Below are 288,358 nucleotides of genomic sequence, written 5' to 3'. Positions count from 1 at the left end.
CCTGCAATGGCAGCCTTTACTGGCTATGGCCCTCTTCTGAATGCACTGATCTCGGAAGCGTTAAGCTGGGTCGGGCATGGCCAACCAGGCCCAACCCTGCTTAGCGCTTCTGAGTTCGGGCGCACTCAGGAATCCATGGCTAACGGAACTCCGCCTTCATGGAATTCCACAGATTTTTTAATGAACTCTGTGTGATTCCACAGAGTGGAACCCCAGGAATTCTGCCCAGGCCTACTTTTTGGGCTGTGCTGGTGTCACCCAAGACAAAAGTAGATGTTGACTGTATGGACATGTGGGTATTAATGCAATTGGGGTGTTATTGCATTTTTTTCTGTTTGGTATGATAAGTATTTCATGTAGTGTGGTCCAATGTCTGCACATATGGTTTTAGACTTCTTCCCCTGATATGGATTTTAGATTAGTCTCATGTCTGACCTCTTAAGTTTTCTTTGTGCCAACATGGAGGGTGTTCAATTGTGTTGTCCCCATTTTCATTTGCATGTGTCCATTTTGATGTGTGTACCTGGCAGCTACTTCATATAGATGTATAACCAATGCTGCTGCTGTTGTATTTGCTTTCTAAACTTGTACTTACACATTATGCTATAATGCAGCTAGGAATGTCACTTGGCTCTACTATTGTTTGTCCCTAGATACCTGAAGGGCCAGTTCCTGTGCATATGTTGGTTCAGGGGCATGGGCAAAGTGAAATATGTCCCAGGGCAGCATCCTTTCCGGAGTGCTCCTGATGCTGTCATCCCTATTGTGCAGGTATTGTTTTTATTGTGAGCTTTGGATATTTGTCTCTCAAACTATTGTGCATCCCATTGTCCTTCCATTGTGTTGCAATGTGGGTGATGTGTGGGTCCATTGCAGAACTATTTAATGGGAGAGGTATTTGTATTCTATGACACATCCATACATATGTGTGTTGAATCTGATGACAGTCTATGGCATGTGCGCAATTTGAGGGCGTAAGTTGTATTGGTAGATGTGATGTTGCTGTGTTGTTCCTGATGTGTGAAACAATGTTGTGTACACTGTTCCTGTACCTAACGTGTGATGAAATGTGTTTTCTGTGTAGTGTTGTGGTGCAGTGTGAGTGACCTGCCCAAAGTGGGCGTTTAATGGGTGTGAATGTGTCCTTCTTTGTGAAGTAATATGACTGTGGACACAATGACATGTGAACTTAGTGACCGTAGTGTGGGCCCCATATCATGTCGACAATAAAATTGATGGCACAGGTAGACGTGTGTACTTACTGTTGGCTGCGTTCATATCGGTGTGGATTTTTTGCTCCAAGATGAGGAGCAGCAGCGGCAGGACGTGTGTGATGGGCTCCACGGTCACACTGGCGGTGTGCAACTTTATAATGTGACCGGCAGAAACACTGGCTCTGTCGGTCTGTTTGTCCTGCCTTATCACTGCGGCAGTCTGCGCAGTCTGGCGGTACTGGGGGAACTGGTGGTCCTTGCTCCATAGACCCACCTGGATCATAATACAGTTGTATGACTGCCAAGGTGATAGCAGTCCGACCACCACCGCTTCCAGGGCAGTGCATGGACTTCCAAAGTCATGATCAGGCCCAAAGTAAAGAGAGCCCCTCAACACAAAATTTAAAACATCATTAGTTGCCTCTGGATCAATTAAAGTTTGTAATTATTCCGTTAAGAGCTAAAAATTATTATTTTGTGTTAGAAAAGAATAAAGATGATAGCAGTGCAAAGAGAACTATGGCATTGTTGCAGAACTAAAAATTTCACAAACTAAAATAACAAGCAGGTAGGTTAAAAGTTCCCTTGGTGTAACCACAATAATGTAAGATGCTGAAGTAACTAAGGGCATAATTACGAGTTTGGCGGTCTCGGTACCGCCATGGCTGCGGTGTTGGAATCACAGCTGCAGCATTGGCAGTCTTACCACTGTATTACAATGCACGCTAAAACACCGACGAAAGACCGCCATGGTCCCGCCACCAACTCCAGCCTCCCGCCGCCTACATCAATGGTGGTCACAGGTACAGCGGCTAAGAGCTGGAGTCCAGCTCTTTTTCCTGCCCACGTATGATGAGGAGGCTCACCACCAAGCCGACTGTGGAAGGAAGACCTTAATACTCGATCTGTAGTATGGAGGTCTTCCACCATACAAGAGAAATACGGTTAGTACTCACCTTAGCTCCAGTCTCCACTCCTCTTCTATCAAGTAGACCCTCAAAAATGTCCTCCCTTTGCTGCAGAAACTTGTCCATGAAGAAAATCCACACCATCAGGGTCAACTACTAAGGTAAGCTACTCGCTCATTTATTCATTGTTACTGTGGTTGTGGTCCTGTGCTGTTGGAAAAGGTATGTTTTCAATAGGTGAGATACATATGCATGTATTTTCAGACTTGCTTCGTGTACATACCCACATGTATTTGCACTGTGGAACAATACCTACAGAAAGTGAGGTTCCTATTACAATGGTCCACCTCCGTAGGAAGACTGCCACTGTGAGACCGCAGGCACAACAGCAACATGCTAATATGTCAGGTGGAAGACCATGGCTTAGCGGTCTTCTTGGGACCGCTGCTGTGCCGGTACAGTGGGCAACCGCCAACTTGCAATTAGGCCCTTACTTTGCATACGCTAAGCAACCGCACATCCGTAAACAGACATTATCAAATCGTCACCACTAAAGGCAAACCTCACTGCATCTAAAAAACTAGTCTTACTTTAGTTGCACTAAAGCCTTAAGCCATTTTATACATTCTTTTATTACTGACAGACAAATAAATATATTCATTAATGAGAAAGACAGTTACATAGGCAGCAACTCTCATTCCGACTGTTAAATGATGGTCATAAATGTCGTATTTGAGGATTTAAAAAAACACACGGTGCAGCAAGTCACCTAGCTGTGCTGCATGGTAGGGAAGGGAGGGAATGAGCCATACTTAACATTGTACTGTGCATTCCTATCCTTTATCTTCGCTAGCACACAATGTGCAACCTAGCACTAATGCATATCTTCCTAAAGACATCCTAGGAACAGTAAAAGAAGACCATTGAGAATAAGTGGGAGATAAAATATACCGGAGCATAATTGCCAAACAATCAGCACAGGATTACATTTGAGATACATCATTATAAAAACTAAAAGCAGACATTCAAAAGCGAGTAGAGGTCTTTCACAGAGAAGGGATATTCGATCTGCATTGAAGGTAGCATTGCAAGTGGTCATGTGGAGTTGGACGAGGGAATTCCAACTTTTTTTGGCACTTCCTGAGAATTACTATTTTATGAATTGCTCTTGCATTGATTTCAGTCTAACCAAGTAATTTGTGAAAGCCCTTGGTGGAGTGAATCTCACTCTCTGGCTCTTTCACCATATGTTCTGCACCATGGCCTGCAACAGATGAAAAGATGTGGGTGTTAAATGCCTATTCGCACATATTCCTGAGGCGAAGAACATCTGCTCAAGGGAATAAATAATAATTTTTGAGCAGGTATTAAACCTTGTGTAGTACTGACACCATTAATTACTGTCCTTTTCATGCTTTACAAGTGGGAACCAATGCAGGGCCCTACCCATTTTAGAGGCCAAGCAGAGATACAACATTGGCAACAGGTGCTTCTGCCAGCAACAGCACACACATGAACAAAAGCCAGTGCCCTCAATAGCATGCAATAAATAAAGAAATGATACACTAACATGTGAGCCAGACAAGAAATACATTTCAATCAGCATGGCCTCATTCCAGATGCTCACATTCAGTGAGCTAGCTGCTCTATCTTCACCTTGGCCAAGGTGGAAATTATAGGAGTGTTACCTTAATTTCTTAAAGGGCAAAATGAAAAATGAAAAAAGAAAGGAATGAAGGGCCTCATCATGAGTGTGGTGGTCAAAAGACCTCCATGCTCGCGTTTATGGTCAGACTGCTCAATTACAACTTTGGCGCGGATTACCCAGCTAAAGACCGCCGTCTGCGCCGTCCCACCAAGAATCATAGATCCCGACGGGTGACGTTAGTCAGGGTTGTAACCAGCCACGGTGGCTGTTAGACCTAACATCCTTGTCATGGTTTCCCCTGTCTTTTTGCCTCTGCTTTCTGTATTTTTTACTGTGCGCTGGACTTTGTTTTTGCTGTTTTTTGGTGCTTTCAGCACCTTACCACTGCTGACCAGTGCTAAAGTGCAAGTGCTCTCTGTGTAAACAGTAAGTATAATTGTCTTTTCCATGATTGGCATATTTGATTTACTAGTAAGTCCTTATTAATGTGCATTAGAGGGTCCCAGGGCCTTAAATCAAATGCTACTAGTGGGCTTGCAGCACTGATTGTGCCACCCACATGAGTAGGCCTGTAAACATTGCCCGACCTGCTACTTCGGAGTCTGTGTGTGCAGTTTTAGACTGCCAATTCAACTTGGCAAGGGAACCTACTTTCCAGGCCCACACCTTTGCTTTTTGTAGCTGTAAGGCACCCGTAAGGTAGGCCCTTGGTAGCCCCATGAGCAGGGTGCAACGTATGTTAAAGGTAGGACATGTACCGATGTGTTTTACATGTCCTGGCATTGATATACTACCAAATTCTGTTTTCACTGTTGCTAGGTATATCTTCCTCATAAGGTAACACAGGACTGTCTTTGAATATCTTTTCAGTGCAGTTTCCCATTGGGAACAAGAGATGGGGAGTTCTGGGTCTCTGAATTCACAATTTAAAATACATCTTTTGGTAAAGTTGATTTGTAGACTGTTAGTTTGAAAGTGCCACTTTTAGAAAGTGTGCATATTCTTGCTAACTATTCTGTGCGTCTGCCTGCCTGTGTAATCCACGTCTGGGTCAGATTGACCCTTGGGCTGTTTGTGAATTCCCTCTAGACAGTGACACAGAGGGAGCAGGGGTGTATCTTGCATATCCTGATGTCTCCTGGGGTAGAGTGGGGAGGCAGGAGTTGTCACACCTGAAAGGGCTGTGCTTGTCCTCACACAATATAGTCTCCAACCCCGCTGCGGTGTGTCTGGGGCCAGGCCTGGGCAAGACAAGATCTTGTGAACAACAGAGACATTCCTGTGAAGTTTGACTACTTCAAAGGCAGAAATCGTTATAAGTAGTGGACCCAAATCCCCAGACTTTTAGAATACTTCTGAATCAAGAGGAACCTCTGCCAAGGAGGAGAGCTGAAGAGCTGGATGAAGAGTACTGCCCCTTCGCCTGTGAGTGTGCTTTGCTGGGTTGGATTGCAGTTGCTGCTTCTGCTTTAGAGAGGACAAAGATTAGAATTTGCTGTGTTTTCCTGCTTGTGAAGTGTCTCCAAGGACTTGGACTGAGCTTGCCCCTTTTTCTGAAGACTTAGGGCCTTCAAAGACTTCCTCTGCCAGTACCTGGACTATCTGCTGAGACTCCTACCCTCCTGAGGTGTGCCCAATCCAGTCCCTTGGCCCTTGAATGGAGAAACTGGGCATCAAAATCATCTTGAACCTGCGAGGACCCGAGGATGGTGGTCCAGAAATCGACCCATCACTCTCCTGTGGGAGAGAAACATAATACATCGCCTACCCGACCAGAGAGGAAGTGACACACGGCCTCACTTGTGGGCATGAATCTTTATTTTTTTATGCAAACCAGATACTTTGTGTAAAAACAACGCATCCATTGATTCAGACTTTTTTTAACTTTAAAACTTCATAATTTTGCTTGTGTATGTTGTATTTTTGGTATTTTTGTCTTGTTTGATTTATATAAATATGGACATTTTACTAAACTGGTGTTGTGTCCCTTTTGTAGTGTTTTCACTGTATTACTATGTTTGTTGGTACAAATACTTTACATATTGCCTTTGAGGTAAGCCTGACTGCTTGTGCCAAGCTGCCAAAGGGCTGAGCAGGGGTAGTCTATGGAGTTTAACTCCCTTATCCTGACTAGGGTGAGGGTCCCTGCTTGGACAGAGGGCAAACTGACTGCCAACCAGAGCCCACATTTCTAACAGTGGCACTGCACTCAGCACCATATGACTGATTACAATCCTACTTTCTGCCAGCCTTTGCATGGTGGGGACCCTACCATAGAAAGGCTGGCAGAAAACCAGTTCCTTAAAGGAGCAGAGACCAATACCTAAGCACTGTTCCTGCTGGTCAGCCCAGTGGGAACACGTATTACAATGTTCCCGCTGGCCAGCCTGGCTTGAACATGGTAATATGCTTGGTGGGGAACGTCACTGCCATGGCAGTGGGGTCCTCCTGGTGAGTTTGGTGTTACGTGGAGGGAACGCCAAACTCATTATGAGCCCCTTAATAATTTCTCCTGGTGCACATTTATAAACTACTTAAAAATCTCCCATTCAAGGAGACAAAGGCAATTAGGAACACATGGGTCAGCCCTAGCCACCCACTTTAACCACCAGAAAAAGACAAACCTCGGCATGCTACATCCACACAGCAAGGCTTTTACGCATAGCATATTGAGGGTAGGGATTGATGATGCTGCCAACCCACCCTCAAAGAGTCAAAAGCTGTGAACAGTAGTTGACTGCAGTATGGGCTAAGGGCCAGAGAGCATAGGATCAGGGCAATGCCACCAGGACTGGCCAACAGCAAGCTGTGTACCCTATCTCCGTTGAGCACATTTTGTGAGGAAAAGTGGAATAATAAAAAAGAAGAGTTGAATGCAGTATACCATTGAACAACATGTGAAGTCACTGAAATGTTTTGTTACCTTTTACTAAAAATCCTTGAAATTTGTAATGAATCATGGAATTGGTGAGTTATGCTTAGACTTACAAACAATAACTCATGCCTGTTTGATAGCATCATTGATGACATCACAGATGACCTCTATGATGACATTATTGATAACATAACTGATGAGTTTACGTATGATATCTCCAATCACATCACTGGTTTGTATGACAGAATATTGAATTACAAATATTCTGTGTCAAAAATGTTGTCTATAAAAGTATCATGTTTATATATATTGTCTGCAAACTGCAAAATATTTTGCCAAAAATGTTGTGGTTCAGCATATCATCAAAAAGAGTAAAGAATAGGAATATTAATGTGGCTTACCATGTCTCTGACCACCGCCAACCATTCAGGATCCTGACAGTGGGAGCGGTCTCCTGGAAACAATAATTACATTAAGAATCATGGCACACCTAAATTAAATATTTTAAATGCAAATTCACGAATGAAATACTTTATATTATTAATTGCCAAATAAAACATTTACATAAAAAATAGATGTAATTAACATTAATTTATTGTGACTCTCTTTCTTACACACACACACACATATGTGTATTCACTCAAACACTCACACTCTGCACGAGTTCAGAGAGAACATGGGGGGCTGTGTAGCAGCAGCAGTGCGCTAGAGCTCTTACCTGGGTTATGGGCGGCGATAAGGCAGTGACACCCGGCATAAATTTGTGCTGCTGATGTGCTGGCATGCGTTGCTGGGGCGAGGGGTGTATCTGAGGGGCTCCGACAGGCCTGCTGGAGCCACACACTGGGGTCGAGCTGCCCTGGAACTCCGACGGACCTCTGGGGGAACAGTGGCAGAATCAGCACAAGAGTGTCTTCTAGTGTGTCCAGGATGACATTAGGAGAAGCGGAGAAGCGGAGAAGATGAGGAATGTGTCAGAGGTGGCTGAGAAGAAGGTAAGGCATCAAGAAGAGGCGGTCGTGGCTCAGCCCCCCCAGAATGGAGGAAGGAGACTGATGTGGACAGGTAGGAAACTGTTCTAAATGGGGGTTGGAGGAAATAACTGATTTAACTAAAGGAGATTTACCGAGAAGTAGCAGGGGACAAGCTAGAAAACTGTCAGCTAGAAGTGAAGGTGATAACAAGAGGATATTCTATAGAGTAACCGCAAAACAGAGAAGAAGCCCTGTTACTGAACTTAAACCCCAAATCAACCCCTCATTGAGGTTCTTTTTGAAGGTAAGACCGGTAGTTACAGATATTTCCCCCAGGGTAATGGAGAAAGAACAGGAAGCAAGGGACCTTATCTTTCAAGGCATGGAGGGTTAGAAGGAGATGAGGGACTGTGAAGTAGAAGGTAGTCTCCAGATACTCCAGGCAAAACCAAGTGGTCTCGAGGACTGGAGTCGGGGCAGCTGGGGGCCGCTCCTATTCAGTTGAGTAGCGAAGTGGACGACCCTTCTAAAGGAATTATCCTAGGGGCACCAGAGTCACTAGCCCCAAACCAGGTTATAGAATGGTCTAATAATACACCCCAATCCAGTTCTGTTCTAAATACTTCAGTGTAGAGGATGATTCTTGCCCTTTTCAAGGACATTAAGAGGGGCTTTGTGACCTCTGAAATAAATCAAGGGGCGATAAGAGAAGCCTGTGAGGTACTGTAGAAGAAGTTTGACCTCCTTATGGTAAGAACCTAGGTCCTTGAAGAGTCTGTTAGAGTTATGAAAGAGGAACTGAGGATATATAAAGAATACATTCAGCTTTTGAAAGGAAACAGACAGGACCTACAAAATAAACTGGAACAGGGGAAGAATAGCTCGAGGAGAAATAATTTGAGAATTTTAAATGTACCGGGAGGAGCAGAAGGGGAAAACCTTAAATCATATGTGGTCTCTCTTATTAAGTCAGCAGTTTTGTTGGAGGAAAGTAAAGGAGAGATTGCAAGTGACATTCAGAGGATCCACAGAGATCCTTTTAAGTTAAACCCCAATAGTAAAAAGCCCCAGAAAACCTTGATAAATTTCAAACATATGCGCTGAAAGAAAAAGTATTGACAAAGGCGCTAAAAGTGAAAACTATCAGAGGAGAAGATTTCTCATTCAAGATCAGGTCGGACTTGTCCAGGGTAACAATAAACAAATAGTGGGGGTTAGGGAGGCATTTGGAAGAATTAAAAAAGCTAGGCGCTTCAGCACAGCTTAAGTTTCCTCCGAGTTATGTACAATAACAAGATGTCAAATATGAGAGAGGTTAAAGCAGCTGATGAGTTACTGGAGGATATCAAGTGTGGGGATATCAAGAAAAATTAAAGGACTAAACAGTGTAAGTATGGAAATGCCCCAGAAACAAATTTGCCCTCTAAAATTGGACTAACATCAGTCCACTATGCAGGGGGGTCCTCCAAGGGAAGGGAAGGATGGGGTCACGATGGTGGGAATGGTGGGGTCACTGGGTGGGGAGCATGTGGGAGACAATCAGAAAAAAAACTCATACAACTTAGGTAGCTTCATATCAATCGTAACTGACGATAATATCGGTGGGTGCCAGGAGGGCAGGAGTCGAGCTATCCAGATCAAGTCATGGAATGATAATGGTCTGAGCACTAAAGGGAGAAGAAATAGGATATTACAGCACTTGAGGGAATCTCCAGCACAACTATTATTACTGCAAGAAACTCACCTAACTAGAGCTGAATGTATCGAGTTGTTTAAGACACAAAAGTGGGTTCAACATTGTGTCTGCACCAAGTATAACCTTAATCCTGATGGAGTGGCAGCCCTAGTTAAACAACAGGTCAATGCAGTGATATTGGAGGTGAAGTCAGATACAGCAGGAAGATGGATTATAGTTAAGTCACAAATAAGTGGTAGGAGGACTATGTTGGTAGGATTCTATGGCTAGAACTATGATGATATAGAGCCAGTTAGAAGGATGTTCTCTCAGCTATTGGATTTTCCTGATCCAGCTATAATGGCAGGGGACTTTAACATGGCTTTAGATAACAAATTAGACATGTCATCGAAATGTAGATACATAGATACACCAAAATCCTAGCGATATCTGAAGGGGGAGATGAGGAAACTGGGTTTTTCCTATAGCGATAAAAAGTATTGTCATGCCTCGTGTATAGACTACTTCTTACTAGGTCTGATGTTGTGCGACTTAGTAGCGTATATAGCTTACCTACCAGCTCATCTATTGGATCATGCAGCTCTCTTCTACAGTCTAGAAGAGAAAATGGTTGAAAATTGGTGGCGGTGTCCCCTCCTTTGCACACGAAGTGGCTTAATGCTCTTTTTCACACATCAGAAATGGACATAGATGTGGGAGGGTCAGAAAAGAAAAAGGAGAAACTGTGGGAACCCCTGGCGAAGTGGAGGAGAAATCAAGGGTGTCTCTAAGGACCAGATATTGGTGAAGTCAAAGTTGAATGATTGTACACCTCTTCCCATTCTCCAGCTGCGTTGGTCCTTTTTACTAAGAGAAGGCTGCTTGAGAGAGAAACAGTCTCCCCGGCATAGGTCATCTCCATATACGAGAGGGTGCGAAAGGTCAAGATATGGAGTTGTCTTGGAGTCTGAGGTGAATGGGGACAAAAAAAATAATTTATTGAAAATATTAAAGCAATAACTAATTATATGATTAAAAATCATTTGCCCTAATGGTCAATATTACAATGCATACATGTATGTTCTTTAAACATATATAAAATAAAAAATTCAACAATTGTAACTATATTAGGGAACAAACATTTCAATAACATAATAGTGAAAAAAGTAATTGAATATTTAATCTTATTTCATTATTAAAAATAATGAATTAAAATAATGTAACGAATACTATGAACAAACTATGTAAATAATATATATACCTTTAAAAATATAAAACCAATGTTTAAACAATTTAACAAATTACAGTACTTTTATAAAAATACCTAAGTATATTATTATAAAACACATATTACCAAAAGAAACACAAATCAATAAAAAAAAAAGTAATATGCAATATAATTTCAAATGAAAAAATGTATTGAAAGACAAATTAATATAAACATAAAATTACAAAAATGAGTACTGTGGCTCTAATTTTAACAAAAATAGGAAATGTGTTACACTTTGAAAGGGTTCATTTCATTACTTTCACTCCAATATACTGTAGGTATGGACATTGCTGCCTTTTGGAGGCATTAGATTTAGGGCATCATTACGAGTTCGGCCCGCAACACCTGTGGGAGGAGACCACCGCAGAACTGGAGGATCATCACCTCGTTCCTATTACAATGTTTCCACTGGGCTGACCGGTGGGAAACTCTGTGTTCGGAGGTTTCCACTGGTTAGCCTGGTGGAATCAGTGCAGTGGCATTGTCAGCTCCTCAACGAGCCAAGACAAATGCCATTGCATAGAGGGTGCCCCCAGCACCCTCAGAATGCTCCTCTGTGTGGTAGCAGACAGGGCGCATTCCTAGGGTTCTTGGCAGTGTCAGGAATCCCCAAGGTGCCTCCTGCATTATCTGTCAGCATCCCCAGGGATTAGGGTTAAATCATATCTCTGTTCATGGTGAAACCTTCATTTTCTAAGTAAACATAATGTGCTGTGTTACGCAATTGGTTTTTATCAATGCTTGTTTTACCAATGCTTGTTTGCTAATGTGAGCAAGTGTAGACATGTGCTTCTAATTGGGTGTGGTGACTCATCCACATGTGGAGACTCAACTGCTTTCCTGATTGGCTATAAATAGCAGAGTAACGCATGCCCCCCTGCTTGGCTTTGTTTTGCTTCCTGATCTCAGCATCTGATTTGGCAGCCAAGCCCTTGCTGTCATCCTCTTACTCAGGAATTTTGAGGCAATTATTTTTTTCGTTCCTGTACCAGCTGACACCAGGCATTCCCCCAGCACTCCGGAAAAGACTGCAGCTAAGTGACTCGTATTCTCCAGGGAGTTTGTTCTTTGAGCGCTGCGCTTTCCTAGATCAGTTGGTGTATTTCAGACCTCGTATTTCGGCAGAGTGCTTATCTTGAAGAGACATATGCATTTTCTGATCATTCTACATTATTATTGTAGTTACTTGTCTAAATGTGCTTCAGGAAATCTGCTTGAGCTCAAATACTACAAAAAGTGACAGGGCAATTTTAAAAGAGCATTTACGTGACTTTTCTTTCTTTAATAGCATAACTCTTGGATTTAAATTGTGTCATTCATGACTGTGTTTCAGTTTGAGGAATGTGCTTTTTGAAGAGTTTTTCACACACAGAGTGAAACCAAACCAAACTGTGCCCCCCTAACTGTTTGAACCCAGAGTGGACATTTGTATTTCTTGGATTGTTTTCGTTCCTTTTAGTTTAACCCTATGTATGTAAGAAAGTTATATGTGATATAATTAATGCCCTTGTTTGTCTTTCTTGTGCATGATAAGTGCAACCACAGTTCTAATTGTAGTGTGCAACAGTGAATCTCTGTGAAGCCAGCCCTAGTGTCACAGTACTTATTGTTATGGTACCCAGTTTGGGGTTTTGCTAATGCAGTGTTAGTAATTGTGCCAACAGTTATTATTATCCAAGAAAAGTGCTGGAGCATCCCAGTATTCTTCTACCGCTCCTGTGCCCATATCAGAAAGAGAGATTAAGGGGGTCATTCTGACCCCGGCGGTCTTAGACCGCCGGGGCCAGGGTCGGCGGGAGCACCGCCAACAGGCCGGCGGTGCCCCGCAGGGCATTCTGACCGCGGCGGTAAAGCCGCGGTCAGACCGGCAACACTGGCGGTCTCCCGCCAGTGTACCGCCGCCCTTTTGAATCCTCCAAGGCGGCGCAGCTAGCTGCGCCGCCGAGGGGATTCCGACCCCCCCTACCGCCATCCAGTTCCCGGCGGTCTGCCCGCCGGGAACCGGATGGCGGTAGGGGGGGTCGCGGGGCCCCTGGGGGCCCCTGCAGTGCCCATGCCACTGGCATGGGCACTGCAGGGGCCCCCGTAAGAGGGCCCCTAGGAGTATTTCACTGTCTGCTTGGCAGACAGTGAAATACGCGACGGGTGCAACAGCACCCGTCGCACCTTCCCACTCCGCCGGCTCGATTACGAGCCGGCATCCTCGTGGGAAGGGAGTTTTTCCCTGGGCTGGCGGGCGGTCTTTTGGCGACCGCCTGCCAGCCCAGGGAAAAACTTAGAATACCCTCCGCGGTCTTTCGACCGCGGAGCGGTATTTCGGAGGGGGGAACTCTGGCGGGCGGCCTCCGCCGCCCGTCAGGGTCAGAATGACCCCCTAAGTTTCAAGGATGTTGAGTGCACTAACTCTACTATCACTCTGTCAACAATGACCTGCCCCACCAAAGAAACAGGGTGCCTGGCTGGACCGGCAAGATGTGGCAGTGTTTTGTCTCTTTCTCTTCCACTCCCCCTTTCCTTTTGGGACACCTGCCGGGGTTTCTGGAAGTGCGAAGAGGTACTCCAGGAGGTCAGGGGGCATATCATTGCCCCTGCATACATCCTGCTTTTCAGGTGAGTGGCCCCGTCTCGACAGTGCAAGGCCACAGTCTCTCAGGTGGGTGACTTGCCCACATGCTCTGGAGGGGGCAACATGCCCTGTGCTTGGTCCTGGGGAGTGCAAGGCCACAGTCTCTTGAGTGGGTGATGGACCACTGGTTCTGGAGGGGGCATTGTGCCCTGTGTTCTTGATCCTGGGAGGCTGGGGTAGGTGGGTGTCTTACCCACTCGTTCTGGAGTGGGCATTGTGCCCTGTGCTCTTGATCATGGGGAGGCTGGCATTGGTGGGTGTCTTACCCACTCGTTCTGGAGGGGGCATCGTGCCCTGTGCTCTTGATCCTGGGGAGTGCAAGGTCACAGTCTCTCAGGTGGGTGTTATACCCACTGGATTTGCAGGGTGCAGACTGCACAGCAGCCCATGGATGCAGGATTACATACCATCTGCCAACAGTGACGGCTGCTCAGTGGTGGTAGTGGTGGTGCTGCATCTGCTGATGGGGGGTGGCTCCAGCCCATCCCCTGCAGCCTCGAATGGCTGCCCACTGGTAGTGGTGCTGCTGCTGGTGGGGGGAGACTCCAGCCCATCTCCTGCAGCCTTTGATGGCTGTCCACTGGTGGTGGTGGTGGTGGTGGTGCTGGTGCTGCTGATGGGGGGAGGCTCCAGCCCCTCCCCTGCAGCCTCAAATGGCTGCCCACTGGTAGTGGTGGTGGTGCTGCTGCTGGTGGTGGGGGGAGGCTCCAGCCCATCCTCAGCAGCCTCTTGGTTGCACAACCATGGTTGGTGGTGGGGGCTCTGTCAGAGTCCCTGCCCCAGGCCCCTTGACCTCCCTGCCTGCTGGTGCTGGCTCCTTGCTATTCCTGGCAGCAGCTGGGGCAGGCTCCTTGCTCTTCCTGGCCACAGCTGGGACAGGCTCCTTCCTCTTCCTGGCAGCAGCTGGGACCGGCTCCTTGTTCTTCCTGGCAGCAGCTGGGGCAGGCTCCTTGCTCTTCCTGGGAGCAGCTGGGGCAGGCTCCTTACCCTTGAGGCTGCCTGGTGCAGGCTCCTTGACCCTCAGGACATGTGCCCTGGATCCTTTCCCACCATGAGTGGGTGTGGTGACTACTGGGCCCGTGGACTGGGTGGCTGAGGTGCTTGGCTGGGTTTTTGCCACCCTGGCCAGACGTGCAGGACAGGGGGATGGGTAGGGAAGAGGTCAATGGTGGATAGGAAAAACTTTTTAGGGACATTGGGGCAGGAAGAGGGAGAAGGTTTGGGAGTGGAGGAAGTGGGAGTGGTTGTAGGAGGTGTCTGTCTGCTGCTTTTGGGTGCAGGTGCACGGGCTGGATGTTGTTGTGAGGTGGATGGCTTTTTGGTGTCTGAGTGCTTGCATTGTGTACTTTAGGAGGGGGGCAGACACAGTGTGAGAGGACTCAGGGATGTGTGCATGGCTGTAGTGGCGGTGTCTGCCAGTGAGGTGTGTGTTCTGCTAGGTGTGGTGGTGATGCAGGTAGTGTATGAGGATGTAGTTCATGGAGGTGTGAGTGTAGACGGAACTGGGAAGGAGGAAGAGGAGGAGGAGGAGGGGCACAGTGGAAATTGTGTATGTTAGTATGGCTACACATGGATGGTGTTTGTGTGAGTGCCTGTGGGATGATGTGTGGTGCTTGTGCACTCTTGGGTGTTGTCTTGTGTGCATGCTCATGTGCCTGTATGCTTGGTATAGGTTGGGTTTGAGGGGAATGGGATTGGGAAAAGGAGGTTGGAGGTTGGAGGGTGGAAACAGGGACAATGGCTGCCATCAGACTGGTGACCAGAGCCTCAATCGATTTCTGTTGGGCCGCCAATCCAGTGTGAATGCCCTCCAGGAATGCATTAGTCTGTTGCATCTGGGCTGCCAGCCCCTGCTTGGCATTCACAATGGGAGACTGCCCAACAGAGATGGATCTCAGGAGGTCAATAGCCTCCTCACTGAGGGCAGCAGGGCTCACTGGGGCAGGGCCTGAGGTGCCTGGAGCAAAGGAGATGCCCACCCTCCTGGGTGAGTGGGCATGGGCAACCCGACCGCCTCCCGCAATGGCGCACAACGTCAGCGGAATTACCTCACTTCCACCTGTCCATCCACACAGGACAGGCAGATGCCATTTCAGAGGGGTGAGGGCCAGGCCCTGGATAATTACTGCATCACTGATTCAAATTGGACATACAGGACAAATCTCACTGACCCATTACAATTTGACAGCATGCATTGTACTGTTGTAGCCCCATTGTTCAGTATGTGACCGGCTCCTCACTCTTTTGTCCCTTACAATGCTACCGCTCCGGATGAATAGAAGATGGATACATGCCCCATGTACAGACCCCTGGTGGACCTAGCTACACTGGAGGACATGCACATTACCCTCACCTATAAACTGGACAGGGCCACAATCACAAAGCTGTGTGCCCAATTGGAGCCTGGCCTGATATCTGCTAGCCGTCACCCCACTGGGATCCCCCCTCTTGGCAAGTTCTATCAGTGCTCCATTTCCTGGCAACTGGTTCTTTCCAAGTGAGAGTGGGCTTGGCAGCAGGAATGTCACAATGTTCTCAATAGTGCTAACCAAAGTGTTGTCTGCCTTATTAAACACATGTGCAGCTACATTGTATTTCCCCAGGTGGAAGATTTGGCCACAGTGAAGGCTGACTTCTATGCAATGAGATATATCCCCAACATAATTCGTATGATTGATGGAACACATATTGCATTTGTCCCCCCTGTCAAAATGAACAGGAGTTCAGAAATCGTAAGAGTTTCCACTCAATGAATGTACAGATGGTGTGCTTGGCGGACCAGTACATCTTCCATGTCAATGCTAAGTATCCTGGGTCAGTGCATAATGCCTTTATCCCGAGGAATAGCAGCATCCCAAATGTGATGGCCCAACTACAGAGGTCCAGGGTGTGGCTAATAGGTGAGCCCTGGTTCCCACCCAGTATATGTTGGTGTATGGGTATGGTGTGGCTCATATAGGATAGTGTGTGGCTAAATGTTGTCCCTCATTATTTGGAGGTGACTCTGGTTACCCAAACGTATCATTGCTACTGTCCCCTGTGAGGAATGCCAGGACAAGAGAAGAAGAACATTACAATGAGGCACATGGGCGAACCAGAAGGATCATAGAAAGAACGTTTGGCCTCCTGAAGGCCAGGTGGATCCCTGTGCTACTCACCCAAGAAGGTCTGCCAGATAATAGTGGCATGCTGCATGTTGCACAACCTTGCCCTGAGACACCATGTACCTTTTCTGCAGGAGGAGGAGGCTGGAGATGCCTGTGTGGCAGCAGTTGACCATGTGGACAGTGTGAATGAGGAGGCAGAGGATGAGGATGAGGACAATAGAACAGCAGTGATCCAACAATGACACACATGTAAGACAGTGTTACTTCACATTTCATTGTCATTAATGTGTAATTCTGTGGCACTGGCATGCTGTTATTTCCCACTTCTATGCCCACTTACTGTACCCTTTGGCAATTCATTTTACATATGTTGGTGCCTCACAAAAGCTCCTGACAGCCAACTACTGGTCTTTGATATTTGCTCATTTACTGTACAGTTGAATAGCAATGTTTGCAAATGGTTAAACATATACATACTTGGTAAATTTGACATACTCCATACTTCCATTTTTTCCAAGGGTGTTTATTGAAGTGCAAAATATTGAGGGGCAAGTGCAATGGGATGGGGTGATGATGGAGGAAAGTCCAGGGTATAGTTCCAGTCTGTAGCACAGGTGCATTGTCCATGGGGACATAGGAAGGGGAGCAATGGCAGTTCAAGTTGGACAGGGTGACAGAGTGGGACACTAGGGTGACAATCGGGAGAGTCTAATTTCCTGGTGGTGGTCGTGGCAAGTGTCTCTGGCTTTGGACTGGATCACAGGAAATGTTTGTGGGGTGGTTCTCCTTCTGCAGGGGGAGGGGTGCTGGTGGCCTGTGAGTCCTGTGGCGGGGCCTCCTTTCCACTAACGGCAGAGGAGGTGGAAGGCAGTTCAGGTGTCTGACTAGTGGCAGGGGCCGCTATTGTGTGACTGCCTTCCTCATTATGTTGGCCATATCTGCCAGCACCCCTGCTATGGAGACCAGGTTGGTGTTGATGGTGTGCAAGTCCTCCCTAATCCCCTTGTACTGTCCCTCCTGCAGCCGCCTGTTCTCCTGCACATTATAAAGGATCTGCCCCAACATGTCCTGGGAATGTTGATATGCTCCCAGGATCTCTGCAAGTGCATCCTGGAGAGTTGGTTCCCTGGGACAATCCTCTCCCGGCACACAGCAGTCCTCCCAGTATCCCTGTTGGCCTGTGCCTCTGTCTCATGAACTGTGTGCCCACTGCCACTGACCCCAGGTGTCTGATTGTCTTGGGTATGAGGTGTGTCCTGGGGTCCCTGTAGAGGTGGACACACTGCTGATTGACGTGTCCTGGGGACAGAGGTGTGGGTACGCTGGGTAGGTGATGTGGTGTTGTTTCCAGATGGGGGAGGATCTGTGGTTGTCTGTGACTGGACCTGGGTAACCGACTGTCCAGAGGTCCCTGATGGGCCAGGTTGGTCATCCAGATCAGGCGACCACAGTTGCTGTTATCACTGTGGGCTTCTTCATTTGGGGGACTGGATAGTGCTGGCAGCTCCTCACCGGTGACATTGGCTGGGATACCTGTGGGGATGTAAATGAGGTGTTATTGTTTCTGTGTGTGACATATTGTGCATCGGTGAGTTGCCCTCTCTGTTTGTATTTGACCTGGCAGCTTTACCTGGTGTAAGTTGGTATGTGGTGGGCTAGCTTTACCTTGTGTAAGTTGGTATGTGGTGGGCTAGCTGATTCTCTCTAGTGTGCATGATTTAGTGATAGTTGTCCATACAGGGCTGTGAGTGATGTCCATGTATTGTTAGAGTATGTAAGGCTTGGCATTGGGATGAGTGACATGTGATGGTGGGGTGTGTGGGAGGTGGTGGAGTGATGGGAGTGAGGGTAAGGGTATGTGATGGCATGCAGGTAGGGGGTGATAGTAGTAAAGAGTTGACTTACCAGAGTCCAGTCCTCCTCCTACTCCAGCCAGGCCCTCAGGATGCAGGATTGCCAAGACTTGCTCCTCCCACGCTGTTAGCTGTGGGGGAGGAGGTGGGGGTACAGCAAGTTGGTGTCTTGCTGCTACAGAATGTACCTTCCCCCATAGGTCGTTCCACCTCTTCCTGGTGTCATCCCTAGTTCTGGGGTGCTGTCCCACAGTGTTGACCCTGTCCACGATCCTCCGCCATAGCTCCATCTTCCTAGCTATTGATATCTTCTGCACCTGTACTCCAAATAGCTGTGGATCGACCCTGATGATTTCCTCCACCATGACCCTTAGCACCTCCTCTGAGAATTGGGGGTTCATTTGTGGTGCCATGGGTGTTGTGTGAGGTGTGTAGGTGAGGGTGTGTTGGGTAATGTGTTGGGGTGTGTGATGTGGGATGGCTGAGTGGTGTATAGGTGTGAGTGGTGTGTGGCTCTGGTTGTGTCTGTGGTCTTGCTGTCTCTCTGGAGGCAATTGTTTGTAGTCATGAAGGGTTGTGGGTAATGTGGGTGTGTATTTTATAGTGGTGTGGGTGTGGTATGTGTATGGGTGTCAGGTGTGTGTTGTTTGAATTGTCCAATTTGGTGTTATTTTGTTTGTGTGTGTGTATTTTGAGCGTGGCGGTATGTACCGCCAATGGTTTACCGCCGCTGAATGTCCGCTGTGGTGATTCATGAATAATGTGATGGGCAGTGTTCTGTTGGCGTGACAGTGGGGGTTTGGATCCCGTCAGTTTATCACTGACCTTTGGTGTGGCGGAATCGTGTATGTGGCTGAATAGTGACAGATTGATGTGTGTGTGTCATAATATGGAGAATGGCTGTCCGCCACGGCGGCGTTCTGTTGGCAGCAGTCAGCATGGCGGTAAGTGGGATTTACCGCCAAAGTCATAATGAGGGCCTAAATGTCATGCAATTCAGTGCAAAGAATTTGCAACCTGATAAGCATAGGAGTTTCCCATTGAAACAAAATCATTTGATCTCTGCGATGCACTGCATTTGACCACAGCAATTTTCTCAGGTAATTGTAACACTTGCAACAAATCATGAATTCTATCACCGTTTCTGATTGGTGAACCAGAAGAGGTCAAGAAACGCATCTGGGACCACAACTGCCTGCAATTGTGCACTACACCAAATCCATATTGGCTGTCTGTAAAAATTGTAACTTAAAGCTGTGCAGGAATACATCATGCTCTAGTAAGAGCCACCAATACAGTCACTTTTGTAGAAAATACTCCTTGAAGCCATAAAACTTTGAGTACACCAGAAATTGTGAGCAAAGCAGATCCAGATTTTAGCATTCCTGCATTGTCTCATAGACAGAACCATCAACAAAAATTATTTGATCATTTTCTCCTAGCATGGTATCCTGAAAGTCAGGTCTGCATTTCGTGCACAATTTAGTAACTTCCGGGCATTCATGGTCAACTTCTTTTAATTTTTCATCTTCAATATTATCTGCACAGTGCACCTCTTTAAAGTTATATTAAATTAGCCTAAAATTACCAACTCATACTTTGTTAGGTTGGCTTTTCTCAGATGTTGTGTCTTTGTTCGGGTATATAAAACCTTGACAGAATATTGGACACGAATAGTTAAAGGATGTCCCATCACAATACTCTCACATTGAGTGAGACTGGTACCAAACACAGCCAAAAATTTTCAGCAACCCGGGCAAAGCTGCTGCAACTGGATCCAAAGTAGCAGAAAAATATGCTACTGGGCAGTTTACGCCATCATGTACCTGTGTCAACACTGAAAGTGCATATCCATCACGCTCATGACAGAACAACAAAAATGGCTTTGTTGAGTCAGGTATTCCCAGAGCTGGTGATCTGCACAGACTCTCTCCCAGCTCAGTAAAAACTTTCATACACGCTCCATCGAATGGTACAGGGTCAGTAATAACTCTGTGGGTCAATCTTTTTAATGGATTTGAAATAACAGAAAAATTAGGAATTCTTTGGCGCAATAACTCACCATTCTCTGAAACATCCTAACATCTTTTTCTGTAACTAGAGGATTCATTTTCAAAATGGCTATGACTCTTTCTCCGGAAACTTTCCTTGCACCTTTCTCTGTTTGGTGACCCAAATATTTCACTTCTTTCTGCCAGTACTGCAGTTTCGCTAAGGACACTTTGGGGGTCATTATGAGTTTGGTGGACTTTTGGCAAGAGCGCTGCAGTGGCAGCCGCCAAAAGACTGTCATGTTGGCGGTAATCTGACCGTCGTACTACGAGTCACACAGCTCAGTACTCCAAAAAACAGCCAAATTTCCGAAACTACCAGGACATTGGAGGACAGAAAAGAGGCGGTCCCAGCACTGCCAGCTTGCCAAAAAAAAAACATAACATAGTACGAAACACAAATCACTAGAGTGGTTCTTCCATGGCAGAAAACCATTGGCCATGCGAACCGCGGCGGTCTGAAGTCACATCAGTCAGAACACCACACCACATTGGGTACTTAGTAAACTCCATACCTAACACACCCACACACCCAATACACCTACACACTGCACTATAAAACACACCCCTATGCAACCCACAATCCTTTGCAACCAGAACCCCACAGACAGTCACAAATCAAAGATATACTACAACACACAATAGGCACCCTACACATTTCACTCAGCACTCATCCCACAACTGCACAACATACACCATACACAACACACAATTTTTTATCCCACGTGATACCCAACAACCATCACCTACTCATATCATAGCACCCATACCTCATCACAAAATTATTATTTTTCACAATTTTTCACAACCTAACCGTCTCGTCTACCAATACCATTTTCCCACAAAAACATCCATGTTTCACTGATGAGGGTCATGGTGGATGAAATTGTCAGAGTAGAGGCATACCTTTTTGGAGCACAGGTCCAGCAAACATCAATAGCCAGGAAAATGGAGTTGTGGCAAAGGATAGTCAACAGGGTGAATGTGGGTAGTTACCCACACACAAGGGAGGACATCTGGAAGAGGTGGAATGACTTTAGGAGGAAGGTCCATTCCATGGCTGCCAAGCACCAGCTGGCGGTCCTCAAGACTGGTGGTGGATCCCCACCTCCTCCCCCTACTTTCACATCATGGGAGGAGGAGGTCTTGGACATCCTGTATCCTGAGGGCCTGACAGGAATACCTTGGGGAGTGGAGTTAGGTAAGTCACACCACAATTCATGTCACCAAAAAGATTTTTCTTGCATGCTCACCAATCACCTTTCCCCACCACAAATAGCACACCACACACCAGCCCTGTGTCAAATGTCTAAATACCCATCTCTGGCATGCCACATTGCAACTAATCTCTCCTGGGGCCACAGTGTTTGTGTATGGTGTGATGTGAAGTGCAGGAACTGAGAGCACTACAACTCCCATCAGGTACGGTTCCACCTGTAAGACAACCAGAACAGTGTACTACAGTTGAAACTGTATGCATGCGAAACTAACAATCAATGTAACACATTCTGAATGCTTCACTATTTAAAAGTTTGTGGCAATGACAGCAATGCTATGGCCCACTACCAGTACTATCACAATCAAAGCACAGCCACAGCTGTGTCCACTACTAAACTAGCTTGTGAGAAAACTTTGCAAACAATGTCACATACTCACCTGTGGGGGAAGTATATGGAAACGGGATGTACTTGCAGCACACCTTTACAGAGGCCCAGGTCAAATGGTAACTTCCATACTGCTTGTCAGCTGTGTTACCATTGTGCATTGTCCAGCTGTTAGCTGAACTAATGATGCCATACACCTCACTAGGAGATAAATGTACACCGTCAAGTCTTTACTCAGACAAGATATGAGGGAATCAACAATCATCTGACCACCAACAGGCTCCAATAGCATGAACATTGGTGTATGCAATTGCAAATCTCTGTGTCCCACATTGCTGTGACCCAGATTTGGAAGCAGCAGTCATTGTCTGGTAAAGGCATTGTGTACATGTCACATTACATGTCTAGTGGTCAAAGTTAAACTTCGCTTGATGCATCACTTACAGCAACCGTGTATTTAACTTCTCCTACAGGCAACCTTGCCATTCTCAACATTTAGAGGAAACCAGAGACTGCTCTCCCCCTCTTGATGAAGGCCCCAGTGAGGAGAACACCTCAGGATGCTTGGACACTGAGGACGAAGCTTGTCCATCAGGGACTCTTGGTCAGTCAACAACTGTGAGCCTCACTCTGCCCACATTGACTCCTATGAGCCCTGTAGCATCAACATGACGGGCAACCATTCGCCACCAAACCTGTGTCCCAAGGACAGTGTCTTCCATTGTGTGACCCCTGTGCAGGTACATGATTCTCCTGTTGTCACCCCTGACAATGATGGACCTGCCACCATTGGGATTGGGCACACTGTGCTAGGGGCACAGGCATTTGGGGGTATGGTGCGAAGGATGGTGTGTGCCAGAGGATGGGGGCTCCAAGGGGCACAATTGACCTGGACACTATCTCCCAAGTCTTGGGGGCCTACCAACATCCCCAAGGCATGATGGGCCAGGTACTGACCATGATGGTGGAGATCAGACAGCTGCAGAGGTACAACCACCAGGAAGCTATGCAGCAGTGCCATGCCCAAAATGCCATCCTGGCTTCTATTGCTGGGGTGCTGGGAAACAGGAATACCACCCATAGTAGGTTTTGTATTCAACATCAGGCTTCTTCCACTAGCAATGAAACATCAGGCCCTTCAACATCTGTGGTAGCTAGTGGCTTGGAGGCCCTGCCAGGGGAAGGGAATACCTCAGACACCCCACCCTCTGTAGCTGAACCCCCCCAAACCTTGACGTCCACCGAGACATACTGGAGGAGCAGATGCCAAGACCAAAACCACTGACAGGAAGTGAAACTCTTCTGATTGGTTCCCCTTTTGTGCCACAGAAACACACTGTTGACAGTTCTCAAACCTATCACAATTTGCCTATGTGCAAGGACACTGAACCTGTATTTCCAAATGGTGTAGCAGCTACCCTGATGATTACATCCACAATGACTGACCCTTCAGTGTTTACTTTGCGTTATTTTTGTTTCAATTCACACATTTTGCTGTGCGCTCCACAATAAATACCACTTGAGCACAGATCATGTGTTAAGGTGATTTATCAACCGTATACAACTGTCATGTATGACAACTATTGTACTAAATTGTTTCTCCCCAATGTTAAACCTTTGTCATGGTCATTACACATGTACTTTATAATCAGGCTAGACATTACATTGACAAAATATAATATTAATGACAAATCATTTGTATTGTACTTTTTATTTGGAGAATGCCAATGGCCACATAGTGTAGTACTGCTGCCAACTACTGAATTTCAGCATAGATGTCATACACCACAAACCAACACACTTCTGAAGGTAGTGACATGTGAGTGTTTCACTTTGCACACAGGCAAATATATTGGTTTGATGCTTCATCAGATAAAGCCTTTTCACATACCCATAACATAGCTCCCAAATAATCATACCCCATATAACAGACAGAGGTCAGTACAAATGTCCCCAGTCGTTGAACCTTCCACTTATCATGGTCAGGTCTTTGTAGGCTTGCCTTTCACCTATGTCAGTCTTCAGACACTTGCACATTGGTCTGTAAAGTGGAAACACACTGACAGCTATGTATGTTAGTTCACATCCTGCACAAACCATTATGAGGTTTGAGGGTCTGGATACACATTCGGACATGTGTCAGAGACAAATGAACAAACACATCGCACTACTGGCCCCACCTCAGGATACTATCATCTCACTGTCTTGACAGTACGGACATAGAACTCACACACCACAAATCTCATGCCTGACAGTATAGGTTTTAATTCATGTTCACTTCACATTTCAGTCTGCAAACCCTATCTGCCTGTGACACTGTCTGATATTGCCAAATGAGGATGATCCAAACAGTCAATCTGCAATCTGGTAGTGGGAAACATAAGGTATAGGCCACATTAATACATAAACATTACACAGCCAAATCATATGTATAGTGTAACTCTGATTGTGGATTGTGAGAACATTAGACTATGTACATGACATCTCTGTATACAATTCGAAGTAACAATCTGCATGCATATCTGAGTCATGGGCTTTGGAGCCACTTATGATCTCTCAGATGGTCATACTAAGAACCTTATCTGGCATTCCTAACCACACCATGACCCACTGAATCCCTTTAATTACATCACATCACATTAGGCCAGGAGAAGTATTTATTGATGAGATCAACAATGATGTCTTCAGCTTCACCCTCAGCATGCTCATCCTCACTTGGCAAATCTGCATTTCCACACAGGATCTGCTGGCTCTCCCTCCTCTGGTATGAATGGTATCTGATCTCTCAGAGCTAGTTTGTGGTGCATGCAGCAGGCAACAATAATTTGGCAAATTTTGTTGGGTGAGTAAAAGAGGAGTCTCCAGATTTATCAATGTTGTGAAATCTTGCCTTCAGGAGCCCAAAAGTCCACTCCACGACATACCTTGTTCATCCAGGGGCCTCATTGAAACAGATTTCGCCTGGCGTGGTTGGGTACCTCACTGGTGTCAATAACCAAGGATGGTTTGGGTAGAGACAGTCCCCTGTAAGAATTAGTTACAACAAGCCAAATATTGATCGGGGACATCCACAAATATGTAAGCGGATAAAGGGTACAGATACACATTACAAACACGACTTACCAACCAGCCAGGCCCTCACTGTGTATTTTTGTGTCATTAGCAGTGGGAAATTGCCATTTTTCATGATAAACGAATCATGAACTGACCCCGGATACATTGCCAAACCTGTGGTATGTAGAGGTCAGCCAAACCGACCACTTGGACATTGATGGAATGGGCGTTTTTCCTGTTGCTTTACACATGCTCAGTGGCATTTAGGGGACCCAAGGCTACATGGGTGCCATCTATGGCTCCAACCATACGTAGAATGTGTCCCAAAGCATGGAAATCTGCCTTCACATGAGCCAAATCCTCATGCTGGGGAAATCTGATGTAGCTGTCCAGGTGTTTTAACAATGCAGACAGTACAGCCTTCAAAACCAGAGTGAACATGGGCTGAGACATCCCTGCAGTTAGGGCCACTGTATTCTGAAAGGACCCAGTGGCCAGGAAGTCTAGCACTGACATGAATTGAACAATGGCAGGTATGCTAATACGCTGACAAATGGCAGGCATCAGATCTAGCTCCAACTGATGATAGAGATCTATGATTGTCTGCCTGTCCAGGCGGTGTATCTATATCACATGTCGATCTTCCATGGTCTGCAGGTCTGCTAGTGAACGGTACACTGGAGGTTGACTTGCTCTCCTCATGCCAGGCAACCTGTGTGGAATTACACGATAATGTATGTATATCACTCAATCTATGCATCATAAGTGTGATCACACCATCTTCACATATAAAGATACATTTTGTCACATGAAACAGTAAAACATTGTACTAGGCACATACCTAGGCCACATTTGGCTAATAACTGCATTCTGATCCCCTAACCCCTAGCATGTTCTTTAAATGGAGAAATATGTCACATACAGTAAATGTGACATCAACTAACTTAACATTTTGAACATATTTGGTAATGCTAGACTATTTTCTGTTTTGCATCTGTCTGCTGACAATACTATTTCATATACATAACTCAGTTTACAGCAATTTCACATCCTCTACATCATACATGCACATTTGTACATGTTTGCATAATGCCACTGGTTAAAACAATGTCATAAATATGTTTCATAGTCAATAACACATCTTTCATAACCATAACGTATATATATGAGCCTTAAAATGCCTGCTGTCTGACCTACTGTACTGGACATCAGGAAGTGACTTAACTCTGCCGGTGGATGTCGTCATGGCGGTAGGCGAACACAACCGCGGTGGGCATTGACATTGGAACACATTGCTGCCTTTGGTGGACTTGGGCCAATGTCAACGTCTGCTAAGGTGACGGTCCTGTACGTGGCAGACGTGACTGCCATCTCATACTTCATACCTCACTTGACTCCTGACATTGCTGCCAACAAGACCTCCATGACCTGAGCTGCTGTGTACTGCCTCTGGGAGCACTCATGCCATGTCCTGCACGTGATAGGGCCCCTGCCTTCTCAGATTATGAGCTGGACCAGCTGGAGGAGATCCTACCCCTGTATGAACAGCTCTATGGTGCAGAAGAGCAGATAAGTGCAACGGGATGCCAATGTTTGTAATGTTGAGTGTATGATGATGTTCAGGAAATGTGGTTGAATGAAGGAGTGGGATAATATGTGGGGGTAGATGGACATGTGCACATGTGCTGAGATAGATTTTGAGCCCTGATACATACTAGGGAGTGTGTGATGTATTTATCCTGACCTGCCTTCAAATTGTATAACTTGCTATTGAAGGTGGTGTCATAAATACCTAAACACTTTTACCGTGTTGTAAGAATGCTTGTCGTCTGGGTATATGTTTAGAGCCAACACCTGGTTCTGGATTTGCATGTTGGACGTCTGACTCAACTTCACACATGTCCTGACTTCAGATGCCCATTCCACATAGAAGGGGATGTTTAAAGTAGTATGTGTATGGCTACTCGCACTAACTTTTGTTTCGCCCTTCCTGTATCGGTATGGTGCATTTGGACATAACTTTCTCCTCTCCTATGTGTCATCCATGCAGGTCAACGCCCATGAGAAAAAAGGAGTTTGACATGCCATCGCCAAGAAGGAGTGGAGCCTTGGGGTCCACTGCCAGTAGCGCACCCACTGTAGGAAATGGTGGGAGGACCTAAAACGCAGGGCCCGGAAGACCACAGAGGCCTACCCAGGGATGTCCTTCCAAGGAGAAAGGGGGACCCGTCGAACCTTGATCCACTTGATGACCCCCATATTGGTGGTGGCATTACCCGAGTTGGATGGACATTTGAGGGCAGCACAGCAGCCACAAGGGGGTAAGTACAGACTTAACACATTTTCATCTCTCTGCCAGGACAGTGTATGAAGTAATAGAATCTGAGCTGTGACAATGTGGTAAGTGTAAAGGGTCAAAGGTCTCCAAGGAACACATAGATGTGCAGTCTTTTACATTTTACACAAGTGTACACATTCTATTGTGTATAGGAATATATTACTCTTCTATATAATCCCCTCTGTCCAAAAGCATATGATGATGCCATGTGACTGTCATGTGTACTGGTGTACAGCTTTTCATACCCTGCTGATTGTTCTTTGCTGCCTACTAATCACTACTCCCAATACCATGATAGTAAGTTGTCCAGGTCCTTGTCCTCTGTCCATTCCAATGCCCTTTGATCCATGTCTATGTGCAAAACTGAGTCTGACAAGTTTAAGTCAATCCTACTTTTCATGTGGTGTCTGATGAGAGACAACTTCATGTGGGGCTGTAATGTCATTCTGACATTTCACATGCCATAGTTGCAAAACCTACTCAGAGCTGTTAGAAGGTGAACTCCTCTTGGTAAGTGAGGGTTGTACATAGGCCCCTGTAATGTGTCTTCTGAGTGGACATCCTACATGTAGGAAACTATGGAGGTATTGCTAGACTCCTATTGGTTCACATACATTGATATCAGAGCTCAGTATGTTAGTACAATGTCCATGTTCTTTGCATGGTAAGAGGCTACATTGCTATTTCCTTAGCCATTGTGTTGTGGGCATGCGAAATAGGCCAATACATCTTATTAACAGCTACATTCTTCACTGGTTTGTCAACATCATGTGTATATTGTAAGGTTTAGTCATAAATCAACATTGTAATGTATCTTGTACATATTATGTTTTGTTATTATGGATATGTTTTGAATGCTTTTAGTATGGAAACCTATTGTTTTCAAAGACTACATTGAGGTGCAAGGGTGGTAGTTCACATGCATATGAGGGTGGGATGGTATGTGTAGACAGTCATTTCACTTGTATCAAGGTGTATGTCTATATCATGGTAGCCTCAGACGTGGTTTGAGTCACTGAAATTTTCCTATACAGAGTAAGACTACTCCTGTCTGCTGTGTGGATAGTGATGTGCCACTCATTCATTGGGCTATTGATGTTGCCACTCATCATGATACATTGAACTGTATGTGGCCTTCATGCACATAATAGGTGTCCATAGTATTTCAGGAGTAGTTATGCTACCAGTATTTGTCTGTGGGTAAATACTGTGGTGTAAAAGGCCCTTAAAAGCGTGCACAACTTTGTTCACAGTTGGAAAATGACTCAGATGAGTAGATCAACAAAATATGTATCATCCTTCCATACATAACTATAGGTACATGTGTTGATGACATGTGTTTAGACTCTATCATACTCCTAATTTGGATATGCCAAATAGAGTAGTTGCATGTTTGTAAATTTACATTTTGAAGGTTCTAAACTCTGTGACATGAAATAGTTTTGGCTTGAATGCAACATGCTGTCTTGTGTTTAGCCTATGATAAGGTTCCTTTCCTGGTACTTGACATCAGGCCATATTTTAAGTATGTGTAGGGTTTGTGTATGTGACATGTAGAAATCAATGTTACCGACTATTGTACCATAGTTTGATTGTTGTTTGAGAATGTAATTGTGGACAGAGAACTAGAATCATGCTGCCAAGTCAGCTTGTTGTGGAATGGGTGGTGTGATAGCTCTACTAATATGTTGGTATTGTAGGTGTGAGATAGGTGCCTTAGCTGGTGTGTGACATTGTTGTTATATACGGGTGTACATTGTATCTTATTATGACATGATGTTGGCACTAACCTGGTTCTCCCTGGGGGTGTAGTGCAACTAGATGTAATGTTAATGATGTGTACAATATGATGTTAGTGGTATCATCACATTCTTTTGATGACTTTACCTCTATTTCTGTATTCCAGCATCAGCATTGGCAGGTGAAGGCAACGGAGCTCAGCAGAGTGTGGAAGCTGTTGGCCAAGGGACCTCAAGTCATGATATCACTGACACTGAGAGACCCAGTGGCCTGGAGGGAGAGGGGAGTGCCACGGGGAGATAGAATCCACCTCATCATCCTCAGAATCCTCCTCCAGTGGACACTCCCTGGGGGTGGTGGACTCATCTGGGACCACTCTAGCACCATCTCTGTCTGCTGCACCCTTTTCTACCTACGCCCTCCCTGTAGCTACCCACCCAGTTGGCCATGCCCACCCATCCAAGAGGGTACTGACCCCTGAGGTCCATCTCTGTGGGTCAGTTGACCATAGTGAATGCCATCCAGGGTCTGGTAACTCAGATACAACAGAGTAATGTGTTCCCGAAGGACATTCATGGTGTCCTGGCTGGCCTGCAGACATCCTTTCAGACTCTGGCCTCCAAAGTGATGGCAACCAGTCACCCTTTGTCCCCCCGTACCCCCTCCACCTTCCTCTTCCCTATCCCAATCCCCCCCCAACCCAGTCAAAGCACACAAACAGACAGGCATGCATCAACCTCAACATCCAAGGGTAGAGCACACAAACAGAAGCATCACAAGACACACCACCAACATACACACAAGCAACATCCAGATGCACACACAGCAACAGTCACAACCTGCCCTGACACCCCCACCAACCCCAGCATCACAGACTGTACACCTGACACAGCTGCAGACACCACATCAACATTCACAGATCCAGCCACCACACCAGTCCCACCCACAGACATCACCCCGGCAGACCCTCAAACATCCATCCCAGTCACCACACCTGCAGACACCACAACCACTGACATGCCTACATGCAGCACATCCAACATACCTGCAGTCACCATCCCAACAGACAACTACCCACCCACCATGGCATCCCCCAGCACCTCCACCCCTTCAGTCAAAGACACATAAATACCCTCACTCACCTACCCAACAGACACCCACTACACACAAGCACATCTACCCCAAACACACATTCAAGACATCCACACCTAAATGTCATACAACCACTCCATCCCCCTCCACACCCAATCCCCCTTCTGATGACAGTCCACGTATGTCTAAAAAGGTTTTTCTTCTAACCTTGACCTTTTCACTCCTATTCCCCAGTGACAGCCCCAAAGGAGCTGTTTTCCTCCCCAAGGCCATCCATTCCACCTCCCAAGGTCTCCCTTACACCCCCAGCACCCACGCCCCTCCCCTAGCAAAAAGAGGTTTACCCCTCCGAAGAAGGTTCCCCCCTCACAAACCAAAGCCAAAACCCACCCCTCCAAAGCCCAAGCCCAACCCCTTTCCCCATCCCTCACCTCCCCCAAGGCTCCCTGAGGTGACTGTCTGCCTCTTTGTTGCCCCTACCTGTGGAGGTTACATGGCAGTTAGGAGTCAAGTTGGGGCACCATAGTTTGCCTTTGGTGCTAAAAGGTGACTCTTGGACTGGCCAAAGGCCTTGGACTTTCATATTTTTTGAACTTTTAGTATATTAAAGCCAACCAGTTGTTGTTTTTTGGTTACATCTTTGTCCTGTATTTCCTTACCTAGGTTTCAGTTGTTCCTGGCTGACATTGGTTGTGTGCCAATATTTGTATGTGTGTGTGTGCTGCTTGCTGCTTGCTGCTTCCTGTTTTGTTTTAGCAGTGTGTGAGTTTGTGGGCAGTGCTGTTATCCCCCAGCACTTTTTCTGTGATAGGTATGTGTATATAGCTGAAATGTTGGCATCATGGTATTGTGTTATGTTTGTAGTGATATGTGTTTGTTGTAGTGATGTGTTATGTGGTCCTGCATGTTGTATGCCTTGTCCCCAGATGTGGCTATTGTGTACATGTGGTGAATGTTCTGGAGTTTTTTTCTGTGTAGACATGGAGTGTGGTTGAGAAGTGCAAGTTTGTTTTGCTTTTGTGTGCCAGTGACTATTTAGATGTGTGTCCCTCAAAGCTGGATGGTGTCTTGCATGGTGTTTGGAGTAGTGTATGCTTTTTAGACATATGTGTGACTGTGCATTACATTTTTTGCTGGCATTGCTTGTGCATGACATTTAAATGGGCCTGTTTGGGTGGGCATGTTTTGGTGGGACTTGTTCAACATGAGATGTTTCCCAGTACAGCCTCCTTCCATTTATGTTTTGCTGCTTCCTCTTTTTTGTTCCAGTCTTGTTGTGATGTGTCACTTTGTGTGTTTTGACTGTTAGCATCAGCGTCAATTGTGCGTGGCATAATAGGTTAGATGTGCTGTGTGTGCATGTGTGTGTGTGTGTGTGTGATGTGTGTGTGTTGATTGCTGGGTTGTTTGATTGCGGTGTTGTGTGTGTTCCATTACACATGGATGTACATGTGTGTTGCATGTGTGTCCAGTCCCTGGCCAGTTTTTAGCTTGTATTTGTATTTGTGAAGTTGTGTTGTTTTATGGGTTTGTATGTTGTATGGTAATCTTTAAGCCTGGGCCTGTGCTGTGTTGGGTAAATGTGTGGTATTGATGTGTGGTGTATGTGTCCTGGCTGAAGTGTGCGTGATGTGTATGTGTGGATGTCCTTGGTGCAGTATATAAGTGTGTGTATAACTATGCTGTTATATGTAAGTGCAGCCCTTCGTACTCCCCTCCCTATGGTATGTTATGTAACTGTGCAAATTTATACATTTTACAAATGTAACAGGTGAGTGTGTGTACTCTTGGTTGCTGTTGTCCTCACCTGCGATGATTTCTTTATCTATCTATGGGCAGGAGCAGGAGGATGTAATCTAATTGTGGTTCCATGACAACTCCGGACGTGTATGGTTTTCTGGAGGTGAGTGTCTCCTTTTATTGTGTCTGTTTACGCCTCCTGATGCGTGGTGGTTAGTCCGCAGTGGTCACGTTGGCGGTGTGCAATCTCCTAATATGTCTGGCAGAAACATGGTCTCCACTGGACTTTTTGTGCCTCCAGAAAACAACGCAGTCGGTACTGGCTGGCGGTGCCAGTGGACCACTGGTGTCTTCTGTGTGCACCACTGCCAAATTCACAATTTGGCAGTCCACTCCACCAGCCTTTTGGCGGTCGGACAGCCAATATGGCTGTCACACAACCACCAAACTCGTAATCAGCCACTATATGTGCAAAAACCTCATTCCAATTATCACATAGATTACCTATGAAAACATTAATGTTGGAAAATAGTACTGTAGAATTTAGGGTAGAGTTGATTTTATTCATGAGGGAACAAGTGAACAATAAATGTTTATGTCTGCAGGCTGTGAATGACATGACCATCAACTATCAGAAAGATTTGGGTACTTTTGGTGAAGTGTAGAAGGAGAAAAGAAAAGTCTGTTATAAATGTCAAACAATGTTTGAATAGTGTTAGCAGCACAATACTTTTTTGCAGTGTAATCCAGATGCGTTGCCCAGTAGAGATGGGCTAAGTTACTTATAGGTCATGCTCCCAGGCTAATTCAATGTTTCTTTTAGGTCTGTGATTTGAAAAGAAGATGGAAGATTTAAAAGACTTTGGGCCATATGTATGAAAACAGTGGCTTGCGAATGGCAAATAGTGATTTTTAAGAAATCGCAATTTCCAAGTAGCGATTGGCCATGTAACAATATTGCGATTCAGAAATAGCGATTTCTTAAAAATCGCTATTTGTGATTTGCGAGGCCCATTTACCGAAACTCTATTTTTGTCTGCTGTAATTCCTGTGGGGTGTGGGGGAATCTGATGTACTGTTGTAGTTTGCTCAGCATGGCGTTGATGAATGCATTGAAAAATCTAGAGAGGGTACTCTGTGATACCCCTCCAGCTGCTGCTATGACCCCTTGATAGCTCCTTGAGGTGAGTAGGTGGAGGGAGCATAATTCCTGCACATGGTTTGGTATGCTGTGAGTCCTTAGGGTTCTGCGCTGCAGTATGGGTTGTAGCTCAGCTATCAGATCAAGTATCATGGCTGAGTTCAACCTATACCTCTCATATATTTCCTCCTATGTCTGGTTAAAAAGTGTAGTGCACACTCTGAAAATGCGCTCCTGTCTCCTCCTCCCTCTCCTCAAACCTGCCAAGATCCTCATCCTCCTCGCCATGACGTAGAGTGCAGCCATTGTTGAAAAGAGTTTGAGGCATTCTGGGCCTCTTTATATAGGTTGCACCTGGTTACCACTTGGTTTCAGTTCATGGTATTTTGCATGTGCAAAATGCCATTCTGCGAATAATCACAATTTGCGATTTATTGATGCATCTCTTTGCGACTTGGATTTTGCGACTTGCAATTTGCGCCTCGCAATTTCCTACTGGAAATACCGAATCGCAAATTGCGAGTCGCAAAACCAGGTTGCAACACAAAAAAATCGCAAATTTAGCGATTTCTTATTTTTGGGCTGCGAATGCCTTTCATGCATCACAGACCACTTTTTTGCACTCGCAAACGGCCGATTTTTGCGATTCGCACCGTTTGCAAAAAAGTTTCATACATCTGGCCCTTTGAGCCCGTGGAATGGTCAGAAATGAGTTATTACTAAAACGTAGATTGATCAATATTAGTCCAGTTTTCTTTCAAGCTTTCTATTAAATTGGTTTGTTATTGTATAGTACTGAAGTGTTGCGCCAAACTGCAGATTTGAGAAAATAAGTTATGTCAGTGGATGTATATGATAACAAAGGCTCCATCATTGTACAAAGAGGTTTACAAAATAGTTGAGGAGAAAGTCTGAAGTCTCCTGGAGAATGTCAAATATTCAGAAATAGTAAAAGGAAAGAGGAAACATTTCTCCATGACAGCCCACAAAGGAGAATATTCAGAATACTTTGAAAGTCAATAACAAGATTCTTTAAGAATAAAAGCTGAATGGTATTTGCGTAAATCAGAGAAATTAATGCCTCCATCCGATTCATGACATTTCAGTTTCAGTAGAGATATACATGATTTTTTTCCATTCCAGAGAAAAGAAGAAAGTATGGAACTGATTTGTTTAAAACATTTAGAAGGGATATATGATGGAATGATGGAGGTAGTATATAAAACAATGTGAACTAACATCATCTTTATAGAATCATGGGCACCCACCAGGAGAGATGTAGAGGATGCGAACAATCAACTAAGGGCTTTCATTTATGTATGCAGTCAGCTAAGCTTAACAAAATACAAATTTTACAGGGATAGGAAAACCATAATCCCAAGTATTTCATTTTTTTCATGATCCAGGAGAATTTGGTGACAGAAAAATCTTTGTTAAAAGTAAATATGTTGAGAGGTAAAAAATTTTACTTCTTGTGATTTTGTTTTGTAACAAGAGAGTAAGAAGCTGCTTCATGTAACAATGCTGAGATTGGTCTATGAGATTGTGAGATAAACAAGAGAATAGAATCTCAGTAAGCTGTCAATTTTTTTATCATGTTGGTTGTTCCATAAAAAACACTTTAGGGTTGGAATATTGGCGATCTTGGAGGTGAAAGATTCCAAAGCTAGGTAAAAGAGAAATGGTGGAAGAGGACAACCTTGATGAACACCTCTACCCAATGTGAAAGAGGGAGAAGTAAGCTTGTTAGCAAAGATAGCTGCTTGAGAAGAAGTATATAAAAGGGAGATGAGCTTAATGATTTTCAGCCCAAATCTGAACCATTTAAGAGTGTTCGAAGGGCTTCTCAGCATCTAAACTAATTGCTTCTGGAGGTCTGGGCGAACGTGTGGACTTATACGAAATAACAAACAGTAGATGTGTGTTGTCAGAAGAATGCCTCCCCTTTACAAAATCATGAATCTAGTCTACTATGGGTGCCCAAAGAAAAAAGGATAAAGAAAAAAAAAAGTGTGTGTCTTCTGAAAAAGTGAAAAATTGTCATTTAAAGGATGATAGCATTCATCCACCCAGAAGTGGCATGTTTTATCATAGGGCTCTTCCTCACATTGACAGCAGTGCTGTCAACGTGGGCTACAACCCTGGGAACTAGGGCAGCTCTTTTGGTGGGAAAATCAAGGTGGAGTTGCGTGGAAGGGAGGCATGAATGAAGAGGAAGTGGGATCTCTTTTCAAACTTAAATACGGGTCAACACACTTAGGCCTAGATTTACAAGAATCTGGTGTATCATTATTGTTGCGTCAGATTTCTATCACACCGCCTACACCCACCTATCAACAACATGTGTGCACCATATTTACAATATGGTGCACCATGGTGCTCGTTTATGCAATAGCGTCATAATTTATGATTCTATTGTGGTGCTTTACTGGTTTACCACCATTTATGGCAATAGTGCAGCAAAGCACTAAAGAGGCCCACAGGCTTCTATGGGCCCGTCACTTTAACGCCTGCCCCGAGCAGGTGCTAAAAATGATGGAGAAAAAGTTGTAGTGAAATCTTGTAGATTGTTGTAGATTTCACTGCACCATTTCTTGCAGCCTCCCTGCGTGGGAACACCCCCTTGCATACATTATACCTGCACAGGTAAAATGTGGCTCAAGGGGTTGTAAATATGGTGAGGGAGAATGGCCTACCTAACGGCACATTAGCGTAAAAGAAATTACACTAGTGTGGCGCTAAGAGGCGCTGAGGCTTTTTAAACCTGGCTCTTAACACCTTATGGTGGATAAAACTGTTTTATTAGTGTCCCTGTCCACTATGATTAAAGGGAACATAGGACTAGTTACACTCCAAGACGATGGTCAACATGTTTCAGCCCTCATCAACAATGTTCTCTAAGAGGTTCTATGGCCTTTCTTCAGGACCTTGTCTCAACAAAGATTCATTCTTCGTTAAAAAACATTCTAAGCCTGATCATTGCTAGGTTATGGCTTCCTGTTTTGGGACCCAGTAGATGATTATTTGATGACTATATAATTACAAAAATTAATATATATAGTGGTCTTTGACTCATTCTTCTGCTAACAGGTGTGGCTCCCAGACTTATATACCTCTGTGGAGGGGCAGATATACCTTATTTCAAATAATGTGTAATAGCACAGGAGCTGTATATACTAAAGTAATTGCCACAAGGGAAAACTGTCATGATCGATAGGTCAGAAAACAGGGAGTCATGGGACCTTTAGATGCAAAGTAAAACCCTATTACTATTAATCAGTCTGCAAATGAGTTTGAGGGCTCTGTGTTGCCTATTTGGCATCACAAACTCCTTTAAATCCATTAGCAATCTGAACAAGCTAGATGTTTATATTGGAAACTAGTTGTAAAAGTAAGGAGCTGTCCCGTGGTGTGGTCAATTTCAAGACTCTGCCTGGCCAAATAGCATGAAATTCAAAACCCCGGTCATCCCTGTGTTACAAAGTCCCTCCTTCTTATATTCTGGACAGTGTGTGGGTGGGTGAGCAGGTGGTCAGAATTTAAGGTAGTAGCATTAAAACAGAAAAGCTGTGCTTGGTGGACAGGGATTCTGAGCATCGTTAAAGTTGTCAGTACTCCAAAGATCCATTTATCTCTGAAGGGCTTAAACCATCACTGCAGTGTTATGAAATACAAAATTCCCTGGTGTTAATGGTATATTGCTGGATCAGTCTAATGGGTGATGACACCACCATGTTGAAAATAAATTGTGACTAGCAGAGGGCCTGTTAGCTGCAGTTCCACCTCATCTTGTAGGTCTCGTGAAGTGGTCTGATGGGAAATGTAGGCAAATCGCTGGGCCTTTGTTGACGAGCGCTTCACTGAGGATCATCACCAAAGGGGTATCACTGAAACAATATTTCCAAAAAGCAAAACAATGAATTTTTAAACTCCATAGTCAACAGAATGGCCTTAACAATGAGATACCCTGGATGATATTACACTGAGTTCATGTATTTATCGAAGATTTTGATTGGAAAAGGGACAAAAGAAGTAGATCTAAAATTATCCAGCTTTGCAGGGTCAAAATACACAGGAACATAGCCACTAATGGTCGTGTGTAACTGTTCATGATGTAATACATGTGCATGACAGTACACACCTCAAGTGCACCAAACACAAAATCAGTAATTTATGTTATGCTTACAATACCAGCCCCATCAAATGTTTAGAACATATTTATTATTTTCCAAGTGTGCACCTATAGGTCGTGATTTAGAATTTGCGGATGGATTACTCTGTCACAAATGTGACAGATATCACATCCGCAGAATGACGATTTCCATAGAATATATTGGGATTCTAATACTTCAGACAGGATATCCGTCACACTTTTGACAGAGTAACCTCATCCGCCAAGCACTAAATTAGGTCCATACTTTTTCACAATATGAACATTGTTGTTGACATGAACACAGCCGACTTGAGAGTCTCTTTTTCCAATGGTGTCTGAATACTGCTTGATGTCAAAGAGACATATTTCTGTCCATATATGATGCAACCACTTTAAAAGTAAACTTTCCAGGCACCTTATGTGCTTTCACTTCTTAGAAGATGAAGGAAAATTGACAAAAATCTGCCTCCCAGGGAAAAGGAATGGCTTTTAGTGTCTGAGGGTTTTAAGAGAGTCAGGTCCTGGGCCAAGGTGGGACCAGCTCACATTGTAATTAGTTATGAAATGTTGGAAAGGATTCCTCCCCGGAGGCTATGGCCCTGATGCATTGCAAGAATAGCACAGATATAAAGGCCTACCGATTTTACTATTCCTCCTATCTGCTACAAGCCTGATGGTAATGCAGCACTTGCTGTGTTTTCAGCCACCGTTATATCACAAAAGGGGTGACCCAATAGTAATCCGAAGGACCTGAGTAAACACTAATTCATAACTAAAGTGGTCCATTCGGAAGAACCTATGCTCTGAAAAGCCGCAGTAGTCAGCTAATATTAATTTTCATCATTGCCACCCCCTATTTGTAGGCTAAGGATTAGTCAAATCATATCAATGCAGCACAATGTATCTTGTATCCTAATACATATGTCAAAAATATTCATACAAAAAATAACACTGCAAATGGATATCAATACACTTTTTAAAGTAGTTGTCAGATGATAGCAAATATTAGAAAAGCAAAGAACGTGCTCGAGAATGTGCTTGTGAATAAAGTAAAATAAAAAAGGAGAAAACTGTAAATAAATCTAATAAGTCTTCAAAAAATATATATAAAAAGGAGCCTGCAGGTAACCATTCTTATTTCACATGAATATGAGTCACATCCCCTAAGGGTAAAATGTCTTAATCAGAATTGCCTCATCCCCTAAGGGTAAAATATCTTAATCAGAATTGCCCTTCGTGGTCTCCTTAACCAATCCAGACTCAATACAGTTGTCGACGTTTTGACCCGGCCAAAAAGAATAGGGCCAATTCTATCCACAACTGCGGGTCTTCCACAGGACTCACAATAAAAGAACGAAAGGAGCAACCTATACTGAATTGTCCTACGGTTAGTGAAAGGTAGAGTCTGTTCTTATTGGATTGGCCAGCTGGCACCTCACTAGGAATTAAATCTCGTCCCTCACGTGAAAAAGAACCAACCCAGTATCATGTTAGGAAATTATTTTAAGCTTTAAGTTTTCTTAATATTTTGCATAATCCAATTAATGTCAACAGAAATCCCCATGACACGTCTCAATATTAGAATACTCTGTGATGGGGGATGGAGTGTTCTATAATTTCACTCTTTACTTGAACTGGAGTAGCACCTCCAGCATCTCAGGGCTTCTTATCACTTTTCTCAAATGTAAAATGATGTGTACATTCAGGTGCTCATTACGACTTTGGCAGTATTTTCTGAAGACCGCAGTCTAAGTTGGTGCCGAAAGACCGCTGTATTACGAGTCACCAACAGAACACCTCCCAAAAACAGCCAAAAATCTGACATCATCAGCCTGACAGATGGCGGGAGAGAGGCTGTTCCACTGCCAGCACCACAATATCGACAACATCCCGCCCTCCATATTACGACTCACAAATCAGCACGACGGTCTTTGCACCACCGTAATCCATTGGCGGTCCGAACCGCCGCAGTCAAAAACGCACCTCCACCAGAACACAACACTGCATTGGACAAAATGAATACCCCACTCCGGATAAACAAACACACACCACACACACCTGATCACAGCACTATATAACGCATCCCTACACACCCCACAATCCTTTCCATCCAGAAATGTTGACAGAGAGAGGGAAGACTGCACTAACAGAAGACACTGCACCTGGATATCATAGGCACCATCAGTCTAAACATGCATCACATAACACACAACCGCATCAGCAACACAACACACACACATCACCACTGAACACAAACACTACAAACCACACAGACACCTTAGCACTCAACCTCACCCCAACAAACAGCACAGCCAGCATCCCTGCACATCACACACCCCACCACCCACAACACAACCACCACTGCACCACATAAACACCTACGATTCACAGATGAGGAGTTGCGGGTCATGGTCGACCAAATCATCAGAGTTGAGCCACAACTGTTTGGAGGCAGGTCTATCAGACATCCATAGCCTGGAAAACAGAGTTATGGCAGAGGATCATCGACAGGGTGAATGCAGTTGGAAACCATCCACACACGAGGGACAACATAAGGAAGAGGTTAAAAGATCTACGGGGAAGGTACAGTCCATGGCATGATGAAACCAAATCACTGTAATTAAGACTGGAGTTGGGCCCCCACCTTCTCACCCAGAGTTTTCATCGTGTGAGGAGAAGACCTTGGCCATCCTGCACCCAAAGGGTCTGAATGGAATACCAGGAGGGCTGGACTCTGGAGAGTCAACAACACTCTGTGGGCAGTATGTACTCCTGCACAGCATATACCCCACCACCCTGTTATACCCCAATCTACCCAGAACCCAATACCCTCCCTTGCATGCCACACCTCCTCACTAACACCATTCCCACAAGGCTCACCTAGTGGATGGATTTCTCACACTGCAGCAAGTACTACAACTACCACAATGCAACACTCCCAAGCATTGTAGAACTGCTAATTCCACTCCACATTTGGACACCTGCACGTATAACCATGTCACCCCCCTTCACCATCGAGAAATTGTGAATGTACATCAGTACATGGCAATGACAGCAGTCAAGACCACCATCAAATATATAGCAAAAACATACAATAGCAACTTCCAACAGAACAAAAACTGGCAGTTGTCAGTGCCATTACTGGTCAGCAATTGCAGGCAATGATAGCAAACACCCATTTGTACCACAACTACTATTCATTCATGTTACACACTTCCTCTCACTCCACAGGTATCCTAAATACTGTAACACAGCAGAGGATGCCGGAGACTGAAAGCCAGCCCCTGAAAGTAGGTCCAATAGGGGAAGAATATCCTGCTTGTCTGGAAATGGGCAACTTACCTGGCCCATGAAACATGACTGGTCAGTCAACCACCACCAGTCTCACCCTATCCACAACTGAAGCTCCCTCCCATGTGGCACCTACAGCACAGATGAGTCCGCCTTTCCAAACCAGTGTCCAAAGGACAGATCAATCATCAGTGTGCCCCACAGTACAGGGACCGGATCGACACCCCAAACCCAAGACAATGAAGGTCCTGGTGTCAGTGGGAGGGTGCACACTGTGTCAGGGGCACAGGCACAGGGAGCAAGGGCCAGTGGGAGTGCAACTGTGGGCCAAGGGATGAGGCAGCACACAACACGACTGGCCAGGAGGCCATCTCCAGAGTCCTGGGAGCCTACCAGTAATCCAAGGACAGGATGGGCCAGATACTCACCACCTTGAAGGAGAATCAGAGGCTGTAGAGGGAATACCATCAGGAGGGCATGCAGCAGTGGCAGGCACACAATGCCACCACGGTCTCCATTGTAGTGGTGCTCACTGAACTCACAAGAATCCAGCATGCGCCTTCCACCCAACAGCAGAACCCATCCAGTAGTCCCACAACATCTGTGCCCTCAACATCTAGGGGCCGATAGAATGGTGCATTCTGCATAACTCCTATTTGGCGGTATCTTTGCAGAGGGACAAACAGTACTCAGTATATTTCTTACAGTGTCGTGACCAATAAATATCATAGGTCAATCAGAAATGATTGATCTTGTAAGTTATCAGGTAAGTTGCAGATTGAAAGATTTATCCACACACCCATCCTACCCAGACATTATGGCAGTACCTCATATTGCCATACTTGTGACAGAGGGACATGTATAGGAATTGAAGTCACGAACAAACAAAAGCTTCCTATATGTTACACAGTACAGCATGTTCTTACATGGATATGCCCATATACCTGAAGTCTGTATTTGGGTTATGACAACTGTCTTTAGTGTACATTGAAAGACAATAGAAATGGACATGTCAAAAATATATTCCACACGTACCTGTCATATCGTCTGTGTGTACAGTACTTCTGAAGTTTATTTTTGTTTCATTGTGTTATGATTGACATGTAGGTAAGTATGTTCATGGAGCAAGTTAATAGACATGTGAGTACAACAGGCATGTAAGATGTTCAATATTGTCTCTTGGGTGAAGAGGTGAGGTAATAGGTTATATAGTTGGTTATGGCTACCTGAACTATGTTTATAGTATTTGTATTATAGTCACTATTTCTAACGCCGAGGATGATTAGATCACTTGTCGGTATGTGTGCAAGATGGGTAGGTATTGACCCTTTCCTCCCTTTCTTTCTCTCCCAACATCCTTCTATCTCCACCTCTGTTAATGTGTGTATCAGCATCATCTGGTGAAGGAGAAGGGCACTGGCGAGTGTGGAAGCTGTATCCTACAGGACCAAGGAGTCCACCTATGGCAAGGGGTTCAGTGGGATGGAGGGTGAGGGGAGCAACACGGAGGGAGACTGGATCAGCTACAACATCATCTTCGGATTCCTCCTCCGATGGCGGTTCCATCGTTGTGGCGGACCCATCTGGGACCAGCCCCACATCATCCTTGTCCGACACTCCCTTACCAGCACGGCCCTCCCTGTAGCTCCCCGTCCAATGGCCCGTGTCCGCTCACCCAGGTCAGTGGCTGTCTCCTTCGATGCAGGCACCGCTGCCCCTGCCCCAGTCAGCCCTGCTGCCCTCACTAAGGAGGCTATTCACCTCCTGAGGTGCAACTCTGTGGGGCAGTCAACCATTGTGAATGCCAACCAGGGACTGGCATCCCAGATGCAGCAGAGTAATGCCTACCTGGAAGGCATTCACAGTGCATTGCCTGGCATACAGAGATCATTTCAGGCTCTGGTCTCCTCTTTGATGGCAGCCAGTGTCCCTTCATCTTCCGTCCCCCCCTCCAGCTACCTGTTCCCAATACAGACCCCTCTCCCTTCACCCAACCAGAGCACACCAACAGACCAGCATTCACCCACTACAACAGACAAGGTGCACAAAGGCAAATACAGGCCCCACAAGTGACACCACAAGCATGCACACACACAACACACATCAGCAAACACGACAACAGACACTTCCTACACTGTCTCCCCCACCACCTCCTCCTTTACTGTCACATCACCACTTACACCAGCTGTCACTGCATCAACACACCCTGATTCTGCCACCGGTCCTGTCCCATAACCTGAGACACCACAAGAGCAGGCATGCAGACACCCAAACCATACACATCTGCACTCACCACGATCACCTTCACTACCACATGCAGCACATCCACCTCACTTGCAGTCATCACCCCACCATACACTCACACATCTTCCATTCCCTCTCCCTGCATCTTTCCCCCTCCCAAGAAACACAAATGCCCTCACTCACATACTCAACATACACCCACCACGCATAGCACACAACTGCATCCACGTCCAGTACACCAGCACGTCATACAACCGCTCCTTCTAGCTCCACTCCTAAACCTTTTTCATATGACCGCCCCATGTCCCTAAGAATGTCTTCCTTGCCTCCCTTGACCTGTTCCCTACTCCTGTCCTACCCTGTGTTGCCCCTAAATGCCATGTCCCCTACCCCTACCCAGCCCTTCCACCTCCCAGTCCTCCCATGGACTACACACTAGTGCCCATATCCCTCCCACTACAAAACACCTGCCTCCACCCAAATCCAAGATCCCTACTCCTACCCCAAAGTCCAAACACCCTCCCCATCATCCAGACCGAAGCCTAAAGCCCACCCTCCAAACCCAAACCCAAGTACCCCCCTTTAAAACCCCACCATCCCTGTGGTGCCTGCCTGCCCCATTGATGCTCCGTTCATGTGGAGGCCTATTTGCAGTCAGGAGTCAAGTTGGGGCTATGGAATGTGCCCTATGTGCCTAGGGCACATTTAGACAGAGGACTGGTCAGTAGGCCCATTTTGTAAATAGGTATGTTTCAAAACATAATCCCTCAGCGCCTTGCGACCCTCACGGTGAGTAGTGTGCTTTACAAAGACTCTGATTGATTGATAGTAATAAAGTGGAATACATCTGCCCACAGAAATGTGAATGTCAAGGTGAAATACTTGTCCTGGTTTCCTTCTACATGGTGGTGTGATATCTGTGTGCTACGGTGTGTGTTGTTTGTGTATGGGTTGTGTCTGTGTTATTGCACATGCTGGGTAGATGACTTGTGCCATGTGCATGTTGTGATGTGTTTGTATGCAGGCTTGTGGCATTGTATGGTAATGGTGTGTGAGTCTGTGTGAATGGTGCTCCATCTGTGAATTCCTTTGTATGTTGGTTGTACGTGGCATCTTTCCTGTGTCATCATTTGGATGTCCGTTCGGTGATAATGATTGTGTGTCCTTGCAACGTACAACTTTTTGTTGGTGGTGTGCATTGTGCTGTGTGTATGGAATGTTTCTGTTTGATGTGGTGTGTGCATATGGCGTTTGCCTTTGTGTATTTTGTGTGTGTCAGTGTGTGTGTGCGTAGATGTGTGTGCTGCTGCAGTCCGTTTGTTTGTGTGTGGTTTTGTGTGTATGTGTGTGTGTGTGGCCTTCATTGTCCGTGCCAGGTGAGTGTGTTGTGTCTGGGTGTGTAATGCTTCCTTTCCCTCCACTGTGTGCTAGGCATGGGTACTTACGGTTGTTGTCTTCGTCTTCATCAGCGTCACTGGTCCTGAAGGTGTATGGCGAGATACAATGTTGGGGAGGCTTTCAGTTGTCTGTCGTGGCGGCCGCATCTGTGTACCTGGGGTTGAGTGTCTACTTTTATATGTTTGGTTTCCTCCAGGCTTTTCGTGGCAGTCAGACCGCCCCGAAATCCTAGTGGTCTGCTGAATCGTAATATGGTGGGCAGTGAATTGGTTCTTGCTGGTCTCGAGTGGCTACTGCCGCTGGCGGCGGTCCGAGCGCATTGGCGGTACTGGTGGAAAGTTGCGTTGGGTTTACTGCTGAAGTTGTAATATCCCCGTCCAGTTTCCGCCAAACTCGTAATGAGGGTCTCAGTGTCAGTAACATTCCCTATAACATGTCACAGTAATAGAATTCTCTGTGGCAGGGGATGGAGAGTTTTAATGTCACTCTCCTCTCAAGGCGCATTGCTTATGGTGCGTGTTGAGGGTATCAAAGTGCTGGGGTGAGCAGAGCCAACATCATCAATCTTGCAAAGGAGGGTTCTGGTAAGGTAATGGAAGTAATTCTGCCACTAGCCCAGGAGCAGGAAGGTAAGAAAAGACCTCTGGTTTCAGCAGTAGAGGTTTTCTGAAATCCCAGTTTAGAACTTTATGGTCATGCCATGAAACGTTATAGTCACAACAAAGAACCCTCTATTCATCAAGGACACTGGAGCAATAATGAAGACAGTCCACTCAGGAATGCCCACATAGACCTGCCCCACCATATATACAACCAGGGAAGAGCCTCAGTCAGCACCACACTCACCTCCAACATCAACACCTCCCTCAATACAGCCACCTACCTAAATTGCTAGAAACATGTTGAGGCCACTGACCTCCTCAAAAAAAACCCTCAGCAGACCCTGAAATACTCAGCAACTACCAACCCATCGTACTGCGAGAGACTATCAACAAACATCTCTCGTAACACCTAGAAATGCCACAAACTACTGGACAACTCTCAATCTAGATTCCAAAACAACCACCACACTGACGTAGCCCTCATCGCTGCCACAGGGGCCAAACAGACCATCCTCGACCTTGGACATACTGTCGACCTCATCCTCACCGACCTCTCTGCCTCTTTTGATGCCATCTCCCACCAACACTCATCACCAGACTACACACAGCTGGTATACAAGGACCATATAACAAGCGCTACCCTGAAACAAGCATGAACTTATACAATATTAGACAAGTTAAAACAATCAACTTAAAAAACAAATTAAAAACCAGGGACTAACATAAACAGAAAACACATTTTGAATGTATTAAGCATAATGTATGCACAGTATATATAGTAAAATGGGTGCTCCTTAGTAAAAGACCTAAAGTGCTAGAGAAAGTGCTTGTTAAAAGGTAAAGAAATGAGAATTATAACATTATAATCTTCTACAGTCCTGCCATCGACTTCTTCTAGAAAAATCAAAATGCATTTTTAATAGTCAGTCTGAAAAGATGGCAAAATAATTCAGATACCTACCGAGAGGGATAGGGTTGAAAGGTCAGGCTAGACAGAAATCAGATGTGTACTGTCAAGATTTCAACCCACAATAAGGAAACCAATTGCAATCTTAACAACGGGTCTTCACAAGAGGAATAAAGGGACAACCTTCAAAACAAAAAGAGAAAGAATAACAACACTAAAATCACATAGTTATAAAAAGTTGCCATCACTAAATTAGAACCTGTCTCCTCTCCTGGCTAAACAGCCACTCCCCCAGATGCTGTGTAAAAATGTCCTTTTTTACGATTGAACCAAAATATGAAGTGAGGGCAAAACTACCCCTCATCAGCAACAATCATATCAACCTGTAAACAGGCAAAAGGAATGTAAGGAATGTCGACTAGTCAATAAAACACATGTCTACCAAAGGTTAGTAAAGAAACCCAAATGGTACCTCTCAGATGTTCTCACCTGAAGAATCCATGCCGTGTCTTATGCGAAGCTGAGAGTCGCGCTGAAAAGTCAAGGGAAACCAGTTCTTAAAAAACTCTCAATTGATAACTTAGATAATTGTTGTACATCCTAGTCAGCGAAACTTTCCCTATTTAGATGATGGAAATAAAATAATAGGGACAGTACTTATTATTTATCACATTTCCCCAAATGAAACTTCCCCTTCAGCCAGTACCTCACATGAAACTTGCCTAGGGAACACAGTTAAGGTAAAGAAACCTTGCACCCGAAACAAATAATCCACCTCATGGCCCGCACTCCTTAGGGGAATTCTTGCGGCCTGAAGCATTCTCAGTCATTCTCCTGTTCGGAAAGGAAGTCAGTTATTACATTGTATCCTCATGCGGTACAAAAGGTCAACTACAGTAGCTAGCACTCACATAGACAGGAACATTGCATCCTCATCTGACATTCTCATGCAACAGGAATCATGGTAGGAGAAGCAAGGGCTGTTCTGTGTCAGCCAACGTCTTTTAATATGCTGCCACTCATTAGGCAAAAAAATCAAAGAATCTTCATTACAGCAATAGAAGAGAGGGGTGGCCTCCTCACAATGTTGGGCAAAGTCCTTAAAGCAACTTGCTAATATAAGTTCAACAAATGGTTAACCTAAAAGCCTCCGCCCAAAGGTCATTACTCGTAGTAAGGAAGCTTAGCATCATATACAATGGGTGCTAAAGTTACACTACGGTATAAAATCAAATTAGTCATAGTGGGCTATCTTTTTAAGAGGACATACTATAATGCACCATACTAAATCTCCCAGTCCAAGGGGCCGGGAGTGCGGATATATTGCCTATTTTCACAACGAGTTCCCCATATCACAATTGGCTTCCTCACTGGATGAACTGGAGATTGAATCACGTAATGCAATACAGTTGTATAAGAGTTAAATCAAAGGTATAAAGTGTTACAATAAGCTAATACACAACCAGATCCTCACTATAGAGTAACACATTCTCCGTTCCACAAGATGCATGTTGGTTTAATCAATTTAAGTTCTCTCCAGCTTGGTCAATAGAAAACAATACACATTGATGTACTTAAACAGTGACTATGCACACAAATTCTAATGTATATAGTAACATTAGTGAGAACCCAGTGGTCCATAGATCCAATTTTTGTATGGCTGATGACATCTGTGTATTGTAACTACCCATGCCACAGAAACACTTCCTAAGGATGACTCCAAATATTGTAATGGGTAAAACATACCTAAATATTCATCCATTGCTCAATATGACTACCTCCCTAGATATCTTTTTGTATTCATTCAAACCAGGGGATACTGTGTCCAAAATGAGTATCCATTTGCATTCTTGTAGGCTTTGAAAATTTAGAAAATCACCTCCTCGTGGATGTGCATATATCTTCTCAATCACCAACCATTTGAGGCTGTTTGTGGAGCCAACCAATGGAGCCACCCTGTACTCCACATTGAATCCTGCTCCGAAGCTGAAGGATGCAGGTTTTTAACTTCTGATGGGTGTGTCCTACATAGAGGAAGTCACAAGGGCACATAATGATGTAAATACCAGCAGTATTATTACAATTCATATCATCTTCCAACAGCTGTGAGTGACCCTCTTGGTTAAAGCTCTTTGTCTTGATTGTCATTTTACAAGCTTTGAAACCACCACACTTGAAATGCCTTTTGATCTGTGGCAAATTCCTTTGCGTAAATAAAATATTTTTTAGGGCATCTCAGAGAAACTAACTCACAGCATAATCCCTCACACTCTTTCTTTTTTAAATGCATGCATGGGTGGTTCCTTAGTATCCATCACATTTGCCATTAGTGCCCAATGTTGATTTATTATCTTCCTAACCTCGTGACTATGTGTACCGAATGTGGTCACACAAAGCATCCTGTCTTGTGTGTTCTCCATTTTAAGCCTGGGTTCCAGCCATACCTCCCTGGGGCAATACCACACTCTTTTCTGTGCCTTCCTAAGGAGGTTCTTGGGATACCCCGAGCTTTGAGCCTTCTCATCAACTCCTCCTACTCCTTAAAATAATCTGATTTACGTGAACAATTCCTACATAATCTAAGAAATTGATCATATGGTAAATTGTCTCTCAAGGGACAAAAATGCTGGTGTCATCACCTGCATCTACTTCTACCAATCCATGGATGATAGCATCGTCCTCCAATGTAGTCAGCGTCTGGAAAACAACATCTACAATTGTAGGAGTCTGGTGGATAGCAAGCAGTGTGGATGTGCCTACTCCAGAGGCAGTGATTACAATGCAATATTTTGCCACTACTAGTGCTCCACATGTTACACATTGCCCCATGACTCGCTGAGTTTGCTGGTGATGCCCTCACCATCACACTCTTGACTCCATGTCTAAGGTCTACAATTTTTTCATCACTTGCTTCCTGCATTGTTTGGGAAACCGGACATCCATTTATTTAGCATTAAGTTTTCTTGGAATGAAATTTAAGCTCCTCATGAACATTTCGAATCATTCTCCATTCAGTAACACAGGAGGGGCAGGATTGCAGGTATTTGTGCAAAACCGGTTAGTTATGCTTACACCATGCTTTACGGAGCCAAAATGTAATATCAATTTCTGTTTAATGTACCCTTCCACAGTGTCCCAACCTGCGCCTTGTATAAGGTATGTAAGGCAGGCATTCTCACGGGAAAAGCCATGCTGAACTGATGCAGTGAACCTTAAAATATTTCACTGAGTCATTCGATGCATCCAAATTTTACCACCTGCTCAGAAAAGGCATAGAACAGACAAAGGACTTTTCTCAATGGGGGCCTCCTGGCATTGCTGGAGCAGCATAATTTTTTAAGCTAGTTCACAAATGCATGAGTTTAGGGCCACAGATGCATCAGAATTTCTGACGCATCTGTGAAAACGCGTGCCATGGCGCTCTGTATTTTAAAGGTGGGTAATAGGGCAGCACAAGAAATCTGTGGCATTGAAGCCCATGTGTCAAATTCTTGTAAATGAGGACCTTCATTTTTAAAAGACTTCATAAAGTTCACAAACATTGTTAAATTTGAAAAATATAATTTAAAACAATTTTAAATCATATGATCTTGCAGCTAAACAAACAAACCAAAAAAAAATAATGGGCATATGTTCACAGCATTTCTGCAGTCAGAAACAGCCCAATCAGGTTTTTCTGATTAAAAAAATGCTTTTAAATATGTACAATACAGAAATTGTGATTAGGTGACAGGCTATCAAATCACAATTTGTATTTGTAATTCAGTATTAGGAAGGGCCTTGTTTAGGGCATACCTTCCAAGTATCAAATCTGAATGGAATGTATAATGTTTTGCAACAGAATTGTGGTTGCAAAACAATCATATTGAAGGAGGTGGTAACTCATTTGCAAATGGGAAGAGGTCCTCCATGGACCCCCTTACTCTTTGAGAATAGGAAGCAAATATTTTTAGGAGCAAGCAGTGGTTCCACAGACCATTGCCTACTGATAAATAATGTAACTTCTAAGTTTCATTTTTATCTTTGTAAATGCATCCTCTTTTTAAAAAAAGCAATCCCTAACATGGTGGTTTGTTGACTCAAGCAGGCCACCATCCCTAGATGGCTATCAATCATAATGGATCGTAAACTGCAACCTACCTCATTAATATTCATAGGGTAGGTCGATTTGCGACCCATTAGGAAATACTATTGACAATTTTTGAGTTTTCTTACATTTTGAATTGCGATTTCCTAATTGCGATTCACAAAGAATCACAATTAGGAAATCACAATTCCTAAGTTTTGAACATGTGACCCTAAATTTGGAAGGATGACTTCCAGACACAAAAAAACAATTAGCAGGAAAATTCTTCCTCAAAAACATTTTTTTCTTACGCCGAAACCTATTCCTTCATGCAAAGCTGGTCCAAGTGTACAACTTTTGCAAGTTTGTGGAATGCAAAATGTGTGTACTGTATGCCAATGAGCTAAAAGTAAGTAAAGATTATTGTGAGAATTCATTGTTTTTTAATGGTTACTGTCATTGCTTGGTCTTGCAGGAAATTTCCTTAGGTTATCATGTATGCCTTTATCTTCTCTAATTCTGACTGAGAGTTAGGAAAAACCCCACAAAGTTTCCTTTGCTTTACCAATCGTGCCCCTCAACAAACAAAATAACTCAAAACCCCATAATCCACGATTTAAATGATTATGAGATTCTAGCATTCACTCAGATCAATATCTTAAATGTTTATTAATTGTTAATCACTCTTAATTATCCCCAAATCTATTACAAGAAAGCACAAGGGTTGCATAGCATAGGTAAGAACATAGTTCAGAACTCCCATTTGATGCCCTAAATTGGACAGTTATTAAGGGCTAGAACTGGTGTGCATTATAGGCCAAGCTGTACGACAAGAAACTCCTCCGAACATTGTAAGAGCAAAGTGTACTTGGCACAATGCCTGAGAGTTTGTGAGTGAAAGCCTTCATAAAGCATGCAGGTACAAGAGACACTCGGGGAATACTGCTAGAGAGCTAATGGGCATGGTCTGGGCTAATTGAAAAAAATGTCAGCCTAAGTCACAACATCCAAGTTGATGTCACCAAACAAAGCATTGTTTTGGGATGTCTATTGTTGGTGAGTGCCAAGCATGCAAGGAGGATATAGAGTATTGCTTTTTTTCTCTACACTGGGAGCCTAATTACGAATTTGGCGGTCTTTTGGCAAGACCACCACGGTGTTGGTTGCCAAAAGACTGCAGTGGCAGCAATCCGACTGCCATATTAAGAGTGACACTGTGAAGTCTGCCAAAAAACAGCCAAGTTCCCGAAACAGTGGAGGACGGAAAAGAGGCAGTCCAACCACCAGCACCGCCAGCCCAGCAAAAAATCCTCTGTTCATATTACAACCCAAAAATCATGACAGCAGTTCTTCCATGGTGGAAGACTATTGGCTGTACGAACCACAGAAGTCTCAACTCACTTCTGTCAGAACACCACACCACATTGGATAGTTTGAATACCCCACACCTGATAAACATCCACACACCTGACACACCTACTCACTGCTTTATAAAAAACACACCCCTACATAACCGACAATCCTTTGCAATCAAAAGTAGGGGTGTGTGGGGTTCTTCACTCCTCTGGTGGAGCTAACAGAGCTTTTGGAACTCCGCGCTCTGTGCTGAGTTGTCCAAAAAACTCCGCTAGCCCTGCAGCAGAGCAGAGCTCATCCAGTGCGAGATGCAGCCCAATATGGGCTGCATGGCGCAAGCGTAGACAGTCTGCACTTGTGCTGTGCAGCCCATAAATGGGCTGCAGCGTGCACCAGGCAGAGGAGGGAGGCAGCCGTGCTGAGGAGGACTTGTCAGAGAGGAGGACCCCCAAGGAAGACCCAGGTAAGTCCTCTTCTCATTTTTTGTCATTGTTTGTGCACACTGTTGCACAAGCAAAGGACTGAAATGGCACCTTTTGCTGCCTACGGCCCTGGCCTGAATTTAGGCCAGGACCTAAAGCCACGAAAGAAAGCTGCTGTTTCAGGCTTCTTGTGCACCGACCTGTCCTGTGTGCACTGCAAATGCACTGCTCACCGGACAGCACGGTGCACAAGAGGCCTAAAACAGAAGTTTTCACTGCCAAGGCTCTCTCCTAAATGTGTATGATGTGGCTGACCTGGCCCGACCCTGCCTAGCACTTCTCAGATCGAGCGCATGCAGGACTCTGCTGGGTCACTTAACTCCGCCTCCATGGAATTCCACCGAGTTTTTTTAACTCTGTGGAATTCCACAGTGATGGACTCCTTGAACTCCGTCCAGGCTTAAACAAAATGCCACACACAGCCACAGCCAACCAACATCCCAGAGAGTTAAAATTAGCAAGAAAGGGAACCCATTTACAATTCACTATGCACACATCACACACCTGCACAACATACAAAACACATATTAGTAGCACACACAATCCAGAACACCCGTCACAACCTCACATCACAGCACCTACTCCTCACAATTTACCTAACTTAGCACCCTTTCACTTTGAACACAATCACACCGTCTTCACATCCACTACCATGTCCCCACAAAAACACCCATGTTTCACTGATGAGGAGTTGAGGGACATGGTGATTGAAATTGTCAGGGTAGAGCCACACCTGTTCGGAGCACAGGTCCAACAAACATCTATTGCCAGGAAAAGATGATGTGGCAAAGGATACTTGACAGGGTCAATTCGGTATGCAGTTATCCATGCACAAAGGAGATCATCAGGAAGAGGTGGAACGACCTCAGGGGGATGGTCTGTTCCATGGCATCCAGGTACCAGCTTGCGGTGCTGAAGACTGGCGGTGGTCCTCCACCTCCTCCTCCTACATTCACATCTTGGGAGAAGAAGGTCTTGGGCATCCTGCATCCTGAGGGCCTGACAGGAATACCTGGGGAGAGTGGAGTCTGGTAAGTACCTACAACATTCATGCCACACAATTGTCTAGTCCTACATGCTCCCTCACCACCTATACCCACCCCTAATTACATTCCACCCGCTACAACTCTCTCCAAATCACCTAATACCCCTCCCTTGCATGCCACATGTCCACTAAACACATCTAGCCCCACAGCCCTTGGAAATGGCACGTGAAGCACTGGCTAATGATAGCACTACAACTACCAGAATGCTAAATCCCAACATAGTCAACACCAGTACACTGCACCAAATATTACTTGTCGTGCATGTCAAACCAATATTCAATCTGACCCACCTTGATTGTACTAGTGTGGAAGAGTACATGGCAATGACAGCAATGCAATGGCTCACTCACACTAACATCCCAAGCAAAACACAGCTATAGCTGAGTATCCATATATAGTGGCAACAGATAAAAGATCCTAAGCTAGAACTCCCCTGGTTTGGAAAGTCAGATAGCTGAGTGGATGCACATGCAGTACAGATACAGGTCAATGCCAATTGTAAGCTCATATACTGTGTTCTAACAAGGACACCAATGTGCAATCTACAACTCTTATTTGTGCCAGCTATCATGCAAGACAGTTCACTAGGTAACAGAGGTGAACAGCCATGTCAATTATCTGACATTATCAGATGCCATCAGCTGTAGAATCACTACTAACATGGTTTACCAGCATAAAACATGGTGTATGAAATTGAAGTTACACTGTTTCTTGTTGTATCCAGGTTACATAGTACATCGGCTGTTAATGTCATTGCTGGGGATCATGTCAAGGCACTGTTTGCATCTCACACAACTGCAACAATAATCCCTTGTAACCTGTAATCTGTGTTCCACTCCCTCCACAGCTAACCTTGCCATTGTCACCATAGAGAGGATACCAGAGACTGCCACTGCCCCTCTGGATGAAGGCCTCAGTGAGGACAACACCCCTGGATGTCTGGACACTGATGAAGAACATGGCTCACCTGGGACACTTGGTCAGTCAACAACTGTCATCCTTACCCTGCCCACATCAACTCATCCGAGCCCTGTTGCTTCTACATCACAGGCAACCATTCGCCCCATAACCTGTGTCCTAAGAACTGTGTGATCCATTGTGTGCCCCACAGTACAGGTACCTGAGTTTCACCTTGCCACCCCTGACAATGTGGACCTGCCACAACTGGGAGTGGGTTCACTGTGCCAGGGGCATAGGCACCTGGAGGCAAGGTATGTGGGAGGGGATGCTGTGGCTAGAGGATGGGGTCACAAAGGTACACTACTGACCAGGATACCATCTCCCAAGTCTTGGGAGCCTATCAAAGTTCCGAAGGCATGATGGGCCAAGTTATCACCATGTTGGGGGAAATCCAAAAGCTGCAGAGGGACAACCATTAGGAAGGTATGCAGCAGTGGTAGGCACAAAATAACCACTTGGCTTCCATTGCAGGGGTGCTGGGAGACTTGAAACCACACTGAGTAGGTTTTGTACCCAACATCTCTCCCCTTCAACAGGCAATGATACATCAGGTCCTTCTACATCTGCGGCTGCTAGTGGAATGGAATTTCTTCACAATAAATCACACTTGAATACAGGTCCTGTGTATGTCTCATTTATCAACCATGTACAATTGTTATGCATGCCAACTATAGTCTGATCATGTCCCACTGTATTGCACACCCATTGTTATGTACGTGGACTGCATCAGCAGGAGACTCATTACAATAGTATTTAAACTGGACAGATACCAAATAGGTTGTAAACTACAACTAAACACAATCAGTGAAGGATATGCTAACAGCACAAAGAGCATGACTGAGTGTAGCATCAGGAGGTCTGCTTAGGTATAACACAATAATTAATTACATGATACAGAAGTTACAGTCAAGTCACTCTACAAACAAGGCAGGAGGCACACAGATTTGTTCTTTGTATGACCTGGCAAAGCCTTATCACATACCCATACCATAGCTTCCAAATATCCCATGGTACAGACAGAAATCAGTACAGATCTACCCATACCAGGAAATGTTTACTTACGTTGGTAACATACCTGTAGGCTTGTCATTCACCTATGTCAGTCCACAGAGACATGCAAATTGGTCTGCAAAGGAGGAACAAACTGACAGCTAGATTCAAGGTAGAATACATAAAACTGTTACTAATGTGCAGGGAGAGGCTTTGGTCCTACATTTACATATGAGCCAGACACTTACTTAGACACAAATGACAGCATTAGACAACCTCATGACCCTACAAGTGACATTGTTGGGAAAACGCTTTTCCACCCCAGTGTCCTGACAGTTTAACAATGACATACTTTGTTGGGAGAGTAGAGGATGGCTCTGCCTGATCTATCCAAGCTCCTAAATCTTGCCTTCAGGAGCCAAAAAGTCAGCTCAGCGACACACCTTGTCCTCCCGTGGGTCTCATGGTAGTGGACTTCCCTCCCCTGGTGAGGTTGTGTACCTCACTGGTGTCTACAACCAAGAACGGTTTGGGTAACCAGAGTCACCTGTGAACAAATTGGTAGATCAACACTCACATATATGTGGGAAATGAAACATTGTGATGGCAGGAGACATACATTGCAAACACACATTTCAGTTGTAACTTACCAACCAGCAAGGCCCTCTATGTGTGGAGTAGTGTCATCAGCAGTGGTACATTGCTGTTCCACATGATGAAGGAATCATGGACTGACCTAGGATACTTGGCACTGACTTGTGAAATGTACTGGTCTACAAGACACACCACCTGAATGTTTATTGAGTGGCAGTTTTTCCTGTTCGTATACACCTGTTCATTGGCACTTGGGGGAACTAAGGTGACATGGGTGCAATCAATGGCTCCAACCACATGTGGAATGTGTCCCATAGCATAAAACTCTGCCTTCACATAGGCCAAATCTGCACGTTGGGGAAACCTGAGGTAGCTGTCCAGGTGTTTCAACAATGTGCACAGTACATCCCTCAAAATCAGACTGAACATGGGCTGAGACATTCCTGTAGTTAGGGTCACTGTATTCTGAAAGGAACCAGTGGCCAGGAAGTGTATCACTGACGAGACTTGGACAATGGGAGGAATGCTATGGAGATTACGAATGGCAGGCATCAGATCTGGCTCCAATTGATCACAAAGACCCATGATATTATGACGATTCAGCCAATAGGTCTGGATACAATGTCTTTCCTCCATGGTGTGCAGGTCTACTAGTGGACGGTACACTGGTGGTTGTTGTCCTCTCCTCATGGAAGGAGGACTATGGCCCTCATTACAACCCTGGCGGCTGGTGATAAAGTGGCGGTAATACCTCCAACAGGCTGGCGGTAAATACCGCCAAATTATGAGCATGGCAGAAACAGCTCATGGCAGAGACAGCCACTCGCTCTGTACTTGGTGCTGGGGAGTGCAAGGCAACAGTCTCTCAAGTGGGTGGATTCTCCACTGGTTCTGGAGGGGGCATCGTGCCCAGTGAACTTCATACTGGGGAGGATGGGGTGAGTGAATGGCATCTCAACCGGTTCTGGAGGGGGGCAGTGTGCCCAGTGAGCTTCATCCTGGGGAGGATGGGGTGAGTGGATGGCATCTCCACTGGTTCTGAAGGGGGCATCGTGCCCAGTGAGCTTCATCCTGGGGAGGAGGGGGTGAGTGGAGGGCTTCTCCACTGGTTCTGGAGGGGGCATTGTGCCCTGTGATGCAGATCTTGGTGAGTGCAAGGTCACAGTCTCTCAGCTGGTTGTCATTCCCACAGGATTCGCAGGGGGCAGGCTTCACAACTGCCATGGACACAGGTCAACAGAATATCCACCAGTGGTGACAGCTGTTCAGTGGTGGCAGTGGTGGTGGTGCTGCTGGTAGTGGTGGGGGAAGGCTCCAGCCCATCCCCTGCAACCTCAGACGGCTGCCCACTGGTGCTGCTGCTGCTGCTGGTAGTTGTAGGGGGGAGGCCCCAGCCCATCCCCTGCAGCCTTGGACGGCTGCCCCCTGCTGGTGGTGGTGCTGGTGGTGGTGCTGCTACTGCTGCTTGTGGTGGTGTGGGGAAGCTCCTGCCCATTCCCTGCAGCCTCGGACAGCTGCCCACTGCTGGTGGTGGTGCTGGTGATGGTGCTGCTGCTGGTGGTGGTGGGGGGAAGCTCCTGTCCATCCCCTGCAGCCTCGGACGGCTGCACCACCATGGTTGGTGGTGTGGGCTCCGACAAAGTCCCAGCACCAGGCCGCTTGTCCTTACTGCCTGCTGGTGCAGGCCCATTGCCCTTCCTGCCAGCAGCTGGGGATGGTGTAGTGAATCCTAGTTTGTTTTAATCGGATAACAGGAGTTAGCTTAGCCTTTGACTTGCAGACTCATGCCCCCGTCACCTAGTGACTTTTAACCTACTTAGCTTGCTCTGTCTTAGCCCATTTAATTATTTAATTCTTCTATGAAGGCTGCCTTGTTTATAGTTAGGCCACTTGTTATGATTCGCATTATCAGTGCCACCGTGTTAAGGCATCAAGATCAAGTGACAAAGACAAACAAACTGTAGGTGTTGACACTTAGGGACTTTCCCTCTCCATGCTTTCGAGGGAATTGTTTATATTAATTGCTGCCTCAAGCATGCCTGTTATCTATTGTTTGGGAACACACCTACGTCAGGGGTCCAAGTAGATCTGTATAAATACATCACACTTTAGACAGATAATCAGAGGGATTTCGACCAGAGGGTATTGCTACCATCGCTGATATCGATGCTGCACTTCGTCTTGATGTGGACTCAGTCTTCGTGTCCGTGCTGAGTCTGAGATAGAGACATCGTTCCAAGGTAATGAGGGTTGGTGGCTTCTCTCATGGACATGGCATTGGCAGATTAGGTTTAACATACCCAGCTCTCCTTTAGGTAGGAGTTTAGGCCTATCATGATAGGGTATTAAGACATATTACACACTTTGGGGGTCATCACAACCCTGGCGGTCTTTGACCGCCAGGGTTTATTTATTTATTTAAATACATTCGGTCCAAAAGATTTGGACCATTTAAATTTAAAAGAAAAACACAGTTTTACATGGTTGTATAAATCCATTAGAATCGCAATAACTCATCATAATTCATAATAACAATCATTCAAGATACTATAAAAGTCTGATAATCAGCTAACGTATAAAATATTTCAATAAAATCCTTACGACTAAAATTAAAATTAGCATATGCGGTCCCAATTTACTCCTAAAAAGGTCCAGAATTCTTGCTGAAATAAGAAAAAGATGTCACATATAAGTTAATAAAATCAGAAAAGTAACAGGATACATATCATATGTTAAGAGATAAAAGAAGGAACAAAGAAATAAAAATCTGATTGGGATCTCCCTCTGTGAACGGGCAAAAACTCAGCCTAAAGCTCTTGGGGCCTCTCTACAGAAATGAACCTGCGACGGATCTTCTAAGCCTCCGATAAAAATTGGGAAACGGAGGAGGCAACCAGTGTGGATGTTTCATATTTGCATATTCTGGTAGCATTGACTCTATCCGACAATAATAAATTTTTACAGAGGGGGATAATCCACTTTCCTCTAGGGTTCTTGTGTGAGGGACAGAAAAACAGAATATGCGCGATTGTTTCTTTATGAAGAGGACAAGATCTGCATCTATCAGTCAAAGGGACGCTGGATTGCCAGTGAGCCGTATAGATATTAATAGGCAGGGAACCATATCAAAGTTGTAGATAAAGGGCACGAGCATGGGATGGCATAGGGAGGTTCATGAAAATCTCTGGCCAAGGTTCGTGTTCGATTTGGAGAAATTCTGTTGTTAGCCTATCCTGCCCATTTTGGCGCAGTATATCTTCGTTGACTTTTTCCCAATATCTTCTTTTAACGAGATGTTTTGTGTTATTGGTAATCAGTTCCGGGTGTTCCCAGTAGTGGGAAAGACCTATATTAGCCCAAGCAGATTTCATCTCCTGCAGCCATTGAATTCTAATTGGGCCCTGTGAAGTGTCTACAAGTTCCCTCACCGCCAACCTATATGGTTCTAGTTCAGGAGTTGTCAAAAAGCGAATCCAATAAGAGAGCGGTCTCAAGGCCGCTATGGTTGTAATACTGTTTAACCCTAAGTTGAACCTAAGAGGAATCATTGCGGTATCTACCCCTAACCGGGAAACCTGTCTAAGGAAGTTGTTTTCTTTTGTTTGTAAAATATCCAGTCTTCTGTGTGATCCCCAGAGTTCTGCTCCTTATAAGGCCGCCGCACGGATTTGGGCATTATAGATCTCGGCAATTATAATCAAAGGGGAACTCAGGACCTTTCTGGACCTACGAACAAGGGCCCCACCTCTTTGACTTAAAATAAGTGCCCCTTTACCAATGGCTGCCTCCCATTTTCCAGTCGTTGATAATCTAAATCCCAAATAGTCAAACTCTTCCACTTTCTCCAGTGGTATTGAATTCATTTCAATTTTAACACAAGGTCGTTTCCTTAGAGAGCTATATATCATAAATTTCGTTTTTTTAGCATTGACGTCAAGCCCAAAATTCCTACAGTAAGCACAGAATTGGTTAACCAAATTTTGAATCCCCACAGGAGATTTGGCTAGCAAGATTGTATCGTCCGCGTACAATAAACATGGGATTTTTTCCCCTGCCAATTTGGGCGAGTCGTTTGTGCAATTCTCCAGATAACGGATGCAGTTATTGATATAAAGCCAAAAAAGGGTAGGGGCCAGAACGCACCCCTGCCGGACTCCTCTGTTAATGGCCACAGGATCTGTCAGCTCACCCTCCTTGCCACATCTGATTCGGGCATAGTTGTTATCGTGAAGCCGGGTGATAAGACTCAAGAGACCAGTAGGAACCCCCATGTTGGAGAGTGTTGACCATAGCATGTTCCTTGGGATCAGATCAAATGCAGCTCTTAGGTCTATAAAGACCACATACAGATTTCCCCCCCAAGTCCACATTCTTCCACTTAATTGCCAGGAATCTTAAGACTTGGTCAATAGTGCTCACTGCAGGTCTAAACCCTGCTTGTAATTTAGATAGGGCATTAGATTCCATGATCGATTCATCAAGGTGACACAAAAGATGTTTGGCATAGATTTTTTGAAAATTATCCAGGAGACTGATTGGACGATAATTGGCTGGAATATTAGGGCAACCTTTTTTAAAGATAGGAACTATCTCGCCCCTTTCCATGAGAGAGGGATAGGGGCTCCAGCTGCGATTGCGTTGCAGATTCGATTAAGATAAGGCGCCCAGGTTGTTTTGGTGGATTTCACCACCAGCAGGCTGGCGGTGAAATCCTGGGGATTATGACAGCGGCGGAAGCGAGGCGGTCGCACCGCAGGGACCGGCGGTTTCCCGCCACTTTAGTCCCAGCGGGAGTAATCCTTCAGGGCAGCGCTGCCCAGGAGATTACGAGTCCCCCTCCCGTCAGCCTTTTTATGGCGGTTTGCACCGCCATGAAAAGGCTGGCGGAAAGGGGAGTCATGGGGCCCCTGAGTGCCCCTGCACTGCCCATGCACTGGCATGGGCAGTGCAGGGGCCCCCTGCCACGGCCCATGCAGCTTTTCACTGTCTGCTATACAGACAGTGAAAATCACGACGGGTGCAACTGCACCTGTCGCACGGCCGCAACACCGCAGGCTCCATTTGGAGCCGGCTCCTGCTTTGCGGATGAGATCCTCGCTGGGCCGGTGGGCGGAAACCAGGTTTCCGCTCGTTGGCCCAGCAGGGATCTCATTATGGTCGTGGCACGAGTGCGGCTGCATTGGCGACCGCCCGGCGGTCAAACCTTGGTGGGAAGCTTCAGCCACCCGCCAAGGTTGTAATGACCCTCTTTATGTCTTTTCATGTTATTGCAAGATGGTGGGGGTCTTTGTAATAATGACTCTTGTCTTTACAATTCTGTTTCTTGCACTGTTCATTATCCTAAACATTGCAGCCCATGCAACTTATCGCAGATTGCAGTTGTGTTAAAATAAAAACCATTGAAACTTTACTGCATCTTAGGTATTGCCTGTGTTTGGATGAGACATGATGTATCTGTGATAAAGGGGTAATCTCCGTTTAACCACGACACTCCCTGAGATGTCATACTCTCGAGTCCATGCGTAAAGGCTGCCACAAATCACCTTTTACTGTTTGGGTTTTTGGTGAGGTGCTGTTAGTGAGCCGGAAGGGTTGGGACAACAGCTGTGACTTGTTGCAGGATAGGCATAGTAGCCTACAAACATTAGCACTGTCATCCTTAAACCTGCAGTCTTGCCTAGAGCAATAGTCCAAACTACAACATGGCACCACCAACGATGGTGTTTAGGCACTAATTTATGGATACCCTATTTATCACTGTCTCACAGACAACAGGTACCCTAAGTACCATTAAACGGAGATGTCCGTGGTCTTTGGCAAGATCCTGCTCTGCTGAAAAGGTAACACCTGGTTAGACTGTAGGTTGTTTGAGCTCGAACTCATAAAAGGACTTTACTCCCAATTTGGTGTTCCATTTCTCTGACCAATGTTACAAATATGGCTAATGCCATAGAAATTCCTGAGAATGCTAGACAAGAATTAACACAACACTTACTAGCACATGGCCTTACACCAGAAGGCGGGGATGTTACTCTTATAATAGAAGCTAATGAAGCATACCAAACAGAAACATTTTACTGTTGGGTCACCTTTCCTGAGGTGGACCAAAGAACACATACATTCAACATATACGTAATTGCAAACGTACCTCAACGGTACCAAGCATACCAGTATTATGAAATATCGCTCACATATCAAGAGCATCAGAACTGGTTTGAAGGCGCCCTACCACATATAATACAAAGAGTGAGACTAGGGGCCATATGTACCAACAAATTTTCCCATAGACACAGAATGAGTAAAACCCTTTGCTACATCTGGCCCTAGGTCCTTTAAGTAATGATGGACCAACGAAGCCTACGTTTGCCACATACACACCTCACCCAGGCATACCTAATATGCAAATAGCAGATCTGCAAAATGTATATAATGAGTTAGTGACACTTTATAGAAGAATGGTCCAATTCGTGATGCGAACTCTGAACACCACACCAGCGCGTCCAGCTCCACCCGCCCCTGGTGGATACCAATTGGCTACTGGGATTAATCCACAAACAGTGCATACTATCATGGGTAAAATACCCACAAGAGAAAATACCGTTCTGGATAGCCAAGAAAACAAACCAGTTGGAAGCTGTGTTTCCCCATACGGGACCACTGGAAAAAAAATAGACTTCTCACAATGTGTTTGCCCTTTGGGATGGTTACCTCGTGGATGACTGCGCCACATAGGGTAGAGTCTTTGCTGCTATATATACTACCACACACAGTACCCCGACACTTGCCAATTTACCGTAAGTGTTACAACAAATACAATATGAGCACGGGGCTGCACCAGCCTTAGATTTGGGGATGAAATTAATGCGTAACCTTGATGCGGTTTCCTCAATAATACTCAGTAATAGAAAAGGGGAAGCGGTAGCACTGGCTATACGCCAGCATCTCGGAGAAACTCCACAAATTATGTAACTTTGTTGACAACTTAGTATACATTGTGCTATATATTCTGTAATTCACCCCCTTTTTTTCATTTATGTACTTTACAGTTAATATGGAGTTTTATGTTTTCTTTCTCATCTGGGTTAATAGTTCTACCTTAACAGTTATGCACTTATGCTTTATACATGATCTCTATCTCTCCTCATTAACATCCAAGCTGGATATGGTTTTCTTTTGCACTTTTTAGTTTTTCGTCCCTTCTTCAATATGGCCCCCACTTTTTTCCGTGTCTTCTCTTACTTGGTAGTCCGTTGTTTATTTTTATTATCATTCACATGTACCTACTTAACTAGCATTTTTCGAGTGAGTAGCGTTCACTCGGCTTTCCGACGCCTCGGGCATGGATTCACATTTTGTTCTCGGGTAAGAGCACTTTTGCTTGTAGTATGCGCTAGTTACAACTGAGTCTTTCCTTTATTTTTATACACGCCGAAATGCTTCGTAATTTTCGGGTGCTGTAATATATATGCGCTGCCTTTCAAGCACCATGCATTTCATTGACGGGTGTTACAACTTGTAGGGATTTATCTTTCCATCGCCTAATGCTTTACAGTGACACACCAAACTTGGTGTACACATTTTCAGATCGTCTTGTTGATTTAGATATTTTGATTTGGACGCTCGCCCGGGTTCTCAGGCTTGCGCCGTAATTTCGGTTGTACTGCCTGATTTTGTTGCATAAGTTACCCAAATTAAAGTTTTGGACTCATGGTAGTTTCACCGCCGTAGTCTGGCCCCTCACGCTCTTTGTTTTCACCCCCCACTGACCTATTGAGATTATGGCTTGCTTTATTTCCTCACCATACCAGTCTCATTATTGTCCCTTTCATACCATGCCTTAGTGTATGCAGTTTGTCATTATTTTGATCGCGTTTTTCGCCACTGACATTGTCTCGTTGTTTTCTTTTCCTTTTCAGGCTTATCATGGCCTGCTATTTCCTTTATCTTACCAGATAATATTAATCTAATTGGAGATGTTATTACAATACGGTTTTCATGGCACTCCGACTCTCTCCGGCTATTTCTTTACTTTGGATTGTCTGCAATCTTTACTATCACACACAAATTTTCTTGGAGTTTTCTAATCACATGGATTGCCAGTGCTATTGGTCACTTGCACATTTTCATATCAGTGCATTTACATCACAGGATTTGCTGGTTCTTTGGCACCTTTTTTCTTTTTATATTAGGGACTATAATTTACTTTCTTTTGTTCTTGAACTAATGTACTTTTACTTGTATGCACTGACGAATACACACAGAGCGCATCCCTTAATCTTTGCACTACTTCAAACTTTCACATGCCAGTTTGTTTTAGTCACATTGGACTACTTAGTTCAGTCTTTAACTTTAATTAAAAGCATATGTTGATATGGAAGTAGTTCATGTTCTATATTACCAATTTGTACATATTGTATAGTTATTCTACAGCCTTGACAAAGTCTAGGAGACGAAACACATGCCGGCTGTTGGCTGTTTGTGTTGGATTATTTGTTTTACATGTGGTCTTTGACCCGAATATTGACCACACCGGTGCACACATCAATAAATGTCCGGCTGTTTCTTACTCCTTGGACCCCGACTCCTATTGATTGACCCCTTGAATTAACCACTTGGAATTCGTTTTGGTGTACCCTGCCTTGCTGTTCATATACTTGCACACACATGACAATAAAACAAATTTGGTCATCAGAATAATTGCTGGTGCCATTGGATTTACTTTTGTCACCTTCAATGAAGGCGACACAGTACCCATAGCATATAAATCACATTTATACTCAAATGCAGAACAACATTTTGCATCGACAGAAAAGATTCTGATTGCAGTTCAAATGGTTGTCATAAAGGAGAGGCCCCTTGCCCAAGGGAAATGCATTATTGTTGTTGTTACGGCCTTAGAGGCTGTCACCAAAGCAAGTGTTCCCAAAGCTGAAGCATTACATCCACGTTGGATTCAGTAGGCAACGTCTCTGACCGCCACTGATGTTGATTACATCTTTGATCCAAAACTGCAGACACAAGAGTTTCTCCAGTATGAACAGGAGTACCCCGATCCTCTAAATATCTTGCCACTAGATAGATACCATACTGTCATCTACACTGATGGTTCAGCACAACCAGCTGTAGGTACCAGATCAATACTCAGCCGCTTGAGCAGCCGTGAGCGGTGTGATGTAGGATGGAGTTTTCCACCCTCACAACACCTACACACAGACCCTAGGGGACTGCACAGCTCAGTTGGCTGAACTTAAAGGTCTTATATTAGCACTAGAACACAGAGCCAGGATGCCTGACTTTAGTAGTCTGTGACTCGTACTACTGCGTCCAGTCATACAATGATTATCTTAATCATTGGAAGCTGAATGGGTTTAGAGATTCCAAAGGGAACACCATTAAACACAAAACATTATGGGGAGGGTGGCTGATCTTAGGGATAAGCTACAGTGTGTCCATGTAGTACATACATTGGGCCACCAACGTGTAGGAGTACACGTTATCGGCAACACTTTGGCTGATGAAGCAGCCACATCTGAAGTAGCTACAGCTTCTGTGGCTTCAGTGACTCGTTCACAGATGAGATTGGATAATGAAATACTGACTGCCGTGAAAGCTGCGGCTGAAGGCAAGCCCCTCCCGAAAGGATACCTTACAAATTATTCTTATCATATCAGTGCACAGAATGTTGCCTACGCAACGATTCCTGGGGTTGGGCATCGAGTGATCCCCAACGAATACCAGAGATTAGATCTAGTAAAAGCAGCACATGAGGGTGTCGCTTCTGCACATGCTGGTATTTCAGCCATGGTAACACTCTTACAGAAACGCTTCTGGTGGCCTGGTCTATGCAGACAGACAAAAAAGTATGTCCTTTGTTGTGACATTTGCCAGCAAATAAAAGGCTCCAATATCAAACACCCATCACAGACATCCCTCTTAGTGTCCAGCAGGCCACTACAATGTGTGTACCTGGACCATTGTGGTCCACTCCAACCTGATGGTGCATACAAATACATGTTAGTCGCTGTAGATTCTTGTTCTAGATTCCTGTGGGTATGCGGTCGGCTGACGCTCAAACTGTTATAAAAGACTTGCTGATCTTCATTTGTACATATGCGGTTGCAGCATTCCATTCGGACCAGGGCCCTGCATTTGCCTCTAAGGTATTCAGGGACACCATGGGGACGATAGGTGTTGAACTCCATTACTCCTCACCATACCATCCCGAGGGAAATTCTGTTGTGGAGAGGCGGAACCGTGATCTAAAGCCGTCCTTAGCAGCTCGATTATTAGGTTCAGGCCGCAGTTGGCTTTATCACCTATGTGGGGTCCAGAGAGCACTGAATAATCTGCCAAGACGGTCCTTGGGGGGACGCACTCCTTATGAGGTTCTCTTTGGGATACCTATGCATGTCCCAGATCTTGATGGCTCTGGTTTGGTGGCAGCAGAAACACCATTTGACATAAATGAGTGTCTCACTGTCTTACAGGAGCTTCAGCAATTTGGTGATGATAAATCATCTACCAGTCCTGCCACCTTAGGAATAAGGGATTTAGGAAAAACTTCGACTGGCTGGATTCCTAAAGTTGGGGATCTGGTTTGTGAGAAGATCGCTGTGAAGAAGGAATTCAGTCCATCATACAGAGCACCAGTCCCGGTTTTGGGAATACAAGGTACCAGAACTGTCATCATACCACCACTGCCTGGTTCCAGAACAAACAGATTCATTTCCATTGATGATGTCAAAGTTCACCATGTGGCCGATCCTTCACAGTAGACCAAGAGATCCCTTGGGTAGTTCCTGATCCCCTCTCACTACCCAACAACACATACCTCTACATAGTAGAATGAACAACACTACTACGGACTATGCAAAAATGTCCAACGCTGTCACAGATACCTCCTCGACCATGGGGGAGGGCGGAAAAAGAACTCTTGCTAGTTCCAGTTACCACTTCAATGACAACACCTGTCCAATATTTGGCTGTTTTTTTAACTAACACTACACAGACTGATGACGCAGTCTACCATGAGCCTCCACGTGAAGTGGACCAATCTACGAGTAATGCACCAGCTCCAGCATTTGCAGAAACTGCCTCTGGCTACTTCATAGACATTGATGATTTTTCTTCAGACTCGTCCACTATTATGATTGAAAATGTTTCGAAAACACGTAAGCTGTATCAATGGCTTAAAAAGAACTATTTAATCTACCTATGGAACTATTTATGGTTCTGTGTGACATTTTCTGCATTATTTTTTGGGGTTGGTCTTGTGACTGTTTTCTTTTTGCTTATAAATGGTCATTACATTCCTGAACACTCCTCTGTCGAGCCTGTGTTGAAGTCTTAACTCCATATAATTCCTCATACGAGGTCCGAAGACACTTGTCCCTTGTGAACATTTCAGCAATACCGATTCCTGATGGGATTTTGTGGGACAATGTTCCCTTTCATATATATGGCCCTACTGAGGTCATTCAAATTCCATATGTGTTCAACTTATCTATGACAGATGTGGTTACACCTGATGTTGTATCTGATGATTCGGATGTCCAAACAGTTGATTCCATGCTAACTGAAATAAAGGACTATTCCGTATTTGAAAGTGATCATGTATATGAACATACAATGAATTATGGGGAAATGTTCTGTTATAACAATTGGGGACATTACTACCTACACTGTGCCACTAGACACAGGCCAGTATTGAACTATACACAGTGGGAACACTGTTCAACACCACCAGTGGGGAGCCCAAAACACTATACAGATACATTTACATATTTCACTGGGCATGACACAAAAAATGCAGAGTCATATTATTTCAAGGGTACCTCCATCACAAATTAGGAAAATTTTGCTAACTAACACAAAACTGCTTTATTCAGATCCCTTTGTTTCCCAGCTCGCAGTGTAAGGTTATGAATACTGGAAGAACACTATTGACTTAAAAAGTGTATGGGGAACACAAGATTGGCAAATACAGGGTAAGGAAGCTTTATTTAGAGCATGCCTGATTCCTGTGTAAATGATATTTTTAAATGACACCATTCAACAGACATCCTGTCTGGGGTTAACGAAAATTAAAGACATGAACCCGCCCAGTATCCCCACACCAGCAAAGTTTAATGATTGACAATATTTCCTTAATATCACTGAGGAAACGGTAGATGCAATGGTTAAGGCTGGTACCTATAATTCTTCACTTTCCAGTTGCGGCGGCTGGTTAATATGGCCAACTGACACCAATAGATGTCAAGCACATTTTTTTAATTCTTCAGGGGGTTTTACAATTAACAGGCCAGACCTTCGCTTTGTATTGGGTCAACACACAGGTATAGTTACAATATACAGTGTGGGTAAACTGTGCCAACAATCGGCACAGACTAACACGTTAGCCGCAGTTAAAAAAACATCTTATCACTCTTTCTGAAGATGTAGACTTGCAGTATTTTCTGCACGGTACTAGGAAACAGCGCTCTAAAAGGTTCCTATATGCTATGTATAATAAGATCTGGAAACTTTCACAGATAGAAGCTGCTGCGCGTTTAAGGCAATTAGATAAGGAAAACTTAGAGAAGGCTTTAGCAGTTGTCGACAACAGCATGAACACTCTGTCCAACAAGATTTATTCACTATCCAACATTGTGTCATCTGCTATTGATATCATTCAGACAGACATGTCCCATTTATATCATGGACAAACTCAGCTGCGTTCCATCATGCAGCTAGCTGGACATTACATACACTGAAAAATGCCTGCATTCCATGGAAGTATATTAACGGTAGTGAATTGTTCACTGCTTTTAATCTTTCCAGGGAACAGCAGACAAAGGCTAAAAGGGAAGCTAGTTTCACCATGCTTCACATTGAAAAGTTAGATAAGTTGCCCTTCACGGTAGCAGAAAGTCCTTCAACAATTTGGCTCCTACATGGCATTATTAATTTGCCCATTTCAACCTTTCGTTTCTCGAATTGGTCGAAACATCTTGCAGTGGGCAGGTTCGAGCAACTAGGCGATAGCTATATTAAGGAAGAGTGGGAGTTGCCCTTTGATTATAAATGTTTAAATGGCGAAACAGAGGTTTTTCTAAGCAGATGTGAATGTGAGACTACTGTTAGTCATTCAATTATATGTAAGCAGGTGTTCCTTCACGGCCTTTGCAATGTGGGGTTCGTGAACTTGGCCTGTTTTTTGAAGGGTACTCCCATCCCTTTCATGTACTTTCCAATGGAAGTGATGTGGTACTGAGCAATCAAAGTAGTTGCGGCATGCGACCAGGCATTGCCTACACAATCTCAGTCTCGAAGGTCGTTACGTGTTGCGGACCTGTTTTATTCCCCCCCCCACATGAGAGATAAAAGTATCTGACATGTGGCTCCACATAGATACTATTAATGTATATTATGACAAGCTGAGCAGACTAAAGGCGCTACTGTTTCAAAAACAGGTCGCGTTGACATCCGCTAGAGAGACATATGCTCTCCAGATAGTGAGATCATCAGCCGAGATACAATCTCTATTAAATACCAACTTCCCCAAGCACTTTGGAGAACTGGTATCAGAATATTCAATGCTTCAAGCACTGCTGGGATTGTCCATTTCTTCAAGGCAGTCGGGTCTGGATTTGTGTCCATCTTCCAGACTGTTTTCGGACTCATCCCATCAGCCATCCATTCACTCTTTTCAAGTGTGTTTGGCCATTTTCTGATTATTTTGGCATTGATTGGTGGACTACTACTGCTATTTCTTCTGATTCACAGTGGTTGTTTCTTTCCAGCTATGCAGAGCAATGGAGCCGCTCCCATCAACTCAACTGTGCCGTGAACGCATGGTTCGGATCTTCAATGCCTCCTTGCTGGTGGAATTGGAGCGTTATTGGTCGTTGTCATTTCGGCCACTTCTTTGGTGCGTACAACCAGTTTTCCACTGCGTGTGGTGCCTCTTCGAACACTTGCCTATGATGTGTCTTGCTGTTGCACCGGCATCTCCTGTGGACCAAGAACTGCTGATGTCCCCGATGAGGGTTCATTCACAGTCGTGCCCCTTGAGACCAAGGCTGCTCTGCGAGGCCACTTATGAGCCTTCGGTTCTAATATCTACTATGGACAATGACACTGCTGCAGGTGGACCTGCACAAGAGACTGACATGCACTACTGCTCTGTGGATCCGTTTGCCCGCCCGGTGATCGATCTAACATCTGACGATGTGGACTCATTTTTTAGGTCCTTAATTGGTGACTTCGATGACACTCTTCGAGATCATGACTATAGCAAATAATTTGATTATTGGCTTGCCATTCCCAATTCAAAGTATGCATTCAAATTGCTTTTACTTTGGCCTGCTGTGCTTGTCATGGTTGACATTAACATTATCTGTATGTATTTTTAACTAATATTTTTTAACAAATATTTAAATGTTTTTAGCTAGTTTTCATGCTTTTAGCTTTTTAGTCCAGAGCAATTTTAGCGTTTAGATTCATTCACCTTCGTCATACTTGTTATGGCAATGGGGAGGATGTAGTGAATCCTAGTTTGTTTTAATCGGATAACAGGAGTTAGCTTAGCCTTTGGCTTGCAGACTCATGCCCCTTTCACCTAGTGACTTTTAACATACCTAACTTGCTCTGTCGTAGCCCATTTAATTATTTAATTCTTCTAACATGGCTGCCTTGTTTATAGTTAGGCCACTTGTTAGGATTTGCATTATCAGTGCCACCGAGTTAAGGCGTCAAGATCAAGTGACAAAAACAAACAAACTGTAGGTGTTCACACTTAGGGAATTTCCCTCTCCATGCTTTTGAGGGAATTGTTTATATTAATTGCCACCCCAAGCATGCCTGCTATCTATTGTTTGGGAACACACCTACGTCAGGGGTCCAAGTAGATCTGTATAAATACATCACATTTTAGACAGATAATCAGAGGGATTCAGACCAGAGGGCATCGCCACCATCGCTGATATCGATGCTGCAAGTCGTCTTGACTCAGACTCAGTCTTCGTGTTCTTGCGGAGTCTGAGATAGAGACCTCATTCCAAGGTAACTAGGGTGGGGGGCTCCTCTCATGGACATGGCATTGGCAGATTAGGATTAACATACCCAGCTCTCCTTTAGGTAGGAGGTTAGGCCTGTCATTTATAGGGTATTAGGACATATTACACACTTTATGTCTTTTCACGCTATTGCAAGATGGTGGGGTCTTTGTAATAATGACTCTTGTCTTTACAATTCTGTTTCTTGCACTGTTCATTATCCTAAATATTGCAGCCTATGCAGCTTATCGCAGATTGCAGTTGTGTTAAATAAAAACCATTGAAACATTACTGCATCTTCGTTATTGCTTGTGTTTGGATGAGACATGATGTATCTGTGAGAAAGGGGTAATCTTCGTTTAACCACGACACTCCCTGAGATGTCATACTCTCGAGTCCATACGTAAAGGCTGCCACAAATCACCTTTTACTGTTTGGGTTTTTGGTGAGGTGCTGCTAGTTAGTCGGAAGGGTTGGGACAACAGCTGCAACTTGTTGGAGGAAAGGCATAGTCGCCTACAAACATAAGTACTGTCATCCTTAAACCAGCAGTCTTGCCTAGAGCAAGAGTCCAAACTACGACAATGGCTTCTTGCTGCTTTTGGCAGCAGCTGGGGATGGCTCCTTGCTCCTTTTTGCAGCAGCTGGGGGTGGCTCCTTGCCCTTCCTTGCAGCAGTTGAGGGTGGCTCCTTGCCCTTCCTTGCAGCAGCTGGCGGTGGATCCTTGCCCTTCCTTGCAGCAGTTGGGGGTAGCTCCTTGCCCTTCCTGAAGCACTTGGGGCAAGCACCCCTTCCGTCTGGCTGCCTGGTGCCCGGGATACTATCCCACCTGGAGTTGCTAGGGACACTACTGTGCCCGTGGACTGGCTGGCTGAGGTGCTTGCCTGGGTTTTGACCACCCTGGCCTGACGTGAAGGACGGGGGTGGAGGGGGAGGGGGAGGGAAGAGGTCAACGGTGGAAAGAAAAAGCTTCTTAGGGACATTGGGGTGGGAAGAGGGAGATGGTTTGGGAGTGGAGCAAGAGGGAGTGGTTGTAGGAGGTGTCTGTCTGCTGTGTTTGGGTGCATGGGCTGGATGCTGTTGTGAGGTGGATGGCTGTTGGGTGTCTGAGTGCTTGCGTATGTGTACTTTGGGATTAGGGGGCACAGACACAGTGGGAGAGGACACAGGGGACGTGTGCATGGATGTTGAGGTGGTGACTGCCAGTGAGGTGTGTGTTCTGATAGGTGTGCTGGTGATGGGGGTAGTGGATGAGGATGTAGTGCATGCAGGTGTGAGTGTGGACGCAACTGGGAGGGAGGTGGAGGACGAGGGGGCCCCAGTGGAGGTAGTGGATGTTTGTATGTCTGCATCTGGATGATGTTTGTGTGAGTGTCAGTGGGATGAAGTGTGGTGCTTGTGTTTGCCATGTCCATGTCCACTCTTGTGTGTTGTCCTGTGTGCATGCTCATCTGCCTGTGTGCTTGGGATAGGTTGGGGCTGAGGGGAATGGAACTGGGAAGAGGAAGTTGGAGGGGGGAGGGTGGAAACAGGGACAATGGCTGCCATCAGAGAGGAGGCCAGAGCCTGAATTGATCTCTGTTGGGCTGCCAAGCCAGTGTGAATGCCCTCCAGAAATGTATTGGACTGTTGCACTTGGGCTGCCAGCCCCTGGATGGCTTTCTCAATGGTTGATTGCCAACAGAGATAGATCGCAGGAGGTCAATAGCCTCCTCACTCAGGGCAGCAGGGCTAACTGAGGCAGGGCCTGAGGTGCCTGGGGCAAAGGAGATGCCCAACCTTCTGGGTGAACGGGCACGGGAAACTTGCTGAGGGGCTGCTGGGAGGGTGGTGCTGGTACGGGGGTGGTGGCTGTACCTGTAGATGAGGTGGGCACAGAGGTGTCCGCCACCACCACCACCACCAGGGAGCTTCCATTGGAGGAGGTATCCATGTCCGAACTGTCCCCTCCAGTCTCTGCCGTGGTGCTCCACTCGCCCTCCTTCCCACTGGTGCCCTCACCATCGGTGGACTCAGCCTCCTGGGTCCTGTGGGATGCAGCTCCCTCTGGCGCCTGTGCCTCTGCTCCTCTGCCAGATGATGCTAATGCACATAAGGACAGGGTGACAAAACAAAAAGCGGGGGGGAGACAAAGGATACACCAGGGTCAATGCCGGCACCAGCACCAACGCTGGCATACACAACACACTCACACACAGGGACCAGCCCTTTGCACTAGGAAATGCACTACCAGTCACAATGCTAGTCACCGGGCCATGAGGCGTGACATATACCGCCAACTGCAGCATACCTGGGACCCATACACCATTGCTCAGTAGTGGATGCCTACTAGCTAGGTTGGAGAAATTTCACATCAGAACCCTGCCCAACATGGAACCTACTCTGCAATGTCAGGCCTGGCCTAGGGGCACCCACAGGCACACATCTTCCACCTGGATACCACCCCACCTGGCATATGTAGTAATGAAGGGCACTGTACTCCCCCCTTGTTGCTGCTGTGATGCCCCTAAGCACCCATCCAGCTCCGGATAGGCCACCGCCAGTATGCGGGCCATCAGGGGGGTCAGGGTTCGACGGGCACCCCTTCTTCGTTGGGAGGCCATCCCCAGCTAGGCCTTGGTTCCAGACACAGGTCACAACAGCACATGCAGTGTAGGTCCTCTCCTGTTGAAGGTCAGGCAGCAAGTGAGTGAACAGATACAAAATGGTGGTGACGTCCGCGGCGGTGCATACCGTCACCGCCGGCGTACATCACCATAGGGCCCAATGACAACCAGTGAAGAGTTTCAAGGCGGTTCCCAACCGCCTCCCGCAATGGCACACAACGTCAACAGAATTACCTCATTTCCACCTGTCCCTCCATACTGGACAGGTGGACGCCATTTTGGGTGGGGGGGGCACAGTTCACAATTTCACATTCTGGACATATGCCACCAATAACTTGTAACAATCACAATATGCATTGAACTGCAGTGGTTACAATGTACAGATTATGACCAGCTGCTCACTCTTTTGCCCCATAGATTGAAACCGCTGCAGATGAATTGAGACATCCCCTGTGTACAGACCCTTGTGGACTTGGCAAAAATAGAGGAAAGGCATGTTATCCTCGCCTACAGACTTGACAGGGCCACAATCACAGAGCTGTGTGCCCAATTGTAACCTGACCTGATACCTGATATCTGCTATCCGTCACCCCACTGGGATCTCCCTCTTGTTCAAGTGCTCATCAGTGCTCCATTTTTTGGCAACAGGTTCTTTCCAAGTGACAGTGGACTTGGCAGCAGGAATGCCACAGCCAATGTTCTCAATAGTGCTGACCAGAGTGTTGTCTGTGCTGATTGAACACATGTACAACTACATCGTTTCCCCCCAGGTGGAGGATTTGGCCATAGTGAAGGCTGACTTCTATGCAATGGGACATATCCCCAACATCATTGCGGCGATTGATGGGACACATATTGCATTTGTACACCCCTGGCAAAATGAACAGGTCTTCAGAAATCGAAAAAGTTATCACTGATGAATGTGCAGATGGTGTGTTTGGAGGAGCAGTACATCTCCCATGTCAATGCTAAGTATCCATGCTTGGTGCATGATGCTTTTATCCTGATGAACAACAGCATCCAAAGTGATGGACCAACTCCAGAGGCACAGGGTGTGGCTAATAGGTGAGTCTTGGTTCCCACACAGTGGATGTTGGTGTATGGGTATGGTGTGGGACATAAGGGTTAGTGTGTGGCTAACAGTTGTCCCTCGATATTTGCAGGTGACTCAGGTTACCCAAACCTATCATGGCTATTGGGCTCTGCCAGGTATCCCAGGACAAGGGCTGAGGAATGTTACAATGAGGCACATGGGTAAACAAGAAGGATTAATGAACACCCCTTTGACCTCTTGAAAGACAGGTTTGGGTGCCTCCATCTAACAGGTGGACCCCTGTGCTATTCACCCAAGAAGGTCTGCCAGATCATTGTGGCATGCTGTCTGTTGCACAACCTTGTCTTGAGACGCCATGTGCCTTTTCTGCAGGAGAAGGAGGCTGGAGATGGCCGTGTGGCAGCAGTGGACCCTGCAGACAGTGAAGATGAGGAGAAAGAGGATGAGGACAACAGAACAGCACTCATTCGTCAATACTTCTAATGACACACAGGAAAGACAGTGTTATTTCACATTTCATTGACAGTTTGATGTTTGATATTGTCAATGGCAGCCTGTGAATTCCTACTTCTATGCCCACTCACTGTACCCATTGGTATCTCTTTTTGCACATGTTGGTACCCCACTATTGCTCCTGGTGTGTTCACTGCAGCCATCTAGAGGTGTTTTCTATGTAAACATTACTGTACAGTTGAATTGCAATGTTTAAACCTTGTTAAACTAATACATACTTAAATCATTTGACATACTCCATACTTGTATTTTTTCAAAGTGTGTTTATTGCAGTGCTCTGACGAAAAGGGGGAGGTGCAATGGGCTGGGGTGATGATGGAGGAAAGTCCAGGTAGAGTCCAGTCTATTTGTAGCACAGGTGCATTGTCCAAGGGGGCATAGGAAGGGGCGCAATGACAGTTCAAGGTGGATAGGCTGACAGAGTGGGCACAAGGGTGGCAATCAGGAGAGTCTTATTTCCTGGCGGGGGTCTTGGCAATAGTCTCTGGCTTCTGCCTGGATTGCAGGGAACATTTGTGGGGTGGTTCTCCTTCTGCAGGGGGGTGCTGGTGGCCTGTTGGTCCTGTGGCGGGCCTCCTGTCCACTAGCATCAATGGAGGTGGAGGGCTGTTGAGTAGTCTGGCCAGTGTCAGGGGCCCGCTGGTGTTCCACTGGTTCCCTCATACTGTGGCCATGTCTGCCAGCACCCCTGCAATGGAGACCAGGATGGTGTTACTGGACTTCAAGTCCTCCCTGATCCCCAGGTACTGTCCCTCCTGCAGCCGCATGTTCTCCTGCATCTTGTCCAGGATCTGGCCCAGCGTATCCTGGGAATATTGGTATGCTCCTAGGGTCGCGGTGAGTGCCTCCTGGAGAGTCGGTTCCCTGGGCCTGTCCTCCTCCTAGTGCACAGCAGTCCTCCCAGCTTCCCTGTTGTCCTGTGTCTTTGTCCCCTGAACCGTGTGCCCACTGCCACTGACCCCAGGTCACTGATCGTCCTGGGTGCCCTGGGGTCCCTATAGTGGTGTACACACTGCTGATTGATGTGTCCTGGGGACAGAGGTATGGGTCCGCTGGGTGGTTGCTGTGGTGGTGTTTCCTGATGGGGGTTGCTCTGTGATGGTGTGGGACTGTGCCTGGGTAACCGACTGTCCGGAAGTCCCTGATGGGCCAGGATGGTCATCCAGATCCAGGCGAGCAGAGCTGCTGTCATCACTTTGGGCCTCTTCTGTGGGGGGACTGGATGTTGCTGGCACCTCTTCTCCGGGGACATTGGCTGGGATACCTGTAGGGATGTAAATGCAGTGTTATTGTTTCTGTGTGTGACATATTGCGCATGGGTGGGTTGCCCTCTATGGTTGTTATTGCCCTGGCAGCTTTGCCTTGTGTGAGTTATTTGGTGGGATAGCTGATTCTCTCTATTGTGCATGCTGCAGTGATAGGTGTCCATGCAGGGCTGTGAGTGGTCTTCATGTATTGGTAGACCATGCAGTGCTTAGCATTGGGATGAGTGGATTGTGGTGGTGGGGTGTGTGGTAAGTGGTCGAGTGATGGGAGTGAGGGTAAGGGAGGGGGTATGTGTTGGAATGCAGGTAGGGGGGTTAAAAGTGGTGAAGATTTGACTTGCCAGAGTCCAGTCCTCCTCCTACTCCTGCCAGGCCCTCAAGATGCATGATTGCCAAGACTTGCTCCTCCCATGTTGTTAGTTGTGGGGGAGGAGGTGGGGGTCCACCGCTAGTCCTCTGTACTGCGAGCTGGGGTCTTGCTGCAATGGAACGCACCTTCCCCCATAGGTCGTTCCACCTCTTCCTGATGTCATCCCTTCTTCTGGGGTGCTGTCCTACGGCATTGACACTGTCCACGATTCTCTGCCATAGCTCCATCTTCCTAGCAATGGATATCTGCTGCACCTGTTCTCCATATAGCTGTGGCTCTACCCGGATGATTTCCTCCTCCACCATGACCCTTAGCTCTTCCTCAGAGAATCTGGGGTGTCTATGTGGTGCCATGGGAGTAGTGTGAGTGGTGTGGGTGAGGATTTGTAGGGTGATGTGTTGGGGTGTGTGATGTAAGGTGCTTGGGTGGAGTATAGGTGATGGTGGTATGTGGCTCTGGTTGTGAAGGTGCTCTTGCTGTCTCTCTTGAATGCCCGCCATGGTGATTCATGAGTCATAATGTTGTGGGTGTTGTTCTGTTGGCACAACAGTGTGGGTTTTGATACCGCCAGTTTATCACTGACCTTTGGGCTGGCGGATTTGTGTGTGTGGCTGTATAGTGACAGATTGGTGTGTGTGTGTCATAACATGGTTTGTGGATATCCGCTGCGGTGACAGTATGTTGGCAGCAGTCAGCATAGCGGTAAGTGGGATTTACCGCCAATGTCATAATGAGGGCCTATGTGAGGAAAATTCAACATAGTATGTGACATGCAGCATGTTGACATCTTGTAAAGTCTGATACACTACTCACACATATCTGCTGTCGAGGTCGGTTACAAACTCAGATATCTACATTGCAGCACATAGGTATGAACCCGATGACACCCTCATTGGGGCACATTCCCTACTTAAATATTGAATTACACATACATATTAATCTGTTACTGTAAATCTTTGTAAATTGAACAGATTTCACATGTCTTACACATATTTTTGCACATTATCTACGTTTTCTAGAAAGCATGGAAACATCTGAGTAGGTGTACATTGCTAATACCACATGTCCTCCTGTGACACAGCATTTAGTGCACAAAAGCACATATTGATAACCAAAGATGAAGGCAGTAGTTACAGTTGACTGCAGGTGATAGGGCCCTAGCCTTCACCCCTGAGGAGCTGGAGAAGCCAGTGGAGAAGGTCCTACCTCTGTATGAACAGCTATATGGTGCACCAGAGGAGCGGGTGAGTCCAATGCAATACCAATGTGTGATAGGTGTGGTGAATGATGGTGTATCTAAAATGTAAAGTAGTAAAGGTGTTGATGCATGCAGATAATGATATGTAAATGAGTGTGAGTTGAGAGGATGGGAATGTTTGCCTACTTGCTGTCACTGATGTGTACTCTCCACTACTATTGGTATGTTGCATGTGGACATGACTTGTTTCCTTTTGGTTGTGTCATCCATGCAGGTCATTGCCCATTAGAAGAAGGGAATTGGGTGCCATCGCCAAGCAAGTGCGGACCCTGGGGGTCCATGGCCGGTGGAGCAACCACTGTAGGAAGCGGTGGGAGGACCTGAGATGCTGGGCCTGGAAGACAGCAGAGGCCCAGTTGGGGATGTCCTCTCAACGAGGGATGGGTGCCCGTCAGTCCTTGACCCCTCTAATGGCCCGCATTTTGGCAGTGGCCTTCCCTGAGGTGGATGGGTGGTTGAAGGTAGCATATCAGCCACAAGGGGTAAGTACTGACAGAACCCATGACTTTGCCTCTTATATTTTAGTGTATGAAGTCTAAGTATTGCAGATCTGACAATGTGGTATGTGTTACAGGTGTGGTGACTAGTAGGAGGACAAAGTAGCCTCTTTTTTTTCCTAGACTTACCTTTTCAAATCTGAGGCTATTTGGACAGTTTTGGTTATGGCTCTGCTCATTTCTGCCTGACTTAATGGTGTAGCAGGTGTTCTATTTCACATATACTTGTTGGTGTTGTGGTATATGTTGTCTTTCAATTAGCTTGACTCTAGGTGTATGTGGGTACATTAGTAATCAGTTGTATAAGTGTTAGTTTCAGAAATAGGTAGTGGTAATCACATGTCTGGACAGTTGTTAGTAATGTAGGTGTTCAGATGTTGTCACGTAGAGGTTTCTGTTCAGAATGTATGATAGAATGGTCTGAGCCCTCCATGCACACTGTTTGGTATCTATTGTGGTTGTCTGTGGGTGTACCCAGTGTGCTAGGTAGGCCCCTAGTGCTGTACATATGTGACAATATATCAGATTTGGGGTGCAGAAACTCCAAATTAATCTTTTCTTAGTATTTAGATAGATGTTTCAATGGCATGCTATGTCATTTTGTGATGTACACTGACGATGGACAATGATGATCTGTATGGGGATAGATTTTTGATGTAGCCAATCCATCTTGTGCATGATGCTTTTGCGTTACAGCTGAATTGATGAGATTGTGAAGTAGTGGTCAGATGGTTGGCTTATGTTGTGGGTGGGACTGTTGTCATAAGGGAAAGTTGGAAGTATCTTGTTGTGACATAATGTAGACTCTGAATGGTTTCTAACTGATGTTTTGTTACTGTTGCGCATGTTGTAATGCATGTGTGTGTGAAGAATGTGAAGGCTCTCTCTCTCTCTCTCTCTCTCTCTCTCTCTCTTTCTGTGCATCAGCATCGGCAGGCGAAGGAGACGGGGCACAGCCGAATGGGAAGGCTGCCGGCCACAGGACCCAGTGTGCTGAGACCACCGACACCGAGGGACCCACTGGCCCAGAGGGTGAGGGGAGTGCCACGTGGGAGACAGGATCCACATCTTCTTCATTGGACTCCTCCTCCAGTGAACACTCCCTGGCATTGGAGGAACCACCTGGGATCATCCAGCACCATCTTTGTCCACCACCCCCCTTACTATCAGCACCCTCCCTGTAGCTCCCCACCCAGTTGGCCTTGCACACTCAACCATGAGGGTGGACTTCTCCTTTGTCGCAGGCACCTCTGCCCCTGCCCCTGTCAGCTCTGCTGCCCTCAGTGAGGAGGCTATTGACCTCCTGAGGTCGATCTCTGCGGATCAGTCGACCATCATGAATGCCATCCAGGAACTGGCAACTCAAGTCCAAGAGAGTAATGCATTCCTGGAGGGCATTCACTGTGCACTGGCTGGCCTACAGAGACCCTTCAGGCTCTGACCTCTACACTGATGGCAGCCAGTCACCCTTTGTCTTCCATCCTCCACTTCTTCCCAATCCCAAATCCCTCTCCTCTGACCCAGCCAAAGCATACAGACAGACAAGCATGCATCCACCTCAACATCCAAGGGTAGCTCTGACAAACACAAGCACCACAAGACACAATACCGGCATGCACACAAGCAACATACACCTGCATTTACAGCAACAGTCATGGCCTGCTTTGACACCCCCACCACCCCAGCATCACGGACGCAACACCTGACACACCTGCAGACACCACACCAACATTCACAGATCCAGCCACTACACCTATCTTACTCACAGACAGCACCACAGCAGACCATTCAGACATCCACCCCAGTCACCGCATCCGCAGACACCACAACCACAGACACACCTACATGCAGCACATCCTCCATACCTGCAGTCACCACCCCAACAGACACTCACCCACCCACCACTGCATCTCCCAGAACCTCCACCCCCTCCTACCAAGACACATAAACGCCCATACTCACCCACACAACAACCAAGCCCATAAGCATACCTCGCACAAACATGCACCCAAACATCCACATCAACACTTTAGACAACCACTCCCTCTCCCTCCACACCGAAACCCTTTTGCTATGACCGTCCCCGTGTGTCAAAAAAAGCTTTCCTTTTGGAGTGTGCCCTTTTTCCTACTCCTCTCTCACTCCGTGGTGCCCGTAAACAGTCAGTGTCCCTCCCCATGTCCGGACCTTCCACCTTCAACACCTAAAAGCCAACCTTCCCCTAAACCTAAGTCCAAGCCCAACCCTCCTCCTAAGCCTTATCCCAAAGGCCACCCCTCCCAAACCCAAGCCCAAACCCCCTCACCCCTCCCAGATAACCCCTGAGGTGCCTGCCTGCCTGCCCCATTGATGCCTGTGGAGGTTACATGGCATTCAAGAGTCAAGTTCGGGGGACACATATGTGTTTGTGATGTTTATATGTGTGTGTGTGTGTGTGTGTGGGTGTGTGTGTGTTGGCCGTGCTGTATTTATTGTGTGGGTGCGTGTGGGTGTGTGGGTGTCTGTGAGTGTGCATGTTAGTGTGCTGTTAGGTGTGAGTGTCGCCTTTGCACCCCCTTCTAGAATGTATGTTGTGTATGTGAACAAAAAGTGACAATGTACAGTAATAACAGGTAAGTGTGTATACCTACCGTTGCTGTTGACGTCGTCGTCACTGATTCCGAAGTCTTTGTGCAAGCAGGAGCAGTGGGAGCAGTGGGAGCAGTGGGAAGGTGTATAGTTCCGGATCCATGGTGGCTCCAGATGAGTATGGCTTCCTGAAGGTGAGTGTCTCCTTTTAGGCGATTGGTTTGCGCCTGGGTTTCCATGGTGGTCCTACTGCACCGGAAACCTTGGCGGTGTACAACCTCGTAATCTGTCTGGTGGAAACATGGTCTCTGTCGGCCTGCAGGTGCCTACCATCGTCTGTGGCGGCTGGACTGCACTGGCAGTGCTGGAGCTGCTTTAGTTATGTTTTGATGAGAATACCGTCATGGTCATAATATGGCGGTGTTCACCGCCAGTCTGTTGGTGGTGTTGGGACTGCCAAACTCATAACGAGGCCCTGGATGTTTAGTTAAAAAATATGAGGCGCTATCATAATAGCCCATAAGCCCCTACTGTTGGGCCAAAACGCACAAGATTCACTTAGTTAGCAGTACTGAATTTGCATAGTCAATACTATTTTTCATACATACCAACATTTTAAAGCAGACAATATAGAGATTTAAAAAAAAAAAAGTTGTAGAATCTTTTTCCCCACTGACTTATATTGGAGCATGGACAATGTGCATTAATCAGGACTATTAGTTTTAATGTGACAGAAAATCAGCGTTTCACTTCTTGCAATTCAATAACACAGCACTAACGAAAACAGAGTTCTAAACTCTGGTTTTGTTTGCACCGTGTAAAACTGCCAATAATAATACGATACCAGTCACATGCTCTAATCTCCCCTTCCAAGATTTAAGGACACACTGTTAACTTTTCACAGATAATTCTTAGAGGGGAAGATATGAGGGTATGTGACAGGCATCATCAATCTAATGTTGGAACTCTTACGAAACTCCATGCATGTTTTTGCATGCAGGAATGGGGAGGAGTTGCGCGAGAGTAGCCTTTGAATTTGTAGTTTCCCAGCTAAAGCAGGAGAGAGTTTGCATACATGTATAATTTTCTTAATTTCGACCGGATGAGACGGGGTTTGGTGCTCCAGAAAGCGCCGATGGTCTCCTGTCACAATTTTACCCACCCACGCTCTGCTCTGGTGTTTACACGTTCACCTTCTAGCTGGGAGCTCCGCTCTGTGGGACGAGCTAACAGAGTGCGGTGATGTATTAAAGCGCTTGCTTCTCACAGCGCAGTAATTTGACCTGCAGCGCTGCCGTGGGCTCATCACCTTCTCACCGGTAAGCATTGGATCAGATATTACAGAAGCGCTTTTCTAGCTCTCCAAGGTTCCCTTGGGCTTTCTTTTGGACACATAAGAAACGAATGGAGTGTTTATTCGTTTTCCCAGCTGAAGGAGCTAGTGCTGAGATAGCTCACTCGTCACTTTCACTTGTGAAGGAAGAAACAGCTTTCTGCCCCCCACGCCGACACATCTGCCTCTGCATTTCTTTTACGTCTTCAGCGCGTAGGTTAACCCTAAAAATCTCCATGTTAGTGCATGGGCTGCAGACAGCAAAGCTTGGAGTCATGGGGGGATCCCCAGTCTACTGTACTTTAAGGGGGGCACCCCAGCTTGTCTGTACAGTGCTGTGTGTCTCGCTTAGGCAGCTGTGCAGCGTGCTCAGAGCTGTCTCACACTGTCTCACACTGACCCAGAAGGACGGGAAACAAAATTTTTTTTTTTTTTTCTCTTTAATCCCACCTTGGCAAGCACCTTACAAGACTGGGTGTGGGTCCCTCTGAGGGTGGACTTCCAAGGGCACTGCTTCTCTGGGAGAAGGTCTGGTTATCTTATTGTAAAATTGGGACTAAAAATATCTTAAAGCAAAGAAAAAACATGTCTTGTATTGTATAATTAGGCTCCAGACCTGGGAGATCTGTTGCTCTTGAATCAAAAGTGTGACTTTTGTGTCTAATATTCTACTAAAATGTCTTTAGCAAGTGTTTTTACAGGTGGTGCAGCCACTGAAAAAAGATTTGATGTTTAGTGAAGAATTAATGCTTTCTTGCGTTATCTGCTCTGTAGGATGGCAGAATGAGTGCCCTTGATCACCTGTGCTGCTGCATTGGGGATAGGTGGGGTTCATCACAGGTCCCCACCGACGTGTCATTTAGTGATCTGTGGTAGTCTGTGCCCACTGCTGTTAGTGCAGCCTTCCATTTTGGATTCAGTCAGCCAGCACTGGTGTGTGCCTATGCGCAGTGTTTGCAATGCCTAAGGTAGTGAGTCAGGTACACAAGTACACAATCTGCAGGGCTCACAAGTAGGATCTATTTCTTTGGTTTGAACACTGAGGTGGGGGGTGGATGGGGGTAGCTCTGATGTCTCTGTCCTGAGTGTACTGCGAGGCAGTGGCAAATGGGTGGGTGGGGAAGTGCACTTGCTCTATGCCAAGTGTGTCTATGGGCACACACTTCTGAGACTCTGCTGTTGTGGTTTCACATCAACCCAGTGAGAGGGCTGCACTTTCACACTGCTGACTACCTGATCACATGAGTATGGTTTACCCAATCAGACCAGTGGTAGACACCGAGACAGAGTCCCACATACAGTGCCATCCAATCAAAATGTACATCTCAGAGTGAAACCCAAGAAACAAAGCAATGCCAGGCTGAACAGTGCCTTCGGTAACTCCAGGATATAAGCCATGTCCACATCACCCCTAGCGCTGTGAGGCTGATCACTCGCCAAGCTCCGTTTGCTTGTACAAATAGAGTCCTTGCAGCAATGCGGAAAAAATACACAGAGCGTTGGTATAATCGCAGATTTGCGGCACTTGGCAGGACTGAGTGTATGAAATTGTCTTTATTTATTTTAACAAGGCCTTTCTGTCTTTGTGTACGTAAATTATCAGTTGGGTCATTAAGGGAACCCTAGTTCACATTTCAAAGCATTTTATTCTTAAATTGACTGTTTAAAATATGTTCTGTAAGGGGGGAAAGTACGGCTTTTGGTGATTTTTCTAATTGTTCTATTGCTGGGAAAACAAAATATATCTATTTATCTATCTATCTATCTATCTATCTATCTATCTATCTATCTATCTATCTATCTATCTATCTATCTATTTGTATGCCTGTCACATACATACAATGTCAGATTTAACCATTTTAACCAAACAACACTGCATTGAAATGAAAAGTAGTGGGACAAACTAATGTGTGTAACAAGGTGCAGTGTTTGCTATTTTCTGTAGGGAGAGGGACAGTTTGAAAATACAGTAAGAGTAGGCAGAAATGGAGAGGGCAAACAGAAAGAAATTGAGCCAAGCTTTGGAGGTGAACAAAGGCAGGATGAACATAAGGATGAGTGAGAGGGGTGAAAGGAAGGGAAGAGAGTGGAAGCGTTTGAGGGAGAAGACAATGGGAAAGGAAGAAAGGAAATGAGGAATGCAGATGGGAACTGAAAGACCTACAACAACAGAGTTTTATTGGGTGTGGTGGTGTTCAGAGGTACGAGGGGGTCACTAACCAAATTGTGGCTGTCTTTATTACAGACCTTAGCTGCAGGTTGACTGACCTTTAAGGAAATCCAGAGGTTTTTCACCATGTGCTGGCATCTCTGAAGTGCGAGTAGGGTTGGAGCCAAGTCAGCCAATTCTAATAGACCCTTCCTGCATATAAGTTATTCTGCCTGAGCCCTACCATCATTTTAGAGACACCAAATCTGCCAGTGTCCACAAAACCTACTGTGGAGCCACCGGTAGCCCTACAAGACAGTGCAGAAAACAAATGCAAACAACATTCATACCTCCAAACTTCAAGAAAGGCAGATCTCTCCATCCACCCACTTGGTATAGTTCATCCTTCAATACCTTTATGAAAGTGAACTCAAAACCAGCTAACACTTTCGCCATCACTACCCCAGGTCTACAGACAGCTGGTAATGCTATTGCACTCTACACCACTCCACTGTACTCTACGACACACCACTTCACTCTACGCCACTCCACTCCACCCCACTCAACTCTATGCTATTCCACTTTATGGAGCACTAGGACACGCCCCTCCACTCTACGACATACTACTCTACGCCACTCCACTCTATGACACTCGACTCTATGACACTTTACTTTATTCTACACTATGTCACTCCACACTACTGCACTCTACAACACTTTACTCCACTCTGCTCACTTTACTACATTCTACAACACTCTACACCTGTTACATAGTTTCTCATTATCCTAATGAGACTACTGGATTCGGGTGGCAGAATCACCTGGACTGCGGGGGACTGAGTCTGATCCCGCGCCATGTGACACCTCGCGCCCTAATCCGGGTTTGTTCCGGATAACTAGCAGTGCCTCATCTACACTCAAGAGCAGGGATGATTGGGGTAACCGGGCGCATGACATACATGTCTCCTCAGGGGAATCGTGGTCACTCAGATCTCATCCGTTTCTCTTAGTTACATTAATCTCACATATGCAAGGACAATCAGAGGCAGAGTAAAGTTCATAAGGTTTTATTGAAGTAACTGCATCTTAGATAATAAAGCATGTATTGCAATAACTAGGACAATGAAGCACAATAAGATTAAAATTGTGACAGGGAGAGTGAAACACAAGAATAATGTTAACCATACAGTCACTAAGGTTTGTAGGGATAGTTTCTACCTAAGCTATGTTAGAGCACAGCATGTTAAACTCTAGGTCTGTCTTTCAGGTTCCCCCTTGGAAGACATCATCCCTCATACCTGAGCATGAGGCCTGTAGTCTACATAAGCAGCTGTAACGAACAATCAGTAATCAGCATACAATCATGGTCATCTGTCTGGATTCTCCCTCTAACGTATATGGGTCAAAGTAGTGTTTTTCTGATAAAACATCTGATGTTCCAAGAAAGGATCCCCACGTAAGAGAGTGTATGTTTCTGTGAACATTGAAGACAAAGAGTACCACTTTTGCCAACAACTTATCTTACTGCAGCCTTGAAAAAAACACAGAGTGAAAGAAATGTCTTGTATAAAAACGCAGTGCTGACCTAGATGAAGAACAGCTAGATAGAAAAAATAAACAAGACCTTAAATGTGGCTAATATTAAAATAATAAAACAAAGCCGAATAAAATATATCTAGGTTAAAGTGCACAGCAACAGGCCTAACATGCTAAAATAGCATGTATAAAATTATAGCAAAAATGGCTACACAACACACCTCTTCGTTCTACGACATTCTACTCTATGCCATTTTACAATGCACTATTCTACTCTACGACACTCTAATCTACTATATATCATCCTACGGAACTCCCTCTATGCCACTGAATGCAACTTTACTCCATTCCACTCAACTCCAAGATGCACTACTCCACTCTACTCTACTGTGGCCCTCTATGCCACTCCACCCTATGCCACTTCACTCTACAACACTCTATGCCATTTCACTCTATGACACTACACCACTCCACTCTACAACACTCTACTGCCCTCCACTCAACAACACTCCACTCAACAATATTTCACTCTACAACACTCCACCTCACCCTACGCCACTCTATGCCACTCCATGACACTCTATGCCATTCCATGACACGTCACTCTACTCTACTCCACTCTATGCCACTCCACAATACTCTGCACCACTCCACAACACTATGCCACTTCACTCTATGACACTCCACTCAATGACAATCTGCTAAACTCTTCTCCATGACACTCTACTCCACTGTATGCAACTCCCTCTACACAACTCCACTGTACTCAATGAATGACAACGTCCACCACTCCACTGTAGCACACTTTTTGCCACTCCACTATATAACACACTACTCCACTCTATGACACTCTACTCTTCTCTGGCACTCCTCTCTCCACCTCTCTCCTCTATGCCCGTCCGTGCTACTCCACTCTAATCCCTCCACAACACTCTACACCACCCCACGACAATCTATGCCACTCCATGACACTTTACGCCACTCCACAATACTCTACTCTAGTCCACTCTATGCCACTCCACACCACAACACTCTATGCCACTTTATCACACTCCACAACACTCTGTTCTACTCCAGGCCACTGCTCATCACTCTCTCCATGCCACTAACTGTAAGCCATGCTGAACAGAAGCCACACTGATGTACAACATGGATAAAACACACTGGCAAAGCCAGTATTGCTTGCATGTGCGGGACCTATTGGTTTTCCAAATGCTCATGTCTCTTTGTCTCATGGAAGCTACCGCTGATGTCATGTGGATGGAGGCAGCCAAGGTGAAGTACTTTTATAGAGTGGTTAGCGACTAAGAAAGTATGGGTTTTATTGGGGTATCCCTCTCCATTTCTTGCAGGGGGGCCCTAAAGGTTATGTAACGCCACTGACTCTGCTTCCAGCAGCACATGGACTAAATCAGAGAATGTTCAAGTTGATATGTGCACTGCAGACAGTAATGTAAAACACACAGACCTCTTTCTCGCTGGTGCTGCACATGGAATAGGAACATGGTCTGAACTCAGGAGAATTTTGTGCCCTCAGAGGCTGACTCAGCAATTGATACTTCCTAAATGGCAGGTGGGTAGTGCTGGTTCCAGAGTATACATGCCGATAGACCAGATTCAGGCAGGAGGCTCCTAATTGTTTGAGCCAAAAACAGCTTTATTTTGGTTGTCTCCCATCTGAAATTGCCTCAGCTTCAATAGAAGTCAATGGGAGAAATACATGTCCCCAATAATTTTTTTTAAACCTCCTGCTTTTCTCCAAAATGTTGGGATACATGCCGGAGGAAGGGGTGGCCATCTGTGGGAAGGACTTTGGACTAAACGCCTGGACTGTAACATTATTCCACTAGTTTCAGTGGCTCTGTATGTGTGCATGTGCTAGTTGAATATATCACATCCTAAGCATCCATAATGTCGAACAGACAGGATTAATGTGTCTAAACTCTGCTCAGCTGTTGGTCTGCATCACTTACTGTCCACAACATATTCTTCTGTGACCTCTCCTTCCTTTGCCTGGAGCCCCTGGATTTAAGTGGGTTGAGCCCCTGGAGTCTCAGACCTAGCAGTAATTAGAAATGTACCTGTAATGGGTCTCTAATGGGCCCTATATTGTTTGTGAAGTATCATGGATTGATTTTCTATACCCAGTCTTCTCCCTCCCAGCACTGAACTCACCACTGGGGCCCTATATTAATATCTTTGATAGTGAAAGACACTGATTGATTTCTCAAAACTCACAGCACCAGCCTGCAGGGAGATCTCTGTAAAAAATTAGATTTTTTGCTGCGACTTGGAATGGAATTCTGCCACTAATAAAAGCTATAGAAAGTAATGATGTACCTTCTGGTGCCTCTTGGAAGAGAGTAAAGCCTGGTCCTCAAAGATTTATGAAACCACAGGAAATCTGAAGTAGATTGTTCCACAGATTAGATGCGTGGAGTGGGTAGGATCTGCCACCAGACGTATTTGCTTGTAGGTTTGGTATGACCAAAAAATTAGCATCAGCTAAGTGCAACAGTTAAGTAGGACGATAAACAAAAATGTTATCTTGGAGTTATAGAGGACCAACGTGATGTATAGCCTTGTGCACAGACAGAGAGACATAAAGACAAACCCTTTGGGTATTGGAAGACAGTGTAGCCTGTTCCCCTTTGAAGCAAAAGTGCAAGGTGGTGGGCTGGCGAGGGGGGGCCCCCTCCTAGTACTTTTCTGGGAGGCCCCTCAAGCTTTTTATGCCACTGGTGCTGCACTGTGAAGTGTGAATGGATGCTTCAAACTACTGCTCCTAATTTCACTAATGTGCTGCCAAGAATAGAAAAGGCACAGAACCAATACAATGCAGTTTGCATTGGTAACACGGGAACACCAACTCACCTATTCATATGTACTCTTACATACAAAGTTTAAGATAAACAACAAACGCAGAAGGTGCACTGAGAATCAGTCATTCTTCATTATTTATTTATTCATTTGACCATTCATTTACAGGTAATGGATGAAAGACACACTACGGCAAACAAGACTTTGTCCTAAAATGTGAAGGATTTTACCAAGTCAACCTCAAACAATCCTCGAAGACAGCAAAATCACATAAAAAAAGTTAGTCCAACTGGTTCATATATTATTGCACCAAAGATAAAGTTCAAGGAGAACTGATACTATTAATTAGTCTATGTCAGGGTCAGGACAGTATGGAGTAGAAATTCCATCAATGAAAGTAGACTAAATAGACACCAACTGAGCTAGCAATTTTTTAAACACCATCTAAGTCAGTCAGGTCCATTCAGATAGTAGAAGAGTGTCACCTAAAAGATTCCAAGACTTAATTGGTGGACCTTTGGAGCAGTGTTTTTGCGACCTTCCCTTTGGTCCTTTTATCGGCACTTAGAGGTATCTTGGACAAGAGTAGCGCCTTGACTCATGCCATCCTTCACACCATTCTTCGGCATTGTTTCTCCCACTATCCTCCTTGACCAGCTCCAAGGGGTAGCAATGAGGCGTTGCCCTTGGATGGCTTCCACCTTTGAGTATCCTTGTGTGCAGTTCCTCAAGGATCTGACTTCAGTCCAAGTCATTTTCAAAATGTTTCTGTTGCCTTGCTTCTCTTCTCTCACCTAAGCAAAAAGTTACTGATATGCTATCTCTAAATTACACATCCACAACTGCTGCATGTGTCAATAACAATTCACATAAATGTATGAATTAGTGGAAAGGATTATCTGCTCAGATGAATTTAGTTCAGAAAGAGATTTCCTGCCTAATAGATAATTCAGATTCCCAAAGCTAGCAATTGACTGGCCCTGAAAAAACTGGACATATTGAAATAACGGGACATGTTCTGCCTTCAAGAGGCCCTAGTTAACTAATCGTGTGCATTTACCGGATGACCTTGTTTTCCAAGACATGGAAGAACCATGTAAACAAGCAGTGGCAGAGCAATAGGTCTCACCTGTAGAATGGCTTGCAAGAGTAGCTCACGCCAGACCTAATGAGATCAACAGGAAAAGAGCTTTTAGTGATACTACTGAAAGAGAGGCTTAATCTCCATCTGCATGCTGTGTTCCCTGAGTACAGCAGTTAATTAGGCAGAAGTTGTGGTTGGTATGTATTTTCAGTTATAAACCCGACCTAATGACTTTGCCGAACCTTGTTGGAAATTGATCTGTCAAATTAACAAAATAATCTTGTGTTATAATGGTATTGTATTTCTTTTGCAAATATGTAACTAGCACATCCAATAACCATATTATCACTAGTATGTGCAAGGATACTGGATGTTCAAAAGATCAATACTGGCTGCAATGTGCTCTCAATCAGAGCAACACACTCAAGCATGCACTATCTAACCAAGCACTCACTGGTACCAGCTTATTCTTGATACTCTCTCCCACACCCCCTGGCTCCAGTGCACTCTAGCATTTGTTCATTATCTCAGCATGCCCACTCACATTAAGACAAGCATAACCCTCTCTCATGCAGTCAGTCACAGCAACACTCATGCACTCATTCCAGAAGCCACTCATGCCAGCTGACCTTAGACCCTCACTCATCCACATCAATACTCATGCATTCATTCTCACCATGCGCCCACTCAAACCATATCCCCCATTACTCGCACTCTCACCAGTGCGCTTAGACATGTGAAAACTGGGACTTAAAAATACCTAAAGGTCTGTGTGTGGAAAAAAATCCAGGTCTACTTTCTAACTTGGCTAGAGCCTTCAACTTATGGTTAGGGTACTCGTGGAGAAGTGTGGCACAATGGTTAGAGTGGCAGACCCTGATGCAGAGATTTGGCCCAGGACCACGGTTCAATTCCCACCTCTGCGGCTATTGGGCTCAATTCCCTTGGACCAGATAATTCTTGCCTCGGTGCCTAATCTAATTAATGGGTCCCACTCTGGGCAATAGCTTACTTAAACTCCACAACGGCCCTCACAGTGCTTGGATGCCTGGCTTCACCCTGGGGCTGTCCAGGAGTGGGCGCCTCACAGGGAAAAGCCAGGAGGGGTTCCACAGTGGTATGCGTTCAGCACCTTGAGACCCTAACGGGTGAGTAGTGCGCTATACAAGTGCAATGTTTACAGTTATCCAATGGAGACCCATAATTGCAATGCAATGCTGCAAACTGCGTCCTGGAAAGCCATTTTTCGGTAAGGAAGAAAGCAGGGGTGCTAGTAAAACATCCTTTAATTCAATTCAATCTGTAGGTAGGAGCAAAAGGCTCCATATGGACTGATTCTCTTAGCCGTGCTTTTCAAGTTGGCCAAGGAATTCCTGGAGTTTCACCTGAGGGATACACACATATTCAGGCAAAAGAAACCGATTTTTGTTTCATCCGTTCCACTTATTACATTGGTTTCAAATACATTTTATAAAAACAACTCTTCCAATGGTAACTTCACCTCTAGGGATTGTCCCCTCTTGGGATCAACCAGTCAGTAAAGTCTGTGTTCATCTTCATAGGAAAGCTTAGTGGTGGTTCTTCAAACAGGAGAGTGCTCGAGCCACCCGTCAGTAGCTAATGGTTTGGCAAATGAGGGCCTGAAATGCACGTTGTTCTCTGAAGTCGTATAGCACAGGATTTTTTACCTATTTAAGCATGAAATATGCATAGGGGCATAATTACAATCCCATAGAGCCACCTTTTGCCACCCTAGTGCCATGTTTTTATGCTAAGGTGGCGTTTAAGTGGCCTGTCTCACACGCTGTATTTACAAAGCGGGGAAATGCTTGCATTGCATCACTCTGCAAACCCTTGCGCCACATCATACCTGCACCAATCATAATATATTCAAGGAGGGGCATTCCGATGCAGCGAGGCCCGAAAAAATGGCGCAGTGAAATTTTCAACATTTCACTGCATCATTTTTTCTGTCATTTTTTAAGCCTGCTTAGAGCAGGCGTTAAAATGATGCACCCATTTTAATCAATGGACCTCCCTTTGCTTTGCTGCACCAATGTCAAAAGATTTGACGCTAATGCAGAAAAGCACAACAATAGCGTAAAAAATATTGACACTATTGTTCTAACGGCCGCCATGGTGTGCCGTATTGTAAATGCGGCGCAACATGGTGTCGTTAGGTGGGGCAGGTGCAACGCAGGAAATGTGGCACATCGGATCCAATGTGCCACTTTCTTCTGAATATGTCCCATAGTTCCTTACAGCCCATAGACACATTTAAAAAACAAGTGGGCGAGGTAGAGGAAACATGCCCTGCTAAGACTTGCTCTATGGCCAGAAAGGGGAAGAAATTGGTTGTTAAATGGTTAATGTTTCTACTTTGTTAAGGGGATAGTTTAAAGGAAAGACAGCTAGACTTGTTTTGACAAGAGTAACTGTGAGCAGATCACTGTAAAACCCATTGAGATGAGGAGAGAAGGAGCTCACCAGTGAGTTGTTGGAAGAGAGAATAAAAAAGGGTCCCCAGTGATCAGTACGTTGAATAAAGCAAATTAAGGTAAAGAACATGTGGATGCCTGGTAGGCCCAAGAAGGCAGGCTGGAAAAAAAGTTTAAAGAAATAATGTATCAGACATTTGATTTTGATTAGCCAGTCAAGGATCCTTGGAAGGCAAGTTTAACTGTAAACGTTAACTGAAATATTAAAACAGCCCTTTCCACAAAGCAACAATGCCAATAATTTGTTATACTGTTCAAACACAAAAGGGCATTCCTCTTCCATTTGTTCTGTTAGAACTGGCCTCTACCGGTGGTTCCCCCCCTGACATTTTGCTGTCAGACCTCCTGCTGACTTTGTTTTCGTTGGCCTTAGGATTCTGCACATTTTACCACTGCTAACGTGCTTGTGCTCTCACCCTAAAATGTAGTAATATTCACCTATCCCATTAAACATGTTTCACGCCTGACACTGCAGAGCCTGTATGTGCAGTTTTAAACTGCCATTTTAGCTTTGCAAGGTAGATCTTTTGCCAGGCCCAAATCTTTCCTTTTCAATGCATATAAGTCATCCATTAAGTAGGCTCTAGGCTGCCCCAAGAGCAGGGTGCAGTTGACTTAAAAAGGTCAGACGTGCTTTTAAGTTTTACATGCCTTAGTGGTGAGCAACTCTTGAATTAGTTTTTTATCTATCTCTCCCATAAGTTTAGGATTACATTATTACAGTTTATGAGTGTAATAAGTGTAATTCACAATCTGGAAGAGATAAATTTTTTGAGTTTGGTGTCTCCAGAATCATAACTAAAAATCCTAACTTATGGTGAAGTTGTATTTACATTGCTATTCAGAAAATACCACTTTTAGAAAATTTACATTTTCTTGCTGTAGCCATTGGAGCCTTCTCCTTGTCCCTAATCACATGTCTAAGGTGGGGGACAACTGGGCTTTGTATATACCCCTAGACAGCCACATTCAAATGGAGCATAGGTGTCCTGATGGGCTATTCTCGGCAGGATGGGAGGGAGAAGTTGGACAGAGCCTCACTGTTAGACTTGGCATCCTTGGTGTGGTCTCATCTACCTTTTTGCCTCTCCTTCTCAGGTTGTTGATGTGTGCTGCACTCTGTTTTTGCTATTTTTGATAATCTAGGCACTTTAAACTGTTAGCCAGTATTAAAGTGCAAGTGCTTCTATGTAAAATAAGTGTAATCGGCTTATTAATGATTGACATATTTGCTTTACTAGTAAGTCCCTGGTAAAGCGCACTAGAGGTGCCCAGGGCCTGTAAATTTGCCTAACATTGGTGATCAGCGGTGAGGATTTGGACTTGAATTTGTACTTGACGTACAGTAATTAAGTGTACACTACTGTTTTCAGTGCAGATCATTATGTGACCACATACTAATTGTTTCTGCTTTTGCTCTTTTTGGACTTTTTTCCTGCTTCCATATTTCTGGTGATCTTTTTATTAATTCTTGAACCTCTCATTGGGAACTCATTTTTTCCTCCTTGGAACTTTGCACTTTTGATTTCCCATCATGTCTCAATCTGGAGATGCACCAGCTGGAGCTGCTTTTGAGTTAGGGAAACTGGAAAGTTATACAGTTTCTCAACTTAAACAGGTTTGTAAAGAAATCGCCTGTCCCATTAAGAGCTCTACCTGGAAGCTGCAAAAGGCACAGAGAGCTTGGGTGAAGGCCAAGGAGACTGACAGGACACAGAGAGGAGGAGGATGTGCAGAGTATACACAATGGTGTAGTAGATGGACCTGTTATGTCTGGGGGGAGGGTCTCCAGGGCAGGTAGCAGTGTGTCATCCAAGGGTCTGACTCCTGAGGAGTTACAGGACAGGCAGGCAGAGAGGAGTCACCAGATGGAATCGAAGAGGCTCAAAATGGAGATGGAGGGAAGGAGGCTGGCCCTTGACGAGAAAAAGTTACAGCTGTCTCATGAGCTCAGCTTGAGGGAGCTGGATCAGAGGAGCCAGTCCAGTAGGGATGGTGGCAGCAGTACCTCAGGGCAGCCTGAGAGAAGGGTACATATTCCTAAGGACTTTGTGAAGGACTATAAGAGGGAGGGTTACATATACTTGTGGTTCAAAAGTATGAGTCTGCTCCCCATATGGATCTGGCCCCTGAGGCACATTGGGAGTGGGTCTGTGGAAACACTTTGAGGTAGAGGGGAGGGACACTCTGACATCCTTAAGGGATCCTCAGGGACTCACCTACACCATAATGAAGGAAGCCCTACTCACAAGATATGGTCTGACCCCTGAGCAGTATAAGGTCAGGGGTATGTCCTACAAACAGAAAGAGTCCCAAACTTGGTTGGGATGTGTAGATTCCTTTTGCAGGCCCCTGGATGGTTGGGTGAAGGGCAGTAAGGTAACAACGTATGAGGGGCTTTACAATTTGATTGCTTGGGAGAACTTGTACAGTCTTTGTTTTCCAGAGCTGTGTCAGCACCTGATTGGCAGCAAGCTGACTGACCCCAGTAAGCTTGAACACGATGCGGACCATTGGGAGAGCACCAGGGTCCACAAAAGGTATGGGAAGACCACACCAAGGGTGGGCAGGATCCCTCTCAGAATAAATGGGGGTACAGGTAAACAGGGGGAGTTCTCTAAAGGGCCCCAACCTAGTTCCAAGTGTAAAGATTCCCAGACCCCCAGTGAGAAGAAGCCATGGTTCTCCAAGGGGAAACCTGCAGAGGGGGGTCCCTGCAAGTGTTATGCATGTGGCCAGGTGAGTCATGTGAGAGGGGATCTCAAATGTCCCAAGGGGACACCGGCACCCAGTGGTGCTCAGTCACAGGGTTTGGCCAGTGTAGCTCTTGGGGAGGAGTTGGTTCCAGGTGGGTGGGATCCAGCTGAAATTACCCTTGTCTCACTAGGGGACAGTGAAATGGTCCAGAGAATCCTTGTACCTGAGAACACTAAGAAGTACAGACGGTGGGTGACCATCAATGGACAGAGGGTGGAGGATCTGAGAGACACAGGAGGCAGTGTGTCTACAGTGAGGACTAACCTGGTGTCTGAGGAGCAGATAGATCCCTGTGTACTTCACCAAGTAGTTGCAGTGGACAACTCAGAGTGCCTGTGAATAGTGGCACAGGTTCCCTTTGGGAGTCCAGCCATGCCTGTAGAATGTTTGCTTGTCGATGGCCTGAAGGATTCCCCTTGGAAGGAAGTGGACCACAGGTCACACTTGGAGATGTTGGGTCTGCCTGGGTGGGTGTGTGTGTCTGTCCGGTCAATGGCAGCCCACTAGGGTGGTCAGGGGCCCATGGAGACTGAAACAGTGGCCCAGGGGTCGGACTTGAGGAGGATGGGCAAGGGGCGTGGGAAACCGGCTCCAGAAGTTGCCACGGTCCGGAAGGAGGCTGAACCTGATGGTGATGCCCTAGAGCCTACAGGGGAACAGGTGGCTGAGCTGGGGGAGGTCCCTGAGCTATCACAGTGGCAGCAGGAAGGGGGACCCACCAGGGAGGCATTCTGTGAGGCACAGAAAGTATGCCCTACTAGAGTTTGCGGCAGCAGGCTGCAGACCAGGCGGCTGGGAAGGAGCCAGGAACACACCTGATCTATTGGGAGGTCAGCCTCCTGTATAGTGAGCCTAAGGTTGCTGAGCCTAGGTCAGCCCGTGTGCCGGTGGTACCCCAGTGCTTCAGAGCCTTCCTGGCTTATGATGTTCCCTTAGTTGGACATTTGGGGCAAGACAAGACCTTTGAAAGGCTTGACACCCACTTTTACTGGCCCCAGATATGCAGGCACTCAGATGCACACTGTAGGTCTTGCCAAACATGTCACTCAAGTGGCAAGAGTGAGGGGAAATTCAAGGCTCTCCTCCAACCTTTTCCAGTGGACAGTACCCCTTTTGAAAGGGTTGGTATTGACATTGTGGGGCCTCTGGATCCCAAGACAGCCGTGGGCAACAGATTTATCCCGATCTTGGTGACCATGCCACCCAGTACCCAGAAGCCATTCCTCTGAGGTCAATCACCTCCCCTGTTGTGGGACGTGCTTTGATGGCGGTCTTAACCCACATGGGGTTCCCCAAGGAAGTGGTATCTGATAGGGGTACCAACTTCATATCTATTAATATGAAGTCTCTGTGGCAGGAGTGTGGGGTAACGTATCACCACTCCTTACCACCCCCAAAGCAATGGTCTGGTGGAAAGGTTGAACTGCACCTTGAAAGGCATGGTCATGGGCTTGTCAGAGCACTTGAGGCGTAAGTGGGATGTCCTCTTGCATGCCTTCTGTTCACCTACAGGAAGGTGCCTAAAAAAGGGCTTGGATGTAGTCCTTTTGAGTTACTGTATGGCAACCCTGTCAGGGGATCTTTGCGTCTGGTAAAGGAGGGCTTGGAGAAAGCCCCCAGAAAACTCCTCCAGGATGTATTCAGTTACATGCTGGCTTTTAGGAACCAGACTGCCCGCTTCAGGGCTCTCGCACAACAGAACCTAGAAGCAAGCAAGGAAGACATGAAACGCTGGTATGACCAGAATGCCACACTGGTCGAGTTTCAGTCTGGCAAGAAAGATTGGGTGATGACACCAATGTAGCCTATGGCGCTCCAGGACTCGTGGACTCGGCCACTGGAGGTGGTAAAGCGCAACAGCGAAGTCACCTACCTGGTGAACTTGGGGACTCTCAGGAACGCCTTGAGGGTCCTGCATTTGAACCGCCTCAAGCCACACTTTGAGTGAACTGAATTGACAATGCTTCTAGCGACAGATGATGGGGTGGAGGAAGAGAGTTAGCCTCTTCCTGGCCTTCTGTGTGGTGGAGTAAAGGATTGGTCTGTGGAGGGTGTAAACCTCTCCCCCTCCCTGACCTCAGAACAACAGAGGGACTGTCGCCAGGTGCTGGGTCAGTTTGCCTCCCTGTTCTCCTTGCTCCCAGGGGTCCCACACTTGTGTACACATGATGTGGACACGGGGGACAGTCCACCTGTTAAACAGACGGTTTACAGAGTGACTGAGAAGGTCAGGGCTAGCATCATAGATGAGGTATCAAGGATGTAAATCCTAGGGATAATTGAGTTTTCCAGTAGTCCTTGGGCCGGCCCAGTGGTCTTGATCCCAAAGGCTGATGGTTCTGGTGCCACGCCAGAACTCCGGTTCTGTGTGGATTACCGTGGTCTCAATGCGGTCACTAAGACTGTTGCGCATCCCATCCCCGAGCTGATTAGCTCATCGATCGGTTGGGTGCTGCTAAATACCTTAGCTCCTTTGACTTAACGTCTGAGTATTGGCAGATTGCCTTAACTGAGGGGGCCAAGTAGAGGTCAGCATTTTCTCCCCCAGATGGGCACTACCACGTTAAATTAATGCCCTTTGGGATAAAAAAATGACCCTGCCATCTTTCAGAGTTTCGTCAACCAGGTGTTGGCTGGACTGGACAATGTCAGTGCAGCCTACCTGGACGACATTGCTGTGTTCAGTTCTACCTGGGAGGAACACTTGCAGCACCTCTGCAAAGTGGTGGAGGCCCTGCGAAAGGCATGCCTCACTATTAAGGCAAGTAAGTGCCAAATAGGGCAGGGGTCTGCGGTGTACTTGGGACACCAGGTGGAGAGTGGCCAGGTGGCACCGCTACAGCCAATAATTCACACCATTCTGGCTTGGGAGCCTCCCAAGATCCAGACAGAGGTGAGGGCCTTCTTGCGACTCACTGGCTATTATAAGAGGTTCGTCAAGGGGTATGGCATCATTGTTGCTCCCTTGAATGAGTTGACTTCCAAGAAGCAACCAAAGAAGGTGATCTGGACAGAGTCTTGCCAGACAGCCATGTACATAGCACCTGTGCTGAATGCACCTGATTTGTCCAAGGAGTTTGTTGTGCAAACTGATGCTTCAGAGCATGGTATAGGAGCAGTATTATCACAGCTAAATGAAGAGGGCCTAGATCAACCTGTAGCCTTCATTAGCAGGAAGATACTTTCCAGGGAATGTAGGTGGAGTGCAATAGAACATGAAGCTTTTGCTGTGGTCTGGGCACTGAAGAAGCTAAGACCCTACTTGCTTGGGACTCACTTCCGGGTTCAAGCAGACCACAGGCCCTTCAGGTGGTTAATGCAGATGAGGGGTGAAAATCCAAAACTGTTGAGGTGGTCCATTTCCCTACATGGATGGACTTTACAGTGGAACACCGCCCTGACACAGACCACGCCAATTCTGATGGTCTGTCCAGATTCTCCCACCTTAGTGATGAGAACTCCCATGAGTCTGGGTAGTTGCCCCTCACTTTCAGCTGGGGAGGGACACATTTTGGACTTGGCATCCTGGGTGTGGTCTCCACTAATGTTTTGCCTCTGCTTCCCAGGTTGTTGATGTGTGGTGGACTCTGTTTCTGCTATTTTTTATACTCTGGGCACTTTACCACTGCTAACCAGTGCTAAAGTTCAAGTGCTCTTAAGTAAAGTATATGTGTAATTGGCTTCTCCATGATTGGCATATTTGATTTACTGGTAAGCCCCTAGTAAAGTGCACTGGAGGTGCCCAGGGACTGTAAATCAAATGCTACTAGTGGGTCTGTAGCATTGATTGTGCCACCCAAATGAGTAGTCCTATAAATATGGCTCAGACCTGCCAATGCAGTGTCTGTGTGTGCACTTTTAAAATGCCAATTTGACTTGGCAAGTGTACCCACTTCCCAGGCCTAAACCTTCCCTATTTGTATATGTAAGGCACCCCTAAGGTAGGCCCTAGGTAGCCCCATGGCCAAGGTGCAATGTATGTTAAAGGTGGGACATGTACTGATGTGTGTGTTACATGTCCTAACAGTGGAATACTGTAAATTCCGTCTTCAGTTGCCACGGCTATCTCACTCGTAGGTTAACGTGGGGGCTGCCTTCAAATATTATTAAAGCACAGATTCCCCTTGACAGCAGATTGAAATGTGGAGTTTGGGGTATCTGAACTCACAATTTAAAAATTCATCTATTAGTGAAGTTGGTTTTTAGACTGCCAGTTCGAAAATGCCACTTTTAGAAAGTAGGCATTTTCTTGTTTAAACCATTCTGTGACTCTGACTGTTTGTTTGATTCCCTGTCAGGGTCAGCTTTACAGTGGGCTCTCTGTGAATCCCCTCTAGTCAGTGAGACAAAGGGAGCTGGGGTGTAGCCTGCATATCCTGATGAGCCATCTGTGCTAGAGTGGAGAGAGGACTGGTCACTTACACCTGAATGGGCTGTGACTGCCCTCTCACAATGCAGTCTCCAACCCCCTGGTGTGTGCCTGGGGCCTGGCCTGGGCAAGCCAGGATCTTGTGCACAACAGAGAGTTTCCTTTGAAGTGTGCCTACTTCAAAGACAGAAAGGGGTATAAGTATTGGGCTCCAAACCCTTGGAAATGAGATCACTTCTGGAACCAAGAGAAACCTCTGCCAAGGAGAAGAGCTGAAGAGCTAAGGAGGAGTGCTGCCCCTGCTTGTGACTGCGGCCTGTTGGGCTATCTGCATTTGCTGCTTCCCCCTGTGAAAGAGGACAAAGACTGGACTTTGTGGTATATTCCTGCTTGGGAAAACTCTCCAAGGGCGTGAATTGAGCTTGCCTCCTGTTTTGAAATCTTAGGACCAAAAAAAGACTTCCTCTGCCAGCACCTGGACTCACTGCTGAGCCTCCTGCCCCACCAAGTGGTGCCCTATCCAATCCCATTGCCCTTGAAAGGTGAAGTTGGCAGAACAAGAGCTGTAAATCCATGCACAGAGTGCTATGCGGGCAAATCTTTGACGCACCATCTGCAACGCGGCTGACGAACGACTCGCCACCGGCTTCGCGGCTGAAATCGACGCTCCACCTGCATCGCGGCTAGGAGATCGACACATTGTGACTGGAGAAACACCATGCAACACCCACTTATGACTGCTGATAATGACGCAAACCCCACGCAACATAGTTTTCCACCACCGTGAAAACTGATTTTCCACGTCCCTGGGCGTTAAAGTCATCCTGACCCTACATGCATCCGAGATGCTCCCTTCCAGAAATTGACACATTGCTCTCTTGTGAGGGAGAAAAAGGATGCATCGCCAACCCGACCGGAGAAGGAAACAACACACGTACGAGTAACTCACTCACAAGTAAGTAATTCACGCATCACTGCCTTTTCCGACGTACGCTTGCCTGTGCGGCTTTATTTTTTACGCTAACCAGGTACTTTGTCCAAAATCATTGTTTCCGATGTTTTCTATGGAGTAAGACTCTTATTCTTTTGAAAATTCATATTTTAACTTGTTTATGTTGGATTTTTGTTGTTTTGGTCTTGTTTGATTTAGATAAATATTGCCTATTTTTCTAAATGGTGTGGTGTCCATTTTGTAGTGTTTCACTGTATTGCTGTGTGTTGGTACAAATCCTTTACACATTGCTTCTGAGTTAAGCCTGCCTGCTCGTGCCAAGCAACCAAGGGGGCAAGTGGGGGTTGACCAGGTGTGTTTCTCCTTTGCCCTGACTAGAGTGTGGGTCCTTGCTTGGAAAGGGGGTTACCTGACAGCCAATCAAAGACCCCATTTCTAACACCCTCTTACATCTGAATAGGCTGTGTCCTGATGCACACAAAGGGGTGCATACCCAGCTATAGTGAGTCTGGGGCCGGGACAGGAAGGGTAGGACATCTGTGCGTTTCAAAGGCATGTCTCTGAAGTATTCTCCACATCATAGGCACCACTTGGTAAAAGAAATGGAAGCCAGACACCTCTTCTGGACCTGTGGATACTTTGCCAGGAAGAAGGACTGTTGTGCTGCTGAAGGACTGCCACTCTACTTGATTGATACTCTTCTGGACTCTTGCTTTGCTGTGCTGGACTTCTGCCTGCTGCCCTCTTGCCTGGGAGTGAGAAGGACTGGACCTGCATCTCTCCAACCCGGAACCCAGAGTGAGCCCAAGGGCTAGACCGCTGGCCTCCTGATCTGAAGTCTCCTCAGGGACATAAAAGACTACCAATAAACCTGCTTCTGCACCTGAACTCTACCAAATATGATTCTGCCCTTCCAAGGGTTGCCACTCCAGCCATGGACCCTTGCAAGTGGGCCTAAGGTGCTTGCTCCAGTGGAACCGATACACCCTCTGCTGCGGGAGCAGAATTGATGCATTACTCTTGTGACAGAAACAATGCATCACCTCTACTGTGTGGGTCAGGACCAGGCTTCCATCACCACTGCACTTCACATCTTGGAAATGACACATCGCGTCTGGAACAGACACTGCAGAGGTTTTCTTGGCTCAAGTTCCTCAAATCCCTGTCGACAGTAGCTTCAATGGCAATGATGAAACTCCACATCTATGCACTCATTGGAACCAATGCATTGCCTCGACTATCTTGTTATGTCCAGTCAAAGTTTTCTGCAGTTTCAAACTGAGTTCAACCCCTGGACGCTATGGCTCAGAGCAGGCAGGTTTAACTTAACGGAAATGTGTAAATTATGTAGAAATTCCAAAATGTTTAAGAAAATTAAACCACAACACAAGAAAAAACCCATTCCAACGTATAAACAGAAAAATATAAATAATCCAAATAATACAGAAATGGCAAAAATCCATTCAGTAGAGCTGGAGATATGTGTTTTTAAAGATTTAAGTGGAAAAAGCACCAAGAAAAAGGAAAGAGCTGAAGATAGTTGTAGGAAAGTGGGTTATTAGTGTGTGGCCTGAATAAGTAATAGGTCCACAATACCTACAGGGTTCCACCTACTTGGAACTAAGAGGAATATTTATGAGCCCCTAGCGCCACTGGAGCATCACTTTTTGTGACTTTCCGGGCGCATTGTGCACTGATCGTGTTTACTTTTTGTGGCTTAATGCCGCAATTGTAATTATGGCCCCACAAACAAAGTTTTCTGCGACAGAGGGGGTTGCAATGGGTGTTGCTGTGGGTGTTCCTCCGACACACAAATTGCTTTTGACGCTGCCCTAGATTTACCAGAATTTGTTAAACTGTGGCAGCGCCAAAAACTAACGCCACCCCTGGGATGGTATTAGCATGGAGCAATGAGGAGAAATACTTTTATTTCTCCTCGTTTTTGCTTTTACCATGTGTGCTGCATGCTGCAGCACACATAGAAGGAGCAAAATGCCATGAATGATTGTTTATGTGCACATAAACAATTATTCAATAATGACAATTTGCTTCTTGTGTGCTGCATTCTGCAGCACACATAGAAGTTCCAAATCGCCATTGTAGATCTTTTAGGTCCAGGAAGGAACACCTTCCTGCACATGAACAATTCATGAAAAATCATTGCCTTCTACGCAGGCACTCTTGCACTATGGTGCAAGGATGCCCGCCTTGGCGCTGGGAGCTAAATTTAGTGCCAGCACTAGGGGAAACACATTAATGTAAATATGGCGTATCCCTGTGATTCAGAACTGAAGCAGTGTGGCGCCACCAATTTTGGCTCCGCGCTGCACCAGTTCCTTGTAAATCTGGCCCTATGTATCCCATTGTAGTGTTTGACTCTCTGAAACGGTCTGAGGGACAGCAGTCTAAGGCCTACTCAGGGTAGGTGATGTGGGCTAGTAATCTCCATTCACTGGCACAAAGTAATAACACTTAATAAGTGATTGTGCAGTCAGTACTTTTTCTTTAGAAAAACAGAGAAGTACATTTATTGCAGACACACACAGCCCCCCCTGGCCTCCCTGGTAAAGTTGGTGGTGTCCCTTGCCCATTTTGGGGACCACTACATGCAGAAAAGTAGATGAATAGTGAAGCCTCACAGGGCATTATTTGGCTCTTCTCAGGAAGCAGTGAATATTTTATGAGTGGCTCTCCCGCTGTGCCGGGGAGAGCCAGTGCTTTTTTCTGTGCAGTACGGCTTTGGGACCAATGGCATTTGCATTTTGATTTGGGGGGGCCTGGTCAGGCCACCAAACATTGGGGGCACCTGAGGGAGCCTACCACTCACTGGCCCACCAGCTCCCCTGTGGCACGCACCACCAAGTCGGCCATGAGAGCCAGCAGCTTTCTGCTCCTTGTGTAAGCTTCAGCTGTGGTTGCCCCACTCACCAGGTGAGGTCACTGCCACGGGGGGACAGCACAGCACTCCCCTATCCACTGTTGCTTTAGGAAACTGTAGATAGGGTCCCAGACCCCATTTTTCGTAAAAATTACCCGGGATGGGGTTGCCTGGCCAGTGGAATATCCAGGGAGCGGACATCACGCCCAACTCTGCATTGATGGAGACAAATGCTGCACCAACCCCAGGGTCCTGGCTGACCCCTGGGGTATTGTTTGAGAGAGGTAGCAGGGCCCATGAATTCCGTTGTCAAGAAAGGTTGACAAACTTTAAAAAGACATAACTAGAATGTTTTGGCCTTGATTGTTGTGGTTCCACAGGCTGGAAGAAAGAGGGTCTCTACGCTCTGTTTTCTTTTTGGTGAGAGCAACCGCAATTACAGTCAAGTCCAGTTTTGAATTTCAAGGGGCAGATTTAAGAGCCCTTAGCGCCTTCTTGCTCCACATTAGTGCAGTTTTTTAAAGTTAATGTGGCCCAACAGGGCGAAAACCGCTGCACCAAATTTACAAAGTGGCGCAATGGATGCATTGCGCCACTTTGTAACCCTTTGCGCTCCAGGATACCTGCACCAGGCATAATGAATGCAAAGGGGGCATTTCCCCATTAGGAGAACCAAAAAATGGCACAAAGAAATCCAATAGATTTCTTTGCATCATATTTTTCGGGACTTTTAACGGCTGCTCAGAGCAATGATTGGTTGAGCTTGTGAGGTTAACTGAACAAAAGAACATTTGATTGGCTACCGAGAACCTTCTGTGGCCAAGTGCCACAAGCACTACCAACATGTAGTCTGTAGTAAACATGCAGCCTAACTGGAACTGCCGAGAGGCAATGTTTTAACATAGGCTTGCAATGAAGTAGTGACTGCTGCAGATGAAACACTTCAGTCGGTAGTTGAGAACAAAGAAAGGACATTCATGGTATAGTTGCAAAAATAGTGTTGAGAGGTATTTGTATCCCTATATTTAAGAGTGTGGTTGTGTCGACATTGTTATTCCGTTACGTGGAGTGTGTTTGTTACTGTGGTGTAGATGTTAAGAGGTACTGAGATTCACAGTGAAGAGTGTAGGGAACTCCAGGTGAGCATAACTCTTCCTCAAATTGAGCATTTGGGTGTTTTCGCCTGTCTGTTCATGGTTGTTGCTATCTGCCTATCTAACTGTGTTTATTGAGTGCATGTGTGTGCCTTTCTTCTTGGATACGCATAGCTGCATTAGCTGTCTATTGCGGTAACAATCCCTTATTTGTGAAATAATGAGTGCTGTTGCATAACACCCTCCTTAGAAGCCCGTGGCTGGTGCAATTAAATGTCAGAGTGCCAAATGGGTACTTTTGAATCCACCGCATGACTCTCTAAACCACTATTAGACACTCCCTGCCTCTTTACCTCTTTCTTGCAGGTCCTTATTATTGCCTTTGTGACTGTTATCCCGTGTTTCTCTTACACATAACCGTGATTCATCTTCCCTCTCTTTCCTTCAGCAAGTGGCTGACGAAGAAAAAATAGCACTGGTTCCGAAAAATGGGTGCCGGTGAGCCACACCGGCAACCACCAGCTCAAATTTAGAAGCAAAGGGATTGAGCTGCCTCTCTTGTTCTGCAAATTCGACATCTCAGTGCATGGAGGTATATTCATTGCGTAGATTACACATGCTGCTGTCATGCATACAGGACGGACCTTGAGCGCTGTCCTTGACCTCAGCATCAGTTTAGGGAACCATTAGATAACCAGTTACAAGAAATTACTGAGAATGGGGGTGGACTACTTTTTATAGTGGCCCACAACCGTGAAATGCGGCGGGCTGATACCTTTGCTGATAGAGAGCTCTGTCAGCGAATCCCTAAAGTCACACTGAACCGCATTTGCCAGTGGCTGAAATGACCTGATCAAAACCCATTTTCTCCAGTTGTATGTATGTATGTATATGAATATGTCTGCTTTTTTAGGTTGTCTTTGCTGTGAGGCGAGCCACCACGGCTTACCTTGCAGCTATATAGGTTTGCTGAAATTAGTTTGAAATAGTCTGCTCAGCAAACTTTTTTGTTTAGAGAAAACAAAGCCTCAAAGCAGGCGTTTGTGTCATCTAAACCAACAAGCTTGGCAAAGGCAGTAGTTCTTGCCTATTAGAGAACTATTGTTTTGTCAATGTCTTTTAGCCATGTTGAAGGAGAACTTGGCTGCTGTCCAGCATGACTGAAATAAAAAAAATCGTTATGACGCAGCCACTACTAACTGCGTCATAGTGTATAGCAAGGTGGAGAAGGGAGGAAACATGGAGGGGGTGGCTCCAATTCAGGCTCCAACACAAACAATGAGGGTAGTTTGGGAGGGAGGAGCTGGAGGCAACAGTGGGTGGGATGGAGGGTCTGGAGTCAAGCTAATGGACAATGGAGGATGGGAGGGGTGGGTGGAGGCAAGCTACAATGGATTGAGGGAGGTGTAGGGGTGGGGCAAGCTACAGTGGAGTGAGTGGAGGGTGGGGGAAAGCTAGAACGGACAGTGAGAGAAAGTTGGATGGGAGCAAGCAACATGGATGAGGGAAGGAGCGAAGAACACAGAAGGGGAAGAAGTACATGAGGGAGTCAGCTGGAATAGACACTCTGGTCGAGTGCTTCAAACACAAATTAAAACATAGCACCTAAAAAAATGAGAAATGGGCAAAAATACTAAGTGAAGTCACTAGGGGAGGTACAAGCACACAAACAGGAAGGAGGCCTACAGCAGCTGACCAACAATAAGCAACCAAATGAGAGTGACAATGAGGCCAACCATTGGTAAGCAATGTGAGGCCTTTAAACCCACTGTTGAAAACAGAAGATCTCGACGAGAGAGCGCAAGTGCTATCGAGACATAAAATATGAATAGCCCCAGAGGATTCTACCTTTGCTTGGGAGACATGGTACATTTTCCCTGCCAATGTCTGCCATGGAAGGACTGGCAGATATGGGCAGGGAAAATCTGAGAATATTGTCCCATTTTTAAGTGGGGTAGGGGAACAGCAGTTTTAGTGGGGCTGGGGGATTGCCAGATTCCTGTATTCCTTCTGCTCCAAAAAGGACTACATAAGACACTTAGAGGGTCATTTAGGCCCTGGTATACAGTCCACAGGTCTGTTAGGGCAGCAGTGGGCATGGCTTCTGCTGCCCTGGTGATGGCCAGCTGCTCTATCTAGCGATTCATGCCTATCTGGCAGGAAACTCTGTGTTGTGGAGTGGACACTATGGATGCAGCTCGTATCACAGAATCTAAGGTTTGCTAAGTGGGCATTGCACTTAAAGTGGGAGCTTCTCAGACAAGCAGGGAGTTTTTTCCATGTTCATGTTGGCCATTCTGCATTCTCTCTGCTGGCTGGGAAAATCTGTGACAGAGACCCTGATGTTAGAAGGGAAGGCAAACAGTCACTGTGACCTGAGGGTCTTTTTGTAGAGGGCTGTCAGATCCTAGGTGTACACCACAGGAGTTAGTGAATGTTCTGTCAGTTTACACCTTGGACTTTCCGTGGATCCTAGGAACGTTGTGGGACCACAAGTTATATGGTGGTGCTCCCTGTATGCCAAACTGTAAGTGAAGAAGTTAGGCAGTTAGAAACACACCACCAGTTGATGTGTTTTGGGAATGAGAGCCTGAGCCTTGATTCAAACTGTAGACAGTAGACAGTTTTAATATATTTTTAAATAAATGACTCTGAGATAATGGAAATATCTTGTTGTTTCCATAGTTCTTTTAAGCTAAGCCATACTGACTCTTTCAAGGCTTTAAACAGTCACTGTGAGTTAGTGGCCTTTTGTCTGAGGGCTCCAGATCAGAGGTTTAAAATGGGGGACCTAATGGAGGTTCTACTGTTGTACACATTGCACTTCCCATAACTCTAAGTAACGTTGTGGAATCACGAAATATGGTGGTGTCCCCCTTACGCAAATTTCTAAATGAAGCCCTTAGTTAAGTAAAGATCATCAATGAACATGCTTTGGAAAGGAAGTCTGAACACTAATTAAATCCCCAGACAAAAGAGCTAATAATATGGTTTGTCCTAAACTGTCTTTACGATCCATACTCAGTATGAGAACTCTCTCTCCCAGGTAAACATTGGTCTCCTTCTCCATTAGGTGGACACTTGCTTCCTCTTAGAGTCCATACATATTAAATCACAGTTTCTACCCCAAAATTAGAGTCTTATACCCTAATTATGAGTAAATCAGGCTCTTCTTGTCTTTGCCGTAGATAGAATACTGCACAATAAATAAAGGTTTCTTCTCCTAACCCCATACCCTGCATCCGTTTTGTTTTGGGAAATGGCTGGTGTCACATGGGAAGCTGATGAAGCCCCTGCTCTATCTCCTGGTCAGGCAGCCATCCTTCCCTGGGATTTTACCTGCTGTACCCTGTATTCCTAGGTTGAAGCTGCTTCTCTCAGCTTTCACAACTAAGCAAACACCACAGTCTGTTACCCATGGTTTCAGGTGGAGAGCTCTGCAGCAGATTATTGAATGCATTTGCTTCTTCACCGCTGTATGTGTCACCCCCCAATGCCTTGGAGTATAATTTTTAAAGGTGCTAGGAGCCTGACCCTGTATTTAGTAGATAACCTAACAATCTGGCAGAAGTAAGAAGACAGGAATTTCTATATTCCATTGCCTTAAGATATTTTGTGCCTAGCATTTCCAAGTGGATTTTTCCCACTTTCTGTTCTAGACTTTCCAACATTCCCATCTTAGGTGGTATATCAAAAATACATAGAGTGAGGTTGGAGGAGAAGAAGAGCAGGTAAGGCTCAAGAGAGCAGTAGTCCTTTAATATTTTCAGAGGATGCTGTAGCTCTTTGCAGTTACACTGTGGTTTTGTCTCTGCTGTGGTTCTCATCCAAACTGCTAATCGTGATACTGGCCTTTTATATTTACTCTACAGGAACAGGTTACCGATCCCAGGGGTGAGATGTGTTCAATGATCAAATCTAAGATGACGTTGTGGCCTTCGCGGCTAACAAGTATTTGCTGTTTATCGAGGATGAGCAGCAGGGTAGCAGAGGGGAGCTCAATACATGCTGGGAAGGTGGCTGTGATGACTGCGTCCAGTAAGGGGTAAGCAAAAATTGCAAAGAGAATACAACTGATTGTTGTGATGAATTCACTTAAATAACAAGAACAGAGATAAAAGTACACTAAAGAACATGCTTAACTGATTCATGGTGCTCGGACAGAACTTGAAATCATTATGCATTTCTTTTCATTCCCACATTTGTAATACAAGGATGGCACAAGAGCAAATATGAAACAAATTATGGGCCTCCAATAGAATAAGGGTAAATAAAAACTATTTTTTTAATTGGTTATACATTAGCTGTTCATGTACATGCACCCATCAACATATATATATATATATGTGTATATATTTATATATATATATATATATATATATATATATATATATATATATATATATATATATATATATAACAGTGATAATTTCTATAAAAGAGTAGGTGCTACAAAAGATGGCACAGTGCAAAAGCAAATAAAGTAAATAACCTAGGAATATCTAGTCACATGGGCAAAATGATTATTAGTGGAAGCCACACATGCGGTCTGATATACCACCAAGCTCTCTTGGCATGTTCATAATAATGAAACCAAACTATAGGGGGGCACTATCTGCAGTCAGTGCCCAGAGAGTACTATAACAAAACACCAGTGCACACTGTAAAGGTAATAATACAGTCTATGTGAATGATACGTCCAGCCGAGGTAAAATTTATTCCATAGAAAGTCAAAACCATGAAGTCCTCAGCAACACAGCAGCCGACAGGTGTTTCATACTCTGGAAGTTAGCAAGCTTGCAAATAGTACATTATAAAACTAATTGGTATCTACAATGCTGCATACACCAATTACAAAAAGACACACCCTCAATACAAGGGGGCATAAATGGAAGACCAGTCCGCAGCCACACTGGTGACCTCCACTCCGTACCCATTAAGAGTTTCCCGCTAGACTGATGGGCAGAAACCAAGGTTTCCGCCCACCAGCATGGCGGGAAACAGGTGGCAGCATTGTCTTCAGCCTGAAATTGAGCCGGCGGCAATGCTGTTGCCTGCAGGGTGCACCATCACCCTCACAATGTTCACCATCTGCACAGCCTTTACAAAATCAAATATCATCAGCTAAAGCCAAAATAGGTAGATTCAAAAGCAATGACTTAACACAGAAATATATAACTGATAGGAACCAAAAATATGTAATAATAGTGGCAATGTGGGAAGCTCCGACAGAAGGGCATAAGGAGTAGAACAGCTGCCATTTACAACAAAGAGGAGGAGTTAGTAGATGAAGCCAGTGAGATTATTAAATTCTTCAAGAGTACTATCAGGATTTATACAATGTAAGAATTAAATCCCACAATAGATCTCATTAACTAATTCCCATCTAATGCAAATCTTCTAAAGCTAGAATAAAGATATAGGGAACTACTGGGTTCCTCAATTACCATAGGAAAGTTAAAGGATGCCATAGATATCCTTCCATATGAGAAAGCAGCTGGTGCTAACAGAATGCTTTGTGAATTTTATAAGATTTTCTTCATTTGTAGTTCCTCCATTTTACCAGCAATTGTTATAGAGGTATTATGGGGCTCCTATATGCCACAATTAATTACTTTTCTTTAAAAACAAACAAATATCCTAATCTACGAGGGTCACATCATCAAGTGTTCCTAATCAATAGTTTTTCAAAAATATATTTCAAGATTATTGCACGCCGTCTCAGTGGGGTTATTTCCAGGGTTGTTTTACCATGGCAGTATGTATTTATTTTAGGGAGAGGTACTACTGATGATATTAATTGAACAGTTGCATTGATCAGTACAGCCTCCTGCAATCACTCTCCCCTGCAATGATCCTGCTGGATGCTGAGAAAGATTTTGGTCAATTCACTTGGTTATTTTTATGGAGAGTTACAGTAATCAAGGGTTGTGGATCACAATTTGTCAGATTAGTTCAGGTGTTATATTGAACACTGTATTGCCATGCTACAGATCATGAGTGACTACTCTGATTACATACCATCATGTGGAACTCATGGCTGTCCCAGCTCTACTTTGCTGTTCACAATATACATAGAGCAATTTTCAGTTAAGCTTCTATACAATATAACAATAAAACCCATCCTCTGTGAGAACCAGCCTATGAAAGTGCTGGTCTATGCTGATGGGATTGCCATATTGAACACCTTTCAGAAACAGCTATAGAATCTATTGAGTAAGCAGTTAATAGAAACATTTCAGGCTATCTTCTAACTAATAAGAAAACACAGATCATAGCTAATCAGGTCACCACACTACAAGATAGCAGGAAGGTTACTAACACATTTTATCTTGAGTTGCTCCTCCAATGGATATTACTAAAATAATCAGTTTTAATTGCACTCCTTTAACAAACATGACAATGGAATAATTTTTGCTTGACCCTCATCGGCCAAATGTAATGTAATAAAGATGTAAATTCTGCCAAACATCTTATATTTATTTAGAATTCTACAGTTGGATCTCAATTTAAACTGGTTTTAAAAGATCGACTCGTTATGCACTGAATTTATATGGAAAGGTCATCTCCTAGAGCTATTAAGTTCCTCAGGTTACTGAAAACATAGGGTTGTGGGGCACTCCAAAATTTTAGATTTTACTAATTTTAAGGATTAATGCAGCATGTAAGTCTTCTTATAATGGACTGCAGGTCTGACACCCAGAAACATTGCAACCTCCCATTAATCTATGAGGTTGCACAATGGTATTAATTACATTTTTCAGAACAGAGCAACTTCAAAAAAGTTCGGTTCAAGGTAACTCATTCTGCGATTAAGCTGTCTAAAATATGAACAAAGAGTTTAAGATAAAAACATTTGATTATTCTACGACTTTATGGGGCTCCTCTTTAGTACTCTGAGTATTCCATGAAAACTGTGTCAAACACTGGAACACTTAAATGATTTATTGGCTAGGTGATCTATATCAGGACCCCACATGCTTCCCTTCCTTCTAACTTCAGGAAGAATTTGGTCTGCTTAGTGAATCATTTTTCAAATATTTGTAAATTAGGGACTGTGCTAAGAAAAGATCAATATCTTTGTAGCTAGGTTTCAATTGTTATCCAATCAACTTGAAGTTAATAACCCAAAACTGGCCAATATTACCACATTTGTTCAGAATAGAGTATTGTTAAACTTGGAAACAATAGAACCATTAATGAACTCTTATAATCAATAAGAGTAGGTAAGACACTTTTGTTATTAAAGTGCATCATTGTAAAACCTTTCTGATTTGTATCGTACTTGTGTTAAATTACATAATGTGGATGCAGACCTAATAGCCAATGCCCATGCTGTTGCTTACCTGGAACTGATATAGTTCATATGTTTGCAAACTGCATGTGTCTGTAACCATAATGAGTAGACTCTTGAGGGAATCAATTGATATCAGTCAAAAACATATTTTGTTTGGAGCTAATAATAGCACCCAGATTCCAATACTTTATTTGTTTAAAAAAACATGAAAAACAATAGGGTACACTGTTCCTAAAAGACAAGAAAAGTAAGAACACAGGTCCTCGAGGCACTTCTAAACTTAGAAGCAAGGAACCCGGTACTCAGTGTAGGAGGGTAAGAAGTAATACAATTTTTTCTTTATCTAACTCTAAACACATTTTTGGTATGTGCTGTGTTAACCTGGTACGGCACCATGTCCACACTGATTGTCACTACACTATTTGGTGTTTTTTTCCCATTTGGATAACTGTTATAAACATAGATATTATCATTTACTTCATCAAAAATTTATTGTTTTGTTCACAGGTTCTCGCCTATTTAGGTTAAGAGTTGTGTAGCCTTTTTTCAATGTATGTCAATCTTTTCCATATATTATTTAGGTTAGGATTAGCTACATGAAGTTAGGGAGGCATGTGTTTTTTTAATCCTGATGAAGTGCCATGTGATCCGTTAGGACCCGAGAGGTGCGAAACATGTTGATCTAATATTTTAGCTATCAGGGAAGTTTCCCCACTAGCCCTTTCTTTTAGATAAATAGAGAGGTGGAACATTATTTCTTACCCACTCCTATATGTTTTTTTAGACTTGACCAAGATCCTCGTAACCCATATTAAATAATTTTTGTTGAGGGCCTTGAGACAATTTTTAACCTTTTTTCTCTTTTCCCCTACTTTCTCTCAAACAGTAGGTTTACCTTATTCCTACTGCTTTTGCCACGGCTCACACACTTTGTTTCAAGATCTCCGTCAAAGAGCCCTCTAATGAGGCCCGACAGACATTGCAGCACCAGTCTGACGAGGAGCTAGCCCTATGATGAAGCATGACATCTATTGGATGTGTGAGGGCTCTTGCTTCTAAGTTTAGAAGTGCCTCGAGGACTTGTGTTCGTACTTTTCTTGTCTTTTAGGAACAGTGTACCCCAATGTTTTTCAAGTTTGGTAGGGAGACTGTACAATGGACCTTATAATATCTCCCTGTCCCTCCCTTTGCTTTGAAATACTTTATTTGTAGTCTTAGTCATAGTCCAGATCTGTTTAGCTACAGACTGGATCAAGAGTAAACATGTTGCTAAACAATGGAAGCACAGATACCTAGCAGGCTATCATCCTGTAAATTTGCTGTATCAATGTAAGAGTTTGGGGGGAGTAGAAGAATTAATTATTAGACTGAAATTGTCATTGTAGATATTTTTTCATTAATTTTGTATAATCTTGTATTTCTTAATACATTCATTATGAGTTGCTTTATTTAACCATGTGATGTATTTTTCGCTATAAAATGTGTATGATGGATTACACTTCTAATCAAAAATAGAAAAAGAGAGAGTAAATGTGCAAACCTGTGCAGTGTTTAATGGTTGGTGTGGCATCTGATATGCTGTCTGCTGTGACTGTTCATGTCCATTTGTGAACAAACATGTTTGCTGGCAAATAGATAAAACTATTGGAGATGCAGAAGAATGGTGAACTCCAGACAACTTTACTGTGTAAAGTGTCAGAACAAATGTCTGCTAGAGACAACTGTAAGGGAGCTGCAGGATATATTACTTCATTTTGTGATTCTATACTGACTTTTGATTTGAGAATTGACCCTCTGTCGCCTTTGTTTAAGACCTCTTTGTGTGTATGTGAACAAGAAAGTTTGTACATTTTCAGTCAGAGCCAACAGGGCTGGGCTAATTTCTAACAAGTGATCAGGTGATGGTTTAATGAAAATGGAATGACCACAATGTGACTGACATTAATAGAGCAGAACAAATAATTCATTTTCTGAGACATTAATGTTTGGTGAAATGGGTGCCACACTCTCGCATGCATTCTTACTGAAATGTTAGTAATTTTCTATGGGCCAAAGAAAGAGACCAATAAACCATGTGCATTTTTGTTATATTTGTGTATATTTACTCGCACTAGCCCCTAGCCCAGTTGAGATTTCCAGTAAGAGCCCACAATCTCCATTCCATGCCGTGATTGATCTCTTCTGAATGTAAAGTCTATTTTAGTCACCCCTCATTCTATTCCAATGTCAAATAGTTAGCCCACACTTCTTTCTGTCTAATATCATAATTTGTTGTCTCCACTTCTTGACCAAATTTTCACCCCTTTCAGCAGCTAGTCTATGTTATTAGTTTTCCTATCCACGTGAAGGTATTTTCACAATACCCTCTAAACCCACCTTTTATATCTGTATTCAGCACCATTTCCATTACATGATTCATGCTTTAATTGTATGTCCAAGCATCAAGGTTAATAAAACTGATCTGCACAAATATCAATTTATTGAATTCAGATTGTCAGACAACATGAGATCATCAAGGTAAGCATTTATAGGGAAATGTATCTCATTATTCTAAACTCTTTATCTTCTCACATTGACAGTGAGCTGATGTTCGATATCATGGAGCTGAAATAGCAGTAGCGTAATATTAAAATCCCAAGATTTTGGTAGTACACAATTTGTAATCTTTCTTCTTGATTCTGTTCCTCACTTATTTCTACACTTTATAGTTTGCACAGCCTTCTCCATAATCTCTTGTATGCTCTGATAATTACCCTCTAACCCACCCTTAAAGATTAATCACATCTAATTTTATCATTTCCACCTACAGTTGCATCTTGAAGGTGTCCACTGAGCAGAACATCAGTATGCTTAAGTGGGCACAGAACTCTGCACATTGTATGTGTGGGGTTCTCCTCCGCAATTGCAGAGTCTCCACAGTCTTAAACTTAATATTAACTTGTAGCTTGTAAACAGCAAAAAATAGTAAACTTATACCAAAGTAGAAGTTTTCCTTTGCCAATCAAACCAAAAGGAGTTCCAAAGCCTTGTATATAAATTATTACTGTTGCCCTATTGACAGCGTACTCTTGTATTCCTCTCTTCCAGGATTGGGTTTGCAGTTGCAAGGCGCCTCGCGCAGCAGGGTGCTCATGTGCTTTTGAGCAGCCGAAAGCAAGAAAATGTGAATACAGCCATTGAGCAGCTTGCAGCAGAGAACTTGACTGTGTCTGGAACTGTTTGTGATGCTGAGAAGACAGAAGACAGAAAAAATCTAGTACAATCGGTAAAAAGAACTTCTACAGAATGGTTGCTTCTTGGAAACCATTGGAGATTGGGCCTAGGGTTTGTTACAGTTTGACCATTTATGATAACAGATAACAAAATACATGTATAATTTGACCCCTATCAGTACCTAATTGTGTAGTCCAGTCCCACAAATGCACAAACAAATGCAATGCTCACACAAGCTCCCATAGGTATAGGTTGGCAGTCCTACATATAACAATTTTATATTTTTATTTCCCACACCTAAGCCAGAATATTTTGGCCAAGGTTCATTCAATGGATACATGGATGAGGTGGTAGTTTGATATTCCTTCTTGCAGTAGGCAACATCATGTGCTAAGACATGAGCAATATGGATTTGGTGTGGAATTCGTTGAACTAGTAGTGGCACACAAGACACAACTAAACTGGGGAACCTCTGTGCATACAGAAAAAGGTAGATGAGCTAACTATCCAGAAAGTAACTGTTGCAAGAGAAGGATCACACAAGGGGTCTAATTTTTACTGATTTTATGAGTTCAGGCAGCTGTTTCACTTATACTCCAGCTTTGTTGAACCTGTTGTCATTTTTAAATAAATATAGAAGGGTAATGGAGCTGAATAAATATTAGATTCCCTCAAAAAGCAGATATAAAAAGTTATTGAAAGGTCTTGATATGGTTAATATCTTCTTCCACAGATGGGGATGATCCTATTTTTCAATTTAATGACTGACTGCATTTATAAAGTGCCACTACAATATGACAGTCACATTGTGCTCTTCAGAGTGCATATGAGGCAAACGGCAAAGTCTTGACGTTTTTTCAAAATTCTGGAAAGATGGTGTAAAGCCTAATGTAAGTGGGAGAGTATTTCATAAGTGAGGAAAAGGAACAGAGAAATCATCCTTTGTCCTGAGATTATAGAGTGAATTATTTTGCAGAACCAGACTGTAACTCTTTTTAGCCACTGAAATAATGGCCTAAAGTTGTAGGGTGTTTGCAGCACCAATGATTCAATGTTATGCAAGGTTTATGCTAAGTAATTGTAAGGAAAGCATCATCAGAGAATCTAAATGGACCTATGTGTCATCATAATCATTAGATTCTGTGGACACTTAAGTCCCCTTAAAGAGGTCTTAAAGAGTGAGATCAAATTAAAAGTACTAGAGACTTTTGGGACCCATGTGGGACTCTACACTCAACTCAGTAGCCATATGACTCAAAACCAGTCACTAATAGCTGTGCATTTCTTTAGGACCTGGTGCAATCATTGGTTAATGTGAAGCATCCTGTGCCAGAACTTTCAATTATGTTTGTTCTAGGGATATCCATATTATTCCATTTAATTTTATTTAACCAAATGACTTCACATAGCCTTATTGGTATAGTGGGTCGAGCAGCCATTCATCATGCTAAGAGGTTACAACGACAGGATGCAGCAGTCCTAAAAGAACACGCATCAATCCCTATAAGTACCCAGTACAAAACAATAGTAATTCAGAAAATATGGTGTGCAACTCCACCCAGGGCCCCGCTGCAAGGATGAGCCAACGGGGCAAAAGAAGCCCCAACGATACAAGAACATTTAGGGGGTGCACCACTCTAAAAACATCCAGCAGCCACAGTGAGCAAGAAAAGTCCAATGCCGTAGAAATAGTACGAAGCTTCTTTCAGTTGCTTTCAGAAGATATTTTATTATTGACGAATGGAGCTTGTTGTAACATGAGGTTCATAAAGGAAAAGGCAGCCAACGCGTTTCGCCCCATACAAAAGGGCTTCCTCAGGGCTGCAAAGTAACATATAACCATGAGACAATAAAGGGATGATATAATAATGCCAATACACCACCAAAAAACACCATATTAACATATAAAGTACTTATTTTACATAATAGTAGTAAAGTGAACACATTATGTGATGATACGTCAAAAATACAGTACAACAAAAACATTTTAAATATTTTTAAATATTTTTTAATATTGAGTTGGTCTAGAACAAGAAAGAAATCGTGCATGATCCAAAGAACCGGCAAGGAGAGGAAACAAGCACCAAAAGAGTCCAAAAAGTGCAAAGTGAAATAATTATAGGTTAGGGAAAATTTCCCTGCAGAAAGCGTGATGAAACAAGTTCCTCATAGAAGATAAGTGTACAAGAGGTGTTGAAAGTTTAAACAAAAAATTACCCCGCCAAGGGGCAACGTTCGCATGAGTGTAAAAGGTAAAATAAGTTTGAAAAGGTAAGTCAAAAAAACATACCAAAAAGGTATTCCTAATGATGTAAGAGTAAATTGGTAATATGTAGCTACATGAAGGCATATAGTGAGCCTAGTGGAAAGAAATTGAAAATAATAATTGACTTAGTACGTGAAAAAACACTGGTCACATGGAAAGACAAAAATGATGGGAAGTTAAATATCTCCCCAAGTGAAAAGCCAAATGTCGCCCGGCAAGGTGCTGTGCTTACCTGTACAATCCGTGAACAAATTCAAGGAAGTGTAAAAGGCCGGTGAGTCTGGAAGCGGTACGGGCGGCATACGGCCGGGCCCTTTAACTTCCAGACATTTGGCTTTTCACTTGGGGAGATATTTAACTTCCCATCATTTTTGTCTTTCCATGTGACCAGTGTTTTTTCACGTACTAAGTCAATTATTATTTTCAATTTCTTTCCACTAGGCTCACTATATGCCTTCGTGTAGCTACATATTACCAATTTACTCTTACATCATCAGGAATACCTTTTTGGTATTTTTTTTGACTTACCTTTTCAAACTTATTTTACCTTTTACACTCATGCGAACGTTGCCCCTTGGCGGGGGAATTTTTTGTTTAAACTTTCAACACATCTTGTACACTTATCTTCTATGAGGAACTTGTTTCATCACGCTTCCTGCACGGAAATTTTCCCTAACCCATAATTAGTTCACGTTGCACTTTTTGGACTCTTTTGTTGCTTGTTTCCTCTCCTTGCCGGTTCTTTGGCTCATGCGCGATTTCTTTCTTGTTCTAGACCAACTCAATATTTAAAAATATTTAAAAATATATAAAATGTTTTTCTTGTACTGTATTTTTGAAGTATCATCACATAATGTGTTCACTTAACTACTAGTATGTAACATAAGTACTTTATATGTTAATATGTTTTTTTTGGTGGTGTATTGGCATTATTATATCATCCCTTTATTGTCTCATGGTTATATGTTACTTTGCAGCCCTGAGGAAGCCCTTTTGTATGGGGCTAAACGCGTTGGCTGCCTTTTCCTTTATGATCCTCATGTTACAACAAGCTCCATTCGTCAATAATAAAATATCTTCTGAAAGCAACTGAAAGAAGCTTCGTACTATTTCTACGGTATTGGACTTTTCTTGCTCACTGTAGCTGCTGGATGTTTTTAGAGTGGTGCACCCCCTAAATGTTCTTATTATGCTAAGAGGTGGTTGGGTTAAAAACTCTCACATATAATTACATTGTATTTAACACTTATTAAACTTGTTGGACCTGGCCCTCTCTGGAGGGTTACACCCAAACATTGCTGAGTTCGTTTTTGTTAGCTTTAGGACTCTGTGCACTTTGCCACTGCTAACTTGTGCTATAGTGCTTGTGTGCTCTTCTTAAAACATGGTAAAATTAACATACACCTGATTGGCACATTTAATTTTTTGTATGTCTCTAGTACCCAGGGCATGTAAACTAAATGCTAGTAGTGGGCCTACATCGCTTATTTACCACCCACTGATGTCGCACTTTAAACCAAGTCCCAGGCCTGCCATAGTGCAGCTTTAAACTGCCAGTTCAAACTGGCAAAACAAACCTTTTCCCAGGCCTAAAACCTTCATTTTTAATACCCAGAATTATCCCCCAAGGTTGGTCCTAAATGGGTCGGGTTCATAATATTTAAAAAAGTAGGGCCTGTGGGTTTAGGTTGTACATATCCTGGCAGTACAAATCTCCTAAAGTTGTTTTTCACTACTGTAAGGCCATTCATCCTATTGACTAACACTGGGCTATACTATTACATCAACTCTAGGAAAGAAGAAGATAGAAATGTACTGTGTGGACTTAATGAATTGTGATTTAAAATCACCTTTAATGGTAAAATAAGATTCTAAGCCACATTTCTGAAAATGCCACTTTTGGAAAGTAGACATTTTCTTGTCCCAATCATTTGTTCCTTCTGCCAATATCTTTGGTCACATGACTGTGAATGGTTCTGCTTTTGAAGTGTCTGCCAGGGTGGCCAAGGGGTGAAGCTGTGCCCTGCCCCACTTGCACTTTAAAGGGCTGGAGTCCAGCTCAAGGAACCTGACACCAGGTTAGTGTTACTCCAGACAGTTTGGAACCTTGGCAGGGGACCTTGATCTCTCCAGAACCAAATGCTGGGATAGGACATGGGGCCCTGCCACATACCCGCAAAGGGGGTGTCACCAGGTATGCATACATACTGTACCTCAGAACCCCTCTTCAGTACACTCCCAGACCTATGGAAGATTGAGAAGGATTGCCCTGTTGGAAGAAGGACTGCTCTGCTGCCAGAAGGACTTATTTACTTCTTGATGTCCTGCCTAGCTACTTGAAGGACTACCTTAGTGCTTGTAGGAGGGCAGGACATGCTACATGAACCCTGGGCACCAGAGTGACACCAAGAGCTAGTTGGCTGACCTCCTTTTTGGGAAACAGGGACATAAGAAGCTCCCCTGCAACTTGGACCTGCTGGAGTAAGCCCTAACACCTCAAGTGGTGCCACTCAGGCGCTGCACCTTTGGAAGTCGTGTTGGAGGTACTACACCTGTCTAACCCTAAAGGCTGGGACTTAAAAGCATTTGTCAAGAAAAACTGCTGAAGAACCAACGGAAGACCATGAGCTACCTGCAAACCAATTTCCTAAGGTGCATCGCCATTTGGCCTGACTTCGCTGTAGCTCTTGCCACGATCTTCTTCACAACAGTAAATCCTGCTCAGTGGGCCCCTTTGGTGAGGGTATACACACTTGTGAAACTCTCATTCAGCTGGAGAAATACAAATTCCAAAATATCATCTAAGTCCAAAGGAAAAATCCCAACCTCTACCTCCTCCAGCTACTCCCTGAAGACAACGGCACCTCCTTGGACAGAGCCTGATGCCTTGCCCAACTGAAGACTCTGCCTTATCCAAGACCTTTCAAGAAAATGTTCCAAGTCTGAAGGCAAGACTTGACCAGACCCAATCCACCTTTTGCATCCAACCCATGCCCAACCACGGTCAGCCTTAGCTTTTGACCGAGTCTGGCAGGAGCAGATACTCATTGTTGGTGCTTTGATTTTTTTTAGTTTTTTAGACAAAATATTGAATAAAAATATCATAAAACAAAAATGTTTTTTTAAGAGTATCATGATGTCAAAAATATTGTTGGGAGCAATATCAAAGCTAAAAATATTGATTTACGTGGTTTTAAGGTTAATATATTATGATTTGTGTAGTACTTAGTGTAGAATGTTCATTTTTGTGTAAATATTTTATTTCCAATGTATTTAGCGTGATTTGTAAATATTTTAATTGATTTTTGAAGTATCAATCAGAGTGATTTTTTTTATTTTTATCAAATTTGTTTTGATGTAGGCAAGGGATGTAGGAATTATGAGTGTGGAGAGACGTTTAAAATATGTTGTGTTCATTGTATTGTAATATTTGCTTTTTGAGTGATAATATCTTTTTGCTATTTTAAGTGTAATATGTTATATGTTATTTAGACATATTTGATTACATGTTAAGAATGTTTTTATTAAAACATTGTTTATGTTGTAATAATAGGAATATTGATATGTTCTTATTTTTAATATGAACTTAATTGTTTTGATACACTTTATATATACTTTTTTTAAATATTGCAAAATATTGATATTAAAATGTATGTTAAATGTTTGTTTTACTTAGTATTTTCACATTATTTGTAATGTGAATGTTCTATTTTATTTTGGGTGACATTTTGTACTTAAGGTTTAATGGTAGATTTTATTTATTATATTAGATTGTAATTTATAACATTTAAAATGCATTATGATTTACTACTGTTTTTACATTTTGTACAAAATGTTAACGAATGAAATTACTATTTAGAATTATATATTTTATATATTGAAACTTACAAATTTTTACATTTAATTGATGTATAATTTGTAGCTTTCTCAATAGTATTGTTGTTTATTATTACATTTTAATTTTAAAGTTTTTTAGTTGATTACAAATAAATGTAATATATATGTTGACTTGATTAGCTTTGCCTTTAAGACTGTGGGAGAAAAAAATAAATTAATTATACAATTGTTTTTGATTAATAGGTTTACTGTTAAAGTTTTTTTCAATAGTATATGATTTTAGTTTAAAATCGTGGTTTAGTTACATTTTTTTAAATTAAATTGGTCATATTTTGTTTATACATTTAGTTATTTATTCAGATGATTCGCAAATTATTTTTAATGTGCCTGGTGCAAAATGATTGTATTTTAATAATAGTTATTGAATAATATTTTCCCTTATTATATGAATTAATATTAATGTATCAGGTTTAGTTTGTTTTATTGTTTTTCATTTTTTTTGCTATGATTATAATTGATATTAAGATTATTTATGATTTTTTAAATGCATAATATTTACTTAATAATATGTAATTTCAGTGCTAAATATATATTGTGCTATACTTAGTGTTAAATATCTTCAAAGATTTATTTTCGATTGACCTGGGAATAGTCAATGTGACCACTTTAGTCTTCTAAACTTTCCACTAATAGTTTAAATTGCAGTGGGATTTGTAAATGTAAATTCTTTAGTGCAGGGTTTTGTAACGAAAAATAATATTTACATGCACATGAGACAGTTTGCTTCATAACTCTACTGGTCCTGTAAAAAAAATCCCCTTGTCTCTTTGACGCCACATAGTGCAGCAATAAATTTTGGCAGCAATCGCATTATATAAGGGCTCTGATAATAGCCTCCCTGATTATGCCAGGGCTCATACTCTAGTGGATTTGAATATCAGCAATTCTCTTATTTTGGGACTTTTCCATAGATCTACATAATGGGGCTGGAGATCGCAGTAAGAAATATTTTCAGTGTTGGAATGTCCTTTTGAGATGTGCAAACATACTAATTTGCATGTTTAGAGTTTTTACCAGCTCTACTACACATTCATAAGTGCTCGTGCTAAAATGCAGTTTACAAATATTTTCCCGAAGTGTGATTTCCTGCCCTATTTCTGTGAATGTTTGTGAATTAATGAAGGCCTTAAATCTGCACTAATATAAGGACATATACCGTTGAGTTCACTTTTGTGAATTTCTTTAAGAAATGGACCCCTAATTAGTTCTGGTATTAACCAAGACCTTTTTTGTTTTTATTCACACTCTATCTTTCTCTCTCTCTATGTGTTGGCGTCTCTGTCAGGAATGGCACTCTGCTCTTTCACAAGAAGCTTCTTGGAACAAAAAGTAATTTGGTCAGTAACAGGAACTGCAGTGGCGATGTGTGTTTTCTTAGATGAAAATTATGTTTACTTTTGCCAAAGTTTGTTGTAATGACAAGGGCTTTGCAACTTCCACAACAAATAAAGTTTTGGAAAAACTATCTCAAAAAATGAATTGCACTGACAAAACCAAAAGGCTGCCTCCATTGTCAGACCTATTGGCTTTGCCAATGCACGTTTATTTCTATACTTCTCACATTGAAACTGGTCACATTGATTCCCAATTATGAATAGTTTTTGGAATAAATAGCACATATTAACATATTTTACTAAATAATGCTCCAAATAAATGGTACCTAAAATTTCACTGTAATTTAGCAAAACGTTTTGTCCCAAGGGCAAAATAAACATAAACACTTGTTGTCCATGACCCCAAGCAATATGTCCAGGATGTCAACTTATAAGAATTCCACACCCCTGTTGGAGTCCAAAGCTTTCACTTAAATGTCTGAGATTGCAGTGTGAATAGTAAAGGTCACTCCTTTAGTGCCCAGCAATTCCCCAAAAATTATTTAGATTGGAGTGGGACTAGTAATATGACCACTTGAGTGTTGAACGCCTTTCCTAAATGGCTTAGATTGGAGTGGGAATAGTAAATGTGACCCCTTTAGTGCCCAACACCTTCCCCCAAAAGGCTTAGATTGGAGTGGTAATAGTAAAGGTCACTCTTTTAACGACTAACCAATGACAGCATGACTTCGTTGTGTACAGGAAAACAATAGAAAAACCTCTTTTAAACCAATAAACTGAATAAATCCCTGTCTGTTTACCTTAGATAGGAAGGAAAAGTCAGTCAATCATGTAAGACAATTCAATCACAACTATGAAACTTCAGAAACAATAGTAACACTTAAAACCAAGGACAGCAAAATGGAAAATCCATTTAAAGCACAATTCACACTAGGTAGACTCTTCACATTTTTAGTGCCTGTGGAAGTGACATCGACACGAGACGCGAGCTGCGTAGCCCGGAACTGGAAACGTACGCAGCTCAGATGCCAGGAGAGTCCGGAGAGGCGGGGAGAGCCTAGTGGCGTGCAGCACGTGGTTCCTTCCTGCTGGAGCCCTAGTGCTGTCCCCTGTGGACCTAGCTGGAAAGCGCTCTGACCGGCGCACCGCTCCCGCCGGAGCTTCGTAGTTCTTCCGCGCATCTGGGGAGCCTGACTGTGGCCGCAGCGGGCAGTGCACTCTTCCCGCCAGGGGCCCCCAGGTGAGCGGCTTATCCCGCAGCTTCCCTCGCAGACCCCTGCTGAAGCGGCCCGTCCGGGTGTGGCTTGCAGAGGGACCCACACCCTCTGATTGCTGCTCTAAAGGCCATTTTCTTCAGGATCTATTCTCCCCTCACAGTGCACCTGCCCATGCTCTCAACATTGCGAAGAGGACCAGTGCTCTACCGGCACAGTGCTCCGGGGCTCATCTGCTCATCTCGGGCCTGGGGTTCCGCACGTCTGGGGATCCTTACGGCAGCAAGCGACTCAGCCCCTCCGATTGTCATGTGAGAAGGCCTTTGCCTTCAAGGGGCGCACTCTACTGGCAGTCTAGCCCATCCGCCTGCAGTGTGAGAAGGCCTTCACTTTCAAGACCCAGCCTCTCCTCACGGGTCTCCCGCCCACGCCTACGACACTGTGAGGAGGGTAAGATCGGAGTTTAGGCGGCAGAGCGCTCCGGGGGATGCAGCGGCGAATTAAGTGCACAGAGCGCAGAGGAACAGCAGGCAGCTGGAAGCTGTTGTTGGTCGTTGCTGGATGCCCATTAAGTCAGGTTAGGCTAGGTCAGCTGGTGAAGAAGCTGTTGAAACTGGTAAAGAGGGTGACGACCATGTGAGATTGACCTTGTTTGCCTCGCCCAAGCCGCAAATCTCCTGTAGTAGCCTTTTTTGTGCCCCTAGTGGGGGTAGTCTTTACGATGACCATAAAGAAGCTCCGCTCAGGCCGTCTGCTTCAATGTAGATCCTGCTTAAAAAAACAAATCCAATCCCTTATGGAACAAGGCTATTCCTGCCCTTTTGCTGAAGGGTCAGTCGCAGAAGCAACTATTTACCTTTTGGGAATAAGAGAACACCTCAATACAGGAAACAAAAGATGAAGTCCTCCCCATCGAAACTCCGGATACTGAGCCCTCTGGAGGGCCTCCGAGGGAGCCTCCAGGGAGCTCTCAAGGGAGTCTTATCGGGCAGAAGTAAGCCAGAAAAGAGGAGCTAAGACCTTGGAACAAGGCCTTTTATCGTCCCTTGCAGAGACTGCAAAGACTGTTCAGCCACAGCAATGTCCCTCTCCTACATCTGCCTGGCAAGTCAGTTCTTTTACTCAAGCTGACCTGGCTCCAAAAAGTCCTCAGGAAAGTGGTGCCATTTCATCAACAGCGTCAGCTGCGATTGATCCCTGTGACTTAATGCTACAGGATCTGGATCCAGATTTTTTCAGAGATACAGCCCTCAGGCTAAGGATTTCTCACCTGCGTCTGTGGTTTCCAGGTCCAAATGCTTGCTAACTTCAACTGGCCTGGAGCTGTTTAATAGTACTCCCTTATTACAAGATTTACTATACATCCATTCTCACTTGTCTGCAACGCCAGCTGTAAAAGAAAGTGGAATCCAACCTATTCAACCCCCTGAATCAGAGGCTAGGCTTTCAGCCTCTCTGTTTAGCTCGGAAAACCTTCTTGCATCAATCTTAAAGCTCCTGGAGAAATTATTAGGGGGCTCAGACTACATTCTTGACGACTCTGTAACAGCAATTTTAGCGGAGCTGACTAAAGATAACAAGCATTTGCAATGCAATAGGTTTCGCGTTTGCTCGAGGAAAGAAATGCTAGGGTCGTCCTCTTGAACAGGAGAAAGAAGCAGTTGAAGGGCCGTCTTGCAAAAGAATCTGGGGATAGGCTTTGGATTCCGCTCCGGGAAGCCGCCACAAAGGACTGAGCAAGGCGTTTTTGGGCTTTAGTGGGTGAAGGTTGTGGGTCGAGAATTCGCCCCCCCCGTTGTGATCACCATAGCTCACTGGTCTCAATTTATTGCCTCCCTATATGCCTCAAATGGGGTCATTGCATTTCGGCCGCCTGAAAACTCAGGTGCATATACTCCTTTTCCTCTGTCAATAACAGAGATCGACTGTGCTATTCGCGATATGCACTCTTCTGCTGCAATGGGCCCTAATGAACTTCCTATATCAGTTATAAAACAGGACAGGAATTCTTGGTGTAAGATCTTGTTTGTGGTCTTTAGTAGATGCTACCTTTCTAGATGTATTCCTCCCTCATTGGTGGGTAGTATAATTGTACCCTTAGTTAAAAAGGGCGACCAATCCTGTCCTGACAAATATTGTCAGATTGCCCTCCTGGATGCTGTGGGTAAATTTTTCACCAAATGTTTGCTTTCTAGACTAACGTCTTGGGCAGAGGAGAATAATATCATCTCCTTGGAACAATCTGGATTTAGGCGTAAACATAGTACCCTTGATAATATCGCTGAGCTATAAATTAGCTCAGAAACATATGTAAAACTGAGAGGCGGGGTGGTATATGGCGCCTTCATAGACGTATCCACTGCTTTTGATAAAGTAGATAGATTTAAGATGGGCTAAGCTATGTAGTCTGGGGTTACCTATATCCCACCTTGAGTTAGTAATAGCTCTCCACTCCAATACCTAGTGTAGAATCCTTTTGGGGGGTGATAGAGGTTTATCCCACAAGATAGCTACGTCCAACGGGCTAAAACAGGGTTGCCTATTGGCTCCTTTGCTTTTTTGCCTCTACATTTCAGATCTCCCCTCCTTTTTGTCCCAGGGCAAGGGTTTTCCCCAGTTATTAGGTGGGCGCCCAATTTGCTACCTGCTATATGCTGAAAACATTATAATTCTCTATTTAACCCCTAAAGGCTTACAGAACCGCTAGCAGCTTTTATTAAGATATTCTGACTCCCATTATTTGAAGATCAACGTTATTAAAAGTAAGGTTCTCTGTTTTCTGGGGGGAAAATAGATGGCTTTTCACGATTACCATTGGACATTGGGTAAGCAAAACATAGAAATCTTATCCCTTCTTAGGGAAAATAGTTAGTGGGAACCTTAGTGATGTTGCCTCAAATAAATCAAAGGCCGAATGTCAGGCAAGAGGTTTGGGGGCCCTATATACAGCCACAGGGAGAATGCATTTTTCATATCTTTTATCTGCATATCGAGTCAAAATTCCTGCATCCCTGCTATATGGGGTGGAACTCATAGATATTTCCAAATGGGGGTTCTAGAATCAGTCAAAAGGCAAAATTCTTAGAAAACTATTGTCTGTTAATACAGCAGTCTCTGTGGCGGCTTTAAGGTTGGAAATGGGGCTTAGAAGTGAGTATGTCCAAGGATTAGCGGGGTTTATTCGGTTGGCCGCCTCAATTCTAAAGAGCGAGGAAAACTCCATAAGATCAATATTAAAGAAAGAACTCCTTTTAGACAATGGCAAGGTCAAATATGCCTTTTGTAAGAACTTTTCCAATGCCCTTGAAAGGCTGGATCTGGAGTGTAGCCAGGTCCTGGAACTCTCCTCTTGCCATTTGAAAGTTATTTTGAAGATTATGGGCTTTGTGCTTCCGCTTAGATCTCGAGAGCTGTAAAACAAAAAGTATATAGTCAATATTCTAGTAATAACAAAATCACAACCTTACATCACATGTAATAATCCTCATAGTGTCAGGCGCTTTTGAATGCAGCTACGCCAGGCATTGCTTCCCCTGAATATACTGTTGGCGAAATGGCAAGGAACATCAAAAGAGTGTAACTTCTGTTTGGCGAAATCTCAAGACCTAATCCATGTATTGTTCATTTGTCCATCTCTTGCCTCACTCCGGCGTAAATGGCTAAAACCAATCTGTCTTCAGCTCTCTTTGTTGTTGGTGCCTGAGTTCCTCCGAGCCCTCTATGATCCTCCTAAAGAAAGATTCTGTTTCAAAATATTTCATTTTTTTCAAATGTTTTGTAAACTTATTTTAAGAGCATTTGCCGTATGGCTAGTCGTGTGGCAAAGCCTAATAATATGTCTATTGCTTTAACTCGCATATAATAACATTATCATTATGGTGCAGAGATATCAAGGCTCCTCACGATAAAACGTGAAAAGTTGGTTTGAGTTTGGTCCATGAAAATCTTTGTTCCCCGCACATGTATACATCTGTAATATTATGGTTAGACAGGTTCTGTTTGAAGTCAGTTGGTGTTGGTATCTTTGGTATTCCTCTCTTCTACATATTGTGTTCTACTTATACTTTGGTACCCTACACCAGGCAGTTATATATAGTGGGTATTGCTCTTAAAGCCTTAAATATTGTTTGTACTCATTTCTGAAATTTTAATTGCACTGATGTGAGCATCCACATTTTCTTCTCCCTCTGTGCTATTATTTTAGTAATGTAGCGTGTAATTACAAGGTTGGAAAACATCATGGATCATCGTGATACAAACTTTTACTGTATAAACTTCTTCTCTGTTTTTAATTTGCTTTGAGATGAAAATAGTAATACTAAAGTTTTGTTGTATGGTGCATTTTATGTGGACCTCAGCGGAGTTCCAAATCATAAATAAAATAACATTTAATTGAAATTGAATTGACTCCAGTCCAATCCACCCTAGTCAGTGAGCATGCTCCTGTGCACTCAAGAGCAAGTTATACCAATCCAAATTAAGCACACGACCTAGAAAGGAAAAGTCATTAGCTCAGAATCCCCATCGATTAGTATGACTTGCTTACAGACAAGTAAAACCAATATATTTTGAGATCTGGGATTTCAACAAATCTGATAACCAAACCAAACTAACCAATAGAACTTCAAGTGTGATTACAATTATTAATAATTCAAACCACCAATTGAGCTTCCGATCATCATATTCACACAACTATCAACAGAAACAGAAATCCATTCCTCACACAAGAACTCCAAAATACATTACAAATGCATACACCATGCAAAAATCAGTTCATCCTATTCATAATGTACCCTCTAAATCATCAAGTGACACACTTTCTGCACTTCCTGAGAGTTTTCAGTACTGGCGGTGTGCTAAAGCTCCAGGACTCTGTTATTCCCTGGACTGGGCCTTAAGGGCTGAGAAATCTCTGGGAACTCTTTTGAAGAACCCCTACAAAAGAGTTATGCACCATCCTCTACTATCTGTTTTGTAGAAGCAGAACCCTGAACCCCAAAGTTAATGCACCCTTTAATTTAAATCACCCAAATTGACTGTAGAAGTTCTGCTGTATCATCCTTGCGATACAGAACATCTACTTTAACCAGAACCAACATTAATTTAGCAGAGTTGTAAATAAACAACTGGGACCACTCAATAATTGAGTACTAAATCAAGGCTAAAGTTAAAGGCTTTTTTTTTTACAAAATTCCCATTAGAAGCAGTACAGAGACATGCAAAATGTAGCAATAAATGTTCATATACAGCATACATAGTAAGAAATTATAATTATTCTAAGTCTAAGTTAACGGAACCATCATAAGAGAAACAGACAGGCCATTTTGCGTTAAAAAAAAAGTAATTAAATAAACTGTCTCATCCCAAGAACCAAGGGGTTTTCATACACAAATTCTGCATATGAAATTAGCGAAACCATAGTTTCAGCATAGTGTGATCCCATGTATCATTGCTTCTGACAAATCAGAGAATTCCATGGAAAAATATCACACATTAGCACTTTCCCATTTTCTGAGAAAGCATCGAACAGCTTTGGCAACACATTGTCATAAGAAGTTTCAGTCAATGCAACATCTTTAAAACAATACGTTATGCACTAGCCAAAGAGCACTAAGCCACATCTTGAAATACAGCGGCAAAGACCTTTGACTTAACATACTTTTGGAACATAAAGAAAAGTCCATCATTAATACATGCACTTTAAGGAAAATAACCAGTCAGATTACAGTGTTGCTGGCTCTGCAGCTGCAACTAGATGCAAGAGTAGATCATCTTACCACTTTAATTTTGAGGAAAGAACTGAAATTGATAAAAAACCTGGACACAATCAACAATGGACTGAACAATTTAGGGGACTGGAGACAACCAGCCTTTTTTAAGGTGTTTTATGACGGCTCAGTAACATATAACATATGAGCATTGTGAATATTATTTGTTTCTGATATTTTAAAGAGATGCGGTATTATCATGTATGTATATCTGAAGTGGTTTTGAACAATTATATATTTATAATATTTTCTTGTAGTCATTCTTGCTGCACAAGATAGGCGGGCCTGCATGATCTATGATGAGTCTCCTAATCACTAAAACAGTTTGGGATTTTTTTACATTTCTATTGCAGCTTTTTGTAACACTTTTTTGTTAGAGCTTTTACATTTCTTTTTTCAAACTCCCTGGGATCATCATGCCATTACATTTATTTTTTGGTACACTCCACTTTTTTAGATGCAATTCAACATGTTTTTAACATCCTGCCCACATGCACGTAACAAGCATGGAGGCCTTCCAACCGCTATTCAGAGGTAGTGCGCATGCGCGGTCTCACTTTAAGCAGACAGCACATCACTGAAGCTATCATGAGTAAGTCCTCTGTTTGCCAATGGATGGCAATTCCTAACTCTTTTCAATTTTCCTAAGTATGTCTCTACTTTTTGACAGCATTGGTAGTCAGCGCTGATCCACTGGAAGATGTGGTTTGTTTTTGGGAGGAACATTGTTTACCAAAATGGTAAGAGATTTTCTAGGCATACTGAAACTTGGATTCTCTTAGAATGCATGAAATCACTGGTGATCTCTATAATTTCATTTGAGTTATATCTTTACCCTTTCTTTTCAATAGTTACGCACCATGCATAATGATAACATATGTAATTACGCTGATTTAATATCATTATTATTTTTTATTATTTCTTTGTGTCATTTCACAAAATGCTGAGGAAATGCAATTTTTACACCATAGTTATTTCATACTCACGAATTGGTGTAATGGTTACTATTCACCTCCTCCAAACAAGCGTTGTACAGTTTGTCTACAGCAAATGAAGTGATAAAGTGTCAGATACATTATTTTTTTGGGATCTGTTTTGCAGAATGGAAGATCAAAGTGGTGAAAGGAAGCCACTCCATATTATATTTGATTCACTTGTGATCTAATAGTGTTGGGACCCCGTTTAGTGGTGATCCTTTAACACTAGGCAATCATTTTTGTATACCAAACAATAGCTATAGGGGTATGATAGTTCTTGTAAAATTAGTGAAGGGTCCACCATGTTTGGGACATTTTTGCAGACTTTAGTGGCTGATCCATCAACTTTATTTCTTGCCGGTTGCTACCATTCACCACTCTTGATGAAGACCCTGTTGAAGTTAATTTAGGGAGTCGGAATGTCACATATCTTTCTTATTGACTGGAATTAATATGGAATTATCCAACGGAACTTTCACTAATGGTGTTTTGTTGTATTTAAAAAAATTTGCAAACAGTCAACCGAGTGTTGGTTTCATGTCGCAAGTGCACCGATTATCAATTTTTTTCACCTCTCCCATGCCCTGCATCACAGTATGCAGGTCCTACTTTTTCTTATCATTTTCTTCATTACTTTGCAACTTTAAAAAAAAAAAAAAGCAGGAATACATTTGTATGAAAACAATAACATTTTAGTTTTTTTCTTTTGGTATTGTGTTTTGCCAAGAAAGTGTAGACTAATAGATCTCTCTGAGCGGGTCACTATGCTTTTGGTTTAGGTCAGGGGTCTTCATTCTGGGCAAACATGCCCTTAGGAGTCACACAACAGATCACCACAAAAAGGTGGCACACTGTCAGTGTGCCTCCTGGACATAGCCCTGCTGAAAGGATGAAAGAAGATCTGATGTACTCACCAGAAATACCCCTCCAGGAGGATGCAGTTACTCACTGTACCTCGCTGCTGTAGGATCTCTAACCCCTCTTTAAAATGCAGGTTGGTTGCAGCCTGTACAATGAAACTTGGTTCAGCGTTGAAGCAGCTGCTCCACATTTCACTGAATAGGGGCAGCACATTCATTGTAACAGGGTGCACTGATGCTGTTTGCGCTCAGCGCACTTTTTGAAAGTGCACCATTTGCTTAATACTGCCCCTGATTTGTTAATTGGAAAACAGTTATGTAAGATGGCTTGCCTGTTCTCCTTGTTAGTAAAAGCTATCACAAAGGCAACATGGCTGGCGTATTTAAAGTGGAGAACATCGTGTTAAAGACAATAGAATGGATTATTATTATAATAAATTAAGACCTGCAGGCACGAATTGTGTTATATCTGACAGATTCCTGTAGCAGGAAAAGGATTAGCTCCCCCACCGCTAAAAAGCCATAGACATGGAAGAATTGCATGTGATGATCCCTGTTAGGGCTCTTAAAAAGGGTTGCATATTGTTTTGGCAATGGTAATGTTATACGTTTGTAATTTTAAGAACATAATTTTCTGTGTGTCCGGTAAAGTACTTTCTAGATACAGCATCACAGTGTGGCCAGTGTGCAAAGACATTTACCTTATCTAGTTATTTATGTTAATTATTAAGGAGACGCATCCTTAGGCCGATGGACCTTTTGACTTTTTAAGATGTTCACCCCATTAAATCTGTACATCATATGAATATCTTCAAATAAACTATACGATTGTTAGAGTCAGTAACTGTACACATCATGATCCATTTGGCCATGAATTACCACACCTTTTAGTATCAGTTAGAATATTTATTTCCCTAGATTAACAATGCTAAGATCACAGAAATTCATTTCAAAACCACATGATAAAGATACAGAAACAACACTGGTTGATCAAAACGTCTAAAAACTCTTAACTTCACTAAAGCATTAATAACAAGACTCCCAATAGGAACAGTACAAATCAATAGCAAGAGTAATTGTGCAATGAAAATAGCATACATTTGATCAGTAATTGAATGACATCCGTTTGTTGTCAAAACGGATGAATAAAGAAAACTCTTCACTAACTCCAGATTAGCATTAGCATGTTCGGCTGCATGCAAATGTTTTAGTAACATAAATTTGGAAAACCTTTAGCTATGGCTCTATCAAAAAGCAGCAGTTGGGACCTAGAAAACAGAAGACAAATCAACAATAGACATTTCAGCATATACCTGTCCTTAAGGATCAGCAAGTGGCATTGTCTTCATCAGAGGGAAAATCAGCATCAGGACAGAATGGAATGAAGGGGAGACGGTTCAGAATCGGGGTTCTAAGTTCTCCGAACCATCAAAATAATATCTAAGGCAGGCAGCAAAAGTGCTACAGGCTCTAAGCATCACGCGCTAAAGTAAGCACCAGCATCATGGCATGGAGCATAAGAAAATAAACAAAAATAGCAAAGTACCAGAATGTCAGTAAACAGGCTGGCAGGTGTCAAAGTGACAAACAAATCTCATAAGGAGTGTCAGTGGAATGAGCTGGGAACTACAGGAGCAGTGTGGTTAAGTTAAAGTTATCCCATATTGTCATTGGTCAGAAGCGTCTTGCGAGAAATGGCTGTCAAGTAATATTTTTATTCCAAATCAGAGACATAACTAGACAGTCTTTCACATGTGGATGATTGGTTCTTCTCTGTTTACGTACATTAGTCGACACAATAAGAATCAATTTATAGATCCTCTATCAGTAGGCCCATTATTAGTTCCTGAGAGCGCTGCTTTCCCATACGCTTCATGTCAAGGGTTGCAATAATGTAGAAACATTCAGGTTTACACACATTCCCTCTGGAGAAATACATTTTGTGATTACAGGTTTTGGATAACCTTAAGACTTATACAAAGGATTTGTTATTCAGCGAACATGAGATCATTTTACTAATGATCCATTTCTCGGTATTTGGCAGACATCTAGCTTTAGCCTAGATCTCGCTAACTTGAAACTTTTAGTTACCATAAGCAAAATTCATAATGTTTAGCTGAAAGTATGGCAGATTATTGCATTTTCGACAAATATATAAGCTCTTAAAACATGTTAATACACTATAAATGAATAACTTTGAATAAGATGATGGCCATTCAAGTACGCACATTTTGAGTCACATGTTATTTTATATGTTAATACATTTTCAATGTTATTGGCTTTTTCCGCACTAGTGCCTCTCTTTTGAACTTCTCTTTATTCTGTGGACTCGTTTCCTTACCTTCTTAGCACTTCGATGACTTGGCCCAAATGAGCTTTATAAATACAAAATACAAATGTTAAATCAAAAACAGGAATACTTGAAATAATTATTAGTGTTAATGAAAGTGCTCACCATCGGCGCCCCACTGCTTTATACAGTGGACAAAAGGGAAAAAATTGATAATAACATAATGTTATCATCATTTTGTTTTCCTCTGGAAGCCAGGGTCGGGCCATGAGGGGCTCGGGAGGAGAAGGGTTAGAGATAGAGTGGTGAGTGCACATAAAGTGCGCATGATGCTTTTGGTCAGCCTTCTTAGGCCGGCCAAACAGTCATGCACACTTTGCATTTCTCCTCCCTGGCTGTATTGAACAGTAGGGAGGAGAAAGTGTACATGGCCCTACACCCTGCTCACACCAATTAGGATGCTGCTGTCATGCTGTTGACAGCAGCATTGTGATTGGAGAGGAGTCTGGAAACCTTGTGCTTCCAGAAGTCAGAGGAGGACGGAGAAACAGAGCCGCCTCTCCCAACATAAAGGCTTAGCTTTTTTTTTTTTAATAGTCCCCGCCCCTCCACCCCCATTGACAAGGGACTGCCCCTGATAGAACTATAGACAGAATTCGGGTCAGACGTCTTCGGCTGTTTGACTGTTTGAGTGTCATTCACATTCTGACTCTGTCCGTGACAATATATATGATGGAGTGATGGGCCAGACAACTTTAGCCAACTTCAGTCATGGTCTCTATTGTCCTCTGAGTGATGCCAGTGTGGCCAATCACATACGCAGATTCACTTTAAATGGAGTGTGCTCCAGGGCTTGTGCTCCAGTCGCTTTAGTTTTGCACATCCTCATTTTAAAGGCCCCTATTGTTTCTTTCCTTCCCTTTTTTCTTTTTTTTCTTTCCTTTTAGAGCACTCAGTAGCTTTATAGACAATGTTACTGGGCTCCATGTTTAATGTTAATTTGGTCTTCAGTGCACCGTTACCTGGAAGGCCACTAATTATAAACCTGGTAACCATCTTCATAATTGATATTGTGTCAGTGGTTTCCCATTTCAAGATGACTGTCTCATTCAGAACATATCACCCGATTAGTGTTTTAATAAATCACTGCACATTATAAGATAGCTTCTCGCCTTTATGTTTACTTTTTATTTATTCTTAATTGCAAACGCATGCCTGCCATGTTTATGCTGCACCATGTCTTTTTTCTGTAATGTATTCTTTTCATTTATATTGCATATGTCTATTGTGTTTGTGAGAGTGTTTTAATGTAGAAGATGGGTTAGTAGATGAAGATAAGAATGAGTCAGTTGGTAGGTGAATGGCTATAGGACTGCAATGATGAGTGGCAAACGGCACATTTTGTGGGGTATTGAGCACCTAACCTCACCTGTAACATAGTCAGTTATGAGCCAGACCATTGGGATTACCAATGTCTGTTTACTAATGCCCCTAATCTCTGCTCCCATTACTTGCTTTATGAAAGGAAACTGTAGCAAGATTCCATTACTTACAATGTTTGAAATCAGATTGGGTATTTTATTACTACTGGTATGGGATAGTAAGCCAATATTTGTTGAGATTCATTTCTTGACTGGCCCACTTCACTGCTCTTGGGCCACAGTTATTAGTACCATATACAACTGCTTCCTTGCTTTGACACACTGAAATGTTTTCTTAAGTAGGGCCAGATAGGATAAGCAAAAAAAACAACTACCAGCCAGCAATCATGCCGCTCATATTTTAAATTGCCTGTTTTACTGCTATGTTGTGGGATTTACTGTTCTGTGCTGTGCTGAGAAGAACTTGTGAGTGATCTGTGACCTTTTATTTATGGTCTCTGCTGTAGTGTGCATCAAGGCTTTGTCTTGCTGGACCCTATAAATGAGTCAAACTCTATTTTTTCACCCTCATTTTGCATAAATGCATATTTTGTGAGCACCAGGGTTTGACTATTTTGGATTTTGTGCTCTTGCCATAGTATAATAGTATTGATACTTTCAAAGACATCTGGGGTATAAATATTGGACAGCACAATAGTATTAGTGTTCCTGTCACCTGTAAGGGAGCTGGTATTTTCTTTTTTCACAATTTTCATGAATGTGTATTGGGATCCATTTGGTTGTTTCAGCAGTCTGTTGACCTTTTTGAGAAAGATCTGTTCGCAGGAAGGTGAATGCTACATGATTTGACCAATTAAATGTGAGCAATTTTTGATACTGAGAGGATGAATAATTGCTGGTATTCGATGAAACAACAGCACAGTTATCTTTCATGCTTCTCTTTTTGTCTGATTTTGTTTTTGGTGCAGGCCTTAGACAAATACGGAGGAATTGACTATCTGTTCTCGAGCGCAGCTACAGAAGCAGTTAGCAAGGACATCTTGGAGACAACAAAAGAAGAATGGGACGCGGTAATGTAACCCACTTGCAGAATTTGACTGTCACTGTACCATATTCAGCTTCAAAAAGTGCTCAGGTCTTTTACCACATTCCTCCAAAATGAAATTCCTATGTAGTGAACTGTCTTTAAAGTTTAGGTTCAATGTAGACCCTTGACAAGTTGAGAGGTGTGAGATTTCCTCTTCTTCCAGTAGTATTGGACAACAGCTCATCTTGTAAATATTAAATCATCTATCAAGTGCAAAACATGTACCAAACAACTGCTGATTGTAAGTGACAAGGCTTTTTTAAGAAAAAACAACTCATTTATATATGTCCAACATTTCCTTAGCAGTTGCTGTTTATCTAGCTATACTTTACCAAGGCTTCTTTGAAGAAGCCCTACAAGTTGGGAATATCAATCACACAGCTACAGTGTGCACCGCTGAATGAGAGCACTTCTCTTTAAAATGAGGGTGTTGCATAAGATGTATCCAACACTCCTGCTTTTTCCCTGTGCTTTAACGACAATACTAGCAAAAAGACATGAAGCCTTAAAGATTGAATACTGGAAAACATCATTTTGATTACACAATTGAATGTGTTAAGTTCTACGACGAATATCTTTCTAAAATACTGGTTTAGATTACAGAAACTTGGTAATGGTGGACAAAATCGGTCAAGCTTATGTAGGACTATGTTGCTGCTTAAATAATACATTTTCAATACATTTTGAGTATCAGCTGCTTAACAATATATATTGGTCTCCGTTTAAACACTGAACTAAATGAAGAATCGGTCATTCCATTTGATAGCTGCAGAGTTGACAGCTAGTAGGAACAGATGTCAATTTGTGGACAATGGAATGGACGTATAGCTCTCATTACTGAAGAACCAATCCGTTTTTCTTGAGGATCACACAAAGATTGTCTGGCCTGTCTAAAAATGTTATTGAATCCAAACATCAATATTCTCAGCTACTTTACCTGCAACATACTACACAGATCTGTTAGTGTCATGTCTGTAATTCACTTGACTATGTACATTTCATACTTTCAATTAGTAAAACAGGGTTGTGCAGTTCAGGAGAAGGGGGTGTCACTCTCACTGGGGTCTCATAGGTGCATGGAGGGGGGCAGCTGGAGGAACATTTTGCATTGCCTTGTATTGCAGTAGCATTTATATAGAGCGTCACAGCCCAGTTGAAGCTCCATGCAAATTAGCATTTGAGTTGCATGTTACTCCTTGGGAGTGCTTTGGTTTGAAGACCGAGGCCATTATTACAACCCTGGTGGTCATTAGACCACCAGGGCCGCAGTGGAGGTCGGTCTGCTGCCAATGCAGTCCAGCCTCCACATTTTGACTGTGGCGAAAGCACCACAGTCTGACCGCTGGCACCGCCAGGTTGTTGCCAGTCAATAGCCCGGTGGTGCCGGCAGTCTTATTCCACCAGGGCAGCACTGCAAGCAGTGCCTTCCTGGGGATTATGACCCCCGTGTCCGCCAGCCTTTGCATGGTGGTTCCACCGCTTTGCAAAGGCTGGCAGAGACAGGGTGACAGGGGCCCCATGGGGCCCCTGCACTGCCCATGCACTTGGCAAACAGGCAGTGAAAAGCGTGACAGGTGCTGTTGCACCTAATGCACTGCAACATTGCTGCCGGCTCGATTATGAGCCGGCTCCATGTTGTGGGGAGTTTACCGCTGGGCCAGCTCTTAATAGGGCCAGCGGGCAGCAGACCGTACTGGTGGTCTTCCATCATAAAGAGTTTAGCGGACGGCCTCCCCCGCCCGCCAAACTGTTAATGAGACCCTGAGTCTGTCATGTGGTTTACTGGGTAGTGTTTCATTATTGTGTGTGAGGATCAAAGTTGTGCTCATATCATGTTTTGTTGCCCACTTTTGTGTTCATTGAAGCTTAAAGTGGTGAAAGTCAGTTGTTCAATGGTTTTATTCTAGCTAAATTGAACAGTCACTGGTGAGTTTAGGCACTCAATAAGTCACCTATTCACTCTTTCATTTGTACATGCACTGATATATCCATCCACCCACCCACTGACACATCCCTAGCATGCACCCACTTACCAAGCCAAAATAAAATACAATAAAATTAAATACGTAGAAACTCAACACTCGCATGAAAAATAAATTAAAAAATAAACATTGTGGACAGAGGCTGCCAATAAAAAATACAATGAAACATAGCAGAACCAGCTTCTTTCAATGATATTCTACATGGTGCACTGTTAGTTTAATGATCCAACATGTTCATAAGCAACATGTTGACCTTCTTGGTGTGACAGAACAATAATACTCTGTCACTATGGACAGTACATTCCAAGACAGCCACCCAGTGTGATGGCAAGTGGCCTTGTGGAATGCAGTGCACTGCAGATAAAATGAGCAGCATGCAAGGATTCCCGACGTGATGGCTATGTGATGACTATGTACGAAGGCATGAAACTCTTGTTTTTTCAAGGACTGTGATTGTATGTGCTGCCACCACACCATTGATGTTTTTGTATGTACTTCGTGTAACTAAATAAATATCTACAGGCTTTAACAAAGTGCATTAACAATCCATCCTAAAACCTATATCTTTTAACATCAACTTTTAACACTAGGTAAGGCACCCCTGCTACATTTGTTGTTACTGTTCATAAAATCAGATCAGACCTACAGTTTTGGGCATACCCTTCTCCATAAGAACCTTTTTTTAAAATAGTTTTTATACGTTTCAAAGGTGACAAGTGGTTGCATATTGGAGATATAAGCCTACAGCATAGGATTAGATTCAGTACTAATGCCTTTAAATCATGATTTGCAAAACATTGTTAGGATAATGGTGTCAATATAGTTAAGAATTTAAAATGTTGAATAACGATGGTTACAAATACAAATTCACTTCGTAGGTGGGTGTGGGCACTCAGTTCTAACTCATCAAAGTCCACCTTTTTTACAGCCATAATATATTAACTGCTCTGTCGAGAGGGCCTTTTCCATAATGTGCATGTAATATGATATTTGTAAATACACTGCAGTACTATCGATCACATTCATTCACACAAAAACTGGTGAAAACAAGTGGTAGCAGGCACAAAACAGGTGAATAAGAGTGAAAACGGGCACAAAGAATGAGTGAAAACAAGTGAAACAGGCACAAAAACAAGAAAAGAGCAAAGTAAACTAAGAGGTGAGAGAAAACTGTAGTCTTTACAAGATCTTGTTTTATAGAGCGTTCTATTTTAGAATAGTGGAAGGGTTGCTAGGGAATGTTTTGAAGGGATTTTTGAATGTGAACAACAGGGAGAGCAGAGGTATTATTACTCGCTCATTATGTTAAATACATTTCTTCAAAGAAGCGTGAAGTGTCGATGTACTCACGACATTGATGGCGACGAGTTGTCACCTCATAGCAGAGTGAACCCACGGCAGCAATGCAACAAACCCAGACAGGCGCTACTCGACGAGTGGTGAGCGCTGTTGGTATTTTCACATGCGCAGACATGCAGTGAAGGCAAGCACGGAACTGCGACTTCGGCTCCGACTTGAACACTTTAGAAGAAGTGCTGGTGGGCATTGCCACAGTGGGTATCATGCTCCGCTCACTGTAGAAAGAAAGAGAAACGTCGGCCATTTTGGAGGTGTTTCTTTATACATTCATCAACAGTGGAAAGTGTGCCCACTCACTCTAAAAAATATAAACAAACAGCGGCCATCTTGGACGTATAAGAAAGAAACAAGGGCCATTTTGAAGGTGTTTCCTTCGACATTCATCAATAGTGAAAGAGTGCTCGCTCACTATAAAAAATATAAACAAATGGCGGCCATTTTGGAGGTACTATTTTAACAAAGAAATAGATATTTCATCTTTAGAAGGCGCTTAGGCACATGGAGTGGTCATAGTGATATAATGCTACATTGTTGAAACAAAAGATCTTTGGCAGCTATTCTGGTAGTATTACAGTGAAAAAAAAAAATATATATATATATATATATATATATATATATGTATATATATATTAAAAAAAGGATTCCAAATTGCATTTTGCAGGCTGTAAATCTACCTCCACCATTTTAAGAAAGCCATGGGGAGCCACACATAGCTTGGAGACATTGTTATAATGCTTTCCAACCATAATTGGGAGCTATTGGAGCTGCTCGATTTAGATCTGAGCGCAAGAAATGTATTTTTCTACATTCCATTGGGTTTGAAGGAAGAGCTATTTTTACATTTCCCGGATGTTCTAAATGATGAAGATGAAATGGCTGTTTATGAGTTAGAGGTGAAGAAAGTGAGCAACAGGTTTGATGCTCCTCCAAGTTTAGTAGTGTGTAGACACAAACTTTTTAAAAGAGATCAGCAAACTCGAGAGAATGTGGATACTTACATTTCTGCATTATGGTTGTTGGCTGCTGATTGTCAATTTGGAGCATTGGGGGAGCAACTGATTAGAGATCAGTTTATTTGTCAAGGGTTAGACAGGTCTATCAAACAAAAGTTGCTTTCCCTGGATAACCCAACATTGACAGACACTATTAAGATTGCAAAAAGCTTTAAAATTCTCTATAAAGTCAACAAAGCATATAGAAAAGTCAACGGAAAGTAGAGAGTTGGTGTGGTTAGAGGCAAAGATGACAAAGGGAGAACAGACAAGTATGGTTTACAAAACTTCACACAAGGCTCTAAGAACAATAAGAAAAGTAATTCTAGTGCTTTTTATAAACATAGAGATGTTTGTTTTAGATGTGGAAATGTATTACATCCAGAAGGATTGAATTATTGTCCTGCTTTAAACATCAAGTGTAGAAATTGTGGTAAAACTGGTCCCTTTGCTAAGGTGTGCCAAAGTAAGCATCATACAAGCAGTATGGTCACTTCAGTAGTGGAGGACAATGATGGTTTTTGGAAAATCTGATGGGAGAAGTTCAAGAAATGGTGTTGGTGGTTGATAGAGGTGTGGTGAAATGTGGTGACCCTGAAAATTGTGTTGATCCCTACATACTTATAAGAGTGGATGACAAACATTTATGTTTGTTCGTGGACTCAGGCCCCAGGATTTCAATGATTACACAAGAACTGTTCTATCAGAATTGGAAGGGCAGTGTACTTTTGCCAACTGACAGAACTCCGGTCTCTTATGAGGGAAGGAGAATCGATCTTTAAGGCTATTTTGAGGAATTCAAGGGAAGGCAGGCATATGGAAAAAGTTATGTTGCAGTTAAAGGCCTAAACATTCTAGGTTGTTTTCATCAGGGTCTTTTTGGTATGGTGTTACGGCCAGTTACTGGTGATCAGGTAACTGTGATTAGAGATTCCAACAAGATTAAAGATTTTTTGAACGAGTTCCCTAAAGTGTTCTCAGAGGAATTGGGAAAAATAAAGGGGTTTAAGAATACAATGTTAAGCATAAATTAAGGAGTGTGCCAGAACTGGAGAAGGAATTAAAAGGGTTGTGTGAAAAGGGGATCATTCAATCCCATTGAATCCTCATTATGGATTTCTCCTTTGGTGGTTGCAAAGAGAAAGAATGGTGAGCTGAGAGTAAGTGTGGACCTGAGAGGGCTTAACACAGGGATTTGGGTAGACTTGCATCCTTTACCTAAGATAAGTGAAACGTTGCCTACTATTAAAGATGCCAAGGTTTTTACAAAGCTTGACTTGGCCAGTGCGTACTATCAGGTTGTGTTGGATCCAGAGGCCAGGTATTTAACAGCATTTGTGTCACCTTTAGAAACTTTTCAATACTGCTGCTTGCCATTTGGTCTGGCGTCTGCGGCTTCAGTTTTCCAAAGGATATTGAATACAATACTTAAAGATGTTTCTAATGTTCCATTTTTTCAAGATGATGTTTTGATATATGCGGCTAACCAACTAGAACACAAGATTTTAAAACAGGTGTTAGAAAAGTTTTTATTTCGTGGGGTTGTTCTCAAAAGAGTAAAGTGCCAATTTATGAAGTCATCTGTAGAATACCTGGGTCATGAGATCTCGGCAGATGGTATTTTTCCAAAACCTGGTTTGATTGATGCATCAAAGCAGCACCACTACCCAATGACAAAGCTGGAGTCAAATCGTTTTTGGGAATGAGTGAATTTAATTCTCGCTTCATTCTTGATTTTACAACAAAGGACAGGCCTATACCTAATCTATTGAAGCATAGAGTGGGTTTCAAATGGGATTCACAATGCGCTAATGCGTTTGAGGAAATAAAACAACAACTGTCTAAGGCAAAGTTGTTAAAGCCTTATGATCATGATCTCTAGTGCTGTCTGACGGTGGATGCAAGTAACATAGGTGTGGGGGCAGTATTGACGCAAACAAAACAATGGTATATAAAACACTATTGGTTTTGCCTGAAGAGTGTTAAGGGAGCCTGAAACCTATTATTTGGTAATGACAAAAAATTGCTGGCCTGTGTGTGGGCGGTTGAATACATTTAGAAATTATATTTGGTGCAGACATTTTGGGGGTCATTATGACCCTAGCGGTGAGTGGAAATGTGGTGGTAGTACCGCCAACAGGCTGGCGGTGCATACTGCCACATTATGAAAATTGCAGGTTAGCTGCAGCAAATCCACCACTTCTCCGTTCATACCGCCATGGCCGTATCATCCACCGGGCCGGAGAAGTCAATCTCCAGCCAGGTGGCCGGCATAGTACCGCCGGCTGCATTATGATCCTGCCTACCCCCATGGTTTTTGTGGCATTAGCAGCTCCACAAAAACCATGGCAGTAGGCCCTACCAGTGACAGGGAATTCCTTCCCTGTCATTGGTAGGTGGCTCCTCCACACCCCCAACACTCACCAGATGCCCCCACCCCCCTCCATCCAAACTCCCCCAACTCCCTCCGCTCCTCACACTCCCCCACCCCTCTACAATCTAAACACTTCTTCCAACCCCCTCCGATCCTCACACACACACTCCCCCAACCCCCTCCTATCCTCACACACACACACCCACCCCCATACACATGCACACCCACAGACACTCACCACGCATACACCCAATCACTCACACTGGCATACATGCATTCATACACACACTGACATACACGCTTTCATACACGCATACTCCCAGACATGCTTGCACACAGTCTTACACACAATCACACTGACATGCAGACATGCACTCACTTCACCATTCTTTCACACATTCACTCACACGCATACAACCATGCAAACAAAACAACTTACACAGACCCATTCACACACACACTCACACATTCATGCATACAGCCTGAAACACACACAACACACTCCTCCCCTGTCGGAAGTCTGACTTACCTTTGTTGAGGAGGTCTTCTGTCAGGGAAGGGGCGCTGCTACTGCCATCAGCGCCCGCCAGCAGAACACCGCCAGGCCGTATCACAGGTCATGATATGGCTGGTGGCGTTCAATTGGCGTGGCGGTGCTGGTGGTAGTAGCACCAGCTTACCACCATCCAACAGTATGATCACTGCTGGATTTCCGCCCTTCTTGTGGTGGAAATCCGGCAGTGCTCACAATCTGGCAGATGGATGGTAGCTGTGGTGACGGTATTTTGTCGGCCATCACTGCGGCGGTAGGTGGTTTTTACTGCCATTGTTGTAATGACCACCTTTGTGTTGAAAACTGACCATAAACCACTTGTCTCAATTCTCAATGGCTATAACAACAAGACTGGAACTACTAGAATTGTGAGATTCACGGCTAGGTTAATGCAATATGACTTTGAAGTCATGCATATTCGGGGGGGAAAACATCAGAGCTGACTATTTATCAAGATTCCCTATAGAAAGTAGTGGCACTTTTGATGAAAGTGTAGATGATGGAAGTTGTTTGATTGCTGCTGTTGAAGTAGAACAGGTATGTGTTAGTTTGGAAAGTGAATGAAATAAACAGTTAGAGTCTGATAGAGATTTTTGTGAGATTATGAGGTTTATCAAAGAAGGTAGGCTCATGAGAAAGAGATGGTGGTTAACTTTCAACGGATTTGGAAAGTTTCTGATGAGTTGACGAAGATAGTTTACTCATGATGGATAACAAACTCATTAAACCGGAAGAACTGAGGCATGTTATCATGAAAAAAGCTCATGATGGTCATTTGGGTGCATCGTTGATCAAAAGAAGAGGATACGTGAATGTTTTTGGTGGCCACATATGAACAATGAAATTAATCAGTTGGTAAAAAATTGCACTATTTGTTCCAATTGTGATAATACATCTAAAACAGTGACTCTTCCTTTTGTCCCTGTAGAGCGTCCTATGGGTCCATGGAGCAAATTGGGGGTTGATTTAGTGGGTCATTTTCATTCACTAAGCCTCAATCTCCGGGATACATATGTGTTGGTGGATTATTATTCGAAATGGCCGTATATAAAATTTGTCCAAGATCCTAATTATAAATCATTGATAATGTTTTTAAGGCAGATTTTCATGAGTGTAGTCTTTCCAGAGGAAATTGTTTCAGACAATGGTGTCCAATTTGTGCCTAAAGATTTCAAACTTTTCATGAAAGAAAGTTCTATAAAACATTTAAAATGTTCCCTGTATCAACCTCAAACAAATGGGTTGGTTGAACGTTTTAATCACATTTTAAGAGAATGCATTAGATGGGCCATAAAAACAGAAGTGAGGCAAGCGCTTCGGTACAGGTTATGTCGTGGTTTTACAGGACCACACCACATTCCACAACAGGAGTTTCACCATTTGAAGCTCTTAGAGGGAGAAAGCCAAATACACAAGTGAGTCCCCGGTGATTGTCCAGGTTCTTCAAGAACATGCAGTTGGGGGAATACTCGGACATGATTAGGCACAATGTATAAAATAAACAAAATGCACAAAAAGCTTACTTTGACAAAAAAAGGGGCAAAAGAATCTTCGTTATCAGTAGGTGACTGGGTATCTATAAAACTACCAACGTTTGTTCACAAAGGTAGTCCAACATTTTCTGATCCTGTGAGGGTGAAATTGGTACGTGGCAATGCCACAAGAGTTAAGGGTAACAAATGGTGGAACAAGTCCAAAGTGTAAAGGTTACGAGGGGAGTCTGCGTTGTGTCTCAACAGTGAAGAAACAGTTGTATGTAATCCAGGTATGGATGTCATAGCACAACATAATGGCTTAGATTCACTTCTAACATGTAACACGGTTACATAGAAGTAATAGGGTACGCAAGGTACTCTGGAGATTTTGTGTGTAAAAGAACATAAAAGGAAATTAATGTATGTCAACATCAGGAATAATTATATAAATAGTAGTTTAATTTGCATTTTAATGCTAAGGTAATGTAAATGTTGTTATAGTATGTAGCAAGTTAATGCTAAGGTAATGTAAAAAATAAAAACTCAATGTAGCATTTACAACATTATGTTTTATAGAGCGTTCTATTTTAGAATAGTGGAATGTTTTTTTAGGGATTTTTAAATGTGAACAACGGAGAGAGCATGGTTGTCGGGCCAGAGCTCTTCGAGGTGTTATTACTCACTTATTACGTTAAAATACATTTCTTCAAAGAAGCGTGAAGTGTCGAAGTACACACTACAAAAACACAGGCTGATATGGGGGGGTGAAAATTAGTGATAACATGCAGAAAAAGTGGGTGAAATTGTGTAAAAAAAGCACAAAAAATAAATGAAGAGCAAAGGCACTAAGGGGTTAGGGAGAAAAAGGCACAGGTGTGTAGTTGTTTTTATTGTTAGAATAAATAAAATACTTACAATATACATTATATGATGTAGTAAAGCAATTAATAAGAGGATATAAATCTTCTGTGAGGCGTTAAATACAGAGAAGAGTGATCCAGTCTGGGAATAAAGTACTGATGCATAGATGTGACCACCACATCTAGAAATCAGAGTAGAGCTAGACTGAAGTGCTTCAAGTGCAACGTGAGAGCTGCCATGTGAGGAATCCCTCTGTTCGCAAGTCCGTTTTGAAAGCCCCAGCTGTTCAGTTTCAATGCTCTTCCAGTATCTTAGAAGCATAAGTGAGGAACCTCACTGCCTTGCTGGATAATTGTACTAGATTCCCACTTAGTAGAGCTGTTACTGCTGGGCAACATGACCTAACTTACAGCTAGCCATAGGAGTTTTCACTGAAAGTTATATGGGCTTGGAACACACATAGTAGGTGGAGCAGAGTTTCATGAGTATAGCTGCATAAGCAGCATTGATTCTTGGACCAAGACTGCTTCCAAGAAGGGACGAGATCCTTTGATGCAAAAACACCAAAGCGGATGAGCAGCAAAGCAACTTTCCTGACCACAGAGAATGAAAAGTCAGGTATTGCTGTGTGCCCCAGGCTGCATTCAATGGCAAGCTGCCCACGCATATCGTTTGCCGGCAAATTCAGCCTTGTCTAAAGTTTGTGATAAAAGCTTGGCTTCACTTAAGGGCGGCGTATTCCATGGTGCTTTTCCATGCATTCTCTAATTTCAGAGCTTTATTTGAATGTTGGATGGCAAAGTGCAATGAGATCTTGTTGTAGGCATGTTTTTCAATTTCCACCCAACACTGGTAGGAAAGTGTGTCTGATGCCGCCGATCTCATCCTCCAGCACAATTTGAGGGATGCCCAGTTCCTTACTGGTCCCTGATGTTATAGGCTAAACTCTAGTTTGATTTGAGCTTGCAAGACATACTGTGGTATTCCTAGTATGTGTAGCATGGTGCCCAGCACCTCAATGTCATGTAGACAGTTGTTCAAATGCTTGTGTTGTGTTTTAGACTTGTGTATGTTTAATATGCACTCTTGTGCCCTGTAACCGGTGAACATGGATTCCAACAGTAGTCGCTTATTTCACTGTTGGGATCTCAGCTGGGAGGTCGCAGAGCGTCATGGGTGAGCTACTTTGGAATAAACGTTTTCATCTCTACCCTTTCATCACCTCATAATGTAGGCTTGTGAGTAAATGGTCTGGAGGGTTCTAAATAGTCCAGTCAGAGTCGCAATCTTTGCAGATGTGTTCTTCTTGCCTGGATAGATGTATATGTTCAAGATTAACAATGTAAGATCCTTCTCAATGTGAGATGAGGGAGACATTGTTTATGCATTGTATACATGATAAGCCCAGGTCCAGGTGTTCATGATACCTCAGAATATCAGGGGCAATATCAAGCGAGAGCCCTCTTTCACCCTTTCTGACCTGGGTTCTTTTGTGGCTGCAAGGCAGTCATTTCAAAAGTCTACAAATGGGGTTGGTATCTGCGTCCAGGTTTCCAGTAGCAAGAGAAAGTCGCATTTTCATAGAAATCATCCTCCCCTGCCTTGCTGCTAAGACCATTCACGTTCCAAGAGCAGAATGTAAGAAGGTGAACCATGGTTGGGGCTCTGTATTGAATGGCTCATGTGGCTTTCGAGGTCTTAGTGCTGGAATATGGCATTGAACGCAGAGATTTACTGTGATTTGTATTCCACGATCCGACAGTTGCGATCTGCTTATTTGTAAACACTCCTGGCTGTTACTGGATGCGCTGGACAAATCGTCCCCTTAAACAGGTCCTGGTTTGTCCTAGATGTCTCTTTCCCGAGTAGGCAAAACTTGAACAAAAGACCAGTTAAGAATGCCTCATATTAATGCCCCATGCTGCAAATTGATCCCTATACTGCTAAACCTAAGTTGCAATGCCTTCATCCGTCCAGGTAATGATGGTAATTGTATTCCCTGTTAACAGTAGGTGGTCCTGGAACTTGGACACACAATGGGGTGACTTTGTCCCCAAATGGTAATTTAATAGGTGAGAGCAGAGTGTTGTAGACATACTTTAGAGAGGGAAATGTGAGATATGCTAAGGCAATCAGGGGATGTTCATGCAACGGATCGAACAGGCTGAAAAGCATCTCCCGTCCCATTACAGAGTCTTCGGGAACCTCCTCCAACAGCGCATTATTTAGTCCATTGTGGAACTGACTTGTGTGGCAGGTCTGAGGGTGCAGCCAAAAACGTGCTCTGCGGGGAGGACCCACCCATGGAGTTGCCCGGATATCCTATGGGCATGGTGCTTGAGCTTCCTGTTGGAGACCTTCGGTTATTATGTGCCTGCTCTGTGGCGTGAACTTGGGCTTAGGTCAAATGCTGAACCTTGGCATAAGTGTCCATATTAAGCTTTTTTGCAGATTTGGGAGGGGGGCAGAAGGTGTTGCTCAAGGTCATGTTCCAGCCTCTCCTTACTCCCTGTCCAGATCAAAATTGCCTGCAGTGAGGTCTGCCCAGTAGTTGCCTTGGTTGTGTGGCTGTGGGCTTTGTTCAGTAGGGTCTCTTTGTGTTCCAGCCCTGACTCTTGAAATGGCTGGACGGGTGGGATTTCCAGCAAAATCAGCCTAAGAGATCCATTGTTACACAGAGGGGTGATATGCACTTCTGAGGCAATTGTTAAATAGTTATCTTTGCCTTTCTTAAACTTGAGAGATTAGTACTGTTAATAGTTGTTGGCGTAATATCTGCCCTGTGTGTTTTCTCTGCTGTCTCTAACGAGGTATCTGGAGTTTTGGGTTTAACCAAGGGCTTTATCTTTCCATTCCCCCATTTTTTTTTTGCTGCCTTTGTTGCCCCGTGGTCTTTTTCTGATCTCATTAAGGTCTGATGCTAGAGCAGCCTATGGCTGCAGGTACAGCTGGTGCAGCTGAAGCTGGCTCCAATGAAAGTGATGAAGCTGGGAGTGCTGGTGAGCTTGCACTGCTAGTTGATCTGGGAGAGGTGTCAGAGGGGGCTGGGATGGGGTAGCTTCTCAGCAGGGTGCAAACCACACCCAGACCTAGCCAGGCTGATTCCACAGCAATCTCAGCTCAACCCTCGATGATGGCCTCTAATGCCTCATCACCCCTTATGGTCCTGGTGTGCTACCAACCGCGACTGCCGATGACTCAACAAATTACCCCCGTCACCTTCATAATTGGCCTTATCCTTCCTGGTGGTCTCTACTGGCCATAAAATTGCTGCGTTTGGTGCTCTTGTTGATGCTGACACCCAGAGCACCCTGATGCTCACTGCCCTTGTCTGACTCTTCCCTCCAGGTCTCAGTCCTCTGATTGCCATACTAACTGGTGTGAGGATGTGAAGGTGGCTGCCACTGCTGCTGAGGAACCCGGGAGGCTCCTACTGCTATGGAGATTTGTGGTGGCACAGGTGGGGTAATAGGTGTTAGAAGTGAGGTGATACTGGCAGTGAATATAGGTGGGCGGAGCAATGCACGGATCCATGTACAATGCCAGTCTGCCTGCCTACCTACTTGACTCGAATTCCAGAAGCCAAAAGTACTTGCCTCCCTGCCGCTGGGGAGCCATCACTGGAAAAGGTGGCACAGCATGCTCGTGGCCTCTCTGGCAGCAGCTATGGAAACTCCCAGCTCTGCAATGGACCCCCCGATGCACCACGGTCACTCAACTTTTCCTGCTCAGCTCCTGGCTCCTGGGCCTAACATCCGGCTTCCATTCTGGCCCACTGGCTTGTGACAGCCACTTCGTATTCCTAGAGTTAGTCACTCCAAGTGCTGACTAAGTTCCAACAGCCTCCCTTGCCAGGCCCATCACTTACAGTCCACCAACCCACAGACAATGAAGCCACTCTTTCAAAACACAGAATAGCGACAAAAAAACAAACATATGGTCTAGGGGAAGGGGATGGAACTTGGAATAATTATGGTGACATCACCACAGGACAAAAACCTGCACATTGAGTGTATCTGTGTATGTTATGCAGCGAGATGTCCTAAAATCTGTTATGAAAGCATATTATGAAGTCACGAGGCATTTAAGAAAGGATCAATATTTCCCCATGTTAAAGAACATAGAAAAGCAAAAACTGAAAAAGCACTATAATTTGCCAGTTACCGTTTAGTAAACAATGAGCATATGTTAAACTCTCATTACCATAACCAACTATGATGTGACTTTAATCTTTGTTTTTTCAGTCAATGTAAGTGGTTCTGTCATGGGCTGCTTCTTGTTGCTGCTCGAGTAAAATATGCTCAAACAACAGCTTTCTCAACGCAAATGGTCATGACCTGCCACAAGTGCCTGTGTCCGGAAATCTTGTCATTCTAGCACCTGAAAATCTGCTGGGAAATTCAAATTCTCACTCGCCAACCTAATGTTGGCTAGCTGTGCGCAAGAAAAATCACCACCACGAGGCGTTTGGTGGAGTTTTCTAGATTTCCAGCCTCCAAGTGGAACGCAGAGTGGGCAGATCTCTGTAAATTGTGCATAATTATTCACCCACACAGTTCATGCACATTTCTCCTTTTAGGCTCAGAGTGTACAAATAAAACTATCTGTGTGCCCAACAAAGCTTGAGCCGACCCTACGCCCCACTGTCTTCTCGCACTTCCGCCTACGACGTTTCAATAGATTAAGCTATGTTTCCTCTACTACTATAGTTTTTGACCATAACAAAAAAAATAGTTTTTGAAGTAACCCACTGCAATTTTGCAGGCTTCCAATAAAAAAACTACAATTTTAAGCAAACTGTTTATTAACTTACCCACATCTTGCATACAAAGAAAAAAACACACAATGGCCCGCAGAAAGGACCAGACCAATTCTACCCAGGTCCACTGACCTGTCACTGGCACAGTTTCATCAAGATGAATTTGAAGTGATTTCTTCACTACTGCCTACAAGCTCCTAGTCATGAGGATGCCCTACTTTCCCTTCCGATAGTCAAAGCGATGAAGGTGCAGTAAACCACAGGATAGGCATACTCTTAATCCTCAGTTCTAGCAACAGGTAAGCTTGGAAGACATCCCATCTGTCTCGACTCTAAAGGGCATATTTACAAGCTCCTAGCACTTTCCAGCATCACATTAGCGTCATTTTGTATGCTAATCTGGCATTAGAAAGACATTTTTGCTGCACCAGATTTGCATTGCGCCACTTTGCACCCCCTCGTGACACATTAGGGCTGCACCAGGCATATGGTATGCAAAGGGAGATTTCTGGAGCAGAGAAAGCCCAAAAAATGCCTCAATGAAATCTACAACATTTTACTGCGCCATCTATTCGGTCATTTTTATTGCCTGCTAAGAGCAGGCGTTAAAATTATGCACCCATTGAAATCAATGGGCCGCCATGCACTTTGCTGCACTAACATCAACGTTTTTAACGCTAGTGCAGCAAAGTGCCACAATGGCGTAAAAAATGTTGACGCTTTTGTCCTGATGACCACCACGGTGTGCCGTATTGTAAATGCTATCCACCCATGGAATCGTTAGGTGGGGCAGGGGCGACTCAAAAAAACTGGTGCATCAGTGCTGATGCGCCCACTTCTTGTAAATCTGCCCCTAAGCTTCATAGAAATAGCCTAAAACTTTATTTTCCATTTTGCCCTTTGACTTTGTTCAGGCATGTGGCTTTCGTGCTTAAAGAATAGGCTATATTTCTTGGCCAAGAAATCTTTTTTTTAACAGTACGTCACATGTAATTATCTGGATTCATAATAAACATATGAGAATTGCAAAACTGACTGTACATGTGTTTGCAGGTAATTTGAGAGACATCTCTGCTATCAGCAATTTTAATTGGCCTTAGATATCACTTCATTTGTCTAGCGAGGGGCCAAACACTTTCTGATAGCTCTTGTGTGTAGTATTTAAATGGATGTTGTAGGAGGCTGGCCTGGGGTGTGTTGGGTACCTATGGTACTTACACCTTATACAAGGTCCAGGTATCCCCTTTCAGTGAAGTGTAGGCAGTGTCTAGAAGCCAGGCTCTCTAGAAGTAGCTGTGTATGAGCAGACAAGGCTTATCTCGGAGACAGGCAAAGCTCATGCAATACCACTGTATTCACACAGTACTTACACACATGAAAAAAAACACTCAGGCCCTCATTACAACCCTGGCGGTCGGTGTTAAAGCAGTGGTAATACCGCCAACAGGCCGGCGGAAGAAAAATGGAATCACGACCATGGCGGAAACCGCCAACATAGACAGCCACTTTAACACTCTGACCACCACTGCAGTAGAAACAAACACCGCAGCGGTAACCACCAACAGACAGGCGAAACACAAGTTTCTGCCCACTGTATTACAACATGCCTATCCGCCACCTTTTCCGGGGCGGTACCAAAGCTATCAAAAGCACAGTGGAAACAGGACTTGGGACGGAAACCACTCACCTCTCGACACCCAATGAGGAACCAGGACGCCATTGAGCCTGCGCTACAGGTCCTGCCCATGCTGGTCTTCCTCCTCTTGTATCAGGAGCAGGAAAGATGCCGTCAATGACCACGGTGAGTACTGCACCTACAACACAGGGTATGGGGGAAGGGAAAAGAGAATGACAAACACACACAACACGCAACACCCCCACCCCCATCCTCACCCACAACACCATACACACAAATACATGCAGCAACATTACATATACTGTACACCCCGTAACCCCCTGGAAGAACGCAAGGACAAAAGGAAATGATTGTAATGAGTGTAATCAATAAAAATCAGATAGGGCAATTTAAAAAATCAGTATATACAAGTATGTACACCAACTACACAAGGCAGGTATTAATCAAATCATTGTCCGTTTATCAGTGTGCCAAAATGCATGGGCGAAGCCCACACAAGATACCTGACTCGAAACGGAGAGAACACTGCAGAGGCATCAGATGGAAAATAAACAGGCACCTCAGGGGGAGGTGGATGGGTGCACCGCAGCCGGATGAATGGACGATGCCACTGCTCCACAAGCGGACTCCATGCCTATTGATTGGTCCTGGGGAGTGCAAAGCCACCGTCTCTCAAGTCTGTCCAGGGGGTGGTTTGCCCTCTGCTGTATCCTGGGGAGTGCAAAGCCACAGTCTCTCAAGTCTCTCCAGTGGGTGGTCTGCCCACTGCTGTACCCACTGCTGTATCCTGGGGAGTGCAAAGCCACAGTCTCTCAAGTCTCTCCAGTGGGTGGTTTGCCCACTGGTGTATCCTGGGGAGTGCAAAGCCACAGTCTCTCAAGTGGAGATTCAGGGGAGTGACTCCTTCACTCCATGAGAGATTCCTTCTTCTTTCTGGTGCAGGTTGAAGAGCGGCTGTCCTCAAAGGGTGCACGGTCAGGGAAATGTTGCAGTTGCTGGAAGGAGCCATAGATGCAATGTTGCAGGAGGCATCTTTGCTGCTTTGCTGCATCTTGTAGGGTCCTGGAGAGTCCAGAAGCGGTTTCTGTGGTCAGAAGTCGAAGTGGAGGTTGCAGAGGAATCCTGCTGGAGTCTTGCAAACCGAATCGTAGTAACCGCCAAAGAGAGAGTCCCTAAATAGCCCTGAAAGGGGGATTGGTCACCTAGCTGAGTGACCTCCTATCAGGAGGGGGCTCTGATGTGACCTTCTGGCACTGACAACTCAGATGCTCTCAGAGTTCCGTGCTAACCTTGAATCCAAGATGGCAAAACCCAGGGACACACTGGAGGTGCTCTGAGCACCACCTGGGGTGGTGATGGATAGGGGAGTGGTCACTCCCCTTTCCTTTGTCCAGTTTCGCACCAGAGCAGGGACTGGGTTTCCCTGGACTGCTGTAGACTGGTTTATGCAAGGAGGGCACCAAATGCGCCCTTCAAAGCATTACCAGTGGTCAGGGGAGGCTACCCTTCCGAAGCCTGTAACATCTATTTCCAAAGAGAGAGGGTGTGACACCCATCTCCCAAAGGAAATCCTTTGTCTGCCTTCCTGGGCATGAGCTGCTCAAGCAACAGGAGGGCAAACACCTGTCTGGGAGGTGGCAGAAGCTTGGGCTGCCTGGAAACCCTCAGAAGGCTGTAGTGGTAAAACTGGGGGTCCTCTAAGGAGCCCCCAGAGTGCATGGAATTATTCAACCAATGCTTGCAAAAGCCTTGGGGTTTGATTCCAACATGTTTGATACCAAACATGCCTATGTTTGGAGTTACCATTATGTAGCTGGGCATAGGTAGTGACCTATGTCCAGTACACGCCTAAAATGGAGTCCCCGCACTCACAAAGTCTGGGAAAATGGGCCTGGAGTTCGTGGTGGCTCCTCTGCTAGTGAAAGGGTGCCCTAACACACAGGTACGTTTCACCCTGCCCCCTGGGCTAGAAGGCCTGCCATAGGGGTGACTTATAAGTGACCTGGTGCAGTAGGAAATGGCAGTTAAAGGGTGCTTGCACCTTTTCACACAGGCTGCAATGGCAGTACTGCAGAACCCTTTTCTTGGGCTCCCTTTGAGTGGCAAAATGTTAGTTGCAGCCCATTGTGATCTGCTGGCACCCCAATGCCCTAGGTACCTAGGCACCATATACTAGGGACTTATAATGGGGCACCAGCGTGGTAATTGTGGGATGAAATACAGAGTGCTTTGGCAGAAAAAGGGGGTAACCATGGCAATAAAGAGAGTACTTCCCTACACAACCCTCCCCCCCCTAAATGAGGGACAAGAAGGCTAACCTTGCCTAAATGAGCCTTTCTTGTCTAAGTGGAAATATTTGGAGAGTCCATCTTCTTTAGATTGCTTACTTCCAGGTCTATGTTCCACTGTGAAGTCCGTACACTGTAGGGGCCACCTAAACAATTTAGGGTTTTCTCCTTTCATATGTTTAAGCCATAACAGAGGTTTGTGGTCTGTCTGAACAATGAAGTGAGTACCAAAGAGGTATGGTCTCAACTTCTTCAAGGCCCAGACCACAGCAAAGTACTCCCTCTCTATGGCTGACCAACACTTCACTCTGGGGGTCAACCTTCTGCTAATGAAAGCTACTGGTTGATCCTGGCCCTCTGTATTAAGTTGAGAGAGAACTGCCCCAACCTCTACCTCTGCAGCATCAGTCTGAAGTATGAACTTCTTGGAGTAGTTAGAGCTTTTTAGATCATGTGCAGAGCACATGGCCTGTTTGAGTTCCTCAAAAGCTTTTGACAGCTGGCAGTCCATAATACCTTTTTAGACATTTTCTTGGTGGTGAGGTCATTAAGAGGGGCAACAATGGAGCCATTGTTCTTAATGAACCTCCTGTAATACCCAGTGAGACCTAAAAAGGCTCTGACCTGCGTTTTTTCCCCACCTACTAGGTGTCCCAGATCAACTTTCCCCTGCCCTATCTGGCACATTGAAGCCTTGCTAGTGAGGCCTGCCTTTTGCAGAGCCTCCAAAACATTCCAGAGGTAGACCAGGTGATCATCCCAGGTTGAGCTAAAGACAGCTATATCATGTAGATATGCTGCACTGTAGGCTTCGAAACCTTGGAGGACTGTGTTCACCAGCCTCAGAAAAGTGGCAGGTGCATTCTTCAAACCAAGGGACATTACAGTTAAATTAGTAGTGCCGTTCAAGGGTAGAGAATGCAGTTTTAGGCTTAGCATCTTCTGACAACTTAATCTGCCAATAGCCAGCAGTAAGGTCAAAGGTGTTAAGATACTTGAAAGATTCCAGTGTATCTATGAGCTCATCTATCCTGCGGATAGGATGAGCATCTGTTTCGGTTACTGTATTTATTGAACCCTCTATAGTCAACACAAAACCTCATCTCTCTTTTCCCATTTTGAGAGTGTGGTTTTGGTACCAGAACCACTGGGCTAGCCCAGGTGCTAGCAGAGTGCTCAGTGACTCCTAGGTCCAGCATATTTTGAAATTCTGCTTTGATGCAGTACTTTACATGTTCACGCTGCCTGTAGAGTTTACTCTTACCAGGTAAGCTATACCTGTATCAGTGGCGTGTTCACACCATGTGGTTTGTCCAGGTATAACAGAAAACAGTTCAGAGAACTGCCCTAAGAGATTTCTGCAGTCTTCCTTTTGAGTCTCAGAAAGACAATCTGCTAAGACTACCCCCTCAACTGAGCCATCAGCTGCAGAATTGGAGAAGAGATCAGGGAGAGGGTCACTCTCTTCTTCCTGTCCGTCATCAGTGGCCGTGAGCAGGGTTATGTCAGCCCTGTCATAGTAGGGCTTTAGGCGGTTTACATGAACTACCCTGCGGGGACTTCAGGGAGTGCCAAGGTCTACTAAATAATTGACCTCACCCTTTTTTTTCACAATGGTGTGTGGTCCACTCCATTTGTCCTAGAGTGCCCCATGCCATACACTGTCATAGTCTGGGACATCAAGCCTTGTCAACATAATATTGTTTCTAAAGAACTATAAGGGTGTTTAAATAATCAATGTCAGACTGCCTGGCAATATTACCAGAACACTCTTGGGTACCCACAGAAACGGCCTATACAGTCACAGGTGTGGCTTGTGGCCCTCGGGTTCTCAGGCTAACTACGCTAAAGGGCACACGGAACACAGTGCACGGTGCAGGGGGCAGCACTGAGCCAATAATGTGGCTATCATCTCAGGATCTGCAGAGTAAGGGCCACTTTGCACCAAGAACGGCCAAACCATCTTGGAACGCCAGGGGCAAGTGCCCAACTCTCTCTGACAAAATGGCGAATATGGATCTAAGCAAGAGGGCCCCTTCCCCAGTGGTTAATGACTCGACCCTCAGCCCCATTCAGATCCTAAGCCTGACCTTTTTGATGCCGGATAAGTCAGATCATCATTTTAGTGTCACATTGGAGAGGGCAGCAACTGGGGACAATGGAGAGCAGGACCTTGGTATAGTCGATAAGTCAAGTCAAGCTCCAAACCAGCTGGAACCAAGCCCTAGCTGAGCAGTCAACAGCAGTGAGACCCAGTAGGCTGGCTGGGGACACAGGCAGCTATATCCGCTGTTTATCAGTGGGGTTGGCAGGGACTCTAAAGAAGTACCCACTGGGCTGCTAAATGTCTGCAACCCCACCCCATCGGAAGACGACCTTCCCTCAGTCGCTCAGTATAACTCAAACTCTTGCATCCTTGGAGAAAAGACAATCACTGGATACCCACAAATGTTTTGGTGAGTCCGCCTCACCAGCTGGAACAGGAGCAGGAGAGATTCCAGAGAGACCCTCAGCTCTAGGATCAAAGAGCCAAAGGAGGCACCGGCTTCCCCACAGAAATGCTGCTCCTCCAAATCTTAAGTGAATTAAAATCCCTGAAGATCTCACAAGAAGAGGCAATTGAGAAAACAGAAACACAGTTAAACTCAATATGCAGCAATATGCAGCAACTCAGTTCTCGCATCAAGGAAGTAGAGCAGCGAGTCTCACATCTGGAAGACGTTCGTCACACTTGGAGCCATCAGTTGCAAAATGTCAAGCTGATCTTTTGGATTTGCAGATTCGGATTGACGATGCGGCGAACCGCTCACGTAGATCCAATCTAAGAATTATGGGGGTGCTGTGCATTGCAGGATGGAGTGCTGGGGGCTGGAGCTTCAAGATACCTGAAGATCCCTTGGAAAAGATGGCAACAAGTCTTGGCAGCTGCAAAGGACGCAGTGTAGGGCGGTACTGTCCTGCACGGGCAGGCAAGGGCTTACCTCCATCCTAGTTGGACAGCTGGAAGAGAGGCCCGTCATGACAACATCAGTCCACCACCCATGATGCAGGATCCACGCAGCTCACTAGGAGAGGGGATCAACCCAGCCAGTGGTCATTGCAGTTTGTGCCTGCAGATGTAGGGGAGTGACTCCTTCACTCCAAGGGAGATTCCTTCTTCTTTCTGGTGCAGGCTGAAGATGGGCTGTCCTCAGAGCATGCACAGAAAGGGAAAAGTTGCACTTGCTGGAAGGAACCGTAGATTCTATGTTACAGGATGCCTCTTGCTGCTTTGTTGCAGCTTGTAGGGTCCTGGAGAGTCCAGATGCAGATTCTTCAGTCAGAAGTCAAAGTGGGGGTTGCAGAGGAATCCTGCTGGAGTCTTACAAACCGAATCTGAGGAACCACCCAAGAGAGAGACCCTAAAAAGTCCTGAAAGGGGGATTGGTTACCTAGCTAGTTGACCACCTATCAGGAGGGGGCTCTGACGTCACTGTCTAGCACTGGCCACTCAGATGCTTCTAGAGTTCCCTGCCAACCTTGAATCCAAGATGGCAAAACCCAGGGACCCTCTGGAAGAGCTCTGAGCACCACCCCTGGCGTGGTGATGGACAGGAGAGGGGTCTCTCCCCTTTCTATGTCCAGTTTCACACCGGAGCAGGGACTGGGGGTCCCTGAAACGACGTAGACTGGTTTATGCAAGGGGGACACCAAATGTGTCTTTCAATGCATTAACAGTGGCCTGGGGAGGCTACCCCTCCCAAGCCTTTAACATCTATTTCCAAAGAGAGAGGGTGTAACACCCCTCTCCCAAAGGAAATCCTTTGTTCTGCCTTCCTTGGCTTGAGCTGTTCAAGCAACAGGAGGGCAGAAACCTGTCTGGGAGGTGGCAGCAGCTTGGGCTTCCCGGAAACCCTCAGAAGGCTGTAATGGCAATAGTGGGGGTCCTCTAAGTAGCCCCCATAGTGCATGGAACCAAACAACCAATGCTTGCAAAAGCCTTGGGGTATGATTCCAACTTGTTTGATACCAAACATGCCTATGTTCGGAGTTACCATTATGTAGTTGGACATCGGTAGTGATCTATGTCCAGTACACGCACAAAATCGCGACCCACACTACGAAGTCTGGGAAAATGGGCTTGGAGTTCGTGGGGGCACCTCTGCTAGTGTGGCAATTGTGCGATGAAATACAGAGTTTTTGGGAGAGAGAGCATAATCACTGGGGTCCAGGTTAACAGGATCCCAGGGAACACAGTCAAACATACTGACATCACGGAGAAAAAGAGGGTAACCATGCCAAGAAAGAGGGTACTTTCCTACAGATGTGTAAAGTGAGCCACAGCTATGATAACCGCCATAGGAAATATGCAGCGAGAAGACAAAGGCCTTTATAATGAGTATGGCGGTCTGTGGACCACCGCGGTGGAGGTGGTGGTCGCACCCTAGCAGGCCAGGGGGTGCAGACCGCCACATTACGAGTATGAAGAAGGCAACTGCAGAACACAGCCAGGTTTTCATCAGAACCGCCAGTGTGGACGGGCCACCGCAGCTGGCACCAGGCATCTTCAGGCCGGCGGTCAGGCAGTTTTCCACGACCGTATTACATGGTTGCACACCGCTAGGATTTCTGCGGCGCTCTCGCTGCCACAAAAAGCATGGCGGAAACAAAGAACATAAAAGGGAACACTCACCTTCAGCAACACAGGCACATCCGCAGGTGCCATGGCATGCAAATTGGAAGTCTTTCCAATGCTCCTGCTGGCCGTTGACCTCCAGGACCAGCAACGCTGACCAAGACACCAACCGTAAGTATACCAGCCTAGCACACACTGGAGGGAAGGAAATTAGTACACACATCCAACATCCACGCAAAATTACACATTCACCACACATACACGTTGAACGAAAGCCGCGACAAGGATGTTACAACCGACACCAACGGTGCAGTGGTGTAGATATATTATGAAAGTAAAAAATCCAAACAAAAACTATATAAAAAGGGCCCCTAGGGCCAGTCGCAATGTTCTGCAGTGCCCGAGCACACGGGGCACAGTAGCATGCCTCAACTTGATTCCTGACTGCAAGGAGTTGGCTTCCACAGGGCAGGGGCATCAATGGGGCATACAGGGACCTAAGGGGTGAGGGGTGGTGGGGTGGCTTGGGCTTGGATGGGGGCCTCCTTTGGGCTGGGCTTGGAGGGGGGTGTTTGGGCTTGGCTTCAAAGTGGGAGTGGGCTTCGCCTTTGAAGTGGAAGAAATGGGATTGGGCTTGGGAAGGGCAACTGTGGACTTGGTGGGGTGGAAGTCTTAGGCAGGGGAGGTCCGGGAGATGGAAGGCAGGGGTTTGGGAAGTGTTGTAGGTCGCTTGGGGGCAACAGCGACTGGGACAGTGGTGGGCAACAGGGAAAACTCAGGCAGGAAACATTTCTTAGGGGTGCAAGGTAGGTTGTGGGAAGGACGTTGGGAGTGGAGGGAGAGGGTATGGTTGTGAGGAGTGTACGTGGAGGTGCCATGGGTGCAGGTATGTGGGTGGATGCCATGTGTGTGCTGGGTGACCGTGGGTGGGTGAGTGTACTCGTTTAGGTGTACTGGAAGGAAGAGGGGGAAGAGATGCAGGGAGATGGCAGGGGGGATGTATGAGTGAATGTTGGGGTGGTGTCTGCAGGTAGGGTGAATGTGTTGCATGTGGGGGGGTGTTGATAGTTGTGGTGTGTACGCATGTGGTGTATGGGATGCATGTATGGGGGTCTGATATTGTGGTGACGGTGGCAGTGAGGGCCCATGTGGCAGGATCTGGGACTGATGAGTGTAGGAAAGAACCATCTTTCTTGGAATGTTACCCCCAATGTCTGCCTGTTTGTCAGTGTGTTTTGCCTGTCTCACTAGGATCCTGCTAGCCAGGACCCAGTGTTCATAGTTTGCGGCCTATATGTGTTTGTCAGTATGCTTGACTGTGTCACTGAAGTTCTGCTAACCAGAACTTCAGCGCTTATGCTCTCTCTACTTACCAAATTTGTCACTATACATTAGTGACACCATATTACAAGTCTGATTAACACACTATACCCCCTTGTAAGTCACTAGTATATGGTACCTAGGTACCCAGGGCATTGGGGTTTCAGGAGATCCTTTTGGGCTGCAGCATTTCTTTTGCCACTGATAGGGAGCTCATACAAACCTTTCATCAGGACTGCCACTGCAACCTGAATGAAATAGTGCATACACTATTTCACAGCCATTTTCACTGCACTAAGGTAATTTATAAGTCATCTATATGTCTAACATTAATTTACTGAAGGCTAGGTGCAAAGTTCATGTGTGTGAGGGCACCCTTGCTCTAGCAAACGTGCCCCCAAGTTGTCCAGGGCCAATTCCCTGGAGTTTGTGAGTGCGGGGACACCATTATAAACGTGCACTGCAGATATGTCAATACATATATGTAGCTTCACAATGGTAACTCCGAACATGGCTATGTGAGGTGTCTAAGATCATGGATTTGTCCCCCCAGTCCAAATCTAGTATTGGGGGGGTCAATCCCATGCACCCTGGGGGCTCCACCATGGACCCCCGGTACTGCAAACCAGCTCTCTGAGGCTTCCATTGCAGCCCCAGCTGCTGCCACCTCACAGACAGGTTTCTGCCCTCCTGGGGATTGAGCATCTCAATCCCGGAAAGGCTAACAATGCATTTTCTTTAGGAGAGTGAAATAGGTATTACAGGCATGGGAGGAGTGGCCTCTCACAGCCTCTGGAAATGCTTTGAAGGGCACAAACGATGCCCTCCTTGCATAATCCAGTCTACACCGGTTCAGGGACCCCCGGTCCCTGCTCTGGAGCGGAAATGGACAAAGGATAGGGGAGTGACCACTCCCCTGTCCATCACCACCCCAAGGGTAGTGGCCAGAACTCCTCCAGAGTAACCCTGGCATTAGCCATCTTGGATTCCAAGGTGTGGGGACCCTCTGGAGACCTCTGAGTGCCCAGTGCCAGAAGGTGACATCAGAGACCATTCCTGATAGGTGCATACCTTGGTAGGTAGCCAATCCCCCTATCAGGATTATTTAGGGTCTCTCCTCTGGGTGTTTCCTCAGATTCGGTTTGCAAGATTCCTCCAGGACTCCTCTGCATCCTCTGCTTCAGGATCTGACCATCGACTCAACCGCAGACTGCTCCAGGAACCGCTGTAACTGCACCAAAGTATCCAGGACGACTCCTGTGGCCTGCAACTTCAGTTCCAGACAGCATTTGCAACAGTTTCCAAGGTGTGCAAGCTCTGAGGACTGCCTGTCTTCGCCCTGCACCAGAAGAACTGAAGGAATCTTCTGTGGAGTGACAGAGTGACTGCCCTGCTTCTACAGGCACTCTTCTGCAATGACAACCGGTACTCTGGGACTTCTCTCCTGGCGACGAGCATGCTTCCTGGAACACAGGTGGTGGACCGAAGTGACCCAGACTGTCCAAAGGTCCAGCTATCCAAATTTGGAGGAGGTAAGAGCTTGCTTCCCGTGCTGTGACAGTACCCCTGTGCACAGCGTCTTTGGCAGCTCCTTGGGCTTCTGCTCACTTCTTCCAAAAGTTCTTTGTGCACAGCGTAGCCCAGGTCCTCAGCACTCCATTCTGTAACGCACAGCTCCTTGAGTTGTTCTCCAGCGGCGTGGGACCTTCCAGTGTAGTGCTGCAATGACCACACTTTGCATCTTCTTTGTCCCCATGTTCTGGGACTCCTGTGGGTGCTGTCTGGTCTTCTGAGGGCTCTCTGAAGTGCCGAGAGCCCCCTCTGTCTCCTCAGTGTGAGTTGAGACCGCCAAGTCCCTCCTGGGTCCAGGCAGCTCCTTTTTTACTCAAACCGCGTTCTTGCTTGAACCAAGGCTTGTTGGTGGATCCAGTAACACAAGCAGCCTGCATCCAACAACTCCACGTGGTACATCACCTGCACCAAGCAGGAACCCACAGCCATCATCTTTGTGCTCTTCTGTATTTTTCTTCTCACCAGATAATCCACTTTTGCACTTTCTTCTAGGTTGGCAGGGACTCCTGTCCTTCCTGGATTCTTCTTTGACTTCTAGTCTTGCTCTTCTCTCTACAGAGGTCTTCAGGTCCAGGAATCCATTGTTTGTTGCTTGCAGCCTTGCTTGGTTCTTGCAAAATTCTTCATCACCACTTGTAGTGTGTCCTGAGGAAACTTGCCGTACTTTACTCCTGCTTTCCTGGGCTCTAGGGTGGGATACTTTACTTACCTTTGGTGTTTTCCAACACTCACAGTGCCCCGCAACACACTACACTTGCCTAGAGAGGAGTATGACATTCGCATTCCACTATTTTAGTATATGGTTTGTGATGCCCTTAGGCCCATTGCAATCTATTGTATTTTCTGCTGTTTGCACTATTCTATGACAGTTTACTTACCTGATTTTGGTTACTAGTGTATATATTGTGTATGATACTTACCTCCAGAAGGAGTATTGCCTCTAGGATATTTTTGGCCTTGTGTCACTAAAATAATGTACCTTTATTTTTGGTAACACTGACTATTGTCTTTTATTGTGTGTAAGTACTGTGTAACTATAGTGGTATTGCAGGAGCTTTGCATGTCTCCTAGTTCAGCCTAAGCTTCTCTGCTACAGCTACCTCTAGACAGCCTAAGCTGCTAGAACACTGCCTATATTTCACTAATAAGGGATAACTGGACCTGGTATAAGGTGTAAGTACCTTAGGTACCCACTACAAACCAGGCCAGCCTCCTACAATGAGGTGCTGACTGCAGGTGTGAGTGGTGTTGTGACTGTCAGGGGGGAGGTGGTGGGGGTGTCAGCGATGGGAGCGGATGTTGGCATGTCTGCGTCTGAATGTGGTGTGTGTGCATGGAGGTGGTGGCATTTGTGGTGCTTGTGTCTGTTCTTGCGTACCGTGTCTGTTGATGTGGATGCATGTGGGTCAGTAAGTGTGCCTTGGATGGGTGAAGGGAGAGGGATGTGTGTTTGGGAACATGTAGCTAGAGGGGGGGACGGAAGAAGAAGGGACACTGGCTGCCATCAAGGAGGAGGCCAGAGCCTGAAACGATCTCTGCAGGCCAGACAGGGCACCATGAATGCCTTCCAGAATTGCATTGATCTGCTGCATCTGAGATGCTCATCCCTGGATGACATTCACGATAGTTGTCTGCCCCACAGAGATGGACCTTAGGAGGTCAACAGCCTCCTCATTGAGGGCAGCAGGGCTGACCAGGGCAGGGCCAGAGGTGCCTGCGGCAAACAAGACGCCTACCCTCCTGGGTGAGCAGGCACGGGCAACTGGGTGAGGAGCTACAGGGAGGATGATGCTGGGATGGTCCCAGATAGGTCTGCCACCGCCAGGGAACATCCATCAGAGGAGGAATCTGAAGATGTTGTCATCGATTCTGCCTCCCCGTTGCACTCCCCTCACCATCAGTCCCACTGGTCCCCTCAGCTCCACTGGTATCAGCCTCCTGGGTCCTGTGGGTTGCAGCATCCCCACTCGCTGGTGCCCCTTTTCCTTCACCAGATGATGCTGATGCACACAAGGACAGAGGAGGAGAGGGAGTGTTGGTGGGTGGGAGAGACAGAGAGATACAAGGTGCATTCGGTCAATGCCAGCACAACAGTCACACAGAGTAACTACATCATCTTCTGATGCCATGACACACCATGCCCTCACCTACAAATGCTACAACAATTCAACACCATGGAGGACACAGCGGCAATGCACATGTATACCGCTGAAGCTGATACAGATACAATCATGTAGATGATGAGAGGCCTACCCGCCACACCTGCCAAGGACCGGCCCTCTTCTCATGCCCATAGAGAGACACTATTTCTGGATTACAGAATCAACAGAATCCAGCATGGCTAGTTGGCATGCCAACTAGGCCATATTCAAATTGCACCGTGACATCTTGGCTCACCTTGCCTCACTACACATACAGTGCCTGGCAGCAGATTGAGGACCCAACATTCATCCCTGGCACAGTGGTTGGCATCAACAGATTACAATGGCCTGACACCACAGAAGCTGTGATCCAGTTGGCATGTGCTACCTAGCACATCTCAGGAGTAGGTAACAACACAGATATCACATTGGAAATAACTGCTTCTCCATTCACTGACTGCATAGCCACACATCTATTGTTGTGTAGCCATTTTAGTTATAGCTCCATGCACGTTATTTCAGCACACTAGGCTTGCCGCTGTGCAGTTTAACCTAGATTTATTTTATTCAGCTTTGTTTATGATTTTAACAATAGCCACATTGTGGTCTTGTTTTATTTCTCTCTATCTAGCTGTTTTTTGCCTAGGCCAGCACGGTGTTCTTAAACAAGACATTTCTTTCACTCTGTGCTCCTCTTAAGGCTACTGTAAGATAGGTTGCTGGTAAACGTGGTAAACGTTTTGTCTCTGGTATTCATTGTAACATACACATCCTTATATAGGGCCATTTTCCCAGAACATCAGTTGTTTTATTATAAAAACGTGTCCCGGTCCCATACAGATTAGAGGTAGATTCCAGCCAGATGACCACAATTGTATGCTGGTTGCTGAACGCTTCACTACAGCTGCTTATGCAGACTTCAGGCCTTCGCTCATGTATGAGGGATGATGTCTTCCCAGGGGAACCTGAAGGGTAGAACTAGAGCCTAACATGCTGTGCTCTAATATAGCCTAATTAGGAATTAGTCTACTGACTCTAGTGACAATATGGTAGCGTTATTTCTATGCTTTACTCTCCTTGTCACAATTTAAATCTTGTCAAGCTTCATCGTCCTGGTTATTGCAGTACATGCTTTATTGTCTAAGATGCAGTTGCTTTATTAAAATCTTACTGAAATATATACTGCCTCTGCTTGTCATTGTTTATGTGTGACTAATGTAACTGGGAGAAACAGATGAGGTCTCAGTGACCACGATTCCCTTGAGGAGTCAATTGTGTCATGGGCTCGGCTGCCAAATCATTCCTGCTCTGGGTCAGAGATGAGGCACTGCTAGTTAGCGGGAGCAAAACCAGGATTTGGGTGATAAGTGTCACGTGTAGCGGGTTAAGACTCAGTCTCCCACACCGCAGGTGATTCTGCTGCTCAAATCCAGTAGTCTCATTAGAATGAGAGCCTACACGTCACTATGATGCCAATTCTGTCCGGCTGTCTAATTCCCATAGTGGACATGAATCCACCTAGTACCCACGCTACAGCTTCCCAGTAGTGCACACCCAGAGCCACTCTGGCAACACATATTGTAAGTGAGAGTGTGTACTCACTTACTCGTGGCTGCTGTGCTGCCCTCAAGTGCCCATTCACCTCAGGGTAGGCCACCTGACCCAAAATGTGGGGCATCAATGGGGGTCACGGTTCGACGGGCACCCCTCCCACATTGGGAGGACGTCCCCAGCTAGGCCTCCGCGGTCTTCCTGGCCCAGTGTCTCAGGTCCTCCCACCTCTTTCTGCAGGGGGTGCTCCACCGGGCATGGACCCCCAGGGTCCTCCCTTGCTTGGCGATAGCATGCCATATCCCCTTCCTCTGATAGGGGCTGACCTGCATGGGTGACACAGACAGAACGGAAAAGTCATGTAGAGTGGCTTCACAGGGACAGCAGTAGACAGCACACATCTCACAACCACAGTCACATGTCATCAATCCATGTAGGCTCAGACTCCTCACCCTTGTCCATTCATCCGGTCGCTTTGCCTTGTCCAAAGACCCCCATCCCCCTACACACCACTCACAGAAAGGACAGTCACATTGGCCTCACCTGCTGCTCTGGTGCCTCATACAACTGTCCATACAGGAGTAGGACACCCTCCACAAGCTTTTCAGTTCCTCCTGGGTGAAGGCTGAGGCCCTATCTCTTGTGGGCCGTGGCATCTTGGCTACTAGAGTCAGAACACAGAAGCACATGCAGTGGAGGTCTTTTGTGCCCAAATGTCAGGAGCCAAGTGCGCATGATCTCATAAAATGGCGGTCACGGCTGCCGCGGACATCACAGTCAACGCTGGCTGCGATCACCATTGGCTTCTGTCTCCCATAGGCAACCATGTTAACCAATGAGGAGTTGCACAGCAGTTTAGACCGCCTACTGCAATGACGTGTTACGCCAGTGAAGTATATGTGCAGCTACATCAGGTTCCCACATAGTGCTGATTTGGCCACTGTCAAACCTGCCTTCTATGACCTGGCACATGTCCCTCATGTGGTAGGGGCCATAGATGGCACTCACATTGCCCTGGTGCCACCCAGGAGGGATGAACAAGTGTATATGAACTGTAAAAGCTGCTATTCCACCAATTTGCAGGTGGTGTGTCTGACTGACCAATATATCACACAAGTGAAGGCCAGGTTCCCTGGATCTGTGCATGACTCCTACATTCTGGGGATCAGCACCGTCCGACACATGATGGCATCACTACAGAGGGACCGGGCCTAGCTCATCGGTATGTATCCTTTCATATGTTTGCTTCTCTGCTTTCAACACTCTTCACAACCTGCACTACACCCTCCTTGTCTTGAAATGGCTCTGATCTCTGTTCCCGGACAACTCTGGTTATCCAAATCTTCCCTGGCTACTGACACTCGTGAGGCATCCAACTACAGCTGCAGAATACAGTTACAGTGAGGCCCATGGTAGGACAACACGGGTGGTTGAATGGACACTTGGCCTGCTGAAGGCCAGATTCCAGTGTCTGCACATCTCCGGAGGTGCCCTATTCTGCAAACCACAGAAAGTGTACCAGATCATTATTGCTTGCTGCATGCTACAGAATCTGGCCAAAGACATCACATTCCACTGTTGTATGCAGAGGAAGTGGCAGCTGTACCAGTGGCTGATGAAGGGGACATGGGGAGAGATGACGAGGAAGGTGATGAGAATGCAGTTGACTCCAGAGCAGAGTTGATACGACAATACTTCCACTGAGATACAGGTATGTGTCATATTTATGATATGTGTCCTGTTCCAACGTCTGCCTTGTGCCATGCTCCCATCTGCTGTCTGTAATAACAGGAGATATTCGAGCTCTTCCTCTGGGTAGGTTGGAGGGGGTTACATGTGGCCATGAGTTGGTTACTTACTGTGCACAGGTCAGTGCTATTCTCATCCTGTTGTTGTGTTGCTGCACTTGTGACATCTATGTGCAGGACCACTGTTCCCTAAACTGCCAGATCCAGTGCAATATGTGTTTTACACTGGTTGGTTCCCTCTATCTTGCACCTTGTCCTGCGATTCAACATTGGGAGGCGGTGCTACATCACTGTTCGTGGCAGTTTGCACTGCCTAATATGTGGCTCTGTTTGCTGTGAGGGAGGGACCATTTGGCTGGTATGTCTTGGGAATGTGGGTTTGTTATGGCCATAGGTTTTTGGACTTGACTTGCCATCTCAGCCTTAGCTTCCTGTAGTTACAGTGCATGTGTGTTGATTTGGCATATGTGACACCTATAGTGATTGCTTTCCCTGTCTTGTTCTACTTTCAGGATATTGTTGTGGTGCACTCTGGACCCTGCGTCACCTTTTGGCTCCAATGACCCATCTCTCCAGCCACCGCCTGCTCCACTGTTGTCCTTGCTACATTTTGCTCCCCCTCTGTCACTCACACATACATTTGCAGTACATTGGGTTAACTGTTACACATGTGATATCAGTATCTTTTGTACTCATAACAATAAAGACGTAGGCAGTAACTGTGCTCAATGGTGCTTATTTGGGAGGTACAAGTTCAAGGGGTGATGAGTGGGGCCATGTGGGTAGTCAAGGTCCAGTATGGCGGCCATGGGAGAACAGAGAGTTGACAGTGGACAGTCATCAGGGTGCCTCAGTGACACACAAGGGAGAATGTCCAGGAGAGGGTCACTTTCTGGCGGTGGTCTTGGTCTTGCCATCAGTACTGGCAGGATGTCTGGTTGGACATCCTCACTTGCATGGGGCTCCTCGACTACAGGGGTAGGGGTGCTGGTTTCCTGAGGGTCCTGTGGCAGGGCCTCCATTCCACTAACTGGCTATCCGAACAGCAACCCTTCCTTCCTCCCCCCGCCTCCCCCCAGCGCCTTGAGACCCTCACGGGTGAGTAGCGTGCTCTATAAAAACATTTTGATTGATTGTGAGGTCCGTGGGGCACAGGTTTGGGGAGAAGGGGCTAGATGAGGTGTTGGAGCAACATGGGAGGGGGAGTCCAGTTCGACCAGGGTGGGGCTTCTGAGAGTGGACTGCCTAGTCACCCCAGATGGCCCAGGCAGCACTTCCCCATTCAGATATCCACTGGGGCCTTCATCCCGGGTAGGGCTGTCTGACCGTGGTATCATCTGCTGGGTGGGTGGCAGTGGCAGGGAACGTGGGAGAGTTTGTATGTGGATGTGTAGTTGCAATTTCCATGGTGTGGAGCATGCAGTGGCTCGATTTGCTTCCCAGTGATGGCAATGACAGCTGCAGCACTGCAGACGTTGAGTTGGGTATGAGGATTGTACCATGGTTTCAATGTGCCATGGTGGGTTGTGGATGGTGGTTGGCATTCCTATCATTGCCATGTGTTTGGAGGCAGTTGTAGCAACCAATAATTGTGGGCTGTGACATCGTTGTCCAGGCAGGTGTTCCACTGTGAAGTGGTACAGTGAAATTTGGCTGTGTGGGGTGTGATGCATTGTGGGAGTTGTGGTTCTTCACACTGTGATTGTTATTCATGTGTTGGGGGGAGTGTGTGGGGATGGTGGATGAGGGGTGGCGTGGCAGTCAGGGGAGAGCCGTGGGGTGATTGTGGGGTTGGATGGGGTGGATGGGAAAGGGGTGGGTAGCCATGCTGGCTAGGAGTGGTTGGTGCTTGGGGACGTATTGTTGACTTATCAATGTCGAGACCTTGCCCTTCGGATGCATGATTTCCAAGACCTTCTCTTCTCTTCTCAGGATGTTAAGTCAAGGGGAGGAGGCTGGGGCCACCAACAATCTTGTTGAGGGCAATCTGGTGCCTGGACACATGGAACGGACCTTCCCCCTGAGGTCGTTCCACTGCTTCCTCATATCCTTCCTTGTGCATGGATAGGGGCTGACTGAATTGACCCTGTTGATGATTCTCTGCCATAATTCCATTTTCCTGGACAATGAAGTTTGCTTGACCTGGACTTCCATCAGTTGTGGCTCTACTCTGACGATCTCGCCCATCATAACCCACAACTCATTGTCTGTGAAGCGTGGGTGCTTCTGGCATGACATGTTGTGGGTGGGTGCTGTGCGGATAGGGTGCATTGTGGGGTGATTGGTGGTGTGGGGGTGTTTGGATGTGGGTGCTGGCGGGTTGTCGTGGTTGTGGTGTGTGCAAAGTGTGCAAATTGCAGTTGTTAGTTGGGTATAGGGTGTGCTTTGTGGCTTGTGTAGCTATAGCTGCTTGTGGTAGTTGCAAGGGATTGTGGGTGTAGGGGGGTGTTATATGGCATGGTGAGCAGATGTGTGTGATGTGTGTATGTGTTGCAGGTGTGGGGAATTCGAACTGTCCAATGTGGTGTTAGCTACTATTGGCGGTGCCTTTTTGTACCGCGGCAGTGCAGACCGCCGTTGGTTGATCGCTGTGCATGTTTCGCTGTGCTGAAAACTGACTTGTAATAGGGCGGTCGGAATGGATTTTGCCCGGCGGGGCCGGCGGTCAGCACGTGTCACTCTGTTTTAAGTAATGTTTGGTCACTTTAAGACAGAAACTTTTTAGTTAAAATCTGCAAGTTATGCAGCAGATGATGGACCTTATGACAAATGCGGCAAATCTGTCATTATGCAAAAAATGCCACGGCCGCAGAATGGCATTTTTCCAGTGGCCCTGGGTATAATTAAATGTTCCTCTAACGTTTCTACTAAAATGAACAAAGTTAAAATATGTTTTATACCTTGTGAACAGTTCACCAAATAAGGTTGAGGTAATCTCACCTCACTGTGTGCTGCCATTATGAGAGAAATATATATATATTTTTTCAGTTCTCTATAACACGTTTCTGCCATTTCTAAGTTAGTGATAATTTAATTATCAACTTCAGAATGATGAAAGTGTTAACCTGTCCTGATGATCGTTGCATTTTTCAAATGTTTTTATAATAACATTAGTACTGATATTTATTTAGCACCAATTGCGAGCCCACTGACAGTAGAGCATCTCATGCCACCTTTTTCCTATAATGACCCTGCCCTTCTATCCTAATTAAGAAAGAAAGGATTCTGGAAATAAAATGAAAAGCAACAGACAATAAGTATTCTTGGTACTGTGCAAAGACACCAAAGCATACACAGGCTGACTGTGTAAACCATGTCATTGCAAAAGTGATTTTGCAAATGCTGACTAATGACCTGTCTCCGCTTTGACCGCCTTTTCAAGAGCATGTAAGACATGTTTTTTTGATGGGCTTCAGAGGTGAGACCACTCTGTCACAGACCTCGCCTGGCTCACCGGAACCATAACGGAATACATGTGCTTTATAAATATTAAACAGAATAGCATCCCTTCTAAACCTGCATGCTTTGAGATTTATATGGACATACCTGGGTGGTGTAGTATACATTTACACATGTGCACCTTGAACAGAAATACAAACATACTACACATTTTCAAATGCAGCATTAAAAATGCATAAAATGTATATGCTATAATACAGTAATGTTTTGTTACTTTATTGTTACTAGATGGATTGTTTGCAAGTTTTTTATGAATATTGCATTGAGCATAGTGAAGTGTTTGATCTCCTCCTCCTTCTCATTTTTATAGGGAAAATGATTTGAATTGAAGGCTTTCAAATATCATGGTACAAAATCATTTTTGCATCATAAAAAAGATGATTAGGCTATCTTCCGCAATTCATGTTTTGCAGAATTAAATTCTAGACATTTGAAACAAACTCCATTACAACCACATATATAATCTCAACTAAGGATGAATTTACAGACTGGTTGGGATGAGAAAATGCCAACTTTCTAAAGTTGGTATTTTCAGAATTGTGACTTAAAATCTGACTTTACCAATAAAGAGGGTTTTAAATTGCAATTCTTTAGACACCAACTCAAAATTCCTACCTGCTCCAAATTGAAAGTTATCACCTATTCATTGTAATAAGATAACCCAATATTATCACTTATTAATTGTACTAAGAGAACCTAATATAAACATATGCATTAAACAAATCTACTAGAAGTTGGTGAAAGGGCCTGTAAATGTTTAGTTAACAGACTGACAAACGACAAAAAATCCTGTATAATTGTGTCAGTTACTAATACTTTGGGCAAACGATTGTCCATGATAAACATATAAACAATATATTTGTGTACTATTTAAACTATTACATAGAGAGGAAACCCTAACTGGTGATGTCGAAAATGATGCTTTTTTGGAGAAGCCTATTTTCCAACATTAACGTAAAAAGTGATTTTTTTAATAACATTAGAAATAACTAATAAAGGAGTTGTGAAAAAGTAGATTTACTTAAAAACAGCAAACCACTTCTATTGAATAATATTCTAACTACATGTTGTAATAATTGCAATATAAAACTCTGACCACTTCCTACAAAAAATATGAGCAAATGTAACAGAAAATGTGTAAACTGATGATCATGGATGTAGCCCTTATAACACTAGTTCCAAAACATGGTAAAGATCTAACCTTGTATACCAATTAAAGAAGCATCTCCAAACTTAATTCCAATTTTAGGATCCTTACTAACATTTTACCGTCAAGATTCGAAGATTATTCCGCAAATCACAGTCAGACTGTTTTTAGTAAAGGAAGGTTGTGGCATGGAAAGATATGTACCCTATTTGATGTAGTAGGTTTGCACAATAACTCACGAGTCCAAAGAGTTGCACTAATCCTCAATTCGTAATAGCTTTCAACAGGGAGAAATTATTCTTTTTGTATAGATTACTCCTGGTTTCCTGAAGAATTAATTTCTCTTGTCACTATATTGCATACACAAAATAAGGCACAGCACTAATATTAAACAATATAATTTTAGCTAAAGGTTTTAATTTAGAGAAAAGAACCATTATCACTGATCCTGTTTGATACATTTTCAGAGTCACCCCCTACATGTGCCATGAGAAACAATCATCTATTTTATACGTTACCATAAGTGCTGGCAATTAAGTCATTCCATACATCTCTCATCATTGCTTTTTTCATTTTTGGTTTCAGAATTTGAATTTGAACTTGATGGCGATGTTTTTTTTGGTGCAAGAAGTATTTCCTCACATGCAGAAGCGTGGGTAAATATCATAAAAGAGGAGTTGTAGGGTAACACTGGTGGGGTAAAAAGGTGAATGGCCTTGCAAGTCAGAGAAGAAGATGAGAAGCAAATTAAAAATTTACCATCTGTGACAAAGAAAAGGTTGGGTGATTGAGGCTGATGGGATGGAAAGAGGTCTGATGAAAATGAAAAGGGGATTGGGTATAGAAGGAAGGTACAAGGGTGAGGGCGAGACAAATGATGAGAAGGGAGTTCTTAGATAAAAGTGGTAGATAGGAAAAAAGGAACTAACATATAAGTGGGACTAGGGTAGCCAGTGAGAGATCAAGAGTATTGGGCCTAGGACAGACAACTTGTGAAGGAGCAAACAATAAGGAAAGACAGGTGAATTGACAGACTGGAAAGACAGCAAATGATGATATACACTCTGATGGTGGGTATATGATGTTGAGGTAAAACCTATAACTTTGGTTGGAGAATATGAAGTTCTTAGACCATAATATGTAGAAAAGTATTGCTTTAATTAAGAATCAATAAAAAAGGATGTATAATCAAAGGCATGAGAGAAACATTGTTAAACTATTGACTGTAATGTGAAATATGTACCTACTTTTCAGAACTCCACACATATATCTTTTGCTCTTGTTTCTTGCAGTGGTGGGTCTATTGTCCTGAATTCATCTGTTCTCGGCTTTGCAGGCTTTTCAGTAAGTAAAGATCATAGACTGTCAAAAGTTTTTTAATGATTTTGGGGAATTGAGGAGGTGCGAAAAGCCAAAACGCAAAACTTTTGAAGGCTTTAATGTTTCATTTTTTATTTATTTTTGGGAGACCAGCTTACTGGTGAATTGTATGCCACATCTGCAGAGAATTATCTCACATGAGCATCTTATACTTAACATTATCAATCTCCCAACTCCATCCAGTTGGATCCCTAAATGTTGGCATCCACAGTTCTACTGAATCCCACATCCTTTGTAAAAGCTGGCAGCTGCATTTATCCTCACCTCCTGAACACTGTATTAGTTTGCACCTGCGACCTCCAACTCCATTTTAAACACCAAGAGCTCTTGCATTCTCCCAATAACAAATACCCTGAGTGTTCAAGTTTGACTACCTCCTCTTCATACGAAAAAAAGTCTTAAGATGTTGAGCTTCTCTGACTCCTAGCTGGCTGCACTGACAACACAAGGTTGTTAAACCTATAGTGTGATGGCAGAGCACAGCCTACTCATGTGCAAGTGGAGCTGTGCTCAGATTCGCCCCAGCCCCCATCCTGCTAGTAGAAAGGCTATTCAGGCTCTGCTAATACCACTATTGTGTGACTGTTTGGGATGAATTCACAAAGTCTCAACTGTCAGTTACACCCTAAGGCAGCACAGAGAGCTAAGGGCAGGACAAATGCCACCTTTCTAAAGTTGGCATTTTAAAGCTTGTAATGATAAATTTGACTTTCCCATTACGGATAGTTTATTATTACAGGTACTTAGGTGCCACACATGCCTTCTCTATCTCCACTCATTTAGGAATTGCAGCTTATTAAATATAATAAGGAATCTGCAATGTTATTCTATGGGACGGGTTGGCCTCACAGTAGTAAAAAACAAATTTGGGAGTTTCGTACAAGTAAGACATGTAATACTTAAAAGTGCATGACTTACCTTTTACATTCACTGCCCCCAGCCCTATGGACTACCTAGGTCTACCTTATGAGGGACCTACATGTAACAAAAGGAGAGGTTAAGGCTTAGAAAGGGGTTTTAAATGCCAAGTCATCAAAGCAGTGGGACACTACCTTCAGGCTGCAATGACAGGCCTGAGTCATGTTTTGAAGTGATGTTTAAATGGGTGGCAGAAGATGTGCTAAAGGCCCCTGGTAGCATTTCATTTATGGGCCCTGGGTATATGGTATACCACGCTTGAAGGGACTTGCAAGTAAAGTAAGTATGACAATCAGGCATATGTCAATCAAACCATGTTCAGGGAGAAGACACAATCACAGTGTTAGCTGTGTTATTGGTGCTTGATGCTTTTGTTCAGAAAGAGACTTCTTTTACTACTTTCCATCAATCCAATCAGTTGAAGGTCCTGGGAGGAGGGAGGGGCTCTGGGAGGTAGGAAATATTGGGTGGCATGTGGGGGCAGCCATGAGAGAAAAGTGAAAATGAGAGAAAGGCAAGGAGAAGGCCTACAAAAACAGGGGAAAAAAGCAGGAAAAAAAGCAAGGACAATGAAGGAAAAGCAAGGAGCAAGCACACGAAAATGGGGCAAAAGCAAGGAGAAAGCGGTGAGAATGAGGGAAAAGCAAGGAAAAGACCCACAAAAAACAGGGAAATGTAAGGAGAAAGCAGTGAGAATAAGGAGAAAGCAAGGAGAAGGCACTCAAAAAATGGGGAAAAAGCAAGGAGACGACAGCTGCGTAGTGAGAGCTGGGCCTTAGCATTTGAAGGTGAAGCATTTTTCAAACATCTACCAGAGTTGACATTAAATGATGGTAAAAAGATAGATGAATATGCTGAAGTATCCAAGAAACCTGAAGTCAGACTTGATGTCCAACCAGTCTTGTAGTACTTAGATATACATTTTCCAAAAGAGAACAAAAGGCTAGTGATTATGTAGGTGCCTACATTTCTGATTTAAGGAGGTTAATGGCTGATTGCCAATTTGTGATTTTTAGAGGCCATTTGATAAAGAATCAATTCATCAGTAAATGTACAGGTAAAGCTATCAAGCAAAACCTACATTCTATGGGTAATACAGCTATAGAAGAGACTATCAGAGCTGCAAAGAGTTTTGAAACTTGACAAATGTCAGCCCAAGAACTGGACAACAAGAAGAGTGGGGCTGTGGTCATTGTGAGAACGAACGACAATAAGACTCAAAGGGTAGCCCAGGTGGAAGCTAAAACATTTTCAAACAACCCAATATGTTTCAAAGTGTGATAATAGTACACATCATAAAAGTATCAAAATATGTCCTGCCAGGAACGTAACCTGCAGGTTGTGAACCAAAGTTAGTGTTTGACAAGGTTTGGCAGAGTAGTAAAAGTAGCAGATGGAGTGTAGCAAATGTATCTGAAACTGATCCTGATGAGACGGAACTCCTGAAAATTTAAGATGAACTGAAGATATGGTTATTGTCATGGTTGATGGGGATAGTGTACATGGTAGTTCTGTTGAGCCATATTTTAACATTTGTGTTGTATACAAAAAGTTCTGAGGGCTGCTAGATTTGGGAGGCCAGAATCACAATATTTACCCAATATTTTTTAAGGACACACAGCCTACCAAAAACTGGAACCACCAAATAGGTCGTCAGTGTCATATGAAAGGTATAGGATTGAACTGGGTGAATTCTTTGAAGATATATTTAAATTCAGAGGTAGGAAAATCTTCACAAAAATATATGTTGCTATCAAGGGACTGTTTGTTCTTGGTTACTTCCAACAGAGATTGTTCCAGATGGTTTTAAAATCTGGAGCCAAAAATCAGGTTTCTGTTATCAACTTAACTTGGCAGAATACGTTATTTACAGATTCAATACTGTTTTGGACATTAGACTAGATTTGATCAAATGTTTTAAACATAAAATCAAAATAGAAATGTGGGGTATTAGCCGTCAAACACAAGTTTAAAAGTGAGCTATTTTGCCTGAGGGAAGACCGAGAAGAAGAATTAGAGGGCTGAAATGAAAAAGGGGTCATTGAAATTATTGAATCTTCATTGTGGTTGTCATCATTAGTTGTACCACACACGAGGAGTGGAAATTTGAGGGTATGTGTTGACTGATAGATTCCCATCCAGTACGAAAGATCATCGAATTGTTGGTTATGGTATGAGGCTCTAAGCGTATCACTGAGCTTGATTTGGCAGCAGGCTACAACCAGGATGTTTCAGATCTAAAGGGAGATTCTAGTCCCTTTGAATCTGCTAATGTTACATTTTAATTTTGCAAAATGCCCTTCAGGCAGAGGATCATGTACCAGATTTTTACAAGGGTCAATGATGTGGCAGTTCTCCAAGACAATATCTAGGTATATGCTGTCACAAAAAAGAATATGACAGCATCATTGAAAAGGTTTTAGCTATTACGCTTGAACATGGAGATACTCTCAATGTCAAAAATGTGAGTTTCTGAAGAATTGAGTAGAATATTTAGGATGTGTCTAAAACTTTTATTGGACCCACACCCGGTTTAGAGTCTCATTACGAAGCTGGCGGTCCGAGGACCACCAGCGTCGCGGGGATAGTCAGACCGCCACAACTGTGGCGGTCTGACTACCACATTACAACCCTGGCAAGTGGACCCACTAGTGGACCGACATCCCCACCAAGAACATGGTTCCCGATGGAGTGACGGCGGTCGGAGTTGTACTCAGCCCGGGCAGCACTGAACTCAGATCCGCCTGGCTGATTACAACTAAGCTTTCTGCCATCCTTTTGATGATGGGGACCCTGCCATGGAAAGGCTGGTGATAAGCCACGCTGGGGGCCACAGGGGGGCTCCTGCATTGCCCATGCCCACAGCCTGGGCAGTGCTACCCCCACCCAGCACCATCAGAATGTGCATTGTCTGCACTGCAGACAGTGCATTTTCCAATGGTGCTGGTGTGCTGCTGTATTGGCCCCGGCTCCCTTAAAGGAGCCACTGCCATTATCGTACCACTGTTCCTGCCGGTCAGCCTGACAGAAACAATGTAATGCGCTCGGGCAGGGACGCCACAGGTATGACGCTTGCATCCTCCCCGCAAGTTTGCCAGTCAGCTTGTCCACCCACCAAACTCCTAATGAGGCCCTTAGTCAGCAGGATTACTGATGCTCCACCTCCTAATGATAAAGTCATGTTGAAATCCTTCATTGTGCTAAGCAAGTTCTATGCATGGTTTATCCCTTATTTCACCTCCTGTACCAAACCTTATTACAAAAATGTTTTGTTTAAACAGGACAAAACATGTCTGAAGGTATTTCTTTAAATATAGAGTCTATTGGTAGGTTCAAAGGTGTTTGGACAATATGATCCTAGTTTGCAGTGCAACATCACCGTTGATTAAAGCAACTCACGTTTAGGAGCAATTTGAACCCAAACTGAGGGGTATGTAAAAATACTTCTGAGTATACATTGCACGTGTTATGAGACACAGAAGTTCTTTTTTCCATCATTTAGTGGGCACTGTTAGTGTGTTGGTGGGACATACAAAAGTGTAATCCCTATATTTGAAGAGGGAAGTTTGTAATAAAGACTGACCAAAACCCACTAGTCTCACTTCTATCTGGAGAAACAATTATAGGTAACTCACCTTGCAATGCACGTTTTTCCACAAATCTGTTATATATAGGGTAATAAAACCGTTTCAGCAGTTAATCTGTCATGTTTTCCTGTGGACATTTTGATTATAGGGAATATGGAAGATGAAGATAGTAAGAGTTGACTCATTGCTGACATTTACTTACAATCTATCAGTGCTATCAATGCAAATAAATGGAGAAAAGAACTTGGCTAGTATTCTTTATTGATGCAAGTTGTCTCATTTGTGAAAAATGGTTGGCCCAAGGACAGAAATGTGGCTGATACCCTCAGGGAGCTTCATAAAAAGAATCGTCAATGGTGCTCATGAAGGTTACCATGGATGGACCTTTACCAAACGTAGGGCTTCTGATTTATTCTGATAGCCTAGCATTGTTTGAGAAGTTAGAATTAGCTGAGAGAGTGTGTTATCTGCAACAGTTATGAAAGGGGCCTTAGGGTGAGACATTTCCCCATTTCCCCATGAGATGTTTGTGTTACATTCCTGTCCTTGGGTAGAGGTCAGCATTGATTTAGTTGGATCTTTCAAATCTTTGCCTATACATTCCCATTTTGGCTTAGTCCTAATCAATCACTGTTATAAATGGCTTGAAATCCACTCTGTGGTTAAAGCTAATTTGAGACCTCTGATTGATATCCTGAAAGATGTGTTTTTAAGGGAAGGTTTTTTTTATTCTTTGGTTTCCAACAATGATTTTTAATTTGTCATCAAGCATGTGAGTGTGTTTTTGAATCAAGGGGATCTCAAGCATCTTAAGAGCTCACAGTATCACCCACAATCTAATGGCTTATTAGAATGTATGAACTGTATTTTGGTTAAGTGTGTTTAGTCACCAATATCCAACAAGTGAATGGTTGTGGGTTTTGTTACATGACTCCACATTCCACCATGAAATATTTTCATTTGAATTTTGGTGGCAAAAATAATGTGTCAAAAATATTGCCACATGTGCTGCAATGTAGCCGTCCCCAGTCAGTGTGGAGGATGTCTGAGCTTAACAGAGCAGACCAGGAGTGGGGGGGTTCCCAGGTACCCCAAAGGGGTGACCGGCTATGCAGAAATGATGGCAAAACAAAGTCAGAGGCTTGCCCAATGGACTCCACAGCACCTCATGCTAAATGTCCCACAGGTGGGCCCCCACACAGCATATATGGCAGCAGGCTGGAATGAGGGGGTGACTGTTCACAGTGTCCAGGGTTGTCACCACCAGGCCCTGCACTCACCAATCCTTGGGGTTCAGCAAGGCATGGTGAGGCATGGCCCCCCTTCTGGAGGAGTCTCAGAGGTCTGTAGTGTAGCATGGTCACCCCATGGTCCGCAGGGCTAAGTGGGCCAGAAGCTGACAGTCATGTAGGGCTATTGGCACTGGTGGCCAAACCCTAGAAGAGGCGCCCACATAAGGGGAGCAGGACAGGAAGATCTGTATGCGCCCCAGCTCTTCCGAGGTGCCCAAGGCCACTGCAGCACTCTGCTGGCCTTGATGCACAAGGTCCAGAACTGAGCAGGCTGTGCACTGCGGCTCACACATTGACCACATCCCCACTGGGGTGGTGTGCCATGAGAAGGGAGGGTTGGGGCACAGCAGGCCATGGATTAAGTTCCCCAGCCCATTGGGTGGCTGTAGGGGCCCATCACTGGCTTGGTTTTGGTATTGGTTAGGGCAGCAGGAGAAGTGCTGGTTTATGTCACTGCACTGTGTGGGGGTATGGTGACTCCCAGGCTCAGAGTTGGATTGGCCCTCCTGGACCAGCTACTATGCTCTGCATCTCTTCCCAGCCACAGGGGCTCAGTGTCCAGGCTTAGGACTGCTCCTTGGGCAACTCTGCTGGAACAAGTGTTCCCTCGGAAGGAATGGTGGCTAGAGACCACCGGGTACCCGCATTGTTCTCCCCAGGGCCTCCCAGAGCAGCGGAGCTCCAGGATCAGGTGGCCATCTTTGTTGTCTGCCAGGCTCTGCCCCCAAAATTTCATTTCTAAAAAGTTTCCCTTGTCTGTCTCAGACAACGGTACACACCTGGCTGTCTAATTTGAATGTGGCAGTGCAAACATTGGGATCAGCTCACTCAATAATATTTTGACAACTGTCAGTGCATCACATCTTCTTGCTGGATATGCCTCAATCTATTTTGAAAATAAGCAAATAATCACTAAGATATACTTTACACATTAGAGGCTAGTTTCTCCACAAAATCAACTGGCAGACTTGTGAAAAGACCCTTTGCTTTCCCTATATGACTCATCTTCACACTGGTCCTTTTAGCTGTGTTATTTTGTTGACTTACTATGCATCAATGACATAGATTTTCTTCTATATTTCAAAAATGTGAATTAAACCAATACTTTTTTAAACGATCTATCAATACTTCAGGTCCTACATGTGTAGGCACATGCATTTGTCTTTTCATCTGCAGTAGCGATTAATCAGGCAAGCAATCCTCCCATCAGTACATCTCAATAGTTCATGTCCATCTTGCTTACGTCCTGCTTATTGTCACTTTTTTCTTTTCATCAGCCGACATTTCATTCTGTATCTCTCCCAGTTCATCTTTTCTTCGAACAGTCATTGAGGGAAAATTATTTACATTTTCAACATTTGTTTCTGAATTTTCATTTGTTAAGGTAATGTTGCTAACATGAGTGCACAACACTTGGCAACCTGGTCAGAAAAAGTATTGCTCAATGTAATCATGTTATTTCTAGTTCTGTGTGCAGCACATTTGAAAACTGCTATTGTCTTTGGTAATTTCAGTTCATTTATCAAATCAACAATGCATGGCTCATTGTGAATTGGAGTCCTACCAAAAGTCATTAAACCATGTAACCACAATTGGCCAAAATCATGCACCTCTCCAAAACAACACAATCAGTTTAGTAAGTAATTAGTTTGTTATTTGTGGGGGGGGGGGGATAAGTATCTACCTTAAATATTAATCATATTGTTTGTCAGGGTGAACTACTTAATAAACCTAAGGTCAACCCCCGGTAGCTAAGGAACAGAGCAGACAGTCAGGCCCTTATTACGAGTCTGTCTTATAGGCTCTTCTTAGGTTGCCAAAGCAGTGGTCCGGCCTAAACATTATGGCCGTGGCAGAGCCGCCACAGACAGACCGCTGGAACCGCCAGGTCACTGCTGGTCCACAGCCTGGCAGTGTTGGCGGTCTTAATCCACCAGACGAGTCCCCTCTCTGCGGGCATTTGCATGAAGGCTCCACCACCATGCATAGGCTAGAGGAGACGGGGTGCTGGGGGCCGATGGGGCCCATGCACTTGGCATGGACAGTGCAGGGGCCCCCATGGACAGCTGTGTCATGCTTTTCACTGCCTGAATTACAGGCAGTGAAAAGCACGACAGATGCTGTTGCACCCGATGCACCGCAGCATTACCACCGGCTCGATTACGAGCTGGCGTCAATGTTGTGGTGAGTTTCCCGCTGGGATAACGGAGTGGTGGTTTTCCGGCCCAAGGAGTTTGCCAAGGGGCCCCTGCCACCCGCCAAACTCATCATGAGGCCCTCAGTGTGTAAAGTATTTATTTAGCACTAATACAGTAATAATGTTGAAATGCAAAACCATAAAAAACCCAAAATGATGTAGAAAAATAGAGTAAAATTTAGTAAACAAAAAAACATTAAAATGACTAAAAAAACAAAAAGGATAAATGGTGTGCCAGTGAAAGTAAAATACCCCAAGGACTTCAGAGGGGGCTCTTAGGCACCCACAATGTACAGGCAGATGAAAACAGGAAGGTGCAGACCTGGTCCGATTGCCACTCGAGTAAAGGCCTTTTGTTGCTTGATGTGTCCCTGTCGCTTTAACAAGAGGTCAGCTTGGAGCCCACTTCTCTGTCTTGGGTACAATAGATAGTTCAGGGTCTGTCTTATAGGCTCTTCTTAGGTTTTGGACAGCAGGTGTAGTCCGCTTTGGATCCTCTAAAGGTCTAAAAGTGGGTGGCTGGAGATGCCCCATTTATGCCTGGATATAGCTAGTCAGTGGGAATGACCCTAAGGGATGCTCTAACCAATGGAGTAAAGGTTCGTAGGGATTACACTACTCACTTTGGGATATTTTCAAGTTGGAGGAAGTATTTGGCCACACTACATTTTGGCTCTGTGAGCTAGGGGTTTGTAGTGTCCCTCTCACATCTAATCCTAAAATCCATTTTAGCAATTCTAGTGTCCCTCCCACATCTAATCCTAAAATCCAATTTTAGGTAGCCACTGAACACCCAAGAAACACAGAGACAGACATTTGGTAGGACAAAATTCAGCTTCCATTAACCAGTGGATATAAGCGAATAGTTTTGGTATTCTGTTTCCGTTCTTTGAAGTGCACACCAAATGTCACATGAAAAACCCTAGCAGACTTGTCAGACAAATCTTGATACTCCAATTAGATCTGACATTTTGATGTCAACACGTTTGCTACTGTTATGGAGGCTGGTCCAGCTAGGACAACAAATGGAGGTTGCAGGCCTGGATACTAACTACATCTGCTTGTGACAGGGTAGGCCTCTTTTAAATTAATCAAGTCCTTCGGCGTAGCACACAGGCCAGCCTGTCAATGGCACAACACTTCCCCACACCCGAGGTCCTGTCCTTGGAGCAAGCTCATACCTTATTCACACCCATTGAAATGCTAATTACCAGATGGTTGAAAATGGCAAAATGCAGATTTAGCTTCCAGGGCAGGACAAAGGTGACTTTTTAAAATGTACCTTTTATAATAGTTGTTACAAATATGACTTTACCAGTGAATTGGCTTGCAATTTTTTTCTTTTTTTAAAGTCCAGAATCAAATTTATAGCTGTTTCCTAGGTGGAGATAACATTTCTTAAATGTGATAGTTTCTCAGCGCTTTCCTATGAAACATCCAACCCTGTTACAGTGAAAATAGCTTTGAGGGCTTTGTTACTAGGACAGGTTGTTAGGACCTGTCTAACATTAAACATTTACATGTCCTGCTTTTAAATACCACACGACCTTTCCATAGGCAATTAGGCCTACATAATGATTATCTATGAATATTTAAAAGAATGGTTTAGGCTTGCCATAAACAGGTTTTGTGACAGGTTGGATAAGCAATTTAAAACTGCAGGGCCAGGCTACTGGCTTCAGGTGGCTGGCCTGCAGTCATATGTGCATTGTCACTGCCGTGGGTATCACAATGAGTGCTGCAGCCCACTGGTGACATTTAACTTACTATGGGTACACTTTGGGCACCATATACTAGGTATATTAAATTGGGGTTATTGTTTGAGGAGGCGAAACCCTTTTTAAGCAACAAAAACAATCCTTATCAGTGTGAACCACAAAAGTTACTACATTAACCTGTGCATTACCCTCTGGTAGCTTAGCACAATAGCAGTCAGGCTTAACTTAGAGGCACTGTGTTAAAGATTTATACAGCACAATGTACCAATTTTTGTTTCTGTTGATTTATTTTTTAAATCAACATCATGGTCATTTGTGTGAATGCAAACACCATACGGTGTGGAATAAATGATATAATTGAATTAATTAACAGATACTGACCTAACAGATTTACTAAACTTGTTTCACTACTTTTAATAAATTCATGCTGATTTATAGCTGAGCCTATTCTGCAGGAACATTTGATGACAATGTATTAGTCACCTCTTCCGATGAAATGCTTACTACATTTGCTTCTTTAACCGAGAGGATACATTTGAAATTTCCACTGGTCTATCTGTGGAACAGGTAGCACCTTTGTTAACAACCAACAATAGGAGATGGCCTTTTACTTTTTCTTCTTCTATAAATGGGCCTTTATTGCCTGTCTCTAGATCCGGACCAAGGTGATAGTCCTGCTCCCAGATCAGGCACCATCATTGTACCTGACGCAGTCCATAAAAAACTTAGGCCCATATTTGTACTTTTTTGGGGCTGCATTTGCGTGATTTTTTTACGCAAAAGTGACGCAAACCTGCAAAACACAATTGGATTTTGTAAGTTTGCACTGTTTTTGCATCAAGAAGCAGCATAAATGCAGTGCTAAAAAAGTATAAATATGGGCCTTAGAGTTTAGCTGCAAATTGTGGGAAAGAGTCACCTATTACTGATTGTTTCATTTGAAGTTGACCTAAATGTTGCTGAAATGTAAAAGTCTGGAGAATCTCATTGCATTCATTTGCATTTGAGTGTGTTAAACTGGAGCAGAAGTCATAAATCCATTGAACTATTTTCTATTCTGCATTTTTTCCCAGTATGGCTGGGACCGTTGACTGTCTCACCTCCTCATGTACTTTGAAGTTATATTCTGCTGCATAGGTTTCATCTGGGAAACATTTGTGTCGCATTAGCAAATTGATTTAAATTAAGGCCCTGATTTAGAACTCTGCTGACTAGTTACATTGTCACAACAGTGACGGATACCCCGTCCCCAGAAATCTAAATCCCATAGAAGATAATGGGATTTTGATTTTGGCAGATGGGATATCTGTCATTAATTTGAAGGAGTAACCAGTCCGCCAAGTTCTAAATCAGTCCCTAAATCTGCAGTTTCTCTTTCAATGTCCTTCTTTACCACAAATGTTATAAGTTCCAGATGTCATCCAACCATTATTAACATTGTTGTTGAAACCTCTGACTGATCCTCGAAAACCAATTCACCCACCTCTTGAAGGACCCGTAAGCTGCATACCACATCTTTGAGGAACACATCCTTGCCCTCCCTGCTGAAAGAATTAATTCTGTGCCAACATCAACTTCTCTTTCGTAAATTTATTTTTTGGTGTCACCATGATCACTACAACATGTAGTGTATGCCAAGATGTCATCAAGCAACTTTGCTTTCAACCACATCACACATTGCTGAAGCCGTGACCTCAACTTGAAACACAAAACCAGCACAAAAGCCAAAACAAAGACAGAAACACCTCCTTTAAGTGCATCTTCCATTCTAGTGTATTGCTTATAAGCCTGCATCATTCTCTGATAGTATGCATGTACTGACTCCACTGCATTTTGAATTGCTCTCATGATCTTTGACCAATTAACCTGTTTCACTGGAACCTTTACTTTTCCATCACTACAGATGAAGTCAGAGTCCGTCTCTGTGGTTCTTCATCTGGCCACTTCACAACCAATTTGAAATACATCCACAAATCTTTTGAGACAATATTAGAAAACAATGCATCCAGATATGTCCACAGTACTGTAGACATGGTAACAATTCTTTCTACCTGACTTTCATTTTTCAGGCTTTCCCTAAGCGCTGGAAAATATTTTGTAAAAGTTCACAAATGCTGTTGGGACCAAGGAACATGGACATACGTTGGACTAATGCCTTCTGGTATTGCAATGGGAATTCCTACACAACACCATCTCATTCAGGATTACCTATGACTCATATTACTTCACCTTTCAGCTGATTTTTATTCCAGTCTCCCTACTCACCTTTTCTAAATTCTGTCAATGTTTGGTTAGTTCTAAATTTTTTCTAAACATTGTTCCCATTCTTGCAGCAGTTTCCTTTTGCATTTCAAATTTCATCATTTTAATTTTTTTATAAGATTTTAAATGTTTCATTTTATTCATAACCATTCTCAATACTTAAGCCATGCACTCCAATTTTTCACACGTATTACGAGGTAATGACCACTTGTAGGAAGTTGGCTCTGTATGCACTATTTCAAAGTAAGGAATTGTATGCACAGAGTCCAAGGGTTCCCCTTAGAGGTAAGATAGTGGCAAAAAGAGATAATACTAATGCTCTATTTTGTGGTAGTGTGGTCGAGCAGTAGGCTTATCAAAGGAGTAGTGTTAAGCATTTGTTGTACATACACACAGGCAATAAATGAGGAACACACACTCAGAGACAATTCCAGCCAATAGGTTTTTGTATAGAAAAATATATTTTCTTACTTTATTTTAAGAACCACAGGTTCAAAGTCTACATGTAATATCTCATTTGAAAGGTATTGCAGGTAAGTACTTTAGGAACTTTGAATAATCACAATAGCATATATACTTTTTACATAAAACACATATAGCTATTTTAAAAGTGGACACTGCAATTTTCACAGTTCCTGGGGGAGGTAAAGTAATGTTAGTTCTTGCAGGTAAGTAAACCACCTACGGGGTTCAAATTGGGGTCCAAGGTAGCCCACTGTTGGGGGTTCAGAGCAACCCTAAAGTTACCACACCAGCGGCTCAGGGCCGGTCAGGTGCAGAGTTCAAAGTGGTGCCCAAAACACATAGGCTTCAATGGAGAGAAGGGGGTGCCCCGGTTCCAGTCTGCCAGCAGGTAAGTACCCGCGTCTTCGGAGGGCAGACCAGGGGGGTTTTGTAGGGCACCGGGGGGGACACAAGCTCACACAAAAAGTACACCCTCAGCAGCACTGGGGCGGCCGGGTGCAGTGTGCAAATACGCGTCGGGTTTTCAATAGGTTTCAATGGGAGACCAAGGGGTCTCTTCAGCGGTGCAGGCAGGCAAGGGGGGGCTCCTCGGGGTAGCCACCACCTGGGCAAGGGAGAGGGCCTCCTGGGGGTCACTCCTGCACTGGAGTTCCGATCCTTCAGGTGCTGGGGGCTGCGGGTGCAGGGTCTTTTCCAGCTGTCGGGATTTCAGAGTCAGGCAGTCGCGGTCAGGGGGATCCTCGGGATTCCCTCTGCAGGCGTCGCTGTGGGGGTTCAGGGGGGACAACTTTGGTTACTCACAGTCTTGGAGTCGCCGGAGGGTCCTCCCTGTAGCGTTGTTTCTCCACCAGTCGAGTCGGGGTCGCCGGGTGCAGTGTTGCAAGTCTCACGCTTCTTGCGGGGATTGCAGGGGTCTTTAAATCTGCTCCTCTGTAACAAAGTTGCAGTCTTTTTGGAACAGGGCCGCTGTCCTCTGGAGTTTCTAGTCTTTCTTGAAGCAGGGCAGTCCTCTGAGGATTCAGAGGTCTCTGGTCCTGGGGAAAGCGTCGCTGGAGCAGGTTTCTTTAGAAGGCAGGAGACAGGCCGGTAAGACTGGGGCCAAAGCAGTTGGTGTCTTCTTCTCTTCTTCTGCAGGGGTTTTCAGCTCAGCAGTCCTCTTCTTCTTGTAAGTTGCAGGAATCTAAATCTTTAGGTTCAGGGAAGCCCTTAAATACTAAATTTAAGGGCGTGTTTAGGTTTGGGGGGTTAGTAGCCAATGGCTACTAGCCCTGAGGGTGGGGACACCCTCTTTGTGCCTCCTCCCAAGGGGAGGGGGTCACAATCCTATCCCTATTGGGGGAATCCTCCATCTGCAAGATGGAGGATTTCTAAAAGTTAGAGTCACTTCAGCTCAGGACACCTTAGGGGCTGTCCTGACTGGCCAGTGACTCCTCCTTGTTATTCTCATTGTTTCCTCCGGCCTTGCCGCCAAAAGTGGGGCCGTGGCCGGAGGGGGCGGGCAACTCCACTAGCTGGAGTGCCCTGTGGTGCTGGAACAAAGGGGGTGAGCCTTTGAGGCTCACCGCCAGGTGTTACAGCTCCTGCCTGGGGGAGGTGTTAGCATCTCCACCCAGTGCAGGCTTTGTTACTGGCCTCAGAGTGACAAAGGCACTCTCCCCATGGGGCCAGCAACATGTCTCGAGTGTGGCAGGCTGCTAGAACCAGTCAGCCTACACAGGTAGTTGGTTAAAGTTTCAGGGGGCACCTCTAAGGTGCCCTCTGGGGTGTATTTTACAATGAAATGTACACTGGCATCAGTGTGCATTTATTGTGCTGAGAAGTTTGATACCAAACTTCCCAGTTTTCAGTGTAGCCATTATGGTGCTGTGGAGTTCGTGTTTGACAGACTCCCAGACCATATACTCTTATGGCTACCCTGCACTTACAATGTCTAAGGTTTGGCTTAGACACTGTAGGGGCACAGTGCTCATGCACTGGTGCCCTCACCTATGGTATAGTGCACCCTGCTTTAGGGCTGTAAGGCCTGCTAGAGGGGTGACTTATCTATACTGCATAGGCAGTGTGAGGTTGGCATGGCACCCTGAGGGGAGTGCCATGTCGACTTACTCGTTTTGTCCTCACTAGCACACACAAGCTGGCAAGCAGTGTGTCTGTGCTGAGTGAGGGGTCCCCAGGGTGGCATAAGATATGCTGCAGCCCTTAGAAACCTTCCCTGGCATCAGGGCCCTTGGCACCAGGGGTACCAGTTACAAGGGACTTACCTGGATGCCAGGGTGTGCCAATTGTGGATACAAAAGTACAGGTTAGGGAAAGAACACTGGTGCTGGGGCCTGGTTAGCAGGCCTCAGCACACTTTCAATTCAAAACATAGCATCAGCAAAGGCAAAAAGTCAGGGGGTAACCATGCCAAGGAGGCATTTCCTTACACAACCCCCACCCCAAACGAAAGAGGATGAGACTAACCTTTCCCAAGAGAGTCTTCATTTTCTAAGTGGAAGAACCTGGAAAGGCCATCTGCATTGGCATGGGCAGTCCCAGGTCTGTGTTCCACTATAAAGTCCATTCCCTGTAGGGAGATGGACCACCTCAACAGTTTTGGATTTTCACCTTTCATTTGCATCAGCCATCTGAGAGGTCTGTGGTCAGTTTGAACTACAAAGTGAGTACCAAAGAGGTATGGTCTCAGCTTCTTCAGGGACCAAACCACAGCAAAGGCCTCCCTCTCAATGGCACTCCAACGCTGCTCCCTGGGGAGTAACCTCCTGCTAATGAAAGCAACAGGCTGGTCAAGGCCATCATCATTTGTTTGGGACAAAACTGCCCCTATCCCATGTTCAGAGGCATCTGTCTGCACAATGAACTGCTTGGAGTAATCTGGAGCTTTTAGAACTGGTGCTGTGCACGTAGCTTGTTTCAGGGTGTCAAAGGCCTGTTGGCATTCTACAGTCCAGTTTACCTTCTTGGGCATTTTCTTGGAGGTGAGTTCTGTGAGGGCTGTCACAATGGATCCATATCCCTTCACAAACCTCCTATAGTACCCAGTCAAGCCAAGGAATGCCCTGACTTGAGTCTAGGTTTTTGGAGCTGCCCAGTCCAGAATAGTCTGGATCTTAGGCTGGAGTGGCTGAACTTGGCCTCCACCTACAAGGTGTACCAAGTAAACCACAGTTCCCTGCCCTATCTGGCATTTGGATGCCTTGATAGAGAGGCCTGCTGATTGCAGAGCCTTCAAAACCTTCTTCGGGTGGACCAGGTGATCCTGCCAGTTGGAGCTAAAGACAGCAATATCATCGAGATAAGCTGCACTAAAGGACTCCAAGCCAGCAAGGACTTGATTCACCAACCTTTGGAAGGTGGCAGGGGCATTCTTTAAACCAAAGGGCATAACAGTGAACTGATAATGCCCATCAGGTGTGGAGAATGCTGAATTTTCTTTTGCTCCAGGGGCCATTTTGATTTGCCAGTACCCTGCTGTCAAGTCAAAGGTACTTAAGAATTTGGCAGCCCCTAATTTATCAATCAGTTCATCAGCTCTAGGAATGGGATGGGCATCTGTCTTGGTGACAGAGTTAAGTCCTCTGTAGTCCACACAAAACCTCATCTCTCTCTTTCCATCTTTGGTGTGAGGTTTGGGGACTAAGACCACTGGGCTAGCCCAGGGGCTGTCAGAGTGCTCAATTACTCCCAATTCCAGCATCTTGTGGACTTCCACCTTGATGCTTTCCTTAACTTGGTCAGACTGTCTGAATATTTTGTTTTTGACAGGCATGCTGTCCCCCGTGTCCACATCATGGGTACACAGGTGTGTCTGACCAGGGGTTAGGGAAAAGAGCTCAGCAAACTGCTGCAGGACCTTCCTACAGTCAGATTGCTGTTGGCCAGAGAGGGTGTCTGAATAGATCACTCCATCCACTGAGCCATCTTTAGGGTCTGAAGAGAGGAGATCAGGGAGAGGCTCACTCTCAGCTTCCTGGTCCTCATCTGTTACCATCAACAGATTCACATCAGCCCTGTCATGGAAGAGCTTTAGGCGGTTCACATCGATCACCCTCTTGGGGCTCCTGCTAGTACCTAGGTCCACCAGGTAGGTGACCTGACTCTTCTTCTCTAGCGCTGGGTAAGGGCCACTTCATTTGTCCTGGAGTGCCCTGGGAGCCACAGGCTCCAAAACCCAGACTTTCTGCCCTGGTTGAAATTCAACCATTGCAGCCTTTTGGTCATACCAAAACTTCAGGAGCTGTTGGCTGGCCTCAAGGTTTTTACTTGCCTTCTCCATGTACTCTGCCATTCTTGAGCGAAGGCCAAGTACATAGTCCACTATGTCTTGTTTAGGCTCATGAAGAGGTCTCTCCCAGCCTTCTTTAACAAGGGCAAGTGGTCCCCTTACAGGGTGGCCAAACAGAAGTTCAAAGGGTGAGAACCCTACTCCCTTCTGAGGCACCTCTCTGTAAGCGAAAAGCAGACATGGCAAGATGACATCCCATCTCCTTTTGAGTTTTTCTGGGAGCCCCATGATCATGCCCTTTAATGTCTTGTTGAATCTCTCAACAAGGCCATTAGTTTGTGGATGATAGGGTGTAGTGAATTTACAAGTCACTCCACACTCATTCCACATGTGTTTCAGGTATGCTGACATGAAGTTGGTACCTCTGTCAGACACCACCTCCTTAGGAAAGCCCACTCTGGTAAAGATACCAATGAGGGCCTTGGCTACTGCAGGGGCAGTAGTTGACCTAAGGGGAATAGCTTCAGGATACCTAGTAGCATGATCCACTACTACTAGGATGTACATATTTCCTGAGGCTGTGGGAGGTTCAAGTGGACCCACTATGTCCACACCCACTCTTTCAAAGGGAACCCCCACCACTGGAAGTGGAATGAGGGGGGCCTTTGGATGTCCACCTGTCTTACTACTGGCTTGACAGGTGGTACAGGAGACACAAAACTCCTTAACTTTCTGGGACATGTTGGGCCAGTAGAAGTGGTTGACTAACCTCTCCCACGTCTTGGTTTGTCCCAAATGCCCAGCAAGGGGAATATCATGGGCTAAGGTCAGAATAAACTCTTTGAACTCCTGAGGCACTACCACTCTCCTAGTGGCACCAGGTTTGGGATCTCTTGCCTCAGTGTACAGGAGTCCATCTTCCCAATAGACCCTATGTGTTCCAGTTTTCTTGCCATTGGACTCTTCAGCGGCTTGCTGCCTAAGGCCTTCAAGAGAGGGACAGGTTTCTTGCCCCTTACACAACTGCTCCCTTGAGGGTCCCCCTGGACCTAAGAGCTCAACCTGATAAGGTTCCAACTCCATAGGCTCAGTTCCCTCAGAGGGCAGAACTTCTTCCTGAGAAGAGAGGTTCTCTTTTTGTTGTTGTGTTGCAGCTGGTTTCCCAGCTGGCTTTCCTTTTCTCTTGGTAGGCTGGGCCCTTTGTCCAGACTCCAGCTCTACTTTTTCACCCTGTGCCTTGCACTGTGCCCTTGTCTTGACACACACCAGTTTAGGGATACCCAGCATGGCTGCATGGGTTTTCAGTTCTACCTCAGCCCATGCTGAGGACTCCAGGTCATTTCCAAGCAAACAGTCTACTGGGATATTTGAGGAGACCACCACCTGTTTCAGGCCATTGACCCCTCCCCACTCTAAAGTTACTATAGCCATGGGATGTACTTTAGTTTGATTGTCAGCATTGGTGACTGGATAAGTTTGTCCAGCCAGGTATTGACCAGGGGAAACCAGTTTCTCTGTCACCATAGTGACACAGGCACCTGTATCCCTCAGGCCTTCTACACTTGTCCCATTAATTAAGAGCTGCTGCCTGTATTTTTGCATGTTAGGGGGCCAGGCAGCCAGTGTGGCTAAATCCACCCCACCCTCAGAGACTAATGTAGCTTCAGTGTGACACCTGATTTGCTCTGGGCACACTGTTGATCCCACTTGGAGACTAGCCATTCCAGTGTTAGCTGGAGTGGAATTAGAAGTGGTTGTTTTCTTGGGACAGGCCTTGTCTCCAGTTTGGTGTCCAGGCTGATTACAGCTACGACACCAGGCCTTTTTGGGATCAAAGTTTTTACCCTTGTACCCAAGATTGTTTTGTGAAGAGGCTCTGGGCCCACCCTCCTGTCCAGGTTTTTGGGGGCCTGTAGAAGACTCTTTACTATTTTTGTTTTTGGCTGTCTCACCACCCTTCCCCTGGGGAGGTTTTGTGACCCCTTTCTTTTGGTCACCCCCTGTGGAAGTCTTGGACACCCTAGTCTTGACCCAATGGTCCGCCTTCTTTCCCAATTCTTGGGGAGAAATTGGTCCTAGGTCTACCAGATGCTGATGCAGTTTATCATTGAAACAATTACTTAATAGGTGTTCTTTCACAAATAAATTGTACAGCCCATCATAATTACTTACATCACTGCCTTGAATCCAACCATCTAGTGTTTTTACTGAGTAGTCTACAAAGTCAACCCAGGTCTGGCTCGAGGATTTTTGAGCCCCCCTGAATCTAATCCTATACTCCTCAGTGGAGAATCCAAAGCCCTCAATCAGGGTACCCTTCATGAGGTCATAAGATTCTGCATCTTTTCCAGAGAGTGTGAGGAGTCTATCCCTACACTTTCCTGTGAACATTTCCCAAAGGAGAGCACCCCAGTGAGATTTGTTCACTTTTCTGGTTACACAAGCCCTCTCAAAAGCTGTGAATCGTTTGGTGATGTCATCACCATCTTCATATTTAGTTACAATCCCTTTAGGGATTTTCAACATGTCAGGAGAATCTCTGACCCTATTTATGTTGTTGCCACCATTGATGGGTCCTAGGCCCATCTCTTGTCTTTCTCTTTCTATGGCTAGGATCTGTCTTTCCAAAGCCAATCTTTTGGCCATCCTGGCTAACTGGATGTCCTCTTCACTGGAGTTATCCTCAGTGTTTTCAGAGTTGTTGGTCCTACCTGTGAGAGAACCAGCATCTCTGACTATTATGTTTGGAGACAGGGTTTGAGAGGCCCTGTTCTCCCTAAATAGGACTGGTAGGGGGGAATTTTCCTCCAAGTCACTATCTTCATCCTCTGTGTTGCCATCCTCAGAGGGGTTGGCTCTTTCAAACTCTGCCAAAAGCTCCTGGAGCTGTAGTTTGGAAGGTCTGGGGCCCATTGTTATTTTCTAATTTACAGAGTGACCTTAGTTCCCTCATCTTAAGATGGAGGTAAGGGGTGGTGTCGAGTTCCACCACATTCACATCTGTAATAGACATTATGCTTCTAAAAGTTGGAATACTTTTTAAGAATCTAAAACTAGTTCTAGTTTCTAATTCAAACTTTCACAAACTTTTAAACTCTAAAAGAAATGCTAACAGGGACTAACACAAGGCCCTAGCAGGACTTTTAAAAAATTAGAAAAAGAATTCAAATTGCAAAAATCAGTTTCTAATGATAATTTTTGTAATTTGTCGTGTGATCAGGTATTGGCTGAGTAGTCCAGCAAATGCAAAGTCTTGTACCCCACCGCTGATCCACCAATGTAGGAAGTTGGCTCTGTATGCACTATTTCAAAGTAAGGAATAGTATGCACAGAGTCCAAGGGTTTCCCTTAGAGGTAAGATAGTGGCAAAAAGAGATAATATTAATGCTCTATTTTGTGGTAGTTTGGTCGAGCAGTAGGCTTATCAAAGGAGGAGTGTTAAGCATTTGTTATACATACACACAGGCAATAAATGAGGAACACACACTCAGAGACAATTCCAGCCAATAGGTTTTTGTATAGAAAAATATATTTTCTTAGTTTATTTTAAGAACCACAGGTTCAAATTCTACATGTAATATCTCATTTGAAAGGTATTGCAGGTAAGTACTTTAGGAACTTTGAATAATCACAATAGCATATATACTTTTTACATAAAACACATATAGCTATTTTAAAAGTGGACACAGTGCAATTTTCACAGTTCCTGGGGGAGGTAAAGTAATGTTAGTTCTTGCAGGTAAGTAAACCACCTACGGGGTTCAAATTGGGGTCCAAGGTAGCCCACCGTTGGGGGTTCAGAGCAACCCTAAAGTTACCACACCAGCAGCTCAGGGCCGGTCAGGTGCAGAGTTCAAAGTGGTGCCCAAAACACATAGGCTTCAATGGAGAGAAGGGGGTGCCCCGGTTCCAGTCTGCCAGCAGGTAAGCACCCGCGTCTTCGGAGGGCAGACCAGGGGGGTTTTGTAGGGCACCGGGGGGGACACAAGCTCACACAAAAAGTACACCCTCAGCGGCACTGGGGCGGCCGGGTGCAGTGTGCAAACACGCGTCAGGTTTTCAATAGGTTTCAATGGGAGACCAAGGGGTCTCTTCAGCGGTGCAGGCAGGCAAGGGGGGGGCTCCTCGGGGTAGCCACCACCTGGGCAAGGGAGAGGGCCTCCTGGGGGTCACTCCTGCACTGGAGTTCCGATCCTTCAGGTGCTGGGGGCTGCGGTTGCAGGGTCTTTTCCAGCCGTCGGGATTTCAGAGTCAGGCAGTCGCGGTCAGGGGGAGCCTCGGGATTCCCTCAGCAGGCGTCGCTGTGGGGGCTCAGGGGGGACAACTTTGGTTACTCACAGTCTTGGAGTCACCGGAGGGTCCTCCCTGTAGCGTTGTTTCTCCACCAGTCGAGTCGGGGTCGCCGGGTGCAGTGTTGCAAGTCTCACGCTTCTTGCGGGGATTGCAGGGGTCTTTAAATCTGCTCCTCTGTAACAAAGTTGCAGTCTTTTTGGCACAGGGCTGCTGTCCTCGGGAGTTTCTAGTCTTTCTTGAAGCAGGGCAGTCCTCTGAGGATTCAGAGGTCGCTGGTCCTGGTGAAAGCGTCGCTGGAGCAGGTTTCCTTAGAAGGCAGGAGACAGGCCGGTAAGACTGGGGCCAAAGCAGTTGGTGTCTTCTTCTCTTCTTCTGCAGGGGTTTTCAGCTCAGCAGTCCTCTTCTTCTTGTAAGTTGCAGGAATCTAAATCTTTAGGTTCAGGGAAGCCCTTAAATACTAAATTTAAGGGCGTGTTTAGGTCTGGGGGGTTAGTAGCCAATGGCTACTAGCCCTGAGGGTGGGTACACCCTCTTTGTGCCTTCTCCCAAGGGGAGGGGGTCACAATCCTATCCCTATTGGGGGAATCCTCCATCTGCAAGATGGAGGATTTCTAAAAGTTAGAGTCACTTCAGCTCAGGACACCTTAGGGACTGTCCTGACTGGCCAGTGACTCCTCCTTGTTATTCTCATTGTTTCCTCCGGCCTTGCCGCCAAAAGTGGGGCCGTGGCCGGAGGGGGCAGGCAACTCCACTAGCTGGAGTGCCCTGTGGTGCTGGAACAAAGGGGGTGAGCCTTTGAGGCTCACCGCCAGGTGTTACAGCTCCTGCCTGGGGGAGGTGTTAGCATCTCCACCCAGTGCAGGCTTTGTTGCTGGGTTCAGAGTGACAAAGGCACTCTCCCATGGGGCCAGCAACATGTCTCGAGTGTGGCAGGCTGCTAGAACCAGTCAGCCTACACAGGTAGTTGGTTAAAGTTTCAGGGGGCACCTCTTAGGTGCCCTCTGGGGTGTATTTTACAATAAAATGTACACTGGCATCAGTGTGCATTTATTCTGCTGAGAAGTTTGATACCAAACTTCCCAGTTTTCAGTGTAGCCATTATGGTGCTGTGGAGTTCGTGTTTGACAGACTCCCAGACCATATACTCTTATGGCTACCCTGGACTTACAATGTCTAAGGTTTGGCTTAGATACTGTAGGGGCACAGTGCTCATGCACTGGTGCCCTCACCTATGGTATAGTGCACCCTGCCTTAGGGCTGTAAGGCCTGCTAGAGGGGTGACTTATCTATACTGCATAGGCAGTGTGAGGTTGGCATGGCACCCTGAGGGGAGTGCCATGTCGATTTACTCGTTTTGTCCTCACCAGCACACACAAGCTGGCAAGCAGTGCGTCTGTGCTGAGTGAGGGGTCCCCAGGGTGGCATAAGATATGCTGCAGCCCTTAGAAACCTTCCCTGGCATCAGGGCCCTTGGTACCACGGGTACCAGTTACAAGGGACTTACCTGGATGCCAGGGTGTGCCAATTGTGGACACAAAAGTACAGGTTAGGGAAAGAACACTGGTGCTGGAGCCTGGTTAGCAGGCCTCAGCACACTTTCAATTCAAAACATAGCATCAGCAAAGGCAAAAAGTCAGGGGGTAACCATGCCAGGGAGGCATTTCCTTACACCACTCATTCCACCAATTTCCATATCTCATTCTTTCTCACTCATTTTGCTCAACTCTGATTCTTAGACTTCATTTGTACAATGGTGCCAATAATGAGACACTTCATCCTCTTCATCAGAATCATCCCTATAATTATTTTTCTCATTTATATTTTTATTCTGTTTTGGTTAATTCTTTATTTTGTCCATCCACTTGTCCACTCATGTACAATATTACCAACCTCACTTCCCAACCTTTTCTGTTGAGCCTTTGAATTAGCTCTTGTATCCGAATTTTTCAGCGCTTCAAACTGAACAGGTCTCTGTTGAATAATACTGTCAAACATACAATGTCCACTCTTTACGTCAAAAGTACCTTTTTCAGGCAACTGTAATTTCTTATCTTTTCCCATAGCCTTGTGCCACTCTTAAAGCTACAAAGATATGTGCATGCCAGCGTTTATGATCATCTCACAGGCAGGACTTCCGACTGGTTATGTAGGCTACACTTTTGAGAATAACTTCACAAAAATTAGACTCTAAGTTTACATTTGTGAATTGTGCCCTTAGACCACAGGTCTAAACTTGCCCTCCAGGTCTAAGATTGCCTTTGTGAATGAAGGCCAATATAAGTTTCTGAGTCTCCTATAGACTTAAGGCCCAGTGCACAAAGGTAAACTTGGACCTGAAGTCTAACTATAGACTGAAGGCTAAAGTTAGACTTCAGGTCTAGACTTGGGGCCTCATTACGAGTCTGGCGGTCAACAGACAGACAGACTCTTGATGGCGGTTATTACTGCTGCCAGTTTTGTGGTCCAAATGGGCGCCATCTCCGTTGGGAACAATGTTCCTGATGGGCTGACAGAGGTGCAGGTTGGAATCAGCCACGGTGGCACTGAACTCAGCGCTACCCTGCTGATTACAACCTGGTTCTCTGCCAGCCTTTTCATAAAAAGGCTGTCAGAGAACAGTTGCAGCGGGCCACATGGGGGACCCTGCAATACCCATGGCATGTGCCTCACTGCCCAACACCCTTGTAATGTGCACTGTCTTCTGTGCAGACTCTGCGCATTACAAGGGTGCTGGTGCCCCCTGCAGGCGTCAGCATTGCTGCCAGCTCAATTACGAACCGGCGACAAAGCTGCAGCTACTTTCCTTCTGGGCTGACGGGCGGAAACCTTGGTTTTGAAAGTCATAATTGGGTCAGCAGGGAGGTAGCCAGTAAGGCGCCAACCTCCCCAGCGGAAGTTCGGCAGACGGGTCTTTCGTCTGTCGTACTTGTAATCGGCCCTTAGACTTCACATCTAAAGTTAGACTTCAGGTCTAAAGTTAGACTCAAGTTATGTTTGCCTTTGCGGCCTTTAGTTCAAGGCTATAAATAAAACGTGCATGTGACACCTCATGAGTTTATTCACAAATAGTATTATTAAAAAAAGCAAAAAATAATAAATTAATCTAAAGAATTAACATAATCATAAGTATCTAAATAGACCTGCAAATAGACGAATATTGAGTCTGTCTCTAAAGAAAGCCTGCAAAAGTCATAGCTTCCCTAAAGAAAAGCTTATGTTTTGTAATGTTTTAGGGACAGAAGGCCCTCACGTTTCATATAGAATGAAATTAAGTAGAAGGGTTGGATTACATTTTAATTTATTTTTGACAACCAGTTGGTCTGTTAGTTGGTACAGCCCCCATAATAACTCCTCCTCCCTAAAGTGTACTACTGGTTAAACCGTACTTGTTTTTTTAAGGAGGTGACATCCTGCAATATGAAATACAAGGAATAAATTGATTGTTCGACTACAGTGCAGATCAGCTAAGTAACCTTGAAACTTGTAACAGAAAGAACATACTTCCCTTTAGAGGGAAGACATATTATACAGATGTACTTGGTCGGTTCATGGCTGCAGCTGTATTTTCATGGATTTTCTGAAATAGAGGAAGGCACATGCAACGCTCCTAAATCCTAGCAAGCATTTTTCATGAAAGATTGTCAGTATGGCCTAATGTTGTCTAGTAACACTAATTGAAGCACTCCGAAATTAATTATTACATTCTAACAAATAAAAAAGAAAAGCATGCATCAGTGTCCTGTGAGGCAGCTGACTCAGTCCCTCCAGCTTACCCAAGGCTTGATGTAGAGAGTTGTATATGAGGCGAAGCAGGCCCAGCCCAGCAGTGTAACTATTGGACTAGTGGAGTAGCAATGGGTACACAGTCCTTAATGCATGCTTGGGTAATGGGCTCTATTTCATTCGGTTTGGTAGTAAAAAAACAGCTGAGAGTGGGGGCCAGTGGGGCCTAGGTTCCGCAGGCCACGGGGCCATTGCATAAGCTACACTATTGACATCTGTGTCCCTGTATCTGATCATTCTTCCAGCTGCATTTTAACTGTGGTATGTTTCTCCCTTGTGAGCTAATGTCTGGTGGAGTAATGTCTAGTTTGTAAGATATCACATCTTCAGACAATATAAAAAATATGTATTACCAGCTCTTTCATTCACTGGCTGAAGGCACTACTAGAAGTGCTCAAAGCCGAAGAGGTCCGAGCTTCTCAGTCGTAGATGGTATATATGTCACACATGGTACATTTGATACACAGAGCATCTCCAGCTGTAAGTGAATAACGTCACATCGGGACACTTTCATATGTAACACTTTCTTGTCCCGCTGTTCCACAGACTGTTGGTCCATACAGTGTCAGTAAGACGGCTCTCAATGGCTTGATAAAGGTTCTGGCCCCAGCTTTGGCACCTATGAATATTCGAGTGAATGGCCTGGCACCAGGCTTTATCAGAACTGATTACAGTACCCGGGTAAGTCTATGAAAAAATGAAAGAGAAGGGAGAGGGTATGCCAGCTGAGATCTGGAAGGAGGCAGACTGATGTCTTTTCTTGAGCTGAGACACCTGCCCCACTGGTTAGTAATAGAGAAGGGACAAATCCCTCAAAGTGTGAGCAGTCATCTTCTATTAATATTGTGCCAAACATTTTTGAACAATCAATAAAACGTACTGAATTGTGTCTAGGCGTTAGCAGATGCTGGAGAAAGGATGAAGACCATGGCGGGGAGACAGAGCGATTTACAAGAGGTACGGTTTTACTGTTGACATTGTAACTGTGACTGAATGTAATGTAATAGAGAGAGAGAGGTAGAGGTGGAGAGAGGTAGAGTAAGGTAGGGGTTCAAGGATGTCGGTACAGCTGCATCAGGTATGGGTATGGAATATCGAGCGGATAAATGTTGCTTTTCCACAAAATTGATGCCTAAATAGTGAAGGCAAAAATATAGATAGGTATTTATATATGCTAGTGGCTACTTACTTGGCTGCTGGGTAAATAGTGAATTTTCAATGCTATTTACTTGGCCGCTATCTAAATAGCGGAAATTATTCACTATTTAGCATGAAGCTTTTAAAAGAGCAGAGAAACTTCACTATTGGTCAAGTTCCTGAATGAGGGTCTGATTTACAGTTTGGCAGAAGGTTACTAAATCACATCGGTGACAGATAGCCTGTCTGCCAAAATATAAATCCTGTTATATCCTACAGGATTGATATTTCAGCAGATGAGATATCCATCACCGTTGTGAGGGAGTGACTCCCCTACCAAACATTAAATCAGCCTCAAAGTAACAGAGATGCTGCATTGCTTGGTTAGCGGGATGCAAAAAGCATAAAAAGTTCACTATTTACCCTGCCAGTTGATAAATGGAAAAGATTCTGCATTGATTGGCTGCCGGTCATGCAAATTGCAGAAAACCTCTGTATTTACCAGGCCACTGGCTAAAAAGTAGGGATTCTGCACTGTTTGTTCATCAGACATACAAATAGTAGAAAAGCTTCACTATTTACCCGGATGGTGGCAAAATAGAAGAGATTCTCCCCTGTTTGGCCCGCAGCCATGCAAATAACAAAGAAACTTCACTATTTACCTGGAGGTTGGGTAAATATGAGACGTTTTGTACTACTTGGACAGCAGTCAAGCAAACAAAACAACTTTACATATTACCCAGGTGCTGGCAAAACACCAGACATATGTAATGAGGCAAACAGCTATTCAAATAGCAAATAACCATAATTATTTATGTGACTGCTTCTTAAGTGGCATTATAGTCTATTTGACCAGTAGCCTGCCCGGTACCAAAAATTAAATGACATACAGTTTTGCCAGTGGCCTTGTAGATAACGTAAACAGAAATTTCATTATCCACCTGGTTACTTCAAATAGTAACCAGTATGAACAACTTGGCCAGTAACAATGCAAATAGTTCAGGAACTTCACTATTTACCCAGCTGGTGTCTAAATAACATACATGTAGTTTTATCATGCCTTATGCAGATTTCAACAAGTAGTTAACACAGTAGAATTGCAAAAAAAAAACCTGAACACAATTGTTATCCATCTCCTTATGAAAGTTAGGGTCCTGATGTATCATATATTTTCATTCACAGAAAGTGGTCACAAATTCCACACCTACTCTTTGTGAATGGAATATGCTTTTGCAATGCAATCTATGTACTGTTTCTACAGTTCAACAAATACTGAATCTCATGGGGTTGAAGCTCAGCCTATCTAATTAATATTCATTAGGCAGGTGCCAATTTTTTACCCTATCTGATAGGATACACAGGGAGCATGGCCTGCAAGCGACAACACACGACCATCTCTATAACTGCATTCCAAAATGTAAAAATTGTTAGTTTTCAAAGGAGTCTGCCTGTCTTTAAGGAACTAGCGGTGCTTTAAAAAAGAAAGTTCTCAGTTTTGGATAGCTTCTCCCCCCTGAAGCTGCCAACATGATTTCCAAAGGGGAAGGGGTCTTCAGAGGACCCTTTTCACTTTGCAAATGAGTTACCACTCCAACTCGGGTCGTTAGCTCATTGACATTTACAGCCACAGACTATAAATATTTTTTTTTCTGAATTAGAAAGGGGAGGGAGGAAACCACTTTCAGGAACCCTTCTGTTTGCAATTCAGGAACAACAGCAACATATCTTTACTAGTTGAAAGAATTTTCCAACTGATAAAAAGGGTTTTGTACCTAATAATAAGAACTTTGTGGTCAGAAACCCCGTGATTTTGTAAAATGAGTCCCTTAGTGCTAACAGAGGCTTAGATGCAAGCACTAACTTATAGGTTGCCAGCAAAGCAGCCAGTTCACTACCACCCACCGACAGGCCAGAATCGACCACTGGCCCGACGTTCAGCACATTCGACCCAGCTGTGGAGGTCTGACTGGCGGTGGGATTATGATCCCATTTCCACTAGGGATTTCCTGGAGGGATACCCTGCCAGGTAATCCCTGGAGGAAAGTATTCGGGTGACAGGAATTCTCATTCTTGTCACCTGTATGTGATATGCCAGGCCCCCCCTTGCCACTACCATCACCCACACCCAAGCCCCTATAACCTCCCCACCCCCCAAACCCAGAAAAGCAAACCCCCTAGCCCTCCTCCCCCAAATCACCATGTAGGCCTCCCAGCTCCCCCCTCGCCATCCCCCACCCCCCACATATACAGGCTCCCCCAAACCCCAACCCTCCACATCTTCATGCATCTATACACCTACATGCACACAGGCATTCATATTACCAGACACACATCCCTCACTTCACAAACACTCACGCACACCCCCATGCACTCACACACCCCTTTCCCCACCTTACCTCTCGGACAGCACTTACCTTTTACGTTGTGCTGCTCCAGGAGGGAATGAGCTCCTTGGCACCGCCTTGTCTCCGTACGCCGCCACGCCTATAACTGCTTCATTATAGGCTTGGCGGTGTATGGTCTGACGTGACGGTGAGGGTGGAGCAGCAACCATCCCTGCCACTGACTGCCAGCATGGCAGATGGCGGGCCTCACCGCCCTCAATGGCAGTGAGGCTCCATGCGTCAGAATATGGCGGGATGCCTTCTGCCGCCACTGGCGGTCTTCCGTCGACCATCAGCATGGTCGGTGGCGGTGCATCCTGCCATATTTGTAATGACTGCCTTCGAGTTGTTCACTGGCCTGCTGACAACAATCTATATTGACAGGAACTGTTGACATGGTAGTTCCCGTTTAAGCAAGAAACATTTGAAGAACAGTACTGTCAGACATTATTTCTGGCCAAAAAGGTTTTAAAAGTATTTCTGTTTTTCAAAAACAACCTCCCAAAGCATGGGTTTGTTTTTGCAAGACAAAAAAACTAATAGTCACACATTTAGGGAGTTTGCTGCAGGGATGATGGGGGTCATTATTTTTTACTGTCCCTTACAGCCAAATTCTACTCTAACTAGGATAGACAGTATAAAGTCCATCCTTCAACTGCCTCTTCTCTGTCAGGCCACCAGAGTAGTTTGTTGAGGAGCCACAAGCAAAGGAATGGGACCATAATTAATTGAACTGAATGTCACTGGAAAATAAATGAAATATCCCAGTACATTAGACAAAGATATAGAGGCAGCAGAGACACAGAAGAAAAGAAACTCACAGAGATTTTTATTTATTGACTTTATTACAAATATTGGCCCTCATCATGACATTGGTGGAAAATGCCGCTTACCACTGCGGTGACGGCTGCCAACATACTGCCGCAGAGGGGAACATCAATTTGCCAAATTATGACACACACACCAATCCGACAGAATACTGCCACATACACAAATCCGCCAGTCAAAAGGTCAGTACTAATGTGGCGGTACCAACACCCACACCGTTACGCCAACTAAACAGCGCCCACCACATCATGACCCATGAATCACCATGGCGGACATTCATTGGTGGTAAACCATTGGCGGTACACACCGACGCTCAGAATGGACACCCAAATACTAAACTACACAACATTGGCCAATACCAAAAACATCTGACACCAATACATACACCACATCCACACACCCACAGCACTATAAAACACACACCCACATTACCCACAACCCTTTACGAAAACAAATGATTGCCACGAGACTGAAAACCAAGACCACTGCGACAACTAGACACACACACACCACATACACCCATTCATCCCTCATGCACCCCACTTCACACACCCAACCACAGTATCCAACACTCACATACCTTCACACCACACAACACCCATATACCCACAAAGGCACCCCCGTTTCACAGATGAGAAGTTGCGGGTCAGGGTCGAGGAAATAGGGTAGAGCCGCAGCTGTTTGGAGCACAGCTACAGCAAATATCCATTTCAAGGAAGATGGAGCTATGGCGGAGAACTGTGGACAGGGTGGACGCCGTGGGCCAGCATCCAAGAAAAAGGGATGACATCAGTAAGAGGTGGAATGACCTACAGGGGAAGGTACGTTCTGTGGCAGCAAGGCACAGCTCACCATACAGAGGACTGGCGGTGGACCCCTACCTCCTCCCCCACAGCTCACAGCATGGGAGGAGCAAATCTTGGCAATATAGCATCCTGAGGGACTCGCTGGAGTTGCAGGAGGACTGGACACCGGTGAGTCAAAATTCACTACTCATCACCCCCCCATACCTGGTGCGATCTCACCACCTCACCCTCACTCCCATCACTCCACTTCATCCACATACTGCACCTACACATATGACTAACCTCAATGCCAAGCCCTGCATGCTATACCAATGCATGGACAGTCCTCCCAGCCCTGCATGGGCACCCATCACAAAAGCATGTACAGCATAGGGAAAAAAACAATCCCACAATACATCACCATACACAAACAAAGGTGGCAGGGCAACAACAACGATAGAGGGAAGCTAGGGATCTACAATATGTCACAGACATGAAGCATAATACATCACTTACATCCCCACAGGTGCCCCAGCCAATATCAGCGGAGAGGAAGTGCCACGACAAACCAGTCCCCCAACAGAAGATGCCCCCAGTGATGGATCTGGATGGACTTCTGGATATGGATGAACTACCTGTCCCATCAGGGACCTCTGGTCAGTCGGTCACCCCAGCCCACTCCCAGTCAACCTCAGAGACTTCCCCATCAGTATCCAACACCACAGCACCCACCCATTTCCCCAAACCTCTGTCCCCAGAACACGCCAATCAGCAGTTTGCCCACCTGTACAGGGACCCCACTCCACACTTCACCCCAAGACAATCAGGGACCTTGGGTCAGTGGCAGTGGGCACACCGTTCAGGGGACACAGGCACAGGGCAACAGGGACACTGGGAGGATCGCTGTGCACCAGGGGGAGGACAGGCCCAGGGAACCGGCTCTCCAGGAGGCACTCACCAAGATCCTGGGGGCCTACCAATAATCCCAGGACACAATGGGCCAGATCCTTCCCACCATTCAGGAGAACAAGCGGCTGCAGGAGGAACACTATCAGGAGATCAGGGACGACTTGAGGCTCTCAACACCACCATGACCTCCATAGCAGGGGTGCCGGCAGACATGGCCAACACCATGAGGGAATCGACAGCACACCAGCAGACCCCTATCACTAGCCAGTCTATTGACCAGCCCTCCACTTCTGCTGAAGCTAGTGGGCAGGAGGCCGCGCCACAGGACCCACAGGCCACTGTCACCCCTCCCCCTGCAGAAGGTGAACCACCCCGCAAACGTTCCCTGCAAACCAGACAGAAGCCAGAGACACTTGCCAAGACCAAGACCACTGCCAAGAAATGAGACTCTTCTGATTGTCCCCCTTGTGTCCCACCCTGTCACCTTGTTCACTTTGAACTGTCTTTGCTCCCCGTCCTATGGCCCCTTGGACACTGAACCTGTGCTACAAACATACTGGAACAATACCCTTGACTTTCCTCTACCATCACCCAATTCCATTGCATGTTTTTGTCAATTATTTCCACTACAATAAACACCCTTGAACACAACTTGAGTGACACTGTTTTATGAGTTGGAAATGTGCATGTATGGGAACAGTCACATCTAGTGCAAATGATATGAACAGTGTGTTAGCATACAAATAATGACCTGCAGCTGTCTGTAGTATACACATCAGTACACTGTTGTCATATCACCAACATCAGTAAAAGGACAAGCCATAGGTGACAGTAAGTTGAGATGCAAAGGAAGTGAATGCCTTCATGCTACAGTCACACAGATAAATCAATAGTCAGAGTAATGGTCAGTTCCACTGCCTCAGCTGTGTGTCATTGGAAGTACTGACGTATAACTGATGTTCTGCTGTGCACATCCTCATCCTCTGCCTCCTCATCCTCACTGTCCTCACTGTCCACTGGTACAACAGGGTCATCTCCAGTCTCCTCCTCCTGCAGAAAAGGCATGTTGTCTGGGGGCCAGGTTGTGCAACATGCAGCATGCCACTAGTATCTGGCAGACCTTCTAGGGTGAGTAGCGCAGGGATCCTCCTGTCAGATGCAGGCATCTGAACCTGGCCTTCAGGAGGCCGATGGACCTTTCAATTATTTTCCTGGTTCGCACATGTGCATCATTATAACGGTTCTCAGCCCCTGTCCTGGCATTCCTCACAGAAGTCAGGAGCCACGATAGGTTTGGGAAGCCAGAGTCACCTGCGAGTATTGAGCGACAAACATTAGCCTTACACAATGCTATGGGTATAACACCTGAAGGCATACACTGACATACAGTGGGTGGGGACTCTGGCTCACCTATTAGCCACACCCTGTGCCTCTGTAGTTTGGCCATCACATTTGGGATGCAGCTATTCCTCAGAACAAAGCCATCATGCACAGACCCAGGATACTTGGCAGTGATGTGAGAGATATACTGCCACACCATTTGCACATTGAGTAAGTGGAAACTCTTCTGATTCATGAACACCTGTTCATTCTGGTGGGGGGTGGACAAACGCAATATGTGTACTGCCAATCGCCCCAATAATAACGGGTATGTGTCCCATTGCATAGAATTCTGCCTTCACAGTGGCCAAATCTTCCACCTGGGGAAAAGCAATGTAGCTGCATATGTGTTTCACCAAGACAGACAATACCCTTGACAGCACGATTGAGAACATTGGTTGTGACATTCCTCCTGCCAAGCCCACTGTCACTTGGAAAGAACCATTTGCCAGGAAATTGAGCACTGATAGAACCTGCACAAGAGGGGGGATCCCAGTGGGATGACGGATAGCTGAAATCAGGTCAGGCTCTAATTGGGCACACAGCTCTGTGATTATGGCCCTGTCCAGTCTATAGGTGAGTATTATGTGCCTCTCCTCCAGTGTAGTCAAGCCTACAAGCACTCTGTACACGGGAGTTTGTCTCCTCCTCCTATTCATCCGCAGCGGTAGGTATCTGAGGGACACGAGAGTGAGTAGGCTGTCACAATTTGAACAATGGAACCACCACCTCAGTGTACACAGAGCATTAATGTGATGGGACAGTGGAAATGGCAATGTATGTGCAATGTATTTGCAATTTTCGGCAATGATGCAGTTATGGAAGATCTGAATGTAGTCCACCACCATAAAATGGTGACTGCCTGTCCTGTATCTAGAGACAGGTGAAAGAGAGGTAACTCCACCGACGTTGGGAGTCGTGGTGGAAGGCGGTCTTGCGCAGCTGTGCAATTCCTCATTGGCTAATATAGGGCTTTACTGAGTACAGTGGCGGATGGGGATCGGCGACGGCAGTGATGGTGTACACTCCTGCGGATGTGACTGCCATTTTCTAACTCATTCCTCACTTGATTCCTGACTTTCCACAGGACAACACCTACACTGCGTGTGCTGCTGTGACATGTGTTTGGAACCTACCATGGCCCGTGTGACCGGGGAAAGGGCCCCTGCCTTCACTTCTATGGAGTTGGAGCGCATGGTGGATGGGGTCCCAACAGGTGAGTACATCTTGGGCATAATGCCTGTGGGAAGGTTTCATGGAGATGTGTGTGCAGGCATCATGTCAATTGTGGGGGGAGATGTTTGTGTTAGTGTATATGGTGTGCGCTGGGCGATGTGTGAGCCAATGGAATTGGAAACGGGATTTGTGGGCCATATGTGTGACAGGCTGGATTGTATGTGTAATGTTGTCCTCCTGTCTGTATTACCTCTGCAGGTCAGCCCCCATCAAAAAAGGGATTGTGGCATGCCATCGCCAAGCAAGAGCTGACCCTGTGGGTCTACAGCAGGCAGAGCACCCACTGCATGAAACAGTGGGACGACCTGAGAAGCTGGGCACAGAAGACCCCGGAGGGTCAGCTGGGGATGGCCATCCAAAGAGGAAGGGGTGCCCGTGGTGGCGTGGAATTAGTGGGTGTCCCTTAATGCCAGGACAGACATTGCAGTGTGATCCAGCTCAAGGCTCACGGGTGTATGGCAAATTCAGGTAACCTAGCTCGGTTGCATTCCATGTCAGTCATGGCTTTGTGGGTCCCAGGAGGGATGCAGCTGGCAGTGTTTGGCCCTCATCTTGCTGTGGCATATTGCCAATTCAATGCCAGTACAATGCATAGTACTCAAGCCTGATCCCTGTGTGTGATGGTGCTGTGTATGGCAACTGTGGTGTTGGTGCTGTAATTGACCCAGTGCTCCCTTTCTCTCCCTCCCCCCTTTCTCCTTCTGTCATCCTGTTCATGTGTGCATTAGCATCATCTGGCAGAGGAGCAGGGGCACAGGCGATAGAGGGAGCTGCATACCACAGGACCCAGGAGGTAGAGTCCACTGACGCCGAGGGAACCAGTGGGACAGAGGGCAAAGGGAGCACCACGGCGGAGACAAGAGGTGACAACACAGACTCCTATTCCTCCTCCGATGGAAGCCCCCTGGTACCAGCACCGGCCTCCCATTAGCCCCTCAGCGAGTTGCCCGTGCCTGCTCACCCACGAGGGTGGGCATCTCCTTTTCCCCAGGCACCTCAGGCCCTGCCCCAGTGAGCCCTGCTGCCCTGAGTGACGAGGCTATTGACCTCCTGAGATCCATCTCTGTAGGGCAGTCAGCCACTGTGAATGCCATCCAGGGGATGGCATCCCAGATGCAGCAATTTAATGCATTCTTGGAAGGCATCCACGGTCGATTGGTGGCCCAAAAAAGATCGATTCAGGCTCTGGCCTCCTCTCTGATGGCAGCCATTGTCGTTGTTCCTACCGTCCCCCTTCCAACTACCACTTCCCAGTCTCAGTCTCCTGAACCCCAACCCATCCCATGCACACATACAGATGAGCATGCACACAAGACATCACACAAGAGTGGCACAGACAAACACAGGCACCACACTTCAGTCCACAAGCAGATAGTTGCACACACATCCACATCCACTGCCTTCACTGTTTACCCCTTCTCCTCCTCCTCCACCTCCCTCACAGTCACGTCCACACTCACACCTGCATGCACTGCTTCAACAGCCACCACCAGCAACACCACACCAAGCAGCACACACACCTCACCAGCAGACACGTCCACAACATCTATTCATGCGTCCACTGTGTCCTCTCCCACCCTGTCTGTCCCCCCCTCCTAAAGGACACAAATGCAGGCACTCAGACACCCAACAGCCATCCACCTCACATCAGCACACTGCCCATGCACCTGCAGACATACTCCTCCAGCAACCACTCCCTCAACCTCCACTCCCATCCCTCCTCCCTGATCCTGCCCCACTGTCCCTAAGAAGTTTTTCCTTGCACAACTTGACCTCTTCCCTCCCTCCCCCTCCCCCCGTCCTGCCCGTAAGACCAGGGTCCCAATGACCGAGCCCAGCACCTCAGCCAAACAGTCCATGGGGACAGTGGAGGTACCTCCGAGTCGTGGAGGCAAGACAGTGACGGATCCCACTCCACCAGCCAGGAAAGGGAAGGATCCCACTCCACCAGCCAGCAAACAGAAGGATCCCACTCCCCCAGCCAGGAAAGGGAAGGATCCCACTCCACCAGCCAGGAAAGTGAAGGATCCCACTCCACCAGCCAGTAAGGAAAGGATCACACTCCACCAGCCAGGAAAAGGGAGGATCCCACTCCACCAGCCAGGAAAGGGAAGGATCCCACTCCACAAGCCAGGAAAGGGAAGGATCCCACTCCACCAGCCAGGATGGGTAAGGTTCCCACTCCACCAGCCAGGAGAGGTAAGGTTCCCACTCAACCACCAATGACAGAAGAGGTTCCCACTCAACCACCAATGACAGTAATGGCTCCCACTCAACCACAAATGAAAGGTAAGAAGCCCTCACCTTCAGTTGAGACACAGGAGCCCTCTCCTCCAGCAGAGGCTGCCCAGGAGACACCTCCCCCAACAGAGACAATGCAGCCTTCACCTCCAGCAGAGGTTGCCCAGGAGACAACCCCCCCAGCAGAGACAATCCAGCCCTCACCTCCAGCAGAGGGCATTTAGGCCACCTGCCAGGGACTGTTGTACTAGGAGCCCCCTCCAGAAGCAGTGGGCAAGTTCCCCACCTCAGAGACTGTGACCTTGCACTCCCCAGCTAAGTGAAATGGGCATGGAGCCCCCTCCAGAACCAGTGGGCAAGTTCCCCACCTCAGAGACTGTGACCTTGCACTCCCCAGCTAAGACAAATGGGCATGGAACACCTCCATAACCAGTGGGCAAGTTCCCCACCTCAGAGACTGTGACCTTGCACTCCTCAGCTAAGAGAAATTGGCATAGAGCCCACTCCAGAACCAGTGGGCAAGTTCCCCACCTCGGAGATTGTGACCTTGTACTCCCCAGCTTTGAGAAATGGGCATGGAGCCCCCTCCAGAAGCAGTGGGCAAGTTCCCAACTTCAGCTCAGGTACCCCACACCCTCCTTCCCCCTGAGGTGCCTTTCCACTTCTGAGATGTTGACCCTGCACAGTTTTGTGCGGAGTTAGTCAGGATCAAGATGGGGCTTGGACTGTGTCCTGTGGCCATGTGGACCTTATGTACTTTGGACTGGGCATTGGCCCTTTCTGGACAATTATTCATTTATCTTTGTTCTAAAATTGGTTCATATGGTGGCTGTTGCCATGCAATTACAATCTCAATACTGCTGACCTGTAGTCCTTGTATTACTATGCCATGTGTCCTGTGCCATTGGTTTACGTCTGCAGCTGGTTGTGTGTATGGGGTGTGTGTGTGTGTCTGGTGTGTGTCGTGGGTGTGTGTCACTCTCCTTCTCCTCCCTTCCTCCCTTGTGTACTAGGCGGCTGTACTCACCATCATTGTCTTCGTCGGCGTTGGTGGTCTAGGTGGACCATGGCGTAGAAGAGCATCGGGAAGACTTGAAGTTCCAGTTCCATGGCGGAGTTGATCTTCTCTGTGTCTCTGTTGGTGAGTCTTTTGTCTTTTGTGCAGTGTTTCTGCTAGGCTTTTGATGGTGTTGGTACCACCCCGGAAATCATGGCGGTTTGCTGTGTCATGATATGGTGGGTGGTACATTGTCTTCCTCCTGGCTGTTGATGGCTACCGCCGTGGTGTGTCGTGTTAACGCCCTGGGGGTTGGTGTGGTACATTGGCTGTCTATGGGAGTTCTCACCACAATGATCTTAATTTGGCGGTAATTACCGCCTGTTGGCGGTGTTACCGCCACTTTAATAGTCACCACCAATGTCATGATGACCACCATTGTCAGAAATAAGACACTGAATAAACAGGGACATTTTGTTACCCACATTTTTGTAATCTACAGATCGATCATTTAACATTTCCATAGGGCATGTGTATCCACTGTTGAGGTAACAGAACTGATTTGAATGATTCTCTTTCGAAGGTCTTTTCCTGCCTGCAGCTCCGACTAAGCCTATGTGCTAGATGATGACTCTCTCCACAGTAGCAATTGTGCTGGCTCCAAGCAGAAGCATCCAAAAGAAGGACGCAATGAAGGATAACATTTCAGCACCTACCTGTCATCAGCCTTTCTGAACAGTTATCAGTAGCTGTGGCTGAAACATTTCTTTCTGCATGGGAAAGTGGTGGAATTTTGTTGATTCTGCATTACATTTGTAAGGCAGAGTTCCGTCCAAACTCCGCAAATCCCTGCACAGTGGATTTTTTCATCCACACAGCGACAAAACTACAGGTTGGTGAGCAAGAGCAAGATTTGGCATCTCCATGTGCATTTTCTGGTCGCTTTGAGGACATCTGGTAAAATGATTCTAAAACGAATGTTTGTAACTATTAGCAGTCAGACGGCTGCCTCTCGAGTAAAAAATCTTCTTGAGTGGCAGTAAAATGAACTTGAGTAGCTGCGCCCTCTGGTGTGCATCGTGGTGCCGTTCATGCCAATTTTTCAGTGTGAAATATGCTCCCATCGCTCAATCACAGCACGAGCAGCAAGATGTGCCTATTTTTCCCACTGGCAGAACTCTGTGGAATCTTGTGGAGTATTTATGTAACTCTGCGGAATTCTGCAGAGTCAAATTCCACAAGTTCCACCCACCTTTAGTTATCAGACACAGACAAAAGAGAAGCCCTGTTAGAAATTTCTGAAATGTTTAACACTTAAAACCTTTGACCTACCCCTTGCTCCCACCATCTATCCAATGTCGTCACTCAGGAAGACTCACGCAGCAGCTCTTTGCAAACAAAAGGATCTCACAGAATTTCTTTGGGTAGCCTATTCTCATTTTCCCTTACTTAGGTTCTGGGTTGCCACTCTCCTTCCAAAAATGTCAGTCAGTACATGCCTACTGTGTGGGGAATTGAATCTATTCTCCATCATGTCATGCAAAATACATTTCACTGGTCTATACATCCAGGCTTTCACCACACAAGGAGTCTTACTACTATACACCACATACCCATCACACATATTTGCACAAGGAATGTAAGCACAAAAATGTGGAGGTCATACAGAAACCCTCTTTGAGCTATGTAGAGCCTCCATCAACCGCTATTCTGCACATCAGAGCCTTCCTATGATCCTGAGTGCCTTTAATTTCCACAAACCTTTGACCACTTTGTTAGCCATTAATCATTTCTCCTGACTTCAGCCATCTGACTTCCTCAAACCCTTTTTGCCATCATTCACAGAACACACTCTTTTCTCCACATTCACCTTTAAACTCTTCTGCAGCGTGTCAGTCCCTATGCCCTAAGGTCCGCTGTCAGGCTACTGTGCCAGCATCAGACAGCATCTTCTATCAGTCAAAGGTCAGAGTGCAACAGTTGCATCTTTTTCACTCTCCATGCTCTGATTTTTCAGCATATACTTACAAGTTCTTCATTCGGGCTGAAGAGGTATGGATTTCTAGGGGCTGGCAGCAGAAAGAGTATGAATAAGAACAATTTACAAAAGGGCTATCCTAATATATGTGGCCTAGAATCACGTTGGTGTCCTGCTCCCGGTCTTCTTTCTTTTCACGTTCCTTCTATACTTTAAGCATTGGTCCTTTTACTAGTCCTGTTAAAGTCATTTTCAGAGTTCTCCAGTCCTCCTGATCCTTATTCTGGCCCTGGTCCAACTAGTTATGGTCCCTGGTTCTGGTTTCCGGAATTTGGTGTTCCTGGTTGTAGTCCTTCCTGACCCTGGTCATCCTTGCCCTGCTCCTGGCTCATTTTCTTGGCACTTATTCACCTGGTCCTGTTGTCATGGTTCTTCTAGAGCTGGTATTCCAAGTCTTCCTTGTTTGGTTTAATCTGATTCTCCTTGCCCTGGTCCAAGTCCTTGTCGTCCACCTGGTACAGCTCCACTGGCCCTGGGTATTCTTATTAGGTCCTTTTGGACTGGTTCTGGACTTTTTTTATACATCCAGGTCTGGTCACATTGATTGGTGTGGTTCTAGTTGTCCTGGTTCCTCTGATACTCGCTATCCTGGTCCTTATACCCCAGTTCCTAGTTCTACTGCTCCACTTGGAACTTCAAGTCCTGACTTCCTTTGTCTGACCACGCTGGTCCTGCTAAACCCATTCTGGGTCCTGCTTTTTCTGATCCTTCTAGTCCACTTAATCCTCCCTTATCTGGTCTCTGGTCTAAATGTCTCCAGTCCACTGATCCTGAGCTTAATAGTTGTATGAGTCCTGCTTCAAAACAATCTACGCCATGGTCATCCTGCTCATTGTCATCCTGGACTAAATTATCAATTTTGTCTACTCCTGATCCTCCCTGTTTAGGTCACCCTTTTCCTAGCCACCTGGCTTGGTCATGGCTCCTGTCATCCTGGCCTTTCTTGTACTGGTCCTTCTTTTCCTCCTTGTCCTAGTGCTGCTTATCCTTGTATGCTAGGTCGTAATACTACTGGGCCTCTGTTGCGTAAGCTTCCTTTTATCCTTGGTTGTTGTCCCACTGGTCCTCTTGTACGCTTGCTCTGGCACCTGGCTATTTTGATTTTTCTGATCTTCTGATCCTGTTCTCCTAGTCTTCGTCACACTCAGTGTGGTATGACTAGTAGTGGTCTTCCTATTCCTAGTCGTCCCAATCTGTGTTCTGTTCCTGTTTGTGCTCTCTTAACTTGATCCTTTTGTTTCTGGTTCTCCTTGTTTGGTTATTTGTATGTCTAATCCTGTTGAGTCTGGCCCTCCTGGCCATCCTGGTCTTTTCAGTCTCCCTTCTCCTAGCTCTTATTTTTCTTTCCTGATCCTCTTAACCCTCATCGATTCGTTCTGGTTCTTCTGCTCCATCTCACTCTGGTCATCTTATTCCTAATACATCAGTTCCTGGTTCTGCTGGCCCCCTTGTTCTATCTGACCTTCTATGTTGTGGCACTCTTAGGCCTTGTTGTCTTAGACTTGTTCTTTCTTGTTAGGATTATTCCTGTCCTCCTGGCTCTATGCCTTGTCCTCATGGCCCTTCTGACGATAACACGCAGGAATTCACCCCCATCATGGATCACCTGCACGTCCAAGAGTACACCACCACAAAGATCACCACCCACAGCACCCTCATCTACAGACCATCCGGACCACGACCAGCGTTCAGTAACACCATCATCGACCTCATAGCCCCCCATGACCTCGTCTCCAGCAACTACCTTCTCCTAGGTGACCTCAATTTCCATTTAAACGATCACAGTGACGACAACACTGCAACACTACTCGAGAACCTGGACACAATCGGGCTCAAGCAACTGGTTACCTTACAAACGCACACCGCTGGACACACTCTTGACCCCATTTTCTCCACCAGCAGCAACGACTCGACCCCGCTACACTGGACCGACCACTACTGCATTCAGTTTTCCATCTTCACGCCCACAGCGCACACCGCACCTACAGAAAATGGAACCAGATCTCAGAGGAGCAACTCACCACCGCCCTCAGCAACTCTCCTCCCCCTGACACAACAGATGCCATCTCCTCAGCCCAGAACCTCTGCAATTGGATCAGCAACTGCGCAGACACAGTGGCTCCTCTCCGAACTACTACAGGGAAACACTCCTCAAAAAAGGCCAGCTGGGTCACCCTGCGCTACCAGGATTCCAATCGCTCACGCAGGAGGCTGGAGAAGAAGTGGAGAAACAGGACTGACCTCAAGAACTACCGCCCCATCGCACTGCTAACCTTCCAAGCTGAAGTCGCCGAGAAGGCAATGAACACTCAGCTATGACAACACATTGAGGACAACAACATCCTAGATATCTCCCAATCAGGATTCAGAACCAGACACAGCACCGAAACCACCAAGCTCTCAGCCACAGATGACAGATTCTCACAGATTCTCTCCCTCCTTAACCAAGGACAGATAGCAGCCCTCATCCTACTCGACCTCTCAGCCGCCTTCAATACAGTATCCCACCGTACACTCTACACCAGACTCCACGCAGCAGGCATGTGAGGCAAGGCCCTTCCATGGATTCAGTCCTTCCCGACAGGCAGAACACAGACAGTCAGGCTCCCACCCCACCAGTCAGAACCCATCGACATCAGCTGCGGAGTACCCCAAAGATCGTCGCTGAGCCCCACACTGTGCAATATCTACATGATCCCACTCGCCCCATTATCAGAAAATATGGGATGAATATTGTCTCCTACGCTGATGACACCCAACTGATCCTCTCCCTGACTGAGAACCTATCAACAGCCAGGAAGAATTTCAGAGACAGGATGGAAGCAGTAGCCACCTGGATGAGTAAAGCTGCCTGAAGCTGAACTCAGACAAAACTGAGATCCTTGTCATGGGACCCTCACCATCGGCCAGGGACAACTCCTGGTGGCCCTAAACACATGGCAAACCCCCTCCAACCTCTATGGACCACACACACAACCTCAGCGTCATCCTCAACTCAACTCTCACCATGACCAGGCAGGTCAACTCCGTCACTTTCACCTGCTTCCACACCCTCCGAATACTACGAAAGATCGTTAGATGGATTCCAACCGACTGCCGGAAAACCGTTCAACACGCCCTTATCACAAGCAGACTTGAATACTGCAATGCCCTCAATGCTGGAACCTCCAAGAAAAACCTGAACAAGCTACAATAGATCCAGAACGCCGCCGCCAGACTCATCCTAGACCACCCCCACTGAGAACAAATCCGAGAACACCTGAAGAACCTCCACTGCCTCACCCTCAAGAAGATGATGAATTTCAAACTCCTCATACATGCCTACAAAGCCCTCCACGACAACAGACCCAACTACCTCAACAACTGCATCATCTGGTACTCCCCTCCCAGACCTGTTTCGCTCATCCCAATAGTAACTCGCCAACATACCCTGAATAAAGAAGGCCTCGGCTGAAGGAAGATCATTTTCATACCTGGCAGCAAAAAGCTGAAACACCTTACCACCACACCTCAGACAGTCACCATCGCTGCCTCAGTTCAGGAAGGACCACAAGACATGGCTCTTTGATCTGTGGTGCCACTACTCAGCGCCTTGAGACCCCACGGGTGAGCAGTGCACTTTCCAAGTACGTGATTGATTGATTGATTCTAGCACTCCACCCAATGATCTGAGCCGTCTTGATTCTGGTTCTCTTTGCTTGGGCCTTTCTGAGCCTCGTCATTTTGGTCATCGGCTACCTAGAGGTCCAGATCCAGTCCCCTTAGTCTTCCTGGCACTTGCTGTTCTGGCCCTCATGATCTTCCTCATCCTGGTACTCCCACCCCAAGAACAGGCTGTTCTGCTTCACTTGATACTCTGAGCATTCAGGTCTAGTCTGCTTAGTCTTCTTGGCTTTGGTTCTGATCCTCCTTTTCCTCCTCACCCTGGTCCCCCTGGTCTTAGCACTAAAGGTCCTTATCTTCTTTGTGCTGATCTTTCTAGTCCTCCTAGCCCTTTATTTGCTGGTCCTCTTTCAGAATTTTCCCTTCTGGCACTGGTTGCATGGTCTCAACAACCGGGTAATCCTGGCCAAGGTAATGCTATTCTTGTTTTTTATAGTCCTTGTCCTTCTCAATATTCTGACCCTTTGTCCCTGATCTTCTTGGTTCTGTTCCTTATAGTTTGGTTTCTCCTGGGCATAGTTCTCTTGGACCTGCCCATCCTAGTCTTGGTCCCTTGTTCCTGGCCCCATTTGTACTTCTTGGACATCATGATCCTTTTTAGTTACACCAGTCTCTGCCTGTCTGGCCCTGTTTTTTTCTGGTCCTCTTGGTTCGGATCACTTTGTCCTGTTCTCCTCACTTTCAACCTCCTATCCCTGGTACCGTGGGCCCTGATCTATCTTGCATTTTGGGTCCGGCAGTCTTTGTCCTTGTCCTCCTTGCTTGGATTGTCTTGGTTCTACTGGATCTGTAACTTGTCCATTGTGTCCAGCTGGTAATGCAGACATTTTGCAGGCCTTCTTGATCCAGACTCTCCTTACTTAGGCCCCCTGACGCTAGTAATTTCAGCCTTGGTCCTCCTGGCCACCACTGTCTTGTCCACTTGATCTACTAGATTCTAGTTGGCCTTCTTACCTCCTCAACCTGGTCCTGCTACTCGTAATGGCTGTTATCCCTGGGGAGCACAAGGGCAGCTCCGGGGGGGGGGAAATTATTATTAGGCCTTTCCTGCCCCCCCCCCCGGGTCAGATCAGCCTATTATAATTAGGCCAATCTACCTCGGGGGGGGGCAGAATGCCCTAGACACCATGGATTTTTTTTGTTTGTTTAAGTTTTACACGTGGGGTGCAACCCCTCCCCTGGTGGGAGCAAATAGTTTTTAGGCCATTTCTGGCCCCTTGGGGGCAGATCGGCATATTTTTATTAGGCCAATTTTCCCTCTATGGGAGACAGAAACCACTAGACACTAGGGATTTTTTATGGCAGTTTCACGAGAGGGGAGAGACCCCTTCAGCAAGGGTAGCTCCCAGTGGGGGTCAAATTTATTTTAGGCCATTTATGCCCCATCTGCCCATTGTAATTAGGCTGATCTACCCCCTGGGGGACAGAAACCCCTAGACAGCAGGGATCTTTTTTTTTTTTTATATGTGGGGAGTGACCCATTAGGCAAGGGTCGCTCCCCTGGGGGCAAACTGTCTTTAAGCCATTACGCCAATCTGCCCCCAAGGGAGGCAGAATCCACTAGACACCACGGATTTTTATTTTTTTGTGTCAATTTCACGCAAGAGGAGCGACCCCTTGTTTTGCTTTCACTAATTACCGAGCTGACAAAAATCTCTGGAATGCACTTCTTAGTTCAAAAAAGACATTTATTATTATTCCACCATGAGGTTCCTAAAAAAATGAAGGAGATTAATAGGTTGAAGGCACACGTTTAAAAATAGTCACAGCAATGAGAGGAAAATATGTCAAAGTGATTCTCAATTGCAATGTACAAAGCAAATATATGCGATTATATTATAGCATAATTGCAAAGTAAAGGATAAAGTAAAAATTCATCATGGTAGGGCCTGCCAAGCTCTTCATCTTTCTCATGCCAGCAAGAAGACGACCCCTGTTCAACTGCGAGAAAGAGATACTCACCCTCATGGGAAAATGTCAGGCATTTGACATCCAATCCTGACCGAGGTCTCGGAAATTCCTGCGCTACTGAGCAGGGCCACCTCTTTTATAGTTTAAAAAAACGAAAGGGCTTCCTGGAGAAAACCCCACCTCTCACATGGAAATATTCAAACATGCGGGCTACTGTGGGTCAGAGTTGGAAGAAAAACCTTGAAAACTGCCCAGCCTTTCAAGGCTTTCCTTCCAAGGCCGACCTGTTCCCTGCACTACTTTCTTATCTTATCATGAACTGTTCGTGTTCAGTGAGAGAAATACGAAGAAAAAAGCTTAGTTTACCATGTTGAAAAACACAGCTCATCTGCAATGTCTCAACTGCAATGTCTAACACCACAATAAAGCCAATAGGCAGCTAAACTGAAAACAAAATGTAATCTGCCACTGGTGAACACTGAACAACTAATATGCACAGTGGAGAAACACAAAGTCAGTGGTCAAACATGCCTATTTTCAATACATTTCCACCCTTTGACCACTGACTTTCTGTATTTTTCTCTTATTAAAAAAAAAGAAATCAGGTTTGCATTGTATACAGCAACATAATGCAATAATAAAAGCAATCACTGTAAAGTAATGGAAGTGGATTAACGTATTGATCTTAAATTTTTTTAAATCAGACACACCTACAATGTAAAGACTGAAGCTTATATATTCTGATTGGGATAATAACTAATTAAATAGTGTCTCTAGGATAGCAAGTTGGTGTATAATTAGATGGAACCATCATGAGTCCTAATCATGTAAAGGTACACGGTCCACCTGAAAGGTTTGCTGGAATGTAAGTGAAAGTCAGGTTTCCACACAAAAAACAGCCAGCCAACTGGCAGTTTTGCTTAATGAGACTGGCAGCAGTCATCAGATGATAGTAAGCCATGGGTTAGTTCCAGTGGAAGAATGAAATCAAACAAGTTGACAGAACATCCATGGTACTCTGTATTGTTCCCATGTGGAACTTGAATCAGAGACGCAATTAACGCTAAATGGATCCATAGGTTTTGTACTTTAAAAGCAGCAGAAGCGTTGCACAAAGGTTATCAATCAGGTTCAGGTTGGGGGTGCGGTCTTTCCCTTGGCCCCACAAGCAAACACCCAAAGGGAGACCACACAGCCCACTCATGTTCAGTGGCAAGTTGTAGTAGGATCTGCAGAAGAAACAAGTATGACTTTTCTTGCAAATAACATTTTTCATCTGAAATGTGCTCTCCTTTTTCCTTTCCTTGTTTTATAATCAGAAGGACGTTATAGGGGCCCTTTGCTATAATTTCTTCAGGTTCTGGAGGGCCATTTGGGGATTCAACCCATACCTTAACACTGAGGTTTATATCTGCTGTACCACAGCTTCCATTTCCTAGCACTGTCAGAAGGGCTGGGGCATTCCCCTTCCTTACCAAACCTCCATACACTGTACTTATGACAAGTTGGGCATTTCTGTCTCTAATTTGAATGACTAAGCCAACTTCTCCACTATTTAACACAATAACTTTGATTTCTCCTTGGAAATCTGCATCAATCAGTCCCACTAAAACCTAAATACCTTTAAGGGCCAACACAGATCTGGAAGCAATCAATCCAAAATGCTCTGGGGTAATCTGTAATCCAACACCTGTTTCACACAACACTATGTTGGAGTTTTAGTCTGTAAGCTTGTGAAGCATGTAAGTCAAGCCCTGCAGATTCGGTTGCTGCTCTGTAAGGAGCTAACGCTCCACGTTTTATTTCCCAGTATGTGATGGTATTGGTGGCCACATGTGGTTTTATTTGCAAAGCTGGAGTTAACATTACATCAAAGGTGTTTCAGCGTTTGTTAATAGTCTATTGTTCAGAATCTGGAGGGCTTCATTTAAATACTCTCTCCAGTTTTTCAAAGTTCCAATAGATAATTTTTGCAATTGAGCTTTCAGTAAACCATTCATTCTCTCAATCAGTCCTGAGGCCTGTGGATAATAGGGAATAGGATATATCCACTCAATATTGTGCTGAAAACAGTAGTCTTGTACCAATTTGCATTTGAAGTGTGACCCATTGTCACTCTGGATCTGGAGTGGTACTCCATAGTATAACATTAACAAGTCCAGAGTTCTGATAGTATTGTGCTGATATCACATTTGCAAGGGACAGCAATCAAGTATCCAGAATAAGTGTCCACTACAGTACAGGCGTATTGACACCCGCAACTAATCGGTAGTGGTCCAACGTAATCAATTTGCCATATCTGTCCTGGTACCTTTCCTCTCCCCAACTGATCTTTGACTGTTTGTGGGACAGATCTCTGTTGTGTGTGCTGACAAATAGAACAATGCAAAATTACAGTTTTTATCAAATCTCAGGAAATGTGCATCCCTCTAATCTCTGCCCACCTGTAAGTGGCTTTTTCTCCCAGGTATCCACATTTCTGGTGCACCCACTTAGCATTCCCCTTCACGTCAGAATTCTGGGTTGACATTTCTGCCTCTGAACTTTTGACTTTGACGTCTGCAAGGGAATTGAACCAGCGTTCTAATGAGTCCATGGGACAATGAGCATCTATGGCTTTACTCTGTTTTAACATTTCCCAAATTTCCTGCCATAACTCTTTGCTCCTCACCTCCTTTGAATGAATGAACCAGTTATGTGCATGCCATGTGGAAAGCTAGATGGCTAATCCATTGGTAGTGAACCAAGAATCAGTGTAAAAACGACATGTTCCAGGCAGCCTGACACATATTGTACAACTCTGCATATTGGCTACTTTTTCCTTCTCCTGTGGTAGACAACGACTTTTCAGTAACTGGATTGTATGATACTGCTTTCCAATATCTTTTAGTACCCACGTATTTCAATGAATCCTTAGTTAACCAAACATGCATTCTATCCTCAGGGGACAAGAATTCAAATGGTGCACTCAATTTCACTGGTGACTCTTTTACCTGTGGTATTCTCTGTACTCTCTCCTCATCCTGGATAGGGGCTTGTGACACCTGTTCATGTAGGGCTGTAGTGCCTGCCGGTCCTACTCGAGCCCCGTCTTGTATGCACCAGATCCAGTGTATGATACTAGCCTCTTGGGCATGTCCTATACAGTGAGATTTAGGTGAACCGATTACCCACTGCATGATTGATATTTTAGGTTTTCGAATTACATTATAACTTAACGTGATTTGCTCGGTATCCATTAGAGCGAAATAACAAGTCAAAAGCCATTTTTCAAAAGGAGTATAGCGCTCCCCAAAGTCAGATAGTTTTCCAGTCTAAATTCCTATCAGCACCCTTGTCCACCCCTGTTTCTGCCACCTATTCCAGTTTGCATACTGTCCCTGAAAAGTTACGTGTAAATCAATGTTTCCCTCTTGCACTGTACACAAGTCTAAAGTCTGTTAGATTATTCCATTTGCCAGATCAAAAGCACACAGCAGCTCTTCACTCCATTCAAACTCATGTTTTTTCCTAGTTACTTTGTACCAAAGTGTTAAGATTTTCCTCAGATGAGGGTCATACTGTTTCCAAAAATCAAACAATCTCATGAAACTCTGTGTCTCGCGCTTTGTGCCAATAATTGCAAACTCTAAAATATTTTGTTTTACCTGTAACAACATCTCTCTATGTCCACTGAATTCCCACAAACTGCACATTTTGCGACAGTACCGGTGTCTTGTCTGAATTTATTATACACATCGTACTCTGCAAAAGTGGTCTGAATATACCAGTAACATCGTCAACTTCTTGCTCAGTGTAATCTTTTAAAGAATGCATTTCAACTCTTGCCAAAAACTGTGGGCTGCTCTGCGCACAAAGATCTACGCTCTTCTCATGAGGCTCACACTGGCCCCCACCCTTTTTTACCTCCTCATTACTGGAATATGAAAAGCCAGATTCTCCTGTAACAACTTTGTAATTTTCAGTTTTATCTTGCAATAATTTGTTCTGGCTAATTTGCTCACGTAAATTCTTATTTTCATATTTCAACTGTTTCCATCTCTCATGCATTTTTCTGTAAGCAGACAAAAGTATACAAACCCTCCTGTCAAGAACAAAAGGGACATCATTCCATTCAAAAAGCACCTTTTCTAAATATGAAAACACTTTAGTTTTATGCAAACACCCATCCCAACACATAGAAAGTCCTGATAAACAAGAAAACATGATTGTCACAACACCATAAGGCAGTTTAATTTCACATGCATTTTCAAAGATACTTTGCAGAGCTTCCTTTTATTCTCTAAATAATAACAATATTTACACTTTTAAATCGTGCACTTCCAACCTCCAACTCCTTTTTTTAAATTTATTTTTTTAGACTGACGATCTACGCCAAAATGTTTTGCTTTCACTAATGACCGAGCTGACAAAAATCTCTGGAATGCACTTCTTAGTTTAAAGAAGACATTTATTATTATTCCACCACGAGGTTCCTACAAAAATGAAGGCGATTAGTAGGTCGAAGGCACACGTTTAAAAATAGTCACAGCAATGAAAGGAAAATATATCAAAGTGATTCTCAATTGCAATGTACACAGCAAATATATCTGATTATACTTTAGCATAATTGCAAAGCAAAGGATAAAATATAAATTCATCACCGTAGGGCCTGCCAGGCTCTTCATTTTTCTCATGCCAGCAAGAAGACGACCCCTGTTCAACTGCGAGAAAGAGATCCTCACGGTAAAATGTCAGGCATTTGATGTCCAATTCTGACCGAGGTCTCAGAAATTCCCTCGCTACTGAGCAGGGCCAACTCTTTTATAGTTTAAAAACCGAAAGGGCTTCCTGGAGAAAACCCCTCCTCTCAAATGGAAATATTCAAACCTACTGTAGGTAACAGTTGGAAGAAAAACGTTGAAAACTGGCCAGCCTTTCAAGGCTCTCCTCCCAAGGTCGACCTGTTCCCTGCACTGGAGAAAACAAAAAATATGTACTTTCTTATCATGAACTGTTCATGCTCAGTGAGAGAAATACGAAGAAACAAGCTTAGTTTACCATGTGGAAAAACACAGCTCATCTGCAATGTCTCAACTGCAATGTCTAATGCCACAATAAAGCCAATAGGCAGCTAAACTGAACACAAAATGTAAAATGCAACTGGTGAACACTGAACAACTAATATGACGGTGGTGAAACAATAAGTCAGTTGCCAAACATGCCTATTTTCAATACACCCCTTAGGCAAGGGTCGTTCCCCTAGGGGGGACATTTCTTTTAGGCCATTTCTGCCCCCCTTGGGAGAAGACTGGCCTATTCTTATTAGGCCGATCTGCCCCCAAGGGGGGCAGAAACCACTAGGACTGGGATTTTTTTTTTTGCGCCAATTTCACGCAATTGGAGCGACCCCTTAGGCAAGGGTAGCTCCCCTGGGGGTGAAAATTTATTTTAAGGCATTTCTCCTCCTTTTGGGGGTAGATCGGCCTATTTCTATTAGGCCAATCTGCCCCCAGGGGGGCAGAAACCACTTAGGCACCAGGGATTGGTATGTGTGTGTTTTGTTTGCCCGGGCAGCTACTTGGGCAAGGGTCACTCCCCATGGGGGCACATTACTGTTGGCATATCTGCCCCCTTTGGGGGCAGATGTGCCTATTTTTTGGAAGGCCCACCTGCCCACAAGGGGAAAAGAAGGCCCACCAGAGACTAGGAAAGATTTTGATTTCAAAATATGAGGGTGAGGGTATGGCCATACCCCCACGCCGAATAAATGGTGTCCAAATGGGGTATTATCCCCGATCCACACCCAGCGGGGTGGGGCAGAAAGCCTACTAGATGCCAGGGAATTAAAAAAATAATAGTGGGAAGGGGGCTACCAACCAGTATGGGTATGGGTATGGTTATGCCCCCACCCCAACTGAAAGAGGTAACAGTCTTTCAGCTCTCCCCTGCGCAATAAAACATCTTATCCCACGACAAGCAAGAGGACATTTGATTACTTGGGGTTTTGGTTTTACATTTGGGCAATGAGAGCTTGGCTAACTCTCAAATTCGTCCAACTTGGAATGGTGAGGGCTGCACTTTTTGGACTTTGTGAAGCTGCCATGTAGAAAAATCCACAAGACCTAGACACATCTGAAAAGTAAACATCTTGGTGAGTCCAGGGTGGTGTGCTTCACATGCACTCTGCACCATTTTCTTAATCACAATGTCCTGCAAACCTTCAACTTTGCTGGAAATCACACATTTTCCCCACATTTTTGTGATGGAACCTTCCGGAATCTGCAGGAATCCACAAAATTCCTACCACCCAGCATTGACTCTTCTATACCGATAAAAATTCTGCCCCACTTGTCAGCCTAAAAATGTTTTTTTCCAAACTGCCATTTTGGACCCGCTTTCGTTCCCCCTCAACTTTGACACGTTTTTGGCTCTTCCATGGTACCGGAGGTACTTGGCCCACCTACACAAGTGAGGTATCACTTTTACAGGGAGACTAAGGGGAACATTGGGTGGTAAGAAGTTTGTCCCGTGCGGTGATCCCACACAGAAATGTGAGAAAAAATTGATTTTTATATCTAAATTTGAGGTTTGCTGAGGATTCTCGGTAAGAAAACAATGGGGGATCCACGCAAGTCACACCTCCCTGTACTCCCTCGGGTGTCTAGTTTTAAAAAATGTCTGGGGTTTTGTAGTTTTTCCTGTATGGCTGCTGAGCCCAGGACCAAAAATTCAGGTGCCACCTCCCCCTGCAAAAACAGGTAGTTTTGTATTTGATAATTTTGATGTGTCCAGATAGTGTACTAGGCCTACCCACACAAGTGAGGTACCATTTCTATCAGGAGACTTGGGGGAACACTGGGTGGAAGGAAATTTGTGGCTCCTCTCAGATTCCAGAACTTTCTGTCACTGAAATGTGAGGAAAAAGTGTTTTTTTTGCCAAATTTTTAGGTTTGCAAAGGATTCTGGGTAACAGAACCTGATGAGAGCCCCACAAGTCACGCCATCCTGGATTCTCCTAGGTGTCTAGTTTTAAAAAATGCACAGGTTTGATAAATTTTCCTAGGTGCCAGCTGAGCTAGAGATCAAACTCTAGGCACTTTCCAAAAAACACGTCAGTTTTCAATGTAAAAATGTGATGTGTCCATGTTGCGTTTCCTGTAGCGGGCATTCGGCCTACCCACGCAAGTGTGCTACCATTTTTATTGTGAGACTTGGGGGAACACAGAATAGCAAAACAAGTGTTATTACCCCTTGTCTTTCTCTACATTTTGTCCTTCTAAATGTAAGACAGTGTGTAAAAAAGACATCTATTTGAGAAATGCCCTGTAATTCACATGCTAGTATGGGGACCCCAGAAATCAGAGATGTGCAAATAACCACTGCTTCTCAACACCTTATCTTGTGACCATTTTAGAAATATAAAGGTTTTCTTGATACCTATTTTTCACTCTTTATATTTCACCAAATGAATTGCTGCATACCCGGCATACAATGAAAACCCATTACTAGGCACAGCTCATTTATTGGCGCTGGGTACCAAGGGTTCTTGATGAGCTTACAAGCCCTATATGCCCCCACAACCAGAAGAGTCCAGCAGATGTAACAGTGTATTGCTTTAAAAAATATGACATCGCAGGAAAAAGTTAAATAGTAAAACGTGAAGAGAAATGGCTGTAAATTTCAATATTCTTTTATTTTAGATGTTATTTTCTGTAGGAAAATCTTGTAGGATCTATACAAATGACCTCTTGCTATCTTCAGAATTGTGTCTACGTTTCAGAAATGCTTATCTGTCCAGGATCTGGCATTGGTTTCACACCCATTTCTGTCACTTACTGGAAGGAGTCTGAAAGCACAAAAAATATTAAAAATGTAGTATGTCCCAGTAAAATGCCAAAATTGTGTTGAACAATGTGTTTTTTTCTTTCAAGTCTGCCTGTTCCTGAAAGCTGCGAGGATGGTGATTTTAGCACCACAAACCCTTTGTTGATGCCATTTTCATGGAAAAATCACAAGCCTTCTTCTGCAGCCCTTTTTTCCCATTAAAAAAGAAGAATGTAGCTGTATTTTGGCTAATTTCTTGGTCTCCTTCAGGGGCACCCACAAACTCTGGGTTCCTGTAGAATCCCTAGGATGTTGAAGAAAAGGACGCAAATTTGGCGTGGGTAGCTTGTGTGGACAAAACGTTATGAGGGCCTAAGCGCGAACTGCTTCAAAGAGCCAAAAAAAGGCCTGGCACCTGAGGTGGAAAAGGCCTGGCTGGGAAGGGGTTAATCTGAGCCCTGGTCAAAAAGGCCCTAATCTTCAAGATCTGATTAGCTCTGCTTGTGGTCATCCTGATCATGATCCTTTCAGTTAAACTATTTCTCTTGATCAGGTTTTCTGTGTGCCCTTGGTCTTTTGAGTCTGTCCTGCGTATCCTAGCATCCTTGACACACTGGCCATTGTCCTCCAGGTCCCAATCCTAGTAGTCAACTTCATTCTAGTCCTGATGCTCCTGGTCCTTGTTGTTCTGCTCCTTGCCTGCATGGTTCTGCAATAACTTGCCCTGTCACAAATAATCCTAGCCTTATCTAGTTATGATATCACTTGACCTCTGGTTAATGCTAGTCTAAGAGCTTTCTGGCTCTGTGTTTCCTGGTTCTGTTTTGTCTTGTTATCATTCCCATGTACTCCTGCCACTAGTCCTTTGAAATCCTGGGTTTCCTTTTCCACAGCCTCCTGGTCCTTGACCTTTTCATCATCCTCACCTTAATTCTCATCTTAAAATTCTACATGTCCTGATCCCCAGGTTTATCTTGTTCCCTTGTCACCCTGCTCCTAATCCTTCTGATCCTAGTCCCCCTAGTCAATGTATTTCTGGCCTTTGTTCAAGGACTCCATTGTCTGGTCCTCATGTGTTTGATCTTCTGGTGATGGTACTACTGGCATTGGTTTCTAAAGCCATCCTATTCCCCCGGTCCTCCATCGCCATCCCAGTCTTACTAGTACTCCTTATTGATAATTTGCACCTTCTGCCTTGTTCTTGTCCATATGTCCTTGCTCCCCTTTATCCTTGTCCTCCTAGTAATGTTCGTCCTGGTCTTCTTCATCCCTGACTCACTGGTCCTCCTAGTTCCAATGTTGTGCGTCATCCTGATCCATGTAGTCTTTGCTACTCCATGTGAGTCTGATCCTCATAGAATTTCCGATATTGTTCCCTCTGGTCCTGGACTTCCTAGTCCATCTCCATCCCAGTCTTACTAGTACTCCTTATTGATAATTTGCACCTTCTGCCTTGTTCTTGTCCATATGTCCCTGCTCCCCTTTATCCTTGTCCTCCTAGTAATGTTCGTCCTGGTCTTCTTCATCCCTGACTCACTGGTCCTCCTAGTTCCAATGTTGTGCGTCACCCTGATTCATGTAGTCTTTGCTACTCCATGTGAGTCTGATCCTCATAGAATTTCCGATATTATTCCCTCTGGTCCTGGACTTCCTAGTCATTTATATCCACCTTCATCAATCTCATCTAGGGACTCCTGGTCCTGTTATCCCTAGTCTTTTTTTCGGTTGTGGCCATCTCATTCATTTCCTTCTCGCCTCCTTATCCTTCTTAATCTGATCTATTCTGTTTTGACCCTTCTGTGTCAGGATCCTTCTTTCCATTGGTCTCCTGGCACTGGTCCTCATTGGTCTGTTTACCTGGGTCTGCTACTCCTGACCTTGGGTTTCCTAGTTCCTCTGGTCCTGATTGGTGCACTCAGGCCCTCCTAGCCCTCCTTGTTGTATTGTGGCAGGTCTTTATTTCCTCCTATCCCTGGCCCTTTTTCTCCTTGTCCACTGGGTCCAGATCCTCCTGTTCCCCACCCTCCTGGCATGTCTGATTCTTCTCACCCTGGTTCCTGTACCCCTGGTCTTGTTTTTCATTGTTTTGTCCATCCTCATCTACTTGTTCCTAGTCCCCTCTGGTATTGGTAACCCTTGTGGATTGGATCTTCCAGGGCCTAGTTCTTCATGTCCTGGTCCTCATGTCTCTGGTCATATTAGCCCTCCTTGTGGTCCACCTTCTGGTACTTGTTCTCTTACTGGTCATGATCCTTCTCCTACTGGTCCTCCTGTTTTCTTCCCCAGACCCCACCATAACATCTTTAAACAGGTACAGCCTACAAACTTTCCACTGATTTGTTTTTGGCTTCCAGATTTTTTTTAACTGAGACAGCACTACCAAGGACAGAAATGAGGGCTCAGTAGAGACATAACCTTGCCTAATTAAAACACTGCTTAACAGGATAATAATCAAAATTACTGTTCCCAAGATACATTTTGAAGGTGACTAAAATGTTAGTGTGGTTGAAAGGCCACTAAGCATCTATGTCTGAATCCATATCTGCTAGGTGAATAGTATGAAAAAGTGTGCTTATTCAGCAGGCAGCAGAGTGAACTACTCAGATGCATTGCTTACCTGACTCCTGCTTTCACATTCCCATTCCTCAGAAGTCCCATTTCTGTGTTTTACTCGGTTTACTTCCTGCAAGTGTCCTAAAGCACTGTGTCCCAAAGCACTGGGTTCCCAAGCACTAATTGCCTACTCTAAGAACACCCCTCTGTGTGGCTCCAATCCAACCTGTCTCCACACCCTTTTTGTTGCTGCTTGTCCACTGCTGCTGTGTTGCAAGATTAGAAATACTAAAAAAGCACAAACTCCTTTTTCTTAAAAAGAAAACTAAAGCTAGCACAAGTCTTTCATAAGTAACCCAAAATTAGTACAACCCTCAAAAATCATCAAAACAAGGATCATTAACACAAAAAACAATGTATCCAGAAGAGTGAAAACAACATTTATGTAACATGCCTTAAAATCATATTCATTATTCTTTACAGACAGCCATAAACTCCGAGACTACAGCACCAAATATCTGTGTGTTATATCCTGAAGCTCCAAGAACAGAAGTTTGATTCTTGTAATTCCTATTTGAATATTAAAATAACACAAATGGTTTTATTCAAAATTGATTTTATTTTTTTTATTCTATAAATAGCTTAGCATAATGCATGCACTTAACTCTGTATAAACGATGGTACATTTTTATAAGCACTTACTTTCAAAAGCTTCGTGCATTTTACATCCCCTTTGCAAGATGGCCACTAAGGGAGCATTGCATAAGAGACCCTTTTTTCTTCATGGCTGACTAAATAAATACCTCCTTCGCACTGTTTTTCTAGCTGTCGGTCAAACTGTACGTCATCACTACTATTTAACCTGTTGCTGGTAAACAGCAGAAATTATGTGCTATTTTGTCAGTTGCTGAGTAAATAGCAGAGATTATGTAAAATTTGGCCAGGACCTTCTAATTAGCCACTTCCTTTAAATATGTGTAAGTATAGGTTTATTGTACTTTAACTATCCACATATATGTAGCTTGACTAACAATCTTTGCCTAAAGTTACTTTCCGGCATGAGTTATAGTTTCTTCAGATAGGTATAACTATAGGTATAACAATAACTGCTTAACTCCTTTGGTTTTATATTGGTAAAACGTCAGTGAATTTCATACACACTAATATAACCAACGTTTGGCTGTGCTGAGCGGGGGTTAGGCCTGGCTCTGTGGTCAACCCTTCCACATGTACCCAAACTCAAGCTGCGCAAGGCCAAAGGGGTTGGGATGTGGTGGGTGCTTTTTTTTTTTTTTTTTTTAACATTTATTTCTGGATCCACCTGCAAATTTACACAGGGGGCCATGCTGAGACCCGCAGGTGATTCGCGGATCTGCAGATCGGACCAAAAAAAGGGCATTTTTTGCCCACTATGTGTTTTATTGGGTCAGGATACCTGACCATGACCCCTTATGTTTTTTGCAGTGTTTGTTTCCCACCCTCCAGCCAAAGCGACAAACAAAATGGTGACTGCAACTTTTCTGTCAAGTTGAGGCTAGCCAATCAGGGCCTTGCTTTTTTGCCAGATCTGCGGGTCCTCCGCGGGTGGATCCACATCCCTATATATATCTCTATTTTGTAACCTTAAATAAATCCAAAACTACTGAGCAGAATTACACCAAATTATAAAAAGCATGTTTTGTGGACCAAGATGTATCTTGGCTAATGTTTGGGAGTCGCAAATGGGTCGCAGCGCTGTTTGCTACACTGCAAAATGCGAAATGGTATGTTCTAATCCCATTTCGGAGCACCAAATAGCGATGCGACCCCTTACCGACTCGCAAAATTTGCGACCTGATTTTGTGACCCGCAATTAGGAAGTCACAAATTGCGAGTCGCAAACCGTATGCAAAAGCCAGTTGCAAAAAGCCTGTTGTGCACACCCAGATTACCACTGATTCAGAGCAGGTGGTAAGCAGAACCAAAGTATAAAAGGAAACCCAGAAGGCATCAGGGCTCCTCAAAATGGCTGCACTATATGTGATTGCATGGAGGAGGAGAGTCCAGGCTGCCCAGCAGAGGAGGAGGAGGCAGAGACAGGAGAGGATATACCGAAGCAGGAAGACACTATTTCAACAAACTGAGGAGGAGATATATGAGAAATACAGACTGAGCCGCGCTGTTGTCTTAGAGATAATTGAACTGCTGAAACCTGAGCTCGAAAGCCAGACAGTGCGTGGCAGCGCCATCCCCACACATGTGCAAGTGTTCTGCTCACTGCACCTCTTAGCCTCGGGTAGCTATCAGGGGGTGATTGCAGTGGCAGGTGGGGTATCCCAAAGTGCACTCTCACGATTCTTCAGATGATTCCTAGATGCCATACACGCACACATGTCCAGATATATATCCCTTCCCAGAAATGAGGCAGAAATGAACAGCACCAAGTTGGACTTCGAAAGAATTGCCAACTTACCCCATGTAATAGGGTGTGTGGACGGGACACATATACCAATTTGCCCACCAGCAAATCTGGAATATGTGTTCCGCAATAGGAAATGTACCCACTCACTAAACATCCCGGTGGTATGTGACGCCCAGAATGTCATTACTGACATTGTGGCTAAATATCCAGGGAGTACACATGATGCATACATATTCAGGCACAGTGAGATACACCAACGCCTACAACGTGGGGAGTTTGGAGAAGGAAATTTATTAGGTACTGGCGAGTACACTCTGAAGCCTTACATACATGTCACTTCGTAACCCTGCGATGCCCTGCTAAATTTGCCTCTTTTGTCAAACAGGTGACAGCACATATGCCCTGAGACCATGGATACTCACCCCATACCTAACACCTGGCAATCAGAATGAGAGGTGATATATCATTGCACATCGGCGGACCAGAGCTATAATTGAGAGGACGTTTGGCTTGTTGAAGTCACGATTCCGATGCCTGCACAAAAGTGGAGGAGCACTTCATTATGCCCCAGAAACACCATGCAAGATAGTTGCCACCTGTGCCATCCTACACAACATTGCCACCAGACATGGGCTATATCTCACCCCTGACGACACAGATTCGGAGGATGAAGAGCAAGAGCTACCACACCGACAGCCTGAGGATAGAAGCATCGCAATGGAGGGCAGACAGAGACGGAACCACATTGCAACCCACTACTTTGGCAAGTACGTAGCAACCATGACAACACTCACTAATGTAAGACACACATTGCCCAGTTATGTAGTTCAACAAATTAACCCTTTTATTGCAGGACTATAATGTGGAAATAAAGTGTAATCTGACACATTATGTGCATGTGCCTCTGTAACACTACATGTCAGTAACTCACAGCCTCCTGCGACTGCAGCCACCATGGCTCACTGGTCCCCTGAGCCCTGCCGTGCACTGCTACTCCGCAACACATGTGTATCTGTGGCAGACACACTACTCACACTGGAGACCTCCTCACTGTCCTGTGGAGTATCCCTGTCTGGTCTCCAACAGGTCCACCACATGGCTGATGCGGCCAAGTCCTTGAGCCACATCTCCTGCAAAATGCCCTAGTTCCACTTGCAGGCGGACAGGGCGACTTGACAGGCAGATTGTATGGGTAGCCAGGTGCCCTATGGACACACGTAGCCTGTCTAAACGGGCAGCAGTGTTGCGGTCCCTGCGCCGTGCCTGTGCCCTGGCAGCCACCAGTTCCCTGACCAAATTGTCTATGGAGGTAGTCAGGTTACCCAAGTGAGTGTTCATTGCAGTGAACTGGTTGTCCACATTTGCCAGCCCATGCGTGATTGTGTTCTGCAGTCTTGAGAGGTTACGGTTCATTAACCGCATTTGTCTATTTGTCTATTTTGCAGGCGCTGACTCTGCAATAAGGATGCCTCAAGTCCCAACAAATCCTCATCGGAAACATTCTCTATATGCACAGACTACATTATGCATCGCCGTCTACGCACTGCGCCAGATGATCCCCATGGTTGGCTCTCCATAGGCATTGGCTCTGGTGTCCCAATGGCTGCCTTCATACCCATAGCAGGATTGTCCATGGTCTCCTGTGCCGATTGAACGGGTGGTATTGTCCTGCACTCCCCTGTGGTGTCTGTGGCAGCCTCCTCCTGTGTGTCTGTTCCATGATCCTCTCCCTGATGATGGGGGGCCTTGTGGGAGACCTGTGGTACATAGGGGATACACTGTCAGTATCGCACATATGTTTGATGCCTCAAAATAAACATTTCCCTATATTTGGACTACTGTACTACATTGCCCATAATGCACTGTTCTATAGGTTGCAAAACTGTGAATGGAGCTAATCTGGAGGTGCCTGCTGATGTGTACTGTGATTGTGTGCATAGTGCATAGGATGGTATAAATACATTAATTTTGGTACTTACTTTTTGATGTTCCTGGTCCTGTCTAGGTCTCCAATGGCCAGTACAGCCTCCGGCTCCAGAGTTGTCTCCACCATGGTTTCGATGTCTGTAGGGGGTGGTACAGTAGATGGCCCTCCTCCAGTGCAATGCATCTCCCGCATGCGCTCCGTCACCCTCTCCTTTGTCCTGGAGCAAAGGTCATATCACCTTTTGCGGATTTCATCCAGGGTGCGGTGGCTGACACCAATGACATTAATTTTGTTCAGGATGTCCTGCCGGATCTTCTTTTTGTAGCTGTCAGGGACACTCATTGCTGCCTTGTCAAATAATTCAGTTGCATCGGTGACAAAGTTCCCTCCCCACCAAAATTATGGTCTGCTCGCCCAATTTAAAATCAGGCAGACCATAGTTTGACAACAGCAGTGACTACAAAGCAAGAGCCATCAGAGGTGTGGATGTATGTCTGTCCACCTAATTTAGATAGGCAGACATACAGCCTTTTAGCAAGGGTTGTCACTGCCAGGAAAAACCTGGAGGTTAGGGGCAATGAAATGTGCTCAATGCTCCACTCACCAAGGGAGGTCATTCTCATGGTGAGAGGGACATTGTTGTGTTTTTTTATTTTCAAAAAGAAAATCCCGCTTTGGATTTCTCTTTTTGAAAATAAAAAAAAGTGTAAGCTTGATGTACAGCTTGATCATGTTGATGGAGCCATCTGTCAAAATTATATTTCATTGGCAGGAACAGCCATGACGGCAGTTCCTGTCAATGCTGGTAATATCCACTGGGCAAGTGGGCATTACAACATTTGGTGAGTGGCAACTCTGTCTGGGAGATGAAATATTTTATGCCACTGCCCTGGCAGAGGACAGGCCATCTGCCAAATGTTAAATCAGGCCCATAGTCTTTTTGGGATCCCAAGTGTTTACACTTCTGAAGTGCACTAATTGTCTTCTGCTATAATGGTGTGGTTTATTCTGAATGCACAAACTTTGGATTAATAGTGCCCAGAAATGGCTAATTGTGTAGAGTACACTATATGACCACACAAAGTTGCATATAGTCAGTGCATGGAATGCATGAAATGAGAGCATGGTGTGAATGAATGGTGTGCTTGCCCTGACTTGATGTCTAGCCCTGGTGGAAGAAGGAATGTCTACAACGATAGTTCCCACAATCATTAACTGTAATGGCTAAATACCTTTTTGAATTTGTTAGATATAGATTAGATTAATTAGTGATTAATTTATTTATTTATTGAGCCATGTATTAGTGAATTATTCAGAATAGGATGTTAAACAGATGGACGACAGTTCTGTTGTGGAAGATGGTGCTATTCATACACCTTTTTGGACCACACTAATTAAAAAAAAAACTTTCTCTTCTTTTATGAACAAGCAATGGCATGAAGAAGCTGTACTTGAATATTTCAAAACAGTCTGTGGATTCAGCAGGTAATGTGCATTTATTAGATCTTAATTGGCCTGATCATTTTCAAAGAAATGGTTAAGTTCTGCTGTTTCCCTGCAGTAGCATACTTTGGGTTGCCAAGTACATAGTCACCCTTGAGCCATAGTGCAAGGAAGCCTGCATTATGGTCACAATAGTGTTTGTGCAGGAAGGGGTACCTTCATGCACAACAAATATCCTTGGAGGCTTTTTCCCCTATATGTGTGTGCTGCAGGATGAAGCACACGTGCAAAGAGGAAATAAGGAAGAGAAATACAGATATTCTCCTCCTTACTCCAGCCTTATACATGTGCCGCATTTTGGAGCAAACTCATGTCTATAACTCTTGGTAAATATGTGTTTGAGTCGAAATCCATGTGTGGGTACACGGGCACCACCAATGAAATGCCTCCCTGATGCAAAGTAAAGCAGGGCAGTGCAATGTACTGCCTCATGTTACTTATTTTTTATAAGGTACCATAAATTGAAATTTGCTTGAATTTATAAATATCAAAATATCTTTTGCATCGGGACTGCATCAAAAAAGGGACGCAAACCTGAAGTTACATCTCTATAAATCTGGTCATCATCTTCTCACTAGGAAAATCCTAGGAATTCTGGGCAATGGTGCACCCTTATTTAGTTGTGGACTACCAGTTTTTGGTTTGTGTGTAGCTCTAACCCCAAAAGAAAAATATAAATGGTTAACAGCGCCACAACAGAATAAAGCCTCCAGCTCCATCTAATTTAATCTGATGTACATTTGTTGTATCAAATTATATTAAACTCACATGTCATCCTTGTAGGAAATTGGGTTATTACTTGAGAGGAAACCCCACTCAAATGATAAATGCAATCCATGTTAGAGTGAACCACAGTCACTATATCAACATGTGCTTAAACCTCTGGCAACTTGCCACAAAAGCACTAAGGTATCATTTATAGGCAATGTGTAAAGTAATTATATAGTACTAAAACGATAATAAAATAAAACATCACAACACAAGAAAAAAACTCAAACGAAGTTTGGAAAATAGAGTACCTTTTAATAAAAAAAAATGACACCATAGTGAGTAGAACCAAAGTTATTAATTTTTAATGTCTTTGGAAACAATAGGGCAAAAGGACACAAAGCGGCACTTGCGGTTATCTGATCCCACCAACCAAGGGAAAGTCAAAAGTTGAGAATGACCATGATGCACAGGTCAGATACCTAGACCAGGTTAATCACAATGAAGAGTTACCTTCTCAAGTCTGGCATGAAGAGTTCCCTTCATGAACGTGGGGTTCGTAAGGAGCAGGTCAGGTGTCATGGGTGGTCACCGCTGTAGCGCAAGCTGCAGGTCGGGCATCACAGAAGGTCATTGCTGAAGTGTGCAGAGCCACTCAGGCGTCCCAGAGGTTTGTTGCTTTAGCTTCACATAGGCAATTGTTGTGTGCGGTCTTGGGTGTAGCATGAAAAGCAGTTCTCGTGTTACCGGCCATCATGGATGGTGTCTGTTGATGGGAAGAGTAGGGATAGCTAGAACTTCACATTGGTGGTCATTGCAAGTGGCAGAGTCTTGGTGCAAACAGGCCCTGTCACTCCCATGAACAGCCCAAACTTCATGATTTTAACCTCCTTGTGGAAGAGCTCTCACTGATGCCAGCCACAAGGGTCCAGTATCGGGGATCTGGACGGACTCCAGCGGAGGCCAGCAGCAGAGCTTGAGTAGTGCCAGGCATGTCCAATTGCAGCTGTGCAGTTGCAGGGATGCTTCTGAGATGTTTTTGCATCTCTGTAGCTCACACAGGAAGTCAGCCAACTGACCCCTGAAGTCACCGTGGGTAGCCTGGAATTAAGGCAAGCAATTCGAATTTCCTTCTTCAGGCTGCCAGGTAATTCTTCAAGCAGCAAGGGCAGGACACCTTTTATCCCCAGTGGTGGCCTATAGGTGGGTATGTCCCCTTTGTCTCTCCTTCCTCCTTCCAGAGCTTATTCCAAACTGTCTGGGGGCCAAAGCATGAACAGGGCTGGTGTAAGGTTCCTTTGAGTGTGTTTGAGGAAAGGTCCTTTGAAGTGCAAATAGGGCTAGGTATAACGCTGCTCTCAGTCATCCTGTCATGATGCCTCTTCCTCACCACAAATAGGCTCCTTTGTTTCACTGTCTGGCAGCAATACACATCCTACAACAGCAAAGTCACGTGGCCCAGGCTACTGGCAGAAAAGCACCGTTGACGATGATGAAAATGCCAATTTTCTAAAAGTGACATTTCTATATTTGTAACTTAAAATCATGTATTAAATGTAATAAGGTGCCCCAGTGTAAGTCTATAGGAGAGGTGGGCCTTACAATAGTGAAAAACAATGTTAGGATTTTTTTCTAGGGGTGGGTGCTACACTCAGATCCGCCAATGGAGTTCTTGAAAGTTTGCCACTCCGCGCTCCGCTTGGAGCACGGAGTTCAGCAAAAACTCTGCCAACCACCCAGTGGTGGAGTTTACCAGCACTCTCACGCCTAACAAAAACCTTCCACGGTCAGCAAACTCTAGAGAATCCGACCTGCCATCTGAATCATACAGGGCATCTAATATACCCAATTTGACAAACCATTGTTCATCAAATCAGCTTCCTAATGAATACACCTCACTCAGACTATTCGACAACTTCATGTTAAACATACATACCGTCTAACTGGCTCCCAATAATTACTCAGAGAATCCAAACGTCCCTTGAACTAACCACACTTGAATGAACCAACCTTTCATTTAATATGCTCCTGTAGACCACAGATCAGCTCTCTTTATATACACACAGGTATACAGCACATCAAATAATGTCCTAATCGTATTCATAGCAACTTAAAGCCAGGAGATGACATTCAAGCACCCATTCAGCTACCCTGGGAGAACGTCCATTAAATAATTTCGTTTTGTTAATTTTTCAGTGGTCATGTCATTTTCCAACACATGATGATTTGGCAAAGCATACCTAATACAAGCCAATGGTACTACAAAGGACCTCTCACTGGCTTGTGCTGGTTAATTTATGGACAGTTACAAGATTAGTGCCTTTGACCCTCAGACTTCTTTCTGGTATGCAATAGCAGTTCCGTACCTAGCACTAAACTGCGACGATAGCTCCTCCCTCAGGAGCAACAAGACGTAACTGCCTAGAGTGCCTCCACCAATAGCAAACGAGTAAGAGTAACTCAAGGGCTGAGGCACCTCGATCCACCAATTAGTCTGCAGTGCAGAGACTAGTAATGATTATTGTTCTTCTCTTGTGCTTGGCAGTGGGTTCGCATAGGTGTGAGTGTATGGAGGATCCATGAAGCCTCCCTCCCTGCAGTCATGAACACAACAGTGACCACTGGGTCCGGCAGAGGAACTTAAGTGAAATCTTCTGATATAATAAGTCCAGACCCACACTTCATAAGATCGTAAGAAGATCTTTATTGGATGCAGCATCCACAAGATACACAACAGGCTCTCTCCTCTCTTCTCCTCTTCTCCACTTCTCCCAACCTCCTTCCTCGGAATCCTGTGTTCCTCCACCTTCTAGTCTCTGACGTCATTAGTCGGAGATCCAAACCACAACATCTTCCTTTATGGATGTCAGAGACTGGCTGCCGTGTCTTCCCGCTGATACCGGTGCAGCTGCTCAGCTCACTCCAGCTCTGTGCCAGGCATGGGTGTTAGTTACGATGGTGGGGGGGGGCTGGGGCGGGGCTGTCTCAAAGTCACTGCTTCAGTGCAATCTGGCCATGAGAGAGGAACATACCTCACACAGTTAACCTGCCTTCCGTCTCTCCAAGGATCCCTGACTTGTTCGTTACAGGGTGACTCTGCCCATTTCTCAGGAACCGTCAAGTTCTGATGCAGCTAGAAGTCCCTTTACCTACAAGTTGCATAAAACAAATATTTGACACTTATGGAGGATGTGTTGTTAATCTGTTGTAAGTATGTATCTAAGCATGTTGATGTATACAAATGTATTGACGTCTTGACAGATGTCATCCTCTACAGAGTTTGTAGCACTATACATTGATACATTTAACTCACTCAATTAATTTATATGGCTAAGCACGCCTGTAAAGTAATGACCCATTCATGTTCAATGTTGATAATGAGTACAGACATTTGAATAACAACGTGCTTATCATATTCAGTTTTTCCTGCCCAACACACTGAATTAGTTTTAATGGTGCTGACAAATCTTCGTGAACTAATAGCACACTTATGGTGTAAGCCACCCCTGGTGGTGCTCGACAACTGAACAGCATTGTAGGCAGGCAGATGCAGGTCCCATCCTTTTTTGACTTCAGCATGTGACAGAAGACAACTTCTGAGGAAATAAATATACACTAATGCAGAATTATCAGCTCGGGAGAGTGGACTACCCTTCCCTCAAAGGACCCTTGGCGCTACATGTTTAAGAACAAGAGGTGCTTCCTCTGCCTAGAGCTGGAAACTGGCCCATAGGCTTACATGTAAAGCAAGCCAGACATGTGATTGACTCCCATTGAGCCCTCCTTGACTCTCACTTCTCTGCGTCCAAGTTGGAATTACAAATATCGGATAATGTGCCAGGGATGAGGATGTAGGGTACATAACGAAGGGATAACGTTAAAGAGTTAATGGAAGAGGAGTGAGGTGGTGGTAGAGAAATCTGTAAGGAGAACAATAAATGTGACCCTGATTATGTTGAATTCACTACCTATATGGTGCTTTAAAAAAAATGCATCCTGCTCATTAAGGAGGGGGACATCTCTGATGTCAGGTGGAAACAGCCTGGAGTATGTCCTATGACTGCTCTGTGGCTCCAGAAAGACACCTGGATGAATAACACAAGGCACTCAAACAGGGCAAGTAAGGGGCGTGAATGCCTGTCATGATGCAGTCATTCCAAATCTTGCAAACAGAATGAAAACAGGGGCCCAGATTTACAAGAATCTGGCACATCAGTAATGATGCAGTAGATTTCTTGCGCCCCTCATCCGCCACCTAACCACACCATGGGTGCACCATATTTACAATACTGTGCACCCTGGCACAGGTTAGGTCATTAGCGTCAAAGCTTTCGACACTATGGCGGTGCTTTGCTGCACTAGCTTAAAAAATGTTGATGCTAGTGCAAGCAAGCCCATTGATTTCAATGGGTGCGTCATTTTAATGCCTGCTTTGAGCAGACGTTAAAAGATGCCAAAATGATGCAATGAAATCTTGTAGATTTAATTGCACCACTTTTGCAGGCCTCCTAACACCGGAATGCCTCCCTTGCATACATTGTGCCTGGCGCAGGCATAATGTGGTGCAAGGGGTCGCAAAGTGGCGCAATGCATGCACTGCACCACTTTGTAAATATGGTGCAGCTATTTTTGCCTCGTTATGCCACATTAGTGTAAAACAAAAATGACGCTAATGTGGTGCAAGGAGGGGCTAGGGCCTTGTAAATCTGGACTAGAATGTGTAGGGCCAGATGTGCTAAAACTAGGGGTGGCCTATCTGCCTGCGCTATGTCATTGTGCCCAAGAATGTTTTGAGCCACTGCTTACATGTACAAAAGCCAAGACTTTTGGCTTTATAAATGTTTGTTACTAATGCTGATGTTCTTTTTGTATTCAGATTGGGAGAACCAGAGGAATGTGCCGGCATAGTGTCCTTTCTCCTCTCATCGGATGCCTCTTACATCACTGGTGAAATCATTGTGGTTGGGGGTGGGTACAGATCAAGAATATGAAACAGACAATTACCATCATTCGAACTTCCCCTCCACGTATAAGGAATATATTTGTCTACCCAAGCACCACCTGTAATACCATAGGGCTTCATTTGTGCACTCCCAGGTACAATAAACAGAAATGTTTTCAGCACTGGCTATGAGCACTTCACTTAACAACTCAATAAAAATAAATCAAAATTGAGCAACATAAAAACCTGCAAGCCTTTGTCGATAAAATGTGGTTGATTTTCCACCTGCCTTCCATGTCAGGGCAAAAAAGTTCATTTTTTTTTAATTGAATACTGAGGGCTTGATTGAAGTTTGACAGATGGAATAGTGTCTGTTAGGTTAACAGAGGTCATTACCTCTGTCATCCCAAGGGTGCTCTGCCCATGAGATTTGGAGAGGACTGCTGGTTCTGCGGTCATCTATGTACATTCAAAGAAACCACTGTTATTGTCTAAATATTTGGTGCATGGCTGCACTCGGTTTTGAGACCACACATCAAACTATTGACATTAGCTTATTTTACAAAAAAGCAAACTCCCGCTGAGTTTTCTCTCAGGGTGTTGGGATGGTTAGTGTTTTTTCTTTTTTTTTTTTAAACTCATTTTTATTGATTATTTACATTTCACAAAAACAACATTACTCTTTGTAACACGTCTTGGAGCTACTTCGCACCCTTCTCCTCCGCTTGATGAATGCAGAGACCAGTTCCCACCCACCTCACAGGTGCCTTCAATATTACGAAGTTCCTCCACAGTGTATTTTTCAAGGCCCTCGGATTTATACCACCCCCAGTGTCTTTCCGATTCTCCCGCACCTGGGGAAGTTAGTCCTCATTTCTGTATTCTTGCCACGGGCCTTATACTTCTCAAATTTCCTCTGCCAATCTCTGACTTTGTAGACTGATTTCTCTGCCAGCATACACCAGTCCATGTTGCTCACCTATTGTTCCACAGTTGGGGTATTTCTGCGGTCCCACACTATGGGCCTGATTACAACTTTGGAGGAGGTGTTAATCCGTCCCAAATGTGACGGATATACCACCAGCCGTATTACGAGTTCCATAGGATATAACGGACTCGTAATACTGCTGGTGGTATATCCGTCACTTTACCGTCACTTTTGGGATGGATTAACACCTCCTCCAAAGTTGTAATCAGGCCCTATGTCCCTTCTGGCCACTATGAGGCCATGTAGCACAAAAACAGAGTGTCCTTGGGGAATGTCTGCTCTCCCCATAGCCCTATGGTTACCATCTCTGGACCCACAGTTTTTCTTCCCTGTGATCTCTGAGATCCAGCTGTTTACCCCATCCCAGTAGTACCTAACCCTCTGACAGCCCCACAGTGCAGGTAGTAGCATTCCTGACTTTCTAGCCCCTGGGCATTTGCCTGTATGTGTCTTCCCCAGGCAGTGCCACCTGGCTATTGTGTAGAATGTCCTTTGGAGCACTTTCAGCTGAACCAGGTGGAACCCAGTTATGATTGCTACTTCTAGTGAATGAAAACATGCCAATTAGTGATTTTTCCTGACGCCCATCACCAGGTTTGTTCTGGAGGTGATGATCAGGAAAAGAAGGAATTACACTGTCGACCGTAAATAGGACAGATGGTGTAATGTCCTTCCTCCAATGGGCCCCTACTCCATTGGCCCATCAGGAAATATGTCATTGATGGAGCAAACTGGGGCTCTGTTGATAGAATATTTAGGGACTGCCCATCTCTTTATCGAAGTAGACAGGCCGAGGTTTGGTAGACGGGGCACTCCGTTGCATTTGTGACAGTGGACCTTGCCCACCAAACTGTAAATCTGTCCCTGAGAGAAACCTTGGATGCTGAAGAAGAGCTTCAGGTTTTGGTGATGAATCAAAAAAAATATTAACATTTCACTGTCAGCACAGAAAGAAAACAGCGCACAAGGATATGAAAATCGTAAAATAAGTACTGTCCTGTAAAAGGACCAAACTGTGCACCTTTGGGAACATCCCAATAAATATGTGTCTGTTTCATGCAATTGATTGCATTGATGTGTTCAATCACTGCATGCACTTTTCCGAATTATTTCTTGAAATAAATCTGTTTTTTTTCAGAGTAGTTCCCTTTTTAGGTCTCACCTATAGGCAGTTTTCATCTGTCTGATGTTGCAGACCTACTGTGGGCAATACTTGTACTTATAGTGGTATTTGTGTCAGACCACTGCTTACTGCTTCTAATTCTTCTGGTCAATCTAACTTGATTACTTCTTATTTTATGACTGTCCTTCCTATTCGTGTGTTTGTTCCATGGCCAATTTAAGGCATGCACCAAATGGGCAATTGCAGAGGACTCCTGCCTTCCCAGAAAACCCATGGTAAGGGGAAGGGGTAGCGTGAAGTCTCAGGTAGCAACATAAAAAAGAGAAATATAAAAAGGGATTCTTACTTAATTTGACAGTTGGTTACAGGGAGTAAGTAAGAGTTACATTAAAAAAAAGTTTATGTAGCAGCAAAAAAGGCAGTTATGAAGAGAGATTTATTTGTGTTTAGAAATATTCAGGAATGAAAGCTGCATTTTCAAATGCTTTATGCAAACATTTTTATTTTAATATTATGCTCTAGTCCTCTTAAATTCCACAAAGTCACTAATGGGCACCACCCCTGTCTGTTTCCCGCAATGAGAGGAAAACAGTGGTTAGACATACAGTACACACAAATACAAGGATTGTTTCAAGTAAAAACATACATAGATCCCTGTACAGAAATAAATCAGTTCATCATTGCTTGTTCAATTTTTCTTTTCATACTATTTGGCTGGTGGACATAAAGCACCTTGAGTTTTCGGCTGTTCCTGCATGATCCTAGTTCTGGAAGTTTAACATGAAAATCAATATTGTTTATTATCACAACAACTTAAATTATTGAAAAGTGGATAATAAATGTGAATATGTTTTGCCCATGACCCCAAAATCCTTGAGAGGGCACTGGTTTGCTCATCTACGGAAGCAAAGCTTCTTTAAGTTCCTTTTAATTGGATGGCTTCAACCATCTACATTCAGGGATACACTTTTTTCTTTTGCTTTCAGCATTCCATGGGATCATGTGTTTTTTTTTACTTTTTCCCCATGTGGTGTTTCCATATCCCATCCCTGACTATGCCCCTGCACTCTCCTTGTGACTTCCCCAAAGTGTCACTCTGTGAGCATATCATTAGGCAGAATGAAATCTTTGCTGTGAGCAAACTCAAATTAGATTACCAGTTGTACTGCAACCACAGCAAAATCCACTGAGCAATAGTTGAGTAAGGTGTGCTTCAGGTAATGATGAAGCCCATGAGACATTAGAAGGACATTTAATATAAAACCAAACTCTCTTTCATTAAAGCATAACACCCTTAAAAACACTTGAATATGAGGAAAACATTTTAAAGATGTATTTTAAAATGAAAATCCTAGTCTAGGGCACACAATATGAATTGTAACCACAATGAAGACAAATAAAATGGCAGCAGCAACACTTACTAAAAGTATTATTGACAGAAACTACTCCAACGTGATTACTGATGTATATTTTAAACAATCGGATCCTCATTCTGCTACTTCTAAAAGCTAATCTAATTCTAGCACAGCAGATAATAAAACCTATTTCAAGATTTGGAGAGGGTGCACATCCAAATACCTATTTGAACAATAACTCTTAAGTTAAATTAAATAGCAAGGCCTGTGATTGACCTCTCACAAGGCCAGCTATACTGGTAAGTCAGCAAGCAAAGACAGAGGAGTATATTTATCAAACGTTTTGCATCTCCCTTGCAGAATGCAAGGCAACACAGGGTTCTGCAAAACCTAAAGGGAGATTTACAAGAGATTGCAAGACCATCTCGGTGGCCCTGCATTGTTTTGTAAATTTGGAATAACACAAGGCAGTGCAAGTTGCTGCTTGCATAACTCTGCCCTAGGGAGGCATTCCATTGGTGGAGTGTGGGTGTCAAAATGCCACATCTTCCCAGAGGAGACGCAATGAGAAGATTTTTTTTTATTTCTCCTTGTTAATTCCTCTTTCTACATGTGCTGCCTTATGCAGCGAATGCAGAAAGAGGAAAAAGCCTCAAAGGATTGTTTTTGTTGAGGAAGGTGTCCCTTCCAGCACAAATACAATCGTACCTGCAAAGCAGGCACCCTTCCATATTGGCACCCTTAGTGCCATATTGGCAGCACATAGCCACAGGCAGCGGCAGAGTCAAGTACAGCCATGTCACTAAGATCACCTGGACAGACCACACCATCATTCACTTCACCACCACAGGATCCCCCAGCACCACCACCAAGGTGCCCAGCACCTCACACTGCAGCTGGAGCATAGTATCGGAGAGTCCATGGACTGACACCCTCAATGCCTCCGACCCTAACACCACAAACAAACTAGAACAGGCTGTCAAGAACTTCCTCGATCACCAGTTGCACCAACAGAGTCGCCTCCTTCAAGCCCACCAAACTCAAGAGATCCACCAAGCAGGTCGGTTGGAACACCACAGAACTGACAACCTTGAAACACAACTGCAAGCCACTAGAAGGATAATGGCACACCAGCAACGAGCCCACTGACAGAGCCACCTTTAAGTCACCCTCAACCAATATCCCAACTAACAAAAGAGAAAAAATGAGTACCCTAGCTAAACATATCAAAGCAAACTCTAACTACAGCAAAATAACTCTTTTTACATCATCAGAGAGTTCTCCAAACCCTCAGCCACCGAAAACATTATAACCCCTTCTCAGGAACACTTGACACCCTGGTGGACTTCTTCCACGACAAGATCTCCACCACCTACAAAATCTTCGTGCCTCAACCCACTGCAGCCAACACCCTCAGCCTCCACACCCCCATGGATGAAAACCCTGATGCTACTTCTGCCCACCCACTCACCGCCTGAGACCAGCTACCCACACAGAACACCATAGCCATCATGAACTCCCTCTATTTAGGAGCACCCGCGGACCCCTGTCCCCACCACATTTTCACCCTTGGTGCAAGATGATCAGCAACAAGCTCACCACCATTTTCAACTCATCCGTAACCACGGCCACCATCCCCAAAGGATCGAAACATGCAGAAGTCAAACCCTTTCTCAAAAAATCATCTGTGGACCCCTGCAAACACAAGAACTACCATCCCATCTCTTTGCTCCCCTTTCCTGCCAAAGTCCTCGAAAAGGTCTTCAACCGCCAACTCACAGATCACCTGGAGATCAACAATCTTCTGGACTCCTCAAAATCCTGATTCTGCACCATCCGAAGCACTGAAACCACCCTGATCGCTGCCACTGACATCAGAACCCTCCTTGACTAGGGAAAAATGGTGGCCCTGGTCCTCCTCAACCGCTAAACAGCATTTGACATCATATCCCACCACACCCTTATCAAGAGGCTTCATCACATTGGAATCCAAGGGCACACTGTCAAATGGATTTCCTCCTTCCTCACCAGAAGAATCCAGAAAATCTACCTTCCCCCTTTTACCGCAGAACTCAAAGGCATCATCTGTGCCGTCCCTCAAGGCTCGTCCCTCAGCCCTATAATGTTCAATATCTATATGACTCCCTTGGCGAACGGCATCAGAACCCATGGAATGAACATCATATCCTATTCAGGTGATTCCCACCTCACTATCAGAAGACCCCTTTACCATGAAGGCCGACTTCTGAAGTTGCCTGATGGGCTTCTCCAAAATGATGAAAAACAACTGCACAAAACTCAACAGATACAAAACGGAAGTGCAGATCTTTGGGAATAACACCTCCCCGTGGAACAGCTTCTGGTGACCTTCTGAACTAGAACCCTCACCAACTCTGAGAGACTACGCTTGCAACCTTGGCATCATCCTTGACTGCAAGCTCACCATGAAAAACTAGATCAATGCAGTCTCTTCCACCTGCTTCCTCACTGTTCCCATGCTCTGTAAAATCTTCAAATGGCTCCTCACTAACAGCAGATGAACTGTCACTCATGCCTTAGTCACCAGCCGGCTGGACCACAACAACTCATTCAACGTAGGAATCACCATGCACCTGCTGAAGACCATACATAATTCAGCACCCAGACTCACCCTCGACCTCTCCAAATGGAGCCACACCACCCTCCACCTCAAAAAGCTCCAATAGCTCCCCATTCAGAAGCGAGATCAATTTAAGATGCTGATCCACATCTACAATGTCCTTCACAATCAGGGGCCTGCATACATCAACCACCGCCTAAACTTCCACCAACCCTCCAGACACCTGCATTCCGCTTTCCGCTCCCTTACTCAAAACTCCTGTATCCCCCGAAGCAACAGTGGAGGATGCTCCTTCTACCTCACGGGGAAATCCTGAAACAACCTCTTCCTTCAACTATGGACCTCATCTCTTGGAATTCAGGAAAGGAGTCAAGATTGGGCTGTTAACTGAAACCCCACAGCAGCAATGTGCTCAGCGCCTGGACATCCTCACAGATGATTAGCCGCTCTCTGTCAATCCTGATTGATTGATTGAACCTGACACAGGCTCTCAACTTAGGGCCAGATGTACGTAATGCAATTTTGCATTTACGAAATAGCGACTTTATACAAATAGCTATTAAGGAAATGCAAAATGCTATGTACCAAGATACTGATTTCCTAATAGCGATTCCTCAAAGTAGGAATCACTATTAGGAAATCACCAATAAGAAATCCCATGCCATTTGTGATAATGGGACGGTTTCGCATTTCCCAAACAGTGATGTTCTTATTGGCTATGGGCAAAAGGCCTCCCGAAATACACACCAGTGGTGCATATGCAGACCACACATATCATATGCCCAAGGCGTATGTGTGTGCTCTATTACTCTTTAAAAAAAGCATTTTGGGGTGTTTTTTTTAAACTGCACATGGTTACCATTGACTTGAAGTTGGTGGTAATTGCATTTCCTAAATGCCCATTTCGCCTTCAGGAAATACTTTGTGCATCTGAATAGGAATCGCAAATAGGTAACCCCTATTTGTGGTTTCCTATTAAGAGGATCACAAATTACGAATTCTACAGGGTAGAACTCACAATTTGTGATTACCTAAAGGGCTTTGTACATCTGAAAAATCCATTTTGCAATACTTAACTGCCTGAAATAGTGATTTGGACCGTTAAGAAATGAAAAATGGCTATGTACATCTGGCCCTATATCTATCATTCATTGCTCAGTTAGACTGTAAAATCTATAAGCCATAGAAACAACGTAGCAGAACCAGCTACTGGTGAGTTACTTTTAGAGCCCATCATATTTGACTGTAAACGTGGGAAACTTTTAAGATGTTAATTGAGGCACCTTGCCTCTTTATTATTCTTCCCAGGCTTGAATTTAAATATCCTGCACTTCAGAACCTAGCTACAAGGAGCTTATTTCAGTAGACCAGGAGTGGTGGTAATCACCTAAGCATTTTGATGCGCCACACATGAGCCTGGTCAACAAATGAATACATTCAATACTATGTGAAGCATATTCGGCGCTACATTCAGAATGTATATGCTTTAAATATTAAGCAACCAAATAAGATCAAATCTTAAGAACCAGAGGATGAACCAGCATAGGGGTGGCTCAAAAGGAAAGTGCAAAGGAAAAGTCAGTCTTCTCTCTCTGAGAGAGAACTCCACAGGGCAGATCTATGATAAGTGGCACTGCACCTAGTGCAGCACCACGTTTGTTGCGCCCCTTAGCGCCCCCCTAATGCCACCGTGTGTGCTGTAATAATATACAGCACACCATGGCGGTAGTTAGGGAACTAGCGCCAGAATTGTTGACACTAGTTCAGAGCTTTGCAAGATTAGCATCAAAAATTGTGTTGCTAATCCTGCAAAGCCCATTGAAGCACATTGTATACAATGGTGTACCTCCTTTAAAGTGTCTAAAAAATTATGCAAAGAAATCTCTTTCTCTGGAGCAGGTATAATGTAGAGCAAAGGGTTACAAAGGGTTACAAAGTAGTGCAATGCATGCATTGCACCACTTTGTAAATTTGGTGCCGTGATTATGGCCTCATTGGGCCACATTAGCTTAAAAACAAATAACACTACTGTGGCACAAGGAGGTGATAGGGGGTCTTAAATCTGCCCCTTAACCTCCTACTCTCCTCTGCTCTATTCTGCTATGCACTGCTCATTTGAAATAACGAAACACAATTTCTAACATTTTACACAGCGTCATGCAGTTCTCAAGAAGACTGTCCAATCAGGTTAAAGTGAGATGATACAATTATGTACTCAATATGTTCTCAAGATTTCTCACGATACAATCTTCCATCTTCCTCCTATAAATCTACACTATGTGCTACTAAAAAAGGTATATGGACTAGTCTGCACACTGTATGTGTCTCTTGAATGTGCTAATCATTGAAATGATAATCACAAAGAAAAGAAAACAGGTCTTCACATGGAAAGGAAAAAAAAGGACATACCTTTGACAATTAGAATACCAGCTTGCCTAGAAATAAAATATCCACGTGTCACAATGCAATGATGGCAACCAACATTAGACATTGTGGCCTAAATTAACTAAAGTCAATCTTAATGTGAATATAGATGATTTCTCTCTATGTTGGCATATCTATACGTTCAGGTCATACTAATGTAAAACATTTAATTTAAAAAAACTTCACCAGTTGTATCGCTAATTCGAAGTGGAATTCATATTTTGTGAAATGTTTTATTGGTATATCATCTTGGTTTAAAGGGGTCATAATTGTTGTATTGACCCTCACCATTTGTAAGCGGGTGGTCAGAGGCCGTGAGGACCCCTCCCCCCATCTTGTTATTGACTGAGTATATGCAATGCTGTGGATATTGAGGCCAATCACTCCTCCTCTCTCTAGTGGTCCTGCACCCCCTTATAATTATCTCACAGCTAGTGGAAAGGATCCATGTGTAAGGGGAAAGCGGATGAGGGTGAAGGAGAGGAAGAGAGAGGGAGAGAGAGGGGCTCTTCTGTAGTTTTGTTTGTGGGAAATCTGGGCAGGAAAGTAGTGGCTAAACATGTTTGGTGACTTCTCAAGCATTGTCAACTTCTCCACCTTGGGTGGGGAACGAGAATCAGTGTGGAGAGCACACATATGATATACAGATATCTTCTCATAGTGTTTATAGGATAATTTAGCTGGTGCAGCATGCAGTGGAATTTAAAAGCCCTTAGCCTACTTCAAATTCCACCCAAGAGCTGAAGTGGGATATTGTGGCATAGCTGTACCAGTAAGGAAGAAGTATTCAAGTAGGGAGACAATGTAAGTACAGAGTAAGGATTAACTCACTGGAGTACAAGAGATGGGGCAGCAAGGGAACTGAAAATGGTGTTAAAGATCAAAAGTAAAGGGACGAGTGGGCCGTGTCTGACCTGAAGCATCAATGATGGAGTTGTAACAAACACTGTTGCTGAACGACTTGCTTATCCACGTGGTAGGTCTTTATACTACCTCTCTCTTCTCACCTGAAAGGGCTACTTCCTAAGGCTGGTCTTAGTATGGCTACATAGAACATCCATTGTAAACAGCCCTGGAAATAAAATAATATTTCTGTACATGACTGTGTTCTCTATTTCCTGGTTCTCCACTTTATTTAAATGTGATGTCTTCGGTATCTTTTCTGTGCTGCTGTGCCTTGTACATCACACAAGAAGGCCATAATCTGGCACTTTTCTTTGGCGCAGTTTATAAGGTACTGTCCGCATCAAACTCCATTGGTGGCTGCATCTGGCCCTAGCAGTGATAATAACTGTGACCACAGCAACACTGTGCTAGAGAACACTTTTATGTTCCAGTACTTAATGCATGCATATCGCTGAGAAGGGTCTGAAAACAAATACCTGCTATAGAGTGTAGTCTTAGGAATTCAGATGACTGGGCTGCCCTTAAGGGCCAGTTGGCAGGGACATTTTTGGTGAAAGTGATCCCGCCATGTCTGGAGTTGACCTTTTGCTGAAAACTCCCCTTCTATAGTCACACTCCTTGCCTTGCCCTTAAATTCCAGTATCCACTGTGATGAAAAATGTCTGTAGTAAATTTGTTTAATTTCCAGCGCTCATTATAAAGTCTCCTTTTGTTCCAGTTTCAATTTTAGGTCACCATTTTGACAGCACCGTTGTCAAGAACACCTATTACTTATACCCTACAGAGATTGGAATTTAGGTCCACCCCCCACACCCCATCAACCTCTAGCTTTTTTTAAATAACCTCTTTCAGCTATTGCTTGAGATCTTGTCAATCCCAACTTTACTCAATTCAGGGAAGTATTTCTTTCTAATCTCACTGTTTCAGTTGTTTGGTGTATGTGAGGAAAATGGCTTATTAAATGTTACATGTTGGAAATTGGGATAATTGGTTTAAGGGGAATGAACCCCTCCTCAAGCAGCAACCACAATCTGTCAGATTGAGACACAAGAAAACCCCAAACTAGCTTTTGCTCAACCTTGAAATAGCTTAGCACAAAGCAGTGAGGCTTAACTCAGAGGCAATATGTACAGTATTTATGCAGCACTTCAAACAGCACTACAGTGAAAACGCAAACTAAGAACAATCCCACACCTACATGGAAGAGTAGAGTAAATGTAATAAATTATTTGAGTCCAAAATGACAATAATCCATGCAATACAACCAAAGACATGTAATTTAAAGTTGAAATAAAAATAGTGCCTAAAAGCACAAATCGCCAACTGTGGTATATGTCTCACTTAATCAGTACAAAGTCACAAGTTAAGGCCGGCTGTGCTGGAGCATGGGTAAATGCAGGGACCAAGTTAGGCCCACTGAACACAGTTTCTTAAATCCTGGTTTCAGAGATTTGCAAGATCCTGCATTGAGGTTGTGCCCTACAGCACTGGTTCCGAGGAGCTGTGCGGCTATGATGTTAAGTTCTGCATGGTCATCAAGGATGACATCAACAAAGGGCTTGCGATGCAAAGGCCTGCGTTGAGGATGTGTCGTGAACCAGTGGTTCAGAGGAGAATGTGGGTTATGAGGTCTGGCATTGGGGATGTGTTGCACTGTGAATATGCTGAAGCCAAGCTGTGAGGAAATGCGTTGGCTGATTTGGTTCTGCCCACAGGACCACAGCTGGGTTGGTAGAGCACCTTCACGTCCACTTCCAAGGGTCCAGGACTGGACCACGTGGGGGGCAAGCCTCACAGCAGGTCAATGTGTTGGGTTCGAGGAGGATGGAGCCTTTTCTGTCCCAGAAGCTCTGATTATTAGGCCAGCCAACCAGCCCTTGTAGTTACGCTGGTGATCCTGGGATCAAGATGCAGATCCAGTCCTTTTACTCAGGCAGCAGGGCAGCAGCAGTCCTTTTTGAAGTGCAGCAAAGCAGTCCTCTCATAGGTCCAGGGTTGTACTGAAGCCTTGGGTCTGAGGGTCCATAATTTATACCTAGTGCCCACTTCGAAGTAGGAGAAGGTTCTGGAGGTTTCCACCATCAGAGCTGTTTAGAATTTACGGCCTTCCTGCCCGGTCCAGCTCGTCTGAGGTCACAAAAGACTAGTGTCTCACTCTTTGTGTGCTTAGATAGAACCTTTGTGATGTGCAAGTATGGTAGATGACAGCTCCTCCCCCTTATCAAGTCCGAGATGGCCAATTCTGCCAACACCTATTCTCTTGTGTCTCAATGTCCGGAAGCAATGCACAAAGACCAACCAATAGCTTGCTACACCTAGTCATGTGACCCATGATACAAGCTGCAGTCACCAAATAGTTGGGACAAGAAAATGCCAACTTCCTAAAAGTGGCATTTCAGAATTGTGACTTTACGATTAAAAACATTTTTAAATTACAGTTTATTAGAAACCAAACTTTACTTTCCAACTTCCTCCCAATTGAAAGTTAGCCCTTATTAAATATAATAATGAAACCCAATGTTATCCTATGGAAAAGTAGGCCTTGCAGTAGTTTTTCACTACCAGGAATTGCAAAAGATAAAAGTACATGTCCAAATTTTTAAATACTCTGCACCTTGCCCTGAGGACTGTTTCAGTCCTACCCAGTGGGTCACCCAGATGTATTAAAAAGGAAGGTTTATGCCAGACAAAAAGTTTATTTTGCCAGGTCAAAAAGGCAGTTTAAAACTGCAACACAGGCTGCAATGGCAGGCTTGAGACATGTTTTAAAAGGCCACGTAAGTGGGTGTCACAATAAGTGCACCAGACTCAGTAGTAGCATTTAATTTACAGGCCCAGTGTACATGTAGTAGCACTTTACTAGGGACTTATAAGTACATTAATTGTGCCGATTGTGTTTACGCCAATTACAACTTGTATGAATGGAAAGAGTAAAAGTACATTAGCACTGGTTAGCAGTGGTAAAGTGTGCAAAGTCCTAAAGGCCAAAAAAAACATGTTCAGAAAACGAGAGTGAAGGCTAGAAATTTGAGGTTGAACCAGCAGAAAGAGCCACGTCTAACAGTACAACAGTCAGGCAAACCTTAGCTCAACCCTGGTCAAAGCCTATAATTTTGAGCAGTCAGGGTTTAACAAAGGAACAAAAAAATAGAAGTGCCACAACATTTAATGAAGAAAGAAATGCAGAACAAAGGAAGTCTGACACCAATGAAAAAAAGTAGTTCTTATTTTTATGAATTTTTGGATGCCAAAATGAACAAAATCCACTGGAGGGTTCCAGAGATATAAATTATTCAGTAAATAGTTAATCACTGCTTTTGACTCAAATCACAAACAAGCATTGGTAACTATAGTGGTTAGCAGTTACTTTGAAAACTTTGGAAAACTTTTGTCAAGTTGTGTTTGGTTACTCCTGGCTTTGGGTGACTTACACAGGGAGCAAGTAACAAAGGCTAGTAAGGATTGACAGGCCAGGTGTCCAGTACAATTCTAGGCCTTATGGGTGAAATCGCCATAGTCTTTAGTAGAGTGGTCCTTATGCAAGGGAAACAGGATGCTGAAGATACTGAAGGATACTGTGGATACTGATCCAGGAGTTTTCATAGGGCCACCCCTCAGTCCACAAACATGCTGGGTGAACTTTGGTCACATTCTGGGTGAATTCCAGCCAAAACTATTTGCCACTGGTCACTGGTAACAACAAAACCAGCAAGTCCCTTTAACAGAGACTATAATCTGTTTAGGGCAACCAAACTGCACTCAAATGTCTTTGCTGGGTCTAGCAGTTGCATTTTTGAGCATTGAGACTCGGTCTTCCAGGCAGAGCTTTCTGCAAAGAGTGGCAATCAAGCGACTGGGAAAGTCTTCTCTGGGACCTAGGGGCACCACTCTTATGCCTACAATTCACCCTTGAATGATGCAATTGCTAATAGCCAATGGGATTACCAGGTTCCCTCCTGCCTGATGACTACTTACTGCAAAGTGTGGCATCTAGCTATCCCAGTGTGCAATATTCTGCACATTCACAAGACGGCAGAACCTCTCTCTCAGTGTGTGAAGCTTGGTGCCTACTTAAGGAGTGCAGCTACCTAAGGGCTACACATACATAGGAAAACAGGGTTGACAACTGTTTCCCCTTCTCTGTCCCCAGCGTCATCCTATTCACTAGAACAAAAGAACAGCCCCTTTCATGTGTGTTCATGATTTTCTCTTCAAATGTGGCTTTCTCATTGAAGTTCTCCTTTAGGGCTCACACTGTGTTTAGTTTCCTGCCAGGGAAAATTAATACCTCTTCGATTGTCAGGCTTCCATTGTGTCCTTTCCTGGGAGCCATTATACATGTCCCCAGGAGAGCAGAAGGCTGTCTCATCACTAGCATCCATAAATAACCCCTGGAAAATGTGGGCAACAGATAGATGACTCTCTAAAGTTGCAGTTTACACCAATATTACATTAAGTTTGACTTGAGCATCTAGTCAGGTACAATGTAACAATTATTTTGATATCTTGAAGTGCCAACTTTAGTATCCCCATTTAGAAGTTAGCACAGCTGTGTTGTCAGCTTATAACCTTATACTTGCCAATGGTTCTATTATCCTTCCTAAAGCAAAAATGACAATTTGGGAGTTTTATAGTTTGGACATATACAAACACATGTTCTACTTTCCGATATACCATGCCCTTCCTTAGGCCTGATAGGCCTACCCCAATGGATGAGTTACACGTGTTAAGAAGGAAGGCCTTTACTTTGTCATGAGTTTAAATTGCAAAGTCAAGTTAGCAGTTTCGAACTGCGTTAGCAGTCTGCAGTGGCAGGCTGGGACACATGCTTTACTTTGTCATCCTTGTGGTGGCACACTACGTGCTGCAGTAAACAAAGCAAAGCAAACACAAATGATGGACGGAATGCAGAACTGATTAAGTATTCACCCCCAGTCACAGATATGGGTTTAATCCATCAATTATTTTGCTCACCATGCCACCCCAGTTTGAACCCAGTCATATGCAAATCAGTCTTGACCCTGTTCCCCATGGGAACAGTCCAGCCCGAACTGCCAGGCCAGGTTCTCCCTGGACCAGAAACAAGCATCCTGGGACCAGTTTCAGGGTATCACCCTTCATCAGCCAGGCTAGCTTGAATCCAGTGGCACAGTGAGCCCGGGACCCCTGCCCCATTCTATGTGTGCTGTACAGAAGAGGAATGTGCCTTAATGGATTGCTTCCTGCAAAAAACAATCCTGCCTGGAATGCAGGCCCCCTTGCACCAGGGCACAAGGATGCCTGCATTGGCGTTAACAGCACACAGTCCACCATTGCTAGGAGACAGCAGAAATAGTCCCTTATCTTTATAAAAATGGCACATTTCTGCTATCTGCCTTTCATGTAGTGCAGCAAGTTGTTTTGCTGCATTGCGTTGTGTGAAATGTAAATAAATCTGCCCAAAACAATTCTGATTAGAAAACCCAGTGCAGTAATAAGGTAAGCAAATTAGAATAATAAGAAATACCATAATGGGACCCACGGAGCTGTTGAAGGCCGCCAGCGTATTGAGATGGATAAATTGCACATCTGTCTTTCTCACAGCTCATCATCCACCACATTGCTAGGTGCTACGTCTCGTAACATGATAACCGCACCTCAGTGGTCAACAGTGACGATATAGAAACACTTCCCACCTTGGATCACAAAACAAAGACAACACCCTTCTAACCAAATACCACCCTATCTGACGTAGCGTGCTACTCATGTGGGTGAGCACTTCAGTGCCACACATATAGCTAGCAAGTGCTATACAAGTAAGCAAAACAATACAATATTTATCACTAGTGCATCACCAAGATTTGTTTGATCCTATTAAATTATTTGCTTTCATTACAGGCATTTACATTTTTTGTGAATTAAAGACAAATTGACATCCTATCCTATAGTTCTTATTTTTGCACTCCCTGTACACAAGACCACTGGAATTATGCAATTGTGCTGCAGAGTTATGTGATTCTGCGGCTGCAGTGTTTTCCGCATAATTATGAATTTACCTTATTTGACACATAATTTTTCCTCTGCTGCCAAATCACCAGATTTTAACTAAACACATTTTGCTTCTAGCTCAAAGAGATCAAAAGTTACTAAAAATGTGGCAACGCATGCTGCCCTGCAGTGGAAGGTCATTCTCAAAGGTCACCTTTCAGTTACTCGCAGTGAGTAGTATTTGGATGTGGAACTGGTACTAGTAAAGGGAAACCTTTGCCCAGACACTGTTAACATGTGCAAAAATGACAAAATAGTGAAGCGATACTATTAAAAATGTGCTGCATTTAACAGAATAAGTTTCGTCTCACATTATTTAGTCAATATTGCTGCATAATCGTGGCCTCCTCTGCTGCCTAACTCCAGTGGCCCTGTCTAAAATTAAACAACATCTCCCCAATAAAATAATAGGCATCAATTTGTCAGAAGCCAGCAGGATATTTATTCAACCTGTCTTGGAACACCAGCAAATGCAACAAGACAAAAACAAAATTCAAGTGTATTTTTATTACTCATTTACCTGCTGAACTCCTGCTCCTCTATATGTGCCAGGTGCCTCGTCCTTTTGGGCTAGCCCAGTCCTCAAATGCCCCCATGGCTATGGCTCAGTGCTGCCAACATGTCTAATGAATTTGTCAGCACTTGAGTGAGAGCATGATAGTATTAGCTCCTCCCCATTGGCTTTTGTTTTTTTGAGATCGGACAGGCTGCCCCAAAATGTCTGACGGAAGCGTTTATAGATCTCAGCCAGAGTTTAATCCAGCTCCCAAAGGCCAAGCCCACTGTCACTCCACAGCTGTAAAAATAGGTGTTTGTGCAAGGCTTCACTGAACTTATTGTTAAGGAATGTGCAATACTCCTAACTCTGCAAGATGGTGTTTCTAAATTAGTATTACATACAATATGCTGTGCGGTGTATGTGTTTGAGTAGATAAATGTGTAGATGAATGAATTACATTAATGCACTAGCAGCTCCACTTCCTGTTCTGGATTTTCTGATTAGAAGTTGCAACAGTGAGGTCTAGATTACATCACAGTTACTGCTCAGATGCCAGCTAGTCCAAGATGGAGTATAATAAGCTTGCACCCTAAAGTACCACACAAGTTCCACTTAGCTACTGAGATTTGAGGATGGTTATGGTCTGACACTTCTATGGTTTCAGTTGGTGTATTATGGCATTTTACTGTTAAATGTGTGAAACATTAAGTGACACGTTCTCTCAAGTGAATAAAACCAATGACCAGCATTTGAGTATCTCTGTGAGTTCTGGGACCATATTCATGGTGCGACGGAGTACCCCCTCTGCCAAGATATAAACTGCCCTCTCGGAGCCTGAGCAGAGGGCTGAGCGCCCTAAAATATCTAGGCCTTGTGCCATAGACCAGTGGTTCCCAACCTGTGGGCTGGGGACCCCTGGGGGTCCGCGAAGACTCCTCAGGGGGTCCGTGACTGCTCCGAAAATGTAATAATATTAGGTTCCAACTATCAGTAATGACTCAGTGGGGGTCCCCGGATTCCAATAATGATTCAGTGGGGGTCCCCGGGCTCCAGTATTGATAACCTGGGGGTCCACAGAAGTCAAAAGGTTGGGAACCACTGCCATAGACTAATTGGTGGCCACCGGTCCCGGGAGCACAGCAGGATGAACCTTCAAAACTTGCTCTCAAGAGATGCTGCTCAGTCTGTGCGCCTCTTCACAGACAATGTGATGTTGATTCCGAACATGTCAGACGCATACATTGTAGCAAGCTGGACCCAGAGAAGGTTTCTATGGAAACCACCGTCAATAGTCCGCTGGACCAGACAGGCATTGACTGGGGCACTGCGGAAAGATTAAAAGTAACGAGCCAGTCTGAAACCAAGCAACTGAAGCAATGTTCAGAGGAGCCGAAAATATGTGAGAATGCATTTTAGTGCAGGAATGCAGGGACATGCACAAGCATGTGTTACAGTAATCCCAGATGTGTGGTACGTGGCATGGCTGCTTATATTTCAGTTGTGGAGAAATTGTCCAATGTTCTCAGACAAACTCACCTTCAAAAGATTATAATTAGTCTTTCCTGTGGTACATAACTGTTGTTTTAGTTTTTCTGAAGAAACAGAAAAGCATCTTGAAAATGTAAAATGTTGAAAATGTAAACTTTCAGGGTTTCCTTCACACAGACCTATGTACATAAAAGAGACGCCATGAGTGTGCCGTGCCTGAAATACATTACCTAGAACATGCTAATAAACAACAACACAAACATCATTGAAAGAAGACACTACATGAGATAGAAAATGTGCAGTATTAAAATGAAATACTATGTGCTCGCATTTAAAGATGGTGTGTAATTTACCTTTTGGAATAGCTTATTTGTTCATGTTCATAGCTTGTAACTTCAAAAGATAGCTTCACATGACACAATTGTTTGTAAGTCTGACGCTAGCCAAGAAATGTTTTGTTTTTCCCCCAAAAAATGAAATGTATTTACACATTTCTACTTAGATACAGGGCCATCAGTCTGCCTTCTTCACCATTGGTCTGTTCTACTGTCATTCACATTTAATTCCACCCATTAAAGCATACAGAATGGGGCTATAGGTCAGCACACTTTTGCCATAACTTTCATTATGTGTGAGAGACTGCTTTCGCCCAATCACACTGTTGTCAACCTTTTTGAATATAGTCCAGTTGACTGAAGGGACTGGTGGGCCAAAGTTTCATTTTTATAAAAAACAAAATGGCCTTTTGCTTTTGAGGTTTTTTTTGCTATTGGGAATTTTGAAAAACAAAACACTTTGCATTGTGGAGCCAGAAAAACACGGGCCTTCTAAAAAATCTGCTCTTCTTACAGAGCAACCGCTGCAAAACTGGTTGTCCTCAAGGCAGTGTTATCCCTTGAATGCAAGTTGGGATATTGAAATATGGCCAAATTCCTCCTACTGGTTGGCGAACAACCTATTTGTAAAGCATTGAATCTCAGTAACACTATTTTATGCACACTTTTCCTTCTTATGGCAATATTAAAATATCATGTGTTACAGGAAGTGTGCACATGTAGGCTTGTTTTCTGCTGACAGGATTTAGCAACAGACAAGCTCACGCTTCTTGCAACAAGTGGTGCACCTCATCTATTCTAGGTATCCCAGCCATGTTGTAGAACTAGTTTTCAGTTTGGGTTCATTCTACATCCCCACTTGGAAAGTAAGACATTATATACCAAACATAACAGTAGAGGTAATAATTATACTGTATGTATTGCTGTTTTGTATCTTTGAGGAATAGCTCATTAGAAGGTCACCTTGCTGCACTGAGCTATGTGTAAGGGAAATGGCAGGAAGGCACGGTATTTAACATAATAAGAGCCACCTTCCTGCACAAAACCAATCCTCTGAGTCATTTCCTCTTTCTCTGTGTACTACAGAATAAAGCACACATTGAAAGAGGAGAAAACAAGGGATGTAAACAAATGTCTTCTTGTTATGCCTCACCTGAGGAGGTATAGCATTTTGACCCATTCCCATTTCCACCATTAATGGCAAAACTGGGAATGCACCAAAATCCATGCCTCCCTGGGGCAGAGTATTCTAGATGCAGGGCCTCACAGGGTGGCATTTTGTGGCTTCATAAATCTAACTTAGTAGATGGCTTGCCCTCGCACCACTTTGCATGCTGCCAAGGCGACGCAACTACTTGATAACTATGCCCCTCAGTGTAGAGGACTGAAACATTGACTCTTTATGACTCTTTCAAATTCGTTTTGTTAATGTGTATGTCAACGTTATGCTCACTTTGATATTTTTTTGTTATATGACCATTTTTTTTACATCTGTTTGTCCGTATTGCAAAAAAAAATGTTGTGATTGTGTCGTTATTGTTTGCGATACCTACTCTCATTATTTATATGTTAAATTGTCTATAGAACGTTTGTATCTTAATTTTAATGACTTTTATAATATTTTTCAGTAACATTATAAGCTTCGTATAACATATTACTTTTACCTCCTTTATATTGTGAATTGATATTAGATGTCTGTTATGTTGTATGACTTTGGATTGACTTAACTAGGAGCATACTTCTGTTTTAATTACTTCCACATTATATACTTGGGCCCGGTGAGACAGCGCAGAAGGTTAAGTGCCTGCTTCAGTGAGCTGATATAACTTCCAGGTCACAGATCGAAATGCCAGTGCAACTATGTGGTGGGTTACCACGTGATGTGTGTGTGTGTGTGTGTGTGTGTGTGTGTTTCTGTATGTCTATGTTGAATGTTAATTGTAATTCATGTGTTTTGTGTATTTTGCTTGATAGTAGCATGAGCCTATGCTTAAGGTGCAGCAGAGAGCTTTACAGAGAAAGTTTAATGTCAGTAGAAACAAGACTGCACACGGTAGGGTTCTTTTTTACCTTTAGAACTTCATTACAGAGAGTTACATACTTCCCCACAGTCACAAGATCTTTGGTCACCTAATGAAACTGGGACGAGAAACCAGGTCTGCAGGTCCCCATGTCAAAGTGAACATATTTGAACACAGTACTAATAAAAGCTGTTTCTCTAATTGATGAGTAGGCTGCAATTTCCTTTGCATGTTATCTCTTCCGCAACAGAGAATAAGTGCCCTCTAACATTGAACTGTTAAAAGAAAAAAGAAGAAACATAAATACACAGTGCCAAAAATAGGCCTGAATGTGAGGACTGTCTTGCTAAAGAGGAACAGTTTGTGAGCATGAGCAGACATCTAGGCTCTCAATTACATATCCTACTCCCCTTTAATACGGATACAGCTATAAAGAGGAATGTACCTTAGTTCTGCTCCCCACTCCCACCCATGCCTCCGAATATTCAGAAGAGCTGCCCAGTAATGAAAGAAGGACTCAGGTGCTCATTTCAACATCAGCGGTCTTTTGCGAAGACCTCCGCCGAAGCGCCTGCCAAAAGACTGCCAGTGTTGGCGATCCGAAGACCCTCGAATTACGAGTCACCTACGGATTTCCACCCACGAACAGGAACATATCCAACACCGTTGGCCTGACGACGGCGGGTGAGAGGTGTCTGTCGGAATGGGTGTGCGTGCGTGTGTGTGTGACTGTATGCGTGCTTGTATGCGGAGTATATATGGAGCATGTATGCGGAGGGTGGGGGTGTGTATGTATGCGGAGGGGTGTGTGTGTGTGTGTATGAATGTGGAGGGGGGGTGTATGCGTGTGAGCAAGTCAGGGTGCGCGTCTGTGTGCATGTGAGTGGGGATGTTTGTGTGTATGTGTGCGGTCGGGTGGGGGTGTGTGTCTGCAAGTGTGTGGACATGTGGGGGTGCATGTGCTGGTGACAGGAATGGGGATTCCTGTCACCGGGTGTGTTACCGCCAGGGCCTTCTTGGCGGGGCAACCGCAGCAAAAAGCCTGGCGTTTGCGGCCTTGTAATATGGCCGGCAGTCTTCGGTATGCCGCTGGTCTAGAGGTGCTCACAACCAGCTGCGACGGTCCGACCGCACTGGTGGGACTGATGGGGTAGTAGGGTTGTGGCTTCAGTCAAACCGCCCAACTCATAATGCAGCAGTATTTACCACTGGGACTGCGATAGTAAGACCGCCACCGCGAGTGAGAGTATAACACCCTAGGATCCACCCCTCTGAAGCTATTCCCTTGAGTAAAAACCACATTGAGAATACATCATGGGAAGCAGAGCAGATACTATACGAAACTGAATAAACAAAAGACACATTGTACATCTGTTAGAACCTATTTTAGTGCCCCCAAGTATTAAGTAGACTGCCCACGAACAGCCTGCATGTTGTGCTGATCTAAAACCTCAACTACCATTACCATTTTTCCTTTAAGACTAAACAGGTGGTGGGCTTGTAAGAAGCAATGTCACAAGACATACTCATAGTTCTCATTCATCCTAGGGAAGAGGAGACCTTTGCTGAGACGGGCTGCAGCAAATAGACATTTACATTAATTCCAATGTTGGTAGTAGAAACTATATATCCCAAAAATGTACCATCTCCTTTCAGACCAACTGGAGAGCTTGGTGAGTCATAAGCAATACATTTTACATATGGGCTATGATTTTGTTAAAATTGTGTCAGAGGAACTAGTAAATGGGTAAACAAATGCAGATAAAGAACATGTGAGTGATTGAAACAGTATGCCATGGGTACTCAAAATGATCCCTGAAGACTCCACAGGGTTGACCCCTTATTCCTTCGTTAGCTCCCATTTGCTGTTTATGGCCTAAGAGAGAACTAAAAACTACAGAGGGGCCTGCTCACTGTTTCACCTTGATGCTGTTTTCATGACCCACGTGACCTCGATCAGCAAGGGTTACAGTCACTCCCTCAACGCACATCCTAATTAACATCAGGGCTCTGGGTATCACTAGTGCAGCAGGTGCAGCAAATGTAGTAACACTACAGCTCAGAAGTATCAGGACCAATATCACCCCAATTATAGTTTTATTCAAGGATTCCATTCATCACTTTTTTGTACACTTCAGTTCAACACCCTTAGTGCAATGAGTATGCTCACGTGGGTAAAGTACTCACCATGTCACTAATACCAAGCTGCACCAAGCTGACAAACCCCAATCATGGCGAAACTGGCCTTTAGTTGCTTGTCTTCCTGTTACAGGGAGGACCTAGTCTGGCAGTTTGGGCTGGACTGTTCCTTTTAGACCATGGTCAAGACTGATTTGCATATGGCTGGGTCCAAAAAGAATTAGCATGGTGTGCAAAATAACAGACTGGATGCAAACAGAGTAATTACCAGTGGCTGACATTTGTTCAAGCATTCTACCAATCACTTTTTTGTTTACTTCAGTGTGAAGCCCTAAGTGTGACAGCTATGTCCAGACATGGGTCTTATGCTCACTGTGCCACTGGAACCAAGATGCACCCAATTGATGATCCCCAATCAGAGTGAAAATGGTCTGGTTCAATTTCAGGGATGACTTGGCCTGGTCTGGTTGTTTGGGGTGAACTGTTTCTATTGGAGCAGGGTCAGGACTGATTTTATATGGCTAGATCAAAACTTTGGTGACAGTGTGTGCAAAATAGGTATGGTCCAGGAGTGTCATGAGTAATTACCAGTGACTGAGATTAATTCAAGCATTCCATTCACCTTCTTCATATACTTAAGCAATTAGCTTTTTACTTAGGAACCAGGAGGTGGGGGCTTGTTTCCTTGTTTGCAGTACAGCGTAGGGCACCATTGCTAGGCCACTAATTGATATGATAAAGCAAGATATTGAAGTCACTCTGGGGTGGGACTAAATACACAGGAAACTTAACAATGCCCTACTGAAGTAATTAGTCATAGTATGATTTATCTTACCACAGTTTTTATTCTGTCAGAGGTCGATCACCATCCTTCATGAGTATGAGTAAGCTTCGCATAGAAAGAAGACAATACAAATACCAAATCCTCAGAGCTAAATCCTCCCATGTTATTGCCCTCATAAATTCTGCCAAGAACAGATCAGAGCACTGGTTCTAGCTTATTGCCCAGTCTACTAATCTCGCTATGACTTCAGCTCCCAAGCAGTCTGTGTCCCGTTGCAATGACTTTGTGGATTTCTTTGATAAAAAGTCAGAAACATACATATTTTCCATCAATGACTCCCTTGAAACGGTTGAATCTCTTTCATGAAAATCAAAACAACCATGGCCATCTTCCTCTCCAATCTCCTAGCAGAACCTACTATGAACTATCTCCAAAGTAAAACCCTCTAATCACCATCAGGAGGCTATTCAGGGATCTAGCAGCAAATCTCTCACCACACACCTACTTCCCAAATGGACCACCTTGGTCACTTCCTCTCTTAATCAGGGCCTCTTCGCCGAATTACTAAAAATGGGACAAATCGCTCTGCTCTTAAAAAAACAAACTCTTGATCCTTGAACAACTACCGCCCAGTATCCACACTCCCATTTTTAGGCAAAGTCATCGAAAGCTGCGTATCTTCTCAACTAGTCTCACACAACAACAACCTCCTAGACACTCTCCAATGAGGCTTACGCCAGGTTCACGGTACAGAAACTGCGATCCTCCAAATAGTTGATGATTCCCTTAGAACCCTTGACTCTGGTAACTCCTGCCTACTGGTCCTCTAGGATTTATCCGCCATTATTAACCATCATGACCTCCTTCATATTCTTGAACTACGCATGGGATGTGGAGTACTGGTCCTCAACTGGTTTTCCTCTTAACTATCTAACTGTTCCCAAATTGTGAAAATAGGCAACTCATTTTCAAGACCAGTCAGTGTTCACCAAGGTGTCCCCCAAGGTTCACTCCTCTATCCAACCCTCTTCAACCTCGACCTAGAACCACTGTGTGTGATTCTCAGAAAATCTGTGATTCTCTTCCACCTCTATGCCAACGATTCTCAAATACACTTGAAAATCTCATCCCCAGAGGATGATGCCCTGCTTTCAAATACAGTCTTAATGATTCAAAATGGATGTCTAACCACCATTTAAAACTCAACCCAACTAAAAAAGGATTTCTTTTGTTCTAACAGAAAGCAAAAACGCACGCACAAGAATGGATGGCCAACCTTCCCGCCTTCATAGGTCACCCTTTCATTGACATGAGTGCCAGATCATTTGGAATCACCCTGGACAATCGTCTTAATCTCTACAGCCACATAGCACACATGGACAACTGTGCACAACTCTAACTTAGGCAGCTTTGGGGCATCAGGCAAATGATTCCTGTACAAGACCTCAAAACAGTGGTTCAGTCTCTCATTCTTTCTAGACTAGACAAAGGAATTGCCCTTCTCTCAGGCATTCCCAAAGTTCACCTAGATCCACTTAGAGCAACACTACATGCTGCAATACGGTTCGTTGTAGATCTCAATAAACTTGACCACATTTGCCCTGCCTTGCCTACCCTCCTATGGCTCCCCATTGAGGCATGAGCCCAATACAAAATCGCTTGCATCACCCACAGAGTGCTGCACCCCTCCTCACCCTCCAATCTAAACGAGAAACTGAAAATCTCTAGAGCAAATAGGGGTGCTCAATCCCTTCTCCTGGAACCCCCAACCTTCAGGCAAGAATGATACATGAGTCAGTCCTTCTCTGGCAGCGCCACCAGAATCTGGAACTCTCTGCCTCCCTCACTCTGTTTAACCACCTGCCTAGCAGCCTACAAAAAAGACATCAAGCTCCTCCTATTTGATAGACATCTTTGTTAATTCATCCAATACCATTTACTTTCTCTAACATGTCCTGATCTGCTCTGTTTATCTGTTCATGTCATCTGCCCTACTGTTGTAACTGTCTCCTGTGGTAATTCCTGTATCCTTAAATTGATGTAAACGTCTGAGTTCAATTTTTAATAATGTAACCCTATGCAATACAGTTTTTTGTGTGTTAGAAAGCGCTCTGATGCCTTTGGGCCATGTCTGTGCTATATAAAATTGCAAATAAATAAAATTAACAAATACATCTCTGGATACTAAGAAAAATAACACCTACATAGATTTATGACTGATCTTCAACATTTAAACACTAGGTGGCAGTGTTGTACTAACTGAGTCGGAGAGTTTATTAGTACCAAGGGTGTGGAACGTTTTTTCTCTTTTATTGAAACATCAGCCTCTGGAAAGGTTCCAAAAACATAAATGAGTTTTATTTCACACACAAAAACATCCTTGCCCGAAATTTAATGTCATCAACGTTCTACAAAGTGACTGTTTCCAGAATATTGTATTCCAAACGGAACCTTCGACTTTCACTTTGTATTAAAATGCCTTTTGTCTTTCGCAAATTCGATTCAATTAATTTTACTTTAAACGTATCAATATAGTTCACCTAATTTTTAGTCTGCTCAATCTCAGAAGCCTCCCTTGTGCCACTGCAGAAAATGTACTTCCTCATGCACATTAATTGCAACATATATGTTCCTAATCTCTCAACATTCTTTTGCACTTCTATATAGCGTGCTCGAACCAGTGGAATTGGTGCATTTCTCACTGAGCACCAGTTACACTGCACAAAGTCAAATTCATTTTTTAGACAGGAGATGAAGTGGTTTTCCCAGAACAGTGCTTAATTTGTAGAATAATAGCCACACTGCCTGGTCTTATATCCACCTCAGGGCGCTTTGATCCACTGCCAGACAAAGCAGGACACAGCAAACTCTCTGTCTCTCTCTCTCTCTCTTTATATTTACCTGACTTCCTAGTCTACATGTTTCGGAGCCTTACCCCTAGGCTCCTCTTCAGGACCAAGGTGGACTCCCTGGTACCACTCCTAGTTTGACCACCTCTAATGAAAACATAATACATGCTTAGTGATATGGTGCAATTCACCTAACTAATGTGGTGTCATAAGATGATACCTATCATTTATGGTGTCTGTCATTGATACCTGTGGAAATACAAGAGAGGCGTGGTAATCATAGCCCCCATTTGTAATGTTATATAGACTTTTAGAAAGTAGACATTTTCTTGCTTAAACCATTCTGGCTCTACCTGTTTGAGGATTCCCTGAGCTGTTTGCAGCACTACCTAGACAATGACACAAAGGGAGCTGGGGTGTAGCCTGCATATCCTGATGAGCCATATGTGCTAGGAGGGAAGGGAGGAGTGGTCACTCACACCTGAAAGGGCTGTGCCTGCCCTCACACAATGCAGTCTCCAACCCCCTGTGTGTGTCTGGGGCCTGGCCTGGACAGGGCAGGATCTTACAAACAAGAGAGACTTTCCTTTGAAGTTTGCCTACTTCAAAGGCAGAAAGGAATTTAAGAAGTGGACCCAAAACCCCTGAAAATTAGATCACTCCTGGAATCAAGAGGATCCTCTGCCAAGGAGAAGAAATGAAGAGCTGAGGAGAAGTGCTGCCCCTGCCTGTGACCGTGCTTTGTTGGGCTATCCTGAAGTTGCTGCTTCTGCCTGTGAAAGGGGACAAATACTGGACTTTGTTTTGCATTTCTGCTTGAGAAGAATCTCCAAGTGCCTCCTGTTGAAGTTTCAGGGCCATCAAAGACTTCTCTCTGCCAGCACCTGGACTCTCTGATGAGACACCTGCCCTGCCAAGTGGTGCCCCATTCAGTCCCTGGGCCCTTGAAAGATGAAGCTGGTGGATAGGGACTGAAATCCACGCAAACACCACAGTGCAGGGACATTTTCAGTGCACCTTCTGCAACACGGCTGATAAACGATTCGCCACCAGCTTTGCGGCTGAAATCGATGCTCCACCTGCATCGCAGTTGGGAGAACGACACATTGTGGCTGAAGAAATAACACGCAACTCCTGCTTACGGTGGCTGATGATAATGTAAACCCCACGCAGTACGGTTTTCTGACACTGTGTGACCGGATTTCAACGCAACATCGCTGGGTGTGACAGATCAACGCAAAGCCTGCCCGGAGGGAGAGAAAAAACAATGCATTGTCAACCTGAAGGAGAAGAAAACGACGCACGGCCTGACTTGGAAGCAAGGAATTGATGCATTGCTGACTTTTTCCGATGCACGCTCGTGTGTGTGACTTTATTTTTTACGCTAACCAGGTACTTTTCGTAACAACAGCATTCTCACTGTTTTCTAAGGATTAATACTCTTATTCTTTTAAAAATGTATATCTTGACTTGTGTATGTTAGTTTTTTGTTGTTTTGGTCTTGTTTTGTTTAGATACAAATTACCTATTTTTTCAAGCTGTGTTGTGTCATTTTGTAGAGGTACACTGTATTACTCTGTGTGTTGGTACAAATACTTTACACCTAGCACTCTGAAGTTAAGCCTACTGCTCTGCCAAGCTACCAAGAGGGTAAGCAGGGGTTAGCTGAGGGTGATTCTCTTTTACCCTGACTAGAGTGAGGGTCCTTGCTTGAACAGGTGGCAACCTGACTGTCAACCAAAGACCTCATTTCTAACACCTGCTCAGAGCAGGAGTTAAAATTATGCACCTATTTTATTCAATGGTCCTCCTGGTGCTTTGCTGCATTAGCATCAAAATCTTTGATGCTAGTGTAGCAAAGCGCCACAATGGAGTCGACAGTTTTGATGCTATTGTCCTAACGACCTCCATGGTGTATCGTATTGTAAATATGGTGCAATCAAGGTGTTGTTAGGTGCTGGTGGGGGGGGCGGAAGATAAGTGGGCATCATCTATGATGCACCTCTTTCTTGTAAATATGCCCCATAACCCCAGAATTCTTGTAGTTGACAACTGGTGGTGACATGATTGTTGATTTGGTGCATCATTTTGTTGAATGAGATTTTGTAGGCACAAAGCACCTCTGTGATGCCTGTTTGGGCCATTTCTTGAAAGTCCTCAGACAGGATGACTCCATCCCTCATTGTAATGGTGTACCTGCTACAAGATAGCAATAAATGTTAGATAAATAGTAAGCTTCAACTTCTAAGGCGGGAGCTCATGTTTTCCACCACTAATTCCATCTTTTCCACCTCTTCCATTACCTTCTACTCTATGATGCTGCACTGGACTGCCCAGCACTGGACACCTCCCTCCCCTATGCAAAGGAGGGCGATAAAGAGGCCCATGAGGCTGGAGCAGCTGGGGCCAGCCGATCCAAGACCATCTATTCTTGGACGATGGAACCAGTTTACCATGGCTCCAAAGGAGGCATCTGAGAAGAGTGCAGGGGACCGGAAGAGCAGCGGAACTCTGGGGCTCACCACTATCTGCACCAATGCTCAGAAAAATTCATATGGGGTGATGAATAGGAACAACATAGTCAAGAAAATGAGTGTTATGGAGAAAGACCATCCCCCCACCACACCTCTCACCAGGGCCTTCTGAAGGCATGGACATCATGTCACTCCCTCTTTGTTCTACATGACCAAGAATGTTGACATTGTTTGCAAAGTGACATCACTGTATTTATATCCAACTGGCAGTGGCACAATGGAATAAAAGTGGCTGTTGTGTAATACCCTATGAACAGTCTTATTTGTGTCAACAGAAGGAATGGGATTTTGAACAAATTTTTAGTTCACTAATGTTTTGTAGCATTGAGAAAAAAGCACACTAGCGACCAAATGCCCAACGGTGAAGCACAGAGACCACAAGCATGTGCGTGGTCCTCATGTATTATTTTAGCACAGAAAGAGATATCAGTGAAATCCATAAGGTAACATAAGGTACATAAATTATATGTTGAAACAGAAATGGAGCAGTGTCCATGTGATAAATGATAGTGACAATAAATGGCACATTTCTTCTAGGATAGATTGAATTTTGCTTCAATTAAATGGATTGCACTAAAAATAGTTTATGCAAACTATGTAAAATGACATAGGATCATTGCTGTTGCTTCTTTGTTGGATACAGTTTATGATACAGGCATGCATGTGAATTGAATATTCAACTAACACCCTATAATGAGGAGTGCCAGTCCTGCTTCTCAACTGCTATTAAGGACACGGAGGCGAGGATTATGCTTTTTTCTCTCTTTACTGCAAAACAAACAGCAGCCAATTAAAACACTTTACTTCCAAAAACTACCTTTCCCATAACTTCTGTAATCCATAATGTCCACCAATCACAGGTCTGCTCCCTGTATATCTAACTCTGACAACACAGGCCTTCCTCTTTCTTTGCAATAAATCCAAACAAATACTTGACTCCTAGGAACTGGAAACTCTGAAACATTGAACTCCATCGGCGAGGCCGTCGACTGTATTTCTTTCTGATGGAACCAACTTCTCTGTTCTTTGTTACCACAAGATCAATCAGGTATTTTTATTTTCCGCACCTGAAGAAAATAAAGGAAACATGCAATAACATCTAATCTGGCTTTGTAGATAAATATTGTAACATCATGGGAGGGCATATATAATTCACATAACATACATAGTAATGCCAAACAGAATAAATAGTAATGCCAAAAAGAATAACAGGATAAGAATATCAGTATGTAAAGGGTGGGATAATCCTCACCTCTGTGTCCTTAATAGAATTGAACATTCTTGACGCGGAAGCTAGAAATTTGTTTATTCTATGTCAGGACCGGAAGCTTCAGATTATTCTAGTTCAAAGTTGATCCACCACTGCGGAGACAACATCAACAATAGGTTTGTGATAGAAAACTTTAAAGGTGGAATCAGAAGACCAATCCGCCGCTCTCATTATATCCTCCAAGCGAGAACCGATTGAAAAAGCCTTAGAGGCCATAGCACCACGTGCTGAATGTGCTCCAAACATGGAAACATCTATTTCAGCCTCCCCCATAATCCATCAAACCCATCTGGCCAGAGTATCTGCAGATACTTGACCAAAAGGCTTTTGTAATGAAATGAGTAATTGCCCTTGAAAATCTCTGCGAAGTGTACGAGTACACTCTTCATAGGCCTTCAAACATTTGACAACACATAGTTTCTGATGATGTGGAAATGCTGGATAAGTTACACATTTAGAAGCTGTCTTTGTACGGTTAGAAATAGTGAACGAAACTCCCAAAGGAGTAAATACTCTACCTGCTAAATCCAAGGCCCGACCATCTGTGACTAGTCCGCAGGATAAAAGACAAAGTAATATGGTTAGCTTTGCTGATAACTGTTTGCGCTAAATATCCTCATTGCATGGCCAATTTCTCAAAAATCGTAACACTACATCTACGAGTACTTGGGTTGGGGAGGTTTTACAATTTTAATTCCCCGAAGCAACTTACATACTAACGGGTGTTCACCTATCGGTTTCCCTTCCAAGTACGGGTGACCCGCAGAAATAGCGGTTCTGAAATTGTTAATCGTTCTGTAAGCTAGACCCTGAGAGGTTAGATCAGAAAGCAAGTTGCCAATCACACTAATATTTGTCCCCAGGGGATCAACACATTGTTCACTACACCAACGAACCCATCTTTTCGATGAAGATTCATACCTCTTGTGGGTTGAAGGGGCCTAAGATTGGGAGAGAAAGAACAAAGCTTTGTCCAAAAATCCTGGCACTTGCCATCGTCTCCAGAAACTCTACGCCATGAGCGACAACTGCCCCAGCATTATCAAGGGGTGCTGAGATCCCACTGGGTCCAGCCATAGATTTGGTTCTCCGGGAATCGCTATAGGTTGTGCACAAGACATTGACATCGCAACCGGAAACCAAGGTTGAGCTTTCCAAATTGATGTCACCAGAATCAATTCTGACTTCTGTCTCTTCGCATGAGAGAGTAGTTTCTGAATCATTGAAAAAGGGGGAAATGCATAAAGAATCCCCGTCTCCAATACTGCAGAAATGCATCCGTCCCGAGTGCTAATGGATCCGGTCTCCAACTGAAGAAGAGATCCAGTTGGGCATTGAGTCTCGAGGCAAATAGGTCCATGGAACAAGGACCCCACTGAAGATTCAGCTGTTGGAATACTACAGGATTCAAGTTCCAATCACTGCCATCTCTGAGAAACCAAGAGTTCCAATCTGCTATCAGATTGGAAAGGCCCGGTAAATATTCCGACGTCACCGAAATGTGGTGATGAAGGCAAAACTGGCAGAATTCTTTCGCAATCTCCAACAGAACACGCGATCTGGTCCCTCCCAGTCGGTTGATATATTCAACCGCCAAGATGTTGTCCATACGAAGAAGGATGCAACATTTTGCTTGTTGAGGGGAAAGGGATTAGATTGCAAAAGCTCCCGCTAAACATTCCAGACAGTTGATATGAAGTTTCAATTCTTCTGTTGATCATCGCCCCCGTCTGCACTGAACCTCAACGAGCCCCTCAGCCCCATCTAGTGGCATCGGACTCTATTATCATCTGCAGGATTGAAGCAAAGATGGCTCTGCCGTTCCAAGCGTCCATGTGAGCTAGCCACCACGCTATCTCCGCTCTGGCTTCCTCTGACAGGCCAATTTGTTCAGAATATGCTAGTCCCCTGCAAAGATGCAAAATTTTCAAATGTTGTAAGGCTATGTAATGAAGAGGACCTGGAAAAATAGCTTGAATGGATGAGGCTAATAGACCCACCAGGCAAGCCAGGGTCTTCAATGATATAGTTGGAGATGTAAGGGCTCTCCTCAACTCCTTCTTGAAGGAACTCCTCTTCACAAGAGGTAATAACAGTTGGGCTTTGACAGAATCTACCTGTAAACCTAAGAATTCTATACCTTTGGACAGAATCATTATTGACTTGTCTGAGTTGATAAGGAATCCTAGATCCTGCAAAAGTTGGACCATCCAAGAGAGATGTAACAAGACTGACTCTTCTGTCTGACAATGATCAAAATGTCATGCAGATATATAATGAGGCAAACGCCCCTTTCTCTGAGAAATTGTACCACCGGTCTTAGAAGCTTGGTGAAACACCAAGGAGCGGAAGAGAGCCTGAACGGGAGAGCTGAAAACTCGTACCATAGATCTCGCCACTGGAATTGAAGATACTAGCGTTGAGGGTCGAAAATAGGAACCGTAAGGTAAGCATCTTTGAGATCCAGACGCACCATATAGTCTCTTCCTGAAGAAGATCTCCTAATAGATGGACACCCTCCATCTTGAAATGGTGGTAAACCACCCACAAGTTGAACTCCTTTAGATTCAGCACGAGACGAGAGCCGCCTCCTTTCTTTTGCACCAGAAAAATAGAGCTGACAAAGCCGGAAGCATGAGGGCTTGACCTGATGATGGCGCGTTTGAGAAGGAGAGCCTCTACCTCTGCATCGATGAAAGAACTCTCTGATTGGGAAAAAAGAATGGGCCGAGTATAGAACAACTGTAGGGGTCGGGCATAAAACTCCAGCTGACACCCCTTTACCATTTGTTGAACCCACGGGTCTTGTGAAATCTGTTCCCAAGCTCTGACAGGGTCTTTCAATCCCCCCCCAGAAAAACCTCTGAGAACGGAATGATTCTCACCTGTAGATGTTCCGTCGGGGAGGTGAAGTTGCCTCGGTTGTTCCTGAAGCCACGTCCTTTGCCTCTGCGGGCTCTAGAAGGGTAAAACCCTGATCTGGGATAGGAATTTTGGCTTTGTTGACTGTATCCTCCAGAGGTCTGGTAGTATCCACGGCCTGGAGTTCAACTTCTTTAGAGTCTGGTCCTGGCAAAAAGGTCTCGGCTGGACATCTTCTTCATTGAAGATTGGGCCTTGTCCAGCGGGGAAAAGGTAGCAACATATTTCCCCAATTCCTTGACGAACTTGTCTCCGAAGAGCAAACCATTCGCCAAAGAACCTGCTTTGTTAGCGGCTAGCTCTGCCAGATAGGGGGCAACTCTCATCAAACATGAGCATCTGCACTCTGTAGGCATGGCATAATTAGCATTGCCCAACAAACTAATGGCTCTTTGTGCCCATTCTAAAATAGTGTGAGGATCTATGGGAGTGTTAGATTCCTTAGCTTGAACAGCTAGCTCCAAGATCTTTGTTAGAGGGCCAGAGATGTCTAGCAGCTTGTCCTGACATCTTTTCCAGGCCCGGTCTAAGCCCTTCTTAGGTTCCTTTGAAAATCTCTTTATGAATGTGGCCATATTGGGATCAAGCTCAGGCATCTCCACCATCTTGCCCAGCAACAACGGCCTAGGGCATTCGGAGCGGAAGGTATCGTGTACATCTCGATCAAAACCCTTTCTGATTCTGTCCTGTACATAATGTGCCACCTCTACACATGGAATCCACTCTGTGGACCATGGATGAATTATATTTTCAGGGTCAAATGACAAAGTGCGGGGAGGTTGGGCCTCTTCCTGCATATTACGCGATTTACGTTTGCGCTTACCCGCAGGTTTGGGCTCAGCTTGACCTTGATCAGAACCTGAGGATAAATAATTGAGAGGGGCATTGCCCTCTGTATGAACAGATGATTCCATCCCAGCCTCCAGACCATCCAGGGCCAGAAATGAACCATATTTGTGACCTTATATCACCGACACAGCCATCTGAGCCATGATTTCTGCTGAAGAGGCTGGTCCCTGAGAGGCTCATCTGGGAAATTCCCCTTCTGTACTCTGGCCAAGGTGGGAACCAGATTCAATCAATGAGCACCCTTTCAATTCACGGTGACCAAATCTCGCCAGTGGTGGAGGAAAGGGCTTCAAAGCCTTTATAAGAGCCTGATTTACGGAGTCTTGGATGTGATATCCCAAGGCTTCCACTAATCTCTCCTCCATATGCTGATCATCAGCTACTTCATGAAGTTCCTGGTCATATTCATCCTCTTCGGCGTTTTACACCATGATTCTTGTGAGGTGAATGAAGGAGTACAATGGGGGGGGGGCAAAGTAACCAAGCAGGAAGACTCACAAAAGTCAATCAAATATATATACATATATATTTTTTAATGCAGATTAGGATGTGGAAGGAGCTCCTGCCCATTACCCCCAAGGCAAGGCCTTAATCACGTTTATTTTGCCACATCGGGCACTCAGGGGCTAAATAAATCAATAATTTGAATTGTGCACTCGATCACGCAGTGTCTCTCCCGAATGCCTCACACACTGCCGTGGATGTCGAGAGAGCACATGTGCGACGGTAAGCAGAGAAAGAGGACTATTCCTCTTTTGACTGCGTACGTGGTCTTTGAGTCCTAAGGACTCCGACGCTTCATTCAGTCGGGCATGGGCCTGTAATAACCGTGTGTCGTGCGTCGCACGGCATCCGTTTGGGGAAAAAAAACTGAATTTTAAATAGCGCTAGCACTGTGATCGTATTCAGTAAACAAGCGATCGCACGTGTGCAGAGCCATATGAAGCTGAAGCACCATGACACGTTTCAAGCCCCGCTCCACATTGTAATTATACATAAACCCATAATAACAAATCCCAGAAATAAGAGCATAAACAAGTAAAACACTTATCTCAGGCTGCGAGCAGCAAAGAAAGAGGAAGGACTGTGTTGTCAGAGTTAGATATACAGGGAGAAGACCTGTGATTGGTGGACATTATGGACTACAGAAGTTATGGGAAATGTAGTTTTTGGAAGTAAAGTGTTTTAATTGGCTGCTGTTTGTTTTGCAGTAAAGAGCGAGAAAAGCATAATCTGAAGCCTCCGGTTCTGACATAGAATTCTGATATTGCTGTTTCTTGCCATGATCAGTGGGGTCCTAGTCTGACAGCTCCCTGCTTCCTCTTCTGCTTCCTGCTAGACCAGGGTGCTTGCCTAAGTTCGTTGATGTTCATTCCCAAAATGACCTCCCCAGCCACCATAATAATCTTGCACCCAATACAAAACACAGTTGGGCAGAGTAAGATTCACTCTTTCACAGAAGCTCGATTTTGTCAGGTCTCTGTGTCATAAGCCAACACAGTCCATATTTTTTCTTTGCAACCTCGGATTTATAGCCCTGTTGACCCCAATATAAAACAAGCATTTGCAATGCAATGGGTCTCGCGTTTTCTCATGTCAGAGCTATTAGCATTGTAAATTCCTAACTGGACTTTTCTTGCAACATAAATGTAAAATGAAAGGTAAAACAGTTGACATAAGCAAGTCAATTCAAAACGCCACGGGCACCATGAGAGTGAGCGGGAAGGAAAGACACAAAAGGAAAAAGAATTTTGCTTGCAGTCAAACGTATCGGCAAATGTGCAATTAACCACGTAACAGGGTCGATGGCCAAGGCGGTAACAACACTGCCCCAAAGAGGGACAAACGTAAAGCATTTACCAATGATAACAAAGAATTTTAGAAAGGCAAGCCCATGAACGAGTGATAGTGATGGGTGTACTGCGGGCGTGGTTAAAGGCCCATAGGTAGATTACAACATGTCAGACGCTTGCATGCTCGACCTAATGAAGTCAGGAAGTCAGCAAAAAATCCTAGACTGAAAGAACTAGTTCCTGTGTGGAGTTGGAAGCCCTGAAGACCTCAGTAAGGCCAAAAAATGCATGGAGAGTAAGAAAGTAGCTTTGCATGAATAACATGGTTTGGCTCAAAATAACCCCTTTCACCCGGAAATGTGCCTTATCAGAAACAAAAATTAAAAGCAGGTGAAAGCATCAGAACAATCTTTCTATTGACTGAAAACATGTACTCTTGAAGGAGGCAGATGAACAGCTCGTGTGTCCTGGCAGGCTGGTCCAAAGGTCTGGTTCTACCAATTAAAGAGTTTATCTTTTGTTTTGTACAACATAGGAAATCACCAGCAGTTGACATTTGGCCCCTTATCATGATTGTGACATGAATCCAACACTGTTTTTTAGCCAATAGTACTAGGCACGCTAGTGCCTTGGATTTACTTTATTAGATGGTGCCTACAAGTCCCCAGGCTCAATTTCAGTTTGAAAAATGACTGGTTGAAAGTCACATTCATGGCATGATGCAGGTTTAAGCTCTGAAAAGAGAGATAATGGCAGTGATTGAATTACCGCTCACAAAAATGTTTTTATATCAAACACTGAAATATGTGGTATACACAATTTTCAAAATAGTTCCAAATCTTTATTCCAGTTTCATGTACTTACAGCTGACGTGTTTTGCAAATAAATTCACTTTTCACAGCAGAAATACAAGATAATGATTATATTTTGAAATATTTAACTTTATATTTTAAATGTTCATAAAACCTACTTAAATTAAAAACATGGCAGGCTAAAATTATGTACATTTCATCCAAGTCAAATTTGATATAACTAATCAGTTTTCTATTTTGAATCTCAAAATTTGTATTTTTCATTACTTTGGAGCGAACAGATGCCCATCACCAAAACCCTTTTTAGCTAACTAACCAACTAACTAACCAAAACATCAGACAAGTTGTTCTAAAATGTTGTTTGACAAAATTCACCTGGTTTATGACTCGCTATGATGTTTTGTAAATTTATAAATGAGTGGTTTGTTATGATTCCCTTTCCTTAGTTTTTTCAATGTTTTCACGTTGCTCTATTACAGTAACCACTAGTTATTAGAGATCAACGTGTTGGATCACGCTGATCATATATGATTCCTTAGTTCCCATTGTTGACAATATCTAGTTCTAAGTAAGAATATGTGATTCCTATTAAGGGGCATATTTACAAGCCCCTTGCGCCTCCTTGTGCCACTCTAGTCTCATTTTTATTTACGCTAAGGAGGGGTTAAGAAGGCCTCTGCTATGCGCCATGTTTACAAAGTGGTGCAATGCTTGCATTGTGCCACTTTGTAACCCCTTGCACCACATCATACCTGCACCAGGTATAATATATGCAAGGGGATGGGTTTCCACGCAGGGAGGACCAAAAAATAGTGCAGTGAAATTTACAAGTTTTCGCTGAGCCATTGTTCCGTCGGTTTTAACGCCTGCTCAAGACAGGCGTTAAAGTGACGCTCCCATAATAACCTATCGGCCTCCCTGTGCTTTGCTGGACTAGAGCCATAATTTATGGTGCTAATCAAGGTAAGTGCCACAATAGCGTAGTATATTATGATTCTATTTTGCTAACGTGTGCCACAGTGCGCTGTATAGTACATACAGTGCTACCATGGTGAAGTTAGGGGGTACAGGGCAACGCAAGAAAAGTGCCACATAAGCGCTGATGCACCACCTTCTTGTAAATATGCCCCTAAATATATTGCTGAGATCTGCTTTTGACAGTCTTGCACAGGCAGTGAGAAGCAGATTGGAAGTAAATACCAAAACTTCATCTTCTGGTTAACTTCCAACATAAGTGGTTTGAAGGGACTTCTGGAAGTTTGAATCGACACTCAAGATATGCAATCAATGCCCACCAGAAAGGGATATTTGTTTTTCTCTGTTATATTTAAACCATGGTCACAGATCAGGTTTTTAATAAACACGTAAAATAAAACAGCAGAAAGAAATTACTCTAACATTATCCATCTACCTTCCAAGCAAAAGGGATTGTCTCGAAGCCTCACCCCACCCATATGGGTACGGTGGATCTATGCCAACCAACTGGCACACGAGAGCATCTGCCCAGGAATTGACAGGCCTCAGAGTGCCCGACAGAGGTCCTTATATCTCATATCGCCCTCGTTGGCTGCCAACCAGGTGCTTGATGGCTTGCCAAGGCTGGCCAAAGGAAGCAAACTCTATTCGATGAAAAGCTATGTGTCTTTTATAAAGACTTTCAAAATAAATCTTATGTTAATGGCATCTTTAGGTGTTTCTCTGACAAAGAATACAAAGAGACGAGCAAGAGGAATAGCCCTCTTCACTTTTTTGTTTGCTTGTTGTCATTGGCCTTTCTACGAGTCCCCTTTCTAACTATTGCTTGTTGTAACCGTGAATCATGCTGTATATTGAGTGCACTATCTTCACAGGCATATATTGGAACATTGAGTGCATGAGTACACATAGGCAGGGTCTCCATTGCACTGCATGGACGAGGAAATGTCTTTGCACTTAAATGAAGATCTGTTTTGTGGGGTTTCACTATTTGCCAACCTTGCCAACAGGACATCCTTAACTTTCTCCAGCACCCCCGTCTTTAAAATGTGTAAAACAAAGAACGTGCACCTAATATAAGTCAGCCCTACTGGCTTTGACAGAGCGTGTTCACCTGGTTCTTACTGTGTATGTTTGAGCATGTTCATTTGAAGTTTTGGCCCATTAAAGATTTTGCTTTTGGAAATCCTATGATTTTCATGTTAACTCGTTGTAATGATATTTTTATCTCTGTGGTTTTTTGAGTAAGAAGTTTGCTGACACCTAAATTATTATAGGATTGTGCTATGGGAAGATTCATATGAAAATGAATAATAAACTTACAAGTCATGATTTAGGCCAGTGGTTCCCAACCTGTGGTCTGGGGACCCCTGGGGGTCCGCAAAGCCTTCTCAGGGGGTCCGTGAGAGCCTAGAAAATTAAAAAATAATAACAAATATTGACAAATTAGGTCCCCAGCTTCCAGTAATGACTCAGGTGGGGGTCCCCGGATTCCCATGATGATTCAGTGGAGTTCCACAGAAATCAAAAGGTTGGGAACCACTGATTTAGGCGAATGTGACATATCTCCTACCTAGACATACATCTTTCTAGGAGGTAGATTTCTCTGCACAGGAACCTACGAAACCTTAAAGATAGATTAAACCTAGGAAGATTCACAACTTTTATGTCATGGCACTGTGTGTTGAAATCTTATATTCTTCTTGGACGTTTTATAATGAACAGATTCCAATCTCAGACAGTGGTATTAATGAATAGCCTTAGGTTCAGTTGGTCAGTCACGCCATCAGGTCCTCAAGGGGGATACTGATTTCCAGACATCAATGCTAATGCAACTATTGTAGATATCAGCAATAATCTGCTAGGCATCCTCAGTCTTTCAGCACTGTGAGGAAATTTACAAGATACACATTTTTTAAGAGTGCATCCAAGTTTGCATTGACACCCACTAAGTGTTGCGTGCCATGAACTGATCATAGGGGTGGAGATTTTCCTGTGCATTGTTCTCGCACAGTAGTTGATCTTAAGGAGTGTCTACTAATGTAAAGATTTACCAGAATGCACACATAGAAGAGACAATAAACTCTTCGCTGGAATGTTAACAGGCCTCTTTTGTGCCCCGAGGCTACGTCATAAGTATATGCACGTTATAGTGAATGGAATGAGCCTGTATTTAGACACTGTACAGAAAAGGTCAATTTAAATTCTTGTAGAACACCCTGAAAGGCTTGTAATTTTAAGAGCATTTCTTTGCTTAAAAGGAAATGAAACCAAACAGAATCACCCCTGGTTCCTCCCAGGAAACCCAGTAACATGGTGAACCATCACATACAACAGCCTGGATGACAGGAGGTTACGTAGGTAGCCAATAGAGAGTGGATTGTTTGCTCGCTTTATTAGGTCACTATTAGGGATTGTGAAGTTCTACGCATGTTGATTATCTCATGCTGCACTTTTCCACAGCTGACAAATTTAGCAGGAAACATGTTTTGTCTCCCCCATGAATGTTTCTCTTGATTTGGCAAGTATTTACTCATTTTGCATACCTTCAGCATTAGCGTTATCTTTCTTGGTTCAAAGTGTTTAGGAAAACGTTGCACGTGCAGCACACATCCGGTTTCACCATAAACTCTTGGGAAAATGTGACACTTGGTTTCACAGCAATGCTAACACTCGGGAGAAAGTGTTATGCCTACCAGCAAGTGCGAGAAAAAATATGCATATGCGTGAAAGAGAAAGCGACAAACTTCACAACTACACAACGGCCAATATTCTGGAAGTTTTCAAAGTTTAGGTCATGTGATAAAAAAAAAAAAACTTGTACATCCAATTATCCACCTGAAAAGCACCGCAGAGTAGGGCTCACTCTAAGTATTCACTTCCCAATATCATGCATTTCAACATTTTAGAGCAGACACGTGGGAGATTAAAATAAATATTTGGGAGAATGTATTTTCCCCACTGACATCTAGGAGCTGAGTCAATCTGCCTCTATTGGTATGTATGGTGACTGACGATCAGCATGTAATTTTGTTAAGTTTCATAACAGAGCACAAACAAAACTGAGCTCTAAACTCTGGAAAACGAAAACAGAGTTCTAAACCCTGTTAGTGGTTGCTCTACCAAAAAATGCCAAAAAAAAAATGTTAAGGGCAGCCACATGCGCTAATCTCCCCTCCAAGAATTAAGGACAAACCTTTGATGTCAGAGGTAATTTTGGGGGAGAAGATTGGAGTGTGTGTGACAGGCATTAGCGTTCATATCAGTAGTCACCTGCCTGAATCGGGAGGGTTGCCATGGATAAAATGCTCTTTCGCAGCAAAAGACTCTTTGCATTCCACAAGGCTTACAAACCTCCATAATGCTCAGAATGGTGAGGTAAATCACTCCAGGGTAATGCCACAAGGTGCAATGATGGAATCCCTCTGATGATCTAAGGGCACTGCTGTAGACGACTACGCTGGGGTCTGAATAAGGCAGGAAAGGAGCATAAAGTATATTTTTCATGGATTTTTTTTGTCCACCAGATTATAGGTTTTTCCGAGTGCAGAATTTGAATGAAGCATTTCCGGTGTGACCAGCATCAGAACTTTTTAATGACTGATCCAAGCAGTATTCAAGGAGTTTGCCACTGGAGTGGATTCCAGGCTGACACTATGATGCAGTACATTGTGATAGTATAATATGGCCACAATGCAGCACAGTAAAGTACTAGATTCTACTGTAGCAGGCTCGGGCCTATGTGATATAATTCAGAATATTGAGTGCATTCTCATAGCATGCAGCACTGTAGAACGGGCTCCTGACACTAGGGGGCAGGCGAGTATTTTGGGTTCTTATTCGTAGGATACAGTGCAGAATGAAAGGTTAGTATCACTTAGGTAAGGTACCCTGAGCTGAGCAAGCATTTCTATGGCGCAGTGCATTGAACTGATGCTCCTGGGATGCAATACAGTGTGATGGTCGTGTCCAGCTTCGTCTCCTAAGCACGCAGTACATTGTTGTGAATTCCTGCACTAATGATGTCGTCTAATGCAGTCAGGAATCTGTAATGGCCCTGTCATGTTATGCAGTGTAGCAGGTTAGTGTTCAGAGAGGGAGGGCTACGTGGGATGGGTTAGATCTCCAATGATGCAGGGAGGTGAGGTGGATTTGTGCCCCTTACATGCATTGATATTTGGGGGTTGCTATACCAAGGATTTTCTTTCTGATGGTGATGTATCCCTAGGAAACATTGTGGTGTTCTAGTGTTCCTTGGGTGCAGTACTGTTTGGTGAGTTGGTGTTTTTGGGCTTCTGTGTAGTGTAGTAGGCTAATGTCTCTGGGATGCACTGCAGTGCAGTGTGACATGGACCAGTGCTGTGCAATGGTTTAGTAGCCCTAGGATGAAACACAACCTGATGGGAAAGTGCTGACTTATTTGTGTATGTGTCTCAATTGTGCAGTGTGGTAGAATAATATCCAGAGAGGTCAGTGAAGTGTGGTGGGCTCACACCCTGTGCTGTGTGGGAGGTGCAGTGGTGCGTTAACATCAGTTTAATCATTGTTTTAGTGAATGTATACGTTTTTTCAACATAAAGTAATTTTTTATTACCAAACATAACTCTGACAACTCCCACACCCGCAAATGACCTTCAGCCATATGCAGCATGGGGTTAGCTGCAGGATCTGGCTTGTGGCTAGGCCTAGTGCCCAACCACCAGCAGGCAGCCAACACCCCCCACTGTGCACGGCCTTTCACTGAAGCATATGAAATAGAGCAGTGGTTCCCAACCTGTGGTCCGGGGACCCCTGTGGGTCCGCGAAGCCTTCTCAGGGGGTCCACGAGAGCCTGTAAAATTACAAAATATTGACAAATATTGACAAATTAGGTCCCCACCTTCCAGTAATGACTCAGGCGGGGGTCCCCGGATTCCCATGATGATTCATTGGGGGTCCCTGGGTTCCATTAATGTTAAAGTGGGGGTCCACAGAAATCAAAAGGTTGGGAACCACTGAAATAGAGGTTTAATCAAACCAGGTTTGTTTTTACTTCTCTTTTGCCACAGGCACCTTGCCCAGCCCTGATACAACTGTCTATCCAGTCTTTCTAAAATCCTGTGAATGTTTAACTGAGGCATGCTAGCACCATCCACGTATATCAATCACATTATCCCCTGACAAGTACCTTTAACTTACCGGGTGAAAGCATCCCTGAAACAACAATATAACCCTAAATGTACATTTAAGGTCAAGAGTCCACTCAAAGTAGTGGAAGTTTGAGATCAGATTAGGTTGCCATGTAATATTCCCACACCAAGTGATCTCCTTCAGACCCAAAGGATTTTTACCCGGGCCTCTTTTGTCCTCAGGAATGGATGGTCACTGTTCTGTGGTCCTGCTTTGCATGCCATTTCTCTTTGCCTCTATAATATTCAACTAACTTGGACTTCAATTTTTTCCTGCAGTTTGCAAATTTGTCAGAGAATTGATCAGAGACCTATAAAACTGAGTTTGTTACCTCTTGTCTTCTGTGACCATCGGTCTCACAGAGCAGTGCTCACAGTTTATGGTTCTGAAGTTAGAAGGCAGTGCACTTACCTTAGGTGAAAGTAGGGAGATACCCCAGAGCTTTTGTCAGTGGCACCAAACAAAATCACACACCAAAGGGTAAAACGTTCTTGAAAACAATCAGAAATCTTTGACTCAGCAGAAGAAACTACAATTCTTCTGAAGGTGGCAGGATCTCCATGGAGCCAGATTGACAAGCACAGATCTAGTGGCACAGTGTTCCTTGTAGGAAATGGAGTATTATTTGGTGTGAGGATCAGCCTTCACCATGTAATACTCTCACAATACCTTAAAGATGGTCCTTGGATTCACACTAAAAAATCCTTAGCTCAGTCCTGGTAGTGTGCGAAGAGCAGTCAGGCTTCACTGGCAGAACATGTGTTAAGCATTTCAGAGCATCAACATAGACATAAGTAATTGACAATTAATAAAATAATTCTAACATCAATTTATAAATCTAAAGCTTATTTTTATCTTATTGTAGACACTAAAACAAATGGAATTGCATCAGTACAACTGGAGTTATACATTTTAGAAGCTAAATTAAATCACAGCACAAATGGGTATTTAAACGTAATGTTGCTGCCAATGGAGAAAAACCACCAGTGACAGTCAGCCACTTCGAGGTCGAGTTACGTGGAACCTTTGCGGGGCTAAGGTGGTGTGGGTCCTAGGACCATGCCACGACAATCAGTTCAGTTTCATCTGGTTCATGGAGTCAGGGTGCAGAGCTCTCCTGGTTGTCCGGGTGCTGAATGGGAACCGTGCTGGTGCTGAATTTACTGCTTACTCAGTGCTGCAGGCAAGATGCAAAAACAAAGCTGGGGATGGGTAGTTGATATCAGATGCAGGCTTCATGGTGTGCCCTGCAGTTGCAGGGTTAAGTGTGGGGGTGAGTACTGGGCAGGCAACCAACAAGCCTTGGCAGCTGTAAAGGTGTCGAAAAGCTTTGGGAACTTCATGGGGTCAGGGGAGTGCCATAGCGGCCTGAAACTATGGGGTTGGTGAGACTACAACTCCCAGAAGACACTAGATCACCTGGATTTGGGCGATCCCATGGAGGGCCAAATGGCCGGTGAACCTTTGAACCCTGTGAGCATTTTACCAGCAGTCTGCAGGGGACTTGTGCCAGAGACTGAGGGTGCATCTGGTGTCAACAGGAGTCCCTCTGGTCGGGAGAGCAGAGTTTGAGCTAAGGACGAGGGTCATTTACGCAGTTCCCAGGCTGTTGCCTCAGGGACAGAACATCCCTCTTTTGCTTTGTCGGAGTGGGCAAAGTCTGATTGTCGGTAACACAGGGCTCCTCTTGATCCTTCTTTGAAGTCAGTTGTTCAGATTTTAGGTTCTGGTGCCAGAGGTGTCCCTTAAATCCTGAATTTGGGGGTGTTAGGGGTATGGGGGTAGTGGTCAATAGCCAGCTAGCTCCTGCAGCTAAACCATCCCTGAGGTGACCATTTCCATTGGGGAGAGTCACCTTTTACTACCAAGAACCCTCCATTCTGCCACTTCTAAGATAGCAGAAATCAAAATGTAGTGCACAGACTGGACTTCTCATTCTAAAGGTGTGGTCAGCCTGCTGAGGGTGTGCACTACCCTGCATATTTAATTTCCTGCCTGTCCACAAGCAAATGTGCCTGGGGTAGGGGGAGGGCTGTTTCCACCTCTGGAGGACAGCACCAGTGGCTATCAGGTGCGGTGAAGCCTTTGAAGCTCACTGACCTGATGTGCCCATTCACTAGCCCGGCAGGGGGGTGGGGGGTGTGGGAGGTGTAACCTCCTTCCTGCCTCAGCCTTTGTCTCTGACTCCTGGGAGTATCCACACTACCTGGCAGGAGGTCTTGATGGCAGCAAGCATGGGAATGCGCAGACTCACTAGCCAGAGCAAAAAAGAAGTTGGGGCAACAGGTGGGTAGCCTCTAAGGTGCCACCTGGGTACACCCCAGCCATCCTGCAACACCAGATTTGTGTTAGGGGGAGAAGGCACTTTGTTGACAACAAACTCAACATATCTAGGCAGTACCATAATGGACCTAACAATCCGGGACTGTATGGTTGCAAGTCCCATGTTATTTTTTGGACGGGCTATCAATTATAGTGTACTTTAATAGGAAAGATAATATGGAGACATGTAAGCTCATGCTTATATGCCAGCACTTTAAATATAATGCACCCTGCAGAGGCCTTTTTTAGGGGTGTATGACATATATATGTAAGGCAGTGCATTGAACAGTGTCACTCATGGTGATGGCGCAGTCACACTCGAGCAGTTTGCACTGCTCCTGCAGTCTGCCAGGGCAGGTCTGCCTTCAGTAGTATGTTTGGGTCACCTGGGGTGGCATAAACACAAGCAGTAACCCTGGGGAACCCTTTACACCTATGCCCTGGCTTCCCTGAGTCCATTTACTTAGGACATAAAAGGGGGTAAAGTCTTTGCCAACGAAAGAATTCCCAAGTCGACACATCAGTTTTTGGAGAGCGCACATCACTGGGCCCTAATTAGCAGGCTCCACTGCACTAACAGAGTCATAACCATAAGCATTGGGGGCAAAACATGAGGGTGACCATATACAAGGGTTAACTTTCCTACATTCCTTTTAACTACTTCTGCTTCGTTTCTAAGAATGGTCAATACTCTTCTAGTATTTCTTTTGACTTTTTCTCCGCACAATTCTGGAAGAATTAGCATGCTCAGGATTATATTTCCAAACTCTACCAAAGAGTATTCTATGACCAGAAAATACAGTCTGCTGGATACTGTAGCCCAGAGAATTACAATCAATACACTACCATTTGTGGCTGAGAATAGGCCACTCAACAAAACCACCACTTTTCCACCCAAGACCAACCAGGTCTACTCTATGTCCTGGCCACGGAGGTAGGTGCATGATGGTATCGCCAGTATATAAGTTGAGGACTACTTTCATTGATATCTAGTGCAAGAGGGTACTGGAACAATGTCACCTGTCTTTTAGGCGGTAATTAAAGTGAAGCACATGGTCCATACTTCTTGATAAAGTGACAATGAGAGGATTCCAGCTCGCTAACCTTTATAGTGCTTAAGGACCCAAAAAAAGAAGACTGACTTGAGGTAGTAAAATAGAAGCAGCAGCATAAGATTAAGGTGCCTCAAGTTGAGTTTGAAAGAAAGGATTCGCCAAAATCATTGAAATCAAGATAATCTGGAGATTGCAGTAGGATGCTGGGCAAGTAGGCAGAGTGAACAGAGATCTGGGTAAGGAACCTTCAGGTCTGAGCAACTCGGTAACAACAACTGTCCAAAACACATTCACTTCTGCTAAGTAATTGGCATGCATACCATTCTATGATATCCACAGGCATTTATTACAGTTATTTATTCTCACCCATCACATTTTATTCATTGAAGTTCACACACATAAGCTCAATAGGATTTTGATGTAATAGAAACCTATGAACCATTTATAAAATCATCACTCAGCGAAAAAAATCGCTGCAGTGCCAGGTCAACATAAAAAAACGTATGTATGCAATGAGGAGTTTTCAAAGCACTGTTAGTCTTGCACTTACTCAGAAGCCCCAAAACATTAAGAAACAAATGTTCAAAAAAGGAAGAGGAAGTTATATTGTGATCGAGTGCGTGAGTAACTTGTGGTTCATCTGCTAAGGAATTTACTCGTCAATGGAAAGCCAGTCTAGATAGGTCTGTTTTCAGACGTTTCCTGAGTCAATTGTGTTAGCTTCAGATGTCAGGTTCGGGTTAAGCGTTGCCCACAGTCTAGGGCATTGGACTCCCTGAAATGTGTCACCATGGTCCATCCTGCTGAAGGATTCTTGATTGATCCAATGGGCAACCACTGATCTGAGGTTTCTAGTTGGTACCTAATGGGGTGCAATTTCAGTGTTATTCTGATTCTTTGATCCTACATTCAACAGAAGGCAGATCGTTCTTTTCAAGGTGGACTTGATTATTTTACTTTTGAGGAAGTTTAGACATATTCTGGCGAGTGGTTTTGTAGTTGTGGCCTGACATGACTTCTTTAGGGAGACCAGTAAAATCCTGTCGCATTAGTTCAGGCATGGCATGATCAGAGCTCATACCATCGTATTTTGTAAGTTTGCGCCGCTTTTGAGTCACAAAATGACGCAAATGCAGAGCTAAAAAAGTATAAATATAGGCCTTAGTTTTCTGAGGCTCTTTTGGTGTATTTGAAAGTTTTAGGAAATATGTGGCAAAATACAAATTAAAGCCCACTGGATGACTAACTAAAAATACAACTATGCTGCTGAAAGAAATCGTTTCAGGGTGATTTCCGGTGCCTTGCCCAGGGAATTCCTTACAAAAATGAATGGCACAGTTTGAAGATCACTAACATTGGTGAGACTGGAGAGTGGCTTGGCTTGGCGAATCTTCAATAAAAGTATTAACAAAACAGTAGCACATGGTGCAGAATAAAGCAAATTTGACCAGAAACATTGGTCATATATGGATAGGTGAATGCCCCTCAGGACATTTAGGGAACATACCTGGAAAAAAGTGGATTTTAAACTACAATTGACCTAAAGCAAAATGTGGCTTAAAGACAACCCTAAACAGATGGGACCACATATATGGGCTGAGAGATACAAGCAATGTCCTTTCACAAGCATGGCTGTACCTCATACTCACAGCAGTCAGCACCTAGAAGAGGCCCAGCCTGGATAGCCAGCAGCATCGCAAAGAGTCAGATTAGGAGAAGGTTGCTGAGACAGTAGGAAAAGAACCCTGGCCTGCACTCGCCCAGCAGCACAGGACCTTTCTAAATATCTACAGATCCACACCTGCTGGCATGGATCTCTGTGACTTCAGTTGGTCAGGAATCTGGTGGATGCATGGAAGCCATCCGAATAACAAGTTGCACCATGTTTGTTTTGTCCCTTTGAACCGTTTTTATATTTCACAAACAACCTCCCAAAGGGTAGAATACAAAAAAAAGTGCCCCAGTGCACAAGCACTTTACTCCCTGTGTGTCAGGACCACTGACTGAATTATCTGCCCATGAATGCTAAGTCTCACATGGCAGTCTCAGGCTGGGAAATCTAGTGACAGTCACCCATCCAAACAGGGCAGCACATTTGCCAATATGACACTGTGGTCTTGTAGTGGAGGCAAAGACATTCCTGAAGCTTGTCCAGCAGAAACCCTGCAGATCAACCAACCATAAACTGGGTGATAGGTCCATGGGGTTGGTGGATTGGCAATTGCAGGTTTTTTGGCAGGTGCCCACTCCCATCATCCTCTAAATCAGTCATTTCAGTCATAGCATCATCGACCATCAAATCAATCCAACTCTAAATCAATTGCAGCAACTCCACAACTCCTGGTTCTTTTGTATCCTAACATAGTGTACCAGCCTCACTTCTACTTGCCACTTTTACACTACTGCAATGAGTAGTTGATGGATTATTGCCCCTTTATTTTGATGTACCATGTCCTGAAATATTTAGAAAGCTTTCAAATTAGAAATAATCAAGTTAATGAATAGATAAATACAAAATGCAATGTTATGTTATTTATTATATGTTGTGTTATGTTATGTCATGTCATGATGTGTTGTGTTGTTGTTGGACCTGGCTTTTTGACAGGGACATCCCCAAACTTTTTGCCTCCTTCCTCCTATTTTTTCTGACCTGTTGTTGTTGGCTTTTGACCTCTGGGCACTTTACCGCTGCTAACCAGTGCTAAAGTGCATATGCTCTCTGTGTAAATTGTACTACTGATTGGTTTATCCATGATTGACTATTTAATTTACTTGTAAGTCCCTGGTAGAGTGCACTACATGTGCCTAGGGCAGGTAGATTAAATGCTACTAGTGGGCCTGCAGCACTGGTTGTGCCACCCACTTCAGTAGCCCCTTAACCCTGTCTCAGGCCTGCCATTGCAAGGCCTGTGTGTGCAGTTTCACTGCCACTTCGACTTGGCATTTAAAAGTACTTGCCAGGCCTAGAACTCCCCTTTTTCTACATATAAGTCATCCCTAATGTGTGCCCTAGGTAACCCCTAGAGCAGGGTGCTGTGTAGGTAAAAGGCAGGACATGTACCTGTGTAGTTATATGTCCTGGTAGTGTAAAACTCCTAAATTCGTTTTTACACTACTGTGAGGCCTGCTCCCTTCATAGGCTAACATTGGGGCTGCCCTCATACACTGTTGAAGTGGCAGCCGCTGATCTGAAAGGAGCAGGAAGGTCATATTTAGTATGGCCAGAATGGTAATATAAAGTCCTGCTGACTGGTGAAGTCGGATTTAATATTACTATTCTAGAAATGCCACTTTTAGAAAGTGAGCATTTCTTTGCACTAAAATCTTGTTGTGCCCTTCAATCCACGTCTGGCTAGGTTTAGTTGACAGCTCCTTGTGCATTCACTCAGACACACCCCAAACACAGGGTACTCAGCCTCACTTGCATACATCTGCATTTTGAATGGGTCTTCCTGGGCTGGGAGGGTGGAGGGCCTGCCCTCACACAAAGGACTGCCACACCCCCTACTGGGACTCTGGCAGACAGGATTGAACTGAAAGGGGGCTTGGTGCATTTCTTAGACACTCTTTGAAGTCACCCCCACTTCAAAGGCACAACTTAGTATAAAACAGGGCCTCTGCCCTACCTCATCAGACACTTGCTGGAGAAGAAACCTGAACCAGAAACTACATCCTGCCAAGAAGAACTGCCTGGCTGCTCAAAGGACTCACCTGTCTGCTTTCTACAAAGGACTGCTGCCTTGCTGTTGCCCTGCTGCCTTGCTGAAATTCTTGTCTGGCTGTGAAAGTGCTCTCCAAGGGCTTGGATAGAGCTTGCCTCCTGTTCCTTGAAGTCTCAGGACCAAAAAGACTTCTCTCTTTTACTTGGACGCTCCATGCGCCGAAAATTTCGACGCACAGCTTGTTTTGCGGCGAGAAAAACGCCACACTCCGACGCTGATCGACGCAACGCTCTTGGGACGATCGAAGATCCGACGCACGGCCTCGCAAGGACAACGCCGCCCGACCTCTAGAGGAGAAATCGACGCGACGCCTGCCGTGAGATCGTAATTTCAACGCGCAGCCCCGCAGATCGAAGTCTATAGGAGAAATCGACGCGACGCCTGCCGTGAGATCGTAATTTCGCCGCGCAGCCCCGCAGACCGACGCGCAGCCGGAGAACAAGCAGGAAAATCCACGCACAGACCCGGGACATCTGGTAATCCCCGCGATCCACAGAAAGAGACTGTCCACGCGCCGGAAACGACGCTGACTTCCCTGCGTAGAAAATAACGACGCCAGTCCGTGTGTGCTGGGGAGAAATCGACGCACACACCCTTTTTCCACGCACCTCTTCTCTTGTGGCCCTCTGAAGAGATTTTTCCACTCCCAACCAGGTACTTGTGCTTGAAAGAGACTTTGTTTATATTCTAAAGACTTAAGACACTTTCTATCACTTTTCAGTGATATCTTTACAAATTCGCATTGTAACTTTGATCGTTTTGACCTGAAGATACCCAGATAAATATTATATATTTTTCTAAATACTGTGTGGTGTATTTTTGTGGTGTTATGCTATGGTGTTGTATGATTTATTGCACAAATGCTTTACACATTGCC

At 44.5% G+C, this 288,358-nt stretch overlaps 1 protein-coding gene across 2 annotated transcripts; it reads left to right on the top strand.

Moving 5' to 3' along the window:
* The first annotated feature begins 81,175 nt into the window (after positions 1-81,175).
* LOC138265362 (dehydrogenase/reductase SDR family member 4-like) lies at positions 81,176-238,700 on the top strand. Of its 2 annotated transcripts, XM_069213005.1 has the most exons (10): positions 81,176-81,484; positions 107,508-107,680; positions 114,020-114,197; positions 135,102-135,203; positions 171,638-171,708; positions 172,345-172,396; positions 197,719-197,853; positions 198,067-198,129; positions 232,798-232,853; positions 238,456-238,700. In XM_069213005.1, exons 2-10 carry the CDS (start codon positions 107,535-107,537, stop codon positions 238,568-238,570), a joined length of 918 nt encoding a protein of 305 aa, XP_069069106.1. In that variant the 5' UTR covers positions 81,176-81,484; positions 107,508-107,534; the 3' UTR covers positions 238,571-238,700. The 2 variants fall into 2 exon arrangements, with proteins under 2 accessions (XP_069069106.1, XP_069069107.1); XM_069213006.1 differs by lacking the exon at positions 197,719-197,853 and having other exon boundaries at positions 81,187-81,484.
* The last annotated feature ends 49,658 nt before the right edge of the window (positions 238,701-288,358 follow it).

Source organism: Pleurodeles waltl, chromosome 11 (genome assembly GCF_031143425.1).
Source record: "Pleurodeles waltl isolate 20211129_DDA chromosome 11, aPleWal1.hap1.20221129, whole genome shotgun sequence".
Taxonomy (NCBI): domain Eukaryota; kingdom Metazoa; phylum Chordata; class Amphibia; order Caudata; family Salamandridae; genus Pleurodeles; species Pleurodeles waltl.
Note: the sequence above shows the minus strand (reverse complement) of the source record. Positions and strands in the feature narration are given on the sequence as shown.

What these genes read in the sequence shown, in the direction of transcription:
- LOC138265362 (XM_069213005.1), top strand. Translation starts at nt 107,535, where the DNA reads ATGTGTTCAATGATCAAATCTAAGATGACGTTGTGGCCTTCGCGGCTA. An exon ending in CAAAAGAAGAATGGGACGCG is followed by an intron (nt 135,204 to 171,637) that starts GTAATGTAACCC and finishes TTTTGGTTTCAG; the next exon opens with AATTTGAATTTGAACTTGAT. An exon ending in GAACTGATTACAGTACCCGG is followed by an intron (nt 197,854 to 198,066) that starts GTAAGTCTATGA and finishes AATTGTGTCTAG; the next exon opens with GCGTTAGCAGATGCTGGAGA.